The sequence below is a fragment of the Pezoporus wallicus genome, unplaced genomic scaffold (assembly GCF_028554395.1).
Source record: "Pezoporus wallicus isolate ANWC-B61680 ecotype Strahan unplaced genomic scaffold, APGP_CSIRO_Pwel_v1 contig_13737, whole genome shotgun sequence".
Classification (NCBI taxonomy): Eukaryota; Metazoa; Chordata; class Aves; order Psittaciformes; family Psittacidae; genus Pezoporus; species Pezoporus wallicus.
Window position 1 is genome coordinate 339688 of NW_026641629.1, and position 239545 is coordinate 579232.

General features: G+C 59.2%; 23 protein-coding genes and 1 long non-coding RNA gene across 42 annotated transcripts; 12 read left to right on the top strand and 12 right to left on the bottom strand.

Annotated features, from left to right (window-relative positions):
• Nucleotides 1-3417: 3417 nt before the first annotated feature.
• Nucleotides 3418-4887, bottom strand: LOC130607535 (E3 ubiquitin-protein ligase RNF182-like). The gene is made up of 2 exons (XM_057424720.1): nt 4614-4887; nt 3418-4262 (listed from the first exon to the last, which is right to left on the bottom strand). The coding sequence occupies exon 2, from the start codon at nt 4228-4230 to the stop codon at nt 3505-3507; it is 726 nt and encodes a 241-aa protein (XP_057280703.1). The 5' UTR covers nt 4231-4262; nt 4614-4887; the 3' UTR covers nt 3418-3504.
• Nucleotides 4888-7661: 2774 nt separating this feature from the next.
• On the bottom strand, nt 7662-19353 carry PCIF1 (phosphorylated CTD interacting factor 1). The gene is made up of 16 exons (XM_057424703.1): nt 19253-19353; nt 16515-16653; nt 16219-16343; nt 15010-15147; nt 14447-14577; nt 14058-14212; nt 13685-13832; nt 13402-13485; nt 12611-12710; nt 12235-12397; nt 10971-11143; nt 10437-10523; nt 9764-9948; nt 9248-9341; nt 8888-9063; nt 7662-8115 (listed from the first exon to the last, which is right to left on the bottom strand). Exons 2-16 carry the CDS (start codon nt 16636-16638, stop codon nt 7857-7859), a joined length of 2142 nt encoding a protein of 713 aa, XP_057280686.1. The 5' UTR covers nt 16639-16653; nt 19253-19353; the 3' UTR covers nt 7662-7856.
• Nucleotides 19354-21335: 1982 nt separating this feature from the next.
• Nucleotides 21336-25333, top strand: PLTP (phospholipid transfer protein). The gene is made up of 16 exons (XM_057424707.1): nt 21336-21542; nt 22088-22206; nt 22349-22448; nt 22522-22650; nt 22738-22893; nt 23071-23134; nt 23245-23308; nt 23391-23482; nt 23596-23772; nt 23928-23987; nt 24071-24232; nt 24363-24430; nt 24508-24550; nt 24671-24734; nt 24809-24885; nt 24989-25333. The coding sequence occupies exons 2-16, from the start codon at nt 22095-22097 to the stop codon at nt 25127-25129; spliced, it is 1509 nt and encodes a 502-aa protein (XP_057280690.1). The 5' UTR covers nt 21336-21542; nt 22088-22094; the 3' UTR covers nt 25130-25333.
• Nucleotides 25334-26052: 719 nt separating this feature from the next.
• CTSA (cathepsin A) lies at nt 26053-29695 on the bottom strand. Its single transcript, XM_057424708.1, has 15 exons — nt 29600-29695; nt 29291-29454; nt 29102-29213; nt 28936-28986; nt 28611-28697; nt 28374-28529; nt 27950-28041; nt 27570-27654; nt 27373-27464; nt 27105-27183; nt 26857-27005; nt 26709-26784; nt 26541-26630; nt 26335-26436; nt 26053-26238 (listed from the first exon to the last, which is right to left on the bottom strand). The coding sequence occupies exons 1-15, from the start codon at nt 29648-29650 to the stop codon at nt 26155-26157; spliced, it is 1470 nt and encodes a 489-aa protein (XP_057280691.1). The 5' UTR covers nt 29651-29695; the 3' UTR covers nt 26053-26154.
• Nucleotides 29696-29912: 217 nt separating this feature from the next.
• NEURL2 (neuralized E3 ubiquitin protein ligase 2) lies at nt 29913-32907 on the top strand. The gene is made up of 2 exons (XM_057424719.1): nt 29913-30659; nt 32762-32907. The coding sequence occupies exons 1-2, from the start codon at nt 30008-30010 to the stop codon at nt 32875-32877; spliced, it is 768 nt and encodes a 255-aa protein (XP_057280702.1). The 5' UTR covers nt 29913-30007; the 3' UTR covers nt 32878-32907.
• Nucleotides 32908-35330: 2423 nt separating this feature from the next.
• Nucleotides 35331-37508, top strand: ACOT8 (acyl-CoA thioesterase 8). The gene is made up of 6 exons (XM_057424724.1): nt 35331-35467; nt 35545-35681; nt 35905-36130; nt 36381-36538; nt 36842-37033; nt 37124-37508. Exons 1-6 carry the CDS (start codon nt 35331-35333, stop codon nt 37240-37242), a joined length of 969 nt encoding a protein of 322 aa, XP_057280707.1. The 3' UTR covers nt 37243-37508.
• Nucleotides 37509-38001: 493 nt separating this feature from the next.
• Nucleotides 38002-40697, bottom strand: SNX21 (sorting nexin family member 21). Of its 7 annotated transcripts, none has more exons than XM_057424712.1 (5): nt 40153-40697; nt 39426-39700; nt 39179-39337; nt 39027-39045; nt 38744-38914 (listed from the first exon to the last, which is right to left on the bottom strand). In XM_057424712.1, the coding sequence occupies exons 2-5, from the start codon at nt 39685-39687 to the stop codon at nt 38896-38898; spliced, it is 459 nt and encodes a 152-aa protein (XP_057280695.1). In that variant the 5' UTR covers nt 39688-39700; nt 40153-40697; the 3' UTR covers nt 38744-38895. The 7 variants fall into 7 exon arrangements, with proteins under 7 accessions (XP_057280692.1, XP_057280695.1, XP_057280696.1 ...); XM_057424713.1 differs by having other exon boundaries at nt 39027-39037; nt 39180-39337; nt 40153-40696; XM_057424714.1 differs by having other exon boundaries at nt 38813-38914; nt 39027-39060; nt 39180-39337; nt 40153-40696.
• Nucleotides 40698-41499: 802 nt separating this feature from the next.
• On the top strand, nt 41500-43544 carry TNNC2 (troponin C2, fast skeletal type). Its single transcript, XM_057424725.1, has 6 exons — nt 41500-41671; nt 42354-42405; nt 42507-42650; nt 42730-42844; nt 43116-43252; nt 43331-43544. The coding sequence occupies exons 1-6, from the start codon at nt 41660-41662 to the stop codon at nt 43360-43362; spliced, it is 492 nt and encodes a 163-aa protein (XP_057280708.1). The 5' UTR covers nt 41500-41659; the 3' UTR covers nt 43363-43544.
• A 530-nt stretch (nt 43545-44074) lies between these two features.
• LOC130607536 (regulator of G-protein signaling 9-binding protein-like) lies at nt 44075-44899 on the top strand. Its single transcript, XM_057424721.1, has 2 exons — nt 44075-44378; nt 44490-44899. The coding sequence occupies exons 1-2, from the start codon at nt 44075-44077 to the stop codon at nt 44897-44899; spliced, it is 714 nt and encodes a 237-aa protein (XP_057280704.1).
• Nucleotides 44900-45262: 363 nt separating this feature from the next.
• Nucleotides 45263-46350, bottom strand: UBE2C (ubiquitin conjugating enzyme E2 C). Its single transcript, XM_057424722.1, has 6 exons — nt 46206-46350; nt 46099-46126; nt 45913-45999; nt 45629-45833; nt 45492-45551; nt 45263-45349 (listed from the first exon to the last, which is right to left on the bottom strand). Exons 1-6 carry the CDS (start codon nt 46292-46294, stop codon nt 45291-45293), a joined length of 528 nt encoding a protein of 175 aa, XP_057280705.1. The 5' UTR covers nt 46295-46350; the 3' UTR covers nt 45263-45290.
• Nucleotides 46351-46878: 528 nt separating this feature from the next.
• On the bottom strand, nt 46879-50790 carry DNTTIP1 (deoxynucleotidyltransferase terminal interacting protein 1). 2 transcript variants are annotated; one of them, XM_057424717.1, is made up of 13 exons: nt 50678-50790; nt 50534-50604; nt 50355-50451; nt 50175-50273; nt 49789-49857; nt 49455-49511; nt 49221-49282; nt 48808-48853; nt 48296-48354; nt 48059-48119; nt 47644-47715; nt 47348-47403; nt 46879-47058 (listed from the first exon to the last, which is right to left on the bottom strand). In XM_057424717.1, exons 1-13 carry the CDS (start codon nt 50753-50755, stop codon nt 46920-46922), a joined length of 966 nt encoding a protein of 321 aa, XP_057280700.1. In that variant the 5' UTR covers nt 50756-50790; the 3' UTR covers nt 46879-46919. The 2 variants fall into 2 exon arrangements, with proteins under 2 accessions (XP_057280700.1, XP_057280701.1); XM_057424718.1 differs by lacking the exon at nt 47644-47715.
• Nucleotides 50791-62427: 11637 nt separating this feature from the next.
• Nucleotides 62428-63773, top strand: LOC130607551 (eppin-like). Its single transcript, XM_057424746.1, has 4 exons — nt 62428-62565; nt 62736-62909; nt 63220-63387; nt 63459-63773. The coding sequence occupies exons 1-4, from the start codon at nt 62451-62453 to the stop codon at nt 63473-63475; spliced, it is 474 nt and encodes a 157-aa protein (XP_057280729.1). The 5' UTR covers nt 62428-62450; the 3' UTR covers nt 63476-63773.
• Nucleotides 63774-63957: 184 nt separating this feature from the next.
• LOC130607553 (balbiani ring protein 3-like) lies at nt 63958-68641 on the bottom strand. The gene is made up of 13 exons (XM_057424748.1): nt 68347-68641; nt 67908-68051; nt 67551-67700; nt 67126-67257; nt 66752-66874; nt 66362-66505; nt 66103-66249; nt 65812-65964; nt 65585-65731; nt 65386-65505; nt 65158-65295; nt 64635-64954; nt 63958-63996 (listed from the first exon to the last, which is right to left on the bottom strand). The coding sequence occupies exons 1-13, from the start codon at nt 68639-68641 to the stop codon at nt 63958-63960; spliced, it is 2052 nt and encodes a 683-aa protein (XP_057280731.1).
• A 2192-nt stretch (nt 68642-70833) lies between these two features.
• On the bottom strand, nt 70834-72901 carry LOC130607554 (WAP four-disulfide core domain protein 3-like). Its single transcript, XM_057424749.1, has 6 exons — nt 72589-72901; nt 72343-72483; nt 72087-72230; nt 71524-71682; nt 71156-71299; nt 70834-70975 (listed from the first exon to the last, which is right to left on the bottom strand). The coding sequence occupies exons 1-6, from the start codon at nt 72899-72901 to the stop codon at nt 70965-70967; spliced, it is 912 nt and encodes a 303-aa protein (XP_057280732.1). The 3' UTR covers nt 70834-70964.
• Nucleotides 72902-73463: 562 nt separating this feature from the next.
• Nucleotides 73464-78758, bottom strand: LOC130607549 (WAP four-disulfide core domain protein 2-like). 3 transcript variants are annotated; one of them, XM_057424743.1, is made up of 4 exons: nt 78566-78758; nt 74737-74871; nt 73712-73864; nt 73464-73630 (listed from the first exon to the last, which is right to left on the bottom strand). In XM_057424743.1, the coding sequence occupies exons 1-3, from the start codon at nt 78741-78743 to the stop codon at nt 73713-73715; spliced, it is 465 nt and encodes a 154-aa protein (XP_057280726.1). In that variant the 5' UTR covers nt 78744-78758; the 3' UTR covers nt 73464-73630; nt 73712. The 3 variants fall into 3 exon arrangements, with proteins under 3 accessions (XP_057280726.1, XP_057280727.1, XP_057280728.1); XM_057424744.1 differs by lacking the exon at nt 78566-78758 and adding an exon at nt 75090-75429; XM_057424745.1 differs by lacking the exon at nt 74737-74871.
• A 1698-nt stretch (nt 78759-80456) lies between these two features.
• LOC130607540 (uncharacterized) lies at nt 80457-85510 on the top strand. 4 transcript variants are annotated; one of them, XR_008974279.1, is made up of 3 exons: nt 80457-80518; nt 84928-85046; nt 85234-85510. It is a non-coding gene; the product is annotated as an uncharacterized LOC130607540 (long non-coding RNA). The 4 variants fall into 4 exon arrangements; XR_008974278.1 differs by lacking the exon at nt 80457-80518 and adding an exon at nt 80554-80588; XR_008974277.1 differs by lacking the exon at nt 80457-80518 and adding an exon at nt 83017-83355.
• A 2393-nt stretch (nt 85511-87903) lies between these two features.
• Nucleotides 87904-130547, top strand: CTNNBL1 (catenin beta like 1). The gene is made up of 16 exons (XM_057424769.1): nt 87904-88003; nt 94183-94371; nt 96240-96346; nt 96615-96754; nt 99996-100093; nt 102076-102169; nt 102978-103069; nt 104850-104922; nt 105197-105255; nt 105700-105848; nt 110232-110413; nt 118971-119068; nt 120068-120148; nt 125451-125588; nt 126071-126143; nt 130412-130547. The coding sequence occupies exons 1-16, from the start codon at nt 87974-87976 to the stop codon at nt 130498-130500; spliced, it is 1692 nt and encodes a 563-aa protein (XP_057280752.1). The 5' UTR covers nt 87904-87973; the 3' UTR covers nt 130501-130547.
• A 5642-nt stretch (nt 130548-136189) lies between these two features.
• On the top strand, nt 136190-147228 carry VSTM2L (V-set and transmembrane domain containing 2 like). Of its 2 annotated transcripts, none has more exons than XM_057424779.1 (4): nt 136190-136402; nt 143564-143754; nt 144640-144693; nt 146445-147228. In XM_057424779.1, exons 1-4 carry the CDS (start codon nt 136294-136296, stop codon nt 146745-146747), a joined length of 657 nt encoding a protein of 218 aa, XP_057280762.1. In that variant the 5' UTR covers nt 136190-136293; the 3' UTR covers nt 146748-147228. The 2 variants fall into 2 exon arrangements, with proteins under 2 accessions (XP_057280762.1, XP_057280763.1); XM_057424780.1 differs by having other exon boundaries at nt 143585-143754.
• Nucleotides 147229-150346: 3118 nt separating this feature from the next.
• On the bottom strand, nt 150347-163966 carry TTI1 (TELO2 interacting protein 1). The gene is made up of 7 exons (XM_057424758.1): nt 161698-163966; nt 161052-161240; nt 160114-160262; nt 159172-159312; nt 158022-158226; nt 157214-157301; nt 150347-151351 (listed from the first exon to the last, which is right to left on the bottom strand). Exons 1-7 carry the CDS (start codon nt 163964-163966, stop codon nt 151135-151137), a joined length of 3258 nt encoding a protein of 1085 aa, XP_057280741.1. The 3' UTR covers nt 150347-151134.
• Nucleotides 163967-164163: 197 nt separating this feature from the next.
• RPRD1B (regulation of nuclear pre-mRNA domain containing 1B) lies at nt 164164-181704 on the top strand. Of its 2 annotated transcripts, none has more exons than XM_057424776.1 (7): nt 164164-164433; nt 165590-165719; nt 166747-166880; nt 168812-168924; nt 170583-170709; nt 171261-171455; nt 171644-171840. In XM_057424776.1, exons 1-7 carry the CDS (start codon nt 164283-164285, stop codon nt 171823-171825), a joined length of 1032 nt encoding a protein of 343 aa, XP_057280759.1. In that variant the 5' UTR covers nt 164164-164282; the 3' UTR covers nt 171826-171840. The 2 variants fall into 2 exon arrangements, with proteins under 2 accessions (XP_057280759.1, XP_057280760.1); XM_057424777.1 differs by lacking the exon at nt 171644-171840 and adding an exon at nt 179256-181704 and having other exon boundaries at nt 164172-164433; nt 171261-171436.
• Nucleotides 181705-183609: 1905 nt separating this feature from the next.
• On the bottom strand, nt 183610-195231 carry TGM2 (transglutaminase 2). 2 transcript variants are annotated; one of them, XM_057424759.1, is made up of 13 exons: nt 195145-195231; nt 193293-193472; nt 191045-191287; nt 189840-189958; nt 189121-189249; nt 188463-188643; nt 187551-187686; nt 187351-187454; nt 187011-187250; nt 186628-186900; nt 185424-185584; nt 185081-185217; nt 183610-184345 (listed from the first exon to the last, which is right to left on the bottom strand). In XM_057424759.1, exons 1-13 carry the CDS (start codon nt 195152-195154, stop codon nt 184189-184191), a joined length of 2070 nt encoding a protein of 689 aa, XP_057280742.1. In that variant the 5' UTR covers nt 195155-195231; the 3' UTR covers nt 183610-184188. The 2 variants fall into 2 exon arrangements, with proteins under 2 accessions (XP_057280742.1, XP_057280743.1); XM_057424760.1 differs by lacking the exons at nt 193293-193472; nt 195145-195231 and having other exon boundaries at nt 189121-189367; nt 191045-191186.
• An 8034-nt stretch (nt 195232-203265) lies between these two features.
• On the bottom strand, nt 203266-214927 carry KIAA1755 (KIAA1755 ortholog). 2 transcript variants are annotated; one of them, XM_057424756.1, is made up of 14 exons: nt 214683-214927; nt 211483-211680; nt 209850-211083; nt 209576-209752; nt 208927-209050; nt 208522-208615; nt 207995-208081; nt 207306-207422; nt 206850-206948; nt 206485-206633; nt 205573-205711; nt 205233-205355; nt 204342-204533; nt 203266-204261 (listed from the first exon to the last, which is right to left on the bottom strand). In XM_057424756.1, the coding sequence occupies exons 1-14, from the start codon at nt 214683-214685 to the stop codon at nt 203362-203364; spliced, it is 3636 nt and encodes a 1211-aa protein (XP_057280739.1). In that variant the 5' UTR covers nt 214686-214927; the 3' UTR covers nt 203266-203361. The 2 variants fall into 2 exon arrangements, with proteins under 2 accessions (XP_057280739.1, XP_057280740.1); XM_057424757.1 differs by lacking the exon at nt 214683-214927 and having other exon boundaries at nt 209850-211049; nt 211483-211617.
• A 4358-nt stretch (nt 214928-219285) lies between these two features.
• LOC130607566 (bactericidal permeability-increasing protein-like) lies at nt 219286-227065 on the top strand. Its single transcript, XM_057424773.1, has 15 exons — nt 219286-219443; nt 220229-220343; nt 220850-220978; nt 221367-221522; nt 221923-221986; nt 223694-223757; nt 223972-224063; nt 224187-224363; nt 224470-224529; nt 224645-224812; nt 225192-225259; nt 225461-225503; nt 225819-225882; nt 226356-226432; nt 226897-227065. The coding sequence occupies exons 1-15, from the start codon at nt 219329-219331 to the stop codon at nt 226948-226950; spliced, it is 1446 nt and encodes a 481-aa protein (XP_057280756.1). The 5' UTR covers nt 219286-219328; the 3' UTR covers nt 226951-227065.
• Nucleotides 227066-227833: 768 nt separating this feature from the next.
• On the top strand, nt 227834-234199 carry CDK5RAP1 (CDK5 regulatory subunit associated protein 1). 3 transcript variants are annotated; one of them, XM_057424770.1, is made up of 13 exons: nt 227834-228050; nt 228418-228521; nt 228948-228982; nt 229910-230013; nt 230210-230420; nt 231213-231333; nt 231622-231852; nt 232081-232178; nt 232274-232329; nt 232436-232566; nt 233184-233333; nt 233751-233891; nt 234013-234199. In XM_057424770.1, exons 1-13 carry the CDS (start codon nt 227834-227836, stop codon nt 234091-234093), a joined length of 1680 nt encoding a protein of 559 aa, XP_057280753.1. In that variant the 3' UTR covers nt 234094-234199. The 3 variants fall into 3 exon arrangements, with proteins under 3 accessions (XP_057280753.1, XP_057280755.1, XP_057280754.1); XM_057424772.1 differs by lacking the exon at nt 227834-228050 and having other exon boundaries at nt 228390-228521; nt 228917-228982; nt 233187-233333; XM_057424771.1 differs by lacking the exon at nt 227834-228050 and having other exon boundaries at nt 228394-228521; nt 228917-228982.
• Nucleotides 234200-239545: the final 5346 nt, after the last annotated feature.

Genomic DNA, 239545 nt, shown 5'->3' on the forward strand with positions numbered 1-239545 from the left:
CCCATAGCAGGACATGGCAGTGGGGGAAGATGCTTATGAATAAAAAGGGATTGAAACTTGTGCCTGTGTCTGCCTGAGGGGCCAGGGGCTTTCCCCTGCCTCTGCTGCTCGTCCCTGGGGAGCCTGAGCCTGGTGGTGGGGCCAGGCACATGGCGGCTGCACTCAGCTGTTGGCTTCCTCTGCCCGAGTGACCTTGACTGGTGGGAAGCGAGCCGGGCATCAGCTGCAGCGGTGGGCTTGGGGCTGGAGTCATGAAATTAATCGAGTGGTAAACAGCCTAAATCCCGTGTAACTCTGTCCCAGACTACAGCGGCCTCCCCTCCCTGAGCGGATTGTCTGGAAGTGTTTACATGTGATTATAACAGCTAATCTCGGAGTTTTAGTTGGGTGCTCTTGCATTAAACTGATTATCTGCAGAGGGGAAAAAGGTCCAGAACCACCCAACTTCAGTGCGAGGCAGCTGTGCCTGCCCCCCGTGCCTGCCTGGCCGGGCTTCCCTCTCCAGCTGTGCCGAGCAGGGTTAAGGTCCGCTGCAGCATTCCCTAGATTACAGCCCCATTATCTAATAAATCAGATCCTTGGCCGCAGGCGCTGATCAGGGATGGAGGAGTCCCATGGGGACAAGGTTACGGAGCCGCTGTGGGGCCATGGCCAGGACTGGTCCCGTCCTGGCTGCCTGGTGGCTTCCATGGCTGTGGCTGCCAAGAGCAGCTGAGGTGGGGATGGGATGGACGGGACAGAGCTCCCAGCTCCCACACGTGGGGAGCTCCAGGTCTTCTGGAGTGGCCAAAGCCACAGCTGGGGCTTGGGCCCCCTCAGTCCTGGCACCTCAGCCCTGGGACCTTGTGCTGTCAGCAGAGGCCTGCAGGGAGGCCAGGGATGTGGCAGGGCTCAGCAGCACCGGTGACCTTCCCCTTCCCGTCCCGCCAGCACTAAGCGGGTTTGTTACATATTTAATATCCTGAGAGCGTTATTATCGGTATTTAATGACGGATACAACCTGTGGGATAATCCCCGTCTTAGCGGGGGGGGCCCAGTGGCAGGAGCCGACGGCTCAGGGGGTTGCAGGCTCCCAGGGCCCCTCGCACAGCTGCCCACATCTGCCCTGCCTGCTCCCTGCCTGCACCCTGCCTGCCCACCACTGCCCTGCCTGCTGCCCCCTTGTGCAGGCAGGAACCCCACGGGGTGTCCCCCCCCAAAAAGGGTCCCCAAAGGGGCTGTGGTGCCCCCTTACTCCTGGCAGCACTGGGGCTGGGTGAGGACCCCCTTGCTCCAGAGCAGCACCCAGCACCATGCACAGGTTCCCATCCTGCCACAACATGGGGGGCTCTGCTGACCCCTGCCCAGGGCAGATCAGAGCTGGGGGCAAGGACGGGCACTCACAGCCCTCGGCACTGCAGCAGAACCACAGCGTGCCCTGTCCCACCTGTGTCCCCATGGCCATGGGTGTCTGTGGGACTCACCTGAGCCCCATGCACCCCATCCCTGGGGGCTGTGCTGGGCCCATGCAGGGTTGGGGGGCCTTTGGACGCATCCTGGCCGGTGAGGGCTGGGGGGAGGCGGCTCCGTGCCGGTCCCTGGCCCGGGGGGGGGGGGGTTGTATCGGCTGCCCCAGATCCCTGCGGCTGCTCCCGTGGGTGCTAATACCCCCTAATCAGCTGTCAGTCACCGCGGACCCCGGCAGCTATAAAACACCCCAGAGCTGCTCCCCGGCTCCGATCCCTGCACCATGGCGGCACCCCGGGGCCAGGAGAGCCCAGGCCGAGAACTGGGTGGCTGTGGGGGGCCATGGGGGGCCCTGCGGGGACCCCCCCAAGCCCTGCTGCCCTGCCCCTGCCCCGTGCTGGCCAGCTACAGCCTCCTGCCACCCCCCCTGACCCTCCTGGCACCCTTGGTAAGCACCGCTTGGGGGGAACCGGGAATCGCGACCCCCTCCCAGGCCCCCAGCACCGGACCGGGGCTGTGTGGGGTGGTTGGGGCTGGGGAGCTGCTGTCCTGGGCCCCCTGCACCCCCCGGCACTTTGGGGCGCACAGAGCCTGGCGCGGGGCCCGGGCCCCAGCCCCGTCCTGCCCAGACACCCTCTGCCCCCCAGGTCCATCCGGCCATCGAGGGGCCGCTGGGGCTGCCGGTGGAGCCAGGGCGGGCGAAGGCGGCAGCGGCGCGGGAGAGCACCGGGGCGCTGAAGGCGTGGCTGGCGCGGCACCCCCGGAACCCGTACCCCAGCAAGGGCGAGAAGGTGATGCTGGCCGTGGTGAGCAGGATGAGCCTCACCCAGGTCTCCACCTGGTTCGCCAACGCCCGCCGGCGCCTCAAGAAGGAGAACAAGGGGAGCTGGGCCCCGCGCAGCGCCTCGGACGGCGACGACAGCGAGAGCGAGGGGGGCCCGGGAGCACCCCCCGGCCCCGGGCCCGGCCCCAGCCCTGCGCAGGAGGGGAGCGGGGGCAGCCCCGAGGGGGGGGCGGGCCCTGGGCAGGGCAATGAGCCCTCAAAACCCAAGATCTGGAGCGTGGCGGCGATGCTGGCACCCAGCGAGAGTCGGGAGCAGGCATAGGGGGCTCGATAGGGGCCGGGGCTACAGCCGCGGGGAGGGGACAGCCCGGGGCTGAGCAGGGCAGGGCACAGGGACACAGCCCCGGCAGCTGCCCCGCTGAGCAGAGCGGGCGGTGCGGGACACGGAGAGCTAATAAATAAATGTCACTGTCCTGGGCATCCTGGTGCTGCCCGGCTGCGGCGGGGACGCTGGGGTCCAGTAAGGATCCAGGGCTGCCGGTGGGGAGGTCGATGGGGATGCTGGCGGGATGGGGGCACCTCCACGGGTCAGCTCCCAGGGAGCCGGGCAGATCCTGACAGGAGCTGCTCGGGCTTCCCTCTGCGCAGGGTCACTCATGAGGTGGGCTCACGGGTGGGGCGCAGGGCTGGGGGTGTCCATTCCTGCTGCCACAGCGCAGGGAGGTACAGACAAGCGCTGATGGGGATGCGGGAGGCACCACACAGGGGGGTCACTGACCGGGACATCGGCTGCCAGGACCGGGCTCGGGCCCCTGTTCCGGGGCCGGGTTGTGGCAGGCGGCTCTGCACAGCCCCGGGGTGCAAACGGGGCCTGGGGAGCCAGGCAGGGAGAGGAGAAGGGAGCAGGGAACCCGGGGAGGCAGAGACAGGGCAGAGCTGCACCAAGGAGTTTAATGCACCGGAGAGCTGGAAACTGGCTCTGCCCGCGGCTGCGATTCCCCTCCTGGCGGCCGCTCCGCGCTCAGCCCAGGTCCCGCTCTGCTGTGGAGGATGACGAGGGTCAAGGCTCTGGTCTGAGCGCTCGTGGGCTGCACCGAGCTCCTGCAGAAGCCCGCACTGCTCTGCAAGGGGCAGCAGCAGGCACTGAGCATCTCCCCGTGGTCCAGACAGACCTCTAGGCTGGGTCAGCCGTGGGGCAGGAGCACCCATACACGGGACAACGCTCCAAGGTGCCCCAAACCTCCCCAGCGCAGCACAGAGCTCAGCAGGCAGCGTCAGGAGTGGGGGAACCCAAAGACCTCGCGGCACAGACACTGGCAGAGGCTGTAGATGATGCAGAGGAGGAGGGTGCAGGGCACGAGGCTGACGAGGACGATGCCCAGGCTGTGGTGCTCAATGAGCAGGAGGTAGATGCCGAAGGGCAGGGAGCTGAAGTAGAGCAGGCAGAGGACGCCCAGGATGAAGCGGGGCACGGCTCGCCACCCCCAGGAGCGGCACTTGTGGCCGGGGCCGCGGCAGGGCAGCGCGCCCAGGCTGGCCGGGCGGTACAACCGCACCACCTCCAGCCTGCCCAGCCCCTCGGGCGGCGACACGTCCTCCGGCACCTCCAGGATGGTGACCACCAGGCACTCGGGGCTGGGCGCGGGCTCCAGCACGCTGGGGCAGAGCAGGACCTCGGGGGAGCGGGGGGGGCCCCGCTGCTCGTCCCGCTCACAGCCCGTCAGCAGCGCCAGCGCCTCGCCGTCGTCCCGCAGCCGCTGCACGTCCCCACCGGGCACGGGGCTGTGCTGGCGGCAGAAGGGGCAGCGGAGCTGGCGGGGGGACGCGTCCCCCGGCGGCACCATCTTGCGCAGGCACCGGGCGCAGAGGCGGTGGCCGCAGCCGAGCACCTTGGGCCTGCGGGAGCGGGCGTCGTAGTGGCTGTAGCAGATCTTGCACTCCAGCTCGGCAGCCGCCAGCGCCGTCGTCCGAGGGCCGGGCTCGCCGTCCCGCTGCGCCATGCTCCCGGGGGGCGGGCCGGGGGCTGCCCGGGCTGGGGGCAGAGGGGACCCGCTCTGAGCTCCGAGGGCCGGTTCCCGGCTGGCCCCATTGGCAGGGTCCTGCCCAGCCCCAGGGGAGTACGGCACCGGCACCAGCAGCAGCCCCCTCCCAGGGCTGGCACAGCCTGGATCCAGGCACTGGGTGCTGCTGCCAGAGCTGGGGCTCAGCCGCATCCCTGCCTCGGGGTCTGGCTGGGAGGGAGGCATCGGCACCGGCTGCGGGGTGAGGGCCTTGGGCGCGGATGCTCGTCCCTCCCCATGTGTGCAGGCTCCTGGGGCTTGGACACGGGCTCTGCTGACTGCAGGGACCGCCCTGCCTTTCACCCCCCCAGCACCCTCCGTACCTGCGGTGTGCGCCGGGGCTCCGGGAGGGGACGCAGCCGTGGGTCGGTGTCCGTCGCGGAGGCAGGCGGGGGCCCGGTGGCAGCGGGCACCCCATGGGGAGGTGTGGGGCTGCTGCCCGCCACGCTGCGGAGGCCCTGGCGCAGGGGCTCTGCCGGCATCCAACGCGGCGTTGGCCTGGCAACGGAGAGCGGGAGGAGGATGCTCGGCCGGGGCCGGTGCTATGCGGAGCTCGGGTCAGGCTCACGCACACCGCGGGGCACAGCCGGGGCAGGGGGCTCCCCCGGGGCCCCTTACAGGCTGCAGGCAGTCGGTGCCGGGGGATCAGTGCAGCCTTGCTGCCCCTTTGCTCCTGGGCGGCCCTCAGGATGCTCCTTCCCTGCCTGCGGATGCCGGCAGCGGGGACCCTGCAGCCCTTGGCCCTGGGGACAGCACGGCCGCAGAGCGGGGTCCTGAGGCACCCCCAGCACTGGCACAGCCCCGGCTCTTCCCTGGCCTGGGAACGGGGGCTCCTGCTCAGCCCCGGGCACGAAGCGCCCCTGGGGAGGGCCCCACATGCCGGTCCCAGAGCCCAGCAGCAGCACCTCAGAAAGCAGGTCCTGGGGTGCAGAGAAATGCTCGCCCCTGCCAGTGTGTGCCCGGGCCCCTCACTCCATCCCCGCAGCCCAGGAGCCGGGGCTGGGGGCACATTGGGGCTGCAGCACTTCCCAGATCCAGGCTGGAGACAGCCAAGGACATCCCTACCCCGGCCCTGATGGGCAGCAGCAATCAGAGCCCCCCCAGCCCAGGCAGGACAAACCCTGCTCCCAGCGCTGCCCCGCAGGAGGAGGGCAGCGACCCAGGGACCCCACACATGGACCCAGACACGCCTGAGCCTGGATGCGCGGCCGGGCTCCAGCCCTCACCAGTGATGGGGCGGTCACTCACCTGCTGCCCTCAGCCCCCGGGCGCGGGACAGGGCGTCTGTGCCGCTGAACAAGGAAATGAAGGGTTTGTCCCGAGCTCCATGAGCTGCCCTGTAATCAACGTCCACACCCTGACGAGCTCAGCTCTGGCCCACCCCAGAGCAGCCACTGGCACTGGAGCTGCCCGGAGGAGCACGTCAGTTCACACCATGAGGGTCTGAGCGAGCTCGGGATAACCAGGGCTCAGAACACGTCCAGCTCCTGGGAGTGCTGGGCTCATCCCCCCAGTCCTGCCCATGCCCCCCAGTGTTCCCAGCTGTGCCCCTGGCTGCCCCCATCCCTGCAGCCCCTTGTACAGACCCGACTGGGTCCTGGGGTGCTCCTGCTCAGGATCCATCCCTCCCACTTGCTCAAGGGAAGCGCCAGGGATGGCAGCAGCCACAAAACCCCCACGGTTCCACCTTCTGCTCTCTTTGCCTGGATAAACGAGATGTCGTGGAGGGGAAAGCACGGCACTCCCTGGCGACTGAGCACTCGCACCTCCATTGAGACCTCAGCAATGAAGCACTTAACAAGGCAATGGGCCAGCACCTGCGGACAGACCCCCAAGGAGCACTTGCTCATTCTCCCCAGGGCCCACGTCTCTGCTCACCTGTGCTTGAGGAACCAGCTGCCTCGGCTCAAAATAGTGAATAACAGGCAGAAAAGGTTTCCAAAGCTGCAGCTTTCAGTGCCAGGACTCACAGCCCTCCCCAGGGCCAGGCGGTCTCAACCATCTCCTTGTCATGGAAAGGATCCCTGGAGAGCTGTGGGGACGCTGGGAATAGGTGGCACTTGGAGCTGGGCTCTTCCTGCCCTATCCAGAGGCAGGGAAATGCTCCACAGAGGATTGCAGGAAAATCTGGGACCCCAGGAAAGCTGGATCAGAGAATGACCATGGCTGTCAACCCCCGAGCCACTCTCACAGCCTCAGGCCAGGAGGGACCGGTGGCAGTGAGAGCTCCTTAGCCCAACAGCCAGGACACGGTGAGACCAAACATAGGAGCTGAAGCAAGACCCCAGGGGGAAGTCGGGTGCATTCACCCCAGGAACCTCCCCTCTCACCAGGGCCATCAGGACCCCCCCCTTGCAAGGCACCCAGGCAGGCTCTTGGCACGGCACCACCAGTGGCTGCTTTGTGCCATTAGGCTCAGCCTGGGCCTCCCCAACCGGGACAAAGGGCTCCCAAAGCACCAAGAGCTGAGACCGGGCAAGCTGGTTCTGCGCTGAAGAGGCCGAGCGTGACCACAGCTGCTCCCTGGAGTCAGGGCAGGGAGAGCCAAGCCTTCACCGTGGCAGCAGCTGGGGGGCTTTAGAGGCTCACACCAGTCATCAGGAAAAACCTGTTCACAGGAGGGATGGGCAGCACAGAACAGGGCAGGTGGATCTCAGAAACCCCAAGGTTTTTCTACCTTTCAGCCAGAAGGAGGGCATGGGGTGAGCACAGCCCTGGGCTGACAGAAGGAACGGCGCGGAGCTGGCGCAGAGCTGTAATGCTGGTTTTTAATGTTCCTAAGAACTAGGAAACAAATCAAAAATAGACTTTGCTCTTCTTGATAAAAGTAATAAAATGGTTAGCGGTGTTAAATTAATCCTTACAAAACAAAACCCAAGGAGGTTAAATAAAGCCCAGAGGCTCCGCATAAAAACCACGACGACTACAAAACAGCTGCAAAGACTTTACACACCAAAGGAACTCCTCTGCTCCGCTCCTCCCCTATACGGTACACAGCGTCGGCGAACACGGGACTCACACAAGGGAAAGAAACACGGATGCGGTGGGAGCAGCCCCGCGAGCTGCGGCGCCACGGACATAACTATTTACACTATGGACACGGAGCTGCACTGGTGCCGCCCCGGCCGCAGGAGCCCCCGGGCTCTGCCCGTCCCTGTCCTGCCGGCGCTGGGCTGTGGGCGCTGCCAGGGCCCCTCCAGCCATGGTGCCGGTGCCGAGCTCTTGCGCTTCCCGCCCGTCCCTCCGTCCATCCCTCCATCCATCCATGCATTCCTCCATCCATCCATCCATCCATCCACCCCTCCCCTCCATCCATCTATCCATCCCGCCGTCCTTCCGCCCGGGCGCCGCGGCTCCTCCTCGGTGCCACGCTGGCTCCCGTGCCCGGCGCTGCCGGAGCCTCCCCTCCCGCGGTGTGCGGGCACTGTGCAGTTCGCAGGGGGAAGCGGGTGCCGCAGAGCTGCTGCGCAGGAGTCCCCTGCGGCCGGTGCCGCGCAGGCAGAGTCTGTCACTGCCCCCCTGCCATCGGGGCCGACGCGCCTCCCCTCTGCCTCCCACCTTGCGCCTTAGTTGGGATTAGTCTCCCGGCTGCTGCTTTGCTCTCGGCCCAGCTCCCGCTCTTTGTCCACTACGGAGGAGGAGGAGGAGGAGGAGGAGGAGGAAGAAGACGAGGAGGAGGAGGAGCTGAGGGTCCGGCCTGAATGCTTGTAGGCTGCAACGAGCTCCTGCAGCCGCTCCGGGGTGGGCTCCCACTTGGCAAAGCCTGCGCTGTTCTGCAGGAAGAGGATGGCCGTGTTGTGCACAGACTTGTAGTACATCTCCTCTCTGGAAGAGAAGACAACAGGCATTCAGCATCTCCAACTCAGGATGCACCCAGACCCACTGCCCAGCACCTGCCCTCCTCTTCCTGTGCCACATCCAGGACAAGTATACCCTCTTTTTCTGATTCTCTCATTACCCTGAGCACAAGAGTGGGCACAATGCAGTATCAGGCACTTCTGAGTAAAGGTAGAGGCTCATGAACTTTCAGAAGAGAAGCAGTGGTGCTGCACAGCCACGCCGCTCTCTACCAGCATGTGCAGGGGATATCACCGTCCCTGCAGAAGGAGACTTGTCATGCTAAGGTGTCAGTCTTAACCAGGTACAGAGAACTTCAGCACTTGTTCCTTAAACAAGCTGTTGCCTGAACTTGTTTCTTCAGCAGCAGACCAACAGCCAACTTGCTCCACTGAGCACTGAGATCCCACCTGCCCCTTGCTCTGCTTCCCCCAAGTGACTCTGAACACCACAGCATCTGGCAGCCCAGAAACTGCTGCTCAGCTGCTCCCCAGATCTGGCTGGTGGTGGAGCAGAGCCGATCCCCACAGCACCCCAGGTAGGACCTGGTCAGGCTGCACTTGTGCCAAGGAAGACACCACTCACAAGCCTGTTGTGGCAAAATACCTCAGCAGTCATGAAACCAACAGGAAATTCACAGGTGGGGGTGAGCCCTGCCCTTGTCCTTGCCTGCTCCCTATTCCCACTGATTTCAACTTAGGCCGTTTCTGCCGCACGGCTCAGGCTCACGTTCCCAGAAGGATCCCAGGAAAAGGCCTACTTTTTGCAGACGTGCTGGGACCCGCTGCGGTATTCGTGGTCGAAGGCTGGCAGGCTGAGCTGGTGCCGCTTGAACTTGCTCTGCTCCATGCGGATCAGGGCTGTCGTGGGAGGGTCCCGCCACTCGGGGATGAAGACGATGAAGGACAGAGGCTCAGTGGAGCTCTCCAGCAGTTTCTGTTCAAAGAGAAAGGGAACAATCTCAGCGCTGGCAGCGCAATGACAGACAGGACACAGTTCTGCTTCTAGAGCAGCGCTGCAGCAGTCACCCTCCTTCACCTTCCGCATCACAGCCCTGCTGTGAGGCTGCGGGAGCAGTGGGGAGGACAGGACAGATGCAGCTCCACACGTGAGCACATACCTCAAAGTGAGAGACCATGGCATTCATCAGCTCCTCACAGAACGGAGGATTTACCTCGAAAGAGCCACTTACAGGAAAAAAATCCAGGCACGGGCTGGAGGAGAAGGCAAAGATCACTGTCAGAGAGGCTGCAGTTCTAATTTTCATACCTTAAAAAGCATGTTTCCTCAGGAAAAGCAGTCATACTCTTGGAAAGCCCAAATCCCTGGCAGTGCAGAGTCTGACCAGGCATGCTGGTCCCTGGGGACACACTCCACCAGTCCTCACTGCAGGTGACTGCTGATCTAAGCTGACTGAAGGCCCGGGTCTCCACTCTCCAGAACAGGGACAAGTGCTGGCAGACCCACAAACTGCATCACCCCAGGATGAGAGGCCTTTAGCCAGACCAATGCTTCGCAGCCAGTCTGTGCCCACTCACTGCCCTTCTGCAGCCCTAAAGCCACACACTCTCCTGAGCAGACACCACAGAACCAGCCCCGCATCCACACAGAAACACAGCACCAAACGTGGACTCACCCCCTGGATCCAAAATACCCGTCTGTATCCAAGAAGGCCGAACAGTACTGTTTAAAATAGCAATTCAGGGGCGAGGCAAAGCATTCAAAACTCACTCCAAAGAGCTTGTGGAGGGCTTCGAAGACGTGCACGGGAAGTGACCCCTGCAGACCAGTTCCTTCATAGAGATTCACACCAAACATCATCTGAGGAGAGCAAACCCTGGGTGAGCCGTGCCTGCACTCGCTGTTCCTGCTGCTCCCTTCACTGACCACGGACCCAAGGCCACACGTCCATGCACCCACTCCTCTAGGTACGCAGGGCCCCCTCGTCCTTTCTCAAATTCGTGTAGGTCCCCTGCATGTACCCAAGAAGGCTCTTTAGATATTTCATCCAACTCAGGCCCCACAAACCAAGTGTCCATTTTCACACATCCCCCATGAAACCATCTGGGCCTCAGAGTCCACAGCTACTGAAGGTTTCTCATAAATCTCTACTCCCACTGAGGTCTCTTGTCATGACCACAATTGCTCCCCTGACCACAGTCCTGTCTCCAAATGCTGGGAGCAGACCACAGACCCAGTTTAAACCCTATTTTGCATCAGGCTCCTGGAGCTGTGGGCCTCTCCCAGAGCACAGACGTAAAGTTTCTATTAGTGAGGCTTTCTGAGATACAGCTGCGATGAGACAGCACCTGGTATCGACGGAGAAGGCACCAAACCCTGGGCAGGAACTTTTCAAAGCTGGAGTCGTCAATGCAACTGTACCGGTACAGAAGCCACTGCAAGAGAAAGCCCAGCATTAAGCACAAACAGAATGAGCGCAGACAAGAGCACACAAACATGCCTTGGAGAGGAACGCTCAGCAGCAGCAGGAGCAGGTGGGGCTCTGCATGGAGGCTGTCAGCACATCTGCTCTTACCACGTGAGTGAACCACAAGCTCTTGACTAGCATGAACGTACCCACCAGCAAGGGTCTCGGCAAGAGCTGCCTCGCTGCGGGCACAGCCGTTCTGGCAGCACAGTTTGTGTCCAAAGTGCACACACACACACACACACACACACACGTCACCCTGGGGCTATTCCCAGCAGGAGCCTGACCCTGACTAAGGTGGGAGCAGCTGTCCTCATTTCTGCTGCGATCAGGGCAGTGCCCAGCAGCCCCCACCCCCTGCACCGTCCCTCCCCTCGCAGGACAGGGGACACGGGCCCCAGGGCTCAGCACGCACCAGTTTGCTGAAGTAGTTGCGGCTCACTTTGACCATCTCCCCCTTGTAGCGCACACATGCCACGTTGTTCTCCATGTGCATCTCCACGCTGGGGAGCGGTGGGGAGGGGATGGCCAGTCTCACTGGGTAGCAGTACACCAGCCTGTCCTGGACCTCGGGAGCTTCCACCTCAGCTACAGACCGTAAAGAGAAAAGCAGCCCATTAGAACCCAAGGCCATCTGGGACAGATCTTCCCTTCACCTCCAAACATGCAGTGACAGGAACAGGGCTAAAGAGCAGAGTGGTGCCCCCAGAAGCACATGGTGATCCTTCACAGATCTCGTAAGCAGCTACCTAGGTTCTGAGCTGATTCCCCAAATTAATTCCATCACCCACTGCCAGAGCACAGAAAGGATCCATCTCTAAGACAGACCTGTAGGCTGCACACAACCACCCCAGCATCGTGAGGCACGTTCAGAGAAGTAAAACACCCTCCTTGTTGCTGCACTTATTATTTCAGTTTGCCCCAAACTCATCCAAACCACAATAAATATTCCCAGGTTGTCAAGCACAGGAGGCAAAGGAATCTTCCTGCTACCTTGTGGTTACCCATCATGGGCAGCAGCTTCAGCTGGGAGAGAGAAAGCTCATGGGAAAGATTAGTTAGAAGGAATGAGGGATTCAATCAGGTGGGAAGAAAAGCAGCAAAAACAAGAGCAGCTAAAGGCACACACTGGGATCTGAAGAGAGTCTGAGGGGACGTAGGGCTCGAAAAGAACCATGGAACAGTGATGATGAAAGCAGCAGGAACCATGTAAGAAGCAAAAGGTGCCCAGAGGCAGAAGTACAGACATAAACTAGGAAGAAAGAACAAAGAAAAGATCTGCCAGGAAAGGAAGAATGTTGTGGAGGAAAGGGATTGTCAGCTGACCCCAGGAATTCATGCAGAAGTACAGCAAAAAGGTATGATCCAGGGCAATGAACTGACCCTCTGTGCACTGGGGTCAGCCCCTAACAAGCTGCTTCATCCTGGTAAATCATAATTTATGATACTTGATATTAGAGCTGGCCACAGCACCTGAGGGAAGGCATTTTGCCTCTGCACTCACAGTGTGAGTGCCAGCTAAGACCTACACTGGACTGGCTATTCCTGACTATGAAACTCAGCCCCGTGGTCTCAGAGCAGCCCCCCCCAGCACATAATGCTGCTGGAGTGGGGCCAAGCCAGAGGATGTTTGTGCTGTGGTGCAGTAGCCTGACAGCTCCTCAGAGCTGACTGCGTACCAGATATATTGTTCTCTTTGAGTATGGCAAGATTCTTCTCCCGGATCCGCTTGACGTACTCAAGGGATATGTAGTAAATCTTACTGCAGATGCCTTCAACAGAGTCCTTTGCTGCAGCAGACACGTGGGGCCCACACTGTTTGCGTAAGTGCTCCAGGCGGTCCTGAAGAACCAGAGAACCAGAGGCCCTCACACATCCCACCAGAGGGATGCGGAGCCTCCGGCGCTCCCAAATCACAGTAAAGGAAAGCAGTCGCAGCCTTCTCCAGAAGGGCCTTCATCCATCCCCAGCATGTCACATAAAGGCTTTTCCTGTGGCTTTCCCATCCTTTCCCAGGCTCCCTCTGCTCAGCTGCCCACACAGAGGGATACTGACCATGTAGTCCTCCTTAGAGGCAGAATGGTCCCGTCGCAGCCAGCTGAAGGTGTCCTCCACGTTCCACTTCACCACCTTCCTGCTGTCTGGCGAAGCACTCCTGCTCGAAACAGAGAAGCAGAAGTTAAAACACAGTTGCAGGGCAAGAGAATCCATCCACCACCACAGCTCTGCTACCGCTCCCTCCAGGCCTCCTCTGGAAAGTGCTTCCAGACATCTGCACAACTAGGGACTGCCAAAGGACAGTGCAGCTGCCTAATGCCCTCCGTACAGGAGAGGCAGAGAAAGCATTTATCTATCTTGGAAATGACCCGTTTTGACCCTGCCTCTCATTTCCAAATGCAGCTGCTGCTCATAGCTTGTGGCTCTGAGAAAACCACCCCATTAACAAGCTTTCCATTTCCCCAGTGGCTGTCATCTTCTTCAACTCTGCCCTGTGGCAGAATTTGTCAGAGAAATCCCACATGGTATAATAAAATACTGTAAGCTTGTTGCTCTTCAACAACAGTGAGTGCTTGAGCACCCAGTTTTCATCAGGGATAAATGGCAGAGGACATCCCATGTCCAGCATTTCACAGATTCTCACTTATCTCTGCATTCACTCAGCTTCCCAACATTCTATAACAAGATGCCTCCAGCACTACTGGTTTTCTTCTGTATGTTCCTAACCTAACTTCTCCTCAGTAAGATTATGACCAATGCTGAATAACGGGATGCAGCAGTTCCTTCTAAACTCCCTGTAACTTTCTTTCCTCCCCTGAGCATGGCAGCAATGTAAGAGGAACTCCCACCTGGACTCAATCAGCCGCTTCGCAGCCTCAGCGTACTTGAAGAGCAGTCTCTTGGCCTCCTCCCGGAACTTTATTCTGGACAACCTGAGGCGAGTTTAAAATCAGATGCATCAGTTCCACAGCTGCCACAGAGGCCAGGTCCAGTTCCCCAGATTGACACCCCCAGCACCCCACTTCATTCCAAAAGTAAAACACAAGAGCACAAAACCAAGGCAGATAAATAAATCACTGGACCAGACCTACCCAAAGCCATCCCAGCAAGGTGCCCTGCTTTGAACAGTACCTGATGGGAATGTCATTCATGATCTCTCTGAACATGGAAGGAGACACTACTGGCTCACAGTCACTCGGTAAAAGAGGATCTGTCCCTTTGTCAACCACCTTTCTCTCCAACATCCAGCGATTAAAGGACTCCCTTGGAGGGTCAATCCCTGAAGAAACAAAGGAAAAGGGTCTAATCAACATGACAAAGGTGTGCCCAAAAGCTCTGATACGGATCATCATACTGGAATTCTGCCTGGTAAGTACATAACCAACAATGTCACAGAGTAAAACCACCACAAAAGGAGATATCACAGGACAAAACAGACAAACCAAAAGGCAGACCACCTCAGTACTGCGGACTGAGGTGACCAGGGGAGCCAACAGGAACTCACCTTCTCGCTGCTGGCAGAGCTCACGGTAATGTTGCCGCAGCTTGAGAATGAGCTGGGATCGAAGCAGCTCCACCTCAGGGTGGGGAGAAAGCACTTCAGATGGTGCCCTCTGCTTAATCACTGCGTTTGTCTGAATATCCAGGTCCCAGTACACTCTATGGGAGAAGAAAATGTCATCAGGGTAGTCAGACCATGGCCTAATTAATTATCAAATATTCTAAAGATGCTTCCTTGGGCTGTCTGACCAGCCAGGAAATTGAACTATCCAGGCTCCTTGCAATCATATAGGGGGTGTTACATCCCTCAGGTTCTGCTTCAAAGATGTCTGGAAAACCAGGTGTCTGATCTACCACCGAGAAAAGGACAGAAGACAAATGGAGACAACTCACTCAGTTGGTCGTAAGAGAGCTGCCTGCTGTTTATCTTCAGGTGAAACACACCATGCCTTCAGAACGGAGGTTCCTGGAATACTGGGAGAGCTGGGGACTAGCTGAGCAGCCGGGTTCCCTGGGAGGTCAGCCTGGGGGTGTAAAAGATGAATTACTGCTCCACAGAAACAGGTAAAGGGAAGCAGCCAGTGCAGCCAATGGCCCTGCTAAGCAGCACTCGGGATACCTCCAAACTGCTACAGCACATTCTGCCTGTGCTGGTGCACATTAACATGGATGTGCAAGTCACCCTGCTTCAGTCCCAGTCTGTGATATCCCAACTGCTTCTCAGTCCCAGTCTGTGATCTGCTGGCTCCCATGGTTTGACTCAGGACATAAGAGAGAAATGACAGCTTGGGAGGACCTGAGACTGCTTCTGCTCTTCTACTTTCTGAGTATCAGCTGAGCTACACCAGGGTGGCCTGATCCTGCACAGCTCAAAAACCCAGATGCAAGTTCCAGACCCCCAGGTTTCAGCTAGAACAACATCTTTAAACCTATTTGTTTCACAGCACCAGACCCACCTTGGGCTTTTTCATACTGTTGCCGCTTGGTGGAACCTCCTCAGAGAATCTCCTCTTCCTCTGCTTGCTCTCCACAGAGGTATCTATCATCCCACCTTCCAGTGGCATCGGAGCCGCGTTCAATCCCAGAGGGTCTGACTATAAGCACCCAAACAACAATAGCACAAGTTAGAGCCACAAAGAACTGTTGTGGTTTAGCCCACCTGGTAACTCAGAACCACGCAGCCGCTTGCTCACCCCCCGCCTTCTTCCTCCCCCCCCCCCCCCCCCCCCAGGGATGGGGAGGAGAATGGAATGTAATTCCCACAGGTTGAGATAAGAACAGTCCAGTAACTACGGTATAACACAAACCACTGCTGCTACCACCAATAATAATAATGATAAGGGAAATAACAAGGGGAGAGAATACGACTGCTCGCCACCCGCCGACCGATACCCTGCCCGACCTGAGCAGTGACCAGGCCCTTCCGGGTAACTGCCCCCAGTTTATACACTGGGCATGAAGGCTGTGGTATGGAATACCCCTTTGGTTAGTTGTCCTGTCCCTGCTTCCTCCCGGCTTCCCCTCCCCTCCCTTGCAGAGCATGAGGCTCAGAAAGTCCTTGGTCAGAGTAAACATTACTGAGCAGTAACTAAAAACATCGGTGTTATCAGCGCTGTTCCCAGGCTGAACGTCAAAACCACAGCACTGTACCAGACTGTCCTGGGTTCAGCAGTAGCAGTCATGTTTTTCCTTTGTGGTAGCTGGTGCAGTGCTGTGTTCCCAGGACACAGATACTAAGGAGAAAAATGACTGCTACTGCCGAACCCAGGACACACCCGAGTTACAGACAAAGACAATAAGCCCTTAGTCCTAGCCTGACATGGATGGACAGAAGAACACCAATGCTCACACATGAAGGAAGCTAAAGAATTCCCTTCTAGACCTGTGCTGTATGCTTTTTTTTATGACTTAGTTGAGAAAAATGCATCACAGCTCCCCCAGGGTGTCCTTTGAGCAGCACACCACCCCAGAACAGCACCAGCCGAGTGTGCACCAGGAGGAAGAGCATTTCATTGGAACCAAGCCACACAATGGACTTCACAAGGAGTTCTGGAGGCAGTGAAGACCCTCCCACGTGTGCAATCTGAAATCCACAAGACCAGAGCACCTGCCCCTCCAGAACATCCCACCATCAGCACAGCCCCTCGAGAAGAGTGTGCACTTACAATGACATCGTGCTGCCCCAGGACAGGCATTTCCCACAGAGACTGGTTAGTGAAGCGATTGAAGTAGTAAGGGCGATTCTCCCGCTTGCTCCAGCACTTCTCCCAGCCAGCCTGCACCAGCTCATCTGGGAACACAGCACCAGTCAGGAGAGCAGCGTCCTCCACAGCAGCCCCACTACTGTCACAGCCCTGACACACGCACCACCCAGCTCCTCCCGCAGCAGCCTTCCTTCACTCCCCCCCTGCTCCAGGGCCCCGAGAACTCCGTGCTGAGCCCTCCTCAAGCAGAGCTGTACCTGGCAGGTCCTGCACCAGTCGCAGAGGTTTGGGGGAGCTGGGCTGGTTCTGGTTGGAAGTGCCGGGTGAGTGACTCATGAGAGACGCTTCCTCCGCAGGGCTTCTGTGATTCTCATTGGCCATTTCTCAGCAACCACACTAGACAACACAGACATAAAACCCATGTTACAGCAGGAGATCCCAGATGCACTTGGTCCATTCAGCTATAGCACTGCAAGCTCGTTCTGGCAATAAAACAGGGTTTGAACGAGTACACACAGCACCTGAGTCCTCAGTAATACCTGCTGTCCCGCACAAACTAGCTGTGACAAATGCTGAGCTCTATGTGGTGCCGGGTAGGGAGCTCTTAAGGCCAGCATTCAAAATACTCTTTCCAGCTAATGCCCTACTGAGAGCGCAGTGCATGGCCCATAGAGCAGCACTGAGAACATAAAACTAAATCCACCCCTCTGTGAACACGTACCACCTCTGCCACGCTCACACCACAGCCAAATCTGACCTGTTACGCTCAAGAGACAGTTTAAAACAACATCTACACACACAAAAGTGTGCATAATTTAACCAAACGGCCCTTGTTAAACAACTTCTGCTGTATAAAACAGCCCTACTGCTTCACTAATAACAGCTCCTGTGGTTCAGAGAACCACAGGCAGGGGTCAGGGCCTCCTGGCCTGTTTTCCTCAGCATGTCCCAGACTAGCTGCAAGGCCTCAGGCAGGTTTAGCCTCTGGTACTTTCTCATTTGCATAACAACAGTTATACGGAAGAAGCTCTGGTGAGACAATCAAGCTCCCCTAAATCATAATGTAATGTTGCCTGCTAGAGAGAAAGAGCCGGGCTTTTCCTCTTAGTCACCACTGCTCCCCCGGGGAGGTTTTTCTAACAGCACTGCAGCCTGCTCCTCCCCACAGCCTGAAATACAGTGGCAAAGACCCGGGAAAATCAGGTCTTTTAAATAATTACTGTCACCTCAGTTACTCAACTCGACTCAGGCCTCTGGGGACACGCTGCACAACACCAAAGTCAGGGCTGCAGCAGCACAATCTTGTACCCAGAAGTGTTTCTACCCAAACACCACAGCAGCCCCAGCTGTGCACACACTTTAGAACATCTCATAAGTAACCCCCTTGTTTGGTCTGCAGGCCAAGTTACCTGCAGTTGTTCACCTTTGCTCCCCTTCCTGCCCATAAAACCTGCTGGCTCTGTCAGAGGAACAGAATAGTGAGAGCCAAAAGGATCCCTGAGTTAGCAGGCACTAGCTGGGGTGCCTGCAGTACCACCTGTGGAACTGGTGTGATGCAGGCCAAGGCCGAGGAACTTGATCCCTCTCAGCACCCTGGAAGATGTTTCCATCCTTCCAGCCAGGGTGAGCAGGGAAAGGCCTGGGACACTGCAGGAACCGGGAGCTTAGGTCTCTGCTCACAATCAGGCAGGTGACAGTGACCAAGCCCACAGGCAAGAGAGTCTGCCACACAGCTCCAGTGCAGGGCAGGACATGCAGGGGGCTCAGCCAGCACTGGGCAGTGGCTGCAGCTCACACCTGCTGCTGAGCCCCAGCCCCTCAGCTGCCGGCTGAGGGCTCCAGGGGTGACCAGGAACTACTGCAGGCAGGGAGCCCTCCTGAGCCGTGCTCAGCCCTTGCTCAAACTGAAGCACACGCAGGTGCTCACGTGTCCTGCACGGTACATAGAGAACACCTTGTAATGAACCGGTACATACTGACGGGACCAGAGCTCCCAGTGAATGTCAAGAGGTGGCAGACAGTGCTGGCTATCAAGATCCTCCTGCACTGGCCAGCACAGAGCAGCTGCAGCGACCCGCTGGTACTCAAACCTACTGGCAAAGAGGGGTCCATCCCTGTCTCTGCCTTCTCCTATTTCTGGATAAACCACAATGGTGGAAGTAGACAAGACGCTTGGTCAGGTTTGATGAGCACTGAATCCAAGTACCCTTAAAGTATGGGTAAAGGGAAAAGCAAACTGATGGGAATCCTGACTTTTCTGCAACTAGTGCTGGGACTTAAGACAGTGAAAGGGATCCATAATAATAATAAAGGGATCCAGAATAATCCAGCATTTTATGGTGATTATGGTTGGTTTTATACACCATGGTGCATACAGTACTTCACAGACAACACTGTCCCTGCCCAGAGAGCTTACAACCTAGGAACAGCAACGAGACCAGAAACCGCAGCAAGGGGAAGGAGACACAAAGTGACCAAGTACAGCGAACAGGGTCGGCGTTTGTTTCCATTTCACTGAGGCGGGATTTTACACAAGACAAGGGCAAACGCAGACAAAGGAGAGCAGCGACAGCCCCCGGGGCACAGCAAAGCTTCTCCCTCATCCCAAAGCCGCTCCGGGAGCCTGGAGGCCAGGCCACCGCCTCCCTCCGTCGCTACCTGTCCCGTGCATGTGCCCGGGCGGGACACGGGCCGAGCGGGGCTCCGCTCCCGAGGCGGCACGGACACGTGTGGCGAGCGCGCCGGGGCCCAGGGACCGCGTCAGCCGCGGGCAGGGAAGCAAGCGTGTGCTGCCCGGCAGCGCCCGGGGCTGCGCTCCCGGCGGCGGTGACCGGACGGAGCTCCTCGGCGCGGCGGGCCGGGACCGGCGGGCAGCCAAGGGGGCCGGGGCCGGGCGGGTGCGGAGCGGAAGCGGCGGCGGCGACAACTCTGCAGGCTGGACGGGAGGAGTCCGGGTGGAAGCGGGGCGGAGGCGGGCGGCCCCGCGAGTACTTACGGTGGCGGGCTGCCTGGCGGGACGCGTGGCCGTCGCTCCGTGCTGGCCGCTAGCGCGCCGGGGCCGCATCCTCATAGCGGGGCGTCCCGCGCCGGGCCCGCGGGGGCCGCTGCGGACACAGGAGGCCGTTACGGCGCCGCGGGGAGGAGCCTCCGGGCGCGCGCACGCGCGGCGGCGGCATCGCGGGCCCGCCACGACCAGGGCAGGCGCGGCGGCGGCGACTGCGCTCTTAAGATGGCGGCCGCGGGCCTGCGCCGCCTCCTTGCGCCGCCTCCTTCCGCCGCCCGCCCGCCCGCCGCCGCCCGCCCCCCCCCTTGCTCGCGAGCAGCCGCGGTCGCGCCGCTCACCTGTGCGTGCTGCCGGGGACTGCGGGCACCGGCCGCCGCGACACGTGCCCCACCTCCGCCTCGCCCGTCCCGCCGCCGCCATCTTGCGCCGGGACCGCGGGCCGGCGGTGCGCAGGCGCGGGGCCGCCCCCCCTCGGCACTGCGCAGGTGCCGCCTCGCGGCCACCGCCCGGCACATGCGCGCTGCCCGCCGCCCGCCGGCCCGCCGGCAGGGCGCCTGCGCGCAGCTGAGCCCGCGCTCGGGCGGAGGGGAGCGCATGCGCGGAAGGGGTGCGGCGCCCGCGGAGCCATCTTGGGTGCGTGGGGCCAGTCCCGCCGCCGCTACTTCGGGCCTGCCGCGGTCACTGCGGCCCTGCCCGGCCCCCGCTACTTCGGGCCTGCCGTGGTCACTGCGGCCCTGCCCGGCCCGGCTCTGCCCTGCTCTGCTCTGCTCGGCCCAGCCCAGCTCGGCCCGGCCCGGCACGGCCCCGCCGCCGCTATTTCGGGCCTGCCGCGGTCACTGCGGCCCTGCCCGGCCCGGCCCAGCCCAGCCCTGCCCAACCCAACCCAGCCCGGCCCGGCCGCCGCGGGCGGGTCCCTGCACAGGCCGGGCGCGGCCGCCGACAAAGCGCCTTTGAAGAGGCGCCGGGGAGGGGCCGGCGGCGGCGGCAGCTCAGCGGGTCCCGTGGCGGGGCTTCCGCAGCCCGGCGGGCCCGGGCGTGGCTTGTCCCGGTGACCGCAGCGGGAGCCCCGCGCCTCCCCGCCGGGGCAGCGTTATCCTGGCCGCAGTCGGGTACAGACCGGCTCCGGTGCTGGCGGTACCGGGGTGTGCCCGGCCCCGCGCTGCGCGGCTGCAGCTGAGCCCCGGCGGTGCCCCTCGGCAGCCCACCCTCCCCCTGGGACTCGTCACTGCTGGCGGCTCGGCGGGGCTGCCCTCACTCCGGGCCCGCCGTGGTGGCGTTGGCACCTCCGCTGCGGGCCCTGTCCTGCCCGCTCCCTCCGCGCTGCCCTGCTTTCCGCGGGCTCCCCGGCAGCGGCCGCAGCGCTCCCTCTCCGGCAGGTCCTGCCCTCTGCTCCCGGAGCACCGGGGTCAATGCAGGAGTTAATGCTTGCGAAGCAGTTGTGGGGGGGATAAGTGCTGTGTAAGCACTAAGCCTCCCCAGAGCCTCCCTGTGATGGGTGCGAGCCGGCGGGACAGCTCTGCTGCCCCACAGCACAGATAACCCCTCTGTGGCCCGGGGTTATCAGACCGACCCCTGCCTGCGGGGGAACAGCGGGTTCCGAAGGGTAGAGGAAGGGGCTGTGAGGGCAGGGGCAGCTCTCGCACGCTCTGTGCTGGGCTCTGTGCTGGGTGCTTGCCGAGCGGGAGGGAGCAGGACAGCAGCCTGAGTGCTGCTGGCAGCTTCAGCAGTGCCCATCACGGTTCCATGAGCGTCGGGACCTGCCCATCCGCCGGCAGCAAGCTGGGCACATCCTGCAGCCCCGAGCGCTCGGGCAGTGGCTGCTGCACCCGGCAGCATCGGCGGCTTCTGTGCCTGGGGCTCACGTCGCAGATGGGCATGAACCAGCCTGCACCGGCATCCCAGAGCCTGAGCTGGGCTCCAGCCCAGGGCCGGAGCTGGCAGAGCCCGGCTGGGGGGAAGTTGGCACCAGGAGCAGCAGCTGGGGGGGCTGCCCCGACTGACGGAGCCCTCAATCCCCACGTGCCCCGCGGGGACAGGCGGGAGCTGTGCCCGCAGCGATGTCCCTGCCCGCGCCGGCAGGCAGCGAGCCCGGGACCCGCATCCTCCCAGTGCCGCTGTCTCCTCCCAGCTGTGGGCTCGCAAGGAGTGGCCGCGGGTGGGCTCTATAAAGGCAGAACCGCAGCCGGCGCTGAAGAAACTCCTGGAGCTGCTGGAGCTCTCCCTCCGTGCCTTCACGTGATCCAGCTTCCCCCCGCCAGGGGAGCCGAGGACAAGCCCCGCTGTAAGTACCCGGACCGAGCCGGGTTGTGCCCTGCTCCCCGGGCCCCGCTCCCCACGCTCGCCCTGTGAGAACTGGGGGGCAATGGAGCGGGGAGCCCCAGAGCGTCCCCCAGCCCTGCAGGAGCTCTGCCTGTTGCTGCTGCTCAGCCCAGCCACCGGGCCCTAGCACATCCCCGCAGCGGGGCTGGGGAGGGGGGTGCTATGGGGCTGCCCGGCTCTCTGCAGCAGCAGCTCACAGCCTGTGCGCTGCTCTGCGGGACTGAGGCTGTTCAGCGCTGGACGCTGCTGGGGCTGCAGGAGCCGACTGCTTCCAGGGCACTGAGGCCCCGCGGGGTCCGTGCAGGGGCTTGTGCGCAGCGCCCCGGGTGGGGGCTCTGCCTCTTGTGGGCTGCTCCTCTCTGGGGGTTCAGGCGATGGGGTCTGGGCAGCAGCAGGAGCTGCGGGTGCTCCTCGGGCCGTGCCCTGCCCGGGGGCTGTGAGCAGGTCAGGCACCGGCCGTGCCCCTCCAGCCCGCCCCTGCTGACCCTCTCCTCTGCTCTGCTCCAGGTACGAGATGGCTGCCGGCGGCCGCCTCCTCCTCCTCTTCCTCCTCCCCTGGCTGATCACCGCCTCACAGAGCCCACCCGGCTGCAAGATCCGGATCACCTCCAAGGGGCTGGACCTGGGTAAGTGGCCCCAGGGCCTGGGCAGAGGGAGGTTGGGACACAACCCTGGCTGGGCTCTGCCAGTGCTGCACACACAAGGGTGATGCTGCTGGGGGGGAACACAGCCTGGCTGTGGCCAGCCCGGGCTCCCTTTGCTTTACAGTGAAGCAGGAGGGGCTGCGCTTCGTGGAGCAGGAGCTGCAGAACATCACAGTGTCAGACCTGCACGGGAAGGAGGGACAGTTCCACTACAACATCAGCCAGTGAGTGCTGCCTGCTTCCCGCAGCTCCCTGCACCCATCTGTGCGTCCCACCCGCTCTGTCTCCTCCTTGCAGGGTCAAGGTGATGGACCTGCAGCTAGCGTTGTCGGACCTGCACTTCCAGCCGCAGCAGCACCTCGTCTTCAACATCAACAATGCCTCCATCAGCCTGCGCTTCCGCAGGCAGCTGCTCTACTGGTTCTTGTGAGCTTCCTCCTGCTCCCACTGCCCACCCCCGGCTGTGCCTGCTGGGTGCTGAGGGCTCCTCTCATCCACTTTCCTCGCTTCCAGCTATGACATCGGGTCCATCAATGCCTCCGCGGATGGTGTCCACATCCACACAGTGCTGCAGCTGGCCAAGGACGAGGCTGGGCGCCTCAAGATCTCCAACATCACCTGCAATGCCTCCATTGCCAGGATGTACGCAGGCTTCTCCGGCACGCTCAGGTACACCCGACACTGCTGCAGCAGCCCTGTCCCTCTGCCAGGGCAGCTTTGCCTGTGCCCAGCTCCCAGACTTCCCCTTCTGCACCCTTTGCCCCCCCCGCCTGGGCTTTGTGCTCACATGGAGCTGGAGTCACAGGGGAAGGCAGGCAGCTGCAGAGCTGCTGTTGTGTCCTGCAGGAAGGTCTACGAGTTCCTGAGCACCTTCATTGTCACAGGGATGCGCTTCCTCCTCAGCCAGCAGGTACAGCTCAGTGCGCACAGGCAATGGGGACCACAGCCTTCCCCTGCCCTGCAGCAGCAGGAGGACCAGGTCCTCATCCAGACCTCTTAGCCCAGCCCCTTGCCTTTCAGATCTGCCCATCGCTGGAGCACGCCAGCCTGGTGCTGCTCAACTCTGTGCTGGACACGGTGCCAGGTGAGTGTCGCTGGGGCAAGGGATCAGAGCTGGGCATCGGGCTGCTTGCGGGCACGGTGACAGCAGCACGTCCTCCCGGCAGTGAGGAACTACGTGGATGAGCACATAGGGATTGACTATTCCCTCCTGCGGGATCCGGCCGTCTCTGCAGACACCCTTGACCTGGACTTCAAGGTGAAGGCTGGATCCTGCCCTGCTGAGAGCAGCTGTGCTGGCTGCATGCTGGGCACCACGGAGCAGCCTGGGCTGTGCTACAGCTACAGAAACCTCTCCTGTTCTCGGCCTAGGGCATGTTCTTCCCACGTGTAAGAGAGAACCAGGAGCTGGAGAACCACGCGGTGGAGCCGGTGATCAAGGAGACCGAGCGCATGGTCTATGTCGCCTTCTCTGAGTACTTCTTCGACTCGGCCATGCACGCATACTTCCAGGCGGGTGTGCTGGCCATCGAGCTCCAGGGGGAGAAGGTAAAGCAGTGCAGGACACCCAGCTACAGCAGGCAGCTCTCTGCGGGCAGGCAGGAGGGAGGGCTGGGCTCTGCCCACACAACAGATGAGGGAACAACTCTGCTGGGTCAACAGCGACTGCTCGCTCACCCTCGGGTGGTTTGTCCTCCCTGCAGGTGCCCAAGGACCTGGAGGTTCTGCTGAGAGCCACCTTCTTCGGCACCATCTTCATGCTGGTGAGAGCAGCACGTGGCCAGGCGGGAGGCACGGGGCAAAGCCCGGCCCCGCTCCCTGCCCGTGGCTCACCTGCCCTCCTCAGAGCCCCACGGTGGATGCGCCCCTGCGGCTGGTGCTGCAGGTCTCGGCTCCCCCCCGCTGCATCATCAAACCCTCGGGCACCTCCGTCTCCGTCTCTGCCTTCCTCAACATCTCGCTGGTGCCGCCTGGCCGCCCAGCCGTGCAGCTCTCCAGCATGGCCATGGTGAGCAGGGACCCCTGTGCCTGGAACAGCGTTTCCCAGCCCACGTGGGAGGCTGCGGTGTCCCAGAGCAGAGGGACAGGGAGGCTGGGAGCAACACCCAGGGCTGTGGTTCACCCTCCTCTCTCCACAGGAGACAAAGCTGAGCGCCAGGGTGTACCTGCAGGGGAAGGCACTGCGCGTGCAGCTGGACCTGCGGCGGTAGGGCCGGTGTGGGGCACTGGAGGCTGCAGGACGGTGCCCCCCGTGCCCCGCTCACTCCTGGTTCCCCCCCGCAGGTTCCGCATCTACTCCAAGCAGTCGGCACTGGAGTCACTCGCGGTGAGCTCCCACAGCAGCCCCTGCCCTGCCCGGGGCACAGGACACACCCCGAGGCCCCTGGGGCCAAGCAGGGTCTGGGCTGCTGCTGCTGCTGCCTCACCCAGACCCCTCTCCCCGCAGCTCTTCTCGCTGCAGGCCCCTCTGAAGACGCTGCTGCAGTTGACCATCATGCCCATCATTAACGGTAGGCACCAGCGCTGCCCGCACAGGGCCTGGGGCAGCCGCACTTGGCTTCACTGCGTCTCTCCCTCCCTACAGAGAGGACCAAGAAGGGGGTGCAGATCCCACTGCCAGAAGGCATGGACTTCACTAAGGAGGTGGTCACCAACCATGCGGTACGAGGACAGCCTGGGCCCCCACAGTGGGCGCAGGGACTGTGTCCTGTGGGGCAGGGCCCGTTCCCACCCAGGCTCATGCTAATCCTCTCCCCCCTCGCAGGGATTCCTCACGGTGGGAGCTGATCTCCACTTCTCCAAAGAGCTGCGAGAGGTGATTGAGAAATACCGCCCAGCGCCCACAGCTGCTGCCCGCCCCAGCTCAGAGCCCACAGCACCCAGCATGGAGCCCCCCCAGCTCTAGCGCTTCTCCACACTCCCTCACTGCGGATTAAGGGCAGATCCCGGGCTGGACCCGTAGACTGTAGGTAGGAAGCAGCTTCCCCGGTCCCACTGGCATGTCCTGCAGGGCCCCGTGCCCTGGTGGGTAGCAGCAAGGTGGAGACGGACGCTCTGGGAACCCCTGCTGCTCCCCTGCTCCTCACACTAATAAACCACGCGACTCCAACCCCTGTGGCCTCGATGTTTGGAGGATGGGCCCGTGTTGTGCATGGGGAGAGGTGGGGAAGGAGGCAGCTACAGACCAGTGGCAGAGGGGCTCAGAGCAACTGCCCCTCCCTGCTCTTGTGGGGGCCCTGTTTCCAGGCCTCAGTGAACACTGAGCAGTGGAGGGGACAGAGGACACACAAGTCTTGGTGCCCCAGCAGAGTGTGGCAGTGCTCACTGCTACAGCATCCTTGGCACAGGGTGGTACTCATCAGAGAGCAGAGGGGCAACAGAGTGGTGCGAGGAGCTGGTCATAAGGAGCAGAACCACCTGGCTCAGAGTTTATTGCAAGTTCCCAGAGCACTGTGTGCCCTGGGCAGGGAGCAGGCAGTGGGATTGTCATTATGGAATGCCTCCTGCAGCGGGCTCAGAGGTGAGAGCGGGTCTGGAGCAGACAGCCCTCCAGGAGCTGCCTGCAGCCACCACCTGCACTGTGCTTTCCTAATGGGGCAGCTCCCTCAATCTGCCCAGGGCTCTGCGTGCAGGGGCAAAGGGAAGTGTGGGGCTGTGCCAGACCCGGGGGGACGCAGCTGCTACCCCAGACAGGGAAGAGGCGACACAGGAAGCCACAAAAGAGGTGGCAGCTGCAGCAGGCGCACAGCTCCTCACCCAGCGAGAGCAGAGCCCCCAGGGCTGCTCCTGCAGCCTCATCCTCACCCCAGGCTAGCGCAGGGAGCCCCACAGGCTGCAGCGGGGGGGGTGTGTGGTGCAGGAGCCCTGGCGCAGCTGCGGTGGGGCTGTGCGGGAGGTGCTGAGGGCAGCCGGGTGCTGCCTCCACTGGTTTTAGTATGGCTCATTCCTAATGAAGCGGCTGAACATGGTGAAGGCAGCGAGCGGCCGGTCTGTGGGCACCATGTGCCCAGCTCCCTGTGGGACATGGGTGGCAGCAGGTCAGCCACAGCCCAGCCCCGCTCTGGCTGTGGCACTGGCAGCCCTGTCTCCCCCGAGGCCACGCAGCCCTACCTTGATGGTGAGGAAGGCGATGTTGGTAAATTCCTTCACGAAGCCCCCAATCTGGTTTTCACCTCTCTCCGTGTAGAGCCAGGGCCGGCGAGCCACCTGAACCTGGCAGCAGTGCGGTGCCCTCAGCGCCCGCTGCCCTCACCCCAGCCAGCCCCAGCCCACAGAGCTGGGGACCGGCCCGGCCCGGGCCTGCACTGCCCGTTTACCTTCTGGCACAGGGAGTCCACAAACCACTCGTCCCCAAGGAAGTTGCAGGCCATGTCCACGTCCCCGTTGTACACCAGGATTCGGTATTTCTGTGGGGCAGAAGGACAGTGAGCGCTCCGCAGCTCGGCAGAGCCGGTCCCGGGGCCTGGCGGCTCCCCCCCACGCACCGTGGCTCCGAGCAGCTTCAGGTACTGGTCGTTCATCTGCATGTAGAGGCGCTTGTAGCCGCGGTTCACCTCAAAGCTGTGCAGGAAGCGTCAACATCAGGCGGCCGCTGGCGCTGGGGCCGGTCCCTCCCGCCCGGAGCTCTCTCACCTGCAAACCTGCCACTCTGGGGCCTCGGCGGAGATGTGCAGAGCCTTCCGCACCTCCGGCGCGTTCAGGTACACGCTGATGTCCGTGGAGTTGGTGCAGGGCGGGTCCATCCGCACCTTATTGCGGGCTACCGGCATCCGGAACAGGTTCTGGGAGAGCGGGGAGAGGCCGTGCCGCAGCTGCCCGCGGGGGTGGCCGCTCTCTGCCCCCTCCCGCCCCCCGAGGACACGCGCGGCCCCACAGCTCACCTGCCGCCACGAGAACCTCATGGGCATGCGGATGAAGGAGTTGCCCAGGTCGTGGGTGATGAGGTAGTCACTCTCATACCTGCAGCAGGAATGACGTGGGATGGGCTGAAAGCTCTGGAGGAGCAAGAGCTTGGGGCCCTCCCTGGGGGAGTCCTTGACAGCAGCCAGGCCTGGTCAAAGGGTCCCAGAGGGGCCCCAGCCCAGCGCCAGCCAGGACCCCTCCCACAGCAAACCAAACCGAGACCCGCTGCCCTGGGGCTACTCTGACCTCAAGCCCCCGGGGACGCCGCCGTCACATGGCGCATACAGGTTGTAGATGTTGAGGCCGGACTCCTCCACAATCTGAATCATCTCCTCCATCTGCAACGAGCCGCAGGAAGGGGTTGGGACTCAGCAGGATGCTCCAGGGTCCATGGCGGGTGCTGCTCCCCCACACCAGCACAGGGTACGTGCCGCTCCCCTCACCTTGAGTGTGCAGTTCAGGTTGGAGTTGTCGTGGAAGTTGCACTTTTCCTGGGAGCAGCAGAAGGTCTGCAGGTCTTTCCACAGCCTGTGGGCAGAGACCAGGGTCTTGAACCACACTGCCCAGGTGGCAACACCAACAGCACCGCAGGCTCCCGGCTGCAGCACCGCAGGCTCCCGGCCTTGCTGCTGCATAGCACATGGCTCAGCCCGTGCCCTGTGTGCCCATGAGCAATCACACCCATGGAGCTGCCTGTGACAAGGGGCCATCTCCACAGCACGGCTGCTGGCCCAGGCCAGGGGCTGCCCGTGTCCTGCACACCACAGACCCAGCCAGCCTTGGGGACAGGGACAGAGCATCCAGCAGCACCCCCCCTTCTTACTCGGTCCCCAGCAGGCCGTGGTAATAGGCAAAGTAAACCAGGGAGTTGTCATTGATCTCATAGGATGAGAGACCATTTCCCACAGCGATTCCCTGCGAGGCAAGAAGAAAACAACTCTGTTGTGTTCCCGCTCCCCACAGGGCAGCCACAGGCAGCCGGCAGGAAGCAGATGCAGCTCTGTTTACTGCACGGAGGGAACAGGGAGGGTCAGGGCTGCCTGAGAACGCTCCCCGGGTCCCGCACGGCCGGGCCGGGCACGTCCGCAGCAGCCGCTGCCAGCGTCAGCACGAGATGAAAGGCGCGGGGCCGGCCCTGCCCCACACCCCAGAGAGAGCCCCGCACGCCTGTCCCCACCCCGGCACCGCGGCAAGGCAGGGCCAAGCCCCTGCTCAGGCCAGGCGGGCGGCAGAGCCCCACTGCTCACCTTCAGGTTGAGGCTGGGGTCCTGCATCACCCACTCGGCCAGCGTGGGGATGTAGATTCCCCCGTAGCTCTCCCCCGTGAGGTAGAGATCGTTCTTGCAGTACTCGGGGAAGAGCCGGAGGAAGTCCTTCAGGGCCAGGTAGTTGTTGTGAGCAACCTGCAGGGCAGAAGGGCCGAGTCACCAGCAAGGCAGGACCCCCGCGCCGGGATGGGCCCCTCCATCAGCCCCATCACTTGCCTCCGTGTCGTTTGTGGCGTAGTTCTTGTCATCGGAGTACGAGAAGCCGACGCCAGCGGGGGACTCCAGGTAGAGCACGTTGGCAATCTGCAGGGTGAGCAGAGGAGAGGGAGCTCACAGGATCTGCTCCTGGCTTGAAACCAGCAGCACCCACGGGTGCCTGGCCCGGCCCAGGGCTCCTGCCAGGTCTTGAGAACAGACTTGAGAGGAGAGTGAGCCAGGCAGGGGGGCTGCAGGAACGGGTTCTGTGGCACAGGCAGGAGGAACCAGCTCAGGGCCACCCTCTCCCCTCAGCTGTCGGCGGTGGCAGCTCCTGTGCCCGTACCTTGTTCCAGGCGTAGTCGTTGTACTTCAGCGTGACCCCATCGGGCTGGACCTGGGGAGGCAGAAGGCAGTGACCGAAGGGCACAGCCAGGCTGGCCCTGGTGGGGTGGCTCATGCCGCACACACAGCCTGACAGCCCCGGCCACGGGGCAGCTGAGGCTACTGACCAGGAAGGGACCGTGCTCCTTCAGGAAGCCCTCCATGGAGCTGCAGCCCGGGCCCCCGTTCAGCCACAGCACCAGGGGGCTGCTCTGGGGGTTGCTCTGGGCCTCCACGAACCTGCGGATACGCGGTCGTCAGCGCCCGGCCAGCGCCTGCCCTCCCCCGGGGCACAGCCCAGCGCCGGCCGCACGTACCAGTAGTGCAGGTGCTTGCCCGGCCCGGCGCAGAGGTAGCCCGAGAAGTGCCGGAAGGACGGCTGCTTGCGCAGCCCGGGCAGGAAGGTCACCTCATGGTCCGGGGGAGCGGCTCTGCTCAGCCCCAGCATCAGCGGCAGCGCCAGCAGCAGCACCGGCCCCATCTGCGGACGGCGGGGGAGAGAGGTCGGGGCGCTGCCGGCCGGGAACGGCACCGGCAGCGCCCCACGAACCGCCCCGGCTGTCCCCAGCCCCGGCCCCGCTCCCGGTGCCCGGTCCCGTCCCTCCCCTCCGCCCGCTGCCGCTGACCCCCGCAGCTCCCGGCGCGGCTCCCGCAGGCGGCAATACCGGCAGGCACATGATACCCACCCATATGACCTACCGCGATCACGTGAGCGGGGTGGGGCCGCCCGGAGGCCAATCAGAGCTCCGGGGGCGCCCGGTCCCTGTCCCGTCCCGTTCGGCACGTGAGAGCGGCACCGGCACCGGCGGAGCCGCGGCTGCACAGCGGCCATGGCCGGGCAGCGCTGGGCACGGCCGGGCCCACGGGCAGGCTCCGCGTTGAGCACCGTTGAGGCTGACGGTGCCCGCCTGCCCCCGGTACCCGCGGGACCCTCCCCCGCGGCACTAGGACCCCTCCGGGCCCCGCGCCCGTCCCCGCCCCGCGGCAGCTGTGACCGATGGGGCCGGTTATAAATAGGCACAGCAGCGCTGGCCATGGCCGCGCGCTTCCACCGCGTCCATGGCGCCAACGTCCGCCTGGACGGGACCCGCACGCGGGCCACGCGCGTGGAGAGCTTCGCCCACGGGCTCTGCTTCAGCCAGGAGCCGCTGGCGCCCGGGGAGGTGTTCCTGGTGGAGATCGAGGAGAAGGAGCTGGGCTGGTGCGGGCACCTGCGCGTGGGGCTGACGGCCCTCGACCCACAGCGCCTCGAGGCCGTGCCCGAGTACTCGCTGCCGGACCTGGTCAACATGGGTGACACGTGGGTGTTCGCCATCACCCGCAACCACAACCGCGTGGCGGTGGATGGGGAGGAGGCACGGGGCACCCCTGGGGAGCCCTTCCTGTGCATCGAGCGCGTGAGGATCCCCCGTGACGTGCTGGTGGGGCGCAGCAGGCCCGGGCGCTACAGCCACATCCTGGACGAGCTGTACAGGATGAACGTGCTGCCCCCCACGGCCCGGCGCAGCCGCATTGGGGTGCTGTACACCCCGCAGCCCGACGGCACCGCCGACATGCACATCATCATCAACGGGGAGGACATGGGGCCCAGCGCCCGGCACCTGCCCACAGCCCGCCCGCTCTACGCTGTGGTCGACGTCTTCGCCTCCACCAAGAGCGTCCGGGTCATCCCGGTGGATTATGGCTGTAAGCACCCAAACCATCCCAGGGGCACAGGACAGGAGCTGTGGAGTCGCTGGGCGGGGGGGGGGGTGTCACCTCAACAGTGGGAGCATCAGAGAGTAGCACAGGGCAGAGGGACACGGGACAGAGCACAGGAGAGCCCTGGACCCTACAGAGCAGGGCTGAGAGCCCACCCTGCTGCTGACGGGCAGCATCTGCTGACAGCTTTACCACACCGGCTCAGGGGAGAGCCCGCACCAGCTCCCGGTGGCAGTGGTCAGGGCAGAGCCCGGGCTGGTTGCTGCTCCCGGGCAGAGCGATGGGGTGGGTATTCTGGGTTGCCCTGGCCTGAGGGCCATGGTGCCCCAGCAGTGCCATGCTCACCCGCAGCCGCATGGACGCTCCTGACCAGAGGCCGGTGCTGGTGCTTACATTGCTGCCTGTTGGTGTCCGTCGCGGTGCCTGGCCTTGCCCACGGCACGAGGCAGCCAGAGCCGGGCGACGTCCTGCCGGGCACCAAAACATCCGGCAGCGCCCGCCCAGGCACACGCTGTGCCCTGCACCTGCCACGTGCCCCGTGCTGTGCCCTGGGCGGACACCCCGTGATGCCACCGGAGATTGGGCAATGCCTGGCGTCCCTCGGGCGGTGCTGGTCATGGCTCCTACAAGGAGTCAGGCTCATCGCTAATTAGCATCATAAACAGCCAGTGCTGAGGATGAGATGAGATGAGATGAGATGAGATGAGATGAGATGAGATGAGATGAGGGGCAAGACAGGAGCTGGTGCCTGGTGGTGGCTGTGCCGAGCACCGGGAGCCACCAACCGCGTCTCTGCTGGTGCAGCCTTCATCTTATTCTGTCTCAAGGCTTGAATCTGGGATTCTTCCACCAGTTGCTGTGAGCCCAGTTATCCAAACGGGGGTTAAACGTGCCCGGCTGCCCGGGCCCTGCCTTGGGAGTGTGCTGAGGGTTACCGACCTGAGCTACCGCAGGCAACTGAGACCCTGGAGAGTGAGGGATGCACTAGAGCACGTACAGGGGAGAGCTGGCCCCTTGCACCGCAGCCGTGGGTCCCTGTGAGTGCTGAGCCCTAGGCTGTGTCCCCGCGGCTGGCAGGGGCACTGCCGCAGAGGCACAATCTGGCTTCCTCTCCTCCGCTAAGATTTCAGTAACTCCGGTTTGTGCACCACTTCCGCAGGGTTTAAAATCAGTCCCAGTGTGTTTCTGTTCCTGGCCAGGGACTGGTGGGTGAAGTGGAAAGCAGAAGTAGCAGCTGAGCTGCTGGTGACACGCGGTGCGGGGGCCAGGAGAGGCAAAGGGCATCTGCCACCCATCACCCAGCACTCGGCAGGATGCACCCCATGCTGCTGAGGTGGAGATAAGTGCTCCAGCCATCCAGAACCAGCCCCGCGGCTGGCAGAGGGCTGGGCACAGCATGCTCCTGCTCAGCACAGCCCTGCTCTGCCTGGTGTGAGCTCCTGGAGGCATCGGCCCTGCAGCTGCGAGGCCTCAGCCGAAAGGGCTGGGTCCAATCTGGCTGAGCACAGTGCCCCAGGGAGCTCACCTTTGGTTTGGAAGCTGTGGATGAGCCAAGGCCCACGGCTGCACCTGAGTCAGCTCTTGTTTAAACAACTGCACCGCTGTGCTGAGCCACCAAGGGCTGTGGAGAGAGGAATCCCAGAGGGACGTGTGTCACAGGAGCAGGAACCAGGCAGAGCCACAGGGGTGGCCACAGAATAGGTCAAGGTGGTTGTCGCAAAGGCATCTCTAGAGCTGTCCTGCAGACACCCAGCAGTGGAAGCAGGCCAAGGAGCCAGGGAAAGCAGAGCACAGTGCAGGTGTGTGAGACCTGGGGAGCTGCTCAACAGCCCCCAGAGATGACAGATGCAAACAGCCCCAGCAAGGTGTGGCTTGGGCACAGAACCATCCCTCAGCCCTGCTCTGAGCAACAGGAAGAGCTCTGCATGGAGCCCCTCAAGCTTCCGGGCCAGCCAGCACAGCCAGCTCAAGCCCTGGGCAGGACCCTGCTGCTCCTGTGGCAGAGCAACTGCCACCTTTGGGTGCCTCTGGGGAGCTGTGGGACCCATCCCACAGGCAGCTCAGCTCCTTGTTTGTGTTGTCCCCAGTGCCGTCCCTGCAGACCCTGTGCCGGCTGGTCATCGAGAAGCACATCGTGCACCGCCTGGCCATCGACGGCCTGGACCTGCCCCCGCCGCTGAAGAGCTTCTGCAAACACGAGTGAGGTGTCGAGGGCTCCCCCCATGGCGACAGGACCTGCACCCACAGCTGCCCCCGGCACTGGTGAGCACGGCACGAGCCCCCCAACAGGGCACACGGAGTGCGTCAGAGGGACCTTCACCGCGCCGCAGGGCAGGGGTGCGGGCAGCAGCGGGTAGAGCCCAATAAAGTCCTTCCAGCCAGCGAGCGAGCGCGCTGCAGGGCTTGGGTGCACGGAGCAACACGGGGAGCGAGGGGGCAGCTGCCCCGCTCCTGCCTGGGGAGGAAGCTGCAGCTATGGGGTGTTTGGTCCCCAGCCAAGGGGGTTTCCTTCGCCCTCTGTCGCAGCATTTCTTGTGGCTACAGGGCGCTGCCTTCAGTAAGGTGGGAGAGTCCCGTCAGAGGAGGGCTCAGGGGCTGGGCTGGGATCCCCCCTGCTGCAGCAGCCCCAGCAAGCTGAGCCAGGGCACGGGTGCTTCTGTGCGGGGGCTGGGCAGAGCGCGGGAGGGCCCGGCCCAGCGCTCACGTGGAGGTAAATCACAGGCGGGTGCTGGCCCCGAACAGGCAGTTTCGCTCTTGGGAAACATGTTTACCTCGTGAGGGATGAGCTGTTTCCTGCGGGCGATACCGCAGGGAAGCCCGCAGCGCCCCGGGAGCTGCGCTGGAGCAGCCACAGCTCAGGCACATGCCTGTGGCCGGTGACCCAGTGCAGTGTGCAGCTCTCCCACCTCGCTGGCTGCGGGGAGCCCAGCGCTTCCCAACCCCTCCCCTGACCCTTTACCCTCCTGCAGTGCTGGTGCCAGGCGGTGACACAGGGTCAGAGCTGCACGGAGCGAGAGGCAGAGAGAGGAGCCCGCCGGAGTCTGATGGAAGCCCACGCATGCCAGGGAGCGATGGCGGGGGTGGGCAGCAGCAGAGCCTTCGAGGCCTCTCTGCAGCTCAGCTGAGGGGTGAAACAAGCAGCTCCAACTGCACAGAGCAGCGTTTCAGGAAACACGACACTCCGTTTAGTCAGGGAGATTTGATAGTATCAGATAATGTTACAAAACCCTCGATCAAGAGGAACTCCCCAGCCACAGAGCAGTCCTGCTCCTGCAAGGGGCTGACCCTCCCAAAAACACCAACACAACTGAAGCACAGCGATGGGGTGAAGTCTCCAACACCGCCCCCCACATCCCAGCCCGACGGGCTCTGGAGCTGCGTGCACTGGAGCAGCTCTTGCTGCGAGCTCAGCGCCCGGGGCCGGGGCTTGAGAAACAAGCTCTGGGTGTTTCCCTCATGCTTGAAGCCTTTGCTCCGCAGCGCTGCGGTGACACCACCACCACCCCCCCCGCGCCTGCCCCTGCGCTCCGGGGCCAGGTCCCCCTCGCCGTGGGGTCGAGGGCAGCCGCCACAAGCAGAGAGGGGGCGGCTGCGGCGCGGGGACGGACCCGGCTCCGAGTGACTCGAGGCCCGTTCCTGGCCGCGTTGCACAGGAGCGCGGCGGGACCTGCACAGCCTCAGCCCGCGGCATCGCACCACCGCCTCCTCGCGGCGCACCCGCGGCTCGCCGGGTCAGCACCCGGGACACCTCCGGTGTGCTGGGCGAGGACGGTGCGCGGGGCTGCGATCCGGAGGCTCACAGAGGCCAAGTGCTCGCACAGGCCACCACGGAGCCACCACGGAGCCCCGGCGGGCCCTCCGCCCGCACCCACCGAGCGGCTGCCGCCGCTACCGGGAGGACGCGCCCCGGCGGGCCCCGTCCTCCCGCGAGCCATAGCGGGCTGTGCCGTGGCTCTGGGGGCCCCCTGCCGGCCGGGCGGACACGCAGCATCCTGACGCGGCCTATCGCTGCCGGGTACGGTGGCACCGGAGGGCTCCGGCGCTGCCATCACACATCACGGGAAAGAAAGCTCAAACGCAGCAGAGCGAAGAACCCGGGAAGAGCGGAGCGGGGCAGGGCGGAGCGGGGCGGGGCGGGGCGGGGCAGGGCAGAACGGAGCGGAGCAGGGCAGGGCAGGGCAGAACGGAACGGAATGGAGCAGGGCAGGGCAGGGCAGGGCAGGGCAGAACGGAACGGAACGGAACGGAATGGAGCAGGGCAGAGCAGGGCAGAGCAGGGCAGGGCAGGGCAGAACGGAATGGAACGGAATGGAGCGGAGCGGGGCGGGGCAGGGCGGGGCAGGGCGGGGCGGGGCAGGGCAGGGCAGGGCCCAAAGGCGCCAGCCTCCCGGCCGCACCAAGAGCTGTAGCCGCAGTCGCGCTCCCTGCCTTAAACTGACTGCGACCCCGCCCTCACCCTGGATCTGACCAATCAGAGGCACTCGTTCCGGATTGGCAGGGGGGGAGCCAAACAGCGCAGAGCGTTCTGCCACACCCACTTGACTGACACCTGGGAGGCCCAATCAGCTGGCGGCCGCGCGCCCGCGAGTGGGCGGTGCTTCCTGACCCTGAGCGCGGCGGCCGCGGGTGCTGTTCTCCGTGCCGCCGCTGGCGAAGATGGCAGCGCCGGGAGACGCGGACGGGGCCGGCGCGGGTTCGCGGCAGGGTTCGGGGCGGCCGCCGCCCGGGGACCTGCGGAGCGCGCTCATCACCAGCGTGCTGAGCCTGGAGCGCCTGGAGCTCGACCTCTTCAGGTGCGCGGCGCCGCCGAGCCCGGGGCCGGGCCGCGCTGCCGCCGCCGCTCTCACCGCCGCCGCCTTCACCCCCGCAGGGGCCGGCACCACTGGGTGCCCGCCACGCAGCGCCTCTTCGGCGGGCAGATCGTGGGGCAGGCCCTGGTGGCGGCCGCCCGCTCAGTCAGCCGCGACGAGCAGGTGCACTCGCTGCACTGCTACTTCGTGCGGGCAGGTGGGCAGGGGCCGGGGCGGGAGGCGCGGGGCGAGCGGGCTGCTGGGCGGCTGTCAGCGCGCAGGGGGGTGATGAGGCCCGCGGGGTGAGCTGGTGCCGCGCAGCACGGAGGGGGTTGTGGCACTGCCCGCATGGCCCCAGGGCTTGGCCTTTGTAAGTCGCGTCCCATCTGCGGTGCTGGTGGCCCAGCGGCTGCCCATTGCTGGTCCCATTGCTGCCCCAGGGGACCCCAGTGTGCCGGTGCTGTACGAGGTGGAGCGGACCCGCACCGGGAAGAGCTTCTCTGTTCGTTCCGTGAAGGCCATCCAGCACGGAAAGCCCATCTTCACCTGCCAGGCCTCCTTCCAGCTCTCCCAGGGGAGCCCGGTGCAGCATCAGTTCACCATGCCTTCTGTGCCCCCCCCCGAGGACCTGCTGACGCAAGAGGAGCTCATCCAGAAGTTCCTGCGGTGAGTGGGGTGGAAGGGGCACCCCGGGGATTCCATTCCTGCGCCCGGGGCTCGGGGAGGTGCGGTGGCGAAAGCAGGCAGGAGAGGATTGGGATGACTGCCCAAGGAATTCCCAAATACACGTGGGAAGGGAGCAGAGAGGCAGGGCAGGGCAGGAGCGTGCCCCGGGTGGCCCCGGGCTGAAGCCGCTGCCAAGGACGTGCCCTTGGCCTGCCTGGCACTAACCTCGCTTCTCTGTGTCGGCCTACAGGAATCCTAACTTGGCAGACAGATACAGAAAGCACCTCACCAAGATTCAAGCCGAAGATGTGCCGATTGATATCAAACCCGTGAACCCGCCAGACACGTTCTGCTTGGAGCCGCAGGAGCCAAAGCAGTTCTTCTGGGTGCGAGCACGAGGCTACATAGGTGGGTCCTGCCAGGAGGGTGTTCGGCTGCCCACGAGCTGAGGGCTCGAGCTCAAGCTCATGCTGCAGAGCACTCAAGGGTTGTGGTTCAGAGGCTGCCTGCACCCCGAGCCTGTGGATTTCAAGGCTGTGATGCAGATGCAGGTGCTGCAGCACGGAGCAGTGCCCTGTGCCATGCCCAGCCATGACGGGCTTCCCCCGGGAGCATGGGCAGGGCAGCGGCTCTGGAGGAGCGTCTCGGCTGTGCCAGGCTCTCGGGAAGCAGAGCTGCTGGCCAGGACGGGCAGAGCCGGTTGCTTTGCAGGAGAGACTGACATGAAGGTGCACTGCTGCGTGGCTGCCTACATCTCCGACTACGCCTTCCTGGGCACGGCCCTGCTACCGCACCGGCAGTACCACATCAAGCTCATGGTGTCCCTTGACCATTCCATGTGGTTCCATGCACCCTTCCGAGCGGACCACTGGATGCTGTATGAGTGTGAGAGCCCCTGGGCTGGTGAGTGCTCATCATGCCCCTGGCACCCTGCATGGCAGGCCCTGGCCCTGCCCACCCCTCGAGCTGTGGTCTGAGGGAGCCTCTCTGCAGGTGGGTGCCGGGGCCTGGTGCAGGGCCGGCTGTGGCGCAGGGACGGGGTCCTGGCTGTCACCTGCGCGCAGGAGGGAGTCATCAGGGTGCAGGAAATGCCAAACCAGAGCAAGCTGTAGCCGATGAGCCCCACAGGGAGGGGCTTGGGCACACTGAGAGGGAGACCCTGGGACCAAAACTGATGCGGCAGAGCAGGACCCAGGCGGCAGGAAGGAGCTTTGAAGCATGGGCTGGATCCAGCACTGTGGGAGTGCTGGTGCCTGAGGCCCGCCGTGATGGATGGGGACCCACAGACATCTGCTGTTACCAACAGCACAGCACAGAACCGCACTATATCATCAGCACCTTTCACCTGCAATAAAGCAAGCTGTTGGTGAAGAGCTCAGCTCAGCCTCTGAAGTTTGTCCCTGTGGCACCATGCTCACCCAGGGAACCTCTCTGGAGGGGAGGGTGGGAGGTGCCAGGGCTGGCTCTGCCCCTGCAGCCGGTGAAAGTGTTCCTGCGGCACATACAGCTTCTGCTTCCCCTTCTCACTTCTTCTGCCCTTGCTGTGCCCTGCATCTCAGTCGTTGCTTCTGCTCACCCTTGTCTTTTGCCCAGGGCTGGGCTCGGGAGAGGGACTCGGGAAGGGGAGAGGCTTGGAAAAGAGGAAGCAGGGAAAGGGGACGGAGCAGCTCCCACCTCAGAGTGGGCAGCATGAGGTGTCCCGCTGGTGGTGCCCAGGGGGAGGTGAAGCTGAACAGACGCGGCGGGCGCTTTGCTCTGCTTCCTACTGAGACTTTATTAAATAAAGTCCTTCTTATGCAAGTTTTATGGGAAGCTCCTGGCAAGAGCCTGGACTTTGCAGATGCCTTCTGCAGAGCCAGTATGACCCAGCTGAGGTCCCGTCCATCCCCAAAGCCCCTCGAGCCAGCTCCCAGCACTGCCGGGGCATTGGTGAGTGCCCAGCCCCACGAGATGGGGCGGACGAACCACAGAGAAAGTGCTTTTTTGAGGCAGCTCCCGGGCATGGGCCGTGCTGCTGCAGGACCACAGCGCTGCCTCCCTGCCCCATCCCACCAGTGCCAGCACCCTCGCTGCTCCCGCTTCCCTCCATTCACCACGGCACCAGCGGGATGCTCACTCCAGAGGCTCCTTGATGAGGCACTCCTTGAGGGTGGGCTGCTGCTGCAGGGGCGGCCCGGCCTCCCGCAGGTCCTGCAGCCGGGCCTCCGAGCGCCGCTTGTCCTTGCCCACCTTCCAGGCGAGGTGGATGTGCGCCTGCAGGAAGGGCCCCAGCAGTGGGTGGCTGCCCTGAGCCTCCAGCAGCTGCAGCGCCTGCTCGCAGCACCCATGGGCCTCGCCGAGCTCGTCCAGCTCCTGGTGGCAGACGGCGAGCCCGGCCAGCGTCAGCAGGAAGCGGCTCGAGCCGCAGGCCCCCAGCCGGTCCTGCAGCCGGTAGGCGTTGGCCCAGGTAGCCAGGGCCTCGCGGTACATGCCGGTGCAGGTGAGGCGCTGTGCAGCCTGCAGGTCCTGCAGGAAGAAGAACTCGAGGAACTCGGGGGAGCGGCGGATCTCAGCAATGGAGTGCAGGTGGGACAGGAACTGCTCGAAGGCTCGGCTCCGCTTGGCAATGGTCTCAGCGGTGAAGTTCTGGCGCAGCCTCTTCCTGGGGAAGGCGATGCCGGCCATGTCGCAGCCGAAGCGGCAGCGCAGGCAGCGGTTCAACCGCTCAAAGTCCGAGTAGCGCCGGGCAATGGCGGCGGGGGCCTTGTCAAACCGGCCGGAGCGGATCAGGTAGATGGTGTAGAGCTGCGGGGGGAGCCGGGTGTCAGGCAGAGCCACGGGCAGAGCCAGAGCATGGCCGTGGCGGGGTCTGCCCGGGCAGGAGGGAGCAGCTGCAGCACCCATCAGCGATAGTTACCTGAGGCTCATCTGAGCCGCCAGCACCGTCCGAGCAGCACGGGGAAAGACAGAGAGAAATAAGCACCAGCCCGGGGGACCCCTGCCCCGGGGGGGGACAGGACCCGCACCCGCCCCGCATCACCCTGCGCACAGCCCCGCCGGGCTCACTCACCACGTACTTGGAGGAGCGCTCGCTGACCACGCTGGCGCTGGTGACCTCGAAGAGCAGGCGCTGCGGTGCCAGGCTGCCCCGGGACCTGCGCCACAGCTCCTGCAGCTGCCGGGTCAGGAGGCTGCTGCCGCCGGCACGCTCGGCCGCAGGGCCCCACTCTGCGCCGGGAGACGGGTGTCAGCCCGCGGCACCCACCATCCCCCGGCCGCCCCCCCGGTGCTGCCGCCCCGGCCCCACAGCTCCTACCTCCGTCCTCGGCACCCGCTGCCGCCGGCTGCGGTGGCTGCCCCAGCTCCTCTCCTGCACCCTCTGCCTCCTCCTCCTCCTCTTCCTCGTGGCTGGTGAAGCTCAGGGTGCCGCTGAGGCGCGTCGATAGCCCCTCGGTGTCATCCTCCAGCTCCGAGCTCTCCGGGCAGTCCTCGGCCTCAGCGCTGCCGCACGCCCGCTCCTCCCGGCCACCCTCACCGGACAGAGCGTGCCGCAGGCGGTGCAGGATGCGGGCGGCCATCCCGGCGGGCCGGCTGCCGGGGGGTCACACCGGTCACCCCAACGCGGCGGGACGGGGGCTGCCGCCGCACCGGGCTGCCCACCGCGGCCCCGCGGGCCCCGAGCGGGCCTGGGCTGGGGCCCCCCGGCCCTGGGACCCCTCGGCCCCGGGACCCTCCGGTGAAGCCCCGGGCCCCCTCCCGCCCCCTCCCCTCTCCCGCCCGGAGGAGCCGCGTCCCGCCGCAGCCGGTCCGTACCGCGCTGCCCGCGCCGGGCCGTGCCGAGCGATGGCTGCGGCGCGTCCCGGGATCCTCCCTGCGCGGCTCCGCCTCCGCCTGGAACCCGGATCGCGGCAGCGGGGCCGGCACGGCCCGACCCCAGCCGGTCACCGCTCCCGAGACCCGGGTCCCCCGCGCATCCCGGCGCCGGGCGCTGCGGGTGCTGATGCCCCATCCCCGCCGTGTCCGGTGCTCCATCACCCCGGTACCTGCAGCCGGCTCCTGGCTCCACGGTGCCGCACCCCCCGGGTAGGGTCGCTCCCCACTGCCCGGGCTCCCCGGGCCCTTGCCCATCTGGCCTCCCTACGTGGCCCGCGCGGCTCCGCTGCCTTATTTAGCGCCGTGTCTGCTTCCTCCTCGCCGCTTCCTTGGGAATGTCTATTAATACCGAGGAATCGGCCCAGCTGCTGCCATCGCTCTGCCCCTGCTCGCCCGCTGCGCTCAGCTCCAGCAGCCCGCATCCTGCCCGGGCTCCATCAGGGGTCCCGGAGCTCCCCACGGCACCGGCGGGGCTGGGGGGCTTCAGCACCTGGTGCCCAGTGGTCCCAAACCCTCCCAACTCCCTCCCTGCTGGCTGCAGGGCAGGGTGGGACTTTGTAGAGGCTGCGCTGGTGCCACCAGCAGCACCCATCCCGGGAATGGGTGCTCCCAGCAAAACCAGGAGCCAGGGAACCTCCTGCATGTCCCCGGCACTGGGACCTTGCAGGACAGGGTGCTGTTTGCCTGACCCCTCTGCAGCCCCCAGCTCTTGTGCAGCCCCCTCAGAGCACCGTGGGACACGGGCCACTTGGCCAGCATGTTCCCAAGGCAGGCCACTAGCCGTGGCCAGCCCTGGCAGAGGTGGCTGGCATGGGCTGCACTGTGTGAGGGCACAGCCTTCAAAGAGGCACCTGGGCACATTTCCCACTCTCCTGGTGGCACGGAGAGACAGGGCCTTTTCCGGACTCAGGTGCCAATGGTCTGGGGACCCTGTATCGCGGGGGGGGGGAGCATGCTCTGTGCCCCTCAGGGGCTTCATGGCCCACGTCCTGCTGGGGACCATTGGGTGGATGCTGCAACACGGCTGTGCCCTGGCCCACCAGAGCAGAAAACAAGGCTGAAGGAGGGGCACAGGTAGTGGAACGAGGCTGGAGCCCCCGGGGGCTTGCAGGGTGAAGGAGGTGACTGTGTCAGGATGGGACTGTGTCAGGGGAGCCTGGCCCCCTCCTGGGATCCTGCCCCAGCAGGGCTGTGGGCTTGGCAGGGGAGGGGGGCAATGGTCCATACTGGGGCAGATGTCTGGGGCAGGGGTGTCCTGAACCCCTTGTCTGAGTGATGCTGGCGGCTCTGGGGCTATTTTTAACCCCCTCCTCGCTGAGCTGCTCTGGGCGGGGGTGCCGCGGCGGGTGGGGGGGGTGGGCAGAGCCGTCCTCCTGCCAAGGCTCCTGTGTCCCTCCCCGGAGGGCTTGAATTTCTATCCCAGCTCCAGACCCGTGCTTAATCCCCAGCTCCTGGCCAATAACGCTTTGGCTAAATTAGGTAAAATGCGCTGGTTGCCAATGAGCGGGGCCGGATTGCCACCGGGGAGCTGATAGGCTGCTGGGGCTGGGGGGCCAGCGGCTGGGGGCACGCCAGCCCCGTGGGACGCTACAAATTGGGGTGCCAGTGGCACCAGGAAGCTTCTGGAGGGTTCTGCTGCAGGAGGTGGTGACTCCCTCGGGGAGGAAAGCAGCAAAAATGCCTTCAATGGTAAGAGCTGCCGCGTGCCGTGTGCTGCATGGCATGTGCTGTGTGCTGGGGCGAGACCTGGGGCGCAGGGGGTGCCGGGTGCCCTGGGAATCAGGGCTGCTGAGGTGCCTCCGTGGATGGTGGTGGGGAGATGGAGCCCGGGGCTGGGCCAAGCTCGGCGGTGAGGGCACGGAGGTGTCAGGGCGGTGCAGGGGCCCCGTGGCCGTGCCCCTGGGGTCTGCCTGGCTGCCCGGGGGGTGCGGGTGTGTGGGGATGGGAGTTAAGCCCTGGCCGGAGCTCGGGGCAGCGCAGAGGCAGCGGTGGCTGAAAGGCGAGCGCAGGGTCATGGGACACGGCGTCGCCCCGGCCCCAGCCTGCGCCTCCAGGAGAAACTCGATCAGGAGCGACAGGTGCCGGCGGCCGCGGCTCCACTGATCCCTATAAGGGGAGCTGAGGAGACCCCCAAAATAGCACCGCGTGCCCGGGATGCCAAGGATGCGCATGGGGACCGTGACCACTGCGCCACAGAGGGGCCCGAGCACCCACTGCCACCAGAGGGGCCTGTGCGGCACCGGAGCTGCCCTGGCACCATCCCCTGGCTGTGATGGGTTCTCCCCCCATCCTGCCCCACTGGCTGCCATGTGTGCGGAGCTCCCCGGTGCACCGTGTGCGGCTGTGCTGAGCCCGCTCCCGTGCCTTGCAGACGGACCAGCAGGCAGAGGCTCGCGCCTTCCTCAGCGAGGAGATGATCGCGGGTGAGCAGCGGGGAGAGGGACCAGACCCAGGCAAGGCGCAGGGCCAGGCTCTGCCCCGGTGCCGTCCTGTGCACTGCCCGGCACTGACCCTCTCCCCACAGAGTTCAAGGCCGCCTTCGACATGTTCGATGCTGATGGCGGCGGGGACATCAGCACCAGGGAGCTGGGGACGGTGATGAGGATGCTGGGGCAGAACCCCACAAAGGAGGAGCTGGATGCCATCATAGAGGAGGTGGATGAGGATGGTGAGCAGCCCTGGGTGCTGGGCAGGAGGTGCTGGTGCTGGGTGGGCAGCCTGACCCATGCTTGGCTTCCTCCCCCCAGGCAGCGGTACCATCGACTTTGAGGAGTTCCTGGTGATGATGGTGCGCCAGATGAAAGAGGATGCCAAGGGCAAGTCTGAGGAGGAACTGGCCAACTGCTTCCGTGTCTTCGACCGGTGAGTGGGGGCGATGTGATGGCTGCCCCATCCTGCCTGCAGGGGAAGCGGGGTCACATGGAATCAGAATGGTTCAGGTTGGGAAGGATCTTAAGATCACCCAGTTCCGACCCCTGCCACAGACAGGGACCCCTTCCACTAGAGCAGCTTGCTCCAAGCCCCTGTGTCCAACCTGGCCTTGAGCACTGCCAGGGATGGGGCAGCCACAGCTTCTCTGGGCAAAAAAAGTTTATTATTTCTTTGGGCACATCCTGCCCTCACCCTGCTGCAGGAATGCAGATGGGTTCATTGACATCGAGGAGCTGGGTGAGATCCTGAGGGCCACCGGGGAGCCCGTCACCGATGAGGACATTGAGGACATGATGAAGGATTCGGACAAGAACAACGATGGGCGCATCGACTTCGACGGTGAGCGCTGGCCATGGCTGAGCACAGGTGCTGTGCGGCCCGGCCGGGCCAGAGGCTGAGCCCGCTGCTGTCTTGCAGAGTTCCTGAAGATGATGGAGGGGGTGCAGTAAAGGACCAGACATTCCTCGGGCCGGTGGCTGCGCCCAGCCCCGCTCCAGCAGCAGCCAGGGAGCAGCAGCTCCACAGCAGCCAGCCCCTGGCCCCAGCTGCGCCCTGCCCTGCGCCGGCCCCACTGCCACGGCCGAGCTTTTCCTCCGCGCGCGGTTTCAGTGTGATCCTCAATAAAGGGGGGAGGCTCGAGCTGCTGGTTTGGGGTCAACCGGGTTCACACGGGGAGGGGGCTGCGGCCCCACGGCCCCTGTGCTGCTCCCCCGGTGGGGACGGGTGTGGTGGGTGCCTGTGTTGGTCGCGCTCACGCCGTGGGGCCACAGGGCAGTGCGGGGCCAGGGTTCCCACGGGAGGCTGGGCCGGCGCCAGCGCTGAGCTCAGAGTTTCCATGCGGAGCAGCCGGTTCACACGGCGGCACTGGGGGCCCTGCGGCCGCTCCTGCCCATCTGGGGGGATCTGGGGAGCCTCCAGCACCAGCGCTACACCAGGAACCCTGTACTCTGCCTAGGAGGGCGCAGAGGACCTGGGCTGGGGACAGGATGGGGGGGAACACCGGTTCCCCCCTCCCCACGGGGTCAAGGCAACGCTGGAGCTGCTGTGCTGGGACACGCCGTGCCCGCCCGGCGTGCATCGCTGCTCCCCAGGGATCCGCTCCTCCCTGCCTCTCGCTAAGGCCAGGAGAAGCGCAGCAGGGGACGAGGGAGCACCCAGCCTATGTGGGGACAGCGAGAGCAGCACCGTGCAGCTGGTGGGACAGGGGCTCGCAGCCCAGAGCCAGGGGCCACCATGGAGGGGCTGGACCCTGCCACAGCCTCAGGGCACACGATGGCACTAAGGAGAGCGGACGCGTGCCGCCTGCGGGGAGCAGCAGGAACGTGTGCTGCAGCCCAGGCCACGCTCTGCAAGGCCATGGCCGGGCACCGGCAGCTGGTGCTGCAGTTGGGGGGCAGCGCCGACGGCCCCCGGCTGCGGGAGGAGCGGCGCAGGAGGAGCGCGGAGGCCCGCGAGCTCAGCTCTGGTAAGGAGGGGGCTGCTGCACCCCGCAGCGGCTGCGGTGCCCCTCCTGCACCCACACCGGGGCCCGCGGAGGCGTCCAGGGTCACCCCCGCTCAGCGGCCGCGTCCCGCAGGGCTGCGGTGCGCTCTGCTGGCAGGGCTGCGGCAGGCGCCGGGGAGCCCCGAGGAGCGCCGGGAGCTGGAGCGGCTGTGGGTGCTGTTCCTGTCGGCGCTGGAGCTGTTCCTGCAGGACCTGCGCAGAGCCCACCGCCTCTGCCAGCTCTTCTCCCTGCAGGGGGACGGCGCAGCCCCACTGCGCACCGGGCTGGGGAACCGGCGAGGGGGGGGCCCTGTGCAGCCCCCGGCTGCCCCGTGCCTGGAGGAGGAGATCGAGCAGGTGAGGGCCACGCTGGCAGAGATGGAGAGCAGAGCCAACATCCCGCTGTGGACGGTGGAGGCCACGCAGTCGGTGGGGACGGGCAGCACCATGGCCGCGTCGGGTCAGGGAGGACCTCACTCTGGGCCCTGTTGCAGGGTGCTCTGAGAGGGTGCAGGGGAGGAGGCAGGACCAGCACCCCCCCCTTGCACCCTCTGGTATCACAGAGCAGGGGATGGGACCCTGTGTACTCCCCAGCCAAGGCAAGCGATGCCCTCACCCTGCTGAGGGAACGGGACCAGCTTCAGGCCCTTTAAGGGTCAATAAAGCCCCTCTCACCCCACAAGGACCAGTGTCCCTCCTTTCCTGCCCACAACTGCAGAGGGGCTGGCAAGACTTAGGGGTGCCAGGCTGCAACAGAGCCCCCAGGAGGACACTTATAAACATGCTTTTATTTATACAACCGTGGCTCAGACTGCAAAATTAATTTAATAATAGCTATGATACAGAAGCCGTGGCAGCGGCTGGGCAGGGGCAGGGGGGGACGTGGTGGTGCCGGTCAGTTGTCCTGGCTGTGGGTCTGCTTCGCATAAGTCTCCCGCACGTACTTCTTGTAGGCTGAGAGGAGCAGTGCAGGGCTGAGGGGTGGCTGCAGCGGGGCCGGGGGTTGCACCGCTGCACACCCTAGGGGCATGGAGAGTGGGACACGGGGGGGGGGGGGGGGGGGGCCGGGTGTGTGTGCTCTGCCCCAGGCACTCACCGGTTTGGTTCTTCCAGAGCTCAGCAGCGTGTGTGTTCAGGGGGCTCTCGATGTTTGGCTCTGGGGACAGCGGTGGGGTCAGTGGGGGGGCACCCGGACCCCTGAGCCCCAGTCCCCCCCGGCAGCATGGGACCCACCTGCTAGCAGGCTCTGGATGGAAAGCAGGATGGTGCGGACGTCGTAGAGGGCTGACCACTTGTCCTTGAGGATGTCGAGGCAGATGTTGCCCTGTGTGTCAACGTTGGGGTGGTAGCAGGGGGTCAGGAACCGCACCGTGGGCGCGGTGTAGGGGTACCCGCTGGGGAACTCCAGTGACAGCCTGTACCGCAGCTCCTCGTAGGCCTGGGGGCAGGAGGGAGTCAAAGGGGCACAGACCTGGGGGGAGCCCGGGGTCCCGCTGTGCCAGGTCCCAGTTGCTCACCGTGCCCGCGGCGCCGTTGATGGTCCCGATCCACTTGAAGAGGTTGTCGGACTCGGGGAAGGCGGAGATGCCTTTGTCACCGGACATCTGGGGGGGACAGCTCGTGAGGGCCGGTCGGGACCCCCCCCCACCCCGGCTCGGCCCCGTGACACCGATACCCCCTCCCCGCGCCGGGCCCCCACTCACCATGAGCGCCATCAGCTCCTGCTGCAGCCTGCGGGGGAAGCACACGTTACCGGCCCGGTCCGGCGGAGCCGCCCAGCCCCGGCCCCCGCCCAGCCCCGGCTCCTCACCTCTTCCCCACCGCGCCGCGGGCCGCCGTGGCCCCCGCCTCAGCCGCTTTGCGGGGCACGGCGGCGGGATCCGCGTTCTGCGAGGCCATGGCGGCTCCGGCCGCCGCTGCCCCCCCGGTTGGCGGGCGCTGGACGCGGGTCCTGCTCCCGGGCGGCTCCGGACCGGGACCCCCTCCGCTCCCCCCTCCCGCGGCTGCGCAGGACTCGGACCCGCAGCGGCAGGGTCCCGGTGCGGCTGTCTTGGTGCAGGGGTCCCCGGTGCAGGGGTCCTTGGCGGGTCCCGGTGCGGGGATGCCGGGTGCGGGGATGCCGGGTGCGGGGATGCCGGGTGCGGGGATGCCCGGTGCGGGGATGCCCGGTGCGGGGATGCCCGGTGCGGGGATGCCCGGTGCGGGGCCTCTCCAGCGGGTCGCGGTGCGCAGCCCTTCCCTGGACGCTGCTCTCAGCGATCGCCGCGTCCGGTCCCGCCCCGCGCCCGGTTTGAATGTACGCAACGTGCGTCCCCTCTGCCAATCAGCGCGCAGCCCAGTTCGACCTGGCCAATCGGCGCTCGCCGGGGATGCGATGCCACGGTAACGGCGAGCGGCGGCTGCTCAGCCACCGCCCCGCGAGCGCGGAGCCGCGGTCCCAGCCGGCTCTTAAAGGGCCCGATCCCCTTTCCCCGGAGGCGGAGGCGAGTGCGAAGCGGCTTTTATTGGGGTCCAGGGGCGGGGCTCAGGGCTCCGGGGGGCTCTCGGGGGGCTGCGCGTCCGCCCCGCGGCGCAGGGTTTCCATGTGCTTCTGCATCTTCTCGGTCATCCAGGCCGGCGGCACGAACGGCTTCAGCTCCTCCAGCCGCAGGTCCACCGAGTCCCTGTGGGAGGCGGGGTGAGACGGGGGCCCCCATCATGGACCCCAGCGGACCCTGGCACCCGCAGCACCAAGCCCAGACCCCAGCCAGCATTGAGCCTGGACCCAAAGCACCCACCATGGACTCCCGGTTACCACCAAGCCCAAAACCCCAGCATCCACCCCTAACCAGCACCGAGCACCCCATGCAGCATGGGGCATGGCCCCTCCAGGACAGTCTCCCCACAGTGTTGGGGTCCCCAGGGCAGCAGCCCCCAGCCCCACAGCATGGCCACATCCGGGTCATTCCTCACCGGTAATCATCGCTGGCAGCCAAATCCCGGATGTCCTCTTCGAGGAGGAGGTAGGCCTGCGGCACAAAGGGAGGACACCTCAGGGTTGCCACACATGGCGACGGCAGTACCATGTCCCCCATCCCCAGATGGCATGACTCGCCCTCCTGGGCACCCAGATCCCAAGGGACTGTGGGGCACGCCTCTGCTCCACATGCCCTGCCCTGGTGTCCTGGCAGAGCCGCTGTCCTGGCCCTGCGGTGGGTCTCTGTGCGATCCCCGATGGCTGCAGGAGCCTGGAGCCCAGCCATACTCACCATCTTGCCCCCCGTGGCCCTCATGTGCTGCTGCTCTGCCAGCCAGTGCTTATCCTGCGGGTCGGCTGCGTACTGCAATAGAGCAGCAAGGACCTGGCTGAACACAGGAACAGACCCTCCCGCTCTGCCCCCCTCCTGCCAGGACACTGCACCCGCTTCAACATTCCCCGCAAGGGCTCTGGCTCCTCCAGCTGCAGGGCCCGGCTCCAGGCAGACCCATCACCGCAGAAGCTTCACTAAACCCTCAACTGGTGTCCAGCGCCCTGGCCAGACTGCAGGAATGTGCTCCAGGACAAAAAACAGGGGCATGGTGGGGCAGGAATACAAGCAATCCAAAGCATGGGCTCCCCGCTCCCACCAGAAACCGATTCCAAGCCAGCCCCGAAGAAGGAAGTGTTTTGCTGCAGCATCTGACCTTAAAGAGGTGGGGATGCTTGATGTAGAGTCGCCCTCTTGTTCCTCCCATCCCGAGAGCCCTGGAAGAGGAGGAGAGGTGTCACAGTGCGCAAGGGCGGTTGTGGCAGCACGGGGACACCTCTCTCCTCCCCAGGCCCTTCCTGCTGCTTTCAAGGCAGAGAAGCGAAGTGACGGGAGGGTCTTATGGGCTCCTGCCTTGGAGACACCACCCTCCATCAACAGGGCCGCTCCTTACTTGTTTGCTCGAGATCCCAGCACAAAGGTTGTGGTTTCAGTCAGTCGGGATGGATCCCACTACAGAGCAATTGGAAAAGGGGCAACATTAGAAATGAGGCTGGTGCTGGCCCATGCTCCACGAGCTCAGCTCTCTGATGGGGTACCTCAAACAGGCCCCGGCCTGGGAGCTGGACACAGACCTCCAGACTCCCGCAGAGGAGGGAAGTTACAATCCCCCTGGGCTGATTTAAGCCGTTCCCCTGGTGGGAAACCCTTGTGGGATCCTACTGGCTGCTGCTGCTCTCCCCAGGTCTCCTAACAGCAGCCCCACACCACAGCTAAAGGCTACCCTGGAGGAGGCAAGCAAAGGCCTCCAGGCACTTCGCTCCTCTTCTTGCTTCTCTGTGCCACAGGGGCCCATTGGGGCAGAGCACAGCTCAGTGCTGTCCTCTGCTCCTGCAGCAGCAGGGCTCTGCTGGCGGGAGCAAAGGGGAGGAGAGGGTGAGCCCAGCAGCGTTGGCCAGCCAATACCTTTGGTCCATCCCTTCTCATGGGCTCAGAGACTTTGAGCTTCCACCTGAGGGGAAGGAAAATGCAGTGAGAACGAGTCCCTGTGGGACCAGCACAGCCCCCACCGGAGCTGGGGCTCAGTCCCTGCTCCAAACCCTCATCTTTGCTGCATGTTCTCTCCCTGGCAGCCACGACTCCACTACCACCGTCAAGCTGCTCACTCCAAACAGTCCATCTGGACCTTTCCACCCCTCCAGGCCTGTTTAATGCCACTTCCTCAACCTACCCCCCTCCTCCTGGGCACCCCCTGCACCTCTCCTTCCCGCGGGAGGGGGAGCAGACCACAGCCTTTCTGTACTCCTGATTGTGCCGCCTCATTTCCCACCCACCCTCCCAAATCAGGGCTCCAGCTCGGGACACGTTCTGGTACTCACGCAGCTATGCCGGAGGCCCCGCGATCGTTCAAGAGGCTCTGTCCTGGAGGCCGCCCCTTTCTCTGTGTGGAAGAAATCCTCCAGTGACTCAGCTCTGTGAGCTGAGAACCTGCTCGGCTGCCCCCCCCTCCCAGGGAAGCTGCTCCTTCTGTCACCGGCAGCAGTGCTGGCAGGAGAACAGCCTCCTCCGAGGCAGCACAGAAGCTGCCTGTGCCCGTGCAGAAACGCCCCTACCTTCTTGGGAATGGGGCTCCCTCGGCGGTTCAGCTCCTCATCCATCTGTCGGGCTCGCTGGAAGCGGAGCAGCAGTGGGGTGAGCAGGGCCCTTCTCCAGCCGCCGCTCTCCCTTTGTGGGGAAAGGCTGATCCCTGATCCCACCCCACCTCGGTGAGAAGCACCAAACCATGGGAAGCAGCTGTGATTTTCGGGTCCTGCACGTCCCCCCCTCCCAGACTCAGCCCCCCAGCTCTAACCCCGGACAGGAAGAGACAGAAAAGTAAGCAATTTCAACCCTCCTCCTCCTCCCAGCTCTGACAAGTCATTCAGGCCTTTGGGAACAATGACTTACCTTTGGCACTGTCTGCTCATGGGGCAGCCTGGGAACCACCTTTTTCCCATCTGAGAACAGCAGTTTGGCCTGCAGAAAGAGGAAGAAAGGTTGCTCCATTCTGGATCCAGAGGGGGACCTGCCTGACACCCCCTCTTTCATGTATCTGCCCGACAGCCCCTTAACTGCTCTGCTTTCGGAGCACCACTGCACAGTGCAGCAAGATGCAAATGAAAGATCTGAGCCTGACAGAGTCTGGGCACCCGGCACTGTGGCAAGGGGGTGGCACTGGATGATCCTTAAGGTCCCTTCCAGGCCAAACCAGTCTGTGGTTCTACACCACGTGAGGGCTGCAGGTGTCCCCCCAGCTGTTACAAGGGACACATCCCAGCCAGGCGCACACTCACCTGCTCCAGGCAGCTCCGACACGTCTCTTGGATGAGCTGCTCCGGGTCCACCTCCTCCCCGACGTTATCGCGCACGTTGATGGCTGCCTTCTGGAAGAACTGCAGAGGTGCAGGTTAGCGCCTGAGCAGCCTCAGCACGGGCACCCACGGCCGCTGCGGGGCCCGTCCCGCGGCTTTCACCTTCATGTACTTGTTGAAGACCCCGCGGATGTCCTCGTTGATGCTGGGCTGCAGGACGGCGCGCAGCAGGTCCATGGACACGGCCGGGTCCGTGAAGCTGCGGGCGGAGGGGTCAGCGGGGGACGCGGCCCGGGCGCAGCCTGCTCCGGCCGCGATCCCCCGGCTCCGCCCGCCCGTACCTGGTGGTCATCTGCGAGCGCCGGCCGCGCCGCTGCACCTGCCGGTGCTTGATCATGATGTTCCAGGGGCTCTGCGGGGCGCACGCATCAGCCGCGGCCCGCCCGGCCCGCCCGGCCCGCGCGGCCCCTCCGCACCGCGCTCACCTGCAGCTCCTCGGCGCCGTCCGCGCCCGCCTCGCCCGGCCCCGGCTGCTGCTGCTCCGCATCGCGGGCGGCTCCCATGGCGGCCCCGGCCCCGCACCGCGCGCGTCACCGCCCCGCGCCGCAGAGCCCGCGCGCCGGAAGTGATGCGCTGCCATGGCAACGGCGCCGGGCGGGGCACACGGGGCTGGGTCCCTCCGAGCCGGGGCCGAGCTACCGCGGTCTGGGCGCAGCGTCCCCGTCCCGCGCCCCGGTCCCGGTCCCGGTCCCGGGTGGAGCCGTCACGCTCTGACCCTGCCCAAGGGATGGCGGCGGGAGCGGGCGGGCTCCTCCTGCCTCGCCCCGTGCGGTCACCGCTGTGGTGTTTCCTGTGCCCGGAACAGAAACCCAGGCTCGTTCCTGTTCGGGTGCAGCAGCTCCGTGTCCGTGTCCTCAGAGCCCTCACCTCCGGAATGCTGCTGTTTAGCTGAGGAAACGCTCCAGCATTTCCCCACCTCGTCCCATGTGTGCAGAACGTTCAAAATGATTCGTCTGTCGTTTTCTAGACCTGTGCTTTTCCATCGGGTCGGCTGGAGAGCAATGTAAGGTTAAAAAGCGTTTGCTGACGTGTAGCTAATGCTTTTCCTTGTTCCTTCCAAGGTGATGGGAAGATAACCCAAAGAAATGGAATTTCCCACAGCCTGAGGCATTGAGGTCACTCACTGCCCCACACCCAGAGCCACTGGCACAGAGGATGGTGCCGAGCAGAGGGGTCCTGTGTGCCCCATGTGCGAGGGGAAATCGCTGCACTGTGCTGCACTGAGGGCAAGCAGCTTCTCCTTCCCCAGTGGCTTTGCTGGGCGCTGCAGCCCAGTGTCTGTGGCACGGGCACGGTGCTGGTGCTGCCAGAGGATGGTCTGTGGGTGTCTGCGTCACGGCAGCCTGTGGCTGTGTCCCCTCACCGCGACCTGGGGGATCCTCCCATTGCTGCTGTCGGCAGCGGCCGCGCTCAGCACCCGCGGGGAGACCAGAGCCGGGAGAGGGAGGAGAGGCTGGGCCGCTCCTGCCCTCCTTGTGTCCTTCCTGCTGCCCTGGCCGGGCTGCGTCAGCGCGGGAGGGGACCAGGCTGGCGCACAAACCTGACCTGCGGATGTGGAGCCGGTTGAGTTGTCATCAGCTCCATCACCACCAGCCCTGGCTCATCACGTGCTTGTCCTGGTTCTTCCAAACTGTTCACAGCAAAGATGGGACGTCCAGAGGGGGGGGAAACAACTACGGCTGTGGAAAGTCATGGGAGGTGAGAGAAGTGGTTCTGTTCAACCTGCAAAGCTCGACGGAGAGAGGGCTCAGCTCGGTACATGTGCTGCTGAGAGGACACTGTCGGTTGCTCTCTGCGCCCACTGTGAGCAGACAAATCCTCTTGTCGGTTTGAATCAAGTGAGACGTGGATCAGATCTATGGAAAAGCTTTCACAGAGACTTAAATCCTGCAACAAATTCTCACTAAAGGAGTCCCTGTTCTGGCAGGGGTGGGGATGTCTTTTGAAGAGCAGACCAGAACAATGTCAGGGATCACCACAACGTAGCTGATGAGATGACTTGTTTGGATCTCCCATTGTTTAACGGTACTTTTTCCATGGATCTGTGTGGTGGGTGTGCAGAACACGCCAGCCTGCGGGTGTCTGACACGCACCAACAACCGCTTCACAGCTGAGGCTTCCTGAATGCTTTCCTGATTCACAGAGACACTTCAGACAAGTCCCGTCTGTCCCTCAGTGCAGGCAGGTTCTGGTGGCAGCAGAAACCTGTTGAGCCCAATCCCACATCCTGTTTTGGCAGCAAGACTCGTGCAAAAGCTTCGTTATCTCCCTGGCTCCTCATGACAGTGTTGGCTCTGCCCTTGCAGGTCACCACACGGCTGCGGTGTGAGAGGCAGCACAGGGCATTAGGAAGGAGGAATGGGACCATATCCTGTAACCTTTACCCTTTAACATCACTGGTTAGCATCAAACGCTGTAAAAGTGCACCAACCCTCACAGAAAGGGCACAGGAGAGGAGCCTGGGTTTCAGGGGGCTGAGGTGCGTGGGAGAGGGAACAGGAGAGGGAATAGGAGAGGGAAGGAAACACAGCTATCTGAATGCCGAGAGCCCCTTTCCCATCGCTCCGTGTCAGCCTCAGGATGTTCCATGTCTGTGGAGCTGGGTGGGCCTGCGCAAGGGCCTGATCAAGCCCCTGCTGCCCATGGAGGGATTTACGTGGATGCTGTGAGCTCTGCATCAGTTCAGCGATGACCTGCCCCAGCCCAGCACCCCAGTGCAGGCTCCGGGGGGTGTCACGCTCCAGCAGCACACGATAAGCACTGGGCTGGGAGGTCAGGCCTGGAGCCACAGGGTGGAACACCGGATCTCCAGCAGACACGGGCGGTTCACGTGGAAATGGCACCGAATTGAGTCATGGCCACGAGAGGATTAAACCTGTTCTTAAAATGTGTTTCTTGCACCAAGCCCTCTTCCCACACAGGTTTGGCAGCACGCAGCAGTGCACCTTCCTGCTTCCAAGTCTCACCCCTTGCACTGCTGCTGCATCACTTTGGTATGCCTGATGGAAAGCGCTCTGAGCAGGACCTTCACCTCTCCTGTGCTGGCAGGAAGCAGTGGACACTGCTTAGAACTGTAGAAATAACACTGAGCTCAAACCAGTTGGTTTCAGTCTCCCCACAGCTACAGGTTTAAACTTTTTTTGATCCAGCAAGTCTGACCCATTCTTGCCTGGTGCTGGTGTCTCCTGGCCAGGCTAGTCCTAAAGTGCTCCTGATTGCACTTTGGCTTGTGTATCATTCAGGAAGAAATAGCTAAATAGGAAAGGAAAAAATTACAAAATCAGATTCCAACACTCGTGTGAATTGAGAATAACAATGTAAGGTTGTCATTATTGAAGGTTCTGCTTACTGTTATCTCAAGCACATTCTTTACCCTGAAATCAGGTGCAGAGAAAAGGGAAATAAAGGTGGCAGCACGTTTGTCTTTTACGGTGGGTCTCTGGTGAAGGCCAGCAGCTTGGACCTGGGGTTTGAAGGCAGATTCCTGTGCTCTCTTCACCTTGGCTGAGCTCTTGACTTGAAATCCCGAGGCTTTTGCCTCCAGAGAGCTCCATCTCATTGGAGCAGACCCTTCCCTCCGCCTGTCGCCCTCCTGTCCTCCCTGCGGCATGCGGCCGGCTTGGGTTAGGGGTGGAGAAAGGCCCTGGAGCGGCTCTCCAGAGAACAGAATTACAGCGAACTGTGGGAGGTTCCCGCGGGTCACCTGGGAGCTGCTTCCTCCCATTCCCAGCCCGCCGGGAGGAACTTTAAATCGCCGCCGGCTCCGTGCCGGCACCACTGGCTCCGGCAGCATGAGAGCGAGAGGCGTCCTCCTGCTGGCGCTCCTGGCGCTGGGGGCAGAGCTGCAGGCGGCACCCACCGCAGGCAAGTACGGGCGGGCTGGGAGCCCCCGGCCTCGCCAGGACTGAGGGTGTTCACAGGCTCACGGGATGGTTTGGGATGGAAGCGGGGTCACTGCTCCAAGCCCCTGCAATGAGCAGGGACATCCTCCAGTGTTGATGGTGATGTTTAAATGTCTGCTTTAATCCCTGCGTTTCTGAAAGCTTCCTGTGAGGAGCTGGAACCCTGCTCAGGTTTAGCTGTGGCTTCGATTGTGTAAACTTTGAGTCCAACAAAACTCCTGCCGGGATGCAGAGGGCTGTGGAACCGGCACGCAGGCACAGGGATGCTCGGGGGGAGGTTTGGTTGAACGAGGACCTGGGGCAGGGATTGGTGCTGATGCAGCCCCGGCAGAGACCCAGATGCTGCACCGAGACTGGGATGGGCTGGACCCTGATAGTCCTGCTGGCGGCTGCCCCAGTGCTTGGCTTGGGGGCTGTTCATGGCATTTCCCACCGTGAGCCCTCTGGAAGCACCAGCCCAGGCGAGGTGCCGTTTTGGAGAGGGGAAATTATCAAGAAAGAATAGTTTTCCTTCTAATATTATTCTTTTCTTGGGAAAACCGGCCACGTTTCAATGCCGTGGAAACAGCACTCCTGTTGAATGAGCCATGAAGTGATTTTGAGAGTATTTTGCAGAACCTCCTTTCCGAACTCTCCCGCCAGCGTTGCCAGCCGAGCTCAAACTCTGAGGCAGCACCAGCTCCTGTGCAGTGGAAGTCTGGTTTGCTGCTGCTCTGTAACAGGATGCTGGGGCCACCGTGCACTAACCTAAATGTGTCAGCAGAAATGTCATCACTTCCCATTGCTCCTCTGGAAACCTGAGTTTCTTTTGGTCTCAGCTACAGGCTGGTTCTAAGCCCTGTAGCATAACCCACCTTCTGCCAGCAACCAGCGGTGCCGGTGCCTCCGCTGCCAATGCATTGGTCCCATTCCCTGTCCCAGAGCAATGCCAGGGAGATGGCACTGCTGTGGGGAGCCATGGGCTGCGCTGCTGCTGAGGGAGATCGTGTGCCTCTGCTCAACGAGAGCTCATAGACCTGAGTGCTCCCAGTTCCTGCATTCCTGCCCTGGTTAAACAGCACCTACTGTATTTGGGTTGGTTTTGCTAAGCAGCTGCTGCAGTCACACACTCACTTTCTTGCTTCTCCTCTCCTCATGCTGCCCAGCTCCTCAAGCCCCGCATCCACCCCCTGCGCAGTGCCTGTCTGCGGGTGGGATTCGGGGTGCACGGGATGGAACCGGGGGCGGTGGAGCTTTGGGTGCGATGGCCGGGAGCTGCGGGTGCGAGGGCAGCGCAGGGGGTGACGCTGCTGCTCTCTGCTCCGTTCCAGGGCGCCCCGGAGCAGCCCCGGACCCGCGGCTGCAGCCGGAATGTCCTGGACTCGCTCTGGTCGGGAAGAGCCTTTTGCCTGGGGAGCGGCCCAGCGCGGTGCCCGCTCCGCTGCCCGGGAATGCCGCCCGCGATGGGACCTGGGAGGCGTGTGCGGAGTGGGTGTGCAAGGACCAGCGCCTGCCCGTGGCTGCTGCAACGCCTGCACCGGGGAAGAACCCGGAGCCCGGGCGAGGCCCTGCGGCAGGGAACAAGCCCGCACTGGATGGGAACAAGCCCGCACTGGATGGGAACAAGCCCGCACTGGATGGGAACAAGCCCGCACTGGATGGGAACAAGCCCGCACTGGATGGGAACAAGCCCACACTGGATGGGAACAAGCCCACACTGCCTGGGAACAAGCCCGCACTGGATGGGAACAAGCCCGCACTGGATGGGAACAAGCCCACACTGCCTGGGAACAAGCCCTCACTGCCTGGGAACAAGCCCACACTGCCTGGGAACAAGCCCACACTGCCTGGGAACAAGCCTGCGCTGGCTGGGAAGCCTGACACAGGGAAGAAACCCAGTTCAGGGAAGAAGCCACCATGTGGGGGGAAGACTGAAACTCAGGAGAAGCCAGAGGTTGTAGCAAAGCCAGGGGCTGGAGGGAAACCGGGCACTGGAGAGAAGCCAGAGGCTGGGGAGAAGCCGGACACTGGGGATAAACCTGTGCTGGGGGAGAACCCAGAGACTGGTGGGAAGCCAGAGGCTGGGGGGAAGCCAGAAGCTGGGGGGAAGCCAGAGAGCGAGGGGAAGCCTGAGGCAGGAGAGAAACCTGAATCTGACCAGGGTGACAGTGGGGAGGATGATGACAGAGATGATGATGATGATGACGACGATGATGATGATGATAAGGGTAAAAATGAGCATGGTGATGGTGATGATAATGGTGACAGTGAGGATGGCAACGACGATGGGGACAGCGATGGTGATGATGATGGAGGTGACGATGGCAATGACGATGGAGATGATGCTGGAGATGACAATGGCGATGATGATGGAGATGATAGCAATGATGATGGCAACAATGGTGATAATGGTGATGACGATGATGGCAACAGTGATGACGACAATAGTGATGACAACAGTGATGACAATGGCTATGATGGTGATGGTGATGATGATGAAGACTATGGAGATGGCAATGAAGATGATGACAGTGATGATGGTGGTGGTGGTTATGGCGATGACACTTGGTGATCGATGCCACCAGACGTGTGAGGAAGCAAGCAGAGCCTGTGGTGGGTGGGTGCAGGAGTGGCTGCCCTGGGGCTCCTCCTCTGCCTCACTCTGCCAGGGCTGGCCCCGGGCACCAACCATGTTTGGTCAGGTCCTTCTCTTTCCTAATAAACCCCACACAGAGCCACTGGTTTGGCGTGACAAGCTGTCCCTGGTCAGTGCCTGGCATGGCCAGCCTGCCAAGGCTGCCCCAGCCCTGTCCCATGCATAAGGAGCTCCTGTGCCTGCTTCTGCCTGGTGTGAGCCTGGCAGTGCCCTTTGCACAGCAACATGACTTGGTCCCCTGTGAGAGAGCCACAGGAATGGCCCTGACAAGCCTCACCAGGACCAACAGAACATCTCTGGGCCAGCTCAGAGGGGGCTCCTTGGGGGGAGCTGCCCCACGGCCACCCTCCAGCATCCTCCGGCAGCAGCTGCCATGGCAGAGCTTGGCCAGGGCCCACATGGGCTCCTGGAGCTGGGGACAGACCCATCCCCGGGACGTGCTGCCACGGTGACAGCCCCCTCTGGACCCATCCCCTCCCGCAGGGCCCAAAGCTCCCAGGGCTGCTGCGGGGGCTCACCAGGAGCCCGATGCAGCAGGAGCCAACCAGTGCTCATTGCAGAAAGGGTTTACTGGGGGTGGGGGGCACTGAGACCCCCGTGCTCTGCAGGAAGCTGAGGGTGAGGGGTGGAGGTGGGAGCGGGGGAACGGGCCCTTATCCAGCAGCTGGTGCATCCCTCCATGGCCGCTGTCTGTCCGTGTCTGTCTGGTGGCCGCACAGGCTGGGTCCTTGGCCCAGGTCCACGCAGGGGTTAGGTGAGTCCTGGGGAGAGACCAAAGCATCCGTGTCCCAGGCCCTGGCTTCGGGGCACGCTGGGGTGCAGCCATCGGCCCTGCTCAGGAAGCTGGGCTCCGGCCATGGCTGCACCCTCCCGCTGCACCGGCCCCGTGCCCGCCCTGCACTCACCGGTAGACACGAGCCGGGCCCAGAGGCAGCAGAGCCCCAGCAGCAGGAGCAGCAGCAGCAGCCGCATGGTGCGGGGCAGCCCCAGGGCTTGGGCACAGCTTTAAATCCTCTCATGGCTGGAGGCTGGTCCCAGTGACCTGGTCCGTGCCCAGCGCCCAGCACGCTCCGGCCAAGCGTGACCCCCCCTCCCCTCCCTGCATGGTGCTGCTGGACAAGCCAGGCAGGAGGCACAAAGCTGCTCCTGCTCTGTGCAGCCCTCAGAGAGCTGTGTTGTGTTTGCCATGTGCCATGTGTGCCATGTGTGCTGTGCTGTGTGTGCCATGTGTGCCATGTGTGCTGTGCTGTGTGTGCCATGTGTGCCATGCTGTGCTGTGTGCCATGTGTGCTGTGTGTGCCATGTGTGCCATGTGTGCTGTGCTGTGTGTGCCATGTGTGCCATGTGTGCTGTGTGTGCCATGTGTGCTGTGTGTGCCATGTGTGCCATGTGTGCCGTGCTGTGTGTGCCATGTGTGCTGTGCTGTGTGTGCCATGTGTGCCATGCTGTGCTGTGTGCCATGTGTGCTGTGTGTGCCATGTGTGCCATGTGTGCTGTGCTGTGTGTGCCATGTGTGCCATGCTGTGCTGTGTGCCATGTGTGCTGTGTGTGCCATGTGTGCCATGTGTGCTGTGCTGTGTGTGCCATGTGTGCCATGTGTGCTGTGTGTGCCATGTGTGCCATGTGTGCCGTGCTGTGTGTGCCATGTGTGCTGTGCTGTGTGTGCCATGTGTGCCATGTGTGCTGTGCTGTGTGTGCCATGTATGCTGTGCTGTGTTGTGTTTGCCATGTGTGCTGTGCTGTGTGTGCCATGTGTGCCATGTGTGCCGTGCTGTGTGTGCCATGTGTGCCATGCTGTGCTGTGTGTGCCATGTGTGCCATGTGTGCCGTGCTGTGCTGTGTGTGCCATGTGTGCCATGCTGTGCTGTGTGTGCCATGCTGTGCTGTGTGTGCCATGTGTGCCGTGTGTGCCATGTGTGCCGTGCTGTGCTGTGTGTGCCATGCTGTGCCGTGTGTGCCATGTGCGCTATGTGTGCCGTGCTGTGCCGTGTGTGCCGTGTGTGCCATGATGTGCTGTGTGTGCCATGTGTGCCATGTGTGCTGTGTCATGTGTGCCATGTGTGCCATGCTGTGCTGTGTGTGCCATGTGTGCCATGTGTGCCATCCTGTGCTGTGCCATGTGTGCCATGTGTGCCGTGCTGTGCCATGCTGTGCCATGTGTGCCATGCTGTGCCATGTGTGCTGTGTGCCATGCTGTGCCATGTGTGCCATGCTGTACCATGTGTGCTGTGTGCCATGCTGTGCCATGTGTGCCATGCTGTACCATGTGTGCTGTGTGCCAGACTGTGCCATGTGTGCTGTGTACCATGCTGTGCCTTGTGTGCCATGCTGTGCCATGTGTGCCATGCTGTGCCATGCTGTGCTGTGTGCCATGCTGTGCCATGTGTGCCATGCTGTACCATGTGTGCTGTGTGCCATGCTGTGCCATGTGTGCCATGCTGTGCCATGTGTGCTGTGTGCCATGCTGTGCCATGTGTGCTGTGTGCCATGCTGTGCCATGCTGTACCATGTGTGCCATGCTGTGCCATGTGTGCTGTGTGCCATGCTGTGCCATGTGTGCTGTGTGCCATGCTGTGCCATGCTGTGCCATGTGTGCCGTGCTGTGCCATGTGTGCTGTGTGCCATGCTGTGCCATGCTGTGCCATGTGTGCCGTGCTGTGCCATGTGTGCTGTGTGCCATGCTGTGCCATGTGTGCTGTGTGCCATGCTGTGCCATGCTGTGCCATGTGTGCCATGCTGTACCATGCTGTGCCATGTGTGCCATGCTGTGCGTGTGCCATGCTGTGCCATGTCACAAGAGCAGCTGGTGCAGCTTCCTTTTGTGTAGGGCAGGTACAGGCAGGGTCCAGAGAACCTGCGTGGATCTGGCCGTGCCGGGGCGATGGAGGTGGCTCCCATTCGGGCACTGTGGAGCGGCCCGCGGTGCCCTGGCAGCTCCCCAGGCATTGTTCTGCCTCCAGGAACAATCGCTGGCTCCCAGGGGACGTCCTGTGACAGGACACGGTTCACAGCCCCGCGCTGCCACCGCAGCCCCCAGCTCCCGGCCAGCCCATGCCCACCTGGCCCCACACCTTGGGCAGCAGCTGGGGACCAGGACTAACGGGGGGGGTACAGGGCCCTGATGCTGGGAGCAGGGAGCTGGAGGCTGTGTGGGTGCTCTGCCTGGGTGCCAGGACTGTGGGGTCATAGCACCGTCCTGTGTCCTTCGAGGAGCCAGGGTGGGTGCCCAGGTCCCTGTCGCACAGTGCCGGAGTTTCCTCTTGCCTCCTGCTCCCTTCCATGGGGCTGGAACCCCACAGCCCCCTTCCATGGGGCTGGTGGGACCAACCGCTGCAGCCGCTGCAGCCGCCTGCTGCTGGGGCTCCAGGCATGGGCATGGATCAGCGTCTGGAAGGACAGAACCCTTCCCAGGCTCTGGCTCTGCTTCCCCCCCACAGCTCTGCCCGTGCCTGGCATCCCATGGCCATCGCTCAGGGCCCGGCTCTCCTGGGGGGCACGAAGCTGCCCCCAGCACCATGGAGGCACCTGCCAGTGTGCCACAGGCCATGCTGGCAGCAGGGGCTGCCCTGGCCGGCGCCGCATGGGGCTGCTGGTGGCGTTGGCTGCTGCCGCTGCGTGTCGCAAGGACGGAGGCTCTGGAGCTGCTGGGATTTTCCTTCCGGGAAGAGGCAGGAGGGCTCCGGCTCGCTGGGCCGGCTGCACGCACGTGTGTGAGCGTGTGCATGTGCACGTGCAGCCACAGCCGGCACGGGCTGGACACGTGCGCGTACGTGCGCAGTCCACGCTCCGTGTGTGTGTGCATGGCTGCGTGTGTGCATGGCTGCGTGTGTGCATGGCTGCGTGTGTGCATGGCTGCGTGTGGGCGCAGCGCACGCTGCGTGTGCCACCCAAAGCACCCACGGTCCTGGCTGGGTGGGCAGCACCATGCACCTGCCAGCATGTCACTGACTGCATGGGGACTCCCTCCCGTTGGTGTGACCCATCCCGGGAGCACAGGGAGGCATGCGATGAGCAGCAGTGGGGAGCGCGGGCTCTGCTGTGCTGGGGGGTCCTCACTGTGAACAGGGTCAGGTCAGGTCAGGGTGGGCAGCAGGGACAGCGCCTGGCTCCTATCACGCCATGGAGCATCAGTCCCGTCAGGACATCATCCTGGTGGCACAGAGCTGTCCCACACACCCCACACCCACCCCCCCATGATGACACAAGCCCTAGCACCAGCGGCACCAGCCCCATATCCACCGCTGTGTCTGCCCACCTTGGCCATGGCATTCCTTTGGGAGCAGGGGCTGTTCTGGATGATGATGTCAGTCCCTGCAGCGATCACCACCCGGCTGGCTGAGATACCATGGGAAGATAATGGGGAAAAATGTAGTTCCGGTGGACTTGGTGCCGTGGCCCTGCCCTCCTGTGGGACGCAGTGCTGGGAGTTTCTGTGTCACTGGGAATGTCCTGTGCAGCTCCAGGTCATGGAAGATGAGCTGCAGCCCCAGGACCACCCCTGTCCCTCCGCAGGGGTTCCTTTCCTGTCGCTGTTGTGTCCCTCCAGCTTTGCTCCCGCCCCACTCAGGCTTTGCCACATCACCGTGTCCCGTGCGGTGCCGCTGCCAGGCTCTCCATCCTGGGTTTCACAGCAGAGGCAGGGAAAGGCTGCACTGGGACGTGGGTGTCCCCGCAAACTGCACCCCACATCCAACTTTCTTGGCCTCTCCCCACGGAGCTTTCCTCGCCCTCCACTTCCCCCTTGGGACGGTAATTACGCCCGTAATTAGGAAGACAATTATTCCTGCTGAATGGCAACAGCTTAATCTGTTTCTCCCTCCTTTTGGCAGGTTTCACCCCACGCCCGCCCAAGGGTGTTGGCAGGATACCGGGGATGTGCCTGCGCCCTGCCCAGCGCCCGCAGCCCTGCGCTGCAGTGGGTCTGGACCTCCAGCTGTGTCCCAGGGAATGAATGCCTCACACGCAGGGGGGTCGGGGGGGGCACGGGCACGGCTCTGCACGGGCAGCCCCGGGAGAGGAGCAAGTGAAGGGGATGGTCCCAGCCCAGGAGAAGGTGATGAAGTGGGTGGCAAAGTGCCTGCAGGGTGAGGAGAGACGGGAGCATCACTGTCCTGAGGGCCCTCTCTTCCACAGCAGTGGTGGCTGGCACACGGGGTGGGACCGAGGGCTCAGCGCTTTGTGGGACCATCCGCCCGGGATGCTCCATCAACCGGGGGGGAGCGCGGCAGAAAGGGGTGAAGGGGCCTTTCCCCGAGGACCTGCACCGCGGGCAGAGCAGTCCCGCAGCACCCGGTGCCCAGACCCTGCCCTGTGACGCCCCGGAGGCTTTCTGCGCCCTTTCCATGCTCCCTGGCAGCGCAGAGGCTGGCACCGACCTCCCCGTGCCAGTCGCCACCACGGCTCGTCCCCAGGGGCTGCGGCGGGCGCCGGTGGTGCCCCCAGCCCAGCGCGGGCAATGCCGCCGCCGCACCGGGGCAGCCATCCCGTCGTACCGGTCGCCCCGGCTCAGCGCTGCTGCGGGATGCTGCCGGGGAGGCCGGGCCCGGCCTGGGCGCGGCTCGTTACCCACATGGCAGGAATTAGCCGGGCTCCCTCCGCCCCCCGGCACACCTTAAATCCCGGCCCGCCGTGCCCGGGCCAGACCCGGCTGCCCAGGGCACCATGGAGCTGCTGCCAGGCCGCCTCTTCCTCTTCCCCCTCCTCGCAGCCCTGCTCCCCCTCTCCGCACGGTCTGGCCCGACCCCGCTCACAGCTGGACAAGAGGAGCTGGGGACGGGTGAGTGAGCTCAGGGCATGTGCCGGGGATGCTCCTGATGTGGCTGCCACCCAGAGCTCCCCGCGCGGTGCCTGCAGGGGCACGGGGCTGCGGGTGACCAGCGTCCAGCCGTGGGGTGCTGGGGGGCTGCCCTGAGCCCGCCCCAGTGTCCTGCTATGTGTGTTCTGCAGCGAAGCCCGGGTACTGCTACCACATCCCAGAGGTGGAGGACCTGCTGCACCACGACTGCAACGCCTGCCACAAGGATGCCTCCTGCTCCCGCTGCACCAGAGATGCTGGCTGCCCCGGTGCCACCAAGTGCTGCCCAAGCAAGTGCGGCTACACGTGCCAGGAGCCGGTGCTGGGTGAGGGCTCGGTGCCGCGGTGGTGGGGGTCAGCAGCAGGGCGGGAGCCAAGCAGACAAGGAGGGGGTATCCCTGAGCTCTTGTCGGGTCCTGCAGAGCCAGGGGGCCCCATGCTGCGGGCTGGGGAGTAACCACCTGCAGGTGCATGGGGCCATGGGGCCGGCGGGTGTAGAGCTGGCTGCTGGTGGGAAGGGTTTGGTGCTAAGAAGGGACCGGAGCTGTGGAGGTTTCTCCAGGGGCCCTGGGACTGCCGAGCCCGGCAGCATCCGTTTGCCACCCTTGGCTCAGCCTGTTCCCTTGGACCATGCAGACTTCTGCTACCTGCCCTCTGTCTGCGGGAACTGCAAGGCGCTCTTCCGCCGCTTCTTCTTCAACGCCTCCAGCCAGCAGTGCGAGGAGTTCATCTATGGCGGCTGCGGTGGCAACAGGAACAACTTCGAGACCAAGGACGAGTGCTTCCAGGCCTGCTCCCACATTGGTAACTAGCCCTGTGCCTGTGCCGTGTGCCCTGTGCCGCTCCTGCCCCGCTCCTGATGCGCTGTGTCTCAGTTCCAGGTGCCCGGTAGTGCTGGCCCGGGGAGCACAGTGGCCTCTAAATCGTCCCTGCCCAGGGAAAGCTGCTGCTGGTGGCCACGGCCCTGTCCCCGTGGGGAGCCGCTCCCCACAGGGCTGGCAGTGATGGGCGCTGCTGGCCAGGGTGGCTGTGCTGGGGGCTGCGGCTCTGCCAGGGACGTTCTCCAGCCCAGGGGCAGGGATGCGCACCCACGGCAGCAAGGCTGCACCCTCCTGTGCCATGGTGCCCGGCTGGAGGAGCCTGACCCTCCCATGGGCTGTGACACTTCAATACAAGGGCAGGTCCTTGGATGAGCACGTCTGGGTCTTGTCCTTCCTGCCTGTGCAGGCAGCGCCCATCCCTCTGGGCTGACCTCCTGCACTGGCACCAGGCGCTGGGTGTCCTCAGCAGCACCACATTCAGCCCCAGGCTCACCCAGCCACCACCCTGCAGCTCCCACTGCCCCTGGATGGGCTCCCGGCCCCAGCTCTGCCCTCAAGCTGCCTCCGTGACCTGGCTGGGAGCTACAGCAATCTGCTGGAGGAGGAATAGACCCTTTGGTGGATGCTGGGGCATACCCATCCCACAGCCTCGGGTCCATGTCTGCCCCAGACCTGGGCTTGTGTTTGCATCACTTCACTGACCTCTGGTGAAGGTCCTGAGCCACCAGCCCTAGCCCTGGTAAGGCCATCCCTGCCCCGGTGAGCCCTGGGGCTGTCCCAGTGCCTGGTGGGGTCAACCTGGTGCTGCCAAGACTCAGGGGGCAGCTGGAGGTGGCCAAGCACAGGGTTTATTGCTGGAGGTGCTGGGGAGGGGACAAGCCAGCTGGCCCCGTGTCCCCTTCCAAAGATGTCTTCCTGCCATGGAGGAGCTGCTCTCGAGTCATGCAGAATCTGAAAAGGATGTGGTTTTAGTGAGCTCTGAGGCTGTGGAAGCCACGGGTGCCGCTGAGCACAGCTGGTTCTGGCAGCAGTTTCATCCAGCTTCATGTCCTTTTGGGTCCCCTTAACCCAAAAGCACATCTGTGCTGGGAGCAGTGATGGGGCAGCAGCAGGAGCCGGCTGCAGGGATGTGGAGCCAGGAGGACACAGAACACTGAGCCCTTCATATGGCTCTGCCCTGGTGCTGGCCCCAGCAGCTTGGTGGCCCAGTGCCCCTTTCCCTGCAGGCACCAGTGTGCAGACAGGGCTGCAGCACTTGTGCCCCCAGGCACAGTCCTCATGGAGGCTGCAGAGGTCCAGGCACATCCCACGGCCCCTGGGGTTGGGGCGTATTCCCCCCTGCCCATGATGCAGAGCAGCCCATGTGCGGCATCCCAGGGCGCTGTCGGGTCCCGGCTGGCCCAGCCCCACCTCACCTCTGGGGGTGTCCGTGCAGACGTGGCCGCAGCCGCTGTGGGTGCAGCGCTGGCCCCTGGGGCACTGCGAGTCGGCCTCGCACTCCTGCGGGCACCGCTCGGCCCCGTGCCAGGGCACGGCCGCGGACTCGCGCTCTGTGGGAGGGAGAGCCCGGTCGTGGGCAGCCCTGAGCTGAGGCCGTGCGTGCTCATCCCGTGCATGGAATGAGGGGGAGCACAGAAGGACAGACAGGGACAGCGGGGAGGGTGCGGGAGCGCAGCCCCTCCTCGCTGGGGAGGGAGCACCAGGCTGGCCCCGTGGGGTTGGTGTCAGCCAGGAGGGGGTGCCTGATGCTGACCTTGCAGAGAGGCGGGGGTGCAGACATGGCCACAGCCATTGCTGCAGCACTTGTGTCCCCAGGGACACTCCTCATCGGAGCTGCAGAGGTCCAGGCACGTCCCTGCCTCCCTGGGGATGGGGCATGTTCCCACTCTGCCTGCAAGGGAAGCACCTGGCGGGGGTATCCCACCGTGGGGCACCCCAGGGTTGGCCCCCCATGGCTCTGGGTGACCCGGCTGGCTCTCACCTCCAGGGATGTCTGTGCAGACGTGGCCACAGCCATTGCTGGTGCACCTCTGTCCCTGGGGACACTGTGAGTCAGTCTCGCACTCCTCCATGCACTGGCCGCCATCCCTGTCCCAGCTCTCTGCAGGGGCACAGCCACTGCTGTCAGCCGGTGGCCCCCGGGCACTGGTGGCCAGTTCCCCCAGCAGTGCTCCTGGTACCTCTGGGCACGGCCACGCACTCCCAGGCGCAGCCGGTGTTGCAGCACTTCTCGGCTCGCCCGCAGATGCTGTCGTCCAGGCACTGGCTCCGGCGCCTGCGCCGCGGGTCCCAACACGGCTCTGCCCGAGGGCACTGCCCGGGGTGCTCTGCATGGGCCGGGACCAGCTCAGGGTGCGGGTCCCACGCACGTCGTTCCCCGTGCAGGGTCCGGGCTGCCCGCGCTCACCTCGGGCCGGGCGGACGCAGCGCATGGCGCAGCCGGAGAAGCAGCACTTCTCCTGCCGGGGACAGTCCCTGTCGTGGGCGCAGGAATCCTCCTCCTCCTCACACGGCTCTGGTGCCTGCCGCGGCCTCACCCTCGGGCACTCGCCGGGTTTGTCTGAGGGTTGGGAAGGGGTGACGGGGGCAGGCACTCCCTGCACTGCGGGCACCCCCTGCCCTCTGGGCTCTACCTGCCCCACGGCAGCTTTTCCATCTTGCCCTTGTGGCCACGTGGCCCTGGCGGTTGTGTCCTCACCTCGCTCAGGGGCTGAGCACACGTGCCCACATGTGCTGCTGCAGCACTTCTCATCCCCCGGGCACTGCCAGTCCCCAGCACAGGCAGTGCCGCATGGCGCCGCAGCGGTTGGTGCCTCCGGGGCCACAGGGCAGATGCTCGGTTTCTCTGGGGACAGGAGGCAGTGGAGCTGTGGGCACGGGGTGATGGCGATCCACAGCCCCACAGCTGGGGAGGATCCCAGCCTGGTGCTCTCATGCTGGGGCTGAGCAGCTCGCACCTCTGGCCGGGGGCAGGCAGACGTAGTCGCAGCCACGCAGGCAGCACTTCTCCTCACCGGGGCACCCGGCGTCGTGCCAGCACCAGGCTCTGCAGTCGTAACTGGGGAACAGCCCAGCACGGGCAGGGCAGAAGCCGGGCTTCTCTGGAGGGCATGGCATGGAGTGGCTGTGGGGCTGCCCAGGGCATGCATCGCTTGGCACCGCAGCCCCCTCAGCACCATGGCCCTGCCGCACCAGGCACCGCAGCACAGCTGTACCCTGTGGCAATACTGCGGCATCTCCTCCCACCAGAACCACGGGGCTGGCACCAGACCCTCTCTCAGAGGTGTGGAGAGGAGCTGCCTTTGCCCCCACAGCTCCCCGGATTTAGTGGTCCCCCCGTGTCCCACCTTGGTGCACGGTGCTGCAGGACCCCGCGCACCGGCCGTCGCAGCACATCTCCCTGCTGCTGCAGTCCCCGTCACTCTGGCACCTCGCTCCCTCCTGCCAGGCTGCTGTGGCCGTGGGGGCCTCTGCAAGGCAGACGGCCCATGGGGTGCCAGGAATGCCAATGGGGACCGGGACACACTCATCCCCTCCCACCCTGGCACTGCCTGGCTCCTGCCCTGGCTGTGGCACTCACCCACTGCCTTCGTGCAGCACTCAGGGCCGCACCAGTGCTGGTATCCCTGTGCCCTCGGCTCCTGGCACTGCTCAGAGCACAGCCATGGCGACCAGGGTGGGCAGAGCCATTAAAGCTCCATGGCAGGTCTGACCCGCTCACCTTGGCTGCGTGCGTGGCACTGCCGGCTGCACTGCTGGTGGCAGCACACCTCGGAGGGGGCACAGTCCTGGTCCTGGCGGCACCTCTGCTGCTGGGGCTGCTGCGGGGTGGCTGTGGCAGGGCTGGTGTCCCCTGCACCGCAGAGCGGGACGGTGCCGGTGGTGAGGACAGAGCGGGATGGTGGCCGGCCGGGGGTGGCCTCGGGTCCCCTGCCCGCCCCAGTGCCGGCCCAGGAGCCGCGCGGTGCGTCCCTGTAGTGGCACCCGCACGGGGGCCGCAGGGGACAGCAGCGAGAGCTGGCACCGGCAAAGCACGGGGCGAGGGGCCCCGCTGTGCCACAGCTCTGTGCCTGGGGGGGCTCTGGCCCCACGGCATCACCCCTGGGCCCCAGCCCTGCCTGCGCTGCCCGTCCCGCCCCATCTCACCGGCCGGGGCTGGGGGCAGGCGCTGCCCCCCGCAGCTGCTGCTGCAGCACTTCTGCACGTCGGGGCGGTCGCTGTCGCCGCGGCACCGCTCCTGGCACGGGCTCTCCGACCCCGGCTGCGCCGCGGGGCACTCCCCGGGCTTGGGTTGGTCTGGGGGAGCAGAGCGGGTGCGAGGCTGCAGCATCCCCGCGGGTGCCTGCCCGCGCCGGGGCTCGCTGGCCCCTCACCGTGGTGCAGGCGCTGGCAGTGGAGGGGAGCGGCTCGTGGCCCGTGGTGGCGGGGAGGTGGCTCCGGCACGGCCGGGCCCCGCGGACACGCAGTGGGGAGCCGGGGCTGTGCCGCTGCCCTGGGCCTTACCCTGCACCGGCTCCAGGCAGGCAGAGCCGCAGCCCAGCGCGCAGCACTTCTGCATCCCCAGGCAGTCCTGGTCCTCCAGGCACGGGAAGGAGCAGGGGTAGAAGAGCCCCTCGGGGGCTGCCGCCGGGCAGGCGCCGGGTTTCTCTGCAGTGTTGCGGCACGGGGCTGAGGTGAGGCTGCACCGACGGTGTTGAGGGCAGCGCCTCCTGCCCCTGCCAGACCCCTCTGCTGCCTCTGGCTGGAACCCACCACTTGCCCCATCCCAAACCCCTCCACATGCCCCAAGCCAGCCTTTGGGGTTGTGGGCAGGAGGCTGCCAGCAGCACACAGAGAGCTGCTCCGGGGCAATGGGGATGGCGCAAGTGACAGGGACAGGGGAGAAGGGTCATGGCTGCCCCAGGACAGAGGTGCTGCTGGTGGCCGTGCTGCGGTGCCGTACCTTGTGCCGGGGTGGTGCAGCGAAGCCGGCACTCTCGGAGGCAGCACTTGTGGCAGCCAGGGCAGCTGGAGTCATCGGCACAGAGCGGGGGCTCCAGGCGCAGGCAGCGTGTGAAGTCCCGCGGGCACCTCCCTGGCTTCTGGGGCTCCTCTGCAGTGGAGTGGGACCAAAGCTCCTCATCCTCCATTCCCAGGGCAGTGGGATGGAGCTCCTCATCCTCCATCCCCGGGGAGCAGAACCAGAGCTCCTCACCCTCCACCCCTCTGGCAGCAGGATGGAGCTTCTCATCCTCCATCCCCAGGGCACTAGGAGGAGCTTCTCATCCTCCATACCTGGAGGCCCTGATAGGAAGGGGACTGATTGGAGCAGGACTGGGGACTCCCCTGCAGCATGTCCCTTGGGATACTGTACCCACACACTGAGACCTGCATGACAGCACGGCATGGTGTGGCATGGCTTGGGACTGTGTGTGCCCTTGTGAAGCAGCGAGTGCCAGTGGTGTTATCATGGAGAAGCTGGTACAGAGCCCACATTGGCTGGAGGTCAGGATCCATCCCTGAGTATCCTGGTGCCCCATGCAACCCCACTGCAAGCAGCGTGCTCCTTGCTGCTGCCACTTTCTCTTCTTCCTCCTCCTGGCACCCTGTGCTCATCTTGGCCACCCTGGGAAAATCAGGATAGCTCTGCCATGGGCACAGGTGAGTGCATGCTCCAGCCGGTGCCTGTGCCCCATTGCCAGCAGTGGGCAATGCCTGTGGGCAGTGGTTTCTGCAAACACCCAGGTCCAGCCGTGCTGTTTGGGCTGCAAACAGAGATGCTGCAGGAGGTTTCACTCCAAACAGCAGCTGTTTGGCTGAAAAAGAGGAACCTGGCTGCTGGGGCGGGCAGAGCAGCACCACAGCCGGGCACAGCTGCCCCTCATTGTCCCACGGAGGGGGGTCCTCCAGTGGGGTCTGTGCTGGGAAGTGGCACCCACAGCCCCAGCCCCACCGCTGGGGTCTGGATCTATCCCCGTGGTCAGGGGCTTTGTGAAGGGGTGGGAGGTGCAGGGACCAGAGCCCGGACACTGCAGAGCTGCAGGTCTGGCACCCACCACCACCTGCAGAGACCCCTCCTCAGCTCTGGGCTCTGCGGGCACAGACATCCCAAATCCAGGTCCCCCTGTGTCAGTGTGGGGTGCCCAGGGATGATGGGGAAGGGGCCCCTGCTGCCTGCAGCACCCCTGGGTGCTGACAGCTATTGTGCATGCAGGATGCAAGCGGTGCATGTGGTATGCAGGGCGTGCATGTGGGGTGCAGGGGGTGCAGACATGCCCATGCAGCCCAGAACGGGAGTGGGCTCACGGAGGCAGCAGGGTTGTGGCACAAATGCTGCAGCTGTGACAGACATGGTCCCCACCAGCACGTGCCAGGCAGTGCCAGCATGCACCGGGCAGGGCCAGAGGGGACACAGCAGGGCAGGCTCTCCTGCGGTACTCACCTCCCTCTTCCTGAGGTACAGCGCCCACATCTGCCCCGAGGGTGATGAGCCCCAGAAGGAGCAAAAGCAATCTCATGGTGCTGCCGGGGACGTTGTGTGTCCGGAGCTGAGCCAGGGGTGGGTTTAAGGTCCCCAGTGTGGGTGCCTGGTGCCGGGGCAGCTGGAGCTGGGTTGCCGGCCGTGCCAGGCGGCCGGGGCAGGGGGCAGGAGGAGGGGCAGTTCCTGGAACCCGCCGGCTCCCCGCCAGGCACCCGCTTATCTGCGGCCGAGCCCCGCTTGTGGGTCAGGGCGACCGCGGGGCCGGGGAGGGCGGCTGGGGTGAGGCGGCTGCTGACCCTGCAGTGCACGGCCCGGCCCTGCCCGGCCACCCCTGAGACCCCCGCAGGGGGACCAGAGCTGGGAGATGTGTCCTGGGCCAGCTCCGTGTCCCCTCGTGGTGACGGGACGGGGCTGGGACAGGGGAGCGAGTGGACTCGTGCATTCCCACATGCACCCCCTGCACCCTGCAGTGGCCTCTGGCAGGTGGGTGCTGTCCCTGCTTGTCTGAGTCCTTCATCTACCCCGTGACTGCTTTTCCAACCAGGCTTTGACATTTTGGGATGCTAATGAGCCCTTCCTTGGTGACAGGAATCCGAGGGAACTGGTTTCTGCACTCCAGCCCATGACTGCTGAGGGGACATCGGTGCAGCCCCAGACGCAGTGGGATGGTCACTATGGGGTGATGGTGGCTGGAGGGCGCCCGCATGGAAACGGGAATCTCTCCTTGCCCCGGGCCAGTGCCTGCCTGCAGGGATGACGCCGGGCGCCCGCCTGCACTTCCCTGCCTGTGACACAGCCCGGGGCTGCTGCGCCTCCTGGAACCCACGGCAGAGCCACCCAGAGCTGAACGCAGTTTATTCTGTTCCAGTGCTGTGGAGCAGCTGGGGCCGGTGGGATGCAGGGTCTGGGGATGCTGAGTGCCCTGGACAGGACCCGTCAGAGCAATGCTGGTGCAATCGGCTGGCAGTGCAGAGGATCTGGTGCAGGGACAGATGAGGGGCAGCTGGTGCTGGGAGCAGCAGCAGCTCTTTGCTCACCCACAGGGTGCGATGACAACGGCTCTGGCACCCAGCTCCTGGTGCAGCCCTTCCCAGCCAGGGCTAGGCTGTGCCTGGGGGAGATGGATGGGGCAGTCAGTGCAGGATGGATTCTCCTGTCCCGAGCGATGGGGACCATGGGGTGCTCCCACCCTGGGCCACTCTTTGTCCCTTCCAGTCTGGATCCGCTGCAGGGTGAGACCTATGTGGTGCCCAGGGCTGCTGGACCTGAGGGCCTCAGGGGGGAGTCTTACCTTGCAGCAGAGGGACGCAGGTCCGGCCGCAGCCCCGCAGGCAGCACTTCTGCTTGCGGGGACAGTCCCGGTCCTGCAGGCACAGGAGGAGGCAGTCGGCTGACCGGTCACCATCAGCCATGGGGGGACAGAGCCCGGGATGCGCTGGCACATGTGGAGGGACAGAGGGGTGAGGGGCTTACCTCTGGGGAGGGCACCCCTCTAGGGTGAGCTCCTCACCTGGTCCTGCCCCATGGGGATAGGAGCTGGGTCCCTGCACACCCACTGCCCCCGCAAGGGTGCTGGCCCTGGCAGGGGAGCTCAGCGTGGGACAGGGCAGGGAGGGGACATGGGGGGGTCTCAGCGCCACAGGGCACTGGTGGTTTTACCCTCGGTGGGTGGTTTGCAGATGTGTCCACAGCCGGTGGTGCAGCACTTGGCAGTTCCGGGGCAGTCGCTGTCGGTGTCACACAGCTCCAGGCAGGGTCCCAGGGACCCCCGCAGCACCACAGGGCACGTGCCGGGCTTCGCCGCAGCATGGCGGCTCCCTGGTGACAATGGGGACCACGGCGGTGCCAGGCTCTTGCTTCCTCCAGCCCCGTGTGACCTCGCTCCCCACTGTCCCCCCATCACATCCCCTGGTCCTGCCCCCCGTCCCCAGGCTCGCAGTGGCCGGGGCTGTGCCAGGGTGCGTGTGCGGCACCAGGTGCCCCAGCCGGCAGCACACGCTCCCCGGGCCTGGACGGCCGCCATCGGCTGCACACCCCGCTGGGCACACACTGGGCTTCGCAGGGAGGGGCTGTGCCACCACCAGTGTGGCTGCGGTGGACACGGGGCGGCTGCGGGGCAGCCACGGGCAGTGCCAGGGGCACTCGGCTGCGGCGGCTGTGGGTCTGGTGAGCGCCTGCTCTGGGGGGAGCAGAGCCCCGGGAGGGAGGTGGCGGGGCCCTACCTCTGTCCGGGGAGGCACAGGCCAGCCCGCAGCCGGAGAAGCAGCACTTGCGGTTCCCGGGGCAGTCCCGGTCATCGGCGCAGCGGTTGGAGCAGGCAACGGCGCTCCTCTGGACACGCTTCCGCGGGCAGAGCCCGGGCTTGGCTGCAGAGAAGGGGAGGTCTGGGGCTCCGCGTGCAGCCGGCCTGGCCCCGCGGCGCCGTGGGGGCTGCGGAGCACGGGCTTGTCCGTGCGTGGGGACGCGGGGCCACCGCACCTGGCTCTGCGCGCAGGCAGCGGGCGCAGCAGCCGCGGGAGCAGCACTTCTCGCCGGGGCTGCACGCGGCGTCGTTGCGGCAGCTCGAGGCGCAGCTCCCGCCGCCGGCGCTGCCGGTACGGGGGCAGTAGCCGGGGCTCTCTGCAGGGGGAGATGCCGCGGGCGGCCGCGTGCCCGGGAGCGGGGATCACAACGCGGGCACCTGGCCCCGGGCCCCGCCCGCCTCCCGCCCGGCCCCCCCGGTACCTGTGCTGGGGAGGACGCAGGTCCGGACCGGGCCGCGCCGGCAGCACCGCTCGGCGCCAGGGCAGCCGCGGTCCGAGAGGCAGTACAGCCCGGGCGCGAGGGGCGCCCCGCTCCCCCCCGCCGGGCACTCGCCCGCCTTGCCGGGGGCCCGCAGGGCACCGGGGGTCCGCCAAACCCGCGGGGCCCGGCGCGGTGCCGCAGTGACCGTGGGGGCAGCGCCCCGGTGCCTGGTGCGGTGCTGCTGGGCCGGGGCGGGCGGCAGCTCCGTGGACAGCGCCAGGAGCACCAGGAGGAGGCTGCGCCCGCCGGACATGGCGCTGCCGTCGGGGAGCCGAGCTGGGGCTCGGCCCCAGGACCGGGATTTAAACCCTGCTGGGGTGGGGTCCGGCCGCACCGAGCTGCTCCTTCCCACAGCAGCACCATGTGGGCACCGTGGGAGCGCCGGGCACGAACAATCCAGCTCAGGGGAGGCTCCCGGGGCAGCGCTGGGCTCGCAGCCCGCAGTGGTGCATCCTCCACAGGGAGCCCTTTCCAGGTCACCAGTGAACCGTGAGCAGCTCCTGGGATGGAACACCCGGAGGGATGGGACATAGGGAGCGGTGTCCTGATCCCAGTCCTGCCTGGGGAGCATTGCAGAGCAGAGAGCAGGTCTGCTCCCATGGGACACAGATGTGGCCGCACCTTGATGACCCCACTCTGAGCTTGTCTGCACAGAAGTAGAGGCCATGGCAGAGGCTGGGGACCCTTGGAGATACGGTGCAACCAGTCAGTGATGGTCCTTGTCATGTGGAGCCCTTACAGGCAGCACCAGCACCAGCAGTGGGAGGATGCTGCCCATTCAGGAGCACAGCAGTAAAGAGAGGCAGCCAGGGGGGTGGCAGGGAGAGGCTGCTTTATTGGAGAGGATGCAGGGGACCCCAGGGAGGAGGATGAGGCTGAAGGCTCCGAGCCAGGGGGACGGTGCAGGGCCAGGGCCTGGGCATGCAGGACTGGTGTCGGGCAGCAGCTCCCCTGTGGCCGGGCTGGCAGGAGGCGGCTGTGCCTGCAAAGGGAGCAGAGAACGGTCAGCGGCATGGGCCATGCGGGCTGCAGGACCCCCGGGGCTGGCAGGCACCTGACTGACCTCAATGGAGGGGTGTCACACAGGACACTTTGCCGCAGCCATTCCTGCAGCACTTCTGGTTCCCGGAGCAGTTGGAGTCCGACTTGCACTGGTTTGTGCAGACACCCAGCATGGGGATCCCGGGGCTGACGGGCGGGCACGTGCCGGGCTTCTCTGCAAAGGCAAAGGGACACGGTCTGAGCCCTGCCGGCACCAGCACACGGGGCAGGGCTGACCCTGCAGCCCCCGGAGCCATGGGCATGGCCTAGCCCCTGTCTGCCACAGTGGAGGGACCCCCATCCTGGCCAGCAGACCCCCGGACCCCATGGTGCAGCCTGACCCGGTGGCACAGAACACGCAGCCGCGACAGTGCCGTGACCCCACTTTCCCCCACAGCTGCCGTGGCCAGCCCAGGCTGTGAGCTTGCAGTGTGTGGGCTCAGCCGGGGCCCAGTGTGCAGGGTCCCTGCCATCCTGCCCAGCTGCCTGCCACCAGCACTGGGCTCCCAGCTCTGAACCACGCCATCCTGCACTGCAGCACAGCCGGGACAGCTCTGTCCTTGCAGGTGGCCGTGGAGGTACCAGAGCCTCAGGTTCACATCCGTCCGTTTGTTACTGGAGATCTCAACTCCTGCACCCGTTCACGGGGGCTGCTCTCCAGCAGGACCGGCACAGAGAGTGAGCTCAGTCGGGTGGCCGTGGGGCCGTGTCCATGCAGGGCCAGGGATGATGGCTGGGAGGCAGGACCATGCCCATGCTCTGGGCTGGCTGCTGCCCACCAGGCTGAGCGGGTAATGAGGGCTGCGAGGGGAATGGCACCGACCCCTGCCCACGGCACCGGTCCCATGTTGCTGGGAGGAGAAAGGGTGAGTGTGGCTGCCGGGAGCACACCCCAGCCCCACCGGGGTCCCTGCTCAGTCCCCGGTAACCGCACTGCAGGCGATGCACAACGGGCGCCCAGGCCCCGCACTCTGGAGCACCGGTGCTGCCGGCTGGGCCGGGCTGTGGGCTCGCGGCAGCAGCACCGGGAGCAGGAGGGAGCGTTACCGTCGGGCTTCTGGCAGGCCTTGCCGCAGGCCGCCGGGCAGCACTTGAGGGTGCTCTCGCAGTCGCCATCGGACTGGCACCCCACCGTGCAGTTCACTGCTTCTGTCGCCGGGTCTGGGCACACGCCGGCTTTTGCTGCAAGGCAAAGGTGGAGGCCATGGGTGGGGGCCGGGGCAGGAGATGCTGCCGCCAGCACCGGCGCTGGGTCCGGGGATGCTGCTGAGCCCAACCGCGCCGGGCGCCGGCTGGTTCTCGGCCCCGGCCCCCAGCCCGGCAGGCCCTGGGGCTGGGAGTGATGCTGGCCGCTGGCCCGGGGCGTGCCGAGCCGTGCCGAGCCGTGCGCTCATACTCACTGGTGACATTCTGGGCGGGTGCTGGCGGCAGCTCTGCCCAGAGAGCCAGGAGCCCCGCCAGGACGAGCACGCTGCGGGCCTTGGGCATGGTGCGGGACCGGCGCTGCGCCTCGGGCCGCCCGGCGGCCTTTAAGCTCCTGTGCAGGTGGGGCGGCGGGCGGGAGGGAGGGCTCGGCCTTCCGGGTGGCTCCCGGGGGCCGGGCAGGGCCAGGCTCCCCCTTCGCGCTTGCACAACCCGAGTATCAGGTATCTGCCGCTGCTGGCGGCCGACCAGGGAGGGGGAGCCTGGAGGAGACCGGGCGGCCGCGCCGAAAACTGGCCGGGCAGGAAGAGCAGCCGCCAGCGCGGCCCCGTGCGCTGCGCGCCCGAGCCCTCCGGACCCCGTGCCCAGCCGGGGGCACCGTGCAGGGCTCGGTGGCGGAGCCCGAGGGGATGCCGCTGGAACGCCTGGCACGGGCGCCCCGGGGTGGCGCGTGATCTGCCCCTGCTCAGGCTCCTCCTGCCACCGCCACTGCCGCGGTCTTAGGCTCGAGTGGAGCCCCCAGCCTGAGCCACTGCTGCCCTGATGCTGGCACTGTGGATGGGCGGCTGCTGCCACTCGCCCGGAGCCCCCAGCCTGAGCCACTGCTGCCCTGATGCTGGCACTGTGGATGGGCGGCTGCTGCCACTCGCCCGGCTCCTGCTCCAGCCGCGTGTCCTCCTCCAGCTTTCGCTCCTCCACTGCAGGGCTCTCCAGGCTGCTGTGCCTCCGGCCGGCGCTCGCCCCGGGGCTGCCCCTGGTTCCCCCCGACAGCTCCTGCTGCCCGGCCCCAGCCTCCTCGCGCAGCCCCCGCCATCCTCGCAGCCTCCAGCGGCCCCGGGGATGCGGCCCGGACCATCCGGCAGCACCGGTTGGGCGAGTGGCTGGCGGGGAGAGAGCAGCCGGCACGCTCTGGCTGCACGCCCGGTGCTCCGGGCACGGCGGTGCCGTAGGACCCAGAGCCCCTCGGCACGGCCGTGTCTGGGATAGCCCTTCCGAGGCCTGTGTGCGCCCTCCGGCACACGGGGATGCAGCATCGAGCCGGGGTTTGTTTGCTTCAGTGGCCAAGCAGCCTGGAGCAGCCGCTCTCCTGCCCTGCTCTCAGCAGTTTGCGGCCCTGCCAGTTCCTGTCTCCTCCACCGGTACTGTCAGTGGTGGCTTTAATTCCTGATGATGCCCAGCACACTGCGCAGGAAGCCCAGGGTCTCCCCTTGGCTCGCAGCTCTCGGCGTCAGCTCAACACCTTTGGTTGTTTGGATACCGCTGCAATGAGGGTCCTCCTGCATGGTGCTGGTGCCGTCTGGCTGGGGGCCATGGGCTGGGCCCCGTTGCTGGGGGTCAATCCTAGAGCATCCCAGCTCCCTGGGGCCCATCCTGGGTATGGTCACAGGCAGAGCCTGCACAGGGCAGAGGGTGAGACCTGCCCCATCTCCAGTGATGTGCCCTTGTTGCTGGCAGAGGCACCAGGGGCAGACCCAGCTCCAGGCTGGAGCATCCTGCAGACCTGTGGGGCCAGGGGCATGTGGGGCTGGGACACGGTCCCTGCCCGAGTCACGAGCCAGTGTCCACTCTGCCGGGGTCCGTCTCCAGGTAATTTAACCCCACAGTCAACAATGCGGCAGTAAATCAGTAACTGTTTGCCTTTGCCTGTGGTCCCCTCCCTGCCACCGGTGTTTGTGCAGGAACAGGAGCTGGTGTGGATGGGCCAGTGCCTGCACCAACACCGCTCCGCACTACACCAACACCAGCAGCAGGATCCGACCAGCGGGGATGGGAAAAGGCTGGGTGCTCAGAGAGCAATGGAGCTGCTGGGGCTGGTGCCAGGACCCAGGCACGCTCAGGCTGGTGGGATGCTCCCACTGTGCCCATGAGACTGGGCCCCACTGGGGACACTGCATCTGGGAACTGGGCTGGGCTGGTGTTTCCAGCCTAGGGCTGACGCTGGGACTCCATGAATAAAGGGTGTTGCAGCCCAGTGGCCCCCAGGCCAGGGCCGGGACACGGTGCTCCTGTGGCGGGGGTGGGACGTGGGTGGTAACATGGCTGCTGCAAGCATGAGCCTTGGCTATGGCCTCCATCATCCGTGCTGGACGTGAGGGACCTGTGCCATCCCTGCGGATCTGTGCAGGGACAGAGCTCACCCCGATCCTGGAGCAGCAGCACTGCTGCCATTCCAGTGCTGCCAACCCCGTGGTGCCGTCCCTGCTGCCAGGGCAGGGGGTGCCCCATGCCCCACTGCAACTGAGCTGCTGCTCCCGTGCCAGAGGCGCTTCCCTTCGAGGACCATTGCCCGGTCTGACATTGTGATTGCTCTGCCCCAGCATGTGGCATGGCCTTGGTGCTGGTCGTGAGCAGCCAGCACGGGGACGCTGTGAGGATGGATGCCAGCAGCTCGGCTGCGCTGGAGCAGCCAGATGGGAGCAGGTGGGAGCCCAGGAAGAGGCAGGTGGCAGGAGACGAGGGGGAAACCACAGGGAAGGCGAGAGCTGTGGGGAGCAGTGTGGGTGTTGGCGGGTTTGCCCAAGGTTGTACCTTGGCCCCAGTGTGCCCGGTGGCTGCTGAGCGGGCGATCCGGCTGGAGCTGCCCCCAGCCAGCCAGAGCTGTTGGAGAGTCGGCATCGCTTTCCGGAAGATAGAAACGCTTTGGCTCCTGTCCCCAGTGCGTGGCATTCAGGATGCTGCCGTCCCCACCCTGGCTCTTCCAGGCACTTCCTTGACAGAGGCTGAGGATGGCTGTAGGGAGCACGGGGATCTGCCAGCACGGCGTCCCCATCCCAATGCCTGTCCCGGGGGGATCCTGCCTGGGGACGTGGGGTCAGCAGCCCTGAGCCCAAACCCAGAGGCTCTTCCCTGCAACATCCCTGGGTGGCAGCACCTGCCACCGCCGAGCCCGGTCATCCGGGTTGCACCTATGCCCTGCGGGTGACTGCAGCTCCTTCGCGGCAGCAGGGAAGGTGTTGGAGTCACGTCTCCCTGGGAGGGAGCATGGTCAATGATTAAAAGGGCCAGGCAAGGTGCCCCCGGCTGGCTAACCAGCCTCCCACAGCGGCAGAGAGCGGTGAAAGCTGGGAACAGCGGTAGAGAAGGACGCCCCTTCCTCTGGGAGACATCGGGCCCGGGCAGTCACAGCTCGGGGTCCCCATTCTGGATGCATGGGCTGATGCATGGCATTACCTGACCCTGCCCGGTCCCAGGGGCCCCTGCTGGGGCCCAGAGCACCCAGTGGCAGGGGAATACTGCTGCCATGCTGCTGCTGCCACACCCTGTCCTGCCTGCACTGCCCGCACCGTGCAGACCACGGCGGACCCTCTTCGTGCTGCAGAGCCAGAGCCTTGGTAGGGTGGAGCTGGAGAAGCACCTGGCTCTGCGCTGGTGTGATCACTCTGACCGGCTCATCCCATGCAGGACCCCAGCCTGGGTCAGCACCACGTCTGCCCGGTGCCCCCTGAGCACTCACCAGTGTTAGCAGGAGCCGCAGCATCCGGCTGTATGTGGGTGCACAGGGCGAGGATGCCCAGGAGCAGAACGATGGCAGCCTTCATGGTGCTTCCTGCAGGTACCGATGGGCAGCGCGGGTCGTCGGGGTTTATATCTGCATGGGGCTGAGGAGGGGCCACGCACACATAAACCTTCATGTGCCGAAACTCGGCTGCAGCTCAGTTGTGCCCGAGGCAGCGACAGCCCCATGTTACTGCCTGAGAATTATTTACCACAGCCCTGGCCCAGCTGCAGCAGCCGGGCTGCAGCAGGGGTGGGGATGGCAGCACCCCACAGCACCCAGAAACACACCCCGCCCAGGGCACAGGGGGATGCCGCCGTGGGCTGTGGCTTCCCCCATGGCCATGGGGAGCCTGGAGGAAGGGACTGGAGCTCTGGGGCTTGGGAAAGAGGGGATGGGGAGAAGGCTGGTACATTCAGAGTGGCCCAGAGGGTGCAGATGGGACTTTTCCTGTGACTGTAGGACCTAGGGGTGCTGGGGTGGGCCCGTAGGTTAGAGGTCAGAGGGTGGTTGGTCCCCTCACCAAGGCGTGGGACTGACCACCACCACTGAGGTGCTGTTCAGGTGTCACAAGTGATTAGACGAGTTTATGGGATAGGAGCTGAGCAGGAGAATGGTCCCGTGTGGCAGTGGCCATCCTGGCAGCACAGCACAGGGTGTTGTGGGACAGAGCAGCTCAAGGTCTGTCCCCAGCCATACCCACACATAGAACCGGTGCCTGCCTCCCCCGTCCCAGCTCAGTGCTGACATCTCCCAGAGCCGCGGGTGAAGCCGGCGTCCCGCAGGCGAGCGTGGCCTCGGGGGAGTGCAGCCTGCAGTGACGTGCCCAGCTGGGCGCACCCGCGGCCCGCACCGTGCTCCGAGCACCATTCCAACGTGGGGACAGGCGGGCGGCAGCTGCCGTCACGTCCCGGCAGACGGGTGCTCTGGCGGGGTCAGCACCGGGGCTGCCTTCCACCTCCGCATGCAGGGATCTGTGGGGAGGCCCAAGGTCAACAGTGCGGGGAGGACACGGGGAGCCCGGCGCAGTGAAGGGTGGCTGTGCTGAAGCTGAGGTCTGCTCTGTGCCCGCAGGGACCCTGTGGTGCTGCCACTGCTGTGCCCTGACCCCACCAAATGGGTTTGCACCTCTCACCGTGCCCCACCGAATCGGTAAGGTCGGGCAGAGGCAGCGGGTTACACCCGGGACGGTCCCTGCCCCGGGGCTGTCACAAGGCCAGCCCGTCTGGAAGGAGCTGCCTTTGTGCCGAGGCCAACATGAGCTCTGCGGTCTCGTTCGGGGTTTTACAGCTCAACGACTGCATTTCCCTACTTGGGGAAATTCCTGTTTGCGTCATCCCCGCTCCGAGTGGCCAAACGCACTTCTTGTTACTGAAACTGCGTCTGAAACAAAGGGTCCATCGGCCAGAGAGCCAGGGCTGTGGAAGCAGTCCCGTCCCTGTTTATGTGCACGGGGCCTCTCTGAGCGATGCCTTTGCCCTGACGTGACACGTGCCGCGGTGCTGATGCTGGGAGTCACCAACGTCCCTTGAGCAGTGCCCGGGCCTTTGGCTGGTGCTGGTGGCTCCTGGCTCAGGGGGCTTCAGCCTCCTCCCGGCTGCGTGTGCCCATCCCGTGCCATTGACCGTGCTCGTGTCCTGCCCTGTGTGCCGGGGCACGGTGGCCACCACCTGCAGCCCCACTCGCCCGCAGCCACCTCCCCCCGTGTCCCGCAGCTCCGCGGTCCCTGTCCCAGCGCAGCACCGCGGGGCCGGCCGCCAGAGGAGGCTGTTGCTCCGCCAGAGCGCACCGGGGCTCTCCGCCGGGATTGAAGCGGCCACGGAGCCGGGGCTGCTCCCTCGGGCCGGTTCGGGGGCGGACGGGGCAGAGACTTCACCGGGTCCGAGCGCGGCGCTGCCCTCACTGCATCGGGTGGGGAATCACGGAGAGGCCGCGGGAGAGCCGCGGCTCGGGGCAGTCCCGAGGAGCTGGTGCCGAGCCGGTGGGTGATGCCTCCTCCCGCAGCGGCAGGGCTGAGCGCTGGGGCGGTGCTCGGCTTCGAACCCATCATTCTGGTCACGGAGTTCACTCCCCGGATTTGGGCGGCAGGGCGGAGCAGGGCTCAGTGTCAAAGCCGCGGCACCCTCCCCATGGGCCCCTGGCAGCTCTGCAGGCACAGAGAGCGAGGAACCAGGAGCAGGGGAGATGAAAATCCTCCTGAAAGTGCGATCGATCATCCAGCTCCTTCCTCGCCTGCTCTGCTCGGCCCGAGCGGGCGCCGCGGCAGCTGCTGAGATGAGAGCCCCTGTGTGCCCTGACTCCTGTCCCCAGCCCCTGTCGTGCCATGCCCCACAATCCAGCTCTTGGGGTTAATGGCACCTGAATGATGCCATGGAGGCTGCTGCTCCATAACAGCTCTAATAGCTCTGATCCATAACCACCGGCTGTGGTGGTGCCAAGATGCTGGCATGGGGAGGCTGGGGCTGGGTGGTGCTGATATTTGAGGCCTGGCGGCAGCCCCATGCCATACATGGTGTGCCGGCTGGCAGCACAGGCAAGCAGCCTCCCAAAATGGGGTTTTTATTACAGCCATACATCACTGCGGCGCCTGATGCGGGCAGACGGCAGCGATTTTTCTTCGTGGTTTACAGACAAATGAGGGGAAGGAAAATTGATGTGAACTTTGCTATAGCGAGAGGTCGGGCGCGGGCAGGGAGCTGGTTATGGATGAGCCGGGGGCTGCCTGGTCCCGGCCCTTCTCTGGGCTGGATGGCTGGGAGCACTGCAGCGGCAGGGCCGGGAGCATCGTGTCCAGTGTGGGGACTGTGCTGCAGCTCTAGTGGCTGGAGGAGGGGGAGCTCTGGCTTTCCCAGCCCCCATTGCCCGCAACACGTCCTGAGCAGGCGGCTGTGCCCGTCCCTGGCTGTGGGGATGCTCGGAGGGATGCTAAGGGGGAGCATGTGGGCAGGGTGATTAATTCCAGCCGGGATTCAGTAGCGCTGCAGACGCTGTTTGGACGTGCAGCATCGGGTGAGCTGCTGTCAGCGCCTTCTGTCGACGACTCGACTGCTTTTACCACTGTTAAAGATGCCTGCAACCACCACAGTCCTGCCCAGTATAAGATAACAGTTAATACCCTCCAATTGCGCCTATCAGCTTCTCCATAAGGCCCATAAATATTAATACAATTCTAATTAGTTCCTTTAAATACATTACCTAAGTGAAGCGTTTCCTGGGCAATAAATCAGCGGCAGTTCAGCACCATTAAGCAGATCATGCACTCTCCCCGCCTGTCCCGTGGCCAGTCCTGCTTGCCAAGGGATGGGGCCCACAGCAGCCTGTGCTGTGCCATGTGAGGGCTGGTGGTGCTCCTGCCTTGGGAGTTTCCAGCTGTGGGATGGGAAAGGAGGTGGGTTCTGGGGCTGGAACAGCCATGTGCTGGTGTCTGCTCTGATGCCTTCCTGCTGTGCTCGAGGGCTCTCCCAGCCCATGTCATGACAAAGCAGCTCTGCATGGGGAGGATGCATTGTGCGGTGGTTGCACTGGAAAAGAGCAAATACCAAACTCATTTGCTTGAGGAGAAATTAATACAGTGTGAAACACGTAGTGGGTGATTTAAGAAGTGAATTTAAAATCTCAACACTAATAGATTTTTTCATAAGGTCAGAGGAAAGATTAAACTCTCCAGACAAGCACAGCACTTGCTATTTCCAGCTTCGTTTGCACCATAAATATTTGGGGCTGGTGCCATGTGCCTGCGCTGCCCATGTGGGTCAGATCCTGCTCGCCTTGGTGAGGTGATCTCAGATCCAGGCCTGGTGCTGTGTGAGCAGCAATGTCCCGGCATGCTGCCATTTCCAGCTCCTCTTCCCACTGCCCAGCAGGGACCAGGATTGATAGTAAGAGATTTGAAAGGCTCCAAATGCGGAGGTTGTATCACGGAGCCACCCCATCCATCACGAGACGTCCATTATTAAGTAACACCCTGCACGCTGGGCTGATTTCACACCTTATCTGAACCCAGCAGCTGTGCCCTAAATCCTGAGCGCTGTGACTGTCTGGAGGAATTCGGCTGCCTGTGCTCAAAATTAGTGTTAGCATCTATCATTTCCCCACACCAAATGGCTTTTGTGTCGGCACTTGGCAGCACTCATCTGTCACAAGGGCTCTGGCTGCCCAGGTCTGTCCCCTCTCTGTCACTTGCAGGACCCCGCGATGGCAAAACATCACCCAAAGGACAAGTGAAGCCGTTGGGCCTCTCCCTTCTGCCCGGGCTGGTGGCACCGCTGGTGGCGAGCACCTCCTCCGTCCCCTTTGGCACAGCAGGCACCAGCTCTGCTCCTGGCTGGGCTGTCCCCATCCCTCCATCCCCATGCAGCCAGGCACAGCCTGCAGCCCCTGTCTGGGCACGTGGTTCGCGGTGCCATGGTGCCGCGGTGCCGGGCCCCTCCTGGCTGCTGCTGCCTGCAGCTGTCCCTGGCGAGGAGCTCCTGCCAGGCAGGCGATGCTGGAGCTGTCGGTGTGATGAAAAGCCTCCTGCAGCAATGCAGATAACATACAAGCACAGGTCAAGCGAGGCCCCTGTAGCCCATCCATCAGGCGCAGCAGCTACAGGCGCTCCCTGTGCCACCATCTGATGCACGTTATCCGGCACAAATGTGTATCTTCCCCCAAGGTTAAACGGATGAGTGAGGTTCAGGCACTGACAGCTCCGCCTGCCCCGGCGCGAGCGATAAACGAGCTGCAACAACCAGAGGGAGAAAAAAAGGGTTTGTTTTCTGTCAGATTCTCCTTTTGATGGTGCTGGCATGAGGACAGCGGCAGCACAGGGACAGAGGAAGCGGATCAGCTCCCGGTGCGGCCGTGGGGCGGGTGGTGATGGGTGATGTCACAGCCATGGTGGCTGTCACCGTATCACCGGTGGTGATGGACGGGCGGGAGCGAGGACTTGCCATGGCTCTGGCGCATGTGCTCAGTGCAGCCCCAGCACAGTGCCGAGCTGTGCCCACTGTGTCTCTGGCTCTGCCTGCTCCGGGCACTGCTGGTGCTGGGGCTGAGCACGGTGCTGCGGTGCATGCCAGGCCGGCGTCCTGCCACGCTGCCACTGCCCTCGCTCAATGTCACACTTGGAGCCTGTCAATGTGAAGAAAGGGTTGCGGGCGATAAGTGATCGCGCTGTCAGCCCCGGGCGCTGATTTACCACGGCGGCGCTAACGGAGCACGGATTTCTCTTAATCTAAATTGAAAACTACTCAAGTAGAAAAATAATTTCATTGCTTCGTGTTGAAGGGGCGGGGGGAGAGGGAGGGGAAGAACTGCACAGGGCGGGGGGCCTGGGGCTGCCCGTGCCCCCCATGGCTTGCTCCCAGTCCGGGGCAGCACCGCCAGCCCATCAATCTGGATCTGCAGTATGAAATACCTGGAGGGGCTGGGAGTGGGAATGGGAATGGGCTGTGCCAGTGTGAGGGGTCTGGCGCATGGCCATTTCAGCATGGGGATCCCCATGCTGAATCCCAGCATTCAGGAGGTCAGGATTCAGGTCTGCAGGAGTCATTTTCCATTAGCCAGGAGATGGGACAGGGGTGGGGGGGCCACAGCGTGGTCCCAGCCCCACTCGAGGCTATGCCGCAGGTCCCCGGTGCTGGCACAGGTGGGGATGTGCTGCCTTGCAGAGAGATGGGTAATTTGGAGTGCGAGCAAATTCTGGGCGCATTTGCTGAGCTGGGTAATAACGTGCCCAGCGAGCTGCAGCCCGAGCACGCTGCCAAATTAAAGGGATTTTTTTCCCCTTTAATTTAAAAGTCACCGTTGGGAAATCTCCGTTGGCCACGGCACTGATTTCCCCCCGGCCGCCTTCCTGCAGAAACCTTTAATTTTGATTGTCACACTTTGTGGAGTTTAACTCGAAGAAACAGAGCCATAAATAAGGTGCTGCTCTGGCTCCGAGGCTCCAGCTGTGCCGGGATGGTGACAGCACCAGTATGGCGGGATGGCAGGATGGGCATGGGCATCCCACCAGGACCATGGCAGGGGTTGCACTGGACCCCTTTGGCCTTGGAAGGCAGCACCAGGGAGGGTGTCAAAGGCTGCAGGTTTGGCTCTGGGCTCCACTCTGTCACTGGCATGCTGTGGGGCCGGAGGAGCTGCCATGGGCAGCCTGGGGCATCTCCCGGTGTCTCTGGTCCCCACAGCTTGGTGGAACCAGCGTGTGACCCGTCCTCTCCCTGCTGGGGGTTTGGGAGGGAACCGCCTGGCAGCCTGGCTTGGCGCAGAGCTGGTGTGAGCTCTGGGAAGGTTCCAGCCCGTTTGCATTTCACCCTTCAGTAATTTCACATTTACAGGTGCAATTAAGAGGCCAGCCTGGCGTCATGAAGCCATCAGTGTGGAGAGACCTGAATCCTGACCGGCTCCCATGTGTGTTTCCATCCCTGGCCATCCGTCTGTCCGTGGTCACATCGCGGTGATGCTGCAGTAACGGACCTCGACTACATTAGATGAGGTCTGTTTAACTTCAACGCTGCCTGAGCCCTTCAGGTGGTGGCACAGGGCACAAGCAGGGGGGAGTGGTGGTGTTGAATGGTGACCACAGCACAACCAGGGCTGTGTCCGTGCCATGTTCATCGCCTCAGCAACCCTGTGTTTTACAGGCAACCCACCAATGCAGCACTGCTGGCTGGACCGTGATGCCCAGGACACCACCAGCAGCACATCCCTCCTGTCCCCCTTCTCCCACTGCAGTGGGACACGGCTCGGAGAAGCCGTCTTTCCCTTTAAGCTTCCTCCCAGTTTAATTGGATAGGTTCGAGCCCCAGCTCATGATTTCTGCAGCAGTTTGGTCTGAGATTTCTTCCTTTGCCTCCATTATCCACTCTGATTAACTGAGGTGCCCCTGTCAGCGCTGCTCGGTGGCGCGGGGAGCGCCGGCGAGAACCTGTTAAAATGCATGAGCCTCTCCTAGCCAGCGATGCCCAACTGCAGGACGGGGGTGCAGCTGTGGGGTGGGGGGGCTGTCCGGGGCTGGTGGCGGTGCTGGGGTCCCGCGGGGTGGAGGGCTGCAGGCAGGGCCTCACCATCCTCCGTACTGCGGCTTTTCCAGTTCGCAGGCGCTCATTTCACATTCCAGCTCCAACTTGTTCCCTTTTTTTCCATTTTAATAACACCAAAAGCATCCGGAAGCACTGCAGCACCCGCGGAAGAGCGAGAGCTGACATAATTAAAAAGTGGCTTCAATCAGGCTGTTTTCCTAATGGTTTGTCCTATCAGCCCACACGGCCCTGCACCCCCGTGCTCCCAACCCCCTGAGGCATCATTTACATTCCTTAATAACCCCTCATCACTATTCATGACGTGGGGAGGGCAATAACGGCTGAGTGCACAGCACTAATTCAATTTCTGCGAGGCTCAGTGTGTTTAGTTAATCACCGCGGGACCCGGGTTACTCAGTACAATTATTTATTCAGAATTAGATCTCAAAGCATCTGGATTGAAACCTGAACTCGTGATAAAATGAAGCCGGGATTCGGCTGCCCCCGCCGCCGTCCCGCACCGCGCTCAGCCGCTGCTCCCGCACCAGCGCCCAGTGCCGCGCTCGGGGCAGCCTTTGCGGGTCACTTCTGGGTGCTGGCGGCAGAGAGGGGCTCTAGAGCAGGCGTGCGGGGGCCGGGGCCCTGCCTGCAGCAGCAGCACGGCCTGGGGGGCTCCCACATGCTCGGGCTTCGCCCCCGGCTGCGTGCGGGGGCTCGGGGTATCCTCCCTGCACGGCGCAGGTGCTGCCCCCGCTGTCTCGTTCCCATTCCGGGCTCTCAGCGCCGGTGCTTTCACAGTCCCCAGCAGCGGGGCTCTGCCGGGTTTGCAGCCGTCAGGGTGAGAAACGGCCCCTGAGCTGCTGCGCCTCTCCCGCGAGGCTGCCGGCTCCCGGCGATCACGTTTTATTTAGGGCAGTTAATGCAGCAGCTTCTCAAATTCCTGACTTTGTTTTTCTGAATGTTCCCCCCCCAGTCCTCCCGGGGAAGCGAATTGACCGTGCTCTATCCCTTCCTCTAACGAGGAGAGGCTGCAGGCAGGAGGTGCCGTTCTGAGTGAAGACTATTCACAGATCATAGGACCATGGAATGGTTTGGGTTGAAGGGGCCTTAAAGCTCCTCCAGCTCCAACCCCTGCCACGGGCAGGGACCCCTTCCACTGGAGCAGCTTGCTCCAAGCCCCTGTGTCCAACCTGGCCGTGAGCATCCCTGGTGCCTGCCTGCATCCGAGGTCTCCTGCTGCACTTTGCAGGTTTTACAGCCATGGGGGTATTTATTACCCTGGGTCAGCGCTGCTCGAGGGATCCAGCTGTGCCCCGGCTGGAAGGACCCCAACGCTGCACACGGCAGAACCAGAGGATGCGCTGATGAACCCTTTATCCCATCTTCCACACACAGATTTGTCATGTTAATTCTGGCATGATGGATGCCGCTGCTCTGTAACGGAGCCACGGTGTTATAAATGTGGCTCAAACAAATTGACGAGAGCCAGACCAATGAATCTAATCGGTTTATTATTGCTATTACAGCAAGCAAAACAGCGCTGGGCGGCCGGGGAGTCTCTGCTCTGCCAACAGCACGCACCCCACTTCCCCAAAGTCACTGGTTTTATACTCTTCTTCATCCGATGTACGTGTCACTTCCTGGCGTATCTGCGTCGTTGTGACCCGTTGATAAGGGGTCTCATGCTGCCTCCCGGTGGGTGTGGGGAGGAAGGCTCCTTATCCCCTTGCCCCATACACCCTTTACTTTACCGGATGCCTGCGGTCAATGAGCAAAATGTCGTAATTTTCCAATAACTCTTAAGCAAGCAAGATTTGATTAACAAACGGGAATTTACTCATTACACCGGGACGCTCCAAACGTTATCCACATCTTTAATTTGGTGGGCGCTGAGCGCGGGCTCCCGCCGCGATGTGCGCAGCAGCCACAGGCGGTGCCGTGCGGGAGCTCCGCAGCTCGGAGCCCGTTTCTAACGCTAAGTCACAATAAATCCCGCCAGGCTCTTTAATTGCTCCCATTTGTTAAGCTGCGAACGCTGAACAACGGTTGAGCGTTGGAACGGTTCGGGTGCAGCCGCTGACGCTGCCGTCCAGCGGTGCGCACGGGGCGCGCTGGCGCGGGGCTCGGCGGAAGGATACAGGAACAGGAGGCTGGCGGATGGCGCCGCAGCGCGGAGGCGGCCGCGACCTTTGCCCTCGTAAGGCCGCTTAAGAAGTAGCCCCGGGCGCTTTGCGGCGGTGCCGTGCTTTTTGCCTCTCGCTTTCCGGCAGAGTGGCGCGCTCCCAGGCCCGCCTTACGGCGCGGTGTCGTGCGGCCCCGGTTGTTGGCGACAGTTCCGCGGTGGCGGGGCCCGGCCGGTGCCATGGACGTGGGGGAGCTGCTCAGCTACCAGGTGAGCGGCGGCCACCGGGCCCGGGGGAGCGCCCCGGCTCTTTCTGCCGCCCCGCTGGGGAGGGACGCGGCGGCCCCGGCCGGGAGCGCGGTGCTTGGCCGTTGGTGTCGGTAGCGCCGCAGGGCCGGGCCCGCCGCAGCTCCGGGCGGGCCTCCGTGCGGAGCGTGCCCGGCCGCGCTCGCAGGGCCCCGGTACGGTGCCGCTGAGGCGAGGCCTGTCCTGCCCTGGGACACGAGGAGCCCTGGTGGGAGCCGGTTACCGGGGCTGCTGAGGGCCGCGGCCGCGCCGCTGATGGGTTCTACCGGCCAGACGCGGTTCGGTGCCGCTGCCGGGCCCTCTGCCGAGTAAAACCAGCGCTGGTTTCTGCCCTGTGCTCTCGCTCTTCCTTCCCCTCTTTCAGGACAAACCCCATGCGATTCTCACCGGAGCCCCTGGGAAAGTTTTCCTCCTTGGGAAAGTTTCCTTTTATCCTGTGAATGTTCTGCTCCCGGTGTGTGGCTGCGCCTTGTTCGGAGCTCGGTTATAACGTGGATGGTGTTTCAGCGCCCGGGGGTAGGTTCACGTCCCTGTGTGGCTCGGGGCCGGTGCTGCCTTTCTGTGTGCGGCAGTGTTGGCTGGTACCTCAGTGCCCGGCGTTATCCCAGCACAGGAGCTGTGTGACTCGATCCAGGTCTTAATTCCAGGCACAGGATTCCTTATGGAATGCCTTCCCACATGCCCCCGGTGTGTGTTGTTCTGGGGGGACACCGTGTGTGTACAGAGGTGGAAGGAGCATCCTGCTGCACAGCACGCGTCTGGGTGTCCAGAGGGTGTCCCTGGGAGGTGCACAAGCAAGGAGGGGATGTTGGAGGTTACCTTTTAGTCTGGTGGATTTCTCACCATCTCTTGAGTTCAGACCTCCCCAGTGGGGTTAGGGTTGGGGTGAATACAGGTGAGGGGAGTGAGGAGCAGGAGGTGGATAAACGGCCCTGTTGGTCCTGAGAAGTGGGATTCCCCTCTGCGAGGGCTGAAAGATGGAAACGGGAATTGGAAGGAGCAGGTTCTGCTGCTTCCAGGCCATCAGGTGTCTGCCATGGCTCTGAGTCAGGCAGAGCAGGAGCCTTTCTGTGTTCTTGGAAATGCACACTCTTGTCCACCAGGAGAATCAGATAGAGTGGTTCTGTGGTGCCTGTGCCACAGAAAGGAGTCCAACCTGTGTGTGGTGGAGAAATGAAGGGAGCTCTGTGTTGTTCCCAACTGATGGGCTGTTGCTTCTGTGAGGAGGAAGAGCGCTCAGGGGCTGCTGAGGAGGAGGATGGCTGCTGTCTGGTGCCATGAAGATGGCTGCTGTCTGGTGCCATGAGGCTGCCTTGGGCACAAGCTGGCCCCTTTCCTGTCTTGGGCTGGTTCAGGATCTCCTTTACCATTGCTGCAGGGGTTGCACTGGCTGTTGGGGGCAGATGTTGTACTCCTCAGCCATCTGATTTTAATCTCTTGCTGCAGATGAATCTGTCTCCTCAGCTTTCCTCAGCAGAGCCCACAATAATTGCTTTACTCTTGCACTGTTTTGAATTTGTCTCCTCTAAATGCCTGATCTGTGCCCTTGCTTAATCAAGATGATGTTCTCCCTCGCTGCCAAGCCCGGCGTGGAAGAGTTTGGGCGCTGTGCCACCGACTCAGCACCACGTGTGGGGAAAAGGAGCCTCTTCCGACAAAAAATACAATTAAACAGCACCTGGCAGTTTATACAAGCTCAGAAATCCATAAACTTTATGTGTTGCTGCAAAACAGTTGCAGATGGTCTGAGCTGATGGTTAAATATCGCTGCTGTTCTGCCTGGCTCCTATATCTGGTCTCCCATTATGGGGGTAACGGAGGGGACAGAGCCAACCCTGGCTCTTCCAAGAGATTCCTTCCAGTTGGGAGTAATAATGGAGCCTGCTTTAGCTGCCATTCAGTGCAGCTCTCGCTGCTGTGAGTGATCATTACAAACTGTTCATTTTTTTAATGCACTATTAGTAAACTCAGATAACAGAAGCAGCAGCAGGTAAGGGATGAGGTCTGACTTGGGCTGGGCCGTCTGCTCACTGGGAATGGGCTGAGTGTGGTTTGTAGTGAGATGAGTCCCTGTGGATCAGCAAAGGCACGATTGCTGCTGCTGTAGCTCATTCCCTGTAAATCTGCACTGGAATGGGTCCCCTGGTGCAGGGGCCGCTTGGCTGTGCAGGGTTTTAACTCCAGCCTTGTTGTCCTGGTTCTTCTCATCCTGCTTTTGGCTTCAAACATGGAGCTGTCACTGGCCCCATGTGGCAGAGCCTGCGTGTACTTGCTGGTGTGCTGGTACCCAGGCTGGTGCGCTGGTACCCAGGCTGGTGCACTGCCGGCTGCAGCTGAGCTTTCAGTTTACTTTTTGCTGTGTTATCCCTGGCCATCAAACCAGGGCAGGGAAGGTCCCTGCCCCGCGGGGTCCCAAAGGCTGCACTCCTCAGGGTGGGTCTGGAGAGGATGAGGGCTCTTTCTCTCTGACAGTAATAATCCATATCCATGGGAGTACAGAGCATGACTTGTGATTCGGTTGCCTCAGCTTATGTGAGTTTGAGCTCTTGGGGCTTGCTGAGATTTCTGGATTTTCCTGGTAGCAGTTCCCCATTTTTGACACTCAGTCCTGCACCATCCGAAAGTGTGGGGTTTCGGGAACAAACCCCAATCAAAGTACAGTTATCAAAGCTTGGTTCATCACAAATGCTGGATGCAAAATGAAGACGTTAGTGACGATACCTCTAGAGACTGGGGCTTGCCCTCAGGGGTCCTGCCCTGGCAGCTCCTGCAGCGCTTGCTGCTGTGGCAGCTCAGGGCACGCTGCGGCCGCTGCAGGAGCTGCATCACTTAGGAAGATTTATTTCAGGTTTCATTAACAATTTCTGAGCTCGCAGTAACGAGGTTACGTACAAAGCAGATGTTTCAGTAATGTGAAACTCCATTACAGAGGCTCCTCCAAACCTGCCTGGTGCTCAGAGAAGGCTGGAAGCAACTGGGGGCCTAAACGACATTCTTGGATCTGATGGGATGCTTAATCTTGATATTAATGTGCTACCAGTGCTCTGAGGGAGACAGGCCGTGGGCAGAGCCTGTCCTGTGCTTGGGGTATGGTTGCTGTCATGTCTGCTGGGTGCTTGTGCTCCAGGGGCTGTGACCAGTGGGTGCTTCCAGGGCAGGTCTGTGCCCACCTATGGTCTGTCCTTACTGCAGAGCACATATGGCTGGGTCTGGGAGGGAAATAAAGGTAATTCCCTTCACCAGTCATGAGCTTTTGTTTACTTGCATTTTATAAATGTCAACTTCTTAAAGCCCTTTTGCATTTGCTGCTTTTTGTGTGGTGATATCAGCGTTAGATTTAAATGAAAATGTCTTTGGAATAAATTACTGTGAATGCTCTGCGCTCCGTGGAACAGAATTAAGCTTAACTAACAAAACAATCCCACACTGCTCTTCTTGTGCCTTTACTCATGAATCCCAGCTCCTGGCCAAATGCACCTTAGCACAGCTGATTATAAACCCCATGTTTTACTTTGCAAACGAACTTTCCCTTCCCTACCAGAAAGCAAAACTTGTTTTGATGTGCATGAAGCTGTGACACTGTTTAAATGAATGTGTTAGGGCACAACGTATGTGTTTGCACAGCATCACTGTGAGGATGGTGGGACACAGGCACAGGGTGCCCAGAGAAGCTGTGGCTGCCCCATCCCTGGCAGTGTTCAAGGCCAGGTTGGACACAGGGGCTTGGAGCAAGCTGCTCCAGTGGAAGGGGTCCCTGCCCGTGGCAGGGCATGGAACTGGGTGAGCTTTAAGCTCCCTTCCAACCCAAACCATTCCACGATTCTGTGGTTCTATGGACATGCACCAGTGTCAGCACAGCAGTGGATGTGCTTAATTCTTGTTGGTTGGTGACAGTCTTCAAGCAAATGCAAACCTCAGGAGAGTCAATGGGCAGAGGCTGATGCTCACCTTGAACCAGCAGCCCCTGACCATGGGAGCTGGGCAGGCACTAGGTGCCTCCCTCCAGCCCCTGTTCCTTGGTTTCAGTAGTGCTGGAGAACAGCAATATTCTGAGTGAGGTTTTGCATAACATCAATAACAGAAGGAAAAACCTTAATGCCCACTTAATGTGTTTGCTGGGAATTCAATTACTGCCTATTGCTGCTCTGTTGCAGCATTAATAATTGCACACAGGGCAGCTCCATAATTTATCATAATGATTCCTGGGATGTGTGACAGAAGATTCCTCCCCCCAACAGTGCACAAATACAAAAAGGATAAAGCAGTTGAGGCTGAGGCAGGGTGTAAATGCTGCTGCTGAGGGTGTGCTCGGAAGAAATGGCTTGGTGTCATAATGGAGTTTTAATTTGGATTTGTTGAGGTGGTGCAGCCCCTGCCCATGGTCCCTCTCTGCATCTGACACCCCTCTGGTCCCTCTTTACAGCCACGCCTCACTGAGGGGTTTGTTCCTCTTTTAATGCTTAGAAATGAGTATGGAATGAGATTCTGAGCCCTGGGCACAGAGCAGCCGGGGCAAATCTTGTGGGGCCTTTTGCTAGAGGGTTCAGGATTCCCTGTTTCTGTTGCTGTGTGTAATGCTGGTCTGTCACGGGTGGGTCGGGATGAACTGGCTGTTACTGAGTGAGGGGAAGGGCAGGGACCTTTGTCTCTAAGGGCGCTGAGTAAGGAACATGTATTTACCATGGGTTTTTCCTTAGTCGGTTCCTTTAGAAGAGCACCTTTTCTCTTTTTCTTTATTGGGTTGCTCATTGCTTGGGGAGGGTTTGAACTCCTGGTTGTTGACAATGGCACATTTGTTTCTAAATGGATCTGTGTGAAATTAGACTTTAATGTACCTAGAAGAGAAGTAATAGGAATTTGCTTTAAAAAGAGCCCCAACAACCATCCCCCCCCATCCCTCAACCCCTTCTGGCAAATGAATTTTCATTTCAAAGAATCTCTGGGTATGCTTCTACTTCCCAGCTATTGAATTATGAGCTGAGTAACTGCTTTAAAAGTGCATGGGAGCACTTTAGAAAAGTTTAAAGTCTGGAATGTTCTGTCCCTAATGGAAGTGGAAATGGCAGAGAGGATGTAGGGAGGAAGGAGATGGATAACAGGTTTGAACAGGTCTAGCTGGGGGCCAGCACCGAGAGCTTCCATTTGTGCTAACTGGGAGCAGAAACTTGTGGTGATAACTTGGTAACCCTGCAAACAGCCCAGCTGGCGGCCAGGCTGGTCCAGCTGGCTTCTGGGTGTAATGGGCACTTTGGGGGCCTTCTGGGTGCCATGGGCACTTTGGTGCTGCTTGGGTGGAGTCTTTTGTTGGGTTGGGTTTTGGGTTTTGTTTTGCATCTCTCCCAGGGCAGGGTTTTCCTGGGAGCAGAGCTTTCCTTTGCTGGCTTTCCCTTTCCATGGAGGTAAATAGCTGCTGGATGCTCCCTGAGCTGTGCAGAGGAGCAGCTGGAGCTGACCTGCGGTGTGCACGTGCCGCTCAGGATTGCAGCTGGAATGCTGTAGGAACAGTGATGGGAAGTCAAAGTGTTTTTCCTGTGGTCATTGTTCTTAACACACAGGCTGCTTCCAAATGGTAAAGAATTAAGCTTTCTTGTAGGTGTAGAGCATGGGCTGCTCTGTTCCAGCCTGGTTGTCCTTCAGAAAAATAAGACACACCAAATTTAATATCCTTGTAGTGCTTGAGGGGAGAGCTTCTTCTTCTATTGCAAATGCTGCCATCCATTTTTGCCTAGATTAAACCACAGGATCAGGGTTAATGGACTTTTTCCTTGTCCCTGGCAAATTACCTTTAATTTTGACAATTAAATAGAAATTGTGGCACAAAATCATGGGTCAGTGGCTGGGGCTGGACTCCTGCCTCGGAAGCCGTAGCCTTTGCCTGCGGAGATGTTTTCCTGGGAATGGTGTTCATAGATCAAACAAGGTAGGATGTTGACACAGCTCTTGGCAGAGGCATTCATCTGCCCATGTGATGTTCCACTTCACTAAATTAATTTCCTTTCCCATTTTCAGAGCTGTTGAGCGCTGTGTAAGCAAATGTTTGAAGCCACTTGTACAAATTTCCTCGGTGTGTCTTGTAATACTGGAGTTCTGCCTTGCAAGGGTTGCAAGGACTTGTACTCATTCCTCTCTTTCCCTGGCTGTAGCCTAACAGAGGGACAAAAAGGCCCCGGGATGAAGAGGAAGAGGAAATCAAAGCCCGTCGGAAGCAGGCGAGCACGCGGGAGCACGGCCGTCACCGGGAAGAGGAGTCGGCTGTGCTTGAGGAGACTGATGATGAGAAGAAGAAACTCCTTCAGATAATTGAGAGGGATGGTGAGGAGGAAGAGGAGGAGGTAAATCACCAGTGTCCTGTGGGAAAGGGAAGGTGGGGAAAAGGAGCAAACACTAAATCACTTCTCTGATTTCCATTTCTTGGCGTGCAGATGATGAGACCAGCTGGTGATTTCCACATGCCTCATGCAGCGTGAGGTTACAGTTTTACTTCCCTGCCCCATGGAGTGTTCATGAATTCCAGACAGGGCTTGTCACAGATATCCTCTGAGGGCTTAAGGGGGGGCATGAGGAAGGAGGAAGGGAAAGCTTTCAAGCCTAATCTCTGCTTTAGGCTGGAATTGCCTTCTAAAATGTATTTTTAGGAAGCAGCTTGTGTTTGATCCCATTTCCTCACTGTTGTTCATCAGTGCCCCAGCCATGCAGCACCTCCCTTCTCCCCTCTCTGGAGCTGTGCAGCAGCAAATAACCATTCTGCTGTGCAGGAAAGGTCTTGGGTCAGAGGGCGGGTGGCAGCTGTCAAGGGTAAGTGATTTCAAGCCTTCGAGACAGAAATTCAATGCAGCATTGGCCTTTCTGCCAAGGGCCAGGGAAAAGATCACTTTATAAATGTGACACGTGGATTGGTATAAATCTCGAAGATATTTGCTTCCTGCTGCCTGTTTGATAAAAACCCAAGTGATATTCACCACCACAGGATCATGTAGGTTTGTAAAGTATCACTGTTCTCTGTACACAGCATTACTGGCCTTCCTTTCTGAAAGGCTCCCTGGCTTTTTGATGTTGAGCTATTGCCATGGCAGTGGCTGCTGATAGCGAAGGATAGCGCAGGATTTCTGTATGGGTCAGCTCCTGTGAGATGAATGGACTCAGACAAGGTCCTCTTGACTGGCTGAAGCCTCGTGGATTCCTGCAGTGCACAAGTCCCTTGTCTTTGTCAAGCAGAGCTCACTCAGCCAGACATCTTAAGGACTGACTTCCAAGGCTCCTTTAGACCCAAAGTCTCTCATTTATTATCTTCAATGCAGTTGATGTAAACGCCATTAAAATGTGCTTTGTAGCATGGAATCTGCTGGAAGGGAGCTAATCTGTGGGGCGCCGCAATACTGAATGCAAATTAAATAAAGATACAAATAGAGGAGAGGGGAGAGGTTCCACAAGAAATCTGTGTTGGCAGTGTTTTAATAAAAGTGCACTAAAGTCATGAAGCAGGGAAGGTAACAGCAGTGTGTCTGAGGTGTCGGGTGGGAGCCGGCGTTCTGTCAGTGCTGTGCAGTAAATGTGTGTTGCCAACCGAGAAACACCTCAGAAGCACTTAAAAAAAGTACTAGAGTAAAATATTGATTTTTATTTTTTTCCTTCTGAAACTAGCCATGAAAGCTTATCCAAGTGAGGAAAATACAAAGAACATAAACTGAGGGTGGTTAAATGCAGAGCTGCGAAAGGAAGCAGCACAATGGGCTTCTGGAAAGAAACCGTCCATGATCATGAACTTTACTCTGGTACATCAGAAGCAAAAAGCCTCAGGAGGTGCTGATGGTGCTGGTAATAACGGTTATGGAAGAGCAGTGTGAGGAAGATGAGCCACGGCAGGGTTGGTTTGGGGGTTTTCATTGATGCTCAGGGTCAGAAAGGGTCAGGAGCAGTTCTGGTTCTTTTCCAAGATCCTTCCATCATAAATCATGGTTTAATGACAATCTGACTTACAGGTTTTTGCTCTCAGGAGCTTGCTCAGGTCCTTGTTGGAGTAAATCCACAACTAACAGTAACAGTGTGGGGGTTTTGGCAGGTTTCTGACACTGCTGGGGTAACACCTTGCTCCTGAAGGGTCTGAGCCAGGCCACAGTCTCACCACATCACTGTGCTCTTGGTTTTTCTGGGTAATTGTTCCAGCCATCCCAAGCTGTTTTGTGCTCTCTGGTTTGGTTAGGAGGAACCTTTGGATGAAAGTTCAGTGAAGAAGATGATTCTCACCTTCGAGAAGAGATCGTACAAAAACCAGGAGCTGCGGATCAAGTTTCCTGACAATCCAGAGAAGTAAGATTGTGCTCATCCCCTGCTGCCCTTTTCCCTTTTAGGTTTCAGCCCTGAATCAACTTCTTGACTATACGTATGTTTTTAGTTACACAAGGCTCATGTAACAGCAGTTATCACCATGTTCTAAATTGTATTTGAAACTAGACTTGTTGACACGTCTTGCCTGGCATCTCCTGGAGGATGCTGGGCTCTGCTTTGAGGGGACTGGGCACTGAACACACCTTGTGCACCTTTTCCCTTTTCTTTAGCCATGGTTTTGTCTCCCCAGGTTCATGGAGTCCGAGCTGGATTTAAATGACATCATCCAGGAGATGCACGTGGTCGCCACAATGCCGGACCTGTATCACCTGCTGGTGGAGCTCAACGCGGTGCAGTCCCTCCTGGGGCTGCTGGGCCATGACAACACAGATATCCTTTGGCTGCTAAAGCAGCTCTCATGAGAGAGGCTTTCTACAGGCTTTGCTGTAATCTCCTGTATCCTGCTCTTACAGGCTCCCATGTTTTTCTCTTCTCTCCCATCACACTGAATTTATGTCTTCTTTCTTTTTTTGTTCAAGTGAAAGTCTTCTCTCTTCAAGTAATATTGATTCTGTATTTTTTCAGTGCTGTTATTCTCCTTTCATGTTTTATGACCCTTTCATCCAGGTGTGAGTAGCTGTATTAGGGTGTGGGCAGATGAGAGCACAGGAAGAGCTGAGGTGTGGGTTTAGCAGCTCCTTGAACTGTGAACAACCCTTGCCTGGAACAGCCCCGATGAGAACAGAACCAGTTTGTCCCTTTCTCCTGAGGCTGAGCTGTCACTCCATCAGCTGTTCGCTGCAGGCTCCCTCACCGCAGGCTTGTAGGTGTGGTAAATTCTTAATGTGCCCACACCTTCACTTTGGCGTGCCCAGAGGTTGAGGTTTGAGTAGGCCCTCCAGTTACGGAAATACCGGAGCTGTTTCCGTGCTCAGTTAGTTCTGGTGTTGCTGAACCAATCCCTGTGTGCCCATCCCTTCTGCCTCTGACCATCTGAGGACATTTTGGAGAGTTTTCTGTCTATGCTGTCAGAGACTTTGGTAGCTTTGAACAGTAACTGTCATTTTTTGGATGTGCTGGTGCCTTGATGCTCAGCCGATAGATTGAACTATGCCTGGCTTACCGCTGGGCAGCCTTTAGAAGCAGAGCTCAGCCTGTATTGCTTGTGGCATATTCTACAGTAAATGAAGCTGGAAAATTGTGACACGATGTGGGAGTTGGTGTGTCTGTGTCCTGACAGACACTGGTAGACGGAGGGAGCAGTGAAGCCCAGCAGAAAGTGCTCTAGATGTAGACATGGGACTACAGCAGCTTTTCTTCTTCCTTTTTTATTGATTCATGACCTTAGCAAAGTGATTTATTCTTTATTTTTCTTTGTGTGAAGAAGCAGATAACACTTACCAGCTCCTCTGATGTTTTTTGAAATAGGCAATGTTAAAAGGACCATTGGTGGTAAATGTTGTGGTCTGATGCACAGGTCTTGGTTTTCTTTTTTAGCCCTTTTCCTTAGTGCCATGTACTATCATTCATTCTTTCTAAGTGGGGGCAGTGATCAGAAGGTGGAACCAAAACATTAATATTTTATGGCATATTGCTTCATATTAGAAAGAGTGCTTATGTGTTTGGGTGTGTGACTGGCATCTACCTGAGCCTTGGTGTGGTGAATGCTGGTCCCTGCAAAACACCAGCCCCCACAGCTTCCCTTATCTGTGATCTGGAATAGGAGTCACTTTCAAGTAAGCATTTGTTAAGGATTTACTGCTGTCCTGTGGGAAGCTCCCATGTGCATGACCAGCTTCATGGCTGCCAGCGTTTCAGATGTATTTCTTGCCAGGCACTGCAGGTTTTTGTGTCTCTGTGTAATGGGAAAGTTTACACTGAAGTTCTCATTCACAGGGAGGAGATGAACTCTGGAATAACAGAGCTGGTCCATGGCTGGGGTGCATAGGAACAGAGCTTGCTGTGTTCTGCCAGCCATGGAAAGCCATGTCCTTGGGTCACTGCTGCTGTCAAAGACTTGTCATGGTTTCCACTGTGAACTCTTTTTGCTGAGTTTGCAGCTTGCCTGACAGTCAGTGCAGGGGTGGGAATCTGGGAAAAGTGTATTTCTTGTTATAACACTGCTGCAGTGTTTTCAGACCCGTTGGAAGCGGGACACAAGCTGTAGCAGTGCCTCTCCCGTGTGCCACTGCTTGTGTTCGGGGTACAAACGCCGTCAGGTGGAGCATCCAGACAAAACTCAGTGGATTCAGCTCAAGTTTTCTAATGACTTTTTGTTAAAACAAATAGAAAAGCATTTTAAAAATGAGCTCTTCAAGGAGAGAACTAAACAAATGGCTCTTCGGATGCAATTTAAATGTGGTGGCTTGAGGGACTAATGCAAGGAGACAAAAGCAATGTCCAGGGGGAGCAAATAATCTGCTGAATGATTTGTGCAGTTTTATACAGCACAAGTGAATGAAAGATGATTGCCAGCAAGATTTAGTCATGAAAGACAGGAAAGCTTCAAGTGAGGTTTTGCTTTTCTATCTCCTAAATTTTAGAGGACAACAGATACTCTCACTGGAAGCCTCCACAGAAGCTCCCTCCCAGAAGCCTGCTGAGCTCTTTGCTGAGCTCTCTCAGAAGAGCCTGGCTCTGTTGTCCATCAAGACATGTCCTGTGCATCAAGAAAATGCACAGATAGCTTTGACTTGGTTGAGGAGGGGTTAAAGACAGTTGTGATGGTGCTGCTGCACGTCTTCTGCAGCACCTAGATACAGGTTACTTGGGGTTGGGACAGGCAGCTCTCAGTGAGTCTTCCCTGAGATTTCATGAGTCCTGAGATTTCATACATCTTGTGAAGAAAAGATGTATGAAAATGCTGCTCTACCACTGCTTGTCTCTGAGCAAATGTACAGACAGAAGGACCGGGAGGATCCTTGGCCTGGGCCCTCTAAAGGCATTCATCACTGAGCTGTGCTGAGGACGTGCTGAAAGCTGTGTCTGTGGTTCTGCCCCAGCGGGGCTCAGGCAGGATTGATCAGTGTGTCTGTGAGCACAGGGAAGAGGGTCTAATGAGGTGCAGAGTGTCTCGTAGAACTGTGTTATGTAGCCCAGAGTTAATGAGTGGGAATGGGGCTGGCAGGAGCTGTGCTGTTCCATGGAGAGAGGAACGTGCTGTCCCCATTGGGCTGGGCAGGGGGAGGGCCGTGCTCCTGCAGCTGCTGCGTTGGGCGCATCCTGCTGGGTTAGTGAGGAGCTTGCTGAGAGCAGGACACTCAAATCAGGTTATTGAACTCGTTTCTCTGCTTACATTCAGTCTTGACAGTGCAGGATGGTCCCTGGTTACACCAGTGCTAGCAGTTTTGGTCTGAAAAAATGAGCATAATAAGGAAAGAGCAAGGTTGCCCGATGCAGTGAGCACAATCACATCTGGCTTTACCACTCTAAATGTTGGGATGCCTGGCTTTGGTGCTTTCAAGGACTATGCTGATGCATTCTGTGTGCTCTTGGCTCTTGTGTTCCTGTGCCCACTGCTGCAGTGTTACCACTTGTTTTGGATCCTGTTGGGAGCATGCTGAAACAAGAGCAATCTGCCGTAGATATTACATGTCTGCCCCTCTTGTCAGTTGTCCTTAACGCCTGGCACATGTTTCCATAGCAGTGGTAGACTTGCTTCAAGAGCTGACAGACATTGATACTCTCCATGAGAGTGAAGAAGGAGCTGAAGTCCTCATAGACGCTTTGGTAAGTTGTGAACTCCAGGAATGTCAATGCTTGACGTCTGCTGAAGCACTCCTTTTTGGAAGGAACACGCTCATATTGCAAAACATGCGTAGGCTGGAGATTGTTTTGTGTGGGGAGGGAGCCTGAAGTGATGTTTGTGCCTTGGACTGTGTCCTGCTGAGCTTCATTTGCATTTTTCTTCCTTCTTGCGGGGAAGGGGTGACCTGTTCACCCGTGAAAAGCTGAAGTTCATGGCAGGGCTCTGATCTTTATCTGAAGGACAACGGGGCCACCGTGAGCTTTCAGTCTGGCTTCTTGCACAGGAGTCAGTTGCCTTCTACCCAGGAACTCCTGTTTCAAACCCCCGATCTGTGCTTGAGCTGGAACGTCTTGTTATAGGGAGGGTGTGTGGTTTTCCTAACAAGAAGTACAAGTTTTCATTTAACAGGGGAATGCATTTTACAGGTAGAGGAGGGTTCAGAGGCCATGATCCTTTTTGGTGCAGAGATTAGACAACCTATGTGTGGCAGAGGCTGCATGGCTCACTCTCCTGCCTGGTTAACCCTCTGGAGTGCCTCTTGGCCTCTGTGGTAGGAGACTTCCCCTTTTTCTGGCATCTGGGCTGGATGCAGGAGGAGGATGCCCTCTGGAGAAGTGTTGCCCCCCCCAAAGCCTGAGATTTGTGGGTCCTGCCTTTAGGCAGCTCCTCCTGGCTGGTGCTGCTTGTCTGAATTCCTATGGCTGTGTCTTGTTCTATAAACTATCATGTTGAAATTGGGAGAGTGGGAATTAGGGGTTTTCTTTGTTTGCTTTGTTTGGCTGCTCTGTTCTACAATCCTTTGTGTCCAGTCCCTGTGGTGTTACCTCCAGAGGCTAAAGGCGGTGGCCCCAAGCTGTGTTCCTCCAGCTGCCCTCTGGGCTGTTGTAATTACCCTCCTTCGTGGGCAGATTGCGGATGATGAGATGGAGAGGGGCTGCTGCAGAAGACGTTTTCTGTAAAATGTGCAGCAAGGTAGTAAATCAAGTGAAGTTCCTTCTTTGTTTCCCTTGTCATTGATAATAGCCAAGTTCTAGAGGCTTTATTGTCCTCTTTGAAAGGAACAGGCCAGGCATATCTTGGGAGAAATGTTTAGATCTCTACTTTTGAGGTGACTTCTTCTTTCTTTGAAGAAAGTGGGTGTAATGCTGTAGGGATCTGGGAAGATTGCTGCACTCCCTTCCACACCAGCTGATACTTGTACTGCTTCTGTGTGTTCAGTGGGCCCAAAGCTAGTAGTTAGAATGGGAAATGTTTTTTTGTTTAACTCTCCCAAGCTCATGTCTGTAATGGAACGTTAGCCAAAGTCAGGGTGGACTCTGCGCAATTGCAGCCTTAAAAGCACACTTACTACTTGTGATGTCTTTTGGGGAGGAGGCCCCACCTGCAGGTGTGGGTTCCTGCTCCTGATGTTGATCTCTGGGTCTCATTGGCTTGCTTGGAACGTTCAGCTTGCTCAGACCAAGGGAGGCTTCCACTGGGGACCATTCAGCTTCTGGATTTGAGGCTGTGTGTGTAAACATCAGTCCTTCAGGTTTCTGTACCCCCTAAGGTGGAAGATAGAACAGAAATAAGGGCAAACCAGTGTGACCAGTGGAAATGGAGCTGCTCAAAGGGCTGCCAGCCTGCCCATAGCACCTCCCACTTGGCATTGCGAGGGATTATGAATCAATCAGGCTGGCTCAGGAAATAAGACTGTGACGAGGTGCATGTTTTCCTCCAGATGTTTTCCTGTTTAATCTGAAACACAAAAGTTGTTTAATTAATTAGGGCAAACACAGCAGCAGATCTACTCAGTGATTCCTTTGTTTCCTTGGAGATTTTAAAGCAAGACTGTTAATGCCTTCTGCTCATGCCTGGCAGGATGCTTCAGTACAGCTTATTGACTTTTATTATTAACCCCCATTCTCTCTCCTTTATCTTCCTCTTTTTTCAGTCACCTCTTTTCTCTTTCCCTGGTGTTCAGGTGGAGGGCCAGGTTGTGGCCTTGTTGGTCCAGAATTTGGAGCGCCTGGATGAAAGTGTGAAGGAGGAAGCTGATGGTGTCCACAACACACTGGGTAAGTGGCTGTTGCCTGTCACTTCTTTCTCGATGTTGTACAAAGGGGGTGGGTTATCCCTCCCCTTCCTTCCCTCCCTCCTTCCCCTCTGAATTGCCCAGCACTACCATTGAGGACCCAGTGCAGCTTTTCAAGCACAACTGAAGCTTGTGGCAAAGCCTTGTCCCCTGTGCCAGTGTTTGGTGCCTGGCTGCTGGTAAGGGGCCTCCTCCCAAAGCGGGTACACAGGGAGGTGCTGCTGCACAGCTCAAGCTGCACCAGGAGATCTCCACGGCCCCCGTATTTACTGTGTTCTTGCTGTGAGCTCTACTCATTCTGTTGCAAGAGCTGTTTATGTCTTAGCAATATATTTAACTTCCAAATAGTAAAACATTTGCATTTCCTGGAAGTACATCATTACCTCTCCCCGGTCTCAGCACAGCACAGTAACTGCTTTGCAGTATGTGCCTGTTATTAGCATTTAGACCATAATTTGAGACTGTCATCTCCCGAGGACTGGAAGAAGGAGAGCGACTGGAAACATGAGGTTTGGAAGTTTTACTGCTGCTGTTCCTGTTAGTTTAGTTCTGAGCAGTGAGAATTGGGAAGTGTCTTGGGCTTCTTCAAGTAGGAGCTGGTGTCACACTGAGGATGGGCTGTGTGGGCAGTGTGAAAACAGAGGGTATTGTACAACTCAGCCTAAGTCTCACTCAACACAAAGGTGGTTTTTGGAGCAAGATGTGAGGAGAGTGGTGCAACCCCAGCAAAGCAGAGCTGGCGCAGGCCAGAGCTGCAGGTGGGAACCTGTGTTCTGTGTCTTTCTTTTCAGCCATCGTTGAGAACATGGCAGAGTTCCGTCCGGAGATGTGCACAGAGGCTGCACAGCAGGGCCTCATGCAGTGGCTGCTCAAGAGGCTGAAGGTGAGTTCCTCTTCCCCTGTCATGTGGGAGATAGCCCAATAAAAACCAGAAGCTGCTGTGATCCACACGGTGCTTGGCACAACTGAAAGGCCCAAGACTGTCTGGGGCTCTTCTGCTTGTGCAGGTAATCTCTGTAGTAAGTTCTAACACTTGTGAATACAGTGAATTCAAACCTTGCCTCAAACTGGGACATGTCCCTTTTGACTTACTGTGAACCAGCAAAACTGAAGGAGTTGGCTCAATGTGTAAGTACCACCACGTTCCTTACCTCAAGCACCAGTAGTGCCAGAACTCTCCCAGTGCCTGCCTTCCTCCTCCAAACCAGTTAGTAAAATAAGCCAGTTGTGTGTGTGTGTGTGTGTGTTACAGAAGCCAAGCTAAGGACAGCAAGGCAAAAATCGGTGTTTGTGTCCTCTGTGGTTTAGTTTAAATGAACATGATTGCATCTTGTCTTGATGTCTTACAGCATTTCTTTTCTGTTGGTTTGATTCCTGTATGGTGGATTTCTGGTCTGTGGCTGAGATTTGTAGGGATATAAAAGCTGACAACCAGTGAGCGGGGGAACTATTGCAGAACACTTCATGCCTGTGCTTCCTGTGTTTCTAACACTTCTTTGGGTTTCAAGTGGTGCCTTTGTTTAACTGCTGCTGGTGGCTTTTTCTTTGAACTCCTCTAATTGCCTTCTGAATTCAAAATGACTTTTCAGTACTCTTCGCATCCTATGGCAGTGAGCTGCAAAGTGAGCTGCTCTGTCCTGTGTAAAGAGATGCCTAAACATTCCCTGGAAAATCCTGCAGGAAAGGAATGGACAGTTCAGCTGTCTCAGAATTAGGGAGGGAAATAGAGCAAACAGATTCTGACCTTTCCTAACCCTGTTAGTAAGGCCTTGGCACTTCTATATTTTAACGTCTTTATGGTTAAAGGCCTCTGATTCACAGAAATACTTCCTCAGCTTTGTAAATGTGCAGATACCCCTCTGTGTACCTCGTGTACTTGCTAGCCAAAATAACCTATAATTTCTCACTACAGGTACTAGCATAATTGTATTCCTTTTGCTCAAAACCCTGAAAGTGAAGGTAATTTTAGTTCAGGAAGGTCTGTGCTGCTGCCAGCCTCATGATTGCACTGGCAGCTGAAAGGCTGAGGACCTGTGGAGAGCAGAATAACCACAGCTTGGATTCCTCAGTGTGGTGCCACCAAAAATGGATGTTCAGGTTGTTCAGGATGTGGTTCTGAAGGCATCCTTGCTTTTTCTTCAAATTCAGCAGTTTGGTTTCATTATGATTTCTCTTAACATATTTGAGTTATGAAGGGAGCGAAGGAAATGGAAGTGCTGTGACTGTGCAGGCTAAACCCACCCTGTGTTCAGTGACTGGGACATCAGGACCCTTGTCAAACTCTGCAGTTTCTATTTTGTGTCACTGTGAGGTATAGTCTGAAATTCAGGTGTCGGTGACAGTGCAGCCTTTCAGAATAGGGATGAGCCCAACATGTTCATATAACCTCATGGTTATACTGTGCTGGGGGGTGTGAGCCAACTTGGTCAAACCTACTCCTGTAGGACAGCAGGGGAGGGATCAGAGCTGTTGCTACCCCTGTGTGTGAGCACACCCCCAGCCTGGAGGCAGTCATTGCTGCTTTGTCACGGCCATACTGCAATATTCTCACTGTATTTGGTTTAAGTGTCGCCCAGACACCTGGGGATTTGACTAATGTGTTCTTGAAGACAGTGAAGCGGAGCTGTGCCCTGATGGGTCTCTTGTTCCTCCTTCATCAACAGGCGAAGATGCCTTTTGACGCCAACAAGCTGTACTGCAGTGAGGTGCTGGCTATCCTGCTCCAGAATAACGATGGTGAGATGTGCCCTGGTATCAGTATCCTGGTAGGGTGGGAGTCAGGCTTCTCTCTGACCACAGCAGCCCTCCTCTGCCTCTGGCGTCCTCTGCTGAGCTCTTCCTGTGCTGTGCTTTCCTGCAGACTCATGCATCCTCTCCTTCTCTGCGGCTTTTGTACTCTGTCAAGCCGTATTGATTTTGTTTGCTGATGTATCAGTGTTAGATGGCTGTAAAATCTGACAGTTAGCTTCATTTTTCTCTCTCTTTTCCCCTTCCCCCCACCTCCGTCTAGACAACAGAGAATTGCTTGGGGAGCTGGATGGGATCGATGTGCTGCTTCAGCAGTTATCCGTGAGTAATTCACACACGTCCTCTCCGCGTTGGAGGCTCCTGGGCTGGGTGGGAGGAGGTGGAGCAGGCTCTGGGTGTAGCACTGCCGTGGCAGGCAGGAGATGCTGAAGCACTGCTGTGCTTTCTGTTTACTGGTGGCATCGTCCCTGAGTCACTCGGCCAGGGGCTCTCTGGTAATGAGCTTATCCATGTGCTTCTGTGAACTGCCAGTGGTGAATTTGCCTTTCCCTTTGAAGGCTTGTATGGTCTTTAAGTCACACATTAGTCAGTAAGGGATCAGGGCAGCAGAGTTACAAGAGGGAGTGCATTGATGATGGGTGCGACTGCTGGCTTGGGCACATCAAATGCTGAGGGCTTGTGATAGAAGATGTTCATGTGCCCTACAATGGTGTGCACCACAGTGGGCCCTCCATTTGAGGTAATTCTGCTTTCTTTGTCATGTAGGTGTTTAAACGACACAACCCTGGTACAGCTGAAGAACAGGAAATGATGGAGAACCTCTTTGACTCCCTTTGCTCCTGCCTAATGCTCAGCTCCAACCGGGATCGCTTCCTGAAGGGCGAGGGTCTACAGCTGATGAACCTGATGCTGAGGTACCCACACAACTGTGGTTTTCTTGCCTGCCTTTGACATGCCAACACGCGTTCTGGCTAGATAGTTGTGTTTTTCTGTTTCTAAAACTTCTGTTAGCATATTTGTCTGTCTTTCCAACATGTATGTCAAACCTTCTCAGACATAAGCTCCACTCTGTCTTTAGCCCTGTTTCCTAAGAACAGGGGTTACTACGGAGCCTCAGGAAAGTAACTGTGCAGGTCAGTGGGGCAGACCCCCAGGTGGAAGAATGCCATGGGTCAGGCCACTAATCCCTTGAGGATTTAAGACCCCTGTGAGGGAGAGCCTTTGGATGTGTCTAGGGAAAATGTTTTTCTTTTGTTGCCGGTTGAAGCTTTGCTGTGCTCTGTGTCCTCCAGGTTTTGGGGGTATTGATACAAAACCTGGTTTTGTGAAGTGGGCACAGGTATTTGTTTCTCTTGTGTGTATCCTGTCACACCGAGAGTCACCAGAGCTCCTCCTCAACCCTCGCCCCATCCTGTCTGGTGTCCTCTGTGCTGGCTGGCTTCCTCCAGACTGTGGGGTTGGTTGGCAAATGCCACCACGAGGCGCTGTGTTCCTGCAGCGTGCGGCTGGCTCATGTGCAGCAGCAGGGAACTGAACAAAGAACCAAACGTGGATTATTCAAACAGGAACGCTGGGTTTTCTTGAGGCTAATTAAAGAAAAGCTCCAAAACTAAGACCGAGAGGGAAGGCTCCCCCTGCCTGAGCGCTAAGCTGCTAAGCCAGCCTTGCAGAACTAATGACTTGGCATTTTTGCCATGTGGGTGGGACCAGCATTCAGTTTTTAATGGCTTTTTCCCCATTTTTGGGCTCTGCTGTTTGCCACTCTCTGCACCAGGATCCCAGCTGGAAAATTAGGACGAGGGAAATTTCTTCCTGGATACGTTTCTCCCCATCAGTAGTTGCAAAAGGATTAGGAGGGACAAAGCATGACTGAACTGCCAGCAGCAGCTTGTCTAATGAAGGAGTGTCCGAGACCTCAATGTTCAATGCTTTGGGACCTATGGATGGGGTTGGTAAAGTGACAGTGGGGAAAAAAAGGTAACAAATCGTGAAATATTTTCTAGAAGCTTCTGTCACTGCTGCCCATAAGCACAGGCTGTACTGACAGTTGATGGACTTGTTTATTTTAACTCTTGTACTTACCTGATGTGGATTAGAAGAGCTGAAGCTCTTAGCTGGCTCTTTGAGCAAACAGCGCTTTGGTGAGGACACACAGAACGTTTCTGGAGCTTTCAAACCACCAGACAAAGCCAAGTGCCTGAGAACTGACTCTGCAAGGGTTTGTGGTGTGTTTGCTTGTGGGTTTTTTACATGTTTTAATAGCCAGAAGATATTAGATGGCTGTTACTTCTGTTAAGCACAGTTATCACTGGAGTGTTCTTGGTGGATGTTTAAAAGCTCCTTGAGGTGCTCAGTTTTCTTGAGCAATTCTGCTTTGGGAACAGCAGGCTGGTGTTGTACATGGGGAGGGAGCTGTGGTAGTTGTCATCTGGGACTGCACGGGAGTATCGTGCTCCTGTGTCTTCGTGATCCCTCCTGATAACCAAGGCAGAAGAGCAGTGCCACGCTGCTGTGATTGACCACCTCGCCCACAAACAAGGCACAAGTATTTTTCTCTGCTGTCGGTGTCCTCTGAAGGCTGGGGGCAGAGATCTGTTACTTTTTGGTGTTACTTTGAAGGTGGTTAATCATTGTACTGTGGTCTCTGCAGATGAAAGGACAAATAAGCAAAGTTGAAAGTTTATTGATGTGAAGGGAGATAGATAAGCTGTGTGAGAATAAAGATACCAGGCTGGGATCTCCATTACTGCCTTCGAGAACACAGCATTCTGTATCTCATGCTGCCTGATCCATCTGCCCTGCTTGTTCTGTTAGTAATGGACCTGCCCACAGACCTGCAGGGAAGTTGAGCATCTTCCAGCTGAGCAGGTAGCAGGCTTGAGAGATTCCTGTGGGCAGTAATGGAAACAGGGCTGTTTGCTGCTATGGTGAGCCTTAGAATGTGTGGCCAATAGTACAAGGGGATGTTGTACTGTGAGAACTTCTACTGGTTTATGGGAGATAGTGATAACACCTGAAAATGAGCACAGTTTGGGTGATGGGCTTCACGTGCATGTCGATAGCAGTCAGTGTCCTGAGCACTGATTGAGCAGGATGGGGCCTGTGACAGCAGAAATGAAGCAGGAGGTTTTGGAGGGGTGGGGGAGAGCATGGGTGTATATTATTATTTGGTCTGCATGTTTGCAGCAGCAGAGGCTGGTTTATTTTATGGAGTGTCTTTATAAAACATGAGGTGGTTTATCAAGGTGGGAGCCACCAGTGGAAAGTTTATAAATGTCACATGGAATAAAAGTCAATTTAATGCTTTTAGGTCAGGAAGCAGTCTGTAGAGCAGAGCCCCTCAGCCTCGGTAACCTAACTGCAGTTTACCTTACAGAGCCAAAAGAGAAGCCCAGGAGTGTGGCGTCAGCTCCTCGCACGGTGACAGGAAGCTCATTGGTTTTGCTGCTAAATTGTGTTAAGGTTTGGAGGAGAAGCAGCCGCTCGGTTCCCGGGGGAAGATTCCCTGTTGCATAGGGAAAACGACGTGTGGCTTTCCCAGTTATTAACTGGGGGCACGTGAGTGTGCACAGGGACAGACGTGGCAGACGGAGCTCATGGCCATTTACACGGCTCGGGCAGCGTGGTCTGGCTGTGTGGCTGCTCAGTGGCTTTTCTTCACGCTGGAAAAGCATTTGCTCTGTGCAGAAAAGCCAGGGTGAGGACAGGCAGCTCTATCCAGCTCCCCAGAGCTCAGCTCCAGCCATTCCAGGGTGGCTTTTTTATGATGTTAAAATCCTTTTATGTTTTCTTGTCCTGCTGTTCCTAATGACCCTGTGGAAACTTAGACTGTCTCTTTACTAAATCTGGTGGTTAATTAAATGGAACCATTTTATGCCGCACTTTCCCAGGAAATCTGATATTTTGAAAGTGGGGAATTGTGTTATGCTAATGTGGAAAGTCCAGATAATGTTCTTACCTCTTCTTTTTGAAAAAATAAATGCACCAAGAGAGTTCTCTCAGATGTAGGGGTATTAAAAGGACGAAAACCATGGTTAGCAAATAAAGTTGTAACTTGGGGTCCCCTGCGAAGACTGAGGTCACTCCCTGTCCGGTGTCACTCACCTGTACTTGTCTTTGAATGAGTGTGCAGCTAAAAGTTACGTCAATAAGCACAGATGAAACCAAGATAAACTGCTTGCCCTCCGGAAGAATAAATATTTCAAATAAAATCAACTGGAGACAGTCCAGTTGAGCAGCTATTGATCTCTAAAAGCCTGAACTTAAACCTTTGCATATTCCAGAGATCAGCTCTCTGCAACCTTCCTAAATGCTGATCAATATGCAGCTACTTCCCCTGAAAACTTCTCATATTGTCTGGCCTCAGAAGTACTTTATTTTTAGCTGTCTGTGGAGGGGAGGAGTGGTGCTGAGCTTCCTCCAGCACCGCTCTGGGGTTGAACTGAGCTGCACCAGCTCCCAGCAACACACGGTGCTTTCAGCACAGCTCAGTGCCAGTGGGAGCCCTGCAGCTGTGCCAGGCAGCTTCCCTCTGGGCCGGGTGTCAACACAGGCTTCTCAGTTTGCCTGTTGTGAGGGGTTCATGAAGGGAAGCGGCTGCTTTTCTGTTCCCATTGCCCAGGATGTTTTCATTTTTCCCCTGGATGAATTATAAATTCCTCAGTTTCTGGCTTAAGAGGTACCGGACATTTTGAGAGCGTTTCTAGACCAGCCAGGTTGCATTAGCATTCTGAACCTGCATTAAACCAGAATAGCCCAGAACCTATCTTCATCCTTCCACATGTGATTTCTGGAGATGGGGTTTTCTTCATTACAGCTGACCACCAAGCTCTGCTTACCAAGCTTACTGCTTTATTGAATTGAGTTATTACTAGATCTAAATCCTGATCATCTTGGTGTGTCAGTATGTGCCTTGTGTACCCAACCCAACTCTGCTGCTGCTTTGTGCTGCTGTTTGCAGGGTGGTGAGGAAATAACTTCTTCCCTAGCCAGGAAATAAATAAGAAAATAAAACCATAGCAGTAAAGTATATAAAATGAAATAAAAATGAAATAGAAAATAAAAATAAATAAAAGACATTAAAAAAGAAATAACCAAGAGAGTACTCTCAGCCACAGTTCTGAGAAGAATATTTGTCAATATAATGGTTTGGCTCGAAGAAAATCTTTCATAGAGCTTGTGCTTGGGCTCTTTGAACTTCCCTTGTCATACCTGTTTCCCTTTCCATGCTGTCTCTTTAACATAGTGTGGTCCAAAGCTCCTCATGTCCCTGAAAAGTCCAATCTGCCTCTTTTCAGAGAGAAGAAGATCTCTCGCAGCAGTGCCCTGAAGGTGCTGGACCACGCCATGATCGGACCAGAGGGCACCGATAACTGCCACAAGTTCGTTGACATTCTGGGCCTGAGAACCATCTTTCCTCTCTTCATGAAATCACCCAAAAAGATAAAGAAAGTTGGAACAACTGAAAAGGAACACGAAGGTGGGTGTGCTTCAGATCCTCCTTATTGCTGTAGTGGAGGTGGATGGATGGTGAGCGTCTGATACGTGCCTGCAGGGAGGGAACAGCACATCACTGCCTGTTCAGGGCTCCTCCTGCTGCTGGGAACATGCTTGCCACTTCCTTCTGATATCAGCACTTCTGGCAATTCCATTTCATGTGCTGGTAATAAGTTATTTTACTCCTGTAGGGTCTGTTGTTTGAAGCTCTGACTCTGATGCAAAACTCCTTTGAAAAGAGTAATGAGGCAACTACAAATGTCACCTCAAAAGCAGTGTTTTCATGGCTCTGAGCACTGAAGTGTGACTCAATGAACATCAAGCATTGCAGAAATAAACTGCATGCTTTTGAAGTTGCCTTTTTTTTTTTCCTCCCTTTTTCTATTTTTTTCCCCCTCTCTCCCTGGAAAAGTGCTTTAACAGAAATCCGTGGAGTCTTAACCATAGGACCTTGTGCCGGACTGAATCAGGGTCAGTCTCTCTTACTTCTGGTAATGTCATGGTTTTTATTTTGTTGATAACCATAGAATCCCAGACTGGTTTGTGTTGGAAGGGACCTTAAATTTCATCCAGTTCCAACCCCTGCCATGGGCAGGGACACCTTCCACTAGAGCAGCTTGCTCCAAGCCCCTGTGTCCAACCTGGCCTTGAACACTGCCAGGGATGAGGCAGCCACAGCTTCTCTGGGCACCCTGTGCCAGCGCCTCAGCACCCTCACAGGGAAGAGCTTCTGCCTAAGAGCTCATCTCAGTCTGCCCTCTGGCAGGTTAAAGCCATTCCCCTTGTCCTGTCCCTACAGGCCCTTGGCCAAAGCCCCTCTCCAGGTTTCTTGTAGCCCCTGTAGGCACTGGGAGCTGCTTTAATACCTCCCAGAGCCTCCTCTTCTCCAGGCTGAACCAGCCCAGCTTTCTCAGCCTGGCTTCAGAGCAGAGCTGCTCCAGCCCCTGGAGCATCTTCCTGGCGTTGTCTGGACTTTCTTGAGCATGTGGCTTGGGATGAGCTTGTTATGCTGCCAGTGATGCTTGAGGCTTTGTGTCAGTTCATTACTCAGTTCTGTAAAGGGTGAATGTTGTCAGAAGCTGGAGAGGCGTGAGGGGGTCTCAGGCTTGTCTCATATCCGTCCTTAACTCTCGCAGCAAACCAAGGGAAAATGAAAGGAATCAGCAACAAAACAGGAGCTGTAACCCCATGTGTCCTGTTGTGGAGCTGTCCTCACAGCTTGGGTAGAACCAGTGTTCCCCAAAGCAGAGGCAGGAGGTGTCCCTTCTTGTGGACCTCACTGCAGAGGTCACCTCATCTGCTTGTTCTGCTCCCCCCCAGGACAGGCTGGTGAGGGAAAGGAGGCCCAAATCCAGCCAGTAGCTGTTTTCTGGCAAACTCTGCCCATGGTGAGCTGGTGCTGTTGGTTCAAGCACCATGGCTAAGAGCTGCTAACACCACTACCAAAGGCAGCGGCAGCCACAGAGGTGGTTCTGTTGCCTCCTCTGTCTTGACCATGTGCCTTGTCCTAGACAGGTAATGGTGGGGATAGAATCTGCTGTGTGCTCTGAGGTGTATGTGGTAAAATGACAGGGATTGGTTTGATTTATCTAGGCGGTGTAATAAAATCGTGGGTTTGGGTGTTAAAATACCCAGTTGTGCTCAGATGGTGGATTCAGGGGATGTTCTGAAATCTTCATTTGCAGCATGAAAAGGAGGTTGCTTAATTCTGCTGTGAGAAAGCTTGAGCTAGAACGTGAGGCTCTGAGCAAAGATCTGGGCCTGTGGCTCATGTCATCAACTTAGATTTCCAGTTTGGGAAGGCGGGTTAAACCCTGTCTCATCTGCTTAGTCTTGAGACTGCAGATGACATCTGAGTGCAGCCTTGGCTCCTGTGAGGATCAGGCAGCAGCCTGGAAAGCTCTGCCAGGCCTGATCCTGCCCGTGTATGTGATAGCAGAAGAGGCAAATGTGCCCTGTGGGAGACCAGCACGATGCATGCATCCAGCCTGTGCCGTGCCTCCATCTCCTTAGTATTCAGAAGAAACGGAGGACATCAAGATGAAGCCAGAAATTGGCTTTATTAAAATAAACTCTCCCTAAAAGGCTGGGGCAGTAAGTCCAATTTTCTTTGTCTTGCATCGCTGGGCAGGTGAGTCCCTGAATTTCTGAAGAGGGAGTTAATTGAGACGTTTCGTAGGTGCCCGGAGCCCATCGCAGCCGTTGTCCCGACACGTGTCCAGCAGCACAGTGTGGTTTTACTTTGCTAAATGTTGCCCAGCAATTCCCTGTGCTCAGGGCAGTGCTGTCAGCTCCAGGAGCCACTGACTGGTCGGGAATGGTGCAGAATGGTGTGGGGCTGGTGTGGCTGAGTCAATGGCCTCTGTGCTGTGTTATTCTAGGAAGGAGCTTCCTTCTGCAGCTCTCCTTCTTGTTTGTTTATCAGAAAGGATGCAGTGGTCAGTCTTGTCATTCTGCACTGTAAAAACTTCATCCTGTGTTCCCAGTGTTTAGAAAATTCACATTAAAAATGAATTAGCATGATCCTCTTCCCTGCGAGAGCGTTCCTGTGCGTGTCCAGTGGAGGAGAGATTCCTTTACAGGATTAACCAGGAGAGCTTTGTAACAGAGGCCTCAGTATTTGTTAAAAGCAGTTCTAAGGAGCTGTGCTGTGCACGGGTGCACTGTAAGGCCACTGGGTCACAGACCTGGTCACACTGCAACTATGGGGTCCTTAATGGGCTGGTGACCTTGGAGCCTGATTACACCTGCTTAGAGGACAGCCATGCTGAGAGATTCAGCACTGGGAGAGGGACAGGATGGCCCTGCCAGAGGTGCCTGTAACTGAGACTGTCCCCCCACTGCCGGTCTGGGTGTTCCTCGCCTGTAGCAGCAGCAGCAGTGCCACTGGTACTGCACTGCCAGGGCTCAGGGATGCTTTTGCTGTGCTACACTGCAGGGACACTCTTCTCATGCAGTGCTCAGTCCTTAGAGCACTGAATCTTTCCTGTGTGCCTGGTGGTGGTTGGAAAATACTCCCCTTGTCTGTCTTTATGGTAGTGTTGCTGTTAATACAAGAGTCAGTCTATAAAATACTGTTTATTTTATTGTCTTGAGGGCGGTGTTCCGGATGTGGCAAAATAATAAATACCCTGGTGGAAAAAACCTCTCTCACTGGGGCTTGGTGAGCTTTATTTATTAAAGAAATTTATAATCCAAATTAAATTTGATAAAAATATCTCCTCTGTAATGCATTTTTCTCGATTTAAAAGCTCCTGTAAAGGTGTCAGTGCTGGTTAGCTCCATTTTAAACACTGTCACTGTTTAAAAATTATTTTCCTCTAGGGAGCCTGGGAACAATTTTAAACCCAAACTGCACATATTTATGCTTTATATATACTGTGTAATTAGGAAACAAGAGAGGGAAAAATTCTTAACTATCTTTATGGATGATCTGAGCCTGAGCTCAGGCTGGTGGTGTCTGGCTGCGTACGTGTTATCTGTGCCTGAATTTTGCCTGACTTTGTACAGATGATGATCTGCATCTGAGGAGGTTGGGTTTGGGAGAAAAATCTCATTTGAAGCAATTTCCCTTTTCCTGGGGCACTGAACAGCTCTAAACAGAAATATTTTTAGTTGATGGCAGGAATGGTTTAGAATTTTCTCAGGTCTGTGGGGTCCAAATACCTGCGAGTGTCCCAGGTCCCAGCCCTGGAGGGAGCCAGCCCATGGCTGTGGTGAGCAGTCTGGCCTGGGCACGGCTGCACTGCGGGGCTGTGGAATGGTGTTGGGGGTTGTAGAGTCCCCTCAGTGCTGTGTGGAGTAGGTGAAGGTGGAGAAATAGCCACAGGTATTACTGCAGCAATGTCTCATTCCACCCGATGCTCGGTGTTGGTTTCTGTGACTGTCTGCCTCTGGCAATCCTCCTGGTGAAGGGAGGTGATTTCCCCTCCCCCCAGGTTGTGACCCAGGGGTGTCAAGCCAAAGGCTGAGCACCATGCATGGTGCAGCACACTGTGGCTGAAGCCGCTCCTTATGGCTTATCTGTGTGGTCAATAGGACACGGTTGTGTAACAGAGCTACCTGTAGTGAGCACCGGTAGGAAGGTAGAGGCCAAACTGTGGAGATGTGCTCTTGGCCACTGTGAGCCTGGGGGCTGCACCAGACACGTGAAATGGTGACATCTGCCCTGTTCAGGTGTCCTGATGGGGACCCTGCGGGGACCCGGTGGCCTTGCTGAGCTGAGCTGGAGGAGCAGAGATCAAGTGTCTGGCGTGTGACCGCAGGGAGTGAGCAGGAGCTGGACTCTGGGTGGTTCCTGGTGTACATACAGGGTAAGGTTTGAAATGATGGTTCTGTTGTGACCTCTGAATGTGGGGGATGCTGTATGTCTGTGCCAAAAACTGCTGCTGCAGAGCTGGGGAATCAGCTTGTCTCCATATCCACAGGGCTGCAGCAGCTCTTGGAGCTGGAACCTGAAACTCTCAAACAGTCTCAGTGGGCTAAAGATGGAGAAAACCAAATTCCCTCTGAAATGGCATCTGTAATGCAGCAGTTGTGACCTGCTCCATGAGCTGGAGGTTCCCCTGTGCTTCCTCAGGATGGTAATTTCCAGCCTAGTTTTGCCCACTTGGAGAGCCTAATGAGGTACAAAAGGCTGTTTGTCCAATTCATCTTCATTTAAATGCCTTCTCTTGGCTTAGATGTCAGGTTTACTTAGGAATGCTTAATTTGATACTGAGAATTAGTTCAGCCAATTTCCAAATGAGAATTCCTATCGCTGTGATGTCCCTTCTCCCTCTCACAACAAGGTGATACTCAGCTGTACACCTGTGTAAAAAGCAACAGCAGAAACCCCATTTCTTAGTAAATGTGCTCCTGCTCCTGTGTAGAAGATGCTGACAGGCAGCAAAGCCCCTGGAATGAACCTGCTGCAGACCCAGCTCCCCGGGCATAGACCGGACCAGTGAGAAGGCAGGCACAGAAAGCGGCCTGATGAAGAGTTATCTCTGAACTGGCCTCTCTGGCAGCCGCAGGGGAACGTCATTCAGTGCTCTTCTGAAGTGGATACCTGGGGAAAGCATCAGCCTGTTTAAACAGGGCTTTATTATGCCTATTTGTTATTTTACCGTCAAGCCTCCAGAACGCGACAGGAATCTGATGGGAGTGAGCCATGATGCTGAGGGCAGAGTTAGATTTATCTCAATTAGTGCTCCCTGCTACAGGAACACCACAAAAAGAAACTTTCCCAGTCAACAGAAAGAATTCTGTTCTATATTCAGCATGATGGTGGGGTCCAGGTCACAGGGGCGTTGTGCATGGAGCTCTTCTCGCCTTTCCAGGTCGTGCTTTACCCATCAGTAATGTCAGTGTTTTACTGTTGTCAGTGTTTTAAGATTTATCTTGGCAAAATACTGTGATACTTGAGAGGGTTACTCTGTTAGAATGCAGTTATTAATGCATGTGGAAACAGGTAAGCTTGTTAGATGCTGCACCACTGCAGTAGCGTGACCCTGGTTCCACTAACACAAGTGAAGAGCAGTCAGTCTGCTGCAGCTTTACAAGGCTGCACTGCAAACCCTCTGTCGGAGCCTCACATGCATCCCAAACCAGCCTGGAGGAGGGTCCTGGTTTCAGCTCTGACAGTTATTTTTCTCCTTCCTCGTGGCTGGTGCAGTACTGTGTGTTGGCTTCAGTCTGAGAGCAATGCTGGTAGCACACCGATGGTTTAGTGAGTGAATGGCTGTGTGGTGCTGAGTTACTGGCTGGGATTGTACCATGACAAGGAGAAACTCCTGAAGTCACCTCTTGGTATTCCTCTCCTGCTGTGGATTTGGGCTGGGAGGGATGCAGGCCGTGTCCTGGGAGGTTTGGCAGCGTGGCCTTGGTGCAAGCATCCTCCTTCCTGGCTCTGGTCTTTGTGATGTGCCGGGGCTCCATCCATATTTCCCAGCAGAGGCATGAACTACAGAGGTTTGTGCTTAGGAAGTGGAGAAGTTTCTATGAGAGCTGTTTTCTCTGTTTCCCCTCATATTTTCCTGCTTTGAATTTATCTGGAGACTTCTTTAAAAGACGGAAGGCTCTGAAGTGAATTCTGCTGGGTTCACCAGAATATCACCAGGATGCCCAGGAGCATGCTGGCCTCCTCTACACCAGTGCTGCAGGGGAGTGGGCTGGGAGGCAGGTGTCTGATGGAATGAAATGTAAAAAATAAAGGGGGGGGGGGGAGTATAATAAAGGCAGAGGAGGGTAATGTTGTGGCTTGATGTGACAGGACCTCCTGCTGCTGCAGCTGCCAGTGCCAGCCACGGAACAGATTAATCTGTATTCCAGCCTGCCTCCGCCGAAGTCAAGATTGATCTAATTAGGGTGGTTCAACCGCGGCTGCATCCTGAAGCCTCTGTGCCCGTCTGGAGAGGGAAGAGCTCCAGGGAGCGGGGTGAGCCTGTCCCGGGCAGGATGGGGCGGCCGGGCTGCGGCTGGCGCAGGGGAGCAGGAGCCGCCCTGTGTGCGGGTGAGAGGCGCCTCTGACCTCGCAGCGCCGCGCAGTCGGGAGGCGGTGGTGTTCCCGTGGCGGTGGTTCCGGGGCAGCCTCCGTGCCGCTGGCTTTCAGCGCGCTCGGATCCGCTCCTTCTGGGAAGCGGGGCTGGCGGCAGCGCCTGCCTCTGCCCTTGGCACTTCCTGCGCAGGGCTGTGGATGCTGAGGGATGCAGGCAGGATCATGAGGGGCTCCCGCAGCGTTCAGGGCGGGCAGGGACCCCGAGGCAGCGCCCCAGCTTGTGGCCTGTCTGCCAGTGGAGATCAGGGCCGGGCAGCCCCACGGTTTGCTTTCAGGTGTAAGGAACAGCACCAGCTGCTAACCCTGCTCCGAAGAGGACCCGACCCTGAGCAAGTGCTGTGGTGATGGACTTGTGGTGGTTGGGGTTTGCTTGGCAGGAGCTGCAGTAGAGCATAATTGGGATTTGGGGGGGCAGGATGGGGCACACTGGTGCATTTCTTTCAGGAAGCTGATAAAAAGGTTTATATCGTTTAGAAATATTTCTGCAAAATAGCGTTGAGCATCCTGAGGAGGCAGCTGAACCTCTCCCGGGGTTCTGGAGTGATGTGTTGAAAGAACAACCTCCTTCTTAAAAAGCCCATGTCAGCTGCTCCAGGCTTCTCGGTAGTTGTAAAGGTTTTACTGAAAACATGGATAAATACCTGCATGTGCGCACCAAAGCAAGAATGGTGGCAAAGCAAAAATGCATTTCCTGGTGAAATATAGTGTAGAAATATTCCAATGAATATTGAAAAAAGGCACTGAATATACATCATTGGTGAGAACATGACTGCTAAAGTACTGTGTCAACACTTCTAAACGCTTCCAAAAACAGAAGGTTGGGGGGAATAGTGTGAGATGCAGAGCGCTGGCTGCCTCCTAAAGCAGCAGCTGCTGCTGGAGTAGATTTAAAATAAGAAGTCTTCATTTTGCTGTATATTTACCTGAAGCAAACAGGATCTTACAGGGACGTTGGAGGCTTTTACAGTGTTTTTCATGTAGAGCCTGTGTCTGGTGGTGGTTCCGTGGTGTGGTCACTCCTGTGCCACAGGCACATCTGGAGCCATCACCCTTCATCCCTGTTCGCTGCCCAGTCAGGAGCAGCCGTGGCTCTCAGACCCATAAACCTGTTCTCCACCCACTCCTCCCCATCTCTTTGGTGCATGAAAAATCACTACCACCTCAGGCAGAAATCTGTTTCTGGAAGGAAGCCCCATTTGTTAGTGGCTAATGGAACAGGGGTGCCTGCGTGCTCCGTGCCACAGCGCAGATAATGCATACAGAGGTGAGGGGACAGGGACAAGGACAGGGCCAGGCAGCCTGTGCAGCTTCATCTGCCTGTGGAGGCTCCCTGCAGATGTGTCTGTGCCACTTGTCCTCTGTACGTGGTGCCATTGATCATGGCTGCCCCTGGCTCCAGGCAGCACCATGGAAATGTGTGTTAGCGTGGCTTGGCAGCGGGAAGATGATCATCCCTTTCCTCTGCATGCTGTGTTTTCCTCTCTGAACGGACCCAGTCTCAAGGCCCTTTCCTCCCCACCACCGTGGGTGAGGAGATGTTTATGGTCGTTATTTTTCATGAGTCTTAACCAGCAAGATTCCATGAGGACATCTTGGAGAAGCTGCAGTTGTGAATCTGTTGAGGTATCTACAGCATAAGGTCTAAAACCCTGCAGCCTGTGGAGCTGAGTGGGGCAGAACCTGGGCTTTATGGGAGCTGCTTTTTCCAGGTCACTGAGGATGAGCAGGGCTGTGATCAGTGCGTGGCAGGAGTAAGTGCACAGAACCAGAGGAGACATCCCTGCCTGGGCTGTGCAGGCTGAGGAGCTGCCTGGCCTCCTGACAGACTTCCTGCTCCTCGTGTTCCTGCTCTGCCTCCTCGTGCCAGTGATGGGACGAGACCAGGGTTCTGCTTATCATCAGCTACACACAGGAGTGCAAGGAGTAAATTTGATGCCATGTTACAGAGTAAATGAGCCCCCGTTCCTGATCTCAGCACGCAATTTTCATTTTGTATCTCCAGAGCATGTCTGCTCCATCCTGGCCTCTCTTCTGCGAAACCTGAGAGGGCAGCAGAGGACACGGTTACTGAATAAATTCACAGAGAATGACAGTGAGAAGGTGAGTGCTCGGTGTGTGCCTGCAGGCTGGGGCTGCCGGATTGGGAGGATACTCAGTACCAGCAGATTGCCTCTTTGCACTCAGTGAGCTACTGAAAAGCCTCGTGGTACCTGCTGCAGGGACTTACGTGCTCATTTATGGTGTTATCCAGAAGCTGGAAGACTGGAAGTGCCTTTAGCACTTGGCCTCCCACATCCCAGGGGCTTTTGTTTCCTCTTGCACACAGCAGTAGTGATGCTCAGTCCCAGGCTGTGTCTCTGCTGCAGGCTGATGGTGTAACACATTCCGTGGTTTCACATCGCACCAGCTCTGAAACCAGGGCAGTGGGGAAGGTGCTGGTGTTTGTAGTGAAGCTCTTTTGCAGGGAGTCAAGGGATTGCAGTAGTACACGTGTAGCATTCCTCATTCTTCTCCTAGAATGTGTCCCTTCAGTGGTGTTTACTCTGGGAAATTTGTTCCAAAATACTTTCATGGTAGTGGATAGATCAAAGAGCTGTGAGACAGAAACAGCAGCTTTTGCAAACCAGTAATCCCAAGGGGTTTGTAAGTTCCACCACTGGGGAAATACTGGTTTCTTAGTACTCCTCACTTAGCGTGTTTTAAGGTTCTTCTTCATAACCTGTTCTGCCGCTTGCAGACTGCTTCCAGTTCCACTTCAGAGGAGAGCAGCAAAGCTGTAACATACCTGGTATATCCTATGTAAGCCTGACCAAAGAAACTGGGAGAGCCACAGCACAGGGGAGCGAGCTGGGGCCCTGTGTCTTTGCTGCCTTTTAGCTGGGGCTGATGAATGCATACTGTGATAGGGGATTGGGTTGAGCTGCCTGCAGACTCTGTGTTCATCCGACCACATCCTTCCAGAACGTGTTCCTTCCTGTGAGTGACAGTCACCTGTTCCTCTGTGGAGACTGCAGCTGGAAGGAAAACAGAATGGCATGAAGGATTAAGGATGATTGCATTGTTCTTTCTTGCTTAGGTCTCTCTCTTCTGCCCTTGCAGGTTGATAGGCTGATGGAACTGTATTTTAAGTACCTGGATGCAATGCAGGCAGCTGATAAGAAGATTGATGGAGAGAAACATGTATGTATTGCTTAAGTTTTGCTAGCTCATGTCTAATGCCTCTGCACAGAACTTGTGGCTCAGCTGGGGTCACTTCCAAGCTGTGCCCTCATACCTGTGCTGTTAGCTCCTTATTCTTGTTGCCCTCCTCTCCAGCTTCCAGTTAACCTCACGTAAAAGAGGCTGAGAACTTCTCTACAGCAAATACTCTTGGCCTTTTACAGTGAGTTTTACTAGGAGGGCCTAAGCGTGCTGCAGTTTGCTTTCATTTTTACTTGGCTGTGATCTTCCTTGGTCTGGCAGATGGAGAGTAAGTGAAATGCAGAGAGACAATTACATGCTCATGTGCGAGGCCTCCTACCCTGGTCTAGAGTTCCGATCAGCTGCGAGGAAGCATCTGTTTTGATTAGTTAGAGGAGGCTGGAGACAGAGGCTGGGGAGCTCCCTGTGCTCCCCACACACCAGCAGTGAGCCATTTGAATGACACGAGCCTTGGTCCCACACAGCACTTTCTTGGAACCGAAGCTGAACAGACTTGTTGAGAGTGAGCGAGCTGCTGGAGTCAGGAAGCAGCTTGCAGAGCTGTTAGCGAGCTTGGCCACCTTCCCACAAGATTATCTGTATCAGCACTGAAGAGGGTGTGAGATTGATTAGCACTGACAGAGAGTAACGGCTGCAGCACATCGCAGTGCGCTTGGTGTGCCACTGGCTGCAGCCCTGAGAGGCTCTGACACGCAGCTTGGTGCCCATGGCCAGGCCCCGGCACCGGCACCAGGAGCACTGCGAGGGCATCGGAGCAACACTGCTGCTGCTCAGAGAGGCAGGGGTGAGTGATGGGTGGAGGTGAGCCTGCTGCTAGCATTCGGGCTCCATACACACAGCTGCAGCTTCACACATGAACAGTGGCCTGAAGGAAAGTGGCATTTACCCTTCCCTGCTATCCCTCCGTGCTCTGTTCATCTCTTCAGAATGAGTTGTTCTTTCCATTTCAGTGTTGGTGTGTGGGTTCTAAACTCAAAAACTGGAATGGGTTTTCTTGGCCAAAGTCCTGTGGTGTAATGGCAGCTACAGTACAGTACAGGAGCCCCTCAATGCGACAGGCTGAGCCAGTGCATGTGCCCTGTATCCAGAAAGACCCTGGAGCACTCTGCAACTGTTAACTCCTGTAGCAAACAGCCAGCACAAAGCAGGGGTGAAGAAAATTTGAGTGTGAAGAAGCTTGTGTAGAAGCTCTTCAGTTAATAATATGAACCCATTCATGTCTACTGATGCGCAGGAGAAGAGAAACTAAAGAACCTTTGGTTTTCCTCCTGTATCCAAGAAGACCACTGTGTTTTGGCCCCACTGCTGGGCTCTGTGGGCTGGAATGGCTGGAGTTCTTCACCTCTCTTAGAGCTAAGAATAGGATTTTGCAGAAACATATCTGCAATGTATTAGGCACAACGGGTATGACAGACAGTGCTGAGGTTTGTTTCTGGCTTGGAAAACTCTTGGAATTGCCATTTGCTTTGTTTTGTAGTGCACTCAGATGGACAGTGGGACGTGGTCTCCCGAGATCTGAAGTGGCTTGAGCATTTTCCCCATGCAGAAGTAGTCAAAAGCCATCATTCTGTCCTTTGAATCACAGCATTGCCTGGCTGTGACAGGATTTATGGAGCACTTTAATGTTTCTTGTTGTGGCACATGAATCATTGAAGTGGATGGGATGAACACTGGGTCCTTTAGAAACTGCTGTGGCGTCTGGGGGATTTTGACCTTCTACTTGCAGTAGAGGACACAGGACCTCCAAATTCCAGTCATCCTTCTCTCTGCCCCTAGGAAAATGATACCTTATGAGATTTTACAGGTTCAGCTGCGCTGACAAGAATGAGATCCCAGTCTGAGGGCAGAGTATCCTGGTGTAAGTCTGGCATTACAGGAAGTGAAAGCTGATTACACAAGGCAGGACCGAGTGTATCACAGCTGCTGTTCCACCTCTGGTCGTGCAGCTGGTATAAGAAGCTCCTGCAGTTCTCCTCCTTCTGTCTTTGTGTGGCTTATTTCAGTGCTGCGGATTATAGCCCAGCTCTTCAGCCTGCAGTGGAGGTGTGAGGACAGCTGGGGGTGGAAGGGGAAGAATCACTAAAGCCAGGGTTTCTGAGGAGGAACCCATGATGAAACTGCATCCTTGATATGGCCAGTGGAATGGGATGGGGGCCCTTCTCAGTGGTACCCACTTGTTTGCTGCTGTGGAATCTATTCTCCAGTGATCAGAGGTGATAATTACCCATTACCCGTGTGAAACCCGGGAGCAAAGTCCATGTGTGTGTTTGACACCCGGTGCCTGCCTTAGAGCTTTTCTTAGAGTTTTTAGTTAACAAAACCCGGGAGATACCTCCTCCACCTCTCAAATTCTTGAATTCTTTCCGTAGGAAGAGGTGGGAAATCCTGTGCTTTCAGCTCCCTCTAGAAGGAGGGATAATTGCAGGTGGCAGTAATAGCCTCAGTGATCTCTGGTGGTGGCAGGAAAAGGCAGGAGATGGTTTCATGGTTTTACAGTTCCACAGAAAATTATGCTCAGCAGGTTTATTCCATGAAATATTCTCACCAGACACTTTGTGCTGTAATGACTTACAAATTACATGCTAATTGTGCTACAGTTAAGTCATTCCACCCTTGAAAGGGGAGAGGTGGAACTCCTAGCAGGAGAGCAGTGTCCACACACTGGGATAGCAGAAACGGGAGTTTGTTTAAGAGGGTTTGGGTTGGTTTAGGAAGATGGAGCTGCCTGGAGCTGCGTCCAGGTGTGAAAGCACCTTCTGAGCACGGCTGCACCACTGCCCCTCCACGTAGTGCAGACCCAGAGTAGTGAGGGGAGAGAAGCTCCGCTTGGTGTAAGAGACAAGTTGGAATAGTTTTGTACTCGGTGCTTGCAGCCTTCTCCTCTCTGCTCACCTGTGTGGGCCTCACTGCCCAACCCACTGAGGTGTCCTTTGTTCTTGACCAGCACCCACCCTTGCTGTGGCTGCTGGGGAAGGTGAAGGATAAGGAAGGAGGAAGATGAGAATCTTTTGGGTCCCACTCCAGTGACTCTGTGGAGCAAATGTGATCTCTTGTTACCTCATTGGCAGATCCATTCTGTGTTTAGGTTTTGAGTCTCTACTTCACACCCTGAGGCCTGTCAGTCCTGCCTCATTAGTGTGAGAGGCTCATTTTAGCTTCACAGAAGCCCATCTTATTGCTGTCTTCTCCCATCAGCAAGGGGCATCTCAGTACATATTGTTGGCAGATTAGAAATGGCATCTGAGCGCTCATTTGGAGGTTAGAGCCTTGACAGCTTTGCAAGGGAGACAAAGTGGAAAGGTGACTGGTACTGGGCTGGAGGCAGATGAGCGTTTACAGGGTGGATGTGGCTTTAAAAACAAGGCTGTGAAAAGGCACCTTAGAACCGTGCTTGTCTTCTAATTCATATCTGCCTCATTTACTGGTACAAAATAATCTCGCTTCTCCGTCGAGAGGGGCTGTTAGAGCTGTCGCCTTCCCGCTGTAATCAAGACAGCCGTTGCCTGGATCCAGCTCCAGTGATCGCCACGCTGGGATGGGAATACAGAACAGACACGGGCTTTGTTTCCTGCTCTGGAGGGTCAAATCCTGCCTGTGGAGGATTTTCTGTTCAGGAATTTGGCACTGCTGAGAGGAGTAGCCAACAAGCTTGTGTGCAGAGGGGAGGGTAAGCTGTAGTTCAGCAGTGCCAGCTTTGCCTTCTGCCTTGAGTGGGGTTTTTGATCCTTCAGACAATACTCCAGCCTCTGGCTGGCCAACCTCACTGTTGTTTAGCTTTAGAGACCAGATTTGATCAGACTCCTGTAATCTGACATGGATGTAGGGTGAGGAAGGTTGCTCCTTGCATAAAACTGGATTTTTGTTTTACTGGCAAAAGCTTGCTTGCAAGGTCGTGCCGGTGCCCATAGTTTTGAGAACCTGGAGTGAATTCCAGTTGTGCAGATGCTGGAATACACAGGATCCGGTGCTGAAGCATCATGGAGTAGAGCCAAAGCAATTGACCTTATGGCATTGGTAAGCAGGCATTGTTCGTTAAACTTCTCCTTTCACTGCAGGCTAGGTTTCTAGGAGGAAAGAAGTATTTTATTACCTGGGCTTTCCTCTCTGCCTCCCAGAGGCATCTGTATTTGCAAGTCGCTTCCCCAGCTCCCTGCACAGAGAGCATCCATCGCACTCTCTCCAGTGGGAAGTGCCCAGGGTTAGGTTTCCTTCTTGTGCCCGGAAGACTTTACCTTCGGCTGGATGTGAGGACTTGGCTTGACAGGACAGGGAAATCTGGCGGCCTGGATCCGCTCTGGTGCTGGTGACCTTGTGTGTGTTTGCAGGAGCAGCGCCGAGCGTGTGGGTACGGAGCTCTTGCGGGTGATGGCTCTAATGAGAAAATATTGCTCTGCTGGAGTGTGCCCACCTGCCAGATGCTGCATAATAAATCACACGGGCTGCAGGCAGGCAGCAGGGCTGACAAGCTTCTTCCTTTGTTTAAGAACAAAACCAAAACCCAAACCCCAAATGGAGAAGGTTGCCTGTGCTGGAAGCGATTCCTCCTGTTGGGTCCATGAGGATGGGTAGCAGGGTCAGCTGGTGACAGCCCTGGGCACCGGGAGGCTGCTCCTGCAGGCTTTGAAGGAGATCCTGTCTGAAGCAGACTGATGGAATGGCCTCGTGTGTTCTGTCTTTGGCCTCTGCTTGGGCAAGTCTCACCAGTGACCGCTGAACGAGCAGGGGAGGAGCGAGCCCTCAGTGTTCCTGGGGGAGCTAGTGCTTGAAGCTGGAAGAGTAGGGCTGGGCATGGTGAAGCTGTGCTTGTGCAGAGCTTTCCGACCTGTTTATTCCTTCAGCAGTCGATAATGAAGTTGGAAGCCTGATCGGTCTTTGAGTCGCCTGGAGTCACGTTCTACACTGCTTAACAGCACCCTCAGCTGGCCAGTGGAAGGGCAGGTGCCAGGGGCCTTGGAAGTGAGAGCCAGGCAGGTGTGTTCCACAGTCACAGCCTCTGATCCTCCACTGAGAAATGCAATTTGGTGCTTAAATTAAAATTTTAATTTTCAGCTGGACACACTTCAGCAGCAGCAGCAGAGGCAAAAGCTGGGTCACAACTGGTGAAGTGTCTGTGAATGGAAAGGAGTTATTAACAGTGCTGCTTTGGCAAGAAATGTCTGGAATGTGTTTGGGGAACAAAGCATTCCTTAAAACCACAACTGTCTCCAGCATTTTGCCACCCTGCTGGGAGGTGCCTGGGGAGGCAGAGAGCATCACACCTTTCCTTTGTGCTGCTTTACAGGACATGGTGCGTCGGGGAGAGATAATAGATGATGACATGGAAGATGAATTCTATCTCCGTCGCCTGGATGCTGGTCTCTTTGTTCTACAGCTCATCTGTTACATCATGGCAGAGATCTGTAATGCCAGTGTTCCCCAGGTAAAGCTATAGACAAGGTTGGCAGATCATCTATGTTTCCATCCATGATACAACAAGGCTCCGCATCCTTGCAAATACGGCCTGTGAATAATCTTCTCTGTAATTCCTTTTTTGGGAGGGAACCTCCTTCTTTCACTTGTGCATGCAGTTTCATCAGGTTGTGGCAGTCAGGAGGGCATTAACGGGTAGAGGCTGATAATTGTCACAGGATTCATGCAACACCATTCGAGTAAGGCCAGTGCAAAATACTGCAGCTTTACGTGTGTGACTGCAGGGGGATTGTGACACTGTGACGAGCTTACGTGTGCCACACACCTTCCTGTGTGTGAGTACGTGCTCTGGGACTGTGGACTAGGAAAGGCTGAGTTGGGTGTTGTGGTGCTCGGGGTTTCTGCTTTTCCCTCAGGGTGGCACAGATGGGGTTGTGCATGGGGTTGTGTTGTACTGGAGGCTGATTGCTTCTCTTTCCTGTCCCCCGTCAGATTCGTCAGAGAGTCCATCAGATTCTGAACATGAGAGGCAGCTCCATTAAAATTGTTCGACACATCCTAAAGGGTGAGTTGAGATTCTCTTGTGGATGTGTCTCATCCCTGCAGCACAGCTGGGTCACCACTGTGTGGGATGAGCCTTCACATGTAATTCTCCTTGATTTCATGAGCATCTTCAGGCAGCAGCTGAGTAATGTGCTGAGGTATGGGCAGGGCTGGTAAGAGCTGGTAAGACCTTGGAGTTAGGCCACTTGCTGTTATCTGCTGTCATGGAGTGGCACATCACCTTGTGCTGCCATCAGCTGCACACTGGCTGGAACTCGCTGCTGACATTAACTCTAGAGTCAGTATTTAAGGGAAGGGTACATGCATGCTGAAGAGAAGAATAGTGGAGTCTCATCTTTCATTAACGTGGCCCTGCACTTCACCATCTGCACCATATTAGTGTCTGTGGTGTATTTGTCTTGTTCTTAGTGTCAGATTAATAGGGATTATAGCATTAAAGTATCCTCTGTAGCTTTAAAATGTAGCTGTTGTGATTTGCAATCCCAGTTTTAAAGTACTGCTTGTTATTTTTAATGCCTGTGTTGAGTTAGGGCAACGCTGGTTTGAGCTGTGGCTCTCGTCTGCAGCACACGCAGCCAACTGAACCAGGCAAGGAGAGGACAGGACTCGGGCTCTCCCTGGGGATCTGCTGCCCACAGGAGGTGCCTTCTTGTTTAGCAGAGGCTTGAGCCTGCTCCTGAGGGGCTGTGTTGGTTTTGGTGAGGAGTCTCTTTCCTTCCTGGAGAGGAGGGAAGGCCAGCAGTGTCTCTGGGGGTGCTGGGCTGTGGTGTTATAGTGCCTCCTTCTTAGGCAGTAACAGTGATGTTCTGTTGGGCCTCTTCTTGCCCCCCCTCAACACTGGCAGGTACAGGCAGCATTTCTCTTGAAGATCCTGTCGATTTTGTCCCTTCCCATATGCAGGAAAGAAGGGGATCAGAAGGATGGCTGGTATGACAAAATTAAGAGTGATTTTCTGACAGTGAGAGATTACCTGCAGCTATAGGCAGTCTCTTTGGCTCTTATCCTTTGCCGGCAAGTGCGAGTTAATGCCTGCTGATGAACAGGGGGACTGGATAGGGTGTCTTTTCTGATTTTGATCATGATACTTGACAATTCCTGCTTCCAAACTGTCCATTTCCAACTCGGAGCATGGCACACGTCTGCTTTCAGGTCCCCATGCTTGACCAGGGCCGTGGGTGCCCATGGGGTTTGTCTGCACACCTCGCTGCACCCACACACCTCACGCTCATTTCTTTGCCTTGTTGATTTACATGCTAAGCTGAATTGGAGGGCAGCTGCATTAAAATTTCATCTGGTGCCTCCTTTCACAGACAGTGACTTGCATTGTGAGGCTTTTTCAGGGGTTTCATTGTGTCTCACAGGCTGCAGGTTCTCCTGCAGGTTTGGTGCTCAGCAGTGACGTGTTCCCTGCCGAAGAGGCCATACGTGGCTTGTTAATAGTACTGGTGATGGACGCAGCACTTGGGGCTCTGCTGCAGCTCTCCCCAGCTCTGATGCTTGGCAGTTCTAGAGACTTTTGCCACCGCAGTAGTCAGTGACCTTAGAAACAGATTTATAGTGGGTCCTTGTGAAATAGTGCCGTGGCGCCCAGCAGATTCCTGAGCGCAGGGGCAGCGCTGAGCTCTCCTGCAGCCTGAGCTGGTGACACGGGAGTGCTTCAGGAGTTACACGCCAGTGTCCAGGTATGCTCGGTGTAAGATTCAGCAGCTTTGACAGAAGTAACACCACAGACATGGACCTGCCCTCTGGAGGGCTCTGCTGGTGGGACGTGGTTGCCTGTTGCAGCCGTGGGTTTGGCTGTGGAGCTGGTGACGTGTGGGCTGGGGCAGTGGGGACACCCCAAGTCTGGCTGCTGGAACAGTACCCCTCTACCCCAAATGGCTGAGAGGAGGCTGACACCTTGACTGAGCTGTTCCAGGCCACCCCAGCTGCTCCCAGGGCAGATCAGGGCTGCTTTATTTTTACTCTCGGTTCAGCGTGTTGCTCCTGTTCAGTTTTTATTTTCTATTTTTGCATACTAATTAGCTGCTTGGTTTTTAGTTTGATTTTTATGGCCTACATATTATCCATGTTTCTCTGGCAACCTGACAGCTGATGGATCCCTTGGGGTTGCTCAGAATTACTTACGATGCAAGCGAGGAAGCCAGACTGTTTTCCTGTGGTAGGGCTTTCAAGGGGGGGAGAGTGGGCAGGGGACAACTGAAGGCTCCTTAAATGCATTTCTGCAGCCTGACCATTCCTCCTGCAGCTCCATTGCCTGGGAAGATCAGGTGTAACTTGCAATGGGACAGTTAATTCATCCTGTGGAAGAGAATGACTGAGCAGTGTGTGCTTGGCTGGGGATGTTTTGGAGACTGGTCTGCATGACAGCAAGTGGTATCTGCGTTCCGTAGGAATCTGGATACAGCCCATGGTACGTGCTCCCCCTGGGGAGCTGCAGTCAGAGGTGCAGAGCTCCTTCTCCAGAAGCACCAAGACCTGGTGCCCAGTTAAACTTGTGGTTTCAGTGCAGGTAGTACGCATGACGGGGAGGCAGGAAGGTGAAATGCTTCCTGAGCGCTACAGCCCAAACCCGCTAGCACAGGTAATCCAAAAGCGAAGGTAGGAATGTCATGAGCACTGTGCTGAGTCTGCCCTGTGGTCCCTCAGTATGTGCAGCCTTTACAGCTTCCAATATCCATTACCAGCTTCAGTATTCCCCTATTGATTTTTACTATTCCGTAACCACTGTATTTTATCTAATGAAGCAGAAACCAATCTCAGGTCCTTTCCCTTTGTGCAGCCCCAGCACATGTCGGCTCTGGTTAACCGTGGGCAGGGGCAGCGTACGTTGGGTTGGGTTTCTGGTGTCTCACTGAAGAGGTGGAGTTTTAAATTAAAAAGTAAATGCAGACAGCCTTGGTGCGAGATTTCTTTGGGGTTTTAAGCCTGGTGCTGGGGTTTATCTGGTCTCAAATCAGCATCAGCAACTCCCGGAGGTACAAGTGCCCTGTGCTGGTGCCCCTGCGCCAGGACAGCGAGGGGGTCAGGTTCACCTGCAGCAAACCTCAGCTCTCCCCACCTCCTCTGGTTACAGGTGCTGTCGTCGCCTATAAATATTAACAGGATTTCTCCCAGAGGCCCTGGCAATGAGCTCCACTTCTTGTAGTGGAGAGGGAGAGTACCCACAGGAGACTCGCGCATCAGCCAACTTCTCCCTGTCCTCGCTCTTTTCAGGGCTCTTATAATGAAGGCTTTGATGGAGCTCAGGAGCACGTAGCGGTGCTGAACGTATAAATATTAAAAGCAAACTTTCTACAGCAACTTACCATTCAGAGGCTGGATGTGAGCTCTGTTTGTTTAGGAAGAGGGGAAGAATGTGGGAAGCTGGAAGGCGCTGCCCGAGCAGGCGTCTGCTCTGGTTTGCTAAGATTTGCTCAGCTCCAAGCCTGCTTTTCAGTTTTCCTTTTTGAACCTCCTTTGAGCATGCAGGTTATGGTGGCAGAAGGAGGGAGCCGATACGGGAATGAGCTGCTGACTTCAAACAACGAGTGTCAGGAAGGAGAGCTGGGGAGGAAGCCTTTGGTTCTGTGGTGTTTGGCTGTTTGTATGGATGAGCAGGACTGTGATCAGGGTCTGGTGTCCTCTGCTGAGTGCAAGGAGTTTGTTTCGTAGTTAGATCTGGGCTGGTGCTTTCTTCCCTGTGGGGTAGGAGCACTTGTCTACAAGATTGGTTTGTACTTGAGACAAAATCCTCCTCTGGGATGGTCGGACCATGGTTAACCTGGGGTTAGGAACGTTCACCAGCTCTGTGACAGCCCTGCCCCGGTGATGCAGTGTGAGGGGACCGGGCAAGCCAGCGGTGGGGGGGCTGGTGGCAGTTGTTGGGCTGCCAGAGGCCGGCGCTGTGATGTCCGTTCAGTCAGTCCCAGTTCTGCTGGGGTAATGCAGGGGCCGGGAGGAGCGCTGGGCTGGGGCCTTTCTGGTGGTTAGAGGCCAGAGCAGTGCCGCTGGCGTGTGCCAGGGCGATGCTGCTGCTCAGTGCCAGGAGCAGGACGTTCCTGCTGCCACCTCTCTGCCGCAGAGCTCTGTGAGGGGCAGGAGGTGTTTGTTATACAAAGCTTTAACCCTGGGGATGGGGAGAAAAGCCACGGATGCTCCCTGCATCAGTTCCCGTTCGGGTGTTGGCAGTGGATGCAGGTTTAGGCTCTGCTCTGGCTCTGCATGAGAAGCTGCCATCGCTCGTCAGTGTCTCACTCAGCCTGTGCCTGTCTGCTCTGTCCCCTGCAGAGTATGCGGAGAACATCGGGGACGGGAAGAACCAGGAGTTTCGGGAGAGTGAGCAGAAGCGGATCCTGGACCTCCTGGAGAGTTTCTGAGCCTCGAGGTCTTGGCACCTGGTTCTGCCTCTGCTGCCCCCTCCAGCCTGATTGCGCGATCAGTGATGTTTCCGTGAAACCGCTTCTATTAAAGACAGTTTGTTTTTCTTAACTCCTTTGTTACAAGCAGTCTGTGCGTGGGGATGTAGCCGTGGACCTTGTGGTGGGGCAGCTCAAAGGTTGTCCCCCGAGTCCAACCGCAGTGTTGGTGTGAAGCAGTGGAACAGTAGATGTGTTGGGGGGTAAGAGGAAGCCCAGGTAGCTCAGGAGACTGTTTGCAGGTGATTCTAGCCCCATACACTAAGAAAATGTACATCCTGCTGTACTGGCATAAACTGGGGGGACTCAGGTGTTGGTATGTGCCCAGGCCAGAGGCTCTTCAGTGGCAGAGGGGACCCAGAAGCCAGACCCACTGAACATCCCAAGGTAATCAAAGGTGAGTTTTGCATGGCCTAGGCTATGTCCCTGCTCCCGAGGGGATGCTGGAGTGACTCTATCGGGTTATATTCGGGGCTAGGAGGCAGGGTGCATAATCCATGACCTGACCAGACCCCACTGGCTGCCTTTTGTGGTCAGCCTCAGGTCTTGGCTGTGCTTGTCCTGTAGGAAACGAGTGTTGGGACTCTCGGGTCTGGATCGTCAGGGCAGCCCTAAGCTCCTGCAGAGGAGGGGACCCCTCTGGGGCAGCCTCTACCCACAACCCGGAGCTGCAGCAGGGCTGAGGGCCGGAGCGTGGTGGGGCAGACCCACAGCTCCTCCCATCGCCTCCCACACCGGCCACGGTGCTTTGGCTGCTGCTCCCAGCCGTGGCTTCACTGGGACAAGGAGCTGTGCATATTTTCCTGCATCCTCCTTTCTTGTGCTCGAGTTAATGAGTGTCATCAGGAGCCCCGGCGGCTCCGGCAGGCTGGGCCCTGCCTCATTTAGAGAGATTTGCATGCTGGCAGCACTCATTTTTTATCTCCAAGAAAAATGCACTGTCAGGGAAGCTGAGCGGCCGCTTCAGCCGCGGCTGCGGTGGCGCTGCCGGCCTGGGTGCTGCTGAGCGCTCCTGTTCAGGGGATCAACGCGGGGGTCGTGGCTTCGGCAGCCACCAAAGGGCTGCAAACCCACATTTTTGGTGCAGAACTTGCTGGAATTCCTCATTTCTTTGTTCTGTTTTCAACCGGAAAGGTGTTTTTTCCTCCCTTTCTCAGCTGTGCTCAGTGTTGTACTGGAGCCTGGGAGCTGTTGGCAGCACAGCCAATGGATTTGAGGTCAAAGCTGGGCTCTGGTCTTCCTCCTGGAAGAGGCGCTGTCCTTCCTCCCTCATGGTACCTGTGTGCCTCCAGAGCCAGAGGAGACGCTTGTGGGATACAGGAAGGCAAAATGCCTGTGTCTACCTGAGCCCAACCGTCTGTGACAGACGAGGATGCTCCAGCTGCTGCTGTTGAATTAGAGCAGAGCTTGTTACTGCAGGTCAGCCTTTACAAGATGGATGATGAATTCTTCTCTCCTCCTCTCTCAGAGGGGAAAACCCCACTGGGCAAGGTTGGGATCCTCTGTGTGGTGGTCCCAGGGTGCCGGAGGGGCTGGAGCTCCCGGCCCCGTCTGGGATGCACAGAACGGGTCATCTTGGGCAAAAGAGCAGGAAAACCCATTCTGTGTCCCAAGGCAAGCTGGGGGCTGCTGGGCTGGGGGCTGTGTGGGCTCTGGCTCCAGCACCCAGGACAGGCAGGGGTCGGAGCAGCCCAGGACCATCCCAGCCCACAGCTCGGCCTCTTCAGCAGCATCATCTGCTGGGAAGCATTAAAGCATCACAGCTCCTGATGCTTGTGCTCAAAGAGATCCCTGGCTGTGCCCTGCGGTCACTGGAGCGTGCAGGGAGAGCCCATCCTTCACTGCAGCCCTCGCTGGGTTGTGTCTTGTCTCTGATTGTAAACAGGTTTGACTGAAGAGGTAAATGAGAAGTTAATTAGAAGGAACATGATTGATGAGCGCTGGGTGATGGGGAGGTGGGATACTTGCCCTCCAAGGGAAGGGGTTGGGGGTTGTTCTGCAGCTGGAGCATCGTGCTGTGCCCCTGCGCTGTCCCCCTGTCCCCTTCTCTGCAGAGGGACCTCAGGACATGGTGTTGGGGGCTCTGCTCCAACAGGAAGCTGGGAGCTGCCTGGGCTGAGGCTGGTTGTGGGCAGAGAAGGGTGAGAGTTGTGACTGAGGAATATCCCGACATCCCCGCAGAGAGACCCAGGCTGCACTGGATACACAGGCACTGTCAAAACTGGGAAACGCCTTCAGCAGCACAAATAAGTCACCTCAAGCACTGATTGTTGGAGGGGGTTGTAATAATTCTTTCCTTCTAAGAGCTGGGTTTCAGGGGAGGCTTTTCTCATCTGGCCATAAATAACGTGGAGGGGAAGGGGCTGCTTTGGGGATTGTGTTTGTTGGCTGTCTTTACCTTTGATTATTGGTTTTGGTCCTTAAAACAATGGTTTGGAAAGAGGGAAATGGAATCCTGGACTGATTCGCAGCGGCGCCGGCATCCGGACCCTGCTGCTGGGTTCTGCAGGGCAGGAAGGAGCTGGAGCCAGGCGGGGCTTGTGCTCGGAAGGAAGAATTCTTTGTGAGTGATTTCTCCTGAGGTTTAGCCCCTCCTCATTGACCCCCCTTTGCCCTGGGACCCCCAGAGCTGCCCTGAGCTTCCCACTGCCCTCCCCCCGGGCTGGGACCCTCAGAGGCCCCAGAGCTGCTGCACTCAGTGCCCCAGGGATGCTCTCCCTGTCCTGGGGCCCGGTGCTCTCCCAGCCGGGTTCCCTCCACCCCAACCCCCCGGCCCCCCTCCCTGGTTCGTGTAGTGCGATGTTCGGTCAGTTTTGCTGTCCCGGCAGGGTTGGGTTGGGTTGGGTTGGGTTCACTCACCCCAGCCCCTGCGCTCCGCACCAGGGGCCCCACCGGGCGCTGTCTGCGTGGCTGTGCCGCACCGGGACGAGCGGTGGAGGAGGCTGCGCTGCTGGATGTCGGAGCTGTTGTTTTCCTGCAGCACGCACAGACCTTTGCGAATAATCTAATAATGCAGGAATGTCAAAGTCAGCAGTGGAAGGAAATCCTTTTATACAGGGCTTGTCGAGTCTCTAAACAAGTATCAGAAATGAGCTCGGGATCAGCACGGAGGGTGTTTATTCTGCCCATCACAGCGATGAACAGCAGCAACGGAGCTGAGTGCTGGCTCCTGGGCATGGGCACAGCCCTGAGCCCGGCCCCATCGCTCATGGGGCTGCAGCAGCAGCCACCCCCGGGAGCTTCAGGGGCGTGAGCAGCAGGAACCGAAGCGCAATCGCTGTGCTGTGTTCAGAGCAGGGGGTGCTGAGCACCCCAGTGCTTCAGCAGTGGTGGCGTTTGGGTGCTTTTGCCTTCCCCGGATGCCTTAAGCTTCCACTGTCTGAAGCAAGCGCAGGCTTTGGGTTGTGTCAGGATGACCATGGGCAGCACTTGGCTGCCAGCAGGAGCAACAGCCCAGCCTGGTTTGTGTCTGGGTGTCCCTGTGGGTGCCACCAGGCTCGCTGTGGTGTTGCTGTGTGGAAACAGCCACCGGATTCCCCCATCTCGCCGGTTCCCACCCCGAGCAGAGCCACTGGCACGAGCCACACGAAGCAGTAGGCAGAAACCCTGGTGCTACCAGAGAGAAGGAGCATCTCATCCTTGAGTGAGCCTCTGCGGCCCTTGCTCTGGCTCAGGAGCCCTGCGGGGAGGCACCAACTTACTCCAGCACAGCAGCAAGGGTGCACATAAGGGACCTCAGGTGCCTGCTGGGTCTGGAGCTGCGGGCTCTGCTCTCTCCTCCAGTGCAGCAGCTCCCTCCTCTCCCTGCCAGGCGCGTGGGGTCCATCAGGGCTGCGTGGCCGCTGCAGACAGCAGCTGCTCTGGGCCTTTCCGCTGAGGAATTAAATTGAGGAGGAAAATGGAACCTTCCGAGCGCACCCAAGCCACGCGGGCGCTTGGCTTTTGCCCGTCTGCCGGGCCCCTGCACAGAGCCCGTGTCCATTTGTCATCCTGCTGCCGTGGCAGAAAATCAGCTGGAAATGAGACCTAATTCAGGCTCCGCAGCTGGAGGTGTTCCCAGCTCCGAGAGGGATTTATGCTCTTTGCTTCCTTGTGCCATGATTTAACCATCCACGAGGAGACACTGGAGGATCCTGGCAGGTTCCTGCCCTGGAGGTGCAGCCTCAGCTCCTGCCACTCCTTGGGCTGGGGCTGTGGGACCTGGAGCAAGGAGCCCTGCCTGGGACACCCGGTCCCCCCACTCACCCCGCTCCCCTCACTGGCCGGTAGCAGGGGATGGGCCAAGGGCCACACAGCACCGGGAGGCTGGGCTGCCCCGACCACGGCTCCTGCTTGGCCTCGGCTGCTCTTCCTGTTGCGCTTGACCCTGTGCATGGAGCCCGTATTTTGGGGTGTGGGTTTTTGCCCCCCCCCCCCCGTGACTCTGGGCTCAGTTTCCAGCCCAGATCCGCTCCAGGCGATTTCCCTTGGGAAGCTGGGGCCCTTCATTGCTGTTGCTCTCCTGCTGTCCCAACGTGGGGTCCTCTGAATTCAACCAGCCACGGCTGTGAGTGCTGTTATGGCAGCTTCCTCCTTCCCCCTGCTTTTAACTGCAGAGGGAGTAACGAACTCGGGCAGAGATCGATGCTCTCCTCTGCTCTGGGCTTTATTCTACAGGCAGAAGCTCTGCAGCAGGTAGAACTTTGAACCCGGGGGTCTGTACTGCGGGTATGAGGCAGCGCAGCTCCTGCTGCCGGGCACAGCTGGGCTCCTCCTGCCCGTGTGCTGGAGCCCGGCTGCAGGAAGGGTGAAGGCACAGTTTGTATTTTCAAGTCTGATTTAAAGGATCGCTTTGCCACAAGCATCTGTCATCATATGGCAGAAAACACCTGAAATAATCTGATTTTTACCGTTTATCTGGAGCTCAGACACCCTTCAGGCTGCCATACGGCGCGCAGATAACACCGTGTGTGTGTGTGTGAGAGAGAGAGAGAGAGAGAGGGCTGCGCTGCGCTCCCAGCCCATGTTTATGCTTTTAGACTTCAAAATAGGTGCGAATGGTGCAGGCTGTGGTGCCGCGGTGCTGGTGTCGGGGTCACGGTGCTGGGGTGCCACGAGCCGTGGGGCCGGGAAAGGCCGGCGCTGGTGCTGGGTCTGGCCTCAAGCTTTGAGTGGCTGAAGGGCAGCGGGCACCGTGCCCGTGGCATTTCGGGGCAGGAGCTGGTTTGCCGGCCCTGTCCCGGTGCGGTTACACGGAGCAGCCCCTTCGCCCCCGCCCGGCTCCGGCCGAGGGCTCTGAGCCCCTGAGTGCCCCCTGTCCCGAGGACACGAGCCCTGGTACGGGGGGGGGGTTATAACAAATGCACCCGCGGCCGGTGCCGGGGGGAGCCCCGCGAGGGTCCCCGGGGGCCCTGCTGCCGGGCACCGCACCGGGCACCCCCCACCCCGGTGCCCACCCGGGCCCCGCTCCCCGCCCCCGCCGGGGGCGCCGTGCCCGGGGCTGGGGGGTCCCGGGGGGGTCTCGCGGCCCGGCCCCGCCCCGCGCAGTTTAAGAATGAACCGTGGGAAAAACTTCGTGTGTGCGCGCGGGGCCGGGATCCCTCCGCCGGGCGGGGGAGGCTCCGGGCTGAGCCGCGGCACCGCCTCGGCGCGCGGCGCCCTCCGCGCGAGAGAAGAGCTCCGCAGCGCGGCGGCGGCGGGACCGCGGCGCAGCCCCGGGGACACGGCTCGGCCCCGCGGCAGCGCCGGCCCCGGGACGGCGGCGCCCGCGGCACCATGGGCGGCCTGGGCCTGGCGCTGGGGATCCTGCACTACCTGGGGCTCTACCTGCAGCTCGGCGCCGCCTCCCGGCACCCCCCGTGGGACGCCCCGGCGGCGGGCAGCGGTGAGCGCGGGCGGCGGGCAGGGAGCGGGGCTCGGCTGCCCCCGGGGGTGGCGGGAGGCGGTCGCAGGGCGCGGTGCCACCGGTGCCGTCTCGGGGGCCGCGGGACGGGCGGCGGGAGGGGGGGGAGAACCCGGGGTCCGCGCTGGGCTCCGCCGCCGGCGGCAGCTCCGCGGCGCGGTTCGCGGCGGCGGCGGCGGCTCCGGGAGCGGGAGGCGGCCCGGGCGAACCGGGGCTGGGCTCCGCCGCTCCCGTCCCTGGGGCCCGGGGGGCGGCCTCTGCCTCCGCCGCTGCGCTGCCAAGCCCGGGGCTTCGCACGGTGCGACCCCCTGCACAGCCGTGCACACCCCGTGCATCCCCGTGCATCCCATGCACCCCCCGTGCATCCCCGTGCATCCCATGCACCCCCCGTGCACCCCCGTGCATCCCATGCACCCCCCGTGCACCCCCGTGCATCCCCGTGCATCCCATGCACACCCCCGTGCATCCCATGCACCCCCCGTGCATCCCCGTGCATCCCATGCACCCCCCGTGCATCCCCGTGCATCCCATGCACCCCCCGTGCACCGCCGTGTGCTGCCACCCGCCCCTGGCAGCGGGAGCCACTCTCCAGTCTCCCGTTCCTGCTCTGCCGACTCCGGTGCTCGGTGCCCCAGCGGGTCGGTGGCTCCGTGGTGCTGCCAAGCCTGGCAGGGTCCAGCCGGGAGCTGGGATGGAGTCGTTCTCTGCGCCCCTGTCTGAAACACTCTCCCAGCCAGGGGTAATTCCCACCCCCGGGGCACGGAGCAGGTGACAGGAGACAACCCCCCCTCGGGAAGAGCACCGAGACCCTCCTTGCTCCCTGCAGCTGACACGGGTGGGTTTAAATCTGAGCCCCAGCAGAGGGCACAGGGTGCTGGGTGCCTTTGCCCCCATTGCAGCCATTCCCGTCACAAGGCTCCGGGGCTGCGGCCTGTGGCTGGAGCAGCTCCCTGCCCCGAGGAGCCTCCAGGCTCGCCAGGCCCTGGTTCCCACGGGAACACAGTGCCTGGTCCAGCGGGTACCCGCCTGTCTGGGCAGGGATGCTCTGCCTTGTGCTGGGGGAGGAATGCAGGAGGATTTCTGGACCTGCCGGCCTGGCGTGCCGGAAGGAGATGTGGGCAAAGAGCCTCCATTAGCCGCTGCTGCTCCCCTCAGAAATTCAGCAATAGGCAAATAAATAGTGAAATGGTCGCTGAGAGGGAGCAGGGAGCCAAGGAGAAGAAATATTCTGGGAGGGCGAGTGCACTTCAGAGCCACATTACAGCTTGCTACTATGAGCAGTTCTGCAGCAACTCACTTAATCACAACAGAAACCTTTATTAACGATACTGAAAAGCAGTGAATAAGTGGGTCATGTATAATAAGCCGTTTGTGTTCAGTAGGTGAATACCAATTTGATAAAAGCTGTGTGTGTTGAAAACCTGTATAAATCGCTGTTTAGCCTATCAGAGATTGATCATTTCATTACTCGCTGGTGGAGCTTCTCCTCCATGCGGGGCAGGAGAGAGGCCGGGGATGATGGGATGGATTCATCTGTGCTCAGTGGGGCCGGTGGGGCCCTGCCAGGCTCTGCCCGCTGCAGGCAGTGCCAGGAGCTCACTGGCATCTCTGCCTGGTGCAGGCGACCAGAGCAGCCTCTGCAGCCTGGCCCTGCCATCGCTGTTACCTGTATCCTGCCCACAGCAGATGCAGCGAGGGAAGGGGCTGGGAGCCGTGTGCTCTGCAGGCGGCCGAGGCAGCTCCACGCTGCTGCTGGGCAGGCGGGAGCCATGGGCAGGCGGGCTGCTGCCAAGGGACAAAGTCTCGGTCAGGGAAAGTCCTTTTCCTGCCCCCACGGGGAAGGCTCTGACACGAGCGAAGATGGAGCGAGGATGGGCTCCGTCTGCCCTGCTGCCCTGGAGGAGCGCCTGAGCCGCAGGCTCCTTCCTCACCATCCATCCCTCCCCTGCCCACAGCGCTGCCTCTGCTCTGCTCTCCCCTCCTCTCTCGTCTCCGCTCTCTGCTCAGGCTGGCGCCTTCAATTATTCATGCCCCCCATTGCAGAGCCTCTGCACGCTGGGCTGGTGCCATCGCCTGCGAAGCGGCGCTGCCTGGGAAGCTCCGGCCGGCTCCCGGCACAGGGCAGGGGCCGCCGCTGGGTGAGCAGCTGGAGCAGCGGCGGCTCCGTCCCCGCATCCTTCCTGAGCACCGGCGTCTCACCGGCCCTGGGGCCGCGGCTGGGGCTGGGGCTGGAGGGAGCCTTGGCTCCCTGGGGCGCTGCCCTTCTCCTTCTCTCACACCCGATGATTATTCTATCAATTACTTTCATCAACACTTTGCATTCTGCCGGATTTTTTCATGCTTCCTGGTGGGAATTCTCCACCCGATGTGTTTTTCCTGCTGCTGTTCGTGCAGTCATTCAATGCAATTACTTCTGACACTTCTCCTCATCAAATGTCTGTGCTTTCTTTTCCCTTGAAGAGGCTGACAGACGATGGGCCAGACACTGGGAATTATTACGTTAGGACAGTGACAGCTAATTTTAATCATAACGTTCCTGGTGAGTGAGGCAGCAAATCACACGGCCGGGGCAGCTGCACGGGGCCGGAGCCACCAACAGCACCAGGACAGGGATGGGGACCTGTCACTGGGATTCTGGTTCATGGAGCAGGAAGGACTCACCTGCCTCGGGGTGGACAGCCCTTCCCAGCCCACCCGACGATGGCTCTGGGTCCGTCTGAGCTCTTCTTCATGGCCATTTCCTTGCCTGTGGGTCCATCTCCCGCCTGGCTCTCTCCTCCCCAGGGCACCCAGGGAGCACCCCACCACACTGCGGTGGGTGCGTGGCCAAGTACTGGGTCGTTGGCTGGACTTAGCTGTGCCAGATGTGTTGGCGCCATGCGCCGTGTGCTCCAGATGCAGCTGGACCAGGATGATCCCATGGGTAGTGGGGTGGGCAGAGCCAGGTAGGAGGGTGCTGTGCCCATGAGAACCGGGAGCTGCTGGCTCTGTGGTATGGGAACCAGCACCATGCGTGGTGTGGGCAGCGCTGCCAGTGCTGATGGCTCCTGGTGCTGGGCATGAGGCTGGGGGTGCTGATCTGCAGTGAAGCAGAGCTTCCGTCTGCCCCATGCCGGTTCCTGCCTGCTGCCAGGTTCCCTGCCCATTGGGAATCATCCCCTGGCAGAGACCAGCACCAGTGTGAGTGGTGGCTGCAGGGCGCTGCCGGCGTCCCGCCAGGAGCTGCTCCAGCAGCCGGTTTGAGGGGTCACACTCTCAAATAGCTGCCCCAGGAAAACTGCGGTGCCCTCGGGAGGGGATTGTCCGAGTCGGGAGATGGAGCTGGGAGCCCCTTGCCCGGGCAGCTCCTGGCAGCCGGGGCCGGGTCTCTCCCTGCCGTTCTGCTGCCTGGGCAGCGGGAGGGCGACGGTGAACGGATGGGAACATCCGCGGGTTTCAAGGTGAATTCGAGCTCCCCGCAAGGTGAGCTCCGGCCTCACGCAGCCGCTCGGGGGGTTTGGTTTCATTTACGCTGCAAATTTGAGCTAATTCTGCTGCTAATGTGACAGTAAATAGGGGCAGAGAAATGGCGCTCCCGGCCCCGCCGTGCCGGCGCCCGCGGGGCTCAGCCTCACGCTTCTCCTGTGATGGCAGCATTGCCAGAGGGGAGCAGGGCTCCCGCGGAGCCGGATGGATGCTGGATCCAGCCCTGGTCTCATCCCGTCCCTGCCGGCTGCTCCCTGCCAGAGCCGCCTGCCCTGCCCTCCCTGGTGCCCCCGGCCGCTCTGTTCATGCCCCGGTTTGTGGCCACGATGTGATTCTGGTGACCAGGGGTCAGCATCCCTGCGCCAGGCTTGTCAGGAGGAGCTGCATGCCCAGATGTTAACCTGCAGACGGGAAGAGGAGGGAGGAACAGCAGTGCCAGCAACCCCCGTGTCCAGCGGCAGCCGGGCTCCTGCTCCTGGATCCATCCAGGGGGATGCCTCCTGCGCCTTCGCCTCTGCCAGGGAGGATGGAGGCAGGTCTGGGTGTTGGTGGGGACCCGCTGGCCTGGGCATGGCTGATGACAGCGCCTGGGGACAGGCTCCATGGGGGCTTGAGGTGCCCCTCGCCCCAGGGCTGCAGAAGCCGCTTCCAGAGCCGCTTCCTTCCGGCAGTGCCTCACGGCACCATCCCACTGCCGGGGAGTGGAGAGGGGGCTGCCAGAGCGAGAGGCTGAGCCCACATTGTCCATGAGAGTCTTGGCTCCCGGAACCGTGATAAACCAGGAATTACGGTGGAGGGGGGAATAAACCACGTCTGATCACAGCCCATGGCACAACAGCGGCAGCCGGAGGGAGGGACAAGGGGCGGCCGAGGCTGATCCGGTGACACGGTCCTGCACCCGCCGGCCCAGGGCTGCCTCCTCCTCCTCGTCCACCTCCCCTGGAGCCAGGGGCTCCCCAGCCTCCCCCAGCCCTGCCTGGCCACTCCTCCAGCCCAGCCGTGGCTCTGCCAGGGGCTGCTGTGCTGTCAGGCAGAGAAAGGAGCATCTGCCTGACCAGTGCTGCGATGGTTCGGTGGGGTTCACAGCTCAGAGCAGGCGTGGGCACGAACCGGGTGACTCAGAGGCATTTGCGAATGTCCAATCCCTATTTAACCACCCTCCAATCCATGTTTACACAAACGCCGACCCCAGTGCATGCCCACGGCCCTGTTTAAGTTGCGGTTGTTGCAGCTGGTGTCTTGGGGAGGCTGAGAAAGGCAGCACAGCCCCTTGCAAGGCTGCACCAAAGCTGGGCAGTGAGCAGGGTCCTGGCCAGGCTCGCAGGGGCTGCATGGCTTCATGTGCGCCAGGGGCTGCAGGGGTCCAGCGCAGGGGCCGGGCCGTCATTTCCAGGCGCTGGGGTGATGGACAGCCTGGCACAGGCTGGGGGGGGGCACCCATCCCCTGCCACCCTCCTGCCCGTGCCGTGCAGGGCCATGGCAATGAATCCTGCCTGCGTGGGGAGGAGAGCAGCAGCCTCTATATCTCCGGTTTATGAGAGCACCAAGCTGTCCCAGCAGGCGTTTTCAATTGTTTATCTGTGTTTCCCCGTTGAGTTCATTTTATTTCCCCTGATTTTTGTTTCCTGCAAGATTTATTGATCCTGATTTTCCCAGTTTATGACAGGTACCAGGCCATAAAGCACCGGCCCCCCTCCTGCCGCCAGGATGCGGCACCTATGGCAGCAGTGGGGAGAGGGATGGTTCTGAGCAGCTCCAGCACCAAAGCCCCATCCTAGCAGCGGTGCCGCGGGGACCCGGCTCTGTGCCCAGCCATGGGGCTGCTCATTGCCCCACCACGTTCCACTCTCATGGCGGGGACTGTCCTGATGTGGATCCGGGGCTGGCGGTGGCCCCGTTGCCCCTGATCTGGGTGTCCTGGGGCGGCTGCTGGGGTGTCCCTTGGCACTGGGGTCCTGGAGCCCCTTCCCGCAGAGGAGCCCTGTGTGGGAAGCTGGGATGGAGGGAGCGGGCAGTGAGGCGGAAGGGAAGGATAAAGAGCCGGGATGCGCAGGGAGGAAGGGACCGGCCTCACCTTCCCCCTGCTGTCAGACCCTGCTGTCCATCCATCCATCCATCCATCAGCAGGCGCTTGATGCCTTGTCTGTCCCGAGTTCCCAGCGTGTCACTCACAGCTGCGGCCCTGGGGAGGCGAGGAAGGGCTGGGGGGGATCAATGGGGTTCATGGTTCCCGGGGGTGCTGGGGGGGGGGGGGGGGGTCCAGGCAGCTCCACCGGTGGGACCTGCCCTGCTTTGGCTGTGCTCTGGGGTTAATTAATACACGCGCTTCCCAATTAAAACCTGAAAGGAAGGAGGCGCCTGATTCAATCAGGCCTTTTCTCTGCTCGGCTGCCAAATCCCATCAGTGGGACCAGGCTTTAATTCAGAGTAACCTGGACAGGGCAGAAGCTCTCTGGCCATTGCCCCTGTCTGGGCTGGTGCAGGCTCTGCCAGGACCCTCTGGCTTTGTCCATTGCTCCTGCCATTGGGAATCCCGCGGAGGAGAACCCCCATCCCGGGCTGGGGCTGGGGAAGGGTGGGTGAGCGTTGACTGGAGGTGCCTTTGCCACGTGCCGGGCAGTGCCGGACCCTCCTGCCCTTCCCTCAACCCCTGGTGCTGTTCCCAGTCGGATCCCCCCGGCACAGACACCCCCCCCCCCACCCCTGCCGGGTGCTGGTGCTGGGTCCTGGGCAAAGGGGCTGCAGGATCCGTGCTGGGAACCCGGCGGGAGCCCCAGGGTGGTGGGAGCCTTGTGCTGGGTATTTCCCTCAGCTCCCCTGCTAAGATGGATTAAAGGGAAGTGATAAGTATAGGGGATTTCATGCGGCCGGAGGGACCGGGAGATACCGAAGGTATTAACTTTTCCGTCTGGACTGATAGTAATTCTTTTTCAGAGGGAATCAGGGCTTGGTGGGAAGCTGCGCGCTGCTTCCGAGCGGGCCTGGGTCCCGGGGGGCTGTGATGGCACCGCAGGGACCTGCGTGGTGGCTGTGAACCGGCAGTGCCGGTGGCACGAGGTGCCTGGCGAAGGTGCGAGGGCAGATCCAGCAGGACCCTGTCCCAGCCCCACCGCCTCTGCGGCCAAAACAGCATCAGGGGCACGGGGGGCTCTGGCAGCCCCGGGCTGGCTGTGCTGGTGCTGGAGGCTCAGCCCCGTGCCCGTGCCGTGCCGCGGAGAGCCTGCCGCAGGCTGTGGGGATGCATTTGGCAGTGACCCGCGCGCTGGGGCCGTTGTTACAGAGGAGCAAGGATCCCTCCAGAGGAGATGAAAAGAATTCTAATTACATCTCCGAACAATATTTGTTTTGAGCAAGGAAAACAAACCGTATGGCATGTGGGAGAGTGTTTGAGGCCGCGTTAAACAGGGATTTGTTTTTCATTTGTGCTCTGATCTAAGCGGATGCTGTATTCAGCATCCGAGGTGCACTGGGGCCCTGTCACCCTGGGGCAAGGTCCCAGGGGGAGGTGGGGGGGGGACTCAGAGGCTTCTGCTCCCTCCCTTTCCTGCCACCGCCCCTGGCAAAGGGTCGGGGGCTGGGTCTGTCTGCCCTGGATGGGTCCTGGTGCTCCTGGTGGCCCTGCTCGCATGGGCGGTGGCATCATGCGCCCCTTGCTGTGACAGTGGCACATCCCCGCAGCCCTCGCTCTGTCTCCTGCAGCCCTCTTCACCGAGACCCCCCACGACATGACGGCGCAGGCGGGCGAGGATGTGGAGATGGCGTGTTCCTTCCGCGGCACCGGCTCCCCCTCCTACTCCCTGGAGATACAGTGGTGGTACGTCCGCAACCACAAGGACTGGGCAGACAAACAGACGTGGGCTTCCAACCAGGTAATGCCCCTCGTCCTCCCCATCCAGCAGCAGCAGTGAGAGGCAGAGCTCTCATGGGACTTCCCTTGCAGCAGCATTTGAGGCTCAGGGGGGTCCCTGTCCTGCAGCAGCAGCAGCACTGACTGGTCCTGCAGGACCATGTGTGGGGTGCACAGCATCCCGCTGCACTGAGGATGCTCCAGTGCACAGGGCTGGGCTGTCCTGGCCACCCTTTCCAGTTATCCCACCCCTGGGGACTGACCCAGGCAGAGGTTTTGCCCTGGTGCTTTTGCCTTCTCCCATCTCATCACAACTGCCCTTGCGTCCGTCCCATCCCTGCATCCTCCCCCTCCAGCCCTCCCTTGTTTTCCCTATTTCTGTGTGTACTGGTCTCGGCAAACAGCTGTCTATTTCTCTTTCTGTTCACACAGAGATAAGGGCCAAATAATGGGAAGGCAGCTTTAGGTATTTTAATGAGCCTTTATTACTGTGTCTTTGGCAGAGCTGCTGCTGGTATTACCATAAATTGAGCAGCATCCGCGAAGCTGCCGCTGGCTCAGAGCTGCCAGGGGCTGCAGGGCGAGGGTGGTTGGAGCGGGCATCGAGCCCAGCCCAGGTCATGGGGAGCACCCACTGATGGAGCTGGATGCAGTGGGGACCCACGGGCAGGCACCCTGTGTCCTCCAGCCACTGAGGTGCTCCCACCCCTTCCCATGGGCCTTGTATGGCTCCCACCTGCCCAGGGTGCCCGAGTTTGCCAGGGCTGAGCAGCCCCTTCTCCCTTCCCCTTCTCCCTTCTCCTCCTCCACGGAGCAGCCACCCCGGGCTCCGCTGGGCTCCTGCCTCCTCGCAGCCGAGCTGACGGTTTCTCTTCCCTCTCTGGTCTCTCCCATCCCGCTCTTCCAGCACCTGAAAGCTTCGCCGCAGGAGGAGCCTGGGAAGGACGCGACTAAAATAAGCGTGAGTGGGGATAATGGCTCCTGCAGGGCCGCCGGCAGCGGGATGGGAGGGTTCCTGGCGCCCGGCGCTGCGCAGGGCAGGGGAGCAGGAGGGTCCCCAGGGTTGGTGTCCGTGCGAGGCCGGTGCCCCAGACAAGGTGTCCTGGGGCTGGGGGGTGTCAGGGGCCCCCGGCACTGGGGGCTGCAGCCTGGATGTGAGCCCCGACCGGCTCCTGGAGGCATCTCAGGGACACGCTGGCGCTGAGGAGAAAATGAATCTAATTTAGTCAGGGACTGGCATCCCAAAGCCCTCCGGGTTCCCGTGAGCAGGATGAGGAGACGCTCCTCTGTTGCTGGCAGCATGACCCCCCCCGGCCCTCCCAACCTTGGGGGGCTCTGTGCTTGGGGGTGCCACTGAAACAGCAGCACCAGAAGGTGCTTCCCACCCTCCTGCTGCAGGCTCTTCATTCACCCTTGCAGAGCACAGGGGGTCTCCACGGCAGGAGGGGTGAGGCGGGCGCTGGGCTCGGCTCAGCTCCACCGCTGTGCCCGGTGCTGCCGATGCGGGTGCGGTGTAACCGGGGGTATCTGAAGTGCTCGGGGTGCAGCAGCTCTGCTGCCTCCTGCAGAGCCAGCGGGAGGCGTGGGTGTCCAACCGGCTTCGTTCTGTTGTTTTAAACGTCCCTGAGTCTGAAGTGTTTCCAAACGGAGGCGATGAATGACCATGGGCAAAGGCACCACGAGCCCCTCTGATAAACCCCACGTTACAGCCACAGCAGCAAGTGACTGAGAGCAAACGGCAGTGCCAGGCGGTGCGAGACGATGTAAATCGCACAGAAACAGCCGCGTCGGGCAGCCCTGGGCCAGGCTTCCTCTGCCAAAACACACTTGGCGCTGGAGAGGCCGGCGCCGGCTCTGCCCAGATGTGGCAGCAGCAAACACCACGGGTCTGGGTTTATTTCCCACCTCATCTTGCATTCTTTAACCCGTTTTGGTGCTGAGCGCGGCACGTTGGGGGCTGAGCTGGGGCTGGGCACTGCTGTGTCTGTCTGGCCTGACCAGCGCGGGGGTCTCTCAGGGCAGCAGGAAGCCACAAGCATCACAACAGGTCATAAACTCATCCCTGCCGTGGCCGAGGCGCGGGCTGAGGCTGGGGAGCTGCGGGGCAGGGCTCCAACAGGAAACTGGGCTTTTCTTGCATTAGTTCTGAACTTCCCCCCCGTCCACCTCGGTGCCTCCTGGCTCTGCTGACACAAAGGTGTTTTCTGAAGCTCCTTCAGCACCCAGCTCACTCACACCAGCACCCACTCATCTCCCCCAGCGCACAGCCCCTGCCCCATCCCGGGCACGGCTCGGAGCCTGCCTTGGCCTGGGCCCTCTTTCTAAACACCATAAAATCTTCAGCTAACAAACGCAGCGGCGAGCAGAAAAATGGCTTTTGCCGTCCGGCGCGATTATAGGGAACAGAGGCAGGGGCCTGGGGCCGGTCATAAATGTGATTTATTGACCTAGCCCAGCAGCAGCCCCGGCTCTGGCGAGCGAGTGAGTCTTAAATTTCATGGGGTGATAAATACTGAGAGCGAATCAATTTGGTAGGAAAGCTAATTACCGGCGCGGATGCGCATCGATCCCGAGCCCCCCGCAGGGACGGCGTCACCCCGGCGTCCGGGGTCCCCCACCTTTGCCACGTCCCCTGGGACCCACGGAGGGGGCGCTGCGCTGGGTGTCAGCGGGGGTCCCCACGGGCGCCTGACCCCCGTGTGCCCGCCGCAGGTGGTGAAGGTGGTCGGCAGCAACATCTCCCACAAGCTGCGCCTGTCGCGGGTGAAGCTGGAGGACGAGGGCACGTACGAGTGCCGGGTGATCGACTCCAGCGACGGCCAGGCCCGGCACCACAAGGTGAAGGCGTACCTGCGCGTGGAGGCGCCGGGGGGCACGGGGCACCCCCAGGACACGCAGCCGCATGGAGCAGCGCTGCCGGAGCCCGGCTCGGGGCACGCTCACCACCACCACCACCACCACAAGGCCGGGAAGGAGCTGAGGAAGCGCTCGGCGGACGCCTCCTGCGCGCTGTAGGCGGGCGGTGCCGGGGGGACGCCGCAGCCCCCCCCATGCCCCGGACTCAGCGGAGCCCTCGGGGGTCCCGTGCCCCTGCCAGAGACTGGCCCCGCCGCCCATCTTGCCCATCGACCCCCTCGCCCTCCTCCTCTTCCTCCCGCCGGCCAGCACCGGGTCGGTCTCTTCCCCAGCCCCGTGGTGCAGCGGCGCCAGGGCTCGGTGCGGGAGCAGGACCGTGTCCATGACAGGGGCATCACTGGGGCTGGTGATGGTCCCCATCCCACTGGTGCCATGTGGGGGTGCCCTGCTGTTTGCTGCCACCGCGGTGCCACCGGCCGCTTTGTGCCCCAGCTTTGGTGCCCGGTGGAACCCCTCTGCCTGTGGGACCCTCCCTGCCCTCCCTCGTGCTTCGCAGAAACCTCCTCCTGTTCCCGTAGGAGCCCCGGTTTAGTTGCTCTGCTCAGCCCCGCTCTGTGTATAAGTTCCAGCATCCATCTTACAGACCACGTGAATCACCTGCCCCTGCCCCTGCCTGCCCCAGAGCTGCCCCAGCGCATCAAGGCTTGAGCTCAGCAGAGAAGGACGGTGCAGCATGCTCCCGGCACGCTCCCGGCACGGCTGTGGTGCCATGGGCTGTGCCGCGCGTTGCCCAGCCAGGCACTGCCGGCGGCCCCCATGTGAGCTGTGCCATGGGAGCTGGCCCCGCTTTCACACATTGCTCCTCCCGGCCCTTTGCATTCCATGGAGGAAGGGGGGCTTTGGCCACGAGCCCCATCCGCCCTCGCTCTGTCCCCACTGCCCGTGCCGGTGCCGCTTGGCTGAGCATCCCTTCCTCCTGTGCCACAGCACCGCACTGGCCTGGGCCACAGGCTCCGCGTGGCTGCCAATGGCACGTGGGCAAATGCCACTGCTGGGGATGGGGCTGTGGGGAGGGATGGGAGGGCCCCGGTGTCCCTGCCAGGGTGCTGGGTGCTGCTCCCTGCCACACCAGACCTGCTGCAGCTAATAAAGCTCTTTAAACGAAGCCTCTGTGGGTCTGCGGTCTCTGTGCCTGGCACAGGGAGGGGAGGTGGCTTTGGCACTGTCTTGGCTAAAAGGCACAGTTGGGGCTGCCCCTGGGGCTGGTGGGCTGGGGGCAGTGGGGATGGGACGGGATTGGGGTGTGGGTGATGATGTTCGTCATCACCTGCAGCTGAGGGGTCAGAGCATTTAAAAGCTGCAGCTGGGGAGCTCCACCTCCTGCTCTGCTCTGGCTGGGAGTGGGGTGACGCTGCCCCACGGGTGCAGGACACAACCAGGTCCCAGGTGAGCTGGGCCTGCCCCACACCATGGCCATGGGGCGCTGGGTGCTGTGGTGAGGCTGGGCGGGCTGCTGGGGTCTGGCCCCTCTGTGCTGCTGGGCACCAGCTTCAATCCCTGCCTGGGCACCAGAGCAAAGCCTCGTCTCTGGCCAGGCAGGAGGCTGGGTCCCTGCAGTGGGGTGCTGGGGGCTGCCCCTGGGTCAGGCTCTGCTCTGGGTGAGGAGCTCCCGGCAGTGGCAGCGCTGACTCGGCCCCATCTGCCGGGAGCCCCCCGGCTGCTTTGCGGTTCATTGCTCCCTGGGGCTCGGCAGCGCTCCCCTCGCCTCGCCTCTGCTTTGCTCATCTGAAGCCCTTTGTCATGGGTTAGAGTAACAAAAGCACCGGCCGCTGCCCGGGGGCTGGGGACGGGCACGGCGCTGCTGGTGACCGCGGCGAGAGCCACCGAGTCCCTTGCGCCCGGCCTGGCTCCCAGCTGCAAAGCCCGGTCCCGGCGGAGCAAGGGGCACCGGAGGCGGGGAGGGGAGCACGCAGGTGCTGCCAGGAGGGAGGGGTTCGGGGGCTGCAGGGCAGGGGGGCTCTTGGTGGCAGCTCTGCTTTGCCACAGGCAGCCACAGCCGCGGGGCTTGGGCTGCGCTTGGGTTCCCGGTCAGGGACCCGCGCCCCGGGGGAAGGAGGGGAGCGGGAGGCGCCGTCTGCCTTGGAGGGAAAGGAAGAGCCGGGGCTGCGCTGGGGAGGGTGAGAGGCTGCAAATCACCTCCAGTGGCGAGTAAACAAACCGCTGTGTGGAGGAGTCACCTGCAGACCCCAGAGGCGAGCTTTAAAACGAACGGGTTTTATTAGCAGAGATTAATTTTGCCGAGTTTAGGGGAAATTTTGGCGTTGGAGCCAAAGGAGAGGGACCTGCGGGACGTGTGAGCAGGACCCAGCACCCCCGTTGGCAGCACCTGACCCACGGGCTGTGTGTGGGGCTCTGCCCTGGGTCTGTGTGTGCAGGAGGTGGCTGGACACGGGTTTCTCTGCCCCTCATCCCTGGGGAAGATGCTTGGAGCAGCCCCGCTCCCTGCCCCTGGGGAGGGCTGAGCCCCTGTGCAGCCCCTCCAGCTCCGCATCCTCCAGGGCATTGAAGGTGCTCAGTGGAGCTGGGCACCCTCCGCACCCTGGGTGCTGCCCCAGCTCGGTCCCTGGTCCTGGCACGTTGGGTGCTGCTCGGGTGCCTGCCGTGGGGAAGGGGGTTCGGGCAGGGCAGTGGAGCAGCCCCCGGCTCGCTTGTGAACGGGCTGAGCTTAATATGCAAGTCACTGCTGGGGAGGAACCAGCCTCATGAAAATGCCATTTCCACGCAGTCGCTCTTCTGGCCATTATCCTGCTTCAGACAAAAGCAATTTACTCTGCCTGTAATAAAGCAGGGGTGATAACGAAGCTGAGGAGAGCCGTGACAGGCGGCTGTGACGGCGGCGCCGGGGGGGTCCGGGAGAGCCGTGACACCGGATGAGGGCACCGGGGGTCTTGGTGCAGTTGGTTGTGCTGGGGCCCGGATGGGGGGGGGGCTTGTCTCGGTGCAGGTGAATCCAGAAGGATTCTGCTTCCCAGAGGGACCAGCTCACACCACCAGCAGAGGGTTGGCGTGAGCACATGAACCCGAGGGGTGAGCTCCACTAAGTGCTACAACCCCCAAAACCCTGTGCCAGTCCTGGGGTGCTCTGGAGCCTAAAGGTTTCCTCTCCCACCTCTCCCGTCTTCCCATCAGCTCAGCTCTGCGGGGCACCTCTGTGCAAAATCCAGCCCCGTGTTAAACAGTCGGCGTGTGTATCCACAAAGCATGAAAGGGCAGAAGCTGAGCTGCAGCCCTGTCCTAGCTGCTAAAAAGCCATCCATTTGTGTGTTTCCTGGAGGACCAGCCCCCTTGGTTCCAACCATCAAGACACGTTTTGGATGCTCACCCGGGATCCCCAGCAGTGATGCTCGAAGCCTGTGCCATGTCACCATCAGTTTATTGCTTTGGTTTTTGCCTTTCTGAGCTTGCTCCCACACTCGCAGTCACAGTCTGTCCCTTTGCTCCCCCAGCACAGAACTCTTGTGGGTGCTGCAGCTGCCAGGAGCCGCTCGGGGTGAAGGAGCTGAATCCCAGAGACACGGTCTGGGAGCAGCCGGCTGCAGATTGTCTGCGATGGAGCCTGGAGGACCCGGAGCTGCAGCGGGTTCCTGTGAGCCCTGCGTGTTCCGAGGGGCAGCAGGAGACCCCAGGGACTGGCTGTCCCCCCCGCTTGCTGCATTGCAAACCATGGCACTGCCATGCTCACACCTCCTGTCACCTCCTCTGACCGCGTCTGCGCGCACCCTGGAGGCTGCACAGGGCACAGGTAGATAACTTCATCCAGGTCTCCTCAGGGTGGGTGATGGAGAGGGGTCAGAAATGCCCTGTGGAAATGGCAGGCCACTGGGGAGGCAGGAGGAGCCTTCACTCACTGCAAGCTGTCAGCCAGGGCTGGGTTTCACTGGCACATCTGGTCACACTCTAATCCTGCTCTGTGGTGGGACTTTGGAGCACAATGCAGTTGCCTGGTCTCAGCAGCAGCCTTGATGTTCCTCAGAGGATCTGTTGCTCTTGCTGGGAATACTGGTGAGGATTTACTGGAAATGCATTTTAACTTTTCTGATATCAATTGGTTTTACAAAGAAAATGGCTTTAACGCACCCAGACTGGATCCTTTCCTGGGAAGGGTTAAGGCCAGAAATGGGCTTCTGAGTTGTCAATTGCTGTCAAGCAGAGAACAGGAGAAAGGATGCCAGTTGTGAGGAGGTTGGAGGAGTGGGGTGGCTGCTGCAGGGGCACTGGCCAAGGATCCAGAGCTGGGAAGTAAGTTCTGGAAAATGACTCGCTCTTGGTACTGAAGCCCTTGAAGCAGATGTGCTGTGACCCTCGGAGCCCTGCCCAGCACCAGGCCAGGAGGAATCAGAGCAATGTACCCACCTCACCTCGACTGCTGTTTAGAACAGGCGGCTCCTCCTCTGCCCCGCACGATCCGGGCTCCAGATCCCGGCCTCTTCCTGGGTGAGCTCCATCCCGGCAGCTCCTCTCCCGCTCCAGCCACTTCAGAGCTCCCTCAGGGAGGGGGTTCCTGGGCTCCGCTCTCCCGCTGCCGCAGCCGCTCCAGCAGCAGCCGCACGTTGTCCGTCAGCTCATTCCGCTGCCTCCCCATCCCTGCCAGCTTCACCGGGCGCAGGCTGGCGTGGGGGGGCTCGTACCCGTGCGGGCAGCAGGTCTCTGTCAGCAAGAGCCATGTCCAGTCAGGGTCCACGGCCATTAAGTGGAGGAAAACACTGGGAAACGGTGGGAAGAAAGGAAGGAGTGAGAAGGGCTTCTGCTTGGCACCCAGCAGGGCCCTCAGCAGAGCTGCGGGACGCTCTGATGTGCTCTGCCAGCTTGAACAGAGGCGCATTAGAGAGCACCATTAAAATGGCTCCTGTGCTCAAGAGAAGACAGTGGAGCTGTTTCACAGCTGCTGGCAAGTGGGAGAAAACCTGTTCTGCCCAGCAAGTTATGGACATCAGCCCAGCACCTGCTGAGTAACTGACCCAGGCTCTGGTCTGGCAAAAGCCTGTCCCAAGCACTGGGAGGTGACTGCAGCGTACGCACGTGCTGCTCACACCCAGGATGCTCTGGATCTGCAGCGCTCCTAAAGCAAGGTGTGGATGTTGGTCAGCACCCTCGCTGGGTTTGGCAAATGAGGGGTCAGCTCACTGGACTGCTCTCCATTTTGGGTGGTGAACACAAGGGGGTTCCTGGGCAGCTGCCACAGGTAAGGTTAAACGCTGTATTGAGGGCATTGTATCCTAATCCTTATTTGCTGCCTCCAAATTGTCTTTCTTCTGCACAGCACCTTTCACAAAGCAGGATTTTCTTTAAAACCAAACAAACCCCACACCTCCTTCCTTACCAATGGAATGGAGGAGGAATGGCAGCTCCTCAAATGCTTTACACTGTGTTGATGGTTTTCACTGTGAATGTCAATACCTCGGGTAAGCCAGGGATTTGATCTCTGAGCAAGCACCCTCCTGCCTCCAGCTGTGAGCCCCATTGCAAAGCCTCTGGACAGTCCTGCTGGAGAGCAGGAAGCTCCCAGGAGGGAACGGCTGGTTGGCATGACCTGCACTTGCTCATTTCCCCTGCCAGCTCTGCCTGCAGTAACCTTTGGGCTCAGCCAGGCCTGTCCTGGGGTTTGAGAAGCAGCGTCCACTGAAATCAGTCACGAAACCATGAGGAGAGCAGTGGGATGAGGCGATGGGAGGGGCAGAGGTGGGTCTGTCTGTCCCCGCAAGCAGCACTGGACGGAGCTCCCCTCTCTAAAATCAAAGATCACCTGCTCCAAAAGCCACACAAAATGCAGACCCCACTGTGTCCGAACTCTCCCTGAAGAACCTGCACCCCTCGAGTGAGCTCATTTCCTACCTAAACCAGGCAGGAATCCTGTTTAGCAGCTCTCCTGTGAGAGGGAGCACGGTGCTGAGGGGAACCTGGGAGAGCACAGAAATGAAATGAAGGCACTAGAAAGCTCCCTCACCTCACAACAATCCTGTGGCTGGGTGACCCTTACACCATGAGCAGCCAAAGCTGTTGCTTTTCCCTGTCTGCCATTAACCCCTCGCCTCTCTCTCGGCGCAGGTCTCTGCACAGCAACGAGGGGAGATGTCCCTGCAAGCTGCTGGCAGCGTCCCCTCCTGTGGGTGCTGTGGCTCCTATCGGTCTGCTCCTGAGGAACCAGCCTGGACGTGCCCCAAAGCCATGGGCAATGAACCTCCTTCCTGGGAGCGGCTGGATGTAGGTGAGCTCACGGGGCTCCTGCTCCCCTTCCTTGTTCCTGCAGCTCTCTGATGGGACACAGGAGGACAGGCCTGGCCCCAGGGGCAGGGCTGGCACCTCCTGCCAGCCCCACACCAGCTCTCCAAGCTGCTGGTGCTCGCTTGGCCGTGGCAGCATGAGCGCGCTGCTGCCAGCAAACAGCAGGTCCCAGTGGCTTCCCCAGCTCAGGATGGGTGCTGGGCAGCTGCTCGGGAACAATCCTCTCTCCGTGTGGCGGGGCGGATAGGGCCAGGCAAGATGAGTCACTGTGAAGTAAACATAGGAATGGGGAATACTGTTCAGCTGGCTTCTGCTTCTCCAGCATGGGCACAACCTGGGCTCTCGTATCCTTCCAATACCTAAAGGGGCTGCAGGAAACCTGGAGAGGGGCTTTGGACAAGGGCCTGTAGGGACAGGCCAAGGGGAATGGCTTTAACCTGCCAGAGGGGAGACTGAGATGAGCTCTTAGGCAGAAGCTCTTCCCTGTGAGGGTGCTGAGGCGCTGGCACAGGGTGCCCAGAGAAGCTGTGGCTGCCCCATCCCTGGCAGTGTTCAAGGCCAGGTTGGACACAGGGGCTTGGAGCAAACTGCTCCAGTGGAAGGGGTCCCTGCCCATGGCAGGGGTTGGAGCTGGAGGAGCTTTAAGGTCCCTTCCAACCCAAATCAGGCTGTGGTCCTGATTCCCAGAGAAGACCTCTGCTCCCTCAGCCTCTCCCCATCAGCTGCTCTGCAGAGAGCCACCCCCAAGAGCTTGGTGGTCCCTGGAGAACTCCACAGCCTCTGGTGCTGCAGTGGCCTGAGGTGTGTGATTATCTCCGATAACCCGGAGTGCCGTGCAGCTTAAAGAACAACTTGACTTTCACATTTCAGACTAACGCTGGGGTAGTTTCTAAGCAACCTGTTTCCATGGCAAAGAATCCTGGGGTTAATCCAAGTTTGTTTTCTGATGTTGCTTTTTTTTTAAACTTAAATATAACTTTATTGGATTTTGCTTGTGCAGGTGGCTCTCAGTGTACTTGAGCCCAGCACGAGACTGATGGCTGTCAATCAGCAGGCAGTGAACTACACAATCAACGCAAAGGAGGTACGCTGCTAGACCAACTCCCAGATCTAAAAAGGTCCAAAAATAGTTCCTATTTGTTCCTGTTGTGCTAAACCACTTATTCTACCAGCACAAAGCAGAGCATGGCTGTTTTCTTACCTTTTCCCAAGCTCCAAGCAAAGCCAGGGCACAGTGGATGGGCTGGCAAAGGACAAGTCTGGCTGCTGCATCTCTGCTGAACATTAAACTAACAGGCTTCAGTAGGCACTGGGGAAATTATTTCTGGAGAAAACCAGGAGAAAACCCCCATTCCTACCCAGGTGGTTGATGCAAGGGTCAAATGGTAAAACCTCCAAAGCTCTGAGGGTGCATTAGGAATGGAGTGTGAATTTCCAAGCAGCCTGCAAAATGCAGAACTCCAAAGTTGGCACAGGCTAGTGACAACTCCTTAGACCCTATCCCTTCAGTTTCTTTTTCCCTGGAGTGAAAAGCTTGTCAGGAATGATACAACTTAATGGACTGATGAGAAGCTCAGATTCACACATGGTGACTTTGTTTGCACCATCACACCCCACCTTGTTCTAGTGCTTGGGCCCCACATGCCCCCTTAGCTGCTTCAGGGGTTCTGGTCACTGTACCTGCAGTGCACTGGCTTATTCTTAATGGCAGGGCAGACACAAGCAGTGCTCCCCAGCTTCCCAGGCTCTTCTGCAGCAGCTCTGGGTTGGGGTCTTTTTAGTGTGTTTTAGGTTGTTTTGGTGCATTTTGTTTTTCTCAGGCTTTGGAAAACACTCCTCTCCTGGAACACTCCCAGCAGTCATCTTACAACAAAGCCCATTGTCCCATTTTCTCCTCCTCAGCCATGCTGGAGTCCTTTTTCCTTTTTTTCCCCAGTGTCTCTTTTTGCCTGGTGAGTATCGCATGAAGCTGCAGTTACAAAATTCACTTACTCCCAGTGGTTCACCTAATGAAACTACAGGGTTCCATAAATGGGATTAAGCGGCCTCCTTGGGGCATGATAACATCCCTGGAAGACAGCCAGAACTCCCTTGGTTTTTTCTCTTGTGGTTCCAGCACCTTGGCTAAAATTCCTGCTCAGCCCTTCGCATACCTGCACGCTCCTCACTCGCTCAGTGCAGGGAGTTATTGGAGCTATGACTGACTTTGTAAGACCTGACCTTGCTCTTGGCAGGTCACAACTCATGAGTTGAATAAGAATCCAAAAAGCTGAGCAAAGGCCACTTAGTATAAATCAATATGGCAAGCTGGTTCCAAACATCTTTTTACCTTGTGTGATTTCTGCAGTGATAAAGCTGAGTTATGTGACGTATGTTGGCACTCAGGCTGTGGCTAAGATTAGCTCTGGCCCATCTGTTTTTAGAAGCATTTAAAATGCAGAATTCTTCATGTATCAGGTGATAAGTGCCCTTGCCTGGATGGAAAGGGCCTTACATGTGACAGCCTGTGTCAATTTGCAGGATTGCTTTTGGGCACATGGAGAGCAAGGAAAAGGACTGGAGCTTACAGGAATGTGGTGCTTGAGCTGCTGGAGAAAGGAAATTGGGGAATGGCTGAGAAGTGATTCTTATCCGGCTGAAGCCTTGTATCATGTATTCTAGTTAGAGGTGATTGTGCTGTGCTTAACTCTGATCCCCTCAGGCTCCAAGACCAGGGATCAGACAGGACTAAACTAAAACAAATAGGAATGAAAACTACAGGTACTGCCATAGGCATGGTTAGTATCAGGCCAGATACAATGCATGCCTCAGAGCATGTATGTGTCTGGTCAACACAGCTGCACAGAGAGCTGTTCACAAAGGCCTTTCTTTGTTCAGTGAAATGTGCAGTGCATCAGAGGCAGGGGGGAGCAGTGTAACATGTGCCATTTCCCTTAAAATAGAGTAAAAATAATATACAGGAGAAAAACATTGCTTGCCCTGAACTTTACTGCCCTTTTCCTCCAACAGCCGTGAGCATCCTTCACAGTACAGCTTCTAATGACCCCATCGCATCGCAGGGCTCAGGCAGTATTTTCCCCCAGCCCTACCGGGGAGGGAAATTGCACAGCTTTTTAGATTGTTTTGTTAATGATTTGAAAGCTTAAGGTTCCAAATATCTAGATGGATCCTGGTGTTCTGCTTTCCTTCCAGCATTGCTTACACAAATGAAGGCTTTATTGTGCTAAGGGTATGCAAGCCTACAGCGACGAGCCTCTCAGCAGAACAAACGCTGCCGAAGCCTGCTGCGATGCAATGAAAGCCACGAAGGTAAAAATAAACCTGCTCTCCCCAGTGCAGGAATACAAACAAAGGCACAGCTACAGCTTCTGAGCACGCTCCTTCTGAGCTGCTGCCCAGCCACACAAAGCCCTTCACCCCATGCACCTCAGAGACCGGTGCTTGGCGAAGGGAATGGCAGCTCTTCTGTTTGCCCTCTGAAGTCTCCACACCCGCTGAACCTGCTCCCTGCTGGCTCCCTCCCCGTAGACAAGGCTGCCCACACAGAGAGGGAGTTCTCCCCTGTCCTTCAGTAGGGACAGAGAGGCACAGCTCACCCATTCATGCTCTGTAACTGGGCTCGTTTTGTCTGCTGAAATCTCTGGCCCTGTGTCCAGGTGACAACATATGACAACAGCAATTTCTTATCCTGACGGCAGGAACATGCTGAGCAGGATCTCGTACACCGAGCAGCAAAGTATGTCTGTCAACACTTCATAGAGCTGATGTGTGTTCACCTAAACTGTTTGTGCTCCTCTAACCTCTCCCAGAGCAAGACTGGTGCCAAGACTGACAGCTTCCCAAACAACTCTCATCCACCTGGCAGAGCCCCGCCTGGCATCTTCATAGGAGCCCAGGGAAAATGGAAGGATAACAGAAGTAAATCCCCAGCCTGCAGAAGGTACTACGTGATAAAACGCATGGGAATGTCTGGCACATCCTCTTGCATAGCTGCCTTCTCCTCTGCAGTTTTATGCCACCGGTGGGCATAGAGCCCCAAGTATTCCCACAAAGGAGGCAGTTAGAAAACAGCAAGTAGCTCATCTTCTCCCTCTGTTCCCAAATGCCCTGCAAAGAAATCTGAAAGTAAGCTGAGGCTTGTGGGCATGCTACCCTCTAGCTCATTTTGGGTAGTAGATGGTACTTAAGCAGAGAAAGGGGTTAACTTCCATGATACCCTGTTGTGCAGGACTCCAACGTGCCAGAGGGAGGAGTGGGAAAAGTGCCTAGGGAAAGGGGCAACTCTGCTGCCTCTGTCCCTCATTATTTGTACACCTGATACAAAGGCATTTATGAGACATTACCTGTGGGCAGCTTCTTGCAGTTTCCTGGGTTGCTTGGCGCTGAGGTAAATCAGGCAGGCATCTGCCACTTTATTCAGGTCACACTCGCCTGCAGAAATGGAACAGAGAAGAAGGGTAGGAGGTAACCCACTGCAGCCTGACAGCTCTAAATTGGCAGCAAGAGGCTTCTGAGACTTTGAACTGTCTGACCCAGAGCTCTTCTGACCCTGCCTTTTGAGCATCTTGCTGCCAAGCTAGGAAAGCAATCAAGGGCATTGAGAGAGGAAAAGAGCAACTGCCCAGAAAACCTTCTCCCTCATCAAAGTCAGCTCCAGGAATTTAACCTAGAAGAATTTCAGAGGGTCTCATTCTGTAGAAGAATGCAATGTGCTGCATTTAAAGGGTCACTCAGAGAGATGCCCCAAAATGGAACCAGTCAGGTTAGCCAGAAGTCTTAGCTGGGCTCCAGTTCTTCAGTTAACTGAGAACAAAGCATGGCCCAACAGGCCCGGCTGCAGCTATCCAGGAGCTCCACTTTGTACCCACTTCTCATGCACAAGTGACATGATCAGTCAGATTCTGCAAAGTGTTGGGAATCTTCTCTCCCATTTGTCTCTTGGGGAGTAAAGAGCAACCAGCCTCTCTTTACAGAGCTCTCAAAGAGGACACATGAAGGACCTGAATGGGATGAGGCTGGGGAAATCAGGAAATCAATCCCACGGAGGAGCAGAGGGCTAAGAAGCAACTGCAGGCTTGGTCAGTGGAGCTGAAAGGAGAAGAGGTAAGCCTGGCAGAGATCTCGCACAGCCTGTACCTCCCTGGTACTCACCCATGTCCAGCTTCTCGCACAGAGAGCCCAGGCCCTGCAGCACAGCCAGCTGCAGCTTGAAGGCGAGCGTGTGGGTGTACACAGGCCTGGCTCTGGCACTTGCTGGGGCCTGGCTGAGGAGGGAGCTGGTCAGCTTAGGCAGGACATCTCTGGAGAATCTCGGCCTCAGGAAGTCCCCACACTTCTGAGCCAGGGTACACAGCACCTAGTGAGGAAGCACCAGTTACTGGAGGGTAAGTGCACAGAGCTCTGGGAGGAGCCCAGCATTCCAGAGCTCTGTTGGGACATGGCACTCCTTTCCTGGGTAGTTTTATTGCAGCTGAGGTCAATGTGGCCACACCTGATATGGTTTTCCATAGGGAGCAGAAGGTGAATGCTCGATTGAGGGGCTGAGTGACCTGCACCCTGCTTTTGTTTCACTTGACCACCTCCTGGGACTGCCCTTCTCCCACCCGCACAGTAAAGGTAGGAGTAGCTTGTCAAGTCTCACTCAGAATTGCTGGAGGAGCCTCTGATGGAAGATGCCACTAAGATATAAATCCCCTTTGTAGTGGAAACAGCCCATCTACAAGCATGGCAGTGAGCAGAAAGGCTGACTGGCTACAGCCCAGGCACCCAGCACCCATGGGTGTGTGCCCAGGAGAGAAACCAAACTGACCTAGAGAATGGCCTTAAATACACGTGAAAAGGAAGGAGGGATCCATGGGCCCAATCCATCTGGTCACAAAACTGTTCCCTCTTAGAACTTGGCTTATCCTCTCCTCTCCCAATACCTCCATTGAGGAAAAAATCCCTCCTTTTCAGTCTTAACACTTCCAAAGAGGGTATTGGTGCTGGCTCCACCAAGGGCAAGTTGCACTATGCAGTGCCTCTGACAGCTGCTTAGGCTATAAAAGAACCATTTTCCTCTTCCCTGCAATACCCACTACCATTGCTCTTCCCCCCAGGAACAGTGTCAAGGTTTGATCTGTGGACAAGCTGCAGTGGGTGTGGTACAAGCCTTCCCTCTGCAGGGTGGTGACCCTGTGTTCCCAGCCACAGTTAACATCACTCCGCAGGCTCGGGGCTTCTCTCACGGGCAGAGCAATGCCTGAGCACTTGGCTTCCAAGCACCAGCTTGAAGGCTCTTGGCAGAGCCTCGCTGCTGTACCTTGAAGGCTCTGAGCACTGCCAGAGGGTCATCGCTGATCAGGCGGGTGACGAGAGCTGGCCAGACACGGTGAGCCATGGGAAGCAGATGGTTTCCGTGAGGATGCAGCACAATTACACAGAGCTCCAGCACGTCCAGAACCTGAGCAGGAGGAGCAGGCAACAGACCTTGAGCATTGCAGCTCCAGGCATCCGGGTGGATCCCCAGTGACATGCCAGGAGAAAGGAGGGTTTAACACAAAAGGGTACAGCTTTGCCTAAGCATGAGCTGGGATAACTGAGCAGTACACAGAGCACAGGCCTGGTAGGAAAGGGACAAGTAGCACAGTGACATAACCTGCACTGGGCTATGGGGATGGGCTGGAACCAGGGCATGTACCCGGCCTTATCCTGCAGGCTGAGCTGTGCACCAGGACCCTGCTCCTGGGGAATGGGAGCAGGATCACCTGGCAGGGCTGGGGCCCTGGTGGCAAGAATCTGGGTTATGCCTCACTGCTGCATGTTCTGTCTCACTTTGCAGTTCAAAAGGAGGCCACCTTCAAAGGATTTTCATAATTAAAAAGCCTTCACCCCAGGCTTTCAGCCCTGTTATCATCCCCAGCACCTTCTGAACTGATCCTGCCTGTGCACTGCAGGCTGAGGAAGGGGGATGGAATAAAGATGCTTCTGCTTCCTCCACCAAGGCTGAGGCATAAGACTTTGCTATCACGAGCATCAAGGGAAGGTGCTGATGTGAAGCCACCCCGGCTGCCATTCCTAAACCAGACAGCTCCTGGAAAACTGTCCCCTTTTCCCCTGGCAGACTCGGGGAGTCTGTCCTGAATGAACCTATGCAGCACCAACCTTCCTCGGGCAGGAAGCCCCTCATGCATCATGCACGTGCTGACAAGCACCAGCCCCTTCTCAGCCACCACCCGTCCCCTTGGCGCTGGTGCTCACCCACCTTGAGCCGCACACGGAGGCTCCTGTCAGACAGCAAGTGGATGCACCTCTCCAGCACGTCTTTGGCCAGCTGAGCATGGCTGGGCAGGGGAGCTTCTCCTTCTGTCTCACAGTTGTTTGGCTCTGGCTTAGCAAGGGTGGGAACCTCATCTGGAAGGCAAAATCATTACTGAGGCCACGCAAATGACCTGGAAACCCTGGAAGATCACAACAGCCACCCACAACTCTGCGGGTTCCCAAGTGAGGCCTTGGGCAATTTTAAACACATCTAGATATAGGCAAGTCCATGCTTGAGTTCTGTGAGCTAAGTGTCAGGTTCAGCTCAGTGTGGGACTCGGGAGGGTTTGCTTTCTTCACTGGACAATGCAGCTGGTGTGACATTTGCAGGCTCTCCTCACCATGGACTTGTCTGCCATTGATTTTTATGAGACGTGAAAAGCCTGGGTATTTAAAGCTGAAGTGTTTAAAGGTCAGGATCGCAGCACAGCCCAGTAAAGACTAAAAATTCCCTGTATTTGTGTCTGTAAGGCCTGTCAAGGACAAATGAGAAGGGAGCGGTAGCATCATTAGCCAGAGAAGATGGTACAGGGATTCCCAAGGGAGGGTGAGGAAAACGCAGCAGGATCCTGGGAAGAGGAGACTGGGTCCTGAACCCAAATGACCTGTTATGAGGTAAGGAAAAACTGAGTGTGCTTGTGTTTTAGAGCCACGCAAGCCTTGATCTGCAACCACTGCACTCCCCCTTGCACAGAGCACAGGAAGAGCACCCAGCAGCACTGGGTGTGAGCCAAGGTCAGCTCAAAGCAGACCTGAGACTGCCAGGAGGGTGCCAGACCTTCAGCCTGGGCCTGGGTTACCCGTGTGACAAAAGGCAACCCCAGAGGTCCCCGTCTTTCTCCAAGTCTAACACGCTCTGCTCCCACCAGGCACAGCACTGACCTGCCTCCTCATCCCCTGAGTCGGGAACATCGCCCTCTGCAATCTGCTTCTGCCTGATGTAGTCCAGGAAGAACTGCTCCATGTCTCGTGCTGTCACCGCCTGTGGCCCTGGGGACAAGGTCCTGTTCTGGCACTCAGTGCTCTGCTGCTGCTGCTGTTCTTCACTGCAGAATGAGCCAAACCACTGGACTGCAAGAGAGGAGCTGAGATGTCACTGAGCAATTGCGATCCCCCTCCTGCAAGCCAATAGGGTACCGCAGGCCCCTGGGGACAAACAGGACTCTCCAGTCCCATGGGACTGAACTACAGAACCAGGCACCCGCTGTCACATCACCGTGACCTTCCTGATGGGATGAGAACGTTAAAACCCTGCTATAAAAAGGAATACACTCCATGTGCTTCTGCAGAACACTTATGGGAGCAGTAAACCCATCCTTTCTCAACCACTAAAGGCCATGTTTCTTCAGGCCAGACACAAACCAGCTGTGGAGAGGGGAAGCCTCTGGCCACCTTTTCTTGAGAGCTGGCCCACCAGCAAAGCCAAGCTGCCACCACCTCAGCTACTTGAAACCTCCCATGGCAAGTCAAAAGGCCAAAGACAAGCCCCCTTAGACTGAATTACACAAAGCAAAGGTTGTCTAGATACCTAAAGCTGTCATTAGTGAGTGTAGGACCCCGAGGAAGGTGGAAGCCTGGCTGTTGTAACACTGATCTAGCGTTGACAGGACATCTTGGATAACATCTTCTACCAGTGGCAGCAAGCTGGCATCTGAATGCCTCAGCATAGTGTCCAGCACCCGGGAGGCATGTGGCTGCTGCGCCAGCTGGCGCAAGCCCAGGGAGATCCCGTTCACCAGATAGTCAGAGTTGTCATTAATCAGATGCTGCACAGAGCCGTAGCCACAGGCCTCGCTCATCTCTGCCAGCGTCCCCAGCGCCGTCTCGCTGATGAGCAGGGTCTTGTCACCAGCCTTCTCCAGCACCGGGTACAGAGCCGTCAGCAGGAGCAGCCGGAACTCCTTCCCGAGGACAGCAGCAAAGCAGCCGACCCCTTCCAGCTGGATGCACATCTGCCAGATGTTGCTGTTCATGGTGCGGGCCGTTGCGTGCAGCTCTGGGGATGGAAGGAGAATGGTGCTGCACGTCCCCCCTGGGCGGGCAGGGAGTCCTGTGTGGTTCACAGGGTGCTGCTCATGGCTGACTTCTTCCGTATCAACGCTCGTGATCAAATACCAATTTGCCTGGTCTGTGTACTCTTCGAGAATGGATGTTACGGACCCTTTGAGATCGTCCATGCTCGGTGACGCTTCCCTTTCCTGGAGGACGTCCACTCCCACTCCTGCAGCTCCTGCAATCAGCTCATTGAGGACCATGGCCGCCTGCTTTCGGTACATGGCAGATTCGCCGTACAGCCCCATGAAATGATCCACAAGCAAATAGAGGTTCCCGTAGTAGCCAAGAACACGACACACTTGTTGAAGGAGCTGGAAAACCTTCTCCTCTGTGAAGAAGCGGAAGTATTTCCTCTGGCATCTGCCATTCTGCACACCAGGCTGCAGGGAGCCCTCACAGCCCCAGCGTCTATCCTCCACTACCTTCACGTCCGTCACGTCCAGCTCCAGAACCTGCATCAGTGCCTTGGAGAGGCGGCCGAGGTGGGATGTGGAGTTGAGGACGACGTTAATCTTGGGGCCCAGCAGCTTCAGGTAGCCGAGCAGCAAGCTCAGAGTGGAAACCTTGCCCGTGTCATCCTGAGAGCTCATCAGGCGAGGAAGCGCTGTGGCAAGGGAGTGGAGGTTCTCGGAGAGGACATCAGCCAGAGCCCTGCTCTGTGCTATGATCCTCTGCTCTGCAATGCCCTGCAGAACCTCGTTACATCTGCTCTGGACTTCGCTGCTTTCGTCGTTAACCAGTCCCACCAAGGCCTTCAAGAGGTGAGTGAAGGAGCTCTCCAGTGAATGGCTGCAGTTCCTCAGTAAGTGGTGGACCAGTTCCACCAGCTCCAGTCTCACTTTCCAGTGGGGGTGAACTGAGGAGAACTCAACCATTTTACGCAGGAGGAGAGAGAGCTTTTCGGCTGTACTTTTGCTCCAGTCGGCTCCTCTATGGACCAGTATTTCTGATACCCTGCTTTCCTTCTCTGGTAGCTTTTCTTTGCTCTTTGGGACTCTGGCTAGCTGTGCATCGGCCATCACCAGGCCAACAATCAGATAAAAGAGTCTGATGGCAGCAACGGTGGGTTTGTGCCCTTGTTTGATGTCTCCGGTAACGACCCGGGACAGGGAAATGGAAATCCCAGGCAGAAAGGAAGCAAACAGATCCCCACATTGCTGCGCCTCGTCATCGCCAAGGGGCCGGTGCTCCTGGCAGTCGCACTGCAGGACCAGGACCTGCAAGCACTTCAGCGCAGAGACCTTGAGCTGCTTTGCTCTCTCTCGCTCCACCAGGCCCAGGAGCAAGGACACAGCACAGCCGAGGAGCGGGAGGGTGGACGGCTGGTACAGGGACAGGCTCACATCGCCCGAGGCCGAGTGCAGCAGCGTGCGGAGCGCCTCGGTCACCGCCAGCTTCACGTCCTCGCTCGGCGCGGCGGGGCCGGGGGCGAGGCAGGCGCAGAGCTCCGCCAGCAGCTCCCGCAGGAGCTCCGGCCTGCGCACGGCGGTGGCCGCGAGCACCGAGGCCATGCACTGCACCGCGCTCTGCACCAGCCGCTCCCGCTGCGGCCCCGGCGCCCTCAGCGCGAAGCGCAGCGGGAAGAGGACGTACTCCTGCAGCTCCTGCAGCGCCGGGCCGCTCACCGCCGCCAGCCGCGCCGCCAGCCGACACACGTTCTCCGCCGTCTGCACCCGCGTCAGCTGCACGCAGGCGGGGCGCAGCGCCCCGAACGCGCTCCGCGGAGAGCGGAACAGGGCCATGGCCGCGGCCTGCCCACCCCCGCCGGACGCGGCGTCACCGAACCGGCGCCGAGACCGCGCCAAGCCCGTCCCGCGGGGCCCGGCGGCGGCACGCGCCGGGAGGGAAGCCGCGGCCGCCCGCAGTGCTCATGCGCCGGAGCGGGCGCATGCGCTGTACGCCTTTCCCCCCCCCCTCCGCCGCTCGGGCGGCGGCGCCGTTCCCCTCCGGCGATCCGTAGGATGCTGCCCTTCGACCCGCGGCGGCGGGGTGAGGGGCCGGGCGGCCATCTTGTGCGGGCGGGCGGCGGCGGCGGCGGGAGCGCGGCCCGGGCCGGCCATGTCCTCGTTCTCGGAGTCGGCGCTGGAGAAGAAGCTGTCGGAGCTCAGCAACTCGCAGCAGAGCGTGCAGACGCTCTCGCTGTGGCTCATCCACCACCGCAAGCACGCGGCGCCCATCGTCTCCGTGTGGCACCGGGAGCTCCGCAAAGGTACGCGCGGCCCGGGCCGGGTCTGCCCCGTGGGGGGGGGGGGGTGCCGTGTACCGGCCCCCGGGCCCGTTCTGCGGCCGCTGTGGCTGTTCATTGGGCTTGGTTTAACGAGCCCCGGGCGCAGGGCTGGAGCCGGGAAGCGGGGGTGGGAGCGCTGGGGCCGCAGCGCCGGAGGGGCTCGGCCGGGCTGTGGGGCAGGGCTGTACCGATCCCGCTGTGCTCGGTGTGCAGCCTTGTTTGTGTACCTTTGGGTTCGTGTTATCCATTGTAGAGTTGCACTGAGGGGTTAGAGATAAGCAGAGTAAAGGATGGTGTAGAGATCTCCAGCACTCGTGTAGCAGCATCGCCCAGGAGCATTTTGTGCTTTATCCCTTGCAGGTTCACTTAACTAAAGTTAACTGTTGGTAACTTCTCAGGCAGGAGGTGCCTAGTGCCCGCGTTGGTGTCAGTGCCCAGGGGCAGGCACCGTCCCCAGCCCTGGAGCAGGTGATGCTGTAGGAAGTCCTGGAGCAGCCTCTGTGCAATTGCCAATGGTTACAGTTATAGCACGTTAAATGAACTGCTGAGAGAGCTGAGCAAGGCCTGCTCTGAAAACGAGCCTTTTGTTCTCTGCCTCGTGTGCGTTGCACTCCGGAGAGCAGCATCTGCCACCGGTTCTGGCTACAGGGCAGCGCAAACTGTGGTGCCAGGGTGGGAAAAGTTCTGGGCTATGGAGGAGTTGTCACATTGCCCTGACCCAGCATTGCCTGGAACGTTGTTGAGCGTCTACACCAGCTTTCCCCTACAATTCCGCTGGGCTCTGAATTAAGTGGTTCTGTACTGAGGTTTTTCCCCTGAAGTTAATGAAAAAGCAAGTCTATTGTATGAATTTGCTGGTGGGTTACAGCATCTTGTTTTAATTGTGTGTGAAAGTTATTTCTTACATGGTTTTCTTCAAAAAAAAAACCAACAACCCAGCAGAAAAAAGGGGAACAAGAACCACTTGTTCAGGGCCTGGGATGTGCCTTGGGAATGTGGAAATATTTAGAACTTCGTTTTTAGACTGAAAAGCTTTCAGCAACTTTGTTCAAACCATGTTAATGGGTCTGGGTGAAAGGGAAAAATAAACGCAGACTCGCTCACTTCTCCCCTCTCCCTTTTTTTTTCCGTTTCCCAGCAAAATCGAGTAGGAAACTCACTTTCCTGTACTTGGCCAATGATGTCATCCAGAACAGTAAGAGGAAAGGCCCTGAATTTACCCGGGAATTCGAGTCTGTTCTTGTGGATGCTTTTTCTCACGTTGCCAGGTGTGTTGCTGGGTTATGTATTTTTTCATCTGTCCTCTCTAGAGATGTGCTTTCCTGTTAATCGAAGTTGAATTCAGTTGGATTTTGTTGTCCTGTTGCTATGTTTCAGTCTGTGCAGTGGAGGTTGGATTCTCACTGCTTTGTGGCCAGGAACTGTTTAGTGTTAATATTCCTGTTGTGGCAAATTCTGGTGTGACTCAGCCCCTCACAGCTTCCCCGCTGCTCCCTGCATGCAGCTCAGTGTGCTTTGTTACCACAGGCTCTTGCAGGTCTGCTGTGGGCACCGAAACTGAGGACTTGCAGGTGTGTGTTAAAGCCACGTAGTGAAGGGCTCTCCCCACTGTCAGAAGGAGCTGGTGTTTCAGGTCACTGGGTTCTCCTCGGTCATCTGGTTTGAGCAGTTGCTTTTTGTACTGTTTTAAGTTGTCTGCTCATCAGTCTCCTCACTAGGGGAAGGAAGAAGTTGGTGCCTAAAAGGGAAGCAGTGATGCAGCTTCCAGCCTGTTAGGAATGGACTATGCTGTAGCTAAGATTGTCTCTAAATGGCACAATAATTCCCATTATCTCAGCTAAACAGCCCTGTGTCGGGGTGTTTAGTGGTGTGCTTTCTGGGTGAGTGTGCTGTATGGCTGTATTTACGTGCCTAATGATCCAAACAACCTGCTTTTAATTGGGATGTTAGTGACTGAAACAACTGCTTAATACTCTGGATTGTAAACCCGTCAACTTGGGGGTGGTTTATAACTCTTCCTGCGAATTCTGAATGAGGGCAAGTTCTTCCTTCAACGCTTTCCCTGCCCTTATTCTGGATAGGAATGTGGGGCACTTTCAGGCAATCTTTGGTTCCAATGAAAGGGGAAAATTGGCCACAAATGTGTTTTGCACAGTTTGTCTTGGACAGTATGAGAGATTCTCTCCAAACATGCAGCTAGTGCAGGGGATGCAGCTGCTGGTTTAGAAGATGCTCTCTTAAAACATAAGGAACGTTTCTGAGTTGAATCATAATTATTTTCTAATCTTTGAACAGAGAAGCAGATGAGGGCTGCAAAAAGCCCTTGGAACGATTACTTAACATCTGGCAAGAGAGGAGTGTGTATGGCAGTGAGTTCATTCAGCAGCTGAAGCTCTCGATGGAAGACTCCAATAGCCCCCAGACTAAAGGTAAATGTGTGTTGCTTTTCTTATGTGCTTTGGTTTTACACTGATGCATGTTTCAGTGGGTATTCTGTGAGGAACGGAGCTCAGGGCTTCTACAGCTGAGCTGCTGCCAGAGCTGCTCATGGGGAATCCTCAGGATTGGCTTCAGAGGAGGCTGATTTTCCTTAAACCTGCAGTTCCAGTTTGCAGATATGTTGCCTCGTGACTTGGGGTGGCAGTAAGTTGAACTGAAGGTTATGTCTGCTGCTGCTTCTGCAGCCACACTGCTCCGGGGCTGCCCTTTGGTGTGAGCACAGGTGAGAGGGGCGCAGGGAACTGCTGCATCCACCTTGAGAACTGAAAGTGTCCCACTGCCTCTGAGAGTGGTCAGCTGGGTCATTATAATGGGTTATTCAGTATTGTTGGTGCTTTTATTCTCATCCTGGTTTATTTTACATAGTTACTGTATTTTATTATGTTTCTTCAAGGACTTTTTAGTAACTGAAGGCTGGAATATATGCCCAGGAGCTGGGCTGGGCACTTTTCTCACACCAGCTGACGTCAGTTGGGGAAGACGTGAGCTTTGCATCATTTAACATCGTTGAATGTTGTGGTTGGAAACTTATTGCTGCATGAGACAGATGTGAGGAGCTGAGCAGAAGCTTCTTGCATTTAGTCTGCTTTTATACGGCTGTGGCAGATCCTGCCTCTTGTCTGAAAGGGTCTAACTGGTCGGACAGTAGTGAAGGGGTGGGGTAGATGAGTAACCTGTGGCAGGGTCACTGAAAATCGAGTGTTTTGGTCAAGGGGATATTTGGCTGCTCTGTAGCTGAAGAAAGTGTCAGTGTTTTCAGATTAGCTGAAATCAGGTTGCTGCTTTGACCACGTTTTGCTGTGCTCCCACGGAGGTGTGGTATATTGAGAGTTGGCTCAGGCATCAGTGAAGTGCCCTTGGGCTGTTCTGAGGTGGTGAAAGAGGCAGATGTGTCTACTGGAGATGGTAATTAATGCAGAATGAATATGAAAATGAGCATTAATATGAGACGTACATGTGAAGACATACACCTGTGGCTGCAGCTTTGTGGGTTTTCACATGCTGCTTCAAGCAGAGTTACCGGGTTAAGCTGGCGACCAGCTGAGCTGACCAGTGGGTTGTCTGCTCTGTATCAGCACAGAGGAGGTCTCTGTTCTGAGAGGTGGAAGGTGCAAGTTGTACCTGCCTAGACCCACTAGCTGGTGTTGAGGTTTCCCTCTGGCCTGGGTGCAGTGCATAGGAGCCTCTTGTCATGAAAGGGGAGGATTTACATGCCGAAATTCCTGTTGAACTGATTAACTGGGGATTTGAAACTGTTAATTCAAGGTATCCAGGCAGGAGTTTCACAAGCGTTTAAGGTGTAATCTAAAGAAATGATACTGTGTGTCCAGAACAGGCAGGGATTTCCTGGGGGATTGGCAGCCTCCCCTTGCTCTGTCTCCTCCTCCCTTTGGCATCAACCAGCCCTGCTACTGTTACCTTTGCAACTTAAAAACATTTACATAGAATCAAACCCTTCTGAGGGTAACAGACCTCTCCCTGTGGGAAACAGATTGAAGGCGTACAAATGTTTCAACAACTGCCCTCTGCAGGACTTCACTTGGTGAGAAACTTAGCTCTTGCCAAGGTAATAGGAGGTACTGATGTGATATTTCTTGCATGAGGGAACAGTTCGGGCCTTTCCATGAATGTGACTGTTGCTGCCTTCTTGTCAGTTCATTGTGTATATGGCAAAATCAACCTTTATTGCTGTTTTGCGTGTGAGTGTTTGGAATACAATGCCAACATTAGAGGCCACCTGTGGTCATCCCTCTCTGTAGAGAGCTTAACCATCAGAGCATCTGCTACTGTGGTTTTGAAGCAGAGATGGTTGAGGTGGGTAGATCCGGCATCCAAATGAGTTGCGCGTGTGTGTCCTTAGTTACAGAGGAGAAGAAGTCTCTGAAACGGACTTTTCAGCAAATACAGGAGGAGGAAGATGATGATTACCCCGGGAGCTACTCGCCCCAAGACCCCAGTGCTGGGCCACTGCTGGTATGTGGACGGGTTTTGGGTGGGAGCAGTTCCCAAAGCCACCTCCTGTGGTGCAGCCACAAGGTGGGGCTGCCAACGAGGGCAGTGCTCCTGGGAGGTTCAGCTGGGGTTGAAGTCTGTGGGAAATGGAACAGATTCTTCTTCACGTTGAAGTCTGGTGCTGCTCTGGGTGCTTTCAGGAGGCTGAAGTGACCTCTGGGTCACTGCCAGTGAAGAGTCCCAGAGGACTGCTGGGACATCAGACTGTGTTAAATTCTTTGCAAGATCAGTGTGTGATCTCAAACTCAGAGTTTTACCAGGGCTAAAACTTGGTTATTTTTTGTAGGACATCTCTTTCCATGAGCTATTAAAAAGCCCAACTGTTAATAGAATGGGAAAAGCAGTTCTGAGGAATTTGGTTTGAGGCTAATGTTAGTGGTGTGGAAAGAATCAGAATGAAACAGAGGGTCATTCTGACCCTACTTGAGGCTAAAAAATAAGCATAAGTTAAACATTTGTGTATTTGAACAGGCTGAGAAAACACACCATCCATCTGGTAACTAAACACTGGAAAATGACAATAAATAACAGTTGTCAAAGAAATAAGTGAGGGGGTTTGTTGTTTTTACCTCCACAGGCCTCACAGCTTATGGTTTCTTGTGATGATGAGCATTGTCTTTGTTACTGTTGGAAACCATCAGCAGTTTGCAAAGAAGCAGTAAATGTGCGCCATGGACTTCCAGTGTTTTCAGCTAAAAAATAGTTACCTTTTTTTTTCCCTGTGTTTTTAATAGTTTCAAACTATTGAGATCTGGTTTAAACATCAGTGAGGGTGTTTGCAGGGTGGGGGGTCCCATTTCAAGGACAAAGGCACTTCTTTCTCCTGCTCAGGGAGTCTCTTTCTCCCTTGTTTTGTTTTCTGAGAAGGGAGGAGATGTGGTGAGTCAGGAGCTCCTTCTGAGGCTGTGCTCATCCACATCCTTTTGGTTTAAGCCAGGTTATGATGTTCCAAGTATGTTCATTTAAGGTGACACGTTTTTCCTCAGTGCACTAAACCTGCCAGAGGGGTGATGTGGAGGGGTTCACATCAGTGGGGTTCAGGGTAGCTTCAGTCGGGACAAGACAGGGTTTGTTTTAGCTGGGATAGCTATTGTGACATCAGAGCTCATGGCAGGTGACCAGGTACTAATGCTAAATCTTCTGACCATGGAAACCTGACACAGTTTGAACTGATATGAGTTTAGATTGGTTTTGCTGTGTCAGAACGTGCCTTTGGGGGCAGAACAAAACAGTGATGTAGCTCCTGCTAATCTGAGAGAAAGCATCAGGGGTGCTCAGCTGAGAGCTCCAGCTGATTCAGCACAACAGGCTGATGTGTGGTCGAGTACTTCAGTTTTGACTGCAGTGACCACTTCTCTTCATTGAAATGAGAAGTTTCCCACTGCAGAGTCTTAAAAAAGATGTACCTACTAGAATTCCACATAAGTTCCTAAGCACTGGGTTCTTGTGAGCTTGGAGAATACTCCCTGTGTTTGGAAGCAACAGTTTCAAAGTTACTTGAAGCAAATATTCCAAAGGTGGTTCCTCTTGGAGGTGGGTGACCTTAGATAGAGTGGCCACATCCCCAGGGAGTGGTGTTAGTGGCTCCTGGTTTTCATGTTGGCCAACTTGTCTCCTAGACTGAGGACTTGATCAAAGCCCTGCAAGACCTGGAAAACGCAGCGTCAGGAGATGCCACCGTGCGGCAGAAAATTGCTTCCCTGCCTCAGGAAGTTCAGGATGTTTCATTACTGGAGAAAATAACAGGTATGAAACTGGCAGGTGAATGAATTTGGGTGCAATAACTTAGAAATCAGAGTGTTTTTTTCTTTATATGAGGAGCTGTCACTTATTCAGTCCTTTATTGTATACGCTTGCAGCGTCCAGCTGTGCAGACCACTGTGCAGTTCATGTTTACTTGTATTCATGCATCAGGAGCTACTCAGAGAAAAGAGGAATCTCAAAGTGCACACCGTGATTAAATGTGAAACCCACCTGGTGTGTTCAGCTGAGAGTACAGCCCGATGCTTGAGTGTAATTAACCTCTTCAGAGGGGCTGACTTCATAGATTTGATCCCCCCTCGTGCCCTGTTAGTGATATCTCTGCAAGGATAAATGCAGTCAGGTTGGTGTCTGCAACCACTGCTCTTGGGCTGTCGGTGCTGCCTGTTTACTGTATATCCCCCGTGATAAGAACTCCTGTTTTCCCGTCAAGCCCACAGTGTATTTGTGAACGAGATGTTGCTGTGCGCATGGCAGTGTCCAAGCCAGAAGGTTTCACACTTTGTCTCTAAGTGCCCTGCTGCTTGTGCCTGCAGACAAGGAGGCTGCCGAGCGCCTCTCGAAGACGGTGGACGAGGCGTGCCTGCTGCTGGCCGAGTACAACGGCCGCCTGGCTGCCGAGCTGGAGGACCGGCGCCAGCTCGCCCGCATGCTCATCGAGTACACCCAGAACCAGAAGGATGTCCTCACGGAGAAGGAGAAGAAGCTGGAAGTGAGTACCGGTGGCACCAGTGCCAGCAGGCCGACGGTCCCACTTGACTCCTGATGTGGGTATTTCAAGGGAGACGATCCTGGGTGTTATCTTTCCATATGGAGTGAAACAGGGTTAAGAAAGGGGTGAAACAAATCTGGAGAAGGCAAATCTGTTCTGACATTCAGTCTAGTAGGTTTAATTCAGGGGGACAGGGAAGGTCCAGAGCTCCGTTCTTGTTAAAGAAAGAAAGGCTTACCTTTCTTTCAGTTTCTTCAGACTTACCCTGTCCTTTTAATGAAATCCCCATTTCCAAAAAATCAACCTCCCTTTGCCATAATTGTCTTTTTATTATTATTGCTTGTTTTGTTGGTGAGTGCCCCTCATCTGCCTTCCCAGCCCCTATTTGATAAGGGAATGGAGTTCAAACAAAGAACTTCTGGTATCCATCCTTTAACAGCCGCAGCCACTCGTGCAGCTTGTGATGGTGTGTGAGCTGCTGCAGGGGAGAGGCTCTGGAAGGAGCTTGTGCTGTGGCAGGCACAGGCTGTTTGCTGCCATGACAAACCTCATCCTCTGGCAGCCCTGCAGCATGTGCTGGGGCAGATTTCATTCTGAGTGTTTTCCTCCCCGTGTGTGTTTGTGCTGGAGTTCCTCACAGTCTTGTGACTGCGAGCATGCTGCTTTTCCAGAGCTGGATTTTCCAAATCAGCCAGGCAGGTGCTGACTCTGCACTGGGGATTGCAGTGGGTAGTTGGTAACTCTCTCGGCTGGTTTAGCCTGAATTTCCTCAGGCAGAGTGTCTGTGTAACAACTGAGTCATTAAAGGCACTTTCAGACATGGGTATGGAAGATGCTATGAACCCAAATCCTGTTTGGCACCTGGTTTATGAGCAGAATGTAGTGAAAGTGTGAGGTCAGGGGTTTTCCCCTTGCTGAAAGGAGGACACATGTCTAGTAGAAACACAAGTATATATATATAAATCTATAAATGGCAGACCTATTGCTGTTTACCCTTTCAAAAAGGCAGGAATAGGCAGCAGTGTTACAGAGCAGTGTTTGAAAAGCCCAGAACAAGCCATAAATTTGAGTCAGTTTGAGAGTGTGAAATGGAGAGATTCATCATGACAATGCTGAAATAAAATTTCTAATGCACTCGCTGAAATGTTGTGACAGTTGTGTTGGGCTGTGTTTTGGAAAATGTCCTTTCGGGAAGGAATGTTACTTGAAAATTGTAACAGTGGCGAGGCAGGAATCTCATCCTGAAAAGGCTGAGCTACAGCAGGAATAATCCTGCTGATGGCAGCAGGACAGGCTGCTGGCCTACTGTTCAGTGTGAACAAGTGCTTTACCAGGTTGAAAACTAACGAATGATCTGATTAATTATCTGGATCTGATTAAATACCAATTTAGGTTGGATTTTGTCATGCTGCCAAACCAAGGTGGCCTTAGTGCTGTAGAAATCTCAAACGAGTCCCAGGAAATGCCACTCTCCTCCTTGACATGAAGGCACAATTCATATTCCTGTCAAATCCCAGCTGAGGGCTGTTGCCTGATGAAAGCATTGCCTTTCTTCTTGGGCTGTAGAAGGTTAATAAATGGAGGCAGATGTGGGTTGCAGATGTGACAGGCTCTATCTGCTCATCAGTTTTGTCTGAGTCTTTGATGTGCTGGCAGCACATGCCGTTATTGATAAGCCCGGCTTGTCCTTTGTAGTGCTGAAAAATATTTTATGAGAAGGAGCTGGAATTCCTGTGGCAATTAAGAACGTGTTAAAAACCAAACCTTTTACTCAGGCAAAAGCTGAAATAAGAAAACAGCTTAAGCCAATGTAATCATACACATCTCCTCAGCGTGTGCTTTGCTCTCTCGAGGGATCTCTTCCAGAATCTCTGCTGCTTCTGACTGTGAGTTTTTTCTCTTGTGCAGTAAGTTCCCTGGCTCTGAGCTGAGGTGGCATTTCTAGGTGGAAGGTGGTTTGTTCACTTGGCTGTCCTAGTCCAGCCAAGGCTCTGCTTGGGGAGAGGGGTTTCTGTCAGTAACGTGGCTCAGGGCTTTAGTTAAGATATGAAAATCTCTCATTTGGAAATCCCTAAATATTTTTGCACTTTATTTACTCACAAAGCAAAGTCTTTCACTGTGATAACAATGGAAGTAGCTAATCTGTGTCTTTTGAAAAGCAGCTTTTGCAGTCTAAAGAGCTGCAGTTGCTTACTAATCCTGTTAATGCTGTCCCTTGACACAGCAGATTCTCAGAACATACATAAACTCAGTGTCTTGTGTGTCTGGTGGGATAATGCTCAAAGCCCGGGACACAGAGAAAAGCTCTTCAGTTGAGGGACACTGCTGAGAAAGGTGCTGTTGGACAAGGAGCTACACTTCAGCGTGGATACAGACGGGGGTGTGTAAGGGTCAAAACAGCATAGTGCTGGGAAGCCCTGGAAATCTGAAGGGAGAGAGGTGGCACAGGGCCTGAAGATCATGACATGGACAAACTGCTTTTAGGGTAGCAGTGGAAAGCGTAGAAATTGGGACTACTTTAAGTGGGGGTGAGATCGGGTTAATGTGCTTGTAGTGTAAAAGGAAAAGGCAGAGTTCCTTTAATTCTGACAGTCAGCAAAAGCAGCAGGACCAAAGCTGATGCTGAACAGCCTGTGACAGGGCATATTTTTAAGGGTGACTACTCCTTAGGCTAACTCGCTGAAAGCTGTGGTAGGGGTTGCTGTTCAGAACACTGGATTTCTGTTTAAATGTGCTTCATCTCGGGCAGTTGCTGTCTGATCTTCCATGGCCTGGACAGCATCAGAGACTTTTATAATAGTAGGTGTCAGGAAATAAAATCCCTTCTCAGGCAGGCTTAGAAACTAGAACTGATGTTCATAAGGATGAGGTGAGGTGGCTTCCCATCTCACATGCGTATTTACCTGCCAGTGGAAGTTCTCTGATTTGGGTTATTTTTGGCTGTGGCTGCCCCTGTTTCAGGGCAGCTGGGGGGGGTTGTCCTTTAGCACCTGGGCCTGCAGAGCTCCAAGGGGAAGGACTGTCTTTTGAAGCCCTCTGTGTGCTCTTCCTGAATGCATGGCAGGCGAGAGGAAAAATCCAGAAAATGCAGGGGAGAATTCCCATGTCCATGTACCAGGTGACTGCAAAAGGAAGTCAGTGAAATAGGTGGGACTAGAACCACCACTTGAAAGCAGAGCTGCCAAAAGGGCAAATTGTGTGGAAGCTGTGTCTGAAATGACCAGTAATGACAGGAAATCTGGGGACAGTTATTTGCATCTAATGGGGAGAAGAGGGAAAAAGTGAAATAGAGGGGAATGTGCTTTTGGAGTTGTTTTGATTTGCAGTTAGTGCTGGTGAGTTCTTCCCTGTATCCTGTTCTGGATCTGCTTTTGTAAAAGGTGATGTGAGGAACATACTACAGCATGTACAGTTTGTTCTGTGTAGTGCATTGTGTCGGGGGTGTTGTGTACACAGCTGTGTTGTGTGTGTGCATATGTATGCAGACATGGAGAACATGCTGTATCCAAGATCCGGGTTAGGGGAAATGTTCTGATTGTTGACTGCACCTGACAGGTTGTGACTTGAATCCTGCTGGGAGCTGTGGGGCCTTCACATCTTGGAGCTTTTTAATATTCATGGCCTCAAGGCGCCTTTAAGAAGGTGTTAAAACTGTGCCCATAGGAACTTGTAAGGCCTCTTTGGCAGTGCATCTCTGCAGGCTGAAGTGCGGTCTCACTGAGCCGCCTTTTCCGGGCCCTGCACATCTTGAAATATGATGTAGTTCAGGGGGTTAATGTGCAATTTATTGCTGTGCTGCTTCCACCGCTTCAGCTTTTGCTGCATGTCGCTGTTGGATGCCTTTGTGGCTGCAGCTTTCCTCTCAAGAATTCCTGGGCTCTGGTGTGTTCATTTCAGTGGTTTAGGCAGGGATCAAGAGGTGAAGTTTTAGTTTTTCTGCCAGGAAAGGAAACTGGTGGTGTTTCTCATGCATGTGGGTAGCAGGGGGGAGCTGTGGGAGCCAGGCAGTAGTTCATGCACTCACTGGGAGGGTCGTGACTCTCTGCTTTACAAAACTTCTCATTTTTGGTAATTATTTCGCAGCACTCTTCGCACTGGTCATTTCTTGTAAATACACTGTCAGTGGGACATTCTTATTTAACATGTTTTAGTGAGTATGTTTGAGAAGTACTTTAGGCTAAGAGGCAAGCAGCGAAAGCTAAGGGGTACCCAAGCGAGCTGCTGTAGTAGAGCTGTGTGTTTCATGGTTTTAAATAGAAATTTTACATGAGCATATATCCCTCTTTGGTCTCAAACTTCACTATCTTTTTTTTCGCCATCTCTGTTGACCCTCTGGTGTGTTTTCCCTGACTTGTGAGGTCTTTCCCTTTCATACATCCAGCTCAAGTGACAGCAGAGCAGACAGACTGGCTGCTCTTTCTCTTCATTTTCTAGATCCTCATTAACACCCAGCCAGCTGGTTTTCAGTTGGTGCAGTTTCTGTGATGACTTATGACACATTACTGCCTGACCTGGCACAGGAATGGAAGTGTCCAGGGCACACTCTAAGCTAAAATAAGATGAAGTCTGTGCTGTGTAACTGGACAACGTGAACCGAGTCGTGTGGAAGGAATTCCCTGTTGTGTCCATTAGTCAGTTTTATAAGGTTCAAGCAAAGCTTCCTGTGAATGAAACACTCTGTCAGATTCATTCAGCGGGGTTTAATTCTGATTTTGCATTTGTTTTGAGGACTTGGGATCTGTCACTTGGCTGCTGTGGATGTAGGATGTTGCATACAGGAAGGGAATGTTGATTAGCAAAAGCATTCATGTGGCACAGCGCCAGAGTATTTCTGTATCATCCTCAAACTCCTGCTTACAGCAAAGATCTCATTATTTTGTCTAATAGAAGCAAATACCATCCAAGTACTATTAATCTTAACGAAAGCCTACCTTCAGCAAGGCCATCAGCTGGAGACAGGGCACAGACAGGACTGTGGGAGGCAATGGCTGCTTTCAAGTACACTTCATATTCTTTCAGCTTTATAGAACAGAGGGGCCTTAAGAAGGGATCTGCAAGATACAGTTTCAGAGCATGTCATAGGCTACGTGAAGAGCATGGATTCCCGTGACATCTGCTTCCAGAGTCCATGGTGGCAGAACGTGGCCACAGCTGGAAAAAGCAAAGCCCCTGAGCCTGGGAGAGGGTTATGTGTGTCTGCTTCTGCCTGTTCCCGAGAGCAGCTGAGGTGTGTTACTGAGTAGGGCAGATGGCAAATACAAGTGAACGGGCCTTGCACCTCATACAGAGGGTTGCACCTCCTCGTAGGTGCTGCTTCTGTGATGCAGCAGGACTTCAGGATTCCTCACTGGCAGGAGCAGCTGCCCAGCAGGGTTGGGTGGTCTCCAGGCTCTGCCCTGATGCCCATGTTCAGACCCTTCCCTTGCTGGATGCTGTGTGGTGGGGCTCCAGCATGGTCAGCGCTGCCTGGCCTGGCTCTGGCAGTTGGGCTCTGCTGTCCCCAACAGCTCTGCCACAAATCACACAACATTTTGATACCAGAGCAGATGGAAAGTGTTAAGCGTGCAGAGCAGGCTGTGTTGTGTATCCTAGCTGTCCAGCAAGAACTCATCTCTTCTAGGAAATCTTGGTTCCTGGATTACTCCCTTAGAACATCGTTCCCATTCCTGAATTCAGGGACATTTTTCTGAGCCAGAGGCTTTAGTGGTTTGGGGGTTGTTGCTCCTTTTCCAGTTCTTCTGCAGGAAAACCAATCTGCAGCTACTCACTCCTGACACTGGCATTCTTGAGGAAGTGCTGCCCTTTCTTTCCTGGCTTGATATCCATCACTCCCTGACAGTCCTGACCTACGGCTTTTTAATTTACTGCTTCTTTTAAGACAGTTTTCTGGAGTCTCTGATCCAGTCTCTTCCACCTCCTCTCTGTGAGCATTTGGAATACAATAATACAGTAATTATTTTTGCTGTCTCTGTCCCACACATGCAGGAGCTGATGCATTGCTCTCTCCCTTCCCCACATGGAGCAGAACACTCCTGTTACCAGCCCACTTTTTTCCTCTCCGCTGACTTCCCCATTCGCCTGGAAGATGTTGGAATGCAGCACTGCCCTGGCTTGCCTCTTTACCTGCTCTCATCCTCTAGTCATGCTTAAAAATCTGGGTGATTTCCTGGTTTTGTTCTGTCTTTGTAATGTGACTTTTTTGACTTGTCTCCTGGTTTAAGTGAAATTTCCCGAAATGGAATGGCCAGGGATGTCAGGCGTCGTTAGTTTGATCCTGGTTTTGTCTTTCACTAAATCAAATCCTCACAATCCTAAATGAAGGGGTGCACCTTCTCCTGAGCTGGTTTTGTCGTTGCCCTCCTCCAGCCTCAGAACAGGGCACTTGGGTTTACAGAGTTGGTAGAGCTTTGGTCGAACTTGACCATATCCTGTGCCCATTACAGAAGTGTTTGTTATGGTGGTGAGTTAACTCCCTGAGCCTCGTAAAAGGATTTAAGTTTGAAACAGGCTGTTACAGAACATCCTTACTTGGTGCTGGCAGGAATTTATGGACTATTTCTGTAGCTGTTGCGGGTATGTGAGTTGTGGTGTAGGGGTATGCGAGTTGTGGAGGCTGCCTGTGCTCTCACTGTTCTGATTCAAAGTCATGAAACACAGCGAGTGTAAACTCCTTGCTTGTAACCCCACAGGAACTGCTGCGCTTTGATATTTGGGGAAGGTGAAGAGACTTTTCCGTCACTGAGAAGGTCAGAAAGGCCGGATTAAAGCTGTAAACGCTTCAGAAAGATGTTGTGATTAAATGTGTGCCTTGTTTTATTTGATCTTCAAAGATAAACTCCTCTCTTTGTCAAGTAATTAAGAAATGAAAAGTGAGTGAATATTACAGCAGACTCTATAGAAGCCCCTTTTGTGTGTGATTTTTAAGCTCATTCTTTCCTGCATTCTGCAGCTGCCATGGAAAATAGGCCATGGGTAAAGATGGGAGCATTCCAAAAGACATGATGTGATACTGGGGTTTTATTACTTAAACAGCTGTCTTTTAATTAAAACCTGGCTTTTGAGACTGTTTTAAAGTTTTGTGATTCTAAACATTTATGTAAGTTACCTAAAAATCAGTCTTTAATGGAGCTTCTGCATTGGGTGACATGGATCTGCTCTGCAATGGCTTACCCAGAACTCGCCAAGGTACGATTCATTCTTTCAGTTTCAGGGTCCAAACTCTTCCTCTGTCTTCCCATTACAAAACACTAGTCACTGTTAGTTGTGTCTCTTGGATCACAGAGGTTGTTGAAGCTGCATAAGTATTTCTTGCTGGATTTTTAATGCTCAATCCAGGCCTCATTTGTGGAAAACCCACTGCAAGTTTCTTCTTGAGGGGTTCCTGGTTTTGCCCTCTATAATAAAATTCTGAAAACTTTGGTCTCTGCATTTTGCTTGGTTTAAGTCCAGTGTGGACGAGTCTGTCTGGTTTATATGCAGTGATCATGCGTGTGTTTCAGTGTTTGCTGGCATGCCAGTGGCATGGTAAGCTGCTGGGGTTGCTGATGTGAGTTGTCTGACAGCCAAACTTGGGCTCAATTTAATGACCTGAAAGGGAAAATTGGATTATTTAAATAGTCAAAATTGATCAGGCTTGACATAAAAAGAGCATTTTAGCAGCACGGATGACAGGGTCTGTGGTCATGCCAATGGTTGCTCTGAGAGCTAATGCCCCACCACCTTCCCTCGGAATCCTCACCTGGAAAATACTCATGGCTTAGCTAAAAGCACTGTTAATGGACCTGTGCTTAATCTCCATTCTCTTGTCTCTCTCCCTCAGGAATATAAACAGAAGCTTGCTCGGGTAACCCAGGTCCGCAAGGAGCTGAAATCCCACATCCAGAGCCTTCCCGATCTGTCACTGCTGCCCAATGTCACGGGGGGGCTGGCACCTCTGCCATCTGCTGGTGACCTGTTCTCAACAGACTAGAACAAACGGTGTCCCAGTTCCCAATACCACCAGCAGAAGTGAGAAGACTGGTGTAGACTGGAACTCCGGCCCGCCAGGATCTCCAGTGGGAAGGAACCTGCAGACCCTGCTTTGCCCCTTGGCTGCTCGTGCTCCCCTGGCTCACGTTGAGGGGAGAGCGAAGAGCGAGGCTTTGTGAGCTCCCCAGCGAGTGGGGACAGTCCCATCTAGGCAAACTTTTCTCCTGTTTTTCCATACTTTTTAGTTGCTGTTTGCTCTTAGCACTCGTTACCCCACAGAAGTTGCGTGAATCATGTACATACATACCTGGGTTGTTTCCAAAGGAAGGCTGACCCATCACACTGCTCCTCTGTAGAAGTATCCTGCTGTTTCTGGAGGAGTCTGCCCTGTTTTCACTGGGTTTGAGCCTGGTCTCTGGAGCAGGAGTAGCTGATGGGCTGCCAGGGCCGGGTGCGCGTGCTGCACCGCGGGAGGAGGCGGCTTCTGCTGAGCAGTGGTACAGAGCAATGTTATTCTTAAGCCTGCAGTTCCTCCGTGGTGTGGGACTGAGGTGAAGATCCTTCCTGTTTGGCTTGTACAGAAATTGAAACTCACCACAGGCAACAAAAATGAGCAGCTTTTCTTTGTGAATTAGAGATAGCTTCAAAACTTACACGGCTGAGCAGCGCAGAGCTGGGAATTGCCTCGGTGAGAGGGGAAGGAAGGTCTGTTCTAGCTGCCCTAGATTTATACCACATTTTTCCTCTTCATTACACAAAATCTGATGCTCCCAAAGCTTTGATTTAATGACTGGAGAGGCTGGAAGGGTGCACTGCAGCTGCTGGTGGCCCTGTGACCAGAACCTTCATTGACTCTTGGAATAGCTGCGTTGAAAATACTATTCTATTAATTCTCTCCATAGCTTTAGTGAAGTTGTTTGATGCACAGAAGTTAAATGTGGTATAAATGTTTATTTATATAGAGCATAGGCCCATATATATGCACATACCCTGTATGCACATGTACCATGTCCCTGCGTGTAGATATTAGAAGGATGTACTTAAAGGATGTACTTAATTTTGTGTCACAGATTATCGTGGGTGGAGTTTTATAATCAGAAGTAAAAAAAAAAAAAAGACAAAAAAAAAAAGGAGAAAAGGCAAATGTAAAACACTTAATTCCATTCTGTTGCTGGCTGATGGCTTCGTGCGGTGCCTGGCGTTCCAGTTCAGCTTGTGTGTTAGGTCTGACAAGCTGGACTCTGATCACTGAAAACCATTCCAATCTGGATAACCATTCTGTTCCAGTCTGGGTAACGCTTCTGTTGCAGTTTAGCACCCCTCACTAGGAAACCTTTATAAAACCTTTTCAGTTCCTGCAACGCTGGACCTGGGAGTGCAGGTTTGGTGGCAGAGGCTGAGGTGAGGCTGTGTCTGCACCTCCCTGTCAAGGAGGGGAGAGGAGCCCTGTGGAAATGCAAAGCTGGTTCTGCATCCTCCTCAGTTTCTTTCCCAGGGTGTTCGTAGCCCGCTCAGCGCTCGGTTAAACGGGTACTGCAGCGTTTGCTGGTCATGAAGCTGTTCAGAAGCTCTCATCCTTTCCCTCCTGACCCTTCATTTGTCCTTGTTTGAGTCTCCTCGCCCCCCATGGCCCAGCCCAGAAACGTGGTTTTTCTCTTCAGTTTACAGGGAATCCTTCCGTGGCAGGACTGTTCCCTCGGTGAGTCCATGTGATTGTGCAGCCCCCATGGTCCAAAGTGATGTAGGTAAAGCACAGCGCGTCCTCTGCTCTTGCCAAAGAGGAAGAAACAAACCCTAAACCTTACGAGCCCAACCCAGCGCCTCAGCCCTGCTGCCGGGGCTACCCCGGAGCTGTCTGAACCAAGTACTTCAGCTGGTGATGGAACGTGTGTCACTGAGGACAGCAAAGCTGTCATCAAAGAGTGAGCCGGGCAGAGGCGCTGGCACCGCGGGCTCCTTCCTGGGCGGGTCTGTGGGAGTTGGGTTTTAATGGAAACGCTTGGATTTCTTTCCCCCAGTACACGTGTGTGGTTTATTTTGCTTAATTTAAATGAAGTCTCGTGGGTTTTAATTTTATTTGTTTTCCTTTTTGGGCAAAGGGCTCTGGTGAGCTGGTGGCAGCCTCGAGGTTGAACAGATTCCCTCAAGCTGTGTCTTGTTTTTGTTTTTTAACAAAAGCTTCAATCTGTATATGAACCGATGTAGGAATTAATTTAGACATATAGGCTGCCTGTCGTGGCAGCAGTATATTCTCAACTGTCTCATAGATATCTATTTTTGAATAAAGAGGGTGTCCTTGACCAGTGGTGCTTTGACTTTTTCTGCCCCACAGGTGTTGCATGGGGTTTGCCCTTGGATCTGGGGTGGTTGGGGACATGGAGGATCCCTGGAGCTGCCATGGACAGTCCCATCGCCAGCGGAGTACTGCTGAATTGGGGTTATATGGGGACATGCGGATAATGACTCCTGGGGAGGGTACAAAAGCCAAACTGAGCAGGGTGCTGGAGGGCAGCAGGAGGTGCAGAGCTGTTTCTTGTGTGTTCGCAGGGCTCCGCATGCTGCCGTTAGCAGGTTTACCAAAGGCTGCTTAAATGGATCAGTGCAGGCACCGCTACCACGTCCTGAGGTTTAGGGGAAGAGACGAGCACTGACCAAAAGCTGCCCCTTCTGCTGCGGGTGCCTGGCTGGCTCTCACCACTCCCCTCACTGGTCTCTGTGTGTGTCCAGCCCCGGCAGGATGGGGACCTGCGGAGCAGCAGAGCCAGGACAGCCCAGCAGTGGTGCTGGTCCCTCCTGGGGCTGTGTGAGGGTCTGGGCCGGCTTGGGTGGGATCTTGGAGCTGTAACTGCTGGATGGGCACACCGGGAGATGCATGTCTGTGGTGTCTCCTGTGGTCCTGGAAAAGGGGGATGGCTTCCCATGGGAGCTCTGCCAGCGGGGTGTTACTGCGTGCTTTGTCTCCCGGTGCCTCAGGTGTTCAGTGGGTGTAAAACGTCCATGTTCTCGGGGCTGTGCAGAGGCAATGGGATGTCAAAGTCCCGCCGCATCCCGCTCCCGTGTGCTCTGATTTATGGAGTTTGCTCCAGTGTCGATCCATCACAGAAGGTAAGGTAAAGGTCCTCAAGTCTGAAATGAGCTCCTGAAGTCAGCATCTCCAGCGAGCTGATGGGTGTTAAGGACGTCTCCCTGACACATAAACACCTTGGCACTTGGGCAAATGCTGGACTGGAAATTGTTCCGTGCAATGGGTGCTGTAAATGTTCAATTCGTAATTTATCTCTGGTACGGCAAAAGCGTCAGAGCGCCTCAGGGAGGCGGTGCAGGGCAGCACTGGGTGCTGCAGGATGCGTGCAGGGAAGATGTCCCTGTGAAGGTGCCTGTGCTGCAGGACTGGCCACACTGTTCTCGCAGTCCTTAGAGGATGATGGAGAAGGTGTGTGAGGCAGACACCTGTCTGATGTGGACTTGCTAGAGGGGCGCCGAGTGGTTCATTATGCTCTGCAAACGGTATGGAAGGGTGCTGGATCCTGGATAATGGGGGAGACGCCAGCCCCAGGGAGCCAGAGCCCAGTGCCAGGCTATGGCAGCAGCATTTGGCTGCTGTCAGGAGCCGGTTCCTGGCCAGGGCAGCCGTGCTGTGCCGAGCTCAGATGGATGGGAGCGACCTTCAGAAAGAGCTGTGCTGATGTTTATTTTAGCAGGGCCCAGCTCCGAGCCGCAGAGCTGGGGTTATTTTTAACCAGGCATCGAGCAGCGTGGAGCCTGGCTCAGCAGAGCTGGGTGACAAATGCTCTGCACCGTGGGGCTGTGCAGCACGGCCCCGTGCTGGGGCTGAGCTCTTAACTCCTTCGGGTCCCGCTGCCCCTCGAGGCTCTCTGTGCGCTGGGGCTGCCCGAGGGCAGACTGAGCTGAGCTGTCAGGCAGAAGCTCTTCCCTGTGAGGGTGCTGAGGCGCTGGCACAGGGTGCCCAGAGAAGCTGTGGCTGCCCCATCCCTGGCAGTGCTCAAAGCCAGGTTGGACACAGGGGCTTGGAGCAAGCTGCTCCAGTGGAAGGGGTCCCTGCCCGTGGCAGGGGTTGGAGCTGGAGGAGCTTTAAGGTCCCTTCCAACCCAAAGCATTCTGTGGTTCTGTGTGGTTCTGGGTGCTGGGTGAGGAGCTGCTGGTGCCTCTGATCGAGGGGGTGCTCAGGAAGAGCCAGGTCTGCCTTTAAAAGTGAAAAATAGAGTTTTTATTCAGTGCTTGCACAGTTAACTCATGTCAAGGTAACGTCCCATCCCTCACTGCACGATGGCTGCAGCGACAGGAACGGTTATTGAAGCCAATACCTTGCTTTACCTATGCAGTAGGTTATATGCAGTATATATTCCTAGAGCTATAAATAGCTCTGTTATGTATGTAGCATATAAACAGCTTTGTGCTCACAGTGTACAATCTTTCTGTACCGACTGCATTCAGAGGATTGCAACGGCACGTGTGAGCACACAGAGGTGCCATCAGTGCTGGAGAGGGCTGTTCTGCTCTTTGGTTTATGAGATCCGCCCTGCGGCCGGGGCTCTTGGTGCTGCAGGAGGAGAAGGAAGGGGCTGGCTCGGGGGTCTCTGCTGCGCCCAGGCTGGTGCCCCCGGTTCCCCTCTCCTGCAGCACCCAGAGCCGTGGCTTTGGGCTGGGCTTTGGCCATCGTCCGTCCTCCCACCGCTGGGACCGGCTTGAGCTAAAGCGAGCTGGGGGCCGGCGAGCCCCGGGCTGGGGGTGCAGGGTCTCTGCAGCGGGTGCCCTGGGGCCGCTCACTTGGGCTGGGGCGCGATGATAACGTTGCGGTAGCCCTTGACCCCCATCAGTTTGTCGCTCTCGAAGTCCACCATCAGCTTGTGCAGCCCCGCCTGGGGGGGCACGAAATCCACCCGGAACCTGGCCTCCTCCTGCGGCTCCACGGGCTCCTCGCTGGGGTCAGCAGAATGGACAGGGGTCAGTAGGGTGCCCCGTCACCCTCCCTGCACCCCCGTCACCCTCCCTGCGCCCCCATCACCCTCCCTGCGCCCCCATCACCCTCCCTGTGTCCCTGTCACCCTCCCTGCACCCCCATCACCCTCCCTGCGCCCCCGTCACCCTCCCTGCGCCCCGTCAGCCTCCCTGTGCTCCATCACCCTCCCTGCACCCCCATCACCCTCCCTGTGCTCCATCACCCTCCCTGCACCCCCGTCACCCTCCCTGCGCCCCCATCACCCTCCCTGTGTCCCTGTCACCCTCCCTGCACCCCCATCACCCTCCCTGCGCCCCCGTCACCCTCCCTGCGCCCCGTCAGCCTCCCTGTGCTCCATCACCCTCCCTGCACCCCCATCACCCTCCCTGTGCTCCATCACCCTCCCTGCACCCCGTCACCCTCCCTGTGCTCCGTCACCCTCCCTGTGCTCCATCACCCTCCCTGCACCCCCATCACCCTCCCTGTGCCCCATCACCCTCCCTATGCCTTCATTGCTGGGAAGCCGAGCTCCCCATGGTGCGGCCAAGGCCCTCCCCAGCAGAGCTGCTCTGAGCCCCCACATCCCTCAGGGACCAGCGCAGCTGCAGCTCCCACTGTCCCATAGCAGAGCCAGGCCCCAGGGCTGCCCTCCGGGGAGGGCTCTGGGCACAGAAATCCACCCGCCCCCATTGCCGGTGGGAAGGAGAAGCTCTCACAGCTCCTTGATCCGCTGCCCGTTGGTGAGCCCGGCGCCCTCCACCACGAACATGCAGTTGTGCAGGGGCGCTGCGAGGGGGTTCACCAGGCTGACCTCGGCCACCAGCTTCCTGTTCTGCATCGGCTCCCCTAAGATCTGCAGGCAGGAGGGGTTGGAGCCAGCACCGCCATGGTCGGGGGCTGCGGGGCTCCCCCTGCCCTGAGCCTGGTGCGGCTGAGCCGGGCCCCTGCACATGCAGGTCCCTGCGGATGCGGGCCCTGCTGCACCAGCCCCAGGGCTCTGGTCACTGGGCCCAGCCCCATCAGGAAAAATCCTCCCCCAAAAGCCGCCTGTGTCCTTACCCTGATCTTGATCTCCGGGTTCTTGATGTAGACATCCCTGATGGCCACGATGACGTCGCCGGTCTGGTACTCGGTCAGGAGAGCCACCACCTTGATGAGGTTGTCCTGGGTCAGGCTCTCCCCGTACTTCTCGTACAGGATGCGCAGGGGCACGCTCCTCTCTGGAGGGGAAGCAGAGCGGGGTCAGGGCTCACCCATGGCCCTGCACTGGCTGCAGTGGGGTGCTCAGGGCTCCTCAGGAGCTTCTCCATGTGCCTCGCCAGGTCGTGGTGGAGCTGGGTCCCTGCAGAACTGTGGGGCAGGGGCACCATGGGGAGGGAGCCCAGGGGCTTCTCCAGCCCTTCGCAGCCGGTGTGGGCAGCCCCATTCCCTGGCAGCCTCCTGCGCTCAGCCCTGAGCAGTGTTTACCCCAAAGCCCTTTGGGGACGGGGCTGTTGGGTGCAGGGGGAAGGCAGCTGGAGGCAGCTGCAGAGCCTGGGGCAGGGCCCTGGGGATGCTGTGACTGCTGGAAGCGAATCCCAACATTCCCAGGGCAGGATGTGAAGTGCTCAGCATCAACTGAGGCTGCATGGAGAGGGATGGGTCCAGCACTGCTCCAGCTGGGTGCAGGGGCTCCCTAAGGGGTGCAGTCTGGGTTCCTGGGGTCTGTATTCCAAGGCAGGAGCTGGGGGGAGAGGCCTCGGGGGCTTGGATTCAAGCTTCAGGGAAAGTGATGTTGGATTTAGTGGAGCAGGGACATTCGTTATTCCCTTAATCCAGCTCAGCGAACACGGAGCGCTGAGCACTGCATTTGTCACTGGCCCGGCTAAGAGGATCTTGGCACCGCGCTGAAGCGGGGCTGATCGCGGGCAGCGGATGCGGATCCCCTTCCAAGCCCTGAGGGCTCAGTGGAAAACTGACATAAACCAAGGTAGGAGGCGGCTGCACCGGTTCGTGACTGCGGCAAAGGAAGCGCCGGGGCCACCCAAGGAGGAGCCACCGAGAGCCCCAGCGCGGCTGCGACCTCCTGGCACCGAAACGGCGCCCGCAGCTCCCCTGGAGGGGACCGGGCTGAGCCGGGGTAATTCCCGCTCCTCCTGCCCGTGGGAAACCCGCCGGAGGTGCAGCCTGGGGGTCCCTGCCCCGTGCCCCGGGGCTGCAGCTGAACACGGGAACGTCGCTGGCCCGGCCCCAGCCCTGCCCTGGCCGTGGGCACGTCCCTCACCTGCGTGGGGCTCCAGGCTGAGGTTGAGCAGGTCCTTCATCCCGCACTGCGGCCCCACGGCGCCGCGGGAGCTGGCGGTGCGAGCGCACAGCAGGAGCCGGCAGCCGCGCTCCGTGGCCGTGTTGTTGCTCACCACGGCGAAGACGTCGAAGTCGCAGCCGTTGTTCGCGCCCTCTGACAGCTTGATCTTGAGGTGCAGGCCCTCGTCCTCCTCCCTGAGGGAGCTCGTCTCGTGCTCTGCCTTCGCAAACACCTCTCTCTCCTTTTCAGACCCTGCAGGGCACAGAAAACTGTGGTTCCAGGGAGGGGATGGCCCTGCTGCAGCTGCAGTAAGGATTCATTTCCCCACTCCTTTTCCCAACATCTCCCAGTGCCGCCCGTACCCTCGGGGTACTTGTAGGTGTGGGTGATGTCCTCCCTGCTGTCCCTGCCCACGCTCTTGGTGCTGATGTTCTTCCCCACAACCGAGGAGTGGATGCTCTTCTTCTGCGACCCGTCGCGCTGCACCACCCAGTACACCACGTCCGCGTTCACCTCCGCGAAGATGAAGGGGACGTCGTACTTCAGGCGCAGGTCGCCCTCCTTGATGGCTCTGACGGGAGCCGGCCCACAGCAGAAAACCCCTGCGGGGACCGGAGCCGCCATCACCACCCGATGCGGTTGCAGTGGGGGGAGCCCCGCAGCGTGGGGCTGGCGGGAGCACCTGCACGGTGCACGCGGTACCTTCGCTCTTCTCCTGCGGTGTGGGGTCCAGTGCCTGCCACCCATCATAGCCGGGTGCCAGGTCTGGACGGGCCATCCAGGACTCCACCCAGCAGTGGAAGTTCCTGCAAGGGAAGCCAGGACAAAGGGGTCTCAGCCTCTCCCATCAGGCTCCAGGGAAGGGGCAAATGCTGCCCCGGGGGTGGGCAGGGGGGACCCACCAGATCATGTCCCTGGAGCGCCGGTCCTCCTCCCCGGTCTCGTTGAGGTAGCGGTCGATGACCAGGTTGCCGTTGGTGTCGTGGGCTGAGTTGTAGTTGGTCACCACCCGAGTGGGGACCCCCAGGCACCGCATGACTGCGGGAGCAGGGCAGGGTGAGGTGGGGCCCTGGGGTTACGTGGATGCCGTCCCACAGAGCCCCAGCTTTGCACAGCTCCTGCCCTTCCCTTTCCCCCTCGGTGGGGCTTCCTGGGACGAGCCAGTTCCCAGTCATGCAGGACCCCATGCGGGCAGCAGCGCGCTCCGGCCTCTGACTGCATCCCGCAGCTGCCTCGTGCTGCACGCGGGGCTCCCAGGGCCAGGGGCGGTTGTAACACTGCAGAGGACGCTGCAGACGGCTGCGAGCCCGGCAATCCCACTGCAGCTTTCTGCTGTTCCTGTCCCCCAGAAAGGACCTCGTGTATCTGTGAGGTCTGAACGCCCACACACGAGCGCAGCCCCACGAGTGCTCGTTTTGCTCGGAGTGGAACCGTGCGAGTGCGTGCGCACGGCTCGGCAGCAGCAGCCCTGGGGGGTTTCTTCCCTTTTGCCCCTGCCCGGTGCCCCGCGGCAGTGAAATCCCCTTGTCTCGGCGGGTTCAGCACTATCGCAACTTGACCTTAAAGCCGTTTCCCTTCGCCGCGCGGAGCCTCCAGCCCTCCCCCTCCGCAGGCAGCGCTAATTGCAGAGCCAGAGCCCTCCTTATCTTCTTTTCCCTCCGTTTCCTGACAGCCCAGAGCTGAACTGCAAAGCATCGCTGCAGGCTGACGGCAACCAGCGCCCGCGCCTGCTGCAGCACAGCGGAGGGCAGGGGCCGGGGGACGCGGGGACCCCCTCCTGCGGCGAAGGGGAGATGTGGGACATCTGCTCTCACCGGTACACGCCACGGCAGCGAACACCCAGCACTGCCCGTACTTGACCGGCTGGCACCCGAAGTTGTTCCACCTCTTGAGAATGTCCACGCTCCCGATCCAGGCCATCGGGCTCATCCCATCCTCATAATGGTTGTCCCAGCGCCCCGCCAGTACCCCCCGGTCCTCGTCGTTACAGTTCACCTGCGGCAGGACAGGGGAGGCTGTGGTGGATGGTGATGGATAAGTGCTGGATGGGTGCTGGGAATGGAGGGGCAGGAGCCGTCTGGTGAGGGGGGAGCCGTGCCCCCCCCCAGCTCACACACGCTGTCACCCCATCCTGCAGCCCTGCAAGAGCTCCCTGGGATGCACGCAGCCATGGTACAAGAGAGTGCAGTGGTGCATTCATCTGCAGCCGCCTGCATCCCGGTGTGCTGGGGCTGCACAGGGGATAGGAAGGTGGATGGAGAGGCCAGAACTGGGTTCACTGAGTGGGGATGGATTTTACAGGCACGTCCTCCTGCCCGGGAGTCTGGCTGTGTCTGCCACCTGCAGCCACCAGTGCGGAGCAGAGGCTGCTCCCTGGGTGGTGTGTGCCCACTTCTGCTGATTCTCTCCTCTTAAAAGGCTTTACACACTTATGGGATGCAAGAGCAAGGGAGAGGCTGTGGCGGGACTCACCATGGCGCTCACCACCCTGCCGATGTATGCGGGGTCATTGCGGCGGGAGCAATCCTTGTTCTGGTCCCTCAGGAATTTGGGGTTTGTGTCCAGCAGCTTCAGGCAGATGGACAAGATCTCATCCTCGAACTGGTGCAGAGCAGGGAGAAAAGGTGTGTGAGGTCCCCATGGTGACGGGGGCTCTCCTGCCTCCACGGTGGTGGAGGCTCCACTGCGAAGCCCAAGGCCAGGGGCTGGATCCTGCTTCCTGCAGCCACCAGGCAGGAATCAGGCATGGACCTGACCTCCAGGAAAACCGATGGTGGTGACTCACGGCCCTTCCCTGACGGATCCCATGAGCACCCCTGGCTCCCAACAGCACAGCTGGAGCTCAGGGAGGTGTCCGGGGCTCCCCTGCACTGGGGCCCAGCAATGGGGGGCTGCAGTCGGGGCGCAGGCGCTGCCTCATTGGCGCTGCCTTATCGGTGCAGCCGGCACCGCGCCCGGAGCGTTATCGGGCACCGGCTCCTGGCACAGCTCCGATAGGAGCTGCAGGGACGCTCCCTCGCGCTGCCCGCTCTGAACTCAGCGCGCCCCTCTTGGAAACAAGATCTCGGTTTGCTTGTCCCACGGATGGGCTGGATCCTCCCAGGGCGCTGCCTTTGGGGGGCTCCAGCCCCCACGTTCTGCAGTGCCAGGGATGGAGCTGGGCTTGGCCAGGGGGGTCCCGTCCCGCTCACCTGGCCGAAGTTCCAGGGGGTGGAGGTGATGTAGTCGCGGGTGCCCTGGTAGATGAGCCCCTGCTGGGACAGGACGTACTCGCGGCGCTCGTCCTCATCCCGCAGGAAAACCGTGTCCTCTGTGGGGGAGAGAGAGATGGGGACAGGGCCCTGCCTCGCGCCCCCCGGCCCCGCGCAGGGTCATCCCCCCCCCAGGGCTGTGCTGGGCAGTGACTGGGGATGGAGCTGTTGGGAAATGAGGCAACAGGGGCTGGAAATGCTCCCGTCTGAAAACACTTCTGGAGAATTTCAGTCCAGTTTGATCTGAGGACAGGAACTTGTCATCAGGCCTGTGCTTTCCTGTCCCATTCTTTCGCTTTCTTTCCTCACTTTTGTTTTATGGAGTCGGGTCTTTTCCCAGGGGGGAAACCTCCCTGGTGGGAGAAGTTAGCAATGGGAACCAGGAGCACTGTTTGGGATCGCAGCACAGCCGTTACTGCTGGGAAAACCCCATTTACTGGAAGTGCTTCCAGAACAAAGCCCAGAACGTGCACCCCAGCACCAGCCCTGGGCAAGCGAAGCTTCCTAAAGCCCCTTATCTCTGTGGAGCCAGCTCGGAGCGTTTGGGATGCAGGAAACCGGCCGGGAGAGGTGGGAGCACCGGGCGGCCTCCCGGGGCACAGGAAGGATGTGGATAGATGGAAACCCCGCTGGCTCTTTCCCAGGAACTTTAAACCTGCAGCTCTGAGCTGCCCTTCTGTCAGGACGCCCCCGTTCCACCGGGTCACTGACACTGGGGAACACCCAGTGCTGGTCCCTGAGCACACAGCGGGGGCTCCACCCGGCGCTGGTGGGGCCAGGACAAGTGAGGGCAATTAGGAGCAATTAGGGCAATGAGGCTTTTCATCCGCCCACCCACCCAGGAGCTGCTGCCGGCGCCTGCTCAGGGCTTGGCATCAGCACTGCAGAGGTGAGTTCCTGCGGGGCCCTGGGGCTGCTGGGATGCGGCGTTGCGTGTTTGGGTGCTGGCAAAGGGGCTGCACGGGTCCTGGGGTGGGGGACGGGGCTCAAGGCCCCCGACCTGCTGCAGGGACCACGTGGAGGTTGAAGCAAAGTGCGGGTTTCTGCTTGGACCCGAGCTCAGGGCAGCGCTGTTGGTCTGCAGCAGTGGAAGGTGCACAGGGATGCTCATGTGGGAACCTCCAGCATTGGAGGTGACGCCTCACCTGGGTGCCAGGGGTTAAAGAGCAGCACAAAGTCCCCAAGGATGTAGCTGGAGCCCTGGTACCCTGTGGAGGCCTCCAGTGTCAGGCTGTAGCGGCCAACGCGGGCGCTGGTGGGGGAGCAGAGAGAGACCGAGAGGGAATCCTCGTCCTGCTGCTGCATCACGGCGCTCCAGCCCGATTCCTCCGGGAAGTCGGTCATGGCAAAGTGGGACCTGGTTCCCGACGTCTCGATGGGGCAGGGTCCTGCCAGGAAAGCACAATGTCAGCTCTCCCGGTGCTCCAGGGGCTCTGGGAGCCCCGCACCATGCGTGCTGCACAAGGGGACCCACCCCATAAGCAGCCCATGGTACTGCCGTGCCCTCTCCAGCCCGTGGTGCCTGCCCTGACGTGTGCTCTGGAGCCGGGCACGTTTGCTGCTCGGTTTGTCAGGAACTGGGGCGCGGGCAGCCCGGCCGTGGGAAGCTCTTGTGTGTCCCTTGCTGTTTGGGAAGGGACAGAGCAAGGGCCTCTCCCCACGGGTGCTCCAGGGCCAGAGAGCACAGCCCCTGGTGCTCAGCGGGGAGCTGCCAGCTCCCCGTGCCCGTGCACTCCGCTCCTGCCGCACCCCCGGACCCAACCCCCGAGCCCGTCCGTGGGGTGCTCTCGGCAGGGGCCCCGCTCCGTGCGCACCGCCTCAGGCGTTGCTGCAGACGTGGGGATTACATCAGTGTCCAGCGCTGGAGGGAGCCGAGGACAGCGCGATCCCTGCGCCCGTCCAAGCCACCTGCGCCCCGCCGGCTCCAAGCCCTGCTCCGGGGCTGGCCCCGGCCCCGGCCAAGCGCGGCTCCCGGCGGTGCCGGTGCGCGGGCAGAGCCGGCCGGGGCCGCGGCGCTGCTGCTCCCCTCGCCCGGGCAGACACGGGGCTGGTCCCCTGCCAGCCCTGGCCGCAGCGTGGGCCGGGCGCCAGCGAGGCACCAAAAATACTGATGAACTCATGAGTGACACAGTTTCTCCTTCTGGGGAGGCCGAGTTGAGCAAACCCCGTCCTTAGAGCAAGGGCCAGTCTGGAGCCGTCATGGGGATGGGCAGCCATGGAGACCTGCCTCTTCCTCCTCCTCTTCCTCCCCCTGGCTCCCCCCTCCCTGCCTGCAAAGCCAGCAGCATCCCTGCAGGGCCCCAGGAGCCTGAGCAGGGCTCTTCAAGCACCGCCTTAGAAATACGGGCTCTGTTCTTGCACGGAGCCCTTCCCCTCTTTGCTGTGGGAGGTGGCACTTGGCTTAGTGGCATCACTGTCTGGGGGGGGGGGGGGGGGGGGGGGCAGGCCTGGCAGCCCCTGACCCGATGGGCCTGTGGGTCTGGCATTGGATGGGATGTGCTGGGATCACCTCCGGTGTGGCACCATGCGCCTGTGTGAGAGCCAAAGCACCTTTGCCCCCGTTGCACAACGGGGCTTCCCACTTGCAAAACCAGCTTGGGACTGCCTGGGATGCAGCACGACCTTGTCACAGTGCGGAGAGCCCTGCATGGCTGCTCTGGCACTGGAGGCAACAGGGAGCTGCTGGTTTAGGTTCAGGTTCATGTCTGTCACCCCATGGTGGGACTGGAGCGAGGAAACCCAGGAGCAGTTTCACTTTGCATTCTGGCCTGACTGCAGCCCCAAAATAACTATTGCCCAAGGAAGAGTTTCATCTCCCCTGTGCCCTGAGCTGGCGGAGGCCAAGCCCCTGCCCGCTGGTTGTGCCCAGCTCTGGCCACAGGAGCAGTCCCAGATGTCACTGCTGCCACTGGGGCTGCAGCAGGAGAAGCCCCTAAAGTGGGGCCATAGGGAGCCACTGGATGCTGCTCCTGGGTACCAGCTCTTGCACCACTCGGGGGCTGCAGCAAGGCCAGGTGCTTGGGGGGCTCAGTGGGAACATTTCCATACTCCAGGTTTTCTGTTTCCTGAGCAGACTGGTCTGGGGATGTCTGAGTGATGGGGGCTGGGGCGGCTGTGTCAGGAGACCCTCGGCAAAAATCCTGTTCCTGAAAAGATTTGCTTTTGCTGGTGTTTCTCAGCAGGGTGAGAGATGTGGTGCAGCCTTGCGCCTGGCTTGGCCACGGGGAGAGGAGGCTTTTTGGTGTATGTATTGCTTCCCTTCAGCTGCCTTGGTACAAAAGCCATGCTCAGCACTGGGCTGGGATGGGGGGACAGGGGCTGTGAGATGGGGCAGGTGCCCCCGTGCAGCGCTGTGATCCCGGGGCAGCTCGGTCGGGGCATGGTGCCACTCACCTGTCTCCACATTGAAGGCCAGTTTGTCCACCCCATCCTCATAGGCCCTGCCCGAGAAGCGCAGGGTGATGGTGAAGGGCTGCCCGCGCCGCACCACCAGCTGCTGCCCGCACATCTCCGCCGTGCGGTGCTCCTGCCCGTTGCGCTCGCTCTGCAGGTCCCACGTCTCCAGCACCAGATCTGCAAAGGCAGCAGCAGGTTCAGATCTTCCCTGTACCCGGTGCTGGCAGACAGGATCGCTATGGCCCCCTACCCCGGGGTTCGGGCCTTGGTGCTGGGGTTTGGAGCTGCCCTCCCAGCCGAGTTCTGGGCTCTATTTCTTGCTCCACGGTGCTGCCCTCCACAGTATCACCCCCTAGGATGGGCTCCGTGTGCTGCCCAAGCTGTTCCAGCTCTGTGGCTCCCAGCATCCTGCACTGGAGCAAAGCCCCCAAACCAAATGAGAGCTGCTGAGATGGAAAATGCCAGGGATGCTTCTGATAGCCCTCTGGCAGCGTGCCCTGTGACTGCCCTGTTACTGCTGTTCCTGCTCTATTTACCGCTGACCAAGTGGCGAGACCGGCTGTAAATCCGGTGGCAAGGAGGGTGTTTGATTGCCGGTCCCAGCTCTCTGCCTCCCAGCCCTGCACGCCGGAGCGGCTGCCAGCCGCGTCCCACCGCCCCAGGCGCTGTGATGCTGTTCATTGTCACTCAGGACCCGTGGCCCCGGGAGGCTCTGCCGGCAGGATAAGCAGAAGCGGTCAGCGCAGGGCACACGGGGAGCTCGGTGCTGACCGTGGGCGATGCTCGGCTCATCGCCCCCGAGCCATGGCTTTCCCTGGCTGAGCCCTTCCCGGTGCCAGCAGTGGTGGTCCCTGAGCCCTCCTCGGGCCGCTGCCAGATGGAAACAGCTGCCCTGGCATCACTGTTCCAGAGCTAAATGAAAGCCCTGCTCCAGCTCTCCATGCATGGGGAACCCGCAGTGTGCAGCCGGGCCCATCACCAGTCCCCACTGCACTGTGAGAGCTGCTGTGACAGTGGGACTGGCCATAAATAAGGGCAAGGTCCCTCCAGCCGGTCCATAGGGACCCTGGAGTAGGGACATAGCACAGGGAGTTCCCTTCTCTTGGTAGGCAGAAGCAGGACTGTGCTACTACTGCACATGAGCTATGTGAGCATAAACCTCACTGACAGCCAAGCGCGCTGCAATGAGTGTGGTCAGAGAGCGGGACCGGGGCTCCTCCTCGTCCCAGGGTTATCGTCCCGAGTGGATTCAGCAAAGAGCAGATTTTAAAGTGCAGGTGCCTCCTCCCAAACTGATCCGTGCCGGGATGCGGGCGTGCAGGGGGCAGAGGGGCCCCGGGCACCCCAGACAGGGCTGGGCATCGGGGCAGGGCGATGCCGTCTCGCCCGAGGGCTGCATGCCCACCGGTGTCACTCAGCCGTGTCCTGGAGCTTCGGAGGCGGCTCTGGGAGGCCGGGGAGTGCCTCTGCCCCTCGCCCCAGCTCCGGAAACCCGCCCTCCTGGAGGTATTTGTGGGACAGCAGCGCTACTTCTGACTGAGCCTCCAGAAACCCTCCTTAAACCAGGGTGGGACGTAGCACACGTCCCCGCTCCCGCTGCCCCCTCGCCTCCGTTAGCACTGAAAGCTTTAAATAGCACCGAAGTTCATTGTGCAAATACCGCCGGCGCTCTGGAGCTGCGCAGGGGAGGGAGGGACTGGAGCAGACCCTGCACAAACCCGCGCTTGTCCGGTTGAGTCCCGTTCCCTCTCCCCTTTCGCTCCAGCTGGGAGTTCAGTGCTTCACGGCTGAAGGTGCCAGCGGGCTCGGCTGCGGGAAACCTGCGAGGAGGGGGGAGCGTCCCTCTCACCTTCGGCCATGGTGTCCCGGTGCTGCTCCTGGTGTTGATCCCGGTCCCGGTCTCAGTGATAGTCCCTGTGCTGGTGCTGGTGCTGGTGCTGGTCCTGATCCTGATCCTGGTGCGAGTCCTGGTCCCAGTGCTGATCGCGTTCCCAGCGCTGGTCCCGGTGCCCCTCCGCGCCCTGCCCGGCGCTCGCTCCCTTTATACGCGGCGGCCGCGCACACCCCCGCGGCCGGGGACGGCGGAGGGCAGAAAGGGAAAACAAGGTTTCCAGGAAACGCCGTGCGTGGGTCCCACCTATTCAAACCACCCAAGCGCCCGGTTCCTGCCCCCCCCCCCCCAGGGCGCAGCCCCTCGCCGCCGCCCCCGGGCCGGGCTGGACCCGCTGCCGGTGGAGAGGAGGGGAAAACGAGCGGAGGGAGGAGAGGGGCTGCGCCGTTCGCACCGAGGTGCCAGAGCTTGGGGAATGTTTTCTCCTTATAAAGTTTCCTTCCCTCCGTGCCTTATCTCCATACCCGGCCATTTCTGGCACGGATACAGCTGCTCGGGATTGCAGCGGCGTCCCTCTTCCCGTAAACGCATCCCTAAAAGACGCAGTGGCCAGAGGGAAGTGTGCTGGAAACTGATGGAAAAACGTGCTGCAAACCTTGCTGTTGCTCCAGGGCCCGGTGCTGTGGGGCGGGGAGCAGGGGCTGATGCTTCCCCCAGCAGCTCTCACCCCCCGCATCAGCCACGGGTCTCTGGCCCCATGGAACCACCAGTGGTACCCCCTGGGACCGCCTGCCTTGGCCTGTCCCTCCCTGTGCCCCCCAAGGGTGACCTGACATGTGTGGGACTGCCCAGCAGGGGCAGAGACCCCACACCTCCATGGGTGCAGTCACAGCAAGGTCTGAGCATGCTGAGAGCAGACACCCAAGAGAAGCCGCATGCGCTGGGCACTCCCGGTGTGGGTCATGCTATGGGGGCACATGGCTGATTTTGCAGCAGTGCTGCCCTGTTATGGCAGGGGGGCTCTGGAAGGGCAGCATCTCTTGGGAAGGAGCTGAGCTGATGCCGGTGCCGCAGCCATGGCCGGGGGCTGCTCCTGCATCACCACCTGTGGGGGAGGCTGGAGCCAGTGCAGCAAAACCCCCCTGGGGGCAAGCTTGGGGCAGCTGGTGGTAATGCAGAAGCTGTCCATGCACTGCTCCACCGTGCTGGGCACCAGGGGCACAGGCATCCCCTGCCCTGTCCGGGCCGAGGGAGGGCTGGGGGCCGTGGATCCCCCAGCCCCACCAGCAGCTGGTTCTGCCAGCCCCGAGCTGGCCTCGCTCCCAGCACTGCTTCCCGAGTACAGGAGCCTTTGTGGTGATGTGCTGCTGTGTTCGGGCTCACCCTGGAGGGTGCAGGGCCTGGCTCTGCCTGTACAAGCCCGTGCTTCCTTACCCTGTGTGACACTTGGATGTGCTTGGTGTGCACACTTGGCCTCGTGGCCCAGACGGGACGTGTTTAATCGGTAGCGCGCAGCACACGGTCCAAAATGGCACCGGCTGCTGCAGAGCCATTGCGAGGAGGCTCTTCCCACTCGCATCAGCAGCAGGAGCGGTTCGTTGCTGTGAGGCGTGTTGGGGTGTTTGGGACCATGTGAGTCAGGTGCTGGTGCTGCTCAGCCTGCAGGGACTCACTTCTGTTGTTTTCTGGCCAAGCACAGAGTGCAAACAACCGTCTGTCCCTGCTCCAGCATCCTGTCAGGAGAGGCAGGGGCTGAGTGCCCGGCTGTCCCCGGGGGTATCCCAGCACCTCAGCGAGGGGAAGCCTCCCTTGTTCCCAGTTTTAGTGTCCACTACCTATGCAGACGCATCTGTCTGCTCAGGCCCTGGGAAATGCTGCCCACGGACGGCCAGCCACACCGGCGGTGCTATTTTTACTCTCCCCGGTAGGACAGGGTTGCATTCAGAGGGTGTTTGTGCTGCTGGATGCCCAAAATACCTCATTTGCTCAAGGTGCCGGGCCGAGGACTGCGCCTCCCCTCGCACCCACCCCGTCCTGGAGCCGCTTCAAAGCGCTGGCTTTGCCCCCCCGGCCCCGCGCGGCAGAGCCCGTGTTTGCTTTGCTGGGTGTGTGCCGGGAGCCGGCAGCGCCCGCACGTCCTGACTCAGGCTCTTGTGCCGGCAGATAAACAACGCTCAGCGGGGACAGAGTCTTCCCTGTCACCGGCTCCGAGCCGCCCGCTGCCGGCGCTGCTCCCGCCCCGGAGTGCTCCGAGGGCATGGACGGGGGACCCGGCTGCTCCTCACCTTGCACACAGCCCTCGGCAGCTGCAGTCCTCGGTGGGGACCCCGGCGTTATCCCATCCCTGAACTGCTTGGTGCTGGGGATGGATCCGGAATGGGGCCAGCAGGGCTGGGCCGGGACCCCGGGGAAAGGTTAAAGGGTGAGAAAGACATTTCTGCCCATGATGACGGGGCCGGTGGGAGCGTTCGTGGCTGACCACAGGGATCCTGCACTGGGATGTGGCAGTGACCCCTCCCGCACCGGAGCTTGGAGGAGCTCTGATCTGTGAGCATGGAAAATACTGCACAGCCCTGGGGTAAACCTGAGCTGCTCGTACCTGGAGGGACCGACCGAGGGCAGTGGTGGCAGACAGGGTCTGTGAGGACACCGCACGTGGAGCGAGGAGCTTTTCCTATGGGAGGAGTGGCTTTTCCAAGGAGAAGCAGATGGCTTTCCCAGCTGGCCCCACAGCCGGGTCCAGGCAGCCCGGTGTGCTCCCGTGCTGCAGTCTGGTGGAAGTGTCCTGGCGTGGTTGCAGCATCCTCTGCTCACAAGGAGGGATGTGCTGGTGGTGGCAGATGCTGGCTCATGGCACTGGCTCATGGCACTCGGCATGCACCCAAACAGGGGCTGCTCCTGAGAAATGGCCAGAGCCAAGGAGCTGAACCAGCATCACCCAGAGGGGCAGAGGCCAATAACCAGGTTGTGGGGACAGCCCTGGGGCAAGGTGTTTCTGAGCGGAGCTGAGGAGGAATTTGTTACACCCCATCCTTGTTCTTGGGCCAAGTCTGTGCTTTTATTCAAGAGAACCACAAATCCCTCCCGGGTCTCATGATAAATCCTTTCCTGAGAGCTGGGGCAGGATTTTCCCACTGCCCTGGTCCAGGCATGAGGCAGCCCCATCCCACAGCCCCAGGGCAAAGGTACCTGCGGGCAGCAGCAGTGATGCGACCAGAGGAGATGAGTGCCAGTGGCCCCAGGGTGGGTGTGAGGCCTGTCCCTTGCTGGGCACAGGAGGGTGCTGCCAGGGGAGCTGTGAGCAGGGATAAGGCGCTTGGCAGCCTGAGCGGGTTGAACCTGGCGTGAGCGGAATTCCAGTCTCCCGGTGTCATTTCCCAGCAGTTTTCTGGACCCCACCCAGCTCCCCTGCTCCCGTGGTGCCGGTTCCACCGCCCGGCTGCGGACAGGCCCCGGTGGGTGTCGTGGGAGGGAACCCAGAGGGGTCTGCGCTTCCCAGCATGGTGCATCGCGTGCGCGGGCTGCTGGGTGAGCGCACGGGTCCGGATGTCAGTGCCTGAGGCTGTGATTCCCGCAGGGCTCACACGCGAGGGATGCGCTTCCCGTGGTCCCCGCCTGCCTGTCCTGTCAGCGCCGTCACACTGGTGTTTTCCAGCAGTCCCTCGGGATGGGGCAGAGCTGGGGTTCAGCCCTGCCCGCCTCGGAGCACACTGCCCTTACCATCCACCCTTGGAGCTCGACCCTTTGGCGCTACCTTTCACCCTTCCTGTTTTCTCAAAGGAAAACCAGTTCCAAGGCATTGCTCCTTTCTTTGGGGGTTCATTTCTTATGGCCACCCCGCAGCTCCCCAGGAGCTTGATGATGGCTGAGACCTGAGTTTGCTCTGTTGGAGCAGGAGCTTGGAGATAAGGAAGCTGCTTTGGGACACCTGTGCCTGCAGCTGCTTCCAGCCCCCTGGTGAAGCCAAGGATGTTGCTTCACGTTGTGGTTGTTCAGCCTCTTGCCCCAAGGGCTCCCTCTGTTTACCTGCTGGAACCCGGTGTCCCGGTCACCCCCGGGAGGGCAGATCCAGGCACGATGGTGTTTCCTCTGCGCCGGGGCCAAGTCTTCATCCTGCACTTTGAAACGCCCGTGGCTGTTTGCGGCTGAGCCCCGTGCCAGGAGCTGTCATCACGGGAAGGGGCCCGTGGCAGCTCCACTGGCACCAGAGCTGATGGGGGCCCTGACGGGGGGTTCATGTCCTGTTTGTGGTTGTTCCTGTGCCACCCATCACCTGTGCCAGTCTCCTTACCCGGGTGAGGGCAGGGCCACGGCTCTGGCTGGGAGCGTGGCTGCCCCAGTGCCTCTTGTCCAGCCCATTTCTTCCTTCCCCTTCCCTCCATGTCACTGTGGTTGATCTCAGTGTCTCTCCTGCCCCCACAGTCTGGAGGGCAGGGCTTGATGGGAACTTGGCAGTGAGGAGGAGGATGAAGAGGAAGCAGAAGACAGTGGTCTTCCAGTAAAGAGAGCTTACAAGAAGCCTGGAGAGGGGTTTTGGACAACAGCAGGTAAGGACAGGCCAAGGGGAATGGCTTTAACCTGCCAGAGGGGAGACTGAGCTGAGCTCTTAGGCAGAAGCTCTTCCCTGTGAGGGTGCTGAGGCGCTGGCACAGGGTGCCCAGAGAAGCTGTGGCTGCCCCATCCCTGGCAGTGCTCAAGGCCAGGTTGGACACAGGGGCTTGGAGCAAGCTGCTCCAGTGGAAGGGGTCCCTGCCCATGGCAGGGGCTGGAGCTGGAGGAGCTTTCAGGTCCCTTCCAACACAAACCACTCTGGTTCTGTGAGTTGCCAACGATGGACAGAGCTGCCTGCTCAGTGCTGCGGGGGGAAGCCGCCCTCGAGAACAGGGGGACAGTGCCCGGAGCTGGGGTCCTCCCCAGACCCACAGCCCATCCCTGGCTCCAGGCAGCATTTGGCATCTTCTGCATTGATCAGTTATTGCCTCTTTTCCTTTGGAAGGAAGCCTTTCCTGGGCATTGCAGAGCCCGTCGAGGGGCTGGACTGGCTGCGGTTCCCCTGACATAACTCCAGCACTTGCCTTTCCTGAAAGGTTACAGCTTAATTGGGCAGACCTGGAGCCATAAATTACGTGCTGAGGGACCAGCAGATAAGGAAATTATTGTGCAATATTGTTGCAAAACCCCTTTTTGGTGGGAGGCATCAGCTGTGGTGTGGGGCAGCCAAGGGCTCCTCCAGGAAACGCTTCACCCTCCAGCGAGGGGCCGGAAATTCTCCTTCTGTTATCAGATAATCTCAGGATTTGCAAAATATCCTTTTTTTTTTTCTTTTGGAAGAAGAACAGGAAAGTCATTGCTTTAGTCAGAAAATCTGAATTCCATCTGGAATTCCATGCTGGAAGATGATTGTTTCTCCATGGCAAAGTGCTGTTCCTCCTTTCCTAGAAACCGAAAAAGTCCCAACTTTTCCAAAGCTCTCCTGGCTATTTAAACACAGGTCAAATGAAGGGTGGTGAGCACCCCCTTCATTTCAATGTGGAAGCTAAAGCAGACTTTGCTTGCCCCAGTTAAGAGGCAGCTTCCCAACACGGCTGTCGAGCCCAAGGCTCAGCCCCGGCCACTTTTACCCTTCACAGGTTTGGGTCATTTCAGCCTCTGACCTTGTATCACCACTGGAAACGGCGCAGGAGAATGGCAAAGCATAAACTGTCCTCTGGGGCACTGGAGGTGTTATTCCTATAAACAGGCAAAGCACTTTGGAATCAATGACATTTTACTCATGGCCGCTGGAGAGGTTTCATCTCCTGAATGATAGGATGGGATAAACGCGATCCCGATCCGGCTGGCACCAGCAGCTCTGTTCGCAGCCTGGCTGGACGGCTCCTGAAGGAATTAGAATAATCAATCCCCCAAATGACAAAAGTATTGATTAGCACTTTAGCCTCTTCCCAGCCTGGCAGCGCTGTGACTCCAGGAGCATCGCAGAGCCATGAAAGGCAGCCTCAGCTGTGGATGGGGATGCTCAGCCAGTGACAGCGCAGCCAGGGGTTTGCATGCAATGATGGCAATACTGTTCTCATCCCTCTTCCTTGCTCTTGTTCAGTGTGCACAGTGGTTCATTTTTGATACCTATTTAGAATCCTAGAACCATGGATGGTTTGGGTTGAAAGGGACCTTAAAGCTCCTCCAGCTCCAACCCCTGCCACGGGCAGGGACCCCTTCCACTGGAGCAGCTTGCTCCAAGCCCCTGTGTCCAGCCTGGCCTTGAACACCCTTTGAACTCCCTGGACATGGCAGGAGCAGCGGGAGGGATGCTCCCCGTCCTGGTGCTGAGCAAGCTGATGCAGCTCCTCACCAGCATGGTCAGCCTTTTCCCAGGGACATGAGTTAACATGGACGATGTGTCCAGCCCGCGCGGCACCGGCACAGACCCCGGCTGGGATGTGTGTGCTGTGCTGGTCGCAGGGCTGAGCTCAGCCCCTAACAAGGCCTTCCAAAGCCAAGAGTTTGTGAAATGCCAGAAGAGAGTTGTTGTCCAAAGAGGAATTTGGAGGTGTGCTGCTGCTTCAGCGCGCTGCAGAGGCGAGAGTGTAATGGGATGATAGAGCACACCAGCTGCTGGAAGAGCAGAAAATGGAACTGCCAGGCTGGGATTTAAATGCTTTTGGAGGTAGAACAGACTTGCAGTCTTGCAGTGAGCTGGGTGCCATCCAGATGGGCAGGGATTTCACCAGTGTGTGTGGGGCTGGGGAGCAGGGACATGTGGATGGATGGAGTGGGGATGGGGAGCAGTGATGCTCGGGTGGATGGCATGGGACTCAGACACTGGGATTTCAGTCAAGCAGTGATAGAAGTGCTGCCAGGGAAGCTGGGGCTTGTGCTGGAGCAGGTTTGAAAACTGTAAGGAGCAAAGAGCAGAGTGAGTAGGACTGGGAGAAGTGAGGGGCAGGAGGTCCCCAGCCTGGGGAGCAGCTGGGATCAGCCTTCATTAATGCTGTGCTAATGACCTGGGCAGGAGCACAGGCTCGGGGGTGCTGGGATCGCAGCCTCCGAGGGGGGCTCAGTGGGGCTTGGCCTGGAGATTTGGCACAAACAAGGCTGAGGGGGGTATGAGTGATGCTCATGAGCACTGGGATGGGCAAGTGCCCTTTGCCGAGGAGCAGCATCACACAGGGCCGCGAGCCATGACCGTGCCGTGCCTGGGAGGAGGGGAGTGTTTTCTGCAGTGGCCTTTGCAGGAGATGCTGCTTCTTCTCCAGTGTCCCTCGATTAGCTCATGGTGAGCTGCCGGCGGGGGGTGGCGCCTGCACATCCTGTCCCCATCCCAGCATCCCAGCCCAAACAGGCGGGATGCGCCGGGGGGCTGGGATCCCCGGGGACCTGGGGCTGGTTTGGATGGTGATGGATCGATGAAGTCGCTCCCAGCTCAGCCAGATCCCCCGAGGCTTTGGGACAGCGCGTTCCCAGTGAGTGGGGAGGCTGGGCAGGAGACACCACCCTCGCGTGTACTGGGGAGGGGGTAGGATGGGAGTGAGAACGGGAGACGGAGGCATTTAACCCCCGTTTAACCCCCGTTTAACCCCCGTTTAACCCCCAGGCAGGGCCTGGATGAGCCAGCAGCGGTGTGAGCAGGAGCATCCAGCCGGCAGCAGGATGCTGGCAGCAGAGCCGGGCTGCGGGCAGAGCTGCGCGGTGGCACCGGGAGGCTTTGCCATGGCACTGGCTGCTGTTGGCCCTGGAGCCTGGGCGAGCAGCCCAGTGCCTGGCTCTCTGCAGGACACAAGGACCACAGCGGGTGCTTCTCTTCGGGTTTATTAGCGTTAATATCGTTAGTCCCATGTCAACGAGAGCACACGCACAAAATGCCTGTTGCTGTCACCTGGCCAGGGCTGCAGCAGCGGTGCAGGGACAGGCAAACTGCATGGGATCAGTGCACCCCAGCCCACATCTGTGCTCCCCATGGATGCTCCAAGCCTGGCTCCTGCCTGCGGGGAACCGCTGTTCCAGGAACTGCTTGTAGAGGTAAGTGCACTTTAGGTGAGGGTTACTACACAGCTATTAGAGTATTAACAGACCTCGTAGCCATGAAGTCAGTGCTGCACCACGGTGGGGTGAGAAAAAGGACAGGAAACTGAAGGATGCTGGAACAGCAGCAGACCCCACCTCTGAGCATGGGATGTCCCATCCAGCTGGTGATGGATACCTCAACCACTGGGCAGAAACAGCCCTGACTGGGACTGCTTACTTGGCATTTGCTTTAGCTGGACTCTCGGTGTGGTGGTTCTCCAGGTAAATGATCTGGGAGGGCTTTTCGGGGGGGCAACGTGGTCTTGGGCTCTGCAGGTCCCAGGACAAGGCCAGGCTCGGTGCTGGGGCGTCCTCGGTGGAGTTCTGCGAGTCGGAGTCCTCAGAGGAGAAGCTGCTCTGGCTGGAAACCTGGAAGTATTCTGCCCGCTTATGGGCGGATGGACCACGTGTGCCGGCCCCGGGGGGCATGGCTGCGGGACACGGAGGGTCGGTGCCTGGAAGACGCGCCCGGGCCGGCGCTGTGAGGGGATGTCTCTGAAGGACCCGGCTGCTGTGGGTGAGTCCTGCAGCGCCCGGGCAGGCTCCGCTCTCGGGTTTGGGGAGGGAGGTGTTGGCAGAGGCGCAGTGGTGAGAGGCAGGATCACCCTCCGGCCCCTGATGGCCGTGGGGCTGCGGGGAACTTGGCTCCGCACGCAGTGAGGGGCTGGGAGCGCTGCTGGCCCGGGGCTGTCCTGTCCCGGCACCGGCCTCTGGTTGCTCCCCTGGCACCGCTGGCTCAGGAGCTCCCTCGCAAGGGGCAGCAGACCCCGAGCCGGGACAGCTGAAGGAGCCTCCGTGCCCCTCGGCCTCAGCTCCCCAGGCCTCCTGCAGCTCTGCCAGCATCTCCTCCAGGACCTGCCGCGTCTCCTGGTACCGGTGCCGTGCCTCGGTCCAGGCTGCCAGCGCGGGGCTGCTCCGCATCCTGCGCACCTGAGCCTTCATCTCCTGCAGCTTCTCCAGGGCGAACTCCACCAACAGCTTCTGGAAGGAGCTCTGCAGGCCCTGCAGCGCCCGGCCCTCCTCGCGCTTCCCCCGCCCCGGGCACTGCCCGCAGCACAGCTTCAGCCCCGCGATCTGGAACAGAAGGGAAGTGTGGCCATGCCCGGGCTGCGCCACGGCGCCGGCTCCCCCCGCAGCAGAGCCCGAGCTCCCACCTTGCTGGAGAAGCATCCGAGGTCCCGCAGCAGCTCCCGCTCCGCCTGGCGCCGTTCCACCTGCCTGTGGAAGCTCGTCAGCTTCGTCCGGAAAAGGGCCACGGCCGCCTGGAAGAGGTCTGCCTCTGGGAAAGCTGCGCCTTGGACCTCAGCTGCCTCCTGACACAGCACCAGGCCGTGCCGGTACTGAGCCTGCAGGGACAGGAGGGAAAAGCAAGCTCCATGTTCGGGAACGGCGCTGACCCCACGATGGGATGGGCGAGCAGGATATGATGAAGATCATTTGGTGGCACTACCAGGGCCGCACTGCAAATGTTTCTGGGCGAGAAGCAGCAAATAGAACCAGGCTCTCCAAAGCTCTGCTCTGTCCTGAGCGGAGCTCTGAGCTCTGTCCTTGAGCCTGAGCTCTGCTCGCCTCAGAACGCACCAAGTGCATCGCCCTGTCCCGAGTGGAGTCACTTTGCCTCATCCTCCCTGCGGTGCATGCAGCCAGCGGGCTATGGGATGAACAAAAGCCTGGCACCACATTATCTGCTGTCTGATGGACACCCAGGCTCTGCGAGACGAAGGGGGCTGTGAAGGACAGAGCACGGCAGGGGCTGGGGACAGCATCCCCAGCCCAAAGCGCACCCAGGAGCCACACAGCTCCCCTCTCACTGGAACAAGGCTGCCCAAAGACCCTGGTAAAGTGGGGCCTGAAGACTGCAGCTTGACCTGCACCCGGCCAGCCTGGGCACAGCCGCGATTGCCAGAGCTGGGGGTTTGGGCTGATCCTATACAGCTTTGTTAAGACATTCAAATGTTTCTAATTTGGTGATGTCTGCCCAGCACCAGGCAGGGCCCGGAGCTGCCCCAGGGTCTCGTGTTACAGAAAAGCCCTCTCGAACATACTGTTGCCTGTGCGAGGAACTCGTTGAACTGCTCGTCAGACCCCAGGAAGCTCTCGGGGCTCCACTCCTCAGCACCCATCTCCTGCAGCCGCGCCGCTGCCTCCCCGTCCAGCCACAGCCCCAGCTGCAAGAGAGAGCGGGGTCAGCAGCACCTCCCCTTCCTTCCCCACCGGAGCATCCCGCCCCGCTCGCCTCTAATGAAAATCAAAGCTCGGGCAATCCTGTTGTTCTCCGGGCTTCCTTCACCAGCAAACCCCAGGGAAACGCGCCCGAAGTGCTCAGCTGCGGGAGCACCGCAGAGGACAATGCATCCCGCTGCACCCAGAGCAGGGCCACCTCACCTTGCTGAACTCAGCCTCCAGCTCCCGCACCTTCCGGAGGAACTCCAGGCGCTCCAGGGAGCTGTTGGACTGGAACACCAGGTCATGAAGCTCTTCCTCCAGCTGATTGTACAGCGCCTCGGCCGACTCCATGCTGGTCCTGGTGGTTGGGGATGAGGGGGGCCATCAGTGCTGGGTGCTGCCAGGCGAGCTGCGGCAGCTCCCGGCGGGCAGGACTGGATGGGGCAGCTCCTGGGAGCGGGCATGTGGCCATGCGGAAAGCGGGGATCAGATGTGCAATGACCCAGCACGTGCAGATGGAGAGATGCGGGCAGGTGCCTGGGTTGGGAGCCAGCCATGGATCTCCGGCCACGCATATCCCTGGAGCCCACCTAGGACATGAGGACGCTCCCAGCTGTGTGCTGGGCAGCATCTCCAGTCCCACACACCAGGAGCACCTTTCACGTGCCGACATCTCCCCATCCACGGAGCAAGGTGAAGGTTGGGGAACATGGGATGGGAAAGCGTTGGCTTCCCGTGCCCCCGGAGAGAGAAGGGAGCAGGAGCCCGGGACTCACGCTGCCGGCATGCACGGGCTGCGGGCGCGAGCGGCACCGCCGAGGCCTGGCCCCATCTAGCGGCTGTGCCTGAGAGCAGCCCGCGGGAGCCGCTGCGGGCCCCGCCGAGCAGCCCCAGCGCCTGGCCCCGGGGCAGGAGGCCAGGACCCGGGCACCTTCCGCAGCGGGGGCACGGGAGATCCCGCAAAGGGCGGTCCCCGACACGAGCCTGCGGGGCAGGAGGGAGCCGGGCGTGCTGGGAAGAAGCCGGAGCTCCTGCGGACACGGGGTTCCTGCGGCGGTGGCTCTGCAGCCAGGAGGCAGCCGGGGGTCCCCGGTGCTGGCCGCTCTCCGAGGTGAACCCATCCCGTCCTACCTGACGTGGGCCGAGGTGCGGAGCCGGGCGGCCTCCCTGCGCAGCCTGGCCAGCACGGCCCCCCCCTCGCGCTGCACCCACACCAGCGGCGCATCGCTCAGCACCCTCCGCATCAGCTCCCGGTGCCTCCCGATGCAGGCGCCCGCATCCTGCAAGGGAAGGTTGGGCACGCTCTCACCTGGGGTGCAGCAGCTCCCATCCCACGCAGGGACCAGCAAAGGGGGCAGGGACAGCCCCATGGCTGGTCAGGGAGCGGCTGCACCGAGTTTTGAGCAACCGTGGTGAAATGTGGCTGTGTCGGACTACAGATGGGCACTGCAACCTGCAGTGCTGCATCCCGCTGTTATCTGCATCCCCTCCTTTACCTGTGTCACCACCAGCGTGTTGCCAGTCCGCAGCTCCTGGATGCAGCTCCGCAGCAGCTCCGATGCCCGCCGGAGGCTGGCCGTGAAGGGATGCAGTTTCTGTGGGTGGACACACAGCAGGTCAGTGGGGTGGGCAGGGGGGCAGGAGGGCAGCCTGCCTGTGAGGAGGAGAAGGAGCGGTGCCAGGCCAGAGCAGGGAATGCCGTAGGGCACTGGGTTAAATCTGAGGAAGGGAGCGTGGAGGTAGATGGGCAGTTGCAGGCAGGAGCAGGCAGGAGGGGGCTGCCCTCCTGCACTCAGAGCTCTCCTTTCCCTTCCCCTCTCCTGGGCTTTCCCATTGATTTTCGGGGATGTGCGACATGGAAGCGGTGGTGGGGGTGAGGGGTGGGGAGGAGAGGTGGGGAAAGGGGCACTGCAGGGAGGTGAGGCTGTGGCTCATGGCGTGGAAACAGACACCTGGAAGAACTGCACCCACTCGCCGTGGCTGTAGGGGAAGGCACCGTCCAGCTCCGGTGTCAGCTGGGAGCTGTCGACGAAGCGGCCCAGAGCCTTCAGCGACGGCAGCGACTCCACCTGCGGGCACGGGGCGGGTGAGCGCTGCGGGACCCACACAGGGACACCCCCAGGGACAGCCTGGAGCAGGGGCACAGCCCCTCCTGCCCTGAGCACCCTGTCCTGGTAACCAGCGGGTTGGCCCTGGGAGCACCACGTGTGACAGCTCCACTCGGAGCATCCCCCGGCCTCCCCATCGTGTTTGAATGCACGGGAGATCACTGGACCACAATGACCTGCCACGACAGCGCAGCTAGGTGATCACTAATATTGCACATTAACCCGAGCAGCACTAAAGGAATAAACCCAAGTTTAGGTTTATTATCCCAGTGCCCGTGTCCAGGCGCTGGAGGTAACAGGGAAGGCGCTGGCTGCCCTGGGACAGCTTTTGCCTACTGCAAGCCCAGGGATCCCCATGGAGGTACAAGCCCCACCGAGGTGCTGCTCTGCCTGGGGTCCCCCAGCTGGGAACTGGGTCCTCCAGGTAAAGGGCACAGAGGATCCCCTGTGGCAGGAGGCTCCGCTCACCCTCGCTCTGCTCTTCCCACAGGAGACAACGTGGGGACAGGAGGAGGGGGCAGGGACAGGCTCACCTGCACCCCGGGCAGCTTCTCGCGGTGCGTGACCAGCTCCTTCTCGGCCAGCAGCAGCACGGTGTGGATGCAGCCCGGCGAGATGCTCTGCGGGGAGGAGTCACCACCCCAAATGACAAACCCCGCGGTGCAGCCCTCGGGGCTGCCCAGCTCAGTTGGGGCTGGTGAGTCAGTTACAAAGGAAGAGGCTCCTGAGCCCACTGGTGTGGGGAACAGAAATGAGTCGCTCGGGCCGTAACCCTGTCCCAGCCACCAGCTCCCTGGCAGAAAGGACCCACAGAAAGAGCCTTGTGAGCAAAGCCCTTTGCTTGCACCAGTGATGCTTCTGCACGCAGAGAGCACTGGGGCTGGTGTGGGATTCACTGGGCAGGCTGCAGCCAAGCCCTGAGCACACAGAGGCAAAGGGTGCCCTGGCAGGGAGGACCCACAGCCCCAAGACACCGCAGGGCCCCCCAGCAGCACTGGCTCCCAGGCACGGACCCCCCACCCCAGCACATCTGTGTGTGGGTGAGTGGAGCATGGAGTACCTGGGCAGAGCGGAGGGCAGAGAACAGGACAGGAGCAGGTGGCTGCTTCCTGGCATCCACCACGACGGTCAGGCCGGCGTCCTTCGTGTCTTGCCTGGCAAGGGGAGACAAAGCAGGAGGCAGCACACGAAGTCCTCAGGTAGGACCCACTCTAAGCCCGGTCCCATGGCTCTAGGCAGGCAGGAACCGGCAGCCACAAGCAATGGCCTTTTCCCTGTGGGATGCCTGAGGCGAGGGCAGGGCCAGACCTCATAGAGGCAGGTACAGGGTCCCCGCGGGTGGCTGCAGGAGGGGCTCTGTGGACATGCCGGATGCTGGGCATCCACCCCTGCTTGGCCAGGGGCTGCCTGGGACCCTGAGCCGGGGAGCAGGCGGGGGGTCCATGGCAGCTCCCCCAGCCCTTACCTGGCGATGGAGCAGAGGTAGAGGATGAGCGTCCCCAGCTCAGCGGCCGAGCACCACGCGGCCCCCCAGGCGCTGCCACCGGTGGTCACCTGGAGCAGGGCCCTGCCCTGCCTGTCCGAGCTGCCTGCAGGGAAAGGGGTGCGTGACCCCCCCGGAGCCGCTGCGGGCTCCAGCCCCAGGGGCCGGCGCTGCCCATGGCTGCAGGAGCGGGCTCTGCCCTGTCTGGGCTCGGGGGCTCAGCAGCGGCCCCCGCACCCCAGCCCTCCGGAGGGCTCTCGGCAGGAGCCAGCCCTGGAAATGGCAGGGCAGAGCTGCCTGTGTGCTCCTCCTGAAGGAAACGGTTTTGTCACCGTTCTGCAGCTCTTGGGAAGAAGGAGAAGCCAAATGTTTAGTGCTTGGCAGCTAAAGCTGAGCGGCTTCACTGGTGAGGAATGGTGTGGGAGGGCTCGGTGCAGCTGGGGATGGGGCAGCTGCTCCGAGCAGGCTGCTTGTTTTTATGGTTCTCATTCTTTTTGCCCAGCTGAAAGAAAATCCCCCCCCCCCGGGTGCCCTGTGCCTCCAGCAGAGCCCCAGGACCTCCCTCCAGCAGCTCAGTGCTCTCCCTCTGGAGCCCAATCCCGACATCCGTGGGTCGCGGTGCTGGTGGTACCTGGCAGGCACACGATGCCTGAGTGCAGCAGCCCCGTGTGCAGGTCCTGCCAGGCCGGCGGCTCCCAGCCCACAGTGCTGGTGCTGGTGCTGGTGCTGGGCATGGAGGGTCCATTCTTACAGCCGGAGCTTTCCATGGGTCGTTCCTCCGCAGGGGCAGGGGCTGCCACATCCGAACCTGCCCATGGGGACAGAGGAGAGGAGCCGATAATGTGTAACGAGGCAGGGGAATGCAACGCCCCCGCACAGGTCCCCCAGCCCTGCTCGGCCGGTACCTTTCCCGCCTGCCTTGGCTCTGCCCATCCTGGGCGAGTAGATGGCAGACATCTTCCTCCAGGCCCCTTCCTGCTGGCTGCCGGCTCTTTCATCCCCAGGGGCCGCCCCGAGCCGGGGCCCCTTCAGGAAGGAGAACTTGTGGCCGGAGCCCTGGGGCAGCCGGGGGCTGCTCTGCCGCGCCCCTGCCTGGGCTCGGGGGGTGAGGAGCGTGGGGCTGCCGGCCCCCATCCCGCGCTGCGCGGGGCTCTCACGGGGAGCGGCGGGGGGCGGCTCGGGGCCGGGGCCGTCCGGCTCCTCCAGGATGGCTGCCATCAGCCCGGCGCCGAAGCTCACCGGGTTCTGCAGCGCGGCCAGGTACGAGTCGCGGTGGCGGCACCGTGGCCCGTGTGGCCCCGGCTCCCGGCTCAGCTCCCGCCCCAGGCACGGGGTGCAGGGACCCTCCTCCGAGCTCGGTGTCGCCCCGCAGGGACCCCCGTTCACACAGGGGAGCGCAGCCTTGTTCCCGGCGCCCGCCGGCAGGGACCTGGCCAGGAGGCCCATCTGCTCCGGGGACAGCTCCAGCAGGTCCACGTACTCCCCCTCCAGGTTCTGGCTGATGATCTCGCAGAGGCTGGGCATGGCCAGCGCGCTCGGCTTCTTCCGCAGCCCAGCCTGGTCCACCTTGATCAGTCCCGGGTATTTTCCCTGGCTCGACTTCCGAGAGGTGCCCTTGCAGCCCGGGATGGTGCCCACAACGTTGCTATAGGGCCCGGGGATGCCTGCCTTGCCGTGGGGCACGGGCACGCTGGGTGTTGCTGACTCGACTGCGGCTTCAGAAGCAGGGTCACGCTGGGTGTCCACAGACATCCCATCAGCTCCAGCCTTGGGCTTGTCGATGAACTCCGGTGTGGCAATGCTGCTCCACGGCAGCGGGGCGATGCCATTCTCAGTGGCCACCAGGCAGGTTTGCAGGGGGGCTCCGGCCCGGTCGCCGTTGATCTCCTCCAGCCACTCGTTGGTGAAGAGCAGCGTGTAGGCAGCCTCGGGGACCGGCATCTCCTCCACCGTGCACAGGTCCTGGGAGAGGTGCTTGAGGACGATGCGCGCCGAGTGCTCCTCGCACGGCTCCGCCTGCAGGTAGAAGTCCCCAGGGCGCAGCAGGAGCGGGTTGAGCGGCGCGAGGTGCACGACCACCTTCTCGTGCAGACACAAGGGCCAGCCTTCATGGAGAAAGATGCAGTTAAAGTAGGGAGCCTGGGAGGGAGGAAGAACACAGCGCGTGAGCGAGAGCCCCCACCAGCTCCAGACCCTCCCAGCCAGCCCCATGCACTCTCAGTACCCAGCTCTGCAGTTCCATGGTGGGGATTGATGAGCCTCATGACCCAATGGGATATCCCCAGCCTGAGCCATAGCAGAGCCCTGCAAGCCCACCCGCTGCTGCGTGCTCCCCATGTGCTAACAGAGGGGAAACCTCTGTCAGAGCCTCTCCAGAGACAAGACAAGGTGACCCCCCAGTCCCTCTGCCCCTATTGCAGGAACTGCATGTGCCAGGCTCGGTGCTGGAGCCATCCCAGGGAGCTGGATGCACCATGGTCCCCTTTAGGGAGGGGATGGGGACAGGAGGGGAGATGCAGAGGGAGTGCACAGGCTTACGCAGGCTGCCTGCCGGACGTGCTCGAAGAGGCGCTTGGCCGGGATGAGGAACTGGAGCAGGCAGCAGAGCCCATCACCCTGGTAGCTGGTCTCCAGCAGCCGGAAGACTTGCCCCAGCACCGTGGGGGCCGTGGCGTCGAAGGGCGGGTAGAGGGCCTGGAGGGCGCCCTGCACCGCTGCATCCAGGGAGCCGGCATCCTGCAGGAGGAAAGTGTCACCGGTGGGGACAGCAGCCCCGCAATGGGGCACTGACCCCACACATCCCATGCCCACCATCCCGTGTGCTGTGCCTCGGCCGGGTCCCTCTGTGCCCACACCGGCAACGTGCTGAGCTCGGGGGCTCCAAACCTTCCTGTACTGGAAGCTGGGAATGATCCGGGCACGGAGCACCCCAAGCACTGCACAGCCCAGGGGCAGGAGCACGGCCGGGTCTGGTTCCCAGCGCCGGGCTGTGGTTTAAGGAGCCTGAGAAAGGAGCTTGGGAATGGGGCCATGCGGAGGCGGAGGAGCTGCAGCAGCCAAGGGGTTAAGCTGAGCCAGACGCAGAGCAGAGCTTGGGGATGTGCCGGGCTCAGCAGCGCTGCAGGAATGCAGCAGATGGGAGGAAGGACAAACATGGGAAGATGGATTGGGTGTTTTGGTTCACTCTCATCACTGAATTTACTGAACTCTACATCGGTCCTTCAGGCTTTTTCTGGGAATCGCTCTGCTGGGTCACAGCCCCCTCCCTGCGCTTCCAGACTGGGATGAGGATGAGGACACTGCTTCGTGCCATGTGTAAACTGGGGGCTCCAAGTTGGCTCTCCCAGCCCTGCAGGAGACATTGGCCGTGCAGACCCGGCTGGTGCAGCCAATGCGTGGAGGAGCCATCAGCCAGCTCCTGTTAAACCCCAGCATCACTGCAGGCAGTGCCGGGTGACTGCAGACAGACATGGCTGCTGAAACGAGCCACGGGACACACAGGGGCTCCTCCAGCTCCTTGGCCAGTAGATACTGCAGGAGAGGCTCCAACACACAACAAATCTGCTGTGCCGGTGCCGGGGGCTGGAAGTGGAGCTGCAGCAGGAGAGGTGCAGATCTGTGTGGAGCAGGGTCAGGCCCAGCCTGGCTGAATGCGGATCTGCCCCTCTGCAGTGGGCCACCAATCCTCCTCCTCCTGCAGAGCACAATGTGGTACCTCTGCCTGTTGAGTACCAGGGAGCCACCAGCTCTGCCACTGGCTGCAGTCACAGCACAGGTGAGCCCATCTCCTGGGGTGGGCTCTGGATTTAACAGCGGAGGACAGCTCGCTGTCATCCCTGCACTCTGGGGTGGGAAGGTGGGATGAGCTGAAGGTGGGATGAGCTAAAGGTGAGCATTAGTTTCAGGCAGCTAATCCTTGGCCTGTGAGCCCATACAGAGATAGTGACCTCGGTTAATTCAGCTTAATTAGCTTTAATGCGCTTTAGCTAAAGCACTTTGCAGTCATGCTCTGGATAATTCTTGACTTTGTGTCCACACAGGAATCTCCTGCCCTTGGGCCTGGTGGGAGAGCAGGAGGAGAGCAAGTCCCTTCTCAGGGCCATGGGCTCTAAGTGGACGCCCCTGCCAGGCTGGTGGCTGTTGGACCATTGGTCTTCTCATGCTTGCTCTTGCCTTGTGCAGCTCCCAGGAGGGACTGGAGGCTGGCTCTGGAACAGCCCCACCGCAGGGTAAAGCCCAGCTCCCAGCTCTGCCTCTACAGGGTCACCATCCGCAGCGACCCATCCAGCTCCTAATGCTGCCCAGAGAGATGAGCCAGCTCTGTGCCCTGCCCAGGGTCACCCATACACAGCCCTGGCACACACAGAACCAGCTCTCTTGAAACCAAACTCGTGGCTCTGATAAAGCAAGTAAAACCAGAAGGAAAAGCCAGGAACTCTGCTCAGGGCAGGCTGCACCACGGGGTGATGGGCAGCCCCAAACCCGGCCATTCCCTGGCTCAGCCATGGTCTGATGGGGCAAAGGCACATACTTCCAGCTGCTCCAACCCACTGCCATCATCTCTGGTGACACTGGCCCCTCAAACCCTGAGCAGCCTCCCTGGCCTCAGCACATGCATCCCAGCTCCCTGGTCCCCTGCCTTGGGTAAAGTGAACTTGGGGTGCCTGGGGAGGGGCAGCCCCACTGCAGGGGAAAACGGATCTTCCAAACCATCACCAGAACCCCACAGCATGCGGAGGATGGATCCACTGAGTCAACAAAGCTGCTTCCTTGTCCGTGGAACAAAACCACCCAGGACTTCATCCAGCAGCGGGGACTGCGTGAGCCAGCGTCAGGAGGGAGCTGCGGGCTGATGGAGGCTCCAGACACAGCCTGGGTTGTGCTGGGGAAGTTTGGCCTGGAATGCCTAGGAATGTTCCCTGAGTGTCACAAAGCACTTCACCGCAGCGGGAGGCTTGAGGGGTAACCACGGTGGGAGATGCCAGGCCCCGGCCTGCCAGGGAGCGCTGGAAACCCAGACCAACCAGAACAACCATCAGCCCAGGTCCCTCCACCAGCTGCGGGTGAGCGTGGAACCGAAACAAAAGGCATTAGGGAGCATAAGGAGATTTACATTTGCAAAGCTATTTCCATTTTAATAAGCCAAAGTGCTGTTAAATAGAGATTGATATTTCTCCCTAAATACCCATATTTTTAAAGTGGTTTACACCACCACGGCCAGCCGAGCTTTGGTGTTCTGGTGCTGGAAAGTTGCTTAACTCATACATGGGGTGACTCAGCTCCATCCCCCTTCTCCCTCCTCTCAGGAAGGAGCGAGGTTTGAGTGTTGAGACCAGCTCTGAATAACAATTCCTCTGGCTCTCCCACAGCTCTCACTGGCAGCAACTTTGGCAGGGCGCGATGCAGACAGTGAATGCTATCGACCCCCCGAGCCCAGCACAGCATCGCCCATGAGCCCACAGCAATGGGGACAAACAAGCCCTGGGACCCACTGAGCATCCTGTACCTGCACACCGGGCATGATACACGCGGTAGCACCTGCTTCTTGCACCCCATTCCCCAGCCAGACTTCACAGGGGTGTTCAAGCATCCCGGGATGCCACCCGCATGCGCCCTGCCCCAATGGCCCCATAGCTCAGGAGAGGCCATGGCCCATGGGTGCCCGTGGATGCTCATAGGGTCCCGTGGGCTCTCGCAGGGCAGGGCAAGGGGAAGGATAGGAAAAGAGAAGGAATTACCATGTTGGGTGGGAAGTGGTGGAGGGGCCTGGCACCAGCCGTCCCCTCCCTGGTCCTCGCCGGGGCCGAGCGCTGACCCCAGCCCGGTGTCCCCCGGCCCGGTGCTGCCGCTCGCCGCTCCCCCGGCGGCTCCTCCCGCGCTGCGGGCGGGGACGGGCAGCCCCGGTCCCCCCTCCCCGGCCCCCCCGGCCCAGGCCGGCTCCGGCCGCGCCCCTTCTGGGGGAAAAAAGAAGGGAAAAAAAGAAAAAGAAAAGGCGCAGAAAGCGCGAGAGCGGCGGGGCGGAGCGGGGGAGGGGCTGCCCCGGCCCGGGGGGAGCGGGGGGACCGAGGAGCACAACCGAGGAGGCGGCTCCTCCTGGGGACCCCGCCGGTGGCCCCGGGCGGGATGGGGCGGGAGCCGCTGCGGCTCCGTCCCCCCGGTCGGATCGGGGAGCGGGGGGGATGTGTAGGACCCCCGGGGGGGGGGGGGCAGCTCCGGCTCCCGGGATCGTTCCCAGCACCGGGAAGAGCACAGGGCTGCGTGTGCGTGAGTGTGCGCACACAACGGGGCGTGCAGCGCCCGGCGGGTCCCTCTCGTTAAACAAACACAGGCCGGTGCTGATGGGAACCATCGGGGCTGGTCTGTGTTCAAATCACAGCTCGCAGCTCGCGTTTCGCCGTTGGCCCAAAGCGCAGCTGATTAAAAGTGGCTCTGACGGCTTTTTGGGCTGTTCCAGCATGGAAAGTACCTACTCGGAGGCAGAATGGTGTGATTTATAGCAGCCAGAAGTTGTACAAAAACAACCAGCGCAAGAGCCAAAGCCACAGATTTGGTCTATCCCAGTGCAAAGTGCCGCTGCTCGCACAGCTTGGGCTGGACGTTCCCCCTGTCATGACTGGGTCTGGGATGGGACCAGGGATGGGACCAGGGATGGGTGGGATGGCCACAGCATGGCCCGCTGGGGCAGTCTGGATAAGGAACGTTTGTCCAGGGAGCAGCGAGCAGCCAAAGGACAGGCTGTGCAAACACGGCGAGACAGGAGGAGGTCCAGCTGCGCTGCTGGCTCAGCCGGACAGAGCACGGCGCCAGCACCCTGCGATTGCTTCCCATTTCCTTGGGAGCCAGTGGAGCCCAGTGCTCGCCCCCCAGGTCACGAGTGCTCCAGGGCTCAGGCACGGTGCCGGTGGGAGCCATGGGAGCAGGGCTGCAGCCCACCACCAGCTCCGATCCACAGGCACTGCTCAGCCCCTTGGCTCAAACCCGGTCCAAGCTGCCCGCCTGGGACCCCTAATGCAAACTGGGGCTGCATGGGCCAGCTTCTCCCTCCCTACCAGTGACCAATTGCTCCTTTAACTGTAATTCACTTACTCTGCTTCAGCCTTTATATTCCCTGAGAGGAGCATGGGCTTCTGCTGCCCTTTTTCATTCGCGTGGCCACTGGAGAAATGAGCCCAAGAACTTTCCCTGTCTTGTGCCCCTCTGCTGGGCACTGGGGCTGGGTGAGGAGGCTGTGGACAGAGGAAGGCAGTGTGACTGGCCAGGTCCAGCACCGGCAGATAGGGTCCCTCTGCAGCACTGGTGAGTAGGAGGGGCAGGATGTGAACCTGAGCCCCAGGGACCACATCACCCTGGCACTGTGTGTGCCTGATGGCAGCAGGTCCCTGCCTGCACCATGGGGTGCCTTGTTTGGGCTGTGCTTGATTGAGGAACACTGCAGATGCACCCGGTGTGGCTGGGTCCTGCTCTGCATCCCTGCAGCACCCCAAAGCAGCTCCTCCTGCCACCCAGACACAGCAAAGCCTGGAGGTGGGATCAGTGTGCTGGGGACTGAGCTCTCCCTAGCAAAAGGCAGAGCTGCTGTGGGCCTCCAGGGCCCTGACCCCATGAGCTCACCCTCTTCTGCTCCCTTTCTCCATGTCCTGCTTGTCCCGAGCAGCTGCAGGGACAGACCGCATGTGGCCTCGTGCCCTGCCCCTCCGCGGGCACAGAGCCACCATTCAGATCCCCCCGGCTCTGCCCGAGGTCACCATTCCTGCATTTTTATTTTTACGTTGCTGCAGATCCCCCCCCCCCCCCCCATCCCCTTTTGTCTCCCACGAGGCTCCCAGAGCCGTCCTCGTGTCACGAGCTGCGTGAGGAGCCCGCCTGTCTGCGCTTGACGGCAGCCCTCGGCTGCGGCGCCGGCCCCGGGGGTACCCCGGGATGTCGGGGTGGAGGCAGGGTGCCGAGCCCGGCCCTGGGGATGGACCCTGCCGCTGGGCTCCCGCTGGGACCTCGCGGCTGCGCCCTCATCTGCCTGTGCCTCGCTGAGCTCTCGGGGCCGGGGCGTTCCCGATGCCTGGTCCCGATGCAGGGGTCAGGGCTGGCGTCAGCAGCGACCCCGCGCTGGCTCGGAGCCCTCGGGGCCGGGTCACGGTGATCCTGCAGCTGGGAAAACATCAGCGGCGGAGCCGCGGCGCGGCCCCGGCTGCGCTCGGATGCTGCTGGATCAAAGGGTGCCGGGGGCCCGCAGGTGACGCGGCCCCGCGGGGCTGGCAGCGATCCCGGTGCTGACGGGACCCCACCGAGCTCTGGGTGCAGTCCCCGCGGTGTGGGGACAGCCCCAGAACAGACCACAGGGCAGGGCCCGGTTCTGTGCCTGGCACTGAGCTCGTCCTGGCTGGCAATGGGGCAGGGGAGGTTTTATCTCTCGCTGTGGACTTCTCTTTTCCAGGGTCCCCCGTCCCTGTCCCCCCCCCGTCCAGCCCGGTCACTCACTTTCCTTGTCCAGGCCCCAGGTTTTCCCCTGCGGTGTTTGCCAGCCCCAGGCCGCAGCGATGCCACCAGCACCCGCTGCCCCGTCCCTGGGGAATTCCCAGGCCAGCTGCGGCACTGCAGGAAGCGGATGTGGCTCCTTTCCTTCCCGAAGGCCGATGCACCCATTGCCAGCCCTTGCCGGGTGCTCACGCGAGGAGCTCGAGGCGGTGAGCTCAGGGGACCTGCCCTGGCAATGGGGCAGAGCCCCAGCACGGCCCCCCCCAGAGCCCCAGCACAGGGCGCAGCGTGGTTTGGGCCATTGCATCACACCAGAGATGCGGAAAGAGCTGTGGACAGCATCAGGAACTGCCCGCACGTGCCAAGGAGCGTGTGGGGCTGGAGCGAGCCCCGACCTGGGGATGGGGACAGCAGAGCGGGTCCTGGCCTGCAGCCGGGGCAGGGGACAGCCTGAGTGGGGACAGCCGGTGGCACACGAGAGGAGCATCCTGTAGCTCCCTGCCCTCGCTCCCACCTGATGGTCCTTTCCTGCACACACAGCTCAGCAGCCCCCAGCCCAGCTCATGCTCAGCTCTCTGCTCACAAAGCACTCTCATGTCCAGCCTGTGCAGCGAGCATTAGATGTGGCTTTGGCTGCTCCTATCCAACCACAGGAGCATTTGCTCAGGGTCTGTGCTCCTTGAAGGGGTTTTTGGTTCACTTTAAAAATCTCAGACCCAGAAGGAGACTTTCTGGTTTTGCTTCCTCTGTGCCGCTGCCTATAAAATTTCATTTCTCCTCATGGAAGAGGCTCTGGTTCCTCAATGCTCATCCCTAATGTCAACAGTTTTGAGACGTGGTGCCACAGACAGGAGGGCTTGAGCAATAGCTGCGTTTCACAAGCGCTTGGTTCAGGGATGTTTCCTCGGGCAGCCAGAACTTCCCTGGATGCAGCACAAGATCTGCCCGCATCAGCGGCCGTGGGCTTCCTCTGCTTGCTCCCGCCACCTCCCCAACGGGAAATGAAAGTCACTTAAATCATTTCTTCACTCAGCTCCATCCCACAGCCCGTGTGAGGGTCCGGCCAGCCTGGATCTCCCTGCTGGAGACCCCAAGGGTGCCCCCCTACCCCTGCCTGCCCCCAGCTCCTGCCCTCATCCCCAGCCCAAGAGCTGTGACATGTCAGGGCCCCGCAAGTTTTGCCGCTGGGATGTGATCCTGGTGGGCTGGATGTGTCCTCCTGTGCACGGCTGCCCTGTGCTGGGCACCCTCATGGTTTGGTTGCCCCCCATGCCCAGCCCTTTCACAGCCTTGCTGGGTGTAGGGGGACTCCAGGGTCTGCCCATATGCGATGAGAAACCATAACTCTCTTCCTTCAGCCCTTGCTGTGCCCCAGCGCTGCTCTGGTTTCACCGGAGCCTTTGGTGGGTCTGTGCTGACAGCAGCAGCTCGAGCCCAGGGCAGACCCGAGCTCTGTGGTGTGGAGTGAGGAGGCAGCAGGGCTGGCGGATGGCTCGGGCTTGGCAGAGGCAGAGCAGAGCAGGCAGCGAGAACACAGCCCCGTGAGGCAAACCCTGCCCGCAGCGGGGCTGCACCCCACGGGGAGCTGGACACCGAGCTCTTGCCGCCCGGATTTCCCTGCCTGTGAGGAGAGGCACCGGGCACGCTGCCGGTGTGCCATGCTGTGCCGTATCGTGCCGGGCCATATCATGCCATGCTGTGCCACGTTGTGCCGTGCCATAGGCACGGGTGCCAGCAGTGCAGAGGAGCCGGGCGGTGGCCAAGCAGGAAGCTGTGGGGCTCCGGGGCCGTCCCGCACCGGCTGTGGCAGCGGCTCCGACGCCTCCCTCAGCCCCGGTTCCCGTTTTGGCAGGGGTATAAAGGCAGCGCAGGCAGGGAGAGCCGGGCACTGCGGCACCGCGGGGCAGCCGGGATGGGAGCGCAGAGCCTGGCCGTGGCTTGCGGGGCGCTGGCTTTGTGCCTGGCACTCGCCAGGGCCGCCAACCCCGGCTTTGTGGTGAGGATCACCCAGGCAGGCTTGGACTATGGTGGGTTTGGCTGCTCGTTTCCCTGCTTGCAGGTGTGCTGGGGCTGAGGCATGGAGCTGGGTGCAGGGTCCTGGGGCAGGACAGGAGCCTTGGCTGGAGGTGCCAAAGGCACCATTGCTCCTTGCTTCCCACCGGTGCATCCCCCGGCTGGGACAGGCGCAGGGCAGAGGGTGCTGCTCTCATGGCAAGTGCCGGGGCAGCAGAGCCCTGAGCCCTGGAGGAGAGAGCTGCGGAGGTGGGAGCTGCAGGGGGGCACTGACAGAGATGGATGGGCCCCGTGCGGGTGTTACTGAGGCAGGCAGAGCCCGGCTCCAGTGGAGCGCTGTTATGGATTGAAATACACTCCACGAGGAACAGCTCATTTAGCCGGCAGCAATCCCAGCTGTGCGGGAGCAGGGACGTGACTCCCCTTCCCAGGCGGATGCAGGGATGCGGCTCCTGCTCGTGCTGTGCTGCTCCCTGGGACGTGTGCTCCATCCAGCTTTGCTAGCCCGGGCTGGGCATGGAGCAGCATGGTGCCTCTGCACACCTCACCCCGCACCCAGCGAGGACTGGGACCTCTCTCCCCTTCCAGTGCCTGGCCACCACCTTCCTCTGGGGCTTCAGCAGCACTGCCCATGTGCTCACAGGGCTCAGTGCACCCAGATAAGCTTTAAAGGTAGCCTGGGAGGTGGAAAGCAGCCAGGGCATCGCCTGCATGTTTCCTTTAACCCTTTTGCTGTGCGTCCTCCCCGCTCCCATGGGAAGTGTGTGGTGGGGATGATGCTCTCCCTCTGCCCCTGCAGCCCATCAGCATGGGATCGCGGTCCTGGAGAAGGAGCTGGCCCAGCTGAAGCTGCCGGACATCTCGGGTGACTTCCGCGTCTGGCACGTGGGGAAGGTGCAGTACGAGGTCTCCAGGTGAGTTCTGCCAGTGCCTGGAGCAGCAAACTGCACCCCAGCCTCTGCGAGGGGCAGGAGGGAGGAAGAGGATGGGGAACCTCGCAGCTATGAGGAGCATCCTGTCCCCTCTACAGCTCTCTGAGGTGCTGGCCCTGTCCTCTGGGCAGGCAGTGACTCTCCTGCTTCACCCCTTGTGCAAGGGGGAAAGGGGAATGAGGATGAAGGGGATGAGGATTTTGAAGCCCGGTGGGTGGAGGTGGCTTTGCCCATGGGAGCAGGAGTTTGGTCCCTGTGGAGATCCAAGCTCTTCACTGCCCCATTGCACCCCTCAGCTCCTGCAGCGCTGGGTTTTGAGCTGGTTTGGGTGGCTGCAGGGACCATGTTTCTAAGGGCACCATCACGCTGTGCTGTGCACCCCTGCCAGGCATCGCTGTGCTGGCAGGACGGGAGCTGGGATGCTGCCGTGTGCCCGGGCATGAGCCCCGCTCTGACGTGACTTGTGCCTGTCGCTGGTTTCTGTTTAGGCTGTCCCTGCGCGGCTTCCACCTGCCCTACTCACGGGTCTCGCTGGTCCCCGGCGTGGGCCTCCAGGTCTCCATCTCCAATGCCTTCGCCGAGCTGGACGGGAACTGGCGGGTGAAGATGCACTTCATGTGCGTGCCTGGCTCCTCCGCTCCCTGCCCTGGCTCTGGACAGGTTCCTTCTCCTCTCCTTTCTCCTGCTGTTTTGGCAGCTCTGGCTTTGCTCTCTCCAGAGTCTGTCCTGCAGCCGCTGTGTTCCTGACAGGAGCCAGGCCCCTCCAATGGCAGGAGCCCCCAGAGCTGCCCACAGTGGTTATCCTGCTTGCCAAGTGCCTGGGGAGACAACGTGAAGCCATCTCCCCTCTTGTGGCACCTGGGGTGTGAGGGACGGTCCCTCCTACCTGCCTGCACTGGGGGCACCTTCCTGAGCGCCTGCAGGGACAGGGGGTGGGGAAAGGTTGGTGCCACTTGGCCAGGCACAGGCACCGAGAACCGTCCCTTTCTCGTCCCGTCCCTGCAGCCGGGACCACGGCTCCTTTGACCTGAGGGTGGAGAACGTCTACATCAAAATCCACCTGAGGCTGGGCAGTGAGGCCTCCGGGAAGCCCACGATCGACACCTCCGCCTGCAGCACCCGCATCTCCAGCATCCGCGTGCACTTCTCGGGCAAGTTTGGGTACGTGACGGCGCTGCGGGAACGTGGCTGCCGGGCCCTGGTGTCAGGAGCAGGATGCTGGAATAGCTGCGTGCCTTGGGGGCTGCCCTGCAGGCTGCCCGCACCAGCCCGCTCTGGCCTCTTGCACTGTCCTCATCCAAGTGTGCAGCTGCACGAGCTGAAAACCGGCCTGAATTTACCCTGCATGTTTAGGGGGGATTTAAGGCAGTCACTGGACGTGTGTGCAGGGGGTTGCAAGCGTGTTTGCAAATATAAACCCTGAGGCAAAGCCAGATGCCAGCTTGCTGTGGGAATGATGTTTCCCAGTGTCCTGCATCATTAGTGTTCCTGTTTCCCGGGCAAGTACTGCAGCAGCCTCTGAGCTGCATAAAGCAGGACTCCTCTCTGGTTTTCTCTGCAGGTGGCTTTACAACCTGTTCCATAAAGCTATTGAGTCCAGGTTCCGGAAGATCCTGGAAAGCAAGGTAGGTGAGGGAAGGAGGGCAGAGCCCCGGGTTTTCAGGTCTTCTTTAGCCTCTGCTTGTAGCTGATGAGGGACCAGAGCACATGCAGGGATGTGACTGGAGCCAGAGTCCACAGGCATGCTATCCATCTGGTGAGAACCAGAGGAATGGGCACCGCTAACTCCATCCCTGGCAGTGTCCAAGGCCAGGTTGGACAGGGCCTTGGGCAATATGGTTGTGAGGCGTCCCTGCCCGTGGCAGGGGGTTGGAACTGGATGATCTTAAGGTTCTTTCCAACCCAAAGCCTGCTATGATTGTAACTGCAGCCCCCGCAGCATCGTGTGCCTGGGGCTGGATCCAAAACCTGCAGCTGCTGCCAAAGCCAGAGTAATTGGCTCCTAATGAACAAAGACTTTCCTTTCCATGTGGTCGGTTAATTGGATCTTATGCCTTGGCCAAGCCCGGTGCAGCAGAGGAAACCTGGTCAGAGCTGTCCTTTAAACGCCTGCGCTCTGCTTTGGGGAGCACGGGGGGGGGAACTCTCATTCTGGACTTGACACTTCCCATCTTGTTTTAGTGGGGAGGCCCCAAAACCAGTGCAGGAACCTACATGCAGGAGTCCTGCAGCAAGACAAGGCCCAAGCTGTTAGCTGTAATTACTACAAGGCCGACTGGCAGAGTTACAGCCTCCCTGGATGCGACCCTTGCTCAGGAAGGAAGCAGTTGGAGAGCAGGCAAATCCCACTCCCACAACAGACCCCATCCTGCCCGGGCGCTATTCCCAGTGCCATGCATTGGCATTCCCAAGGCCTCTGGGAGCTGTAGCAGCAGATGGGCTGGCAAAAGGAGCCAAGCCAGAGCTTGAAGGCCCTTTCTGCTGTTTTGCCTCATGGAAGGAGGGCTTTGGGTCTCCAAAGGAGCTCTGTGCTCCCAGGCAGCAATGGGTGTTTCCAGCACAGACAGAGGAATATCGTCTGGGCACTGGGCAGAGCAGAAATATGTCAATAATGCCATGCTCAGGGCTCTGTCCCTCCTCTTCCTCCCCGGTGCTGCACAACCAGTGGCTGCATTGCTGTCAGTGGGGTCACTGCTCCTCTGCAGCTCCGCATCCCTCTGCTGCTGCAGGCTGGATGCCCGGTGAGGCAGACGATGGCTGTTTGTGCCGTTATGTGGAAGCGCTGGAAGAGACCTTGTGCAGATTATCTCCTGCAGTGAATTTCCTGGGCTAGTGTTTAGCCTGCAGTTAAATCCTGCTGCAACGCCAAGGCTTCAGCCGTGGATGAGAGCAGCAGAGGGACCTGCTCTCTGTCCTGGCTGTAGGAGCTCACGGCAGCGCTGCTTTGTCAGTGCTATCAGTGCCCCTGCGGGGGGATCAGCTCTTCCAGCTGCTCCGCCTCAGCCAGGTCTTGGCTGCTCAGCACAGCCCATTCCAGCATGGGCCATAGGAAAGAGTGTGAGGGCACGAGGGAGCTTCCTTTTGAGGGCCCCATGGAGCTGGGCTGTGCGTGGGGAGCTTGCTGCAAGCAGCTGTTTGCAGGCACAAACCCTGCCTGTGTCATGGCCGCTGCGCTAAGGTGCTGCCTGCTGAACAGAGACAACCACCTCCGAGTGCCCTTTATTTAATGAGCTCTTGCAAGGGTGAAGCCAGCCCTGGGCTGCGGCTCTGCCTGGGCACAGCCTGGGCTGCGCTCCCTGCCCCTGCCCAGCTTCGCCCTCTCCCTCCCGCAGGTCTGCGAGAGCGTGGCCAAGTCTGTGCGCAGCGAGCTCCAGCCTTACGCCCAGACCCTGCCAGGTACCGGGGCTGCACGGGGCTTGGGGGGCAGCTCACAGCATGCCCCGGCCATGGGGACTCTGCTTTACCTGTGTCACTGGTGGGGATGCAGCTGCCGTACCCGGGGGACCCAGAGCATCCCTCGGTGCAGCAGCGGCTCAGAAACTGCCAGGAGGGAAACGGGAGGTTTTGCTTCTGAATAGAAGCAAGCACACATGAAGCTGTTGTTTTACAGTCACAGCCCAGATTGATGCCGTGGCTGGGATCGATTACTCCTTGGTGGCACCCCCAACTGCTACTGCGCAGTCCCTGGACGTGGACCTGAAGGTGAGAGGCTGCCCTGGGAGAGCCAATGCCTTCCCACAGGCGGTGGGGACCAGGTTTAGGCACCTGCTGCAGGTGCTCTTTGCCAGTGCCAGTCCCACCACCCCCTGCTCTCTGCTTCTCCAGGGTGAATTCTTCTCCCTGGCTCACCGCTCCGCCGTCCCCTTCCCTCCGCTGGCGCTGGCCTTGCCCCCGGACCACGACCGCATGGTTTACTTTGGAGCCTCCAGCTACTTCTTCAACACAGCCAGCTTCGCCTACCACGCGGGCGGGGCGCTGGTCTTTGAGATCACCAACTCCGTGGTGAGCAGCGCAGGGGGACGGGGCTGGCCCTGCCGGGGCCATGGGCGCTGAGCTCGCCATGGGCTCGGCTGTGCCGCATTGCCCTGGTGTGACTGTTCTGGCACAGATCCCAAAGGGCGTTGAGTTCCACTTGAACACCTCCACCTTCTCAGCCTTCATTCCCCAGGTGAGTGCCCGGCCCTGCCTCCCCACAGCTCCTGTGTTTTGCTCCATGCAAAGTGCTCTCCCCCAGGGATGGGGCTTTGTGCTGCTGTCCCTGCCCTCTCCCTGCCCCTCTGCAGCTGGAGGAGATGTACCCACACATGGAGATGAAGGTCAGGCTGTCCGCCCCTTCCGCCCCGTTCCTGACCATCGGACCGGATGGGCTCTCCCTCAAGCCTGTTGTGGATATCCAGGCTTATGCCATCCTTCCCAACTCCACCCTGGCTCCCCTCTTCCTCCTCAGCCTGGTGAGTTGTGACTGCGGCCCTGCTGGGGCAGCTCAGGGTGCAGGCACAGCTTTAGGTGCTGCTGTGTGCCCATGAGCCCTGCCCTGCATCCCAGTGGGACAAAGATTTGGGCTGTGCAGCATCCCCCTGCTGCGCTCAGCAGCGCTGAGCCACTGCTGCGAGCTCCTGCCGGGGAGGTGCCGGGGGCTGCCTGGCACCGCCCGGTCCTGGTGTAGTGGGGATGTCCCCAGCAGAAGACAGCCGAGCTGGCACAAGCCAGGTTTAATGCTGTGGGAAAGGCACCCTGGATGGGCAGCGTCCTGCTGCCTTTTGGCTGCTCAGAGCCATGGCTGGGTGCCTGGTGTGGGGGGAGCACTGCCAGAGCTCTGCTCTCTCCCAGACAGGCAACGTGTCCGCTGTCATCGACGTGAAATCTGGCCACATCGTTGGGAGCCTGAAGGTGGGCAGGTACGGAGGGGGAGCAGCCGGGGGGGCTGGGGGTGCCTCTGGGCTCTGGGGACAGAGGTGAGGTGGGGAGATCCCAGAATGTGGACCTGGTGTGGAGGGGATGGGTTGGGGCTGGAGGGAGCAGGATCCATGTGCAATGAATGGGTGGGACGTGCCCCTCCATTGGGACACTGCCACAGCACCACTGCTGTCCCTGTGCAGGTTGAAGCTCTCTCTGAAGCATTCGGATGTGGGCACTTTCCAGGTAAACCATCCCTGACCATGAGCAGAGCCGCAGCATGGAGGCAAGAGCCTGCTGGGGGGCAAGGAGAGGGTTCACTCCCCTCTGCCCCCCAACACCGGGAGCTGGGGTGCACCCAGGGTGCAGAGCCAGATGCTGTTGCCTCCCTCACCCCTACACTTCCTACCCTGCCAGCATGGCCAAAGCTGCTGGTCTCTGGCAAAGTGTGTGCCCACTGCAGCTCCTCGTCTCCTTTCCTTTCCCCGATTACCCTCCCGTGCCATCTCCTGCTCTCCCACAGCCTAAAGCTCTTCTCCTTCCCCTCTTCCTGCTCCTCAGGTACGAATGCTGCAGTCCATCATGAACGTCCTGGCTTCCAGCATCCTGCTCCCACGTCTTAACGGTGAGAACCTGCTGCGGGGCTGGGGTGCTGCAGCCAGGCACGTTGCTCCATCCAAGCGGGTCCAGCTCCTCAGTTAAATCCCCATTGCCAAGCCTGATCCATGGGTGAAGCCCACAAGTGCCTGCGGGCAGAGGGGTCGCGAGCCTCTTGGTGCTGTGATGTGCACCCAGCAGTGAATGCAATGGAGGACATGAGCACGATGCACATCCTAATGCCTTCCAGCCCCTCTGCCCCGCTCGCTGCTTCTCGTGACTCCCCAGCAACTCAGGCCAGAGCCGGGCTGGGGTCCAGGCACAGCAGTGACACCATGTCCCCCAGCCTGGCTGTGGAGCTTGGGAGGAATTTCCTCTGCCTGCCCTGGGCACATGGGTGAAGGAAGGGTTAGGGGGAGGCAGGTGCCCGCTTTGCACAGCCCCTGCTCCCTCTTGCTCCCATTGCCATCCCAGCATGGCCGCGTGTGTTGTGTTTTGCAGAGAGGTTAGCGCAGGGCTTCCCTCTGCCACTGCCAGACAGGATACAGCTCTCCAACATCCTCGTGGGGTTTCACCAGGTGAGTGAGGGGAGCACTCGGGGTGCAGAACCGGCCCCCCCCCATGGTGGGCAGCAGGAACCACGCATCATTCTCCTGTTCTTAAACCCAGGGTCTGCGTTGCCCATTACACTTAGAGCACACAGCCCCGTGCAGCTGGGGTGCTGCGTGTGAGCACCCACTGCACACATCTGCCTGCGGTGGGTCAGGCAGCGCCTGCCAGACGTGGTGGAAGGAGCCCTGCCGGGTCCTGGGGCGAAGCCCCTGTTGTGGGGGCCTTGGGGGAGCCCCAGGGCGGTGCCACGATGGGGGTGCTGAGTGGCCCTATTGCAAGGCATGGCTGTGAAACGTCTCCAGCGCCCTTCCAGGGCTAGAATTAAGCTGCGGGCTATCAGAACCACGCTCCCTCCCGCGATGGGGGCGTGCTGGGGAACACAGGTGCCAGGGCCTGTCACAGCCTCGTGGTTTTATTCTTTCCCTCCCAGAATTTCCTGCTGCTCGGAGCAGACGTCCAGTACCAGCCCCGGGGACGGAGATAGAGCCGCAAGGACCTCGAGCACCAGCCCTGTTCCCTTCACCCCTTCCCTCCTCCCGCGCCCTGCTGCTGGCGCTGAAGACATCAGCTCATGTCCTGGACCGGGCAGCACCACCCGGGGCCGAATCCCGATCCCCCCGCCGGGTCCCCGGTCCCATCCTGCCCCTGGTCCCATCCCGCCCCCGGTCCCCCCCGGGCGGCAATAAAGGCGGCTGTGCCGGAGCGGTGTCTGTCGGAGCTCGTACCGGCTGTTTGCAGCCCCGCGGCCATGGTGAAGCCCTAAAGCACCGTCATTAACAAACACCGTCATTAACAACGCTATTAACACACACCGTCATTAACAACGCTATTAACACACACCGTCATTAACAACGATATTAACAGCGATATTAACACACACCGTCATTAACAACGATATTAACAACGATATTAACACACACCGTCATTAACACCGTCATTAACAACGATATTAACAGCGATATTAACACACACCGTCATTAACACCGTCATTAACAACGATATTAACAACCATACTAACACACACCGTCATTAACACCGTTATTAACAACGATATTAACACACACCGTCATTAACACCGTTAACAACAAACACCGTTATTAACACCCTTATTAACGAGCACCGTTATTAACAACGGTATTCACACCTTTATTAACAAACACCGCTATTAACACAGCGTCATTAACACCGTTATTAACAAACACCGTTATTAACAACGGTATTTTCACCGTTACTTCACGTTTCCGCGGCGGGGCGGAACAGCGGCAGCGCGGAACGCAGCGCCGGGGCCAGGGATGGGGGTGGGACCGCTTATGGCGGGGCCGCGACCGGTCCGTCCCGCTAAAGGCTCCGCCGCACCCGGCGCGGCCATGCTGCCCTGGGGCCGGGCCGCCGGGCTCCTCCGCTCGGCCGGGGCCGCTGCCCGGCGCGGGGCTGCCCGGCGGGAGCGTTGCGGGCCGGGACAGCGGCGCGGGGCCACGCTGCCCTCGGGGCCGGACCTGCGGCACTTCCTGAGGGGAGCCGCCAAGGGGGAGCGGCCGCCGGAGCCGCCGCTGGAGCCGGGCCCTGCCCCCGGCAGCGGGAGAGGTCCGTGGGGCTGCGGTGCCGCCGCTCCCCCGCAGGGGTGTTGCGGGGCCGTGCCCGTTTGCGCTGCCCGCCGCTGGGGCTGCGGTGGGGGCCGGTGGGGCCCGGGGCGCGGAGTCCGTGTGCGGGGGAGCGGGGCCCTGGAGGGGTTGGACGAGCCCGGCTCGTTGGCGGCTCCCCGCTGTGAAGCTGCGCTGGGGACCCGGCTGCTCCGGCACCTCTGTGTGCTCATCTTTGTGCCTGGTTTACCCTTGCGGTGCGGGCTGCAGGCGAAGGCAGCCTTGGTGCCGCCCAGTGGTGGGGCTGCAGGTGCCTTCCTCTAGGGAAGGTGGCGGGAACAGGCTCCTGCATCCCAGCGCCTGTGTTGCAGTGTACCTGGAGACGTACGGCTGCCAGATGAACGTCAATGACACCGAGATCGCCTGGGCCATCCTGCAGAAGAGCGGTTACACCCGGACAAAGCAGCTGGATGAGGTGAGCCCCGTTGGCAGCGCGCTGCTGCCATGCCTGCGAGTCCCAGCCCTTGTCTGGAGCAGAGCCCTGGGGAGTGCTGGGATCTTTGTAGCTGAAGTTCTTTGGAGAGAAGGAAGCGTCTAATAAGTGTGCTGGAAAGCTGTGGGCTGGCTTTTTCCTTTCAACTGCTGGGCTCGCTCTGTTGGAGAGGGATTGGGCACAGTGGGATGCTCCTGACTCGTCTTTGAGTCAGCTTCTCTCATGTAGTGGAATACTCTGCTGGTAGTTTCTTGCACCTTTTTTGTTGAAACCACCACACACTTGGGCAGATCCTTTCCACTGCTTTAAGTGATTTTTCTGATCTGCCCCCTCGGGTTACCCTGCAGGGGGTAGCAGTTAGCACCTGGCTGTTACAGATTCTTCTCCCTCTTTTGTCCTTCAATCCAGGCAGACGTGATTCTCCTGGTCACCTGCTCCATCAGGTAAGGAAGCTTCTGTCACTGCTGCTTTGGGACAGTGTTTGAGGAGCTGCCATTTCAAAACCAAGTTAATGAATGTGTCGTGCGAGAGGAGGAGGATGCAGATGGGAAACTACCTGGGTAGCTGAGGGTAGAGCTGAGTGATGCTGGGATGTGTAACGTGAATTGTGCCATGAATTACTTTTCTGTGTAGTGGGAAGAAGTTCTTCAGTGTTGTGAGCCCTATGAACAGGCTGGGGGCAGGTGCAGACCTGCACAGTTTGGTGCCTTGATGATGCTGATCATTATTTTTAAATGCTGTTCTGTCTTCTCTGCAAGTGACCGCCTCTGGCACTGGGTCCCCCCTCAGAAACAGGGGAACCATTTAGGGGCAATTCGGGGTATGAATTCTAGGGAGCTTTGCTTGTCTTTTCTGAATGCAGACGATGGCTGCAGCGTGCTCGCTGTCGCCTGCAGCGTGCTCGCTGTCGCCTGCAGCGTGCTCGCTGTCGCCTGCAGCGTGCTCGCTGTCGCCTGCAGCGTGCTCGCTGTCGCCTGCAGCGTGCTCGCTGTCGCCTGCAGCGTGCTCGCTGTCGCCTGCAGCGTGCTCGCTGTCGCCTGCAGCGTGCTCGCTGTCGCCTGCAGCGTGCTCGCTGTCGCCTGCAGCGTGCTCGCTGTCGCCTGCAGCGTGCTCGCTGTCGCCTGCAGCGTGCTCGCTGTCGCCTGCCTCAGCCAGGCTTTTTCTCCACTAGAGCTTAGTCCCTGAGCTGTTTCTGCAGCGCAGGTGCTGCCGAGCGAGACAAACCATGGTAGATAAGACATAGTGCACACAGCACAGACGCTTCCATGTGGTGGATGGTTCCCTGGCTTGAGCTCAGTTCCCCTCTCAAAGCACTGGGGCTGCTTCAGGCCGGGGGGCTGTTGGAGTAACGGCTGTTTTCCTGGCTCCAGGGAGAAGGCAGAGCAGGCCATCTGGAACCGCCTGCGGCACCTCAGCGCGCTAAAGGCCCGGCGGCAGCAGCAGGCTGGCTCCCCCCTGCGCATCGGGATCCTGGGTACCTGTGCAGCATTGGGCAGCACACACTGTGTGCCCTGGCCCCTCGTGGTGCCACTGCCCCTTGTGCTGTGTTTCCTCCTCCCCTCTGGCAGCTCCAAGCCTTTGCTGCGGGGTGGAAATAGCCAGCAAAGGGGTGCAGGAGTGTGATGGAGGGTGGGCACTTCCTCACGAGGACCTTTCTCCTTTGATGGCAGGATGCATGGCTGAGAGGCTAAAGGAGGAGATTCTGCACAGAGAGAAGCTGGTGGACATTGTGGCAGGCCCTGATGCATACCGTGACCTCCCCCGGCTGCTGGCCGTGGCAGAGTCTGGCCAACAAGCTGCCAATGTCCTGCTGTCACTAGATGAGACCTATGCAGACATTCTGCCTGTCCAGACTAGTGCAGGTGGCACGACAGCGTTTGTGTAAGTACCTCTTTTTCCTGTGCATGTTTCTGTGGCTCTGGTTTGGAAATGCTGCTGTGCAGAGCAGACACGTCAGTGGCAGCAGCTACCCAGGAGATGTAATGCCTGGCTGCACTTGCTCCCAGCAGCCCAGAAGCATGAGCCTACCAGACTGTTTGCTGCTGCTTCACTGTGTGACTGAGCCCTGGAGAGGCTGCCTGTGCTCTGCCTGGCTGTGGGCTGCTCATGCTCTCCTTGGAGAGTGCTGGTTGTCTAAGCCTGGCACTGCACTGAGTGATTCCTGTCCCACTGCTGTCTGTACCTTTCTGAAGCCTGCGCCTCTCCTCCTCCCTTCTGCCACGTCCTGTCACACATTCTCCTATTTAATTCTTCTAACCCTCCATGAGCTGTAACTTGTTGGCTTCATTTCCATTTGTTTAGTTTTGATAATAAGACTCCTAAACTTGTGATCAGATTCTGCTGTGTGGCCAAAGAGACAGGGACGGTATCACCCTCTGTAGGCACAGGATGCAGAAGGATCTCTCATCCCTGCCAGGCTGTGGTGCAAGTCTGTGCTTCAGCAACTTCCAAGTTTCTTGGAAACATGCATGAAGAATGAGGAGGTGTTGGCTGGGGGTGAGCAGAAGCCAGAGCTGGCTGGAGCGGTGTGTGAGAGCTGTGTTCAGAGCTCGTGCTGTGTGTGCTGCACGCTGAGGGCATCGGTAAAGGCAGTGGTTGATGAAGCAGGAGTGGATGCACTGGGGATGACTCTTCCAGAGCGATGGTGGAATGACCTGTGCTTGCTCTTGGCAGATCGATCATGCGGGGCTGTGACAACATGTGCAGTTACTGCATCGTGCCCTTCACTCGTGGCCGGGAAAGGAGCCGCCCCATTGCGTCCATCCTGCAGGAAGTGAGGATGCTCTCGGATCAGGTGCGGCACAGCCTCCCCCCTCCTGTCCCAAGCCATGCGAGGAGGGCTGTTTCTCAGTGCAGGTGTTTTCAGTGGTACCTTTGAATGCACCGCCTTTATCTGCAGAGATGAGGTTACCATAGGGCTCCACCAGTGGCTTTTTGATTCCCCTTGTAATGCTCTGAGCCAGGCAGGGAAGGGAGGGCCTCCTTTGGAGGCTGCTCCTGGAAGTAAGAGTAGAGCCATGGCTGCCTGCAGTGTAGCCATCCTGACGGGGTTATGGTGGTTTCCCTCCGTTTGTTGTTGTAGGGGGTGAAAGAAGTGACCCTCCTGGGTCAGAACGTCAACAGCTTCCGAGACATGTCTGAGGTGCAGTTTCAGTCGGCGGCAGCCCCAGGCCTCAGCCGTGGCTTTAGCACAGTCTACAGAGCCAAGCCAGGCGGTTTGCGCTTCGCACATCTCCTGGACCAGGTGTCCAGGATTGATCCAGAAATGAGGATCCGTTTCACCTCCCCACACCCCAAGGACTTCCCTGATGAGGCAAGTGTGAAATGAACACCTGGACTGCTGTAGGCAGGCTCTGAACCGCTATGTGTGGGCTGTGCTTCCTTCCCAAAGGGAATGCTGAACCCCAGAACGGGAACAGCAGCTCCTGGGAGGGGGAATGTCTGTGCTAAAGCTGTCAGGCTTGCAGTTTGCTGGCTTTCCCCTTGGCATCCTGGTAGAGTTGAGCTCTCTGCGATGTTGCCTCCTTGTTGCTCATTGCAGGTCCTGCAGCTTATCCAGGAGCGACACAACATCTGCAAACAGCTTCACCTCCCAGCCCAGAGCGGAAGCACACGAGTCCTGGAGGCCATGCGACGGGGGTGAGTCCTGTGCCCTGCCCCCTGATCCTGGCTGCTGGTTTCTCCTCACCAGTCATGGGTTTCTGATGAGCAAATCCATGTGTTCTTCATTGCAGATACACAAGAGAAGCGTATTTGGAGCTTGTACACCACGTGCGTGACTCCATTCCAGGCAAGTGTTCCCTTTGGCTGGTCTGAGCTGAGCACAGCTTAGTCTTTTCTCAAGCAGATCCTTCCTCTCCTCTTTGAGGAGGTGTAAAGCTGTGTCTCTGTTCCAGGGGTGAGCTTAAGCAGCGATTTCATTGCCGGCTTCTGTGGAGAGACAGAAGAAGATCACCAGCAGACTGTGTCTTTGCTGCAGGATGTCCGCTACAACGTGGGCTTCCTGTTTGCCTACAGCATGAGAGAGGTGAGTGCAGGACGTGATGGAGCAGGCTTGTTACCTCTGGGCATCAGCTCCTGAGTCGTTTCCCACAACACATTGTCCTGCAGAGACCTGGCTGTGGGTGTGTTATTTCTCGAGAACTTGTGCTGATGGAGCTGGGCTGGAGCTCAGGGACAGAGGCTCTGTCAATTGAGTCTGGAGAGAAGTGAATTTTCAGAAGGAATTTCTGTGGGAAGAGTGGGTAGTTGACAGGTCTCCATTAGAATCCTCTCCAAAGTGTGGTGCTGATGGGATAGAGGACAGGAGGTTGAGAAATGTAAGGAATATACGTCGGCTTTCATCACATGGGACTAGAAGAGGCAGAATTTGTTGTCTGTCCTTGTGGACAAACAGGCAACAGACATCTCATAGGAGCTGCAGAGCTGCTCCACACAGCCACTGATGCTCAGTGCACCAAAAAGGTGCTGCAGAAAGAACAAGGAACTGAGATGTTGCTGCTTAGCACCTGAAAACATTCCTTGAGGTTGTAAATGCAAACTCATGTGTGGAGAGCTGTTGCTGGAGGAGCAGCTGAGCTGGCTGGGGCAGACCAGGCTGTGGTCTCTGGTTACTGAGGCCAGTCTTGCTGTGTCTCTTCACAGAAGACCCGGGCGTTTCACCGCCTGCAGGACGACGTGCCCGCAGAGGTAAAGCAGCGGCGGCTGCAGGAGCTCATCGCTGTGTTTCGGGAGGAGGCTGCAAGGGCCAACGAGGCCATGGTGGGGCAGTGTCAGCTGGTGCTGGTGGAGGGGGTGAGTGTGCCTGGGACAGAGTCCTCTTCCCCCCCTCTTAGGCTGTACACAGCAATCATCACTTCTGCCCTCCCTTCTCTCCCCACACAATCCTAGGACTCCATGACTGTGTCTTCACACTTAAGCTTCACCCAGCCTGTCTTTTCTAGAGCCCTGAGCTGAGCACAGGGGGTGGGATAGGTTAGAGACATGTCTCTGGCTAAGTACTGAATTAGGGCAGGCTTTGAAACACTGGCTTTGGTGTGGGGGCGTCAGCACAGCAGCTCAGCCAGAGGACTTGCTAACATGGCAAGCTTACCAGTGTGCAGTGGGGATTTTAATGCTGGCAATAGTGCTCAATTAATTCCTGAGGCAGTAAAGCCCAGCAGTGAATCAGAGCTGCTGCCAGGCAGGTAATGTTCCCTGTCCTCCTTTCAGCCCAGCAAGCGCTCTGCCTTGGAGCTGTGTGGCAGGAACGATGGCAACATCAAGGTGATCTTCCCCGATGCCGAGGTGGAGGATGCTGCCGGGTGCCAGGCTCTGGCCAGGGCCCAGCCAGGGGACTACGTGCTGGTGAAGGTGACCTGACTGCAGTGCTTGGTCCCTCTTTTCCTTGCTGTTCTCCAGAGCCGCTGCTGCCAGGGGAGCCTAAAATTAGCACAGATCCTCCTCACTCTGTTCCTTTTGCCGTTCCTTTCAGGTGACCTCCGCCAGCTCCCAGACCCTGAGGGGGGTTCCACTCCGCCGCACAACCCTCTCGCGCTCTGCAGCGTGTCACTGAGCTGTCCCTGCTGCTGCTGGGTGGAAGCAGCACGTTTCTGCAGGAGGAAACGAGGAAGTTTGGTCAGGAGATGGGGTAGAATCGGGGCCCTGTGTGTATATCGGAATATGTGGGAAATAATAATACATATATTTCTGGTTTGGCAGCAATCTGCCCTTCATTGATCTGTGCACATTTGCAGGTGAAAGGGCTGGCAGCTGTGTGGGAGCTGCCCAACCCACGTGCCTTGTAATGCTGTATTTTCACGTGTGCTGGGGCTTTGCCTGCCCTTGCAGGGCTGGCCTCTGGCTTTGGTCACCTCCTCTCCTGCAGCTCAGGCGGAGGAGTGCCCTGCGGCACTGCTTTCAGCTCACATCCCTGTGCAGCCTGATCCGTGGCCCTCAGAAGGGCTGACACGCACCTTTCCCTGCTCTGACCTCCTCCCCACAGGCACCTCTTCCCGGTGGGAAGCATGGCTGCAGGGTGCTCTCCATGAGGCCAGCTGCAGTGGTTTTACAGTCATTACTGTAAGAGCAAGAGCCTGATGAGGAGGAGAGCTGGGTTTCGATGGGGAGGTGACCATGCTTGCTCCACAGGCTCCCTGAGGAGCCACAGTGCTCACTATTTACCTCGCCTCTTGGTTTTTATTGGCCTTAGGGCTGAGATTTTAAGGCAGTGGAGCCTGTGTTAGGACGTGCTTACAGTGACCTTGGAGGCTGGATCAGTTCTTTGGTGCTGCCTGGAAGCAGGAATGTGATTTTCTCGGGGGCTACAGATGGGATGTGTCACTTGCCAGAAGATTTGCTCCCCAGATCCGGCTGCTGGGAAGGCTGAACATGGGCCTCATACCCATTCCTTTGTGTTTCTTTTGCCAGCCTGAACAGGGAGAGCCCAGAGCTCCATGGGGCTTTACCTCCCCCAAGCCAGTTGTGCCTGTGCACTCTGCTGTTGGGAGCTGAAGGGCTGTGGTATTTTGGCAAACCTCTGCAATGGGAAGGGGTTGGTTCTGGTGGGAATGCTGTGGTACAACAGCTGGGGACCAGACCAGAGCACTGGTTAGTGTGAACACGAGTTGTACCTGCCCTGTAGAGAAACACAGATCCAGGAATCAGTACCCAGGCTTGGCAGGGAGTCTCTGGGCTGTGTTACCAGCAAGGAGGCTTCCCAGGTTTTTATTACCAGTATTTAAAAGCCTTAATTTCAACCAGTTCCATAACTGTCCTCATGAGGTGTATCTAATGCAGCTCAGCCCTTACCAAGTGCTCAGAACAAGTTCTGGTGTGTTCCTGTAGGGCTCCCAGGAGGCAGCAGCCCTGTTACGATCTGAAAGCTGCTCTTGTCCTTCTGGAGAAGAGCTGGAGGCAGCCCCTGCCAGGCTCTGCTTGCTCCTGGGCCCAGCAGGAGCTGTTCCCCAGAGGAAACCACGATGGGCTGGATGCTGGGTGGGATTTTGTTTCAGGGATGACTCAGGAGTCCTCAGGTCCAACCCTCCATCCTAAACCCCTCCTCTCTGCAGGCCAGTGCTCTGTGTGCTCACCCTTCCCGCATCCACGCGCTTGGGATGGAAACTGTGAGAAATAACACCACGGGACCAGAAGTCAGGGATAAAAAAAGCACATCAGAACAAAGGAGGTATTTATGGACACGGGTTTGGGGTTATCTGCTCGTTCTGCTGTTCAAACGCCTCTGGTTCCAAGTTTATGTTCTCCTACTGATTTGTGCACTGGGCATGGGCTGTGGCACTGGTGAGGAGCCCCCTGAGCCTGGTTTCTGCTGTAGCTATTGGTAAAGGTTGGGGACACAGCCCGGGACATGGCTCTGGCCCAGCAGCACCAGTACATAGTGACAAAGCCTTAGTGCTGCTGGGAGCGGGTCTGTGCTGTCCTGTGTGCCCCCAGCTGGGCCCTGCGGCCCCTGCCCTGGAACATCTGCCTCTCATTTGGGTTAATGGGGTCTCTGATTGAAGCAGAGGCTCATTCCAAACGTAGCCTCTGCAAAGAGGCCCCGAGGACCCCTTCTCCTTCACACCTCTCGATTCCACAGCTCCCCCCCGATTCACAGCGGGATGGGGCCAGGTTTGGGGGTAAGTGTCTGACAGGGATCAGTGCTCACAGCAGCTCACACAAGGCACGTTGCTCCCTCCAGCCTGTCCCGCTGCTGCCAAGCAGCAGGAGTTCTGTGGTTCCCTGTCTGCTGGGCTGGGGTTCCATCGGCGTCCTGCGGGCTCAGCCCCGCGGCTCCTCCTGCCCCGGTCCCTCTGGGAACGCAGCAAGGCTCCCGTGCCTCCTGCAGCCAGCCCTGCCCGGTGCCAGCCGCGGGCAAACCCCTCAGCAGCTCCCGCAGCTGGGATTTCCCCGCACAGCCCCGAGGTGCGGGGGTGCCGCTGCCCCCTGGCATCTCCTGAGCCCGGGATTTCCCAACCCCGCCTGCACGTGTTCCCCGCCGCTCGCAGCGGGCGCTGGGCATCGCCACGGGCACACACACAGCTTCACGTGCAGGGGGGTCTCTGCCGGGGAGAACAGGAGCCCGTTTGTTCTCTGGCGCCCATCGCAGCGCTGGAGAACAAACCCGTTTGGCCCCAGGTCCCGTTTGTTCTCTGGCGCCCATCACAGCGCTGGAGAACAAACCCGTTTGGCCCCAGTCCCGTTTGTTCTCTGGCGCCCATCGCAGCGCTGGAGAACAAACCCGTTTGGCCCCAGTCCCGTTTGTTCTCTGGCGCCCATCGCAGCGCTGGAGAACAAACCCGTTTGGCCCCAGTCCCGTTTGTTCTCTGGCGCCCATCGCAGCGCTGGAGAACAAACCCGTTTGGCCCCAGTCCCGTTTGTTCTCTGGCGCCCATCGCAGCGCTGGAGAACAAACCCGTTTGGCCCCAGGTCCCGGCTGGGCTCCCAGGGAGGGACAGGCGGCAGCGGGCGCTCTTAGCTCACCGCAGCAGTCACCAGCCTGAGGGCAGCCTCAGCCTCAGCATCATTGCTCTACCCCTGCCCAGCCTTGTGCCCATCTCCAAGGCTCGGAGCAGCTCCCTCCCCGTGCCCAGGGGATGTCACTGCGGCAGAGAGGCTTCTGCTCTTGCCAGCCCTTTTCCCCCGGCCTCCTCCTCCTGCACCACCTCTGCTGCGGGCTGGGGTCCATGGGGGTCTCCTGCGGTGGGTTTTCATCACCATTGCTGAAGGTGTTTGCGTGAAGCTTTGGGATTTAATGCAACACAGAGAATGTTTTAACAGGGTTTCCGTTTCTAAGCTCATTTATACCTTGAGTTTGTTCCTTTCGGGAATGGGCTGTGGTTGGGCTCCAGCAGGAAGGGCACGGCTGCTCCTAAAGGCTCCTTCAGACACAGCTCCTCTGTGCTGGCAACTCGAGGTGCTCTCCATCGCAGCACCGGGCAGTGCCTGGATCCCAGTGTCCTCGCACCAGCCCCAAGCTGCTCCACAGCCCACCCAGCACCAGGAGAGCATTTCCATCCAGGCAACACCCTGGAGTGCTGCTGGCTATGCATGGAATTCCAATGGGATGTGAACGGCACCCCCAGCTCTCCAGGGCTTTGTGAATGCAGAGTGGATCTCACAGGTCTGTCACAGCAGCTGCTGCTCTGGGGCCTGTGCCTTTCCCTCCTCCCTTGCGAGCAATTTGCTCCTGTACTGACAGCCAGCTATTGACTTCTTGTTCTCCTGGAGATGAGCTGTCCTGTCTCATCAGCTTTAAATTAGCTTTATCTTTAGCCTTTGCTATTAATAAGCTCTCACCATGGTGTCATTACTTGATATCTATTTTCTGATGCTTTTCATTAATGGCTCCGTATCTTCCAGATATTTTTATTCCAGTCTTTTCCCCTGCTGCCTGAGTTATTGCAGAGTCACCCGGGGCTCCGTGAGGGGAGGGTGGCCAGTGCTGGGAGCTGAGGTGACACTGGGGTGTCTCTGCTCCCCTCTAATCCCAGCCTGAGCTCTGCCACCCTGGTGCTCTCGCGAGCCAATAGAGTAATCCAGATGCCTCCATGAGGCAGAGGTGGTGCAATCCATGGGGACAGCGGGGTTGGGCTGGAAAACCAGGATGATTCTCTGAGACTCCCTTTTCACAGGTGTCCCATGGGACAGACGGGCAGTGATGGGCACAAGTCACTCCTGGGGGGGGGGGGGTGTGTCTGACTGAACACAAGGGGACAGGTTTTCCCAATGAAAACAATCAGCATTGGAATAAGCTGGAGTTACTGGGTTCCCCAGTGTTGGACACTGTTAAGGTTTAACTGGACAGGATGCTGGGACGTTCTCACCCCTCTTAGCAGAACTTTTCCTAGGAAACTGGAAATGAATGGGAATTATCTCCCATTATTTCAAGGGGCCATGCCTGGGGTTTCTGTTCTGCTGGAGGCACCTTCCCAGCAGTCAGGGAGCCGGCTTCAGGGACTGTCTCACTGAACCTTCAGTGGTAGCAAAGCAAACACCCAAATCTCCTCCGTCTCTTTCCTAAGACCAGGAAAATGCATCCCTGGGCTTCATTCCAGGAGTCGATTACATGGGGCAGGGCAGGGGTGGGACGTGGGGGGAGAGGATTGATGCAAACCCAAACCTCGCTCCTTGCGTCAGTGAAGGGAAAGGTGCCCGGTTCCCCGCAGGAGCCCTGGTTTGGCAGCGGCCGGGCGTGGGGCGGCACCGCGACGGAGCCACCGGGTGAGGGATGCTCACCACAGCCCGAGGCAAGGAGCAGCCGGAGCGGGGGCTCCCCCTCCCGTCAGCCCCGATGCAGGGGGCTGAGCCTGAGCAAGCGGCTCCATCCCCTCTGCGTTATTCCGGCTGCTTTTAACCTGCTTTTAACATCATCTTCTTGTTACCCGGTGGCAGGAAGTCTCGGGAAGGCCGGGGGCAGCTTGGAAGCTGTCAGACCCGAGCGGGTGTTTCACAGGACAGTTCCCTTTGAGACAGGGACCGTGCTGACGTTGGAGGTGAAGATTCTGCTCAGGGTTTCCTCATTTAACTCCATCTTTAACAGCTGCTGATGGGAAAACCTCCCCCACCCGTGCTCAGCAGAGAGCCCAGCACAGCCCTACTGGGAGCAATGGTACCCTAATGGGCCCAGCATCCGCAGTGCCCGGCTGCAAGCGCCGAGCTCTCATCCATCTTCCAGGGCTCTTTGTGCCCTTGTTGGGTGGGAGAGCGTGGGAGATGCTCAGAGCTGGGCCGGGTGCTCTTGTACAACAAAGCACCTTACGAAAGAGGCACCGGAGCGAGCCCAGTGAAAGCCGAGGCTGTTGTTTGCCTTCAGGGCTTTGGTTTTGCATGGACAGGGGCCAAAGCAAACCCCCGCCCACCGGCCCAGACCTCACGTTTCATCACTGCGTTTAGAAGCTGGTTTTCTGGTGGGCATTTGAGCCCTTCAGCCTCCTGACCACGGGGAAATGGTGAGAAGCTGCTGCTTTCTGACGAATAAAACCCTGGCAGCTTTTGCCCCGCACAGATAACTCTGTGGGGACCCTGAG

Excerpts from the sequence above, each read along its gene's own strand:
- LOC130607535 (XM_057424720.1), bottom strand. The coding sequence starts at position 4,230 with ATGGCGCAGCGGGACGGCGAGCCCGGCCCTCGGACGACGGCGCTGGCG.
- PCIF1 (XM_057424703.1), bottom strand. The coding sequence starts at position 16,638 with ATGGCCAATGAGAATCACAGAAGCCCTGCGGAGGAAGCGTCTCTCATG. Across the intron at positions 14,578-15,009 it reads ACAGTATGAAAAAGCCCAAG|GCTGACCTCCCAGGGAACCC; the intron begins GTGGGTCTGGTG and ends TTACACCCCCAG. Across the intron at positions 12,398-12,610 it reads CCTCTAAGGAGGACTACATG|GACCGCCTGGAGCACTTACG; the intron begins GTCAGTATCCCT and ends CTGGTTCTTCAG.
- PLTP (XM_057424707.1), top strand. The coding sequence starts at position 22,095 with ATGGCTGCCGGCGGCCGCCTCCTCCTCCTCTTCCTCCTCCCCTGGCTG. Across the intron at positions 22,207-22,348 it reads CTCCAAGGGGCTGGACCTGG|TGAAGCAGGAGGGGCTGCGC; the intron begins GTAAGTGGCCCC and ends TTTGCTTTACAG. Across the intron at positions 24,233-24,362 it reads AGCTCTCCAGCATGGCCATG|GAGACAAAGCTGAGCGCCAG; the intron begins GTGAGCAGGGAC and ends CTCTCTCCACAG.
- CTSA (XM_057424708.1), bottom strand. The coding sequence starts at position 29,650 with ATGTGCCTGCCGGTATTGCCGCCTGCGGGAGCCGCGCCGGGAGCTGCG. Across the intron at positions 29,214-29,290 it reads GGCAAGCACCTGCACTACTG|GTTCGTGGAGGCCCAGAGCA; the intron begins GTACGTGCGGCC and ends GCGTATCCGCAG. Across the intron at positions 27,655-27,949 it reads CACGGCCTGCTGGGGACCGA|GCTGTGGAAAGACCTGCAGA; the intron begins GTAAGAAGGGGG and ends CTCTGCCCACAG.
- NEURL2 (XM_057424719.1), top strand. The coding sequence starts at position 30,008 with ATGGCCGCGCGCTTCCACCGCGTCCATGGCGCCAACGTCCGCCTGGAC. Across the intron at positions 30,660-32,761 it reads CATCCCGGTGGATTATGGCT|TGCCGTCCCTGCAGACCCTG; the intron begins GTAAGCACCCAA and ends TGTTGTCCCCAG.
- ACOT8 (XM_057424724.1), top strand. The coding sequence starts at position 35,331 with ATGGCAGCGCCGGGAGACGCGGACGGGGCCGGCGCGGGTTCGCGGCAG. Across the intron at positions 35,468-35,544 it reads CTGGAGCTCGACCTCTTCAG|GGGCCGGCACCACTGGGTGC; the intron begins GTGCGCGGCGCC and ends TCACCCCCGCAG. Across the intron at positions 37,034-37,123 it reads GTGTGAGAGCCCCTGGGCTG|GTGGGTGCCGGGGCCTGGTG; the intron begins GTGAGTGCTCAT and ends GCCTCTCTGCAG.
- SNX21 (XM_057424709.1), bottom strand. The coding sequence starts at position 39,687 with ATGGCCGCCCGCATCCTGCACCGCCTGCGGCACGCTCTGTCCGGTGAG. Across the intron at positions 39,338-39,425 it reads AGCGGGTGCCGAGGACGGAG|AGTGGGGCCCTGCGGCCGAG; the intron begins GTAGGAGCTGTG and ends CTCCCGGCGCAG. Across the intron at positions 38,915-39,179 it reads AGCGCTCCTCCAAGTACGTG|CTCTACACCATCTACCTGAT; the intron begins GTGAGTGAGCCC and ends CTCCCCCCGCAG.
- TNNC2 (XM_057424725.1), top strand. Across the intron at positions 42,651-42,729 it reads AGAGGAGGTGGATGAGGATG|GCAGCGGTACCATCGACTTT; the intron begins GTGAGCAGCCCT and ends TCCTCCCCCCAG. Across the intron at positions 42,845-43,115 it reads TGCTTCCGTGTCTTCGACCG|GAATGCAGATGGGTTCATTG; the intron begins GTGAGTGGGGGC and ends ACCCTGCTGCAG.
- LOC130607536 (XM_057424721.1), top strand. The coding sequence starts at position 44,075 with ATGTGGGGACAGCGAGAGCAGCACCGTGCAGCTGGTGGGACAGGGGCT. Across the intron at positions 44,379-44,489 it reads GGCCCGCGAGCTCAGCTCTG|GGCTGCGGTGCGCTCTGCTG; the intron begins GTAAGGAGGGGG and ends CGCGTCCCGCAG.
- UBE2C (XM_057424722.1), bottom strand. The coding sequence starts at position 46,294 with ATGGCCTCGCAGAACGCGGATCCCGCCGCCGTGCCCCGCAAAGCGGCT. Across the intron at positions 46,000-46,098 it reads AGGAGCTGATGGCGCTCATG|ATGTCCGGTGACAAAGGCAT; the intron begins GTGAGTGGGGGC and ends TGTCCCCCCCAG. Across the intron at positions 45,350-45,491 it reads GCTCTGGAAGAACCAAACCG|CCTACAAGAAGTACGTGCGG; the intron begins GTGAGTGCCTGG and ends TGCTCCTCTCAG.
- DNTTIP1 (XM_057424717.1), bottom strand. The coding sequence starts at position 50,755 with ATGGGAGCCGCCCGCGATGCGGAGCAGCAGCAGCCGGGGCCGGGCGAG. Across the intron at positions 47,404-47,643 it reads GGGCCACGGGGGGCAAGATG|GCCTACCTCCTCCTCGAAGA; the intron begins GTGAGTATGGCT and ends TTTGTGCCGCAG. Across the intron at positions 47,059-47,347 it reads GCTGCCAGCGATGATTACCG|GGACTCGGTGGACCTGCGGC; the intron begins GTGAGGAATGAC and ends CGCCTCCCACAG.
- LOC130607551 (XM_057424746.1), top strand. The coding sequence starts at position 62,451 with ATGGAGCTGCTGCCAGGCCGCCTCTTCCTCTTCCCCCTCCTCGCAGCC. Across the intron at positions 62,566-62,735 it reads ACAAGAGGAGCTGGGGACGG|CGAAGCCCGGGTACTGCTAC; the intron begins GTGAGTGAGCTC and ends TGTGTTCTGCAG. Across the intron at positions 62,910-63,219 it reads GTGCCAGGAGCCGGTGCTGG|ACTTCTGCTACCTGCCCTCT; the intron begins GTGAGGGCTCGG and ends TGGACCATGCAG.
- LOC130607553 (XM_057424748.1), bottom strand. The coding sequence starts at position 68,641 with ATGGAGGATGAGAAGCTCCATCCTGCTGCCAGAGGGGTGGAGGGTGAG. Across the intron at positions 67,701-67,907 it reads CTGCCTGGAGCCGGTGCAGG|ACCAACCCAAGCCCGGGGAG; the intron begins GTAAGGCCCAGG and ends CTGCTCCCCCAG. Across the intron at positions 64,955-65,157 it reads CACCCCCGCCTCTCTGCAAG|AGCGCGAGTCCGCGGCCGTG; the intron begins GTCAGCATCAGG and ends TCCCTCCCACAG.
- LOC130607554 (XM_057424749.1), bottom strand. The coding sequence starts at position 72,901 with ATGTCCGGCGGGCGCAGCCTCCTCCTGGTGCTCCTGGCGCTGTCCACG. Across the intron at positions 72,484-72,588 it reads CTGCGTCCTCCCCAGCACAG|AGAGCCCCGGCTACTGCCCC; the intron begins GTACCGGGGGGG and ends CTCCCCCTGCAG. Across the intron at positions 71,683-72,086 it reads CTGTGCCTCCCCGGACAGAG|GGAGCCGCCATGCTGCGGCG; the intron begins GTAGGGCCCCGC and ends CATTGTCACCAG.
- LOC130607549 (XM_057424743.1), bottom strand. The coding sequence starts at position 78,743 with ATGAAGGTTTATGTGTGCGTGGCCCCTCCTCAGCCCCATGCAGATATA. Across the intron at positions 74,872-78,565 it reads TGCGGCTCCTGCTAACACTG|CAAAAGCCGGCGTGTGCCCA; the intron begins GTGAGTGCTCAG and ends TTTGCCTTGCAG. Across the intron at positions 73,865-74,736 it reads GGCCTGCCAGAAGCCCGACG|AGAAGCCCGGCACGTGCCCG; the intron begins GTAACGCTCCCT and ends TTGCCTTTGCAG.
- CTNNBL1 (XM_057424769.1), top strand. The coding sequence starts at position 87,974 with ATGGACGTGGGGGAGCTGCTCAGCTACCAG. Across the intron at positions 110,414-118,970 it reads AACTGAAAAGGAACACGAAG|AGCATGTCTGCTCCATCCTG; the intron begins GTGGGTGTGCTT and ends TTGTATCTCCAG. Across the intron at positions 126,144-130,411 it reads TGTTCGACACATCCTAAAGG|AGTATGCGGAGAACATCGGG; the intron begins GTGAGTTGAGAT and ends TGTCCCCTGCAG.
- VSTM2L (XM_057424779.1), top strand. The coding sequence starts at position 136,294 with ATGGGCGGCCTGGGCCTGGCGCTGGGGATCCTGCACTACCTGGGGCTC. Across the intron at positions 136,403-143,563 it reads CGCCCCGGCGGCGGGCAGCG|CCCTCGCTCTGTCTCCTGCA; the intron begins GTGAGCGCGGGC and ends ACATCCCCGCAG. Across the intron at positions 143,755-144,639 it reads AGACGTGGGCTTCCAACCAG|CACCTGAAAGCTTCGCCGCA; the intron begins GTAATGCCCCTC and ends CCGCTCTTCCAG.
- TTI1 (XM_057424758.1), bottom strand. The coding sequence starts at position 163,966 with ATGGCCCTGTTCCGCTCTCCGCGGAGCGCGTTCGGGGCGCTGCGCCCC. Across the intron at positions 161,241-161,697 it reads CTCACTAATGACAGCTTTAG|TCCAGTGGTTTGGCTCATTC; the intron begins GTATCTAGACAA and ends CCTCTCTTGCAG. Across the intron at positions 160,263-161,051 it reads CTCAGGGGATGAGGAGGCAG|ATGAGGTTCCCACCCTTGCT; the intron begins GTCAGTGCTGTG and ends TTTGCCTTCCAG.
- RPRD1B (XM_057424776.1), top strand. The coding sequence starts at position 164,283 with ATGTCCTCGTTCTCGGAGTCGGCGCTGGAGAAGAAGCTGTCGGAGCTC. Across the intron at positions 164,434-165,589 it reads GCACCGGGAGCTCCGCAAAG|CAAAATCGAGTAGGAAACTC; the intron begins GTACGCGCGGCC and ends TCCGTTTCCCAG. Across the intron at positions 168,925-170,582 it reads CCAGTGCTGGGCCACTGCTG|ACTGAGGACTTGATCAAAGC; the intron begins GTATGTGGACGG and ends CTTGTCTCCTAG.
- TGM2 (XM_057424759.1), bottom strand. Across the intron at positions 189,250-189,839 it reads CCCCCTGGAACTTCGGCCAG|TTCGAGGATGAGATCTTGTC; the intron begins GTGAGCGGGACG and ends GCTCTGCACCAG. Across the intron at positions 187,687-188,462 it reads CGCTGCCGTGGCGTGTACCG|TCATGCGGTGCCTGGGGGTC; the intron begins GTGAGAGCAGAT and ends CTGCTCCCGCAG.
- KIAA1755 (XM_057424756.1), bottom strand. Across the intron at positions 211,084-211,482 it reads ACGTCCGGCAGGCAGCCTGC|GCTCCCTACTTTAACTGCAT; the intron begins GTAAGCCTGTGC and ends CCTCCCTCCCAG. Across the intron at positions 208,616-208,926 it reads TACCTCTGCTCCATCGCCAG|GCAAGACACGAAGGACGCCG; the intron begins GTAAGGGCTGGG and ends TCCCCTTGCCAG.
- LOC130607566 (XM_057424773.1), top strand. The coding sequence starts at position 219,329 with ATGGGAGCGCAGAGCCTGGCCGTGGCTTGCGGGGCGCTGGCTTTGTGC. Across the intron at positions 221,987-223,693 it reads GGAAGATCCTGGAAAGCAAG|GTCTGCGAGAGCGTGGCCAA; the intron begins GTAGGTGAGGGA and ends TCCCTCCCGCAG. Across the intron at positions 224,530-224,644 it reads TCTCAGCCTTCATTCCCCAG|CTGGAGGAGATGTACCCACA; the intron begins GTGAGTGCCCGG and ends GCCCCTCTGCAG.
- CDK5RAP1 (XM_057424770.1), top strand. The coding sequence starts at position 227,834 with ATGCTGCCCTGGGGCCGGGCCGCCGGGCTCCTCCGCTCGGCCGGGGCC. Across the intron at positions 228,522-228,947 it reads GGACAAAGCAGCTGGATGAG|GCAGACGTGATTCTCCTGGT; the intron begins GTGAGCCCCGTT and ends CCTTCAATCCAG. Across the intron at positions 230,421-231,212 it reads GGTGGCACGACAGCGTTTGT|ATCGATCATGCGGGGCTGTG; the intron begins GTAAGTACCTCT and ends TGCTCTTGGCAG.